The sequence below is a fragment of the Amblyraja radiata genome, chromosome 23 (assembly GCF_010909765.2).
Source record: "Amblyraja radiata isolate CabotCenter1 chromosome 23, sAmbRad1.1.pri, whole genome shotgun sequence".
Lineage (NCBI taxonomy): Eukaryota > Metazoa > Chordata > Chondrichthyes > Rajiformes > Rajidae > Amblyraja > Amblyraja radiata.
Genome location: NC_045978.1, coordinates 11176638 through 11394578, shown reverse-complemented (window position 1 = coordinate 11394578; position 217941 = coordinate 11176638). Strand labels below are relative to the sequence as shown.

The following is a 217941-nucleotide window of genomic DNA, read 5'->3' as shown; positions in this document are numbered from 1 at the left end:
CTACTAACATTTTCAAGATGGTGGCTCAAATACTATGGGCAAAACATTGTTTATCCACATGCACTAACCACGTAATGTAGGATTTATGTGTTGCACTTGCCTCTGAGATTCAATACCACTGGTAATGATGTCGGGAAATTTCAGGATACATAGTACATAGAATACTATATTGCATCTATATCATGTCTGAACAAGGATCCCAAAACATCATCTATCCATGTTCTCCAGAGATGCTGCCTGAAATGCTGAGTTACTCCAGCACTCTGTGTTACTCCAGCACTCTGTGTCTTTTTTTCTTTGTAAATCAGCATCTGCAGTTCTTTGTGTCTATGCCATACTACATGTGCTCACAGTGTGAACATCTGATCACTAGAGCGAGTTTGAAGAAACCTGGTATTTAAATCATTAGTCAGGAATAACCATTGGGCGGTGAACATTACCAACAATATAACCAGCTGCTTTAGAATTTATTAGATTTAATGACCAACTAAAAAGGGAATCAATGCAGTTCAAAAGAGCGAGGCCCAGAAAAAAATCCATTGAAGATAAAGGGATCACTAACATATAAAACAATTCAGCCACTGATGTAAATGTGTGAAATATTTGGTTCCCTTCCATCATCCCTTTATTTTGTTTGTGAATTAATTACATTAGGGCATCTTCTTCACTGACATCAAAATTTAGTTCATAATTTGATCTGTCCGAAGAGTAAATTCCCCTGATTATTTTACTTTATGCACTCATTTGTGTTTTGAATGTGTCAAAGCCTAAACATGCACTTGACAGCTAACACAAACATTTAAACATTCCTCTCGCAGAGAAACAGCATAGCAAACTATCAATACTATTATTCTGTGATCAGAAAGTACTTTTTGAGGCTTTTTCCCGCTCGGGTTACTCGTGCTTTGCTCACTGAAACAAGGATGTTGATTTGACAATAGACAATAGGTGCGGGAGTAGGCAATTCGGCCCTTCAAGCCAGCACCGCCATTCAATGTGATTATGGCTGATCATAATGTTGCAACAGCATTATTTCTGGCAAAATCATCGCTAAGCCACAACTTCTTGTCATCTCTTTTAACTATGTTTTTGAAAGTTGAGTCAAGGGAGCGCCATTCAGAAAAGTGCTAGTTTCTCAGCCCACCTTTGAGAGTTTTACTTTCACTTGAGGGTAAACAAGAATGGTTAATTTCTATTCATTTTTATCGTAGATTTTTGTTTTAAATTTCAGTTAACTGACATGATAGTTGTGAACCCTGAACATTCACTCCCTCTCTCGGGAATAGCGCAAAGAATGGGGAAGTCTTAGTTTCTCTGACAGGTAAAACTGCACAGTATTGGTGTATATATAAGAGAACCCATCAAGTCTCTGTTGATTCATTACTATTATAAAATAATTCATATGGATGAAACTAATCTGTACCATCTGATCAGTGTTTGTTTTTGAGCTATTTAAAAAGTTTTACTAACGGGATCAAACTGCACGCTTGTTTTAATGGCTTCCATAGGTGGCCCCTGTTTTATGCACATTGTCTACTGACCGAGAGTTTGCTTTCCAGTTTTCAAGTTCAAGTGAGTTTATTGTCATGTGTCCCTGTATAGGACAATGAAATTCTTGCTTTGCTTAAGCACACAGAAGATAGTAGGCATTTACTACAAAACAGATAAATGTGTCCATATACCCCCTGTGGGCAGTACAGTTTACATATAATTATCCCGGTGCCCAATGTGGGTAGGATATGTATGTCTGCCTTTTAAATGATAGGTACATGTAATATGTCTGATGAAAAACTTAATAATGTATTTATTGAAACATTTCCCGATTTGGACAACCAGGTATGACTAGATTAAGGCACGTGATTTGAATTTTTAATATATTTGGCATCCAGAATGAACCCATTACTTTAATCTGAATAATGGTGGTTAAGATGTTTACTGTGTATTGTTGTGACTGGGGAAAAAGAACAATTGAGCCTTAACTTTCAAGCTCAACGCTGCAAGCTCCAGACTGTGTCATTGATTTCCACACCAGTTTATTCTGACAGATGTTGAACAAATAGACATTTCCATGGTTATTTTGAATTTCTCATTTTACAGCAGAAGTCCTGATTTGCTGCACTCATTTATAGTCTAGATATCAATAATCTGAAGAAGGGTCTCGATCCAAAACGTCACCCATTCCTTCTCTCCAGAGATGCTGCCTGTCCCGCTGAGTTACTCCAGCTTTTTGTGTCTACCTTCAGATTATGAGTCTTCACTTTCAGCAAGGAACCAAGGAGTTTTGGAATAATTTTTCTGGCCAAATTTCGACGGACAAATATGCATTGAATACAAACTACCAATTTAAGAAGGCATTAGCACTGCAGTCACTTTACCACGAATTCCAATTTTATTGTTAAGTCTGAAGACGCACTTTGGAGAGTGAGAGCACTGAAACATTTTTATAGCCGTCGTCATTACTCGTAGGAACAGGTTTTCAATGAACATTAGTAAAGGCCTGAAGAAAGTTGAATGGTCACCTCAATACCTAATAAATAATTATAGTGAGCAAAGGAGCCAGGCAGATTAGCAAGTGAGTGTGAATTTAAAAATCAATAAATAGTTCCACAGAATCTTATACTAATTCATTTCTGCAAACCAGCTAAAGTTCGAGTTTCATGCGATGTTGTATTGTAAACCATAATTTATGATTGGTTTATGAATTCAAAAAATATCAAAAGCTTTTTGTGTTAATTAATTATTGCTGTTTTATCGCGTGGTGTAGACTTGACATCTTATTAGGGCCCATATGTTTTTAAATGTTTTTGTTCCTTCATAACTCCCATCACATTGAATATATTTTACGGGAGATACACATTGCTTCTATTCTCTATCTTTGTGTGCCCTTGCCATTGATTCAGAATCATTATCACTCACAGGAGTTTGTTGTCTGCCTCTTTATTAAGAATCCGATGTCGAACTTCATTTTGTTCACCTTAGCCATATCGTCTCTGTATTTTCCTCTTATTCTTAGCATGAAGTTCACTGTGAGGTCTCTTTGGAAACCCTTTGAAGCCCATCTGTGTATTCATCAAAATGCTTTGAAGGGAAATGATATGGGGTAATGTCACACGATACAGTGTCGCAAGAAATAAGCGCTCAGTTCTAAAAACCCGGATTCTTGCCTAAGGTGTTGATTGTACGGATTTGCATGTTCTCTTTATGACTGTGTATATTTCCGCTGAGTGCTTGAGTTTCCACCCACATCCCTAGAACATGTAGGTTGGTCGCCGTAACTACAAATTGCCCCAGGTAATTGTAGATGACAGGGAAATCAGGGGAAGAGGTGTGAGAGTGATGAAAGGTAATAGGAAATTAAGTGGAGGAATTGGATCCATGGGTTTGCTCTGAGAGCTGGCATAAATTTGAAGGGCTAAATGGCATCCTGAAGGGGTGGCACAATGGCAGCGGTATTGTTGCCTTACAGCGCCAGAGACCTGGGTTCGATCCCGACTATGGGCGCTGTCTGCCCGGAGTTTGTACGTTCTCCCTGTGACCGCGTGGGTTTTCCCCAGGTGCTCCGGTCCCCCCCCCCCCCCACACTCCAAGGACGTAGGTTAATTGGCTTTGGTATAGATTGTAAATTGTCCCTCACATGTGTAGGATAGTGAAAGTGTATGGGAATTGCTGGTCAGATCAGACTCGGTGGGCCGAAGGGCCTGTTTCTGCACTGTACCTCTAAAACTAAACCAAAACTAAAATGGTGTTAAAAAATAAATAACAATGAACACAGAAAGTATGAAAAGTTCCATTACAGATTATGATCTCTGAAGTATGCAGGCAGATATATTCTGGAAGTTAAACTGGCGAGACAAATTTTCCATGGACATTGTCAATGTGCTTCTTTTTTACTCCTTTGTCTTTGTATTTTGGTCCCAAGGTTTGGTAGCAAACTGTGGATATTGTCCCCGTAGCTTGTCAATGTGTTGGTTATTGTGACTGTACTACTGAATTTCTTATATCCTGCCTTAGCTTTCCAGATCCATGTTACTGTGCTGAAATCTAGCACCATCTTGCATGCAATTGTCTCGCTAACTCCAATAAAAATCTTTGGACATGCTAAACGCTCTGCAAAATAAGTGATCTCATTTGGACACGCAAGCCCTCACCATTTCTGAGAATAATGATGATGAGAAATTCATAACATTTAGCAGAAACAAAGTAGCCTTCAAATCTATTGGGCACAGCAAATATTTGTTGCACATATACTTGAAATGTAGGTGAATGTAGTTTAAATGGCGGCACGGTGGCGCAGCGGTAGAGCTACTGCCTTACAGCGCCAGAGACCCGGGTTTGATCCTGACTACGGGTGCTTGTCTGTACGGATTTTGTATGTTCTCCCCGTGACCTGCATCGGTTTTCTCTTGAGATTTTCGGTTTCCTCCCACACTCCGAAGACCTACAGGTTTGTAAGTCAATTGGCTTGGTGTAAATGTTAAATTGTCCCTCGTGTGTGTAGGGTAGTGTTAATGTGCGGGGATCGCTGGTCGGCGCGGATTCGGTGGGCCGAGGGGCCTGTTTCCGTGTTGTATCTCTAAACTAAACTGAACTAGTTAAATTAAGTGCTAAGCATTTTTTTTAAATCCTTATTGTGCTGACAAGAAATGAGAACTCCTTAGACTGTGAAAGTTTTTCAGTTGCCAATCAATAAAGACAATATTCCTTTGTAAATATTAACAAGGTTAATGGGATAGATAATGTACTGGTTATTCAGCTCCAGTGACCAAAGACTGCTCTTAAAAATGGACCATGTTCATTGATAGCTGATTGAAATGTGCAGGCCATCACCATACAATGCAAGCTATTATTCTAGAATAACACATGTTTAAAAAAAACAAAAATATATCAATTTGTCAAGCCCCATTTAGCGTATCCTTCTGGCAGAAAGAACTGGTGAGAGATGAGATGGAGTGAACGAGTGAACCTCAAGGGAAAGTCTTGTTTTTTAAAGGCCACCTTGTCTTTAGATTATACTCTATGGTAGAAAGGAAAGATTTAGCAATTTAGAAAGACGGAATTATAGTTTTGGTGATAAACCTTCCAAAATTTCTTGATCAAAAGGTAAATGCCAAACAAATTAGCATGTTTTCCATTACTGCTAACCCATGAATCAATTTGTTGAAACTATGAGTTTCATGTATATGGGTAGCTAGTCTCAGACTGTTTGTGTGGAGTTTGACGTTTATTTCAACACCTGTGTTCTGGAGTGATTAAGAAGAAACAAGGATCTGCAGATGCTGGTTTACAAAGTAAAGACAAGTGGTGCTGGAGGAACTGAACGTGTCAGGTAGCATCTCTAGTGAACATGGATAGGTGACCCGGAATTCTTCAGAGATGCTGCTTGATCCTCGCTTGAGTTACTGCAGCATTTTGTGTCTTTTTTAATTAAATGATTGTTTGCCACAATAATGTGAGAGGCAACCCTTTGTAATTCGCATTCAACTCAATCATGTGGTATTTGTGCAAGGAATTGGGTCATAATAAAGTTCTTGGACTGCTATTGCCTAAAAGGAATTTCTCCGTCCATGGCACCTGTATAGAACAAAACAATGCATGTAGGGGAGGCATACACATTACTTGCTTTAAATTGTGCAAAGTCATCAGGATTGGACATTATAAGTGGTCTAGAAATGGAACACCTTGAGAACCAAGGGGTTAACTCGTAAATAACACAATGTTGAAATGCAAGAGGGTTTTTGCTACACTGGTTGTTGGCTAACTTGAAGGTGTACATGTGAATGTTTAATGTAAATGTGAATGGTTAATGCACAATAGTCTGTTCCACTGTTAGAAGACTCCTTCGGATAGAAACTGCTGCTCAGAAAATGTGCACTGAATATCCTTTATTATCTCCTGGTTATTTATTTTGTGTGAGCAAATAACAGATGCAAATATACTCTTCTATTTAAATGGAGAGGGCAGATAAGATCAACCCATTGTCTTCCATCAATTACCCTTAGATATTTCAATACGACATCTTGTGGTCTTTCCAGCCCAAAATCCTTTAGACTCAAAGGTCTTTTCAAATGCTGTCTTCTGTGGCATTATGATTTCAAAATTAAATCATGTGACCAAGAATATATACAATGGCATGACATGTACTTTTCTATTGGCTTTACAGGATGGTGTTCTTTAAAAAAACATTGGTCTGTGTTGGTGCTCAGAATGCCAAGTATTGAATCATGATAATTTAAAGTATGGGTATCTCTGAAAATATGCACAAACAATAGAGCTCGATGAATCTGGACACCTTGTACTTTTAGTTTCCCGGCCCCCTATCCTCCTTAATTTCAATGTGTCTTGATCAATATCTACGGGCTTGATTTCAATGTTGTATTTGCATGTTACTTTATATCCTGTGAAATATTATAGTCGGGTGGGGTGGAAGGCTAGAGTGATGAGGACAAAAAAGGAGGAAATGTTACAAGAGTGAATAGTTTTTGTTCACTGCTTCACTGTTTACAATTAACGGATAGTTCGTAGATGGGGGACTAGTGGGGCAAGCCACAATATACTAAAATTGCAGATTTCTCGGCACAGTGCGCTGTGGTAGAGTTGCTGCCTTACAGCGCCAGTGACCCGGGTTCGATCCTGACCATGGGTGTTGTCTGTACGGAGTTTGCACATTCTCATCGTGACCTGCGTGGGTTTTCCCCGGGTGCTCCGGTTTCCTCCCAACACTCCAAAGACATACAAGGTTCACTGGCTTCAATGGGAAAAAAATTGTAAATCGTCCCAAGTGTGTAGGATAGTGTATGGGGATCACTGGTCTGTGTAAAATCTGTGGGCCAAAGAGCCGGTTTCCACGCTGTACCTCTAAACTAAACTAAACTAAGACTGAGGTGCAGCATGAGAGCGATTTGGAACTTCTGCCCTAAATTATTATTTAATTGGATCCATTTGCTTATCCCTCGCTGACAGGGATTTGATCAATAAACGCTGGTGTTTGGGTGTGGACTTTTAGTGGCTCCACTAAAATGAATCTTTCCCAAAAAGTATAAATTCTTCTTATGCCTAAAAATGGTTCTGGAACTGGATTCTGATTAGTCAGTTCAATTAAGTTCGGTCGCCTCATATTTGAGACCTGGAATTTGCCAAATGATTAATTAAAAGGAACAAAATGATTGTTTAGTCCTCAAAGGGCTGACCATTGTGTAAAGTGTGTTTTGCAAAAACAGAAATAAATGTTGTGTGAACATGGTGTTAATTGTTGTTTAGTGTGCTATATTTCACTACACGTGACAATAAACAGACCTTTGAACCTTTGAATACTATGCTCCTTTTAGAGCAAAGAAAATGATAATATGCTACACGGACACTAAAAAACAAATTTATGGGAGTTTGCTTTCAGCGGCACTGCGTATGGTTTTAGGTGAATGACTGACTCCCTGCGATTCCCTCCCTGCAGCAGGAACAGAGTTACTCTTATCTGAATCTTCCGTATTGCCTGTTTACAATTAGCGGATAGTTCGTAGATTGTTTTTGAGCATTCATATAAAGAAATATTTCTGCCACCATTTGTGCTTTTAAGGCCAGCCTGTAGTATGAACATTTGACCAACATTTGGGTGGCACGGTGGCGCAGCAGTAGAGTTGCCGCCTCACAGCGCCAGGGACCCGGGTTCGATCCTGTCTACGGGTGCTTGTCTATTCGGAGTTTGCACGTTCTCCTCGTGACCTTTGTGGGTTTTCTCCGGGATCCCTCGGCTCCTCCCACACTCCGAAGACGTACAGGTTTGTAGGTTAATTAATTGGCTTGGTATAAATGTAAATTGTCCCTAATGTATGTAGGATAGTACTAGTGTGTGGGGATCGCTGGTCAGCGTGGGCCGAAGGGCCTGTTTCCGCGCTGTATCTCTAAACTAAACTAAACTGTTGCCCTTAGACATTTCAATGCTACTCCAGAAATTCCATCTTGTGGTCTCTCCAGACCATGCTCACTTAGTCTCAAAAGTCTTCTCAAATGCTCTCTTCCGGGGACATTAATATTTCAAAGTTCATTCATGTGACCCAAGTATATTTACAATGGAACTGTTAGTTTTTAGAATAATTTGAGATGAGCTGGACTGGTCAATTCAATGGACACCGGTGGTTCTACCGTCCAAAGCAGGATTAGAATAACAGCCAAACATGGAATTTAACTACATTGTAAACAAAATACAAAGTTTTGAACGGATGAAAAAATAGATCATTTTTGAGTCAAGATCCAACAAAATTAAAATACACTTGCTGGTCACCTTTGATAGCACGATTCTTAAAACACTTTCAATCTTACAACATAGGTCAACATGCTCACTGTGGCCTAGTCCAAAAACATACATTTCAGAGATGATGAGAAAACTAAAGACACTGCGTGTGGCATCAACAAGCCCTGGTAAAACTGAAGTGAATGGGCATTAAGGGTAAAAGACTTGCTGAAGATCAGTTATTCCGAGCTGGAACATCACTGCAGGAGTTCCAAGTATGTTAAGCTGCTTCTTCAATGACCTCCCTACTTTCCGACTGTCATATGTTCATAAGTGATAGGAGCAGAATTAGACCATTCGGCCCATCTAGTCTACTCTGCCATTCAATCGTGGCTGATCTATCTCTCCCTCCTATCCACATTCTCCTGTCTTCTCCCCATAACCCCTGACACCCGTACTATTCAAGAATCTATCTATCTCTGCTTAAAATTTTCCATTGGCTACATATGTTGATAGAATGGAGCGGCTGGGATTGTATACTCTGGAATTTAGAAGGATGAGAGGGTAGCTTATTGAAACATATAAGATTATTAAAGGTTTGGACACGCTAGTGGCAGGAAACATGTTCCCGACGTTGGGGGAGTCCAGAACCAGAGGCCACAGTTTAAGAATAAGGGGTAAGCCATTTAGCACGGAGATGAGGAAAAACCTTTTCACACAGAGTTGTGAGTCTGAAATTCTCTGCCTGAGATGACGGTGGCAGCCAGGTGGCGGCCAGTTCTCTGGATGCTTTCAAGCGAGAGTAAGATATAGGATATAGGAGTCGGGATATAGTGAGAAGGCAGGAACGGGGCACTGATTGGGGATGATCAGCCATGATCACATTGAATGGCGGTGCTGGCTCGAAGGGCCGAATGGCCTACTCCTGCACCTATTGTCTATTGATAGGGTGAAAGGTGAGGATGTTTGCCAATGATTTCATAATTTCAATTCCATTTGCAACTCCTCATTAAATGAACTAACCCATGCCTGAGTTACACCCAGGTCTTCCCACTGGACTTTCACCTGGATAGATCGGAGCAACTGTCCCTTTAAGCAGGTTTTGGCATTGATGCTTCACTGTGCTTCAACTGGATGTTCAGATCCAGAGACAGGACAGGGAAGGCATGAGGAACCCATGATGGCTGTGACTACATCCAGGTCCAGCAGGTGGGTTGCAGGTCGACGGCAATGTGGCAGTTAGTGTGTGGCCTGCTGACCAGTGAGACTGGCTCTGTGCTTGTGCCCTGGGTGTATGAGACCAGAGCACAGACTGAGCCCATAGGAGTGAAGGGAGCTGACGGATGGGCTTCATCGAGTCCCTGAATAGAGTTTTGGGTTGGCCGTGGTCAGACTAGGTTTTAATTTTATACCCAACCAGACTTGCACTAGGCACGTAGTCCTAATAAAAGACAAATATTTGTTTGTTGGTAACAGTGACCACACATTCTATCTAAATCCAGGGACTCATCAAAATAAATAATATGTATGAAGAAACTGAAGATGCTGGTTTACGCTGAAGGTAGACACAAAATGCTGGAGTAACTTCATGGGACACAAGGCATCTGTGGAGAAAATGAATAGGTGACGTTTCGTGTCGAGACCCTACAAGTGACATGTGGGAATGAAATGGGTTGGGGTGAGGAGTTTAAAAGAAGATTAGATAGAAAAGAGGGGAAGATGAGAATGGGTGGTGCAGCGGTAGAGCCTTACAGCGCCAGAAACCTGGGTTTGATCCTGGCTACAAGTGCTGTCTATACAGAGTTTAATGTTCTCCCCATTGAGGGATTTTCTCTTGGTTCTTCTGTTTCCTTCCACACGCCAGACGTACAGGTTTATTTGGCTTCTGTAAATTGTAAATTGTCCATAGTGTGTGGGATAGTGCCATTGTACAGGGTGATCACTGGTCAGCACGGATCCAGAAGGACCTGTTTCCACGCTGTATTTCTGAAGATACACTATATTGTTGTATCTATGTCAATAAAATAAAACAAAATACGAGCCAAGTCATGTCTCCTAGTCTGGGAAACATCACATCACCACTTTGCACATACTTTCTTCCTCCATGCTCTCTTGTGCTCTTCCCTTCTTCACTCCTTCTTTCTTCCCCCACCTTTCTGTCTCCCATCTTTTCTCACCCTCCTCTTTTGCTCACCCTCTTTTCCTCTTACCTCTTTCACCCCTTTCTATGGCTGTTCTCTCTGCCTCTTACCTCCCTGCTCTCACTCTCTCTTCCTGCCGCCTTCTCTCTATCACTTTTGTTTCCTCCCGTTCTCACAACCACTCCCGCCCAACCATTTCTCAGGTCCCCTGAGTCACTGCTGTAGAAATAGAAACCAAACTCCCACCTCCAGCTCAGCATGTCGGTAGGGTCAGGACAGGGAGCGTTGTGCCTTCAACCCTGCAACTCAATTCAGCACAATGCATAGAGGCAGAAATGTTGCAGTGGGCAACAATAATGGTGACCTTGTGGAGGGAGTGGAATCAAGACAGCAGGTCAGGGTAGGGAAATTATCTTGGCAACCAGCATAATTCTTATGATCGATGCAAAAAGCTAGAGTAACTCAAGGGCCTGTCCCACATTCACGACCTAATTCACGACCTCTGTTGAGTTTGCCCTTGACATACTCGAGGCGTGGTTGTCACGAGGTCGTAGGAGGCCGTAGGTAGGTCGTAGCAGGCAGTGATGCTAGTCGTAGGTACTCCTGAAATAAAGTAGGTCGGGGCGTTTTTCTAGCCTGATGAAAAATGTCCATGAGTAAAAAAGTCGTGAATTAGGTCGTGAAAGTGGGACAGGCCCATCAGCAGCACGGGCAGCATCTCTGGAGAGAAGGAATAGGCGACGTTTCGGTCGAGACCCTTCTTCAGACCCATGAATTGAATCACTTTAGAGACATTCCTTAGCTAGGAAGAGAGAGAACTTCATATCAATACAATGGCCTGAATTCAGAGACATGTAGTCTCTGTAAAATGATGTTATTTTTGGAATTAATGCTAACTGAAATGAATTACTGAAGCTAATTAATTAAAGTTACCAGCAAATTAATTTGGCACATATTAAAATTCTATCTAAACAGCAAAAGTAAGATGAAAAATAAAAATATAAAAAAACTGCAGATGCTAGAAATCTGAAATAAAATCACAAAATGGTGGAAAAGTTCAGAAGGTGAGGCGGTATCGGTGGGAAAAAGAAACAGGTGACGTATCAGGTCGAAGATACTTCCATCAGTTCAGACATTGCTGACCTGCATTTGTCCAGCAATCTTTGTTGTCATTTGAACTATGTACTTGGAAATGTGACTTTATAGTTTACATTTTGAGTGTACAATTTTTTTTTTTTTGCTTTCGATGAATACATTAGATTATTCCAAATTATTCCTGAATACTCTAAAAGGGATAACTACTTTAAAATGTAAATCTTGGTCTCTTTATATTCATCATTCGACTTCAGCAATTCCTCAGTTAAATATACCATTAGCTGAGTGAAAAGGAAAAAATAACTTAATGTCCCTTATAGATCATCCAAAATGTTTTACAGACAATTAAGTACTTTCAAATTGTCATCACTGCGGTAAAGAGTGCAAGCAGCAATGTAATAATGACTGCGTAAATGTGCAAGTAATGTTTGCCACATTAGGAATATTTCCTGTTTAGCTTCAACATAGTTCCTTGTTCTCTTTTATAAACACTTCAAACAATGGTCAGGGGCTTGATTTAATGTCTTGTCTGAAAGACCTTGCAACACTGCAGTGAAATGTCAATCTGGACTTTACTTCTCAAGTCTCAACTTGCCCACACCAGCCAACATGTCCCATCTACACTAGTCCCAACTATCTGCAGTTGGCCCATATCCATCGAAACTTGTCCTATCCATGTACCTGTCTAAATGTTTTGTAAATGTTGCAATAGTACCTGCCTTAATTATCTCTTCTGGCAGCTCGTTCCATACACTTACCATCCTTTGTGTGAAAAAGTTACCCTTCAGATTCTTATCAAATCATTCCCCCTCACCTTAAAGCTATGTCCTCTGGTTCTCAATTCCCTTGCTCAAGGCAAGAGACTCTATGCATCTACCTGATCTATTCCTCTCATGATTTGATACACCTCTATAAGATCATTCACCTCAATAAAATCTACACACATTTGTAAGATTTTGTCCGACTAAATATTGACAAGCCATTGTTTCGGTCCTCAAGCCATTGTTTTCATACTCAATAACTCCATCCCCCTTACTGCTATCCGCTTGAAACTAATAATAATAATAATAATAATAATGCATTTTATTTATTAGCACCTTTCAGGACTCTCAAGGACATCTTACAGTCAAAACAAGCATGAAACAAAACATATACAGCAACAATACACAATTCGGAGAAACTGATTCAGATCTTCTTTCGTGTCCATTTTCCATGTTTCAAATGTTGACATCGCTGTCATCATCCATCCTGAAAAGGACGCAAGCTTCGGTGACAATCAGTGGGAGCCATCACTTGTTGATGGTGGTAGCAGAATTAGCTCAGGATACTTCCAGTTTCCAGTCCCGTGACGTGGACGCTTCTGCTATGGGGCCAGATTAGATTCAGATTCAGATTATTGACAAGCTTAATGTCAAATCTGACTTCGTGTTGAACTTCTGACCACAGATCTCAGTGATTGCTACAAGTGCATGTTTCCTGCTCTGTAGCATTTTCCAACTTTGATCTGGTGCTGAAAACATCAAGCATACTTTAGTTGGTCCTAGATGTGATGGTTTCAATGCCAAACTCTTTCAATGTTACCCTCCATGTATGTAAGATAATCTAAAACTCTAGTGTCTTTGTCCTGACTTCCCATTTAACCTTTTACTTGGATCCGGGATAAGAAATCCTCAGTTTTATAATTCTCACCCATTTGTTTTCAAATTCATCCAAATAAATTGATTCTCTGATTTCTCCCCCAATCCTAGACTCCAAAAAATCCACATTTGACCAACTTTGTCCTCCAGACCATCGTTGATTTTTATCAATCTGCTATTGGCAGCTGTGTACTCAGCTTTCAAAGTTCTTGAATCTTTTATATCTCGCTGGTGCTCTAAAATGTTCCTTGAAAACAATTTTTCGGGTCTTTGACATGGTCTCTCCTCGTGTGGTTGCTCGCAGCAATACGGTGGCGCAGCGGTAGAGTTGCTGCCTTGCAGTGCAAAAGGCCCGGGTTCGATCCTGACTATGGGTGCTGTCTGTACGTAATTTGTACGTTCTCCCCGTGACTGCATGAGATTTCCCTGGATGCTCCGGTTTCCTCCCATACTCCAAAGACGTACAGGTTTGTAGGTTAATTGGCTTGGGTAAAAAAATGATTATCCCTAGTGTGTAGGATAGTGATAGTTTGTGAAAATCAGTGGTCGACTCGAGCTAAGTGGGCCGAAGAGCCTGTTTCTGTTTGTGTATCTCTATCTGTAAACCTCGGCCCTGACAAAAAGTCTCAAATGTGAAATGCAAACTCTTTTTCTCTTTCCACAGATGCTGCCTGACAAACTGAGTCTCTCCAGTATGTTCTGTTCACATTCCATTTCTAGCATCTGACAGTTTTGTTTTTGCTACTCAGGTACATGCCATTAAAGTAATTGTGATTGCTTCTGTTTGTATATATTTAATTTATTGTTAATTGCAGAATTAATTGTTAATCCCTTTTTGTTAAACAATTGTTAATTGTTAAAAAGGATTCACTGTTAATCCTTTCCTTGATTCCTTTATGTTAAAGAAATTGTTAGCTATCATCATTATCATTATATGTAAGGACTAAGAAACATTAGGTTTCTGGTAATTCCTTACTCCATATTGTGAGTGCTTTCTCCATTGTTCAGATTGTGGTGGGTTTCAACCGAGTTTAATTTCCTGCATGGTATCTGGTGAACGGTTTTCAGTTTCCATTCCTTCTGTAAGCATCACAATTAAATCAGCAAAAAATTGCTTGTCTTTGAAATTAAATTTGACTCAAATATAAACTGAGTCTCAGTACAGTTATCGGAGTACTTCCCCTTAGGAAGCAAGGGAAATTTAAAAGACAATTGTGCCCATTCTGCAGATGAGGGAAAGGAAATTAGTCACTTGCTATTAAACCATGCAATGATGTTTTATCAGTTTTGAGGGATATAGATGATACTGGATTTATACAATGCTGTACTCTGTGTTCTGTGGTTATATGCCTCAAATATACAGTGGCTTGCAAAAGTATTCATACCCCTTGAACTTTTCCACATTTTGTCACGTTACAACCACAAACGTAAATGTATTTTATTGGGATTTTATGTGATAGACCAACACAAAGTGGCGCATAATTGTGAAGTGGAAGGAAAATGATTTACAAATAAAAAAATGAAAAGTGTGGCGTGCAAAAGTATTCAGCCCCCTTTACTCTGATACCCCTAAATAAAATCCAGTGCAACCAATTGCCTTCAGAAGTCACCTAATTAGTAAATAGAGTCCACTTGTGAGTAATCTAATCTCAGTATAAATATAGCTGTTCTGTGAAGGCCTCGGAGGTTTGTTAGAGAACATTAGTGAACAAACAGCATCATGAAGCCCAAGGAACACACCAGACAGGTCAGGGATAAAGTTGTGGAGACGTTTAAAGCAGGGTTAGGTTATAAAAAAATATCCCAAGCTTTGAACATCTCACGGAGCACTGTTCAATCCATCATCCGAAAATGGAAAGAGTATGGCACAACTGCAAACCTACCAAGACATGGCCGTCCACCTAAACTGACAGGCTGGGCAAGGAGAGCATTGATCAGAGAAGCAGCCAAGAGGCCCATGGTAACTCTGGAGGAGCTGCAGAGATCCACTGCTCAGGTGGGAGAATCTGTCCACAGGACAACTATTAGTCGTGCACTCCACAAATCGGGCCTTTATGGAAGAGTGGCAAGAAGAAAGCCATTGTTGAAAAAAAGCCATAAGAAGTCCCGTTTGCAGTTTGCCACAAGCCATGTGGGGGACACAGCAAACATGTGGAGGAAGGTGCTCTGGTCAGATGAGACCAAAATTGAAGTTTTTGGCCTAAATGCAAAACGCTATGTGTGGTGGAAAACTAACACTGCACATCACCCTGAACACACCATCCCCACTGTGAAACATGGTGGTGGCAGCATCATGCTGTGGGGATGCTTTTCTTCAGCAGGGACAGGGAAGCTGGTCAGAGTTGATGGGAAGATGGATGGAGCCAAATACAGGGCAATCTTGGAAGAAAACCTGTTAGAGTCTGCAAAAGACTTGAGACTGGGGCGGAGGTTCGCCTTCCAGCAGGACAATGACCCTAAACATACAGCCAGAGCTACAATGGAATGGTTTAGATCAAAGCATATTCATGTGTTAGAATGGCCCAGTCAAAGTCCAGACCTAAATCCAATTGAGAATCTCTGGCAAGACTTGAAAATTGCTGTTCACAGACGCTCTCCATCCAATCTGACAGATTGAGCTATTTTGCAAAGAAGAATGGGCAAAAATTTCAGTCTCTAGATGTGCAAAGCTGGTAGAGACATACCCCAAAAGACTTGCAGCTGTAATTGCAGTGAAAGGTGGTTCTACAAAGTATTGACTCATGGGGGCTGAATACTTTTGCACGCCACACTTTTCAGTTTTTTATTTGTAAAAAAATTTGAAAACCATGTATAATTTTCCTTCCACTTCACAATTATGCACCACTTTGTGTTGGTCTATCACATAAAATCCCAATAAAATACATTTACGTTTGTGGTTGTAACGTGACAAAATGTGGAAAAGTTCAAGGGGTATGAATACTTTTGCAAACCACTGTAGATCTTGGAAAATTCACACTGAAACAAGTATGCAGATTAGCCTGAATGTGTCTGTGGGTGGAACATTTGCAAACAGATTTTAGTTTAAATAATACACGTCTGGTACTTATTTTATCATCAACTATCTGATTTCCCCATCAGCAGCAAACAATACTTAAGATTATTATCATGAATTTCTATGCTTTAAAATCTGATTGGATTTTTCTCACATGTGATCTGCCTTTCCAGTTATATTCAGAATTTGCTCTTGTCGTTGTTTGAGCTGACTTGAGGCACGATTGGAAAGGGCACTGAGTGTCCATGGCAATCCATTGCCCAGACAGTCACTTCTAATGCAAAACATGGCAGACGCCATCCTGGTAAAACTATTGGAATACCAAGGGTTAATTTACACTGGAGCAGGGCATTGTCGTATTGATCAGGTGCACAGATGAGGCATAGATAGGGTAGAGAGTCACAACCTTTTTTCCAGAGTTAAACATGCGGCAGGGTGGTACAGCCGTAGAGTTGCTGCCTTACAGCGCCAGTAACTTGGGTCAAACCAGACTAAGGGTGTTGTCTATACAGAGTTTGTTCGTTCTCCTTGTGACCGCATGGGTTTTCTCCAGGTGCTCCGGTTTCCTCCCACACTCCAAAGATGTAGGCGTCCATTGGAATTATATAAAGCAGATAATTTCCCAGTCTTGTGCCAGCGGTTATGTTGCCTATGATACCTTCATTCGATGAGTTTGTTGAGATCGAGTTCCTCCAGCAGTCTGTTTTTTTTTATAATTCAGAATCTATTCTGGTAGCTGGTCCTGTCTGGAGGTTGAACAGTTGTGAAGATCTGTGGCGGGAATCTGTCGCTGGCCAACCATGCATGACCCTTACCACTAACTTATCAGTGAAGAAGATGAGGATTACCAATGCATTGAAGAGCAAGAGAAAATGTGGAAGAGAAGAAAGATGAAGGGAGGTGGTAACTGAGCGACCTCTCTCTCTGTCTGGGCTGCAACAAATCATTTATTAGAGGTATCAGTAAACTCGTCTGAATTCCTCTTCCACACACAGCATCACGATGTTCGCCTGCCCTCTGTCTCATGTCATTGTCCGTGAGGCCGCAATGCCTAAATAAAACCAGCACAAAATAAACATCTCAAAACTAATTTATAAATTAACCCATGCCAATACTAAACTGAAACTAAGCACTTTGTGGACTTCCGTAGTGCCTATCCTGATCCATGCACCCTTGTCTGTTCTCATTCTCTTATGCTGGAGGAGGCGAGAGGCAAAGGAAGCTCTCAATGCACGCTGGGCGTTGTATTTGAAAACGTCAAGTGGACAGGGCACAAGTGTTTGGCAAAGCAGGTGTGTCCTCTCTGCTTGATCTCAATGATGTAGAAGAGACCACATCAAGAGCACCAAAGGCAATAGGTGAAGTTGGAGAAGTTGCATGTAAACTTCTGTCTCGCCTAGAAAGGCTGTTTGAGTCTCTGAATGGAGGTGAGGGCAGAGGTGTAGGTACGTGTTATGGTTGCAGGGGAAAGTGCCTGCAGTTGGAGAGCGTTGGGTGGGGAAGGATGAGTGAAGCAAGGAGTCACAATGTGAGTGGTCCTTGCAGAAAGCAGAAAGAGGTGGGAAGGGAAGAAGTGACAGGTGGTGGGATCGCATTGAAGCTGGTAGAATTATGGGGAAATTATCCATTGGGTGCAGAGGCTGGTGAGGTGAAAGTGTCTGGGGAAAGGAGGCGATAGAGTTTGCAGAGAATTTTCACATATCTCTCCCTCTTGCTTTGTTAAAATAATTGTTTTAATGTTTTCCTGCCAAACTACAGCCAAGTGTTCGCTATAATATTTTGAAACATAATCTTATGATTAGACTTGTTGCCTGACAAATGAGACACTTCAGCAACTCTCACAGAAAGTTTACCCCCAACAGATTCAGTCTGCAGATTGTGGTGAGATTCAGCACAATAGTGTTCCGAAACATGTTTTTTCAGTAGCTTGGGAGATTTAAGACATTAATGAGAGCATTTGTTTAAAACAATAATTATATAAAATGTTTAATCACATTACTGTGATTTTGCTTGGAGTTGATATTGAAAGCATCTTCAGCACTTTTTTGTTGAAATTTTGGTTATTTTGGGAAATAAGAGAAGCCAAAAGGGGATTTTCATGGAGCATAGAACAGTATAGACCCACTAGCCCACAATGTCTGTGTGGAACATGATACCAAACTGAGGCCTCTGCCTGTACATGTACCATATACCTCCATTCCCTGCATATCCACTGCCTGTGTAAAAGCCTCTTAAACACCACTATTGTACCTGTTGCCACCACCAACCTTTGCAGCACATTCCAAGCATCCATCAATCTCTGTGTAAAAACAAATTGCCCCGTACATTCCATTTAAACTCCACGCTGGGTCTCTGAACTAAATTAAACTAAACTAGGTTACAGGGAATGTTGATGGTGAATAGGATCTCTCATTGAGTTGGCATCAACTTGATGGACAGAAATGGCCTCCTGTTTAGCTGTAAGGAAACATAGTAAATGGCGCCAGTGGTATAATAGACAATAAATAGATGCAACCATAATCCTGCTACTGTAACACCAGCAGCGTAAAGGATCCTCGCTCCCCCATTCCCCAGCTCTACTGAGCCACAGGTAGTAGTTACAGTGCGCATGTTTTACTGAAAAAGTGGCGAGTTCATATGGTTGCCCTTTCTAGAATTTCAAATGGACCAGCAATTGGAATATACAGGTCCACCAAGGATTTTCCTGCAACTGATGATACGGCTCCTCCTATAATCCGAACAAAATGATGAGAGTGTGTTGGAACCCCCCCCCCCCCACTCCCCACAGAAGTCCCCTGAAAATGCGGCACCTAGACCAGGTGAAGCGACCGATCTTGGCCTCGTCAGGACTTCCGCGACCGATCGGCGGGTCGAATTTGCCCCCTGCGGCCGAAGGATCTGTAACTCCGGCCTGGCTGGAGCCGGCAGATCCCTTCCCATAGCCGACTTCCCCCAGCGTAGAAGTCAATTTGCCAACAGGTTTAGTGTGACAGGAAAATGTGACATGGCAAGTGTGAGATTGGACAAATCAAGAAATGGAGAGAGAAACTGTTCTGGTGAAAAGTCAGTGACTCAACTAAAGATGCTGCCTGACCCCTTGTAGCATTTCTGTGCCTTTATCTGAACCTATAATTTGCAATTTCTTTTGCAAGCTTTTTATTTACTGAATTGGAACCGAGTCAGACCAGAAAGGTTCCAACTTTAATCCTTGCTCCAAGCTGCTAGCAGATCTCGGAATAGGTCAGCTAATGAGTTAAAGAGGTGAAAAAAAATAACTTGGGTTTCCCAAACAAAGATCCATATTCACTGTAATGTTCAAATATCAACAGAGAACAGAATTGGAGTTGGCTGTTACCCTCAGCAGTTAATTGAAGCCAATGTAACCATTTCAGAAGTAGTGTAAGACTCATGCTGTGTGTACTTAGCAGTATTGGCTAAGGAGCAATATTCTCTTCCTCACTCGACTAACTCTAAACTAAATTCAAGTAGTTGACTAAGTACGGGAATTTTCTACAAAGCACAAGGATTTTCTGCCATGACTACACCATGGGAATTGTGTTCGTGCAGGAGTGCACCAGATTCCTCGGGAATCTAAAACGTGGCAATTCTTGTGTGCTGACTCAGTGTGGTCCACTGATCGTGCCTAATGTCTGGTAGATTTGTCACTGCAAAAAAATAATTTCTCTGCACTTGGCCACGCCACAGCACTGCAATATTCCAGACCTTCATTTTTACAGTCTTCCTCCCCCCCTCTTCCCCCCCACCTCTTCCCCCTCACCTCTTCCTCCCCCCCCTCTTCCTCCCCCCCTCTTCCCCCTCACCTCTTCCCCCTCACCTCTTCCTCCCCCCCCTCTTCACCCCCCCTCTTCTCCCCCCCATCTCCTCTCCCCCCTCTCCTCCCCCCCCTCTCCTCCCCCCCTCCTCCCTCTCCCCCTCCTCTTCCCCCCTCCTCTTCCCCCCCCCCCTTCCCCCCCTCTCCCCCCCACCTCTTCCCCCCCACATCTTCCCCCCCACATCTCCCCCCCCCCTCTCCCCCCCTCTCCTCCCCCCCTCTCCCCTCTCTCCCCCCCCTCTTCCCCCCCCTCTTTCCCCCCTCTTTCCCCCCCTCTTCCCCCCTCTTCCCCCCCTCTTCCCCCCCCTCTTCCCCCCCCTCTTCCCCCCCTCTTCCCCCCCCTCTTCCCCCCCCTCTTCCCTCCCTCTCTCCACCTCCCTCTCTCCACCTCCCTCTCTCCCCCCTCTTCCTCCCCACTCTTCCCCTTCCCCTTCTTCTTCCCCTTCTCCCCTCCCTTCTTCTCCCCTCGCTTCTCCCTTCCCCCTTCGCTCACCCTCTTCTTCCCCCCCTCTCCTTCCTCCTACCTCCCCCCCCCCCCCCCTCCCCTCTTTACACCCCCTCTCCCCCTTCTGAGGTCTACAGTCCCATCTCAAATGGTCCGTCTCCAATTTGACCGTTCATGGGCCTGGGCGTTTTGGTGGGGATGGTGACTTTCTAAAGGAGGCTCTGAAGTTATTTCCTTGAAATTCTTGCTGTGATGGAGCTTGGAAAAGAGTGGCTGCTTTTGGAGTTCAGCGTTGGGCATACGGAAGATAGGGCCTGCCCATCAGAAATGAGTGAGTGCGGTTATAGCATCAAAGATGTACAGGTTAATAGGTTAATTGGGTTTGGTAAAGATTATAAATTGTCATTAGTGTGTAGGGACTCGGTTGGCCAAGGGGCCTGTTTCTACGCTGTATCTCTAAACTAAATATTGTAGTGGCTTGATTGACAGACAAACAATCTACTGGAGCGTGCCCAGCAAAATGAAGGAGCACTTTCACCACAGCTATTTGTCAATCAGCTGATTTCCTCTCATGGTCACCTTGAAAAGACTTTGTGCACTGAGACAGGGCAAGGACACACTTTTATTGCTGTTCATCTCCTCAGTGATTGCAACCATTGCATCATGCTGGCAACCTCATGTTTCTGCTCCCACTTTGAAGGAAACATACATTCAACTTGCTCCTGACTGCACAGCCGTCTCCACCCTAGTACTTTCAGGGAAGCATCTTTGAATCTGAGTGCGTCCCTTGCACATATGCTAAACGCCAACTGGCTCCTCCTTATCCCCGCTGCTCGTCAGACCTTTAAACATTGCACCTGAGGTGTGGGGAAGGTGGACGTTTATCTCACCCACGGTGGTGAATATGTGGAATTCATTGCCATGGACGGCTGTGGAGGCCAAGTGTATGGATATTTTAAAGCGGAGATTGACTGATTCTTGATTAGTGTCGGGGGTTATGGGGAGAAGGCAGGAGAATGGGGTTGAGAGGGAAAAATAGTTCGGCAATTATTGAATGGCGGAGTAGACTTGATGGGCCGAATGGCGTAACACTGCTCCGAGAACTTATGAATTTATGGACTTATGAAGTCAATGAAATTGAAGTTCATGTCAAACGATTACTGACCAGGAAGGTTGACTGTTTCTCCTTTTCCATATATTCTGGTTGTTTTGTTGGGTTCTTCCAGCTTTTCCTATTTTTGTCTCAGATTCCAACATCTAGTTTTATTTAGGGAGACAAGGAACTGCAGATGCTGGAACCTTGCGCAGAAGTACTGGAGTAAGTAAACCAGTCAGGCAGCATCTCCAATGGACATGGATTGGTGACGTTTTGGGTCGGCACCCTTCTTCAGACAATTTAATTTATTTCCATAAGATTTAGTGAAGTCAGCCAATTAATTCTGCTGAGATTTAGGCCCAATATTTTCTCTCCCATTAAAATGTTAGCATTGCAACCATTGATTGGGTCACGTTTCAAAGCTAAACTGATACAAAGCGACAAAAGAGTTGCTGAGAATGTAACATCAATTGCACTCAGAATAATCAATGCTTTCAACTACAATAGAAGAGCCAAGCATTGAAGTCACTCCATCCCTCCCCCTTCTGAGGTCTCCGACCAGTCTGACTGTCTCCGATCACATTTTATCTCTGTTTGCTTTGTTGTTACCTTCTCCCAGCTATCAATGATCTGTTCTACATTTTCCTTGATCTCCACCCCCTTTGTCCCGTTTTCACACCTTACACTTCCTTATCAATGTTTCTCCCTCTCCCCTGACTTCAGTCTGAAGATGGGTCTCAACCCGAAACGTCACCCATTCCTTCTATCCAGAGATGCTGCCTGCCCCGCTGAGTTACTCCAGCATTTTGTGTCTATCTGAAGTCATTCAATATTATGTTGGATATGTAAAGGTGAACAGCTTGACAAATGTTTGGCACTCTCTGTGTTTTTTGCGAACTATGTTATAGTCTGTCATCTGTGGTGGAGTTTCTTGCTGACCATTCGCCTGGTCAACCCATCACACAAGATAGTTGTCCAGCAGATGGCGCTAAAGGATGACCGACTTGTGATATGTACGTTTGGAAAACTGTGGGTAAGATACCAGCTCAATTGCAGATGAAGGTTAATATTATTTTGTAGAAACAAGGAACTGCTGGTTTACAAAAAAAAGACACAAAGTGCTGGAGTAACTTGACGGGCTACAACTCCAGTGTTTCAGATGTGACCTCTTGTATATCGGCGAGACCAAGCAAAGAGAGTGGTGAATCTCTGGAACTCTCGGCCACAGAAGGTAGTTGAGGCCAGTTCATTGGCTTTATTTTAAGAGGGAGTTAGATGTGGCCCTTGTGGCTAAAGGGATCAGGAGGTATGGAGAGAAGGCAGGTACAGGATACTGAGTTGGATGATCAGCCATGATCATATTGAATGGCGGTGCGGGCACGAAGGGCCGAATGGCCTACTCCTGCACCTATTTTCTATGTTTTATGTTTCTAAGACTCGGCGACCATTTCACCGAACACTTGGGCTTGGTCCGCCAAGGCCTTCGGGATCTCACGATTGGTAACCATTTTAACTCTCCATCTCATGCCTATACCCAACTTTCTGTCCTACGTCTCCTCCATTGCCAGATGGAGGCCAAATGCAAATTGGAGGAACAGCACCTTATATTCCGCTTAAGTAGCTCATAAACTAAAGGTATGAACATTGAATTCTCCAATTTTAGGTCACCTCTAATAATCCCCATTTCTCCCTTTCATTTCTTCCCCCCCCCCTTTGATCCCCATCCCCCCTCCTAGTGCCATACCTGGACGAACCTATTTCTCCGCACCCCCTAACATTCCATCTGTATTCCTTCCTCCGGCTTCACAATTCACAACTCTTCAGCCCTTTTGTCTCACACCTTTTGTTTTTTAATCCAACCCTTTTATCCAACTATCTGCCTATCAACCCCCCCCCCCCCCCCGCCTGTGTTCACCTATTACTTGCCGTGCATCGTCCTGCCCCACCTCTCTTCTAGCTTTCTTTCCTCCCCCCCCAAACATCAGTCCGAAGAAAGGTCCCGAACTGAAATGTCACCTAACCATGTTCTCCAGGGATGCTGCCTGACCTGCTGAGTTATCCCAGCACATTGTTCCTCTTTTTGTTCATGTTAGGTTAATTTGAAGACTGACTAAAATGATTGTAACAGCAACTTGCTATTTAAGGGCAATGTTGGTGATTTAATTGGGTTGCATGAGGAGACGTTGCAATATGTTGACACAAAGTTCAATTTGCACTCGCATAATTTTAAGTACTTTACGGACTGGAGCATTTTCTTATTGCTCTTTCTTGACCGTCTCCTAATGGATACATTTTTGCTGTAATTTTCGCTCCTGGCATTCACGTTGCCGAACCAGGCCATGATGCAACCAGTCAATATGCTCTCTACTGTACTTTGTGTTTAAGAAGGAACTGCAGATGCTGGAAAATCGAAGGTAGACAAAAGTGCTGGGGAAACTCAACGGGTGCAGCAGCATCTATGGAGCGAAGGAAATAGGCAACGTTTCAGGCCGAAACATTGCCTATTTCCTTCGTTCCATAGATGCTGCTCGACCCGCTGAGTTTTTCCAGCACTTTTGCTCTCTACTGTACACCTGTAGAAGCTCAAGAGAATTCTCTCTGACATACCAATTAATCTACAAACCTGTACGTCTTTGGAGTGTGGGAGGAAACAGAAGATCTTGGAGAAAACACTTGCAGTCGCGGGGAGAACGTTCAAACTCGGCACAGACAGCTCCTGAACCCGGGTCTGGCACGGTAAGCGCTGTAAAGCAGCAACTGTACCACTGGCTTGATTTTGATTGTTAATTGTAGCATGCTCAAACACTGATGCATAATATTGAACTTATGATCACGTATGTTTGTTATACATATGTTATTGGGTACCTAATCTTAGCAATGGTTCTTTACAGATGGGAGGGAAGGTGAGATAGATACTGAGGAATTCCAGGCTCACTCTGGCATGCTCTCTATTGACAGGCTACTAGAGATAAGGCCAGAGGTCTATCTAGCGGTGAGTCACCCACTCTCGAACAACTGGCACTGAGTACAGAGCCAAACAAAGACATAGGTGGAATTTTGAAAGAAAAAAATCTGTAAATTCCATATCACATCGTTTTAATGGTATTTTGTTACGGAAATTCATTAAATCAAGACATTCCAATATTCATTAGACTTCAATAACTTAATCATCCCCACTTTGTTTTTGATTCCATTACAGAGTGGTTGAGAGCTTGTTCACCTTGTCCCACTGCCAGTCCCCCATTAAGTCAAAACACAAAGGGATGGGGGAACTCAGCGGGTCAGGCAGCATCAGTGGAGGAAATGGATCGGTGACATTCTTGGTCGGGTTCCTTCTTCTGCCTGATCCATTGAGTTCCTTTGTGTTTTACTCAAGATTACAGCATCTGCATTCCTGCGTCCACGTGAAGTTGGCTGTGTGCAAGGGTCAAACATGGAGACTGACAATTATTGTAGTGACAGATTTTTATATCGTTTCAAGGATTTAGTCCTTTAGTCACTAATTGAAGACAGGGGATCAGAAGATAATCGATACGCACCCACGAGCTCTCCACGAGACATTCAATGCCGTTGAAAGATAAATCTTCCAAACACAGTCTCTTGATTAATAGTTTCTTTATTGTAGTAGTAAAAACAGTAAGATATTTATCAAAACTACTTCTTGTATAAGTACATTTTAATTCAATCGTGGTCTTGCTCGTGCATGGTCAGAAGCTGTGACCTCTCCCCCATGCTTCTTCAAACTAAACTAACTACTAGGGAGTCTGCGTGAGAATCTCAGCCGCAAACACGCCTCAGAATACGTATTAATTCCACCCACGTAATTACAAGCAGATAGAATTTAAAGGTAACTGGTTATAGTTATAACTAGAGCCAGGATGTTTAGGCGCTAACAATCTGAAAATAGGCAGGCAAAAAGGCATCATAAAATTACAAAAAAGGCACAAAAAGGCATTTATTGACCAAAAAAGGCATAAAAATACATTTTTTCCACCACCAAAATATGGTTTAAAATGATAATATAAAGGTATACTACATTAAATGACCCCAGTTGCCTGGTCACACATAATTACCAACATTTTTTTCAAATTATCTGGTGTTAAACCATGCCGTCTGTCAAACAGAATATGCTTCAGTTGTGAAAAACTTCTTTCTACCCTAGCTGAGGTCACTGGTGCATACCTGAAACAAGCTATATATTCTATATTCATATATTCATGTCGATATCTTGTGCATTACAACTACCTTTGCGAACTTTAGCTATGTTTTGTATTTCTTCAAGATCTTTGTTAGCTAAAATCCCCCTCTCACATTTTCCTTGGTCTTTACCTACATTGTCAGGAACGTTAATACAAATTTTCTGCACAACAATGTTGAAGTTGCTGTCAACATAATTTTTCTGTAAAAATGACTCGCTTGGTAGATGTTCTTCTGTTTATTTCCCTAAAAAACCTCTGAGAGATTTGTTTTCCAATTTCCACAGTGGAATTCCAGCATCAATGAATGCGTTGCACAGATCACTCGAAAACTCAGATTTGCGACTGGAGCCAGCAGTAAATGTTGTGAGGAGCCAAGCTTGCGTATTACCTATCTTCAGTTTCTCTGCCGCCGACTTGTGTTTAGCTGTCTCTACATGCTGGGAGACAAAATATTTCTTCTCATGATTCACTGCTTTCTCACATGCTTTGCAAAACAGCACACAGTTGTCTGTAGAGAATATATCACTCCCGTACACTCTCACCAAATCGTTCAGTTTTTTACAAGGCGTTGACTTGACTTTAGGCATTTTGATGCTTGCAGGAGTAGATCCTACAGGAGCGGGAATGTAGACCTCTAAGGGAAGGCCAAGTACAAGCTGAGAAGAGGAATCGGAGCTGCCAAGGAAAGGTACTCTGAGAAGTTGAGGAGCAAGTTCTCAGCAAATGACTCTTCTTCAGTGGAAGGGCTTGCAAGAAATCACAAGCTACAAGAGGAAATACCCCCGCTCCTTGGACAATCGTCAGCTGACCAACGACCTGAACGAGTTCTACTGCAGGTTCGATAAACAGAAACTTAACCCTGGTACCCCCACACCCCATCCCTAACCAACACTTCACACCTACTCACAGCTTGACTCCAGTTTGAAAAGACTGGACCCTTCCCCACCTATTCTCAATCACCACTTCACACCTACTTAAAGCATGACTCCAGTCTGCAAAGACTGGACCCTTTCCCAGGCACCCCTCTCCAATCACCACTTAATACCCACTTACAGCCAGGTATCGCCCTGGTGGTGCAAATTTTCTTGTAACTTAGAATAGAATAGAATAGAATAGCCTTTTATTGTCATCCAGACCGAAGTCTGAACGAAATTTAAGCAGTCATACATATAATACAATACAATAAAAAACAACAATAAACACATATTAACATCCACCACAGTGAGTCCACCCAACATCTCCTCACTGTGATGGAGGCAAAAGTCTTAGGGCTGCAGTCTCTTCCCTCCTCTTCTCCTTCTGCGCTGAGGCGATACCCCCCGGGCGATGTTAAAACCTGTCCTGCGGCTCAAACACCGCGGCCCGGGGTAGTCGAAGCTGCCGCTCACCAGACCTGCTGACGCAGCCGCTGGCCCGCGGCCGAACCCCCGGTCTCAGGCCACTGCCACCAGAACTGCCGTCCCAGCCCCCGGAGCATCGTTCCAGCCCCGAGCCGGATCACCCTCACGTGAGTACTGCCACCGTCTCAGCCTCGCGCCAGGCCGCCGCTCCTCCCTCGCGCCAGGCCGCCCCGACTGGGCGCCGCTCCTCCCTCGGGCTGGGCCGCCCCGACCGGGCACCGCTCCTCCCTCGGGCTGGGCCGCCCCGACCGGGCACCGCTCCTCCCTCGGGCTGGGAACGCCGTACCTCCCCGAGCTCGGCTACTCCGACGGGAGCACCGTTCCTTCCTCGGGCCGGCCGTCACAGCCCCTCACGAAAGCCCTGTTCCAGCCCCGAGCCGGGCCGTCCTCACGGGAGCTTATGTTAAAACAGCAAAAAAAGGCTGATTTAGGCACTCAATCGTGAAAAGGGCATTATCTTCCTGAAATCATCAAAAAAGGCATGAAAAGGCACATGGCATTTATGGCAAAATCCGCTGAGTTTCTCCAGCATTTTTGTCTACCTTCGATTTTCCAGCATCTGCAGTTCCTTCTTAAACACCTACAATTATAATGTGGCTGGTGTTTTCCTTCTCTTCATGGTGATGAAGGATTTTTCACAGAATTATCCTGGGCATTCATTTCAAGAGGCGTCAGAGAAAGGAAGATCGACAATGAGATTAAAAACAATTAAATTTCATGTGGCATCAATTTCTTTGCCAAACTTACTGAGTATATTTGCAATGCAGCATTTTTCAATTAGGAATCCACTGATACATTGCCAACACTTGGCCATTACTTGAAGTGAAACTTAAATGTTTATTCAATATTTTGTATTAAATTTTGTTTGAAGACCCGATTGGAAAGCAGAGATACCCTGCTGGCATTTTAATCATGTGGTGGAATGAAATAGATGCATTAATTAATAATCTTCTGACTTGCATCAATTTGATGAGGACAGAAATGATCTGGTGACCTCTGTGAAGGTCACCCATTCCTTCTCTCCACAGATGCTGCCTGTTGCCGCTTAGTTACTCCAGCTTTTTGTGACTATTTTTGACGACCTCTGACCTAGTTTGCACCTCACCAACCCTGCCTGGAGTTCAAATATATCAGCATCATGAAAAAGCAGAAGGACTATATTTACAAAGGATAGAGATGATTCATTTCATATCTTCCAAACAAGTTACTATGACTGAAAGACTATCAATTCCAATGCAGTCCAGACATATAAAATCTCTTTTAAAGTGTTTCTCAATTCAAATCAGTGCTAAAAGAATGTGTTATGTCAGAAACAATATCTTGCATCATACATACATGTGAATTTTCCCTATATTATGACTGAAAATTTGATTGCTTCATTTTATGAAGTCATTCCCTTTGTTATTTATAACCAAACATTCCCTTCCTGCCAATTGCCATTAATTGAGGACCCACGTCACCCTAGCCACACTTTCATTTCACTCCTGCCATCAGGAAGAAGGTGTAGGAGTCTGAAAACTGTAATGTCTAGGTTTACTCTAACAGCCATCAAATTATTGACTCCAACAAAACATCGAACTATGAACTGCCTCAGTTGCACTAGGGGCTTTGAGCTTGTTTTAGTTTTGTTCTATATTGGGGTTTTTTAATGTATTTAACTTTTTCTTGTTTGTGTGTTGTATGATCTATTGAGTACTATGTTCAAAAGTGTTGCTGCTGCAAATGAGAATTTTATAGTTCCATTGTGGGAAGAAAACACTTTAAACTCTCTTGTCTCTTGAGTCATTTTCTTGCCTCCATCGAGGCTGCCAAATGCAAGGATGTTAGTGAGAGAGGGAGTTAATAAATAACGACCATCACTGTGAGCACTGAATGATATTGAGATGGTAAGTGTTAAATTTCCCACCTGGAGAGTCAGAATTAGTAACTTTCAGTTCTACTAAGATACTGGATAACATAAGACTTGGTGAGAGGAGAAAGATTTAATAGGAACCTAAGGGGCAAGTTTTTCTCACAGAGGTTGGTGGGTATATGGAACAAGCTGCCAGAGAGGGTAGTTGAGGCACGTACTGTAACAACATTCAAAGGAGCATGGGCGGGTGGGATTGATTTAGATGGGGCATGTTGGTCAGCATAGGCATGTTGGGCTGAAGGGCCTGTTTCCATGCTGCATGACTCCATTAATGGTCTAACCCTGCTTATTTTTTTGGATGGAAGTATTCAAGAAGGAAGACTTTCTGAATTTGAAAAGAAACTTGGCAAGAAAATAAATGTAAATGCTCTCACATTATGCTCTCAGAGGCTGAATGGAGAAAGGTTGGCTCCTGGCTCTTGGATACAGCAACCTGTCTGGGCACAGTATGTTTCTTCTTGTTTTGCAAGCCGCCATGTGGTAAAACACACAATATCTGACTTCAGTAACCAGCAACGGTAGACAGGATTAGCGAGGCTGCTTTTCATTACTATTCCTGATTCTCAAAAGAGTTTGACCATGACATCCCTCAGCTCCTAGTTGAAACTGAGCATTCTTTGAAGGAAGTGATGCATTCTCCTGTATGTTCCAGATGTATATTTTGGATGTGCTGCTGTGTCCTCTGGTCCTGAGGTTTTGCATGTAAATGGCTTAACAGATTGAAACGATTCCAGGTTGACTTTTTAAAAATAAATGAACTTTCATTTTGAATTATTACATTAGTGCTTCACATCTGAAGCAAGAAATTGATTCTTACGCATGTCAAAGTCAGTACATCAGTTAGACGTGCCTGGAAAAATGCACAGTGTGCTGAGTTAAAAGAAAGACTTGCATTTATGTAAAACTTCTCGTAGCCACAGGACTGAACTACTGTTGCACGCAAACTGTACGATGCGGCCTCTACTTTGATATGTCGGCAATATCCCCTTCATAACGGACAAAGAATATAATAGATTTCCACTGACTAATATCCATGCAGTATAATGTTAATACATCAGTAATCATTTGTGCACTGAAGAAGGGTCTCGACCCGAATTGTCACCTATTCCTTTTTCTCCAGAGATGCTGTTTGACTCGTTGAGTTACTCCAGATTTTTGTGTCCATCTTTGGTTTAAACCAGCATCTGCAGTTCCTTTCTAGACAATTGTCTTACACTATTCGTATTAAAGAATGATAAAATTTTACACCATAGAAATCTTAGCGATAGTGTGTCTTTAGGGTTTTTTTAAGTTAAGTAGTGTGTTATGATGATTAATACAGTTTAGGATGTGGTTGTATGAAGTATTTGATTTTGGTGCACAAATATCAAAAGATGCTCACTTGTGCATCTTAACTACACAGGCAGCTGGACAATGTAAGGCTAATCAGCTGTCCTTTCTGAACTGTAGAACCATCAGCGTAAGATCTATTCAGATCAAGTAAAGCAAGTCATCTTTAAACCTGAAATTGGATAACATTGTAAATGAATGTAGAAACAAGGAACCACAGATGTCGGTTAGCACACAAATGGACACAAAGTACTGGAGTAACACAACAGGTCAGGCAACAGCTCTGAACAACATGGATAGGTGGCATTTTGGGTCAAGATCCCTCTTCAGTACGGTAAACTAATGGTTAATGTTTCTGTGGTACGAATGATAAGTTTTAGTAACTAAATTACGGATATCTGATCACTTAGTTGCTTCTCTGAATATTTGCCTTGTGAAATAAATATGATTTTTATGTTGACTTAGTTGATCATAAGTGATATTGAAGGAATCGAGCCAGGATTAGATATTTTGGAGGGGATTTGGTGTTGATCTGGGGCTTGCCTTTGTTTAGCTGGTGAAATAGAAAAGCAATGGTGTAGAATGCAAAAATTAGGTAATATGTTCAGCAGAACACAAATGAATAAATAGTTAAAATCACTTAAATGATTAATCACTTTCATATCCAGCAGGATTTGAAGTATTCGAAGCATGCTCAAATTGATTTTTTCCCCCCCTAATTCTTGGCACATGAAGTGAAACATCCGACCATTGTGCGAAAATAAATGATTTCAAAACATTTCCTCAGTTAAATGAATTGTACATCCACACTGTCCCCACATCCCCCTTCTCTGCAACACCCACCCCCAGCCAGTCTTTGTGTTGGAAGGAACCGCAGATGGTGGTTTAAACCGAAGGTAGACACAAAAAGCTGGAGTAACTCAGCAGATCAGACAGCATCTCTGGAGAGAAGGAATCAGTCACATTTTGGATCAAGACCCTTCTTCAGAACTGAAGAGGTCAGAGTCCGAAGAAGCGTCTGGACCTGAAACGCCACCTATTCCTTTTCTCCAGAGATGCTGTCTGACCCGCCGAGTTACTCCAGCTTTTTGTGCCCAACCAGTCTTTTACACGCAAGGTAAAATTGCTATTATAATCAAGGTGATTATTACACTAGTGGAATATTTATAGAGTTACTTATGATCCTGTCAATTGTTTATAGCGATAATTGATCCCTTAAACTGATATGGAAAACTAAACAAAAATATGTTGAAAGAGGGGAAAAATTGAGCTGATAAATACCTGAGGGGCAACTTTTTCACTGATGGTGGTGGGTTAATGGAATGAGCTGCCAAAGGAGGCAGTTGCGGCTAGTACAATAACGACATTTAATGACAATTAATTGATGGAATTAGACACATTTGACTTTTTTAAGTGTTTACCTATTTTCACCTATTTTCTATCTTTCTATGTTTCTATGTTGAGTTTAAGATTAAAGATATAGCATAGAGGCCCTTCGATCCACCAAGTTCATGCTGACCATCGATCACTTCTTCACACCACTTATACGTTAACCCATTCTCTCATCCACTCCCTGCACATTATGGGAAACTTACAGAAGCCAATTAATCACCAAACTTGCAAGTCTTTAGGATGTGGGAGGAAACCAGAACACTTGGAAGAAACCGACGGAGTCACAGAGTGTAAGCGCAAATTCCACATTGACATCACCCGAAGTCAGGATCGAACCAGGCTCTCTGGCGCTATGAGGTCTGTATTATTGTGCTGCCCATATGTCTTAATATGCTCCAGTAGTTTAGTTTAGTTTAGAGATACAGCTTGGAAGCAGGCCTTTCGGCCCACCGGGTCCGCGCTGACCGATGATCCCCGCACACTAACACTATCCTACACACAAGGGACAATTTACAAATATACCCTGCCAATCAGTGTATAAACCTGTACGTCTTTGGAGTGTGGGAGGAAACCGGAGCTCCTGGAGAAAACCCCCACAGGTCATGGGGAGAACGTACAAACTCCATACAGACAAGCACCCGTAGTCAGGATTGAACCCAGGTCTCGGGCGCGGTAAGGCAGCAACTCTACCGCTGAGCCACCATGTCGCCCCTCACTTGAGAGAAATCATTAAAGTTTAGAGATACAGCGTGGAAACAGGCCCTTCGGCCAACTGAGTCCACACCAACCAGCGATCATCAAACTCAGGCCTAGCTCAAGTCAAGTCAAGTCAAGTCTAGTCAAGTTTATTTGTCACATACACATACGAGATGTGCAGTGAAATGAAAGTGGCAATGCTCGCGGACTTTTGTGCGAAAGACAAACAACCAAACAAACTATAAACACAATCATAACACACATATTCTTTTACATAATAAATAATGGAAGGAAAAACGTTCAGTAGAGTTAGTCCCTGGTGAGATAGGCCTTTACAGTCCGAATGGCCTCTGGGAAGAAACTCCTTCTCATCCTCTCCGTTCTCACCGTATGGGAACGGAGGTGTTTGCCTGACCGTAGCAGCTGGAACAGTCCGTTGCAGGGGTGGAAGGGGTCTCTCATGATATTGTTGGCTCTGGAGTTGCACCTCCTGATGTATAGTTCCTGCAGGGGGGCAAGTGAAGTTCCCATAGTGCGTTCGGCCGAACGCACTACTCTCTGCAGAGCCTTCTTGTCCTTGGCAGAGCAATTCCCAAACCAGATGGTAATGTTCCCGGACAAGATGCTTTCCACCGCCGCTGCGTAGAAGCACTGGAGGATCCACGGAGACACTCTGAATTTCCTCAATTGCCTGAGGTGGTAAAGGCGCTGCCTTGCCTTACTCACGAGTGCTGAGGCGTGTGATGCCCATGTCATATTCTCGGAGATGTGGACTCCCAGATATTTAAAACAGTTCACCCTATCCACAGGATCCCCATTTATCCTCAATGGAGTGTACGTCCTCGGATGATGTGCCCTCCTAAAGTCCATGATCAGCTCCTTCGTTTTTTTGATGTTCAAGAGGAGGCTGTTATCCTGGCACAAGAGTGCTAGACCAGCCACCTCCTCCCGGTAGGCCTTCTCGTCGTTGTCTGAGATCAGGCCCACCACCACAGTGTCATCAGCAAACTTAATTATTAAGTTGGAGCTGAACCTAGCCACACAGTCATGTGTGTACAGGGAGTACAATAGGGGGCTGAGGACGCAACCCTGGGGCGATCCTGTGCTCAGGGTGAGGGATAGCTTCATGCTATCCCATCATGCACACGAGGGGCAATTTACGGAAGCCAATTGACCTACAAACCTGCACGTCTTTGGAATGTGGGAGAAAACCGAAGCACCTGGAAAAAACCCACGCAGTCACAGGGGGGAGGTGCAAGTTCCACACAGACAGCACCTGTAGTAAGGATCGAACCCATGTCCTTGGTGCTGAGAGGTAGCAACTCTACCGCTGCACCACTGTGCCGCCTAGAGTCATTAAGAAAATATTAAAAATGTGAAGTATGAACTCGGAATCCTCATGATTTCATGGCCGCTAATCCTTTTACTTTGCGATGGGAGTCTGTGTAGATGTACAACTTAAAAATTGATGACTTTTTTATTGCAGGCAACAAGTTAATCACAAACTCTTTAAAAACTGGCTAAGACTCATTCCTTGCAAAGTAAAATATTGAATCTTGTTTATTGTGTGGATGCCTAGCATTTAACTGTACCCATCTCAAGCTGAATGCAGTGCTACCAAGTACTGGGAGTTTAATTACACAATTCTACATTGGTAGTCAGTTCACTTTCAGAGTGATTAATTTTTGCAATTTTGCAGAACCCCCCCCCCCCCCCCCCCCCCCCCCCACCCATGATAGAATTAAAAAAACAGTGAGAATAAGTGGGAAGATACTCAGTTCACCATGTTCCGAATCTCAATGGGGATGGTGGTATTCACAGACAATTTACATACTGCTGAGAAGTAAAAGCAGTTCCTTCATTACATGTGGGTGGGGAATAAAAGATCCAACAATGGAATATTCTGAAATTTACTTTTATTAAACCAAGCATCAGTGACATTTACTGTCACATTAAAAATGCACCAAATGACCAAGTAGTTAAGCTACCCACTGTTTTGTGAGCTTGTTGTTTTCTCTTCTCTTTGGTTTAGAGATACAGCACAGAAACAGGCCCTTTGGCCCACTAGTGAGCGCCGCCCAGCTATCCCCGCACATTAACACTATCCTACAGACTAAGGGCAATTTACATTTATACCAAGCCTATTATCCTACAAACCTGTACGTCTCAGGAGTGTGGGAGGAAACCAAAGATATCTGAGAAAACCCACGCAGGTCACGAGGAGAACGTACAAACTCCGTACAGAGAAGCACCCGTAGTCAGGATCTAACCCGGGTCCCTGGCCCTGTAAGGCAACAACTCTACGAGAGAGCGAGAGCGCGCCTTTGCCTTTGCCCCCAAACCCCCAAACCCCCAAACCCCCAAACAACCATTTGCTGGCAGTACTTTTTTCCTCAAACTAACCATATTTTCATTTTCAAACCACATTGTGGGTACTCACAGCTGTGGAGACATTTGTTCAGTGTCATTCAGAGCTCTGATTGAGGCACACCACTTGCAGAGACTAATTGAGTGGAGTGGAGGGTGGTTTAGAGGAGGGACAGTGGGGGAGGGGAGGAGGGGGAGAAAAAGAGGGGAGAGAGGGAGAGGGGGGGGGGAGAGGAGAGGGGGGGGAGAGGAGAGGGGGGGGGAGAGGAGAGGGGGGGAGGGGAGATGAGGGAGGAGAGGGAGGGGGGGGAGAGGAGAGGGGGGGGGATGAGGGAGGAGAGGAGAGGAAGGGGGGGGAGAGGAGAGGGGGGGAGAGGAGAGGGAGCGGGGGGAGAGGAGAGGGAGGGAGAGGAGAGGGGGGGGGAGAGGGAGGTGGGGAGAGAGAGTGCCTTTTTACTTCAACCCAAATCCAAACAACCATTTGCAGGCAGTGTTTTTTTAGCTCTAACCATATTTTCAAACCAAATTAAGGGTACTCACAGTGCTGTAGACATTTGTCAGTGTCATTCAGAGCTCTGATTGAGGCACACCACTTGCAGAGACTGATTGAGGCACACCACTTGCAGAGACTGATTGAGGCACACCACTTCCTGGTTTTATAGTCCCTCCCCCTCCCTCCAGCAGGGGCAGCAGAGAGAATGGGGAATTTTGTAAAAACATTAATATCTCTGTCAATTTTCATCGACAGGAAAAATCCTCGGCACACATGCGGCGGAGGGGGGCTCTGAGCGAGGTGGTCAAAAATGACGGCCGTAGGTGGTGGCGTACTCTCAGAAATCGCAGCACAGAAAGCCAAAACCGGTCAAGAACAGTCTTTTAGTAATATAGATATTGAATATATTAACTAAATGAGGGGGATGGAGGATGATAAGGATAGGAAGAGGGATGGCGAGGTAGTGGAGGAGGGGAGGGAGGGGGTGAGGGGAGGAAGCAGAGGAGGGTTGGTGGAGGGTGGGGAGAGGGAGGATAATGGAGGAGGGGAATAGGGGACTGAAGAGGGAAAGTGAGATGCGTTCACGTTGATCTTATATGTTACAAGTTATTGCCATTTTGAACATTAAAAATGTCGCATTCTGCTTTCACTTATATTTTCAATTAATGTCTGTGGCCCCGGATGAATGAATGGAGCTGTGCTTGATGCTCTGGGACATAGCTGGCATAGAAGAATAGAATAGAATGCTATTTATTGTCATTCAAGCCTAGGTTTGAACGAAATATCATTTCTACAGTTTTTTACATTACAAAACAATCCAAGACCCACACTTAACACAGTTTTACATAAACATCCATCACAGTGAGTCTCCAACATCTCCTCACTGTGATGGAAGGCAAAGTCTTTATCTCTTCCCTTTGTTCCTTCTCCCGCCGTTCAGCAGTCCAACTGCAGTGTCGAGGCGAACTGGGGCTCCGATGTTAAAGCGGGGGGCGATGGTAAGTCCTGAGGCCGTTTAAGCCACGCCGGGCGATGTTAGGCCCCCGGCTCCATGTCCTTTAAACCCGCGATTCCAGCGGGAGAAATCGCCGTTGCGGAGCTCGGAAAAGCGGTCTCCCACCAGGGACCTGCGAGCTCCCGATGTTCCCGTCCACCGGGTCTGCGGCCGGTGCCTCCGAACTCCAAAGTCGGGTCGCAGCCGCACGCCACCACAGCTCTTCCCGCTCCGAAGTTGGCCAGCTCCGCGATCTCAGTTCCGCAGGCTCTGCAACTGAGGCCCTCAGGATAGTCCCGGCCGGAGGTCGCCGCCGGCTCCACGATGTAAGGCCCAACGACATCCGAGACCCGACAGGGAATAGTCGGGTCCCCGCACAGGGAAGAGATTTAAAACGCTTTCCCCCACAGCACCCCCACCACCCCCCACATATACACAGCTAAAAAAATAAAATAAAAACTAACTCAAGACATACATTTAACAAGACAAAAATAAAAAAAGACAGACGACTTTAGTCGAGCCGCTGCCGTTAGGCGCCGCCACTCCCGCCGCCGCCACTCCGTTGCTTGCCAGACATAATGACGAAGCATGGGACCCACACCAAAGAGTACAACGTGGCCCCATCTGAGTGATTCAGGCATAGAGTTGAGGGCATGATAAATGTACCCATCTCCTCAACTGGGGAAGTTCTGGATTACCTCACGTCTCAGTGCTTAGCCCAGGGGTGGAGTGAAACAGTGTGCACTGCGGATGTGCAGAAGTCCAGACTGTGCTGCCAGCAACCCTGAAGTGAGCCAACTGTCGTGTCCAAATGTCAAGTGGCCAAGTGCACGGATTGAAGCAAAGGCTCAGGTCAATGATAACTCAGCAAAGCTAATCAATCTCAGCCCTCTGCAAGATGGCGTTGCTTGCCAGACATGATGATGAAGCATGGGACCCACACCAAAGAGTACAACGTGGTCCCCATCTGAGTGATTCAAGGAGTGGAATCTCGTCTTGAGCACCAAGCCTACATTCCTGTCTAAGTGCCAGGAAAGAGCATGACTACAGATGTAATTAAGTTGCTCAGCACTACCAGTACCCTGACTGAAGCAAGGTGCCAAGACCCAATTGTCTATCTGATACACTGGCTGATGTAAACCTGGCACGGTCGACTCTTCGAGGATGACTATGTTGTGTGTGCATCCAGGATGCATTACAAGGTCCACAAGGAATTCTATTTGTTGTCAACATGATCCACTCAATCAAGGAGAGATAAACTTTCTAAATCGGGGAAAGCACTAGATTTACATGTAGGACTTGAGGTGTCCCTTGAGTGAAGTCTATCACTCTCTGAACTATCGACAAGTTCATAATCCAATAGCTTTGTTGAACTGCAAGTACATTTGCTCATAACGTGAAGAAAATGACATTTGTTTAGTTTCGTTTGGAGATACAGTGTGGAAACAGGCTTTTCGCCCCACCTAGGCCGCACCGACTTGCGATCACCCTGTACGCAAAAACTATCCTACACACTAGGGACAATTTACATTTTTTACCAAAGCCAATTAACTTACAAACCTGTGTGCCTTTGGAGTGTGGGAGGAAAACGCACGCGGTCACAGGGAGAACGTACACATTCCGTACAGATAGCACCCATGGTCAGGATCGAACCCTGGTCTCTGGCGCTGTAAGGCAGCAACTCTACCACTGCTCCACCGTGCCGCCTCTTTTTTCTTCGGGGGTGAAAAGTAAAAAGATGTAGTGTGTCCACCCTTCTTGAGTTGGAAGTGTCTGTGAAGTCTGGAACCCAGAGGTAAGTCTGTATCTGTTGTTGTCACCTGGCATGATCCAACAACTAAGGAGTTCAGGCTAAAAGTCTTCTTCACATCTACAGAGAGACAGCACAGTTGTGTGGTTGCACCTCAACCTTCTCACCATTGCCAAGGAAACCTTTTAGCCTCAGGATGGATTGCTCCTCAGGTGGTTTGATGAGAATGCAGCTATAAATGCTATAAAGTCATGATCCCATTTCATGATCATTTTACACTTTAAATCAATCTTCCATTTCTTAAAACAATATGCACCTCAGTCAAGTTTCAATTTGAGAGATAAACCACCATTGAAGTACCTGCATTATTCTGCTCTGAATTCCACCCATTTCTTCTGCAACTATTTGCTCCATTTTGACTCTTGAAATTGTTTTACACACAGTTGGGTTAGGGTGGCACCTTGGCTCAGTGGTAGAGTTGCTGCCTTACAGCTCCAGAGATCCAGGTTCTATCCCGACTCTGGATGCTATCTGGATGGTGCATGTGCGTTCTCCCTATGACTGCGTGGATTTTCTCCAGGTACTCTGGTTTCCTCCCACATCCCAAAGACGTGCAGGTTTGTAGGTTAATTGCATTCTGTAAATTGCCCCTGGGATAACAAAGAGCTAGTGGATGACCGTTGGTCAGGACGGACTCTGGGCCGAAGGGCCTGTTTCCATGCTGTAACTCTAAACTAACATTGTTGGTTATTCTTTTAAATCTTCAAGTTCTCTTCGTCTTTCCACTTTAACCCAGGGTTAACTCATGAATCATCACTAACTGTGAAACTAATTTTAAAAAAATCAAAAAAAAATCACTTATATAAAAAAGCTAGACAACAACCTAATCAGCACCCCTTGTTATATAACATTTTCTGCCATACCAATATTTATAGACATTGTTTAAAATGTGCGAAGATTGTAAGAGTTGAGAAGGTCTATTCTCGTGGTTTATTGTAATATATTTTGGGTTGAAGTAATTCAGAGCGATATCTGATATTTTGCCTGTTTAAGGCTGAAGCATTGAGGAATGTTTCTGCCATTGATGTCTGCTTTGTACTGTACAGCGAGAAGTCTTGAATCTGGTCCAAGTTGCTTGCGTTAGAACTCTAATCTGGCCAGCAATTGGTGGAAGAGGAAAGATACAAGACAAAGTAGGACAAAAACTTTGAAAGACAACAACCAGCTGAGCTAAAGGCACAAGAAGTAAATTTGGGGGATAGTTTTGAGGTAGGATTAGCTGAAATTGAGATATCAAGGATGTATGGCCTATAACCACGTCAGGGGAGAAGGGCAGTAAACAAGCCATCTCCTCAGGACATGAGCTCTGCTAAAGAGGAGACAGAGAATGTTTTGAATCTTGTTCACATACCATTGTATGATAATTGGCTTCTGTCCATTTTCCCTAGTGTGTAGGATAGAACTACTGTATGGGTGATTGCTGGTCGGCATGGACTCAGAGGGCCTGTTTCCATGCTCTATCACTAAACTAAATTGAACTAAACTAATCCCTAAGGGAGCAATCATCAATGATTCTATCCAATATGTTGGCAGACGATTTATGAATTTGAGTTGAGATGTTTGTTATAATCAGCTCCTTTTGTAACATGGCCAAGAGCATGTTGTGGTGATCAACAATGAAAGGAAGATACGGAGTGGATGAATTGTGAATTGTATTTGCATTAATTGCCATCATAATTAATGCACTCTCACTGACTGACGAGACAGTGGTTGCTTTTATCCTTCCTCCTCCACTTCCTGCCCCTCTTCCTCCCTCTCTGACTCTTCTTTCTCTTCAGCTTTTTTTAGTTTAGAGATACAGCATGGAAACAGGCACTTCTGCCCACCGAGTTCACGCCGACCAGCACATTAACACTACCCTACACACACTAGGGACAATTTATAATTATACCAAGACAATTAACCTACAAACCTGAACACTTTTGGAGTGTGGGAGGAAACCGGAGATCCTGGAGAAAACCCATGCAGGCCATGGGGAGAATGTACAAACTCCAAACAGGCAAGTACCCCGGGTCTCTGGCACTGTAAGGCAGCAACTCTACCACAACTGGTGGCTAAGGTTATGTCCTTATCATAATGAGTTGTGGGTCAATGTAAGACGACCATGAAGCTTGGGGTGGGCTATAGGAATTATCTGGATTGTCCCAGCGCGAGACGTATTATTAACATTGATTTGCTACATCAGCCTCTATGTGGCATTGTGTGATACCCCTTGTTTGTCAACTACTTGAGTACATAGGTTGCACACACATTTTTGATATGTCACCAGCAACCACTACTTGGCTCAAATGCAGGTGCTGTAGTGCATTGCTGCAGAATGATGTGATTACCCCAGCTGTCATAATGTGGAGCATTAACACACGTAAGATCATAAGATAGACACAAAAAGCTGAAGTATCTCAGCGGGACAGGCAGCATCTCTGGAGAGAAGGAATGGGTGACGTTTCAGATCGAGACCCTTCTTCAGACAGGTTAGCGATAAGGGAAACAAGAGATATAGACGATGATGTAGAGAGATAAAGAACAATGAATGAAAGATATACAAAAAGGTAATGATGATTAAGGAAACAGGCCATTGTTAGCTGTTCTTGATTGAAAAAGAGAAGCTAGTGCGACTTGGGTGGGGGAGGGATTTTTCTCATTTGAAGTAAAAGCTGTGGGCAGACGAAGATTAAGTGGGTACTCTCGAAACCACTTTGATGCCTACAGCCCACCTGATCCAATTTCTAAATGCACAGACTTTTACCCAGAGTAGGGGAATCAAGTACCAGAGGATATAGGTCGAAGGTAAAGAAGGAAAAAGAGCAAACAGGGCAACTTCTTTTACACAAAGGGTGGTGGGTATATGGAACGAGCTGCCAGAGGGGGTGGTTGAGTCAAGTACTTTCACAAGGTTTAAAAGACACTTGGACAGGTACATTGATAGGATAGGTTTAGAAGGATATAGGCCAAATGCTGGCAGGTGGGACGAGTGTAAATGGGGCATGTAGGTCGGCGTTGGCAAGTTGGGCCGAAGGGTATGTTTCCACGCTGTATGACAATATGTTTGAGTATCACCTGCACATGAACCCAATTATAACACAAGATTATAAATAGATAATTTATAATCACCATAGAGTTATGGAATACTGATTGTAATTTTATTTTACAAAAGTATAGCATATGTTTAGTTTAGAGTTGCAACGCGGAAACAGGCCCGTCGGCCAACCGAGTCCGCACCGACCAGCGAAGCCCAGACACTCGCACTGTCCTACATACACACTGGGGAAAATTTACAAGTTTTACTGAAGCCAATTAACCTACAAACCTGTACGTCTTTGGGATGTGGGAGGAAACTGGAGCACTCGATAGAAAACCCACATGGTCACAGGGCCAACGTACAAACTTTGTGCAGACAGCATTCATAGTCAGGATCAAACCCGGGTGTATGGCGATGTAAGGCAGCATTTCTACCACTGCGACACCATTGTGCCCCTAAATATGTGTTATGGACGCTTGTATGGTGATAAGCAGGGTAACCTGGCTCATGAAAGGAATGGTTGCAATATAATACACATCTCTATTTGTGCAGCATCCAGCCCTCATCTGGCTCCATTAAAATCTCCAACCCATTCACCCTCCATCTAACCCTAACACCACCCCCAGCCGCTGAAATGGCTATTTTTCTTTTCTCAACACATAGCTGAGTTTTGACCTTCCATAACCAGTCGGCCTCAGTAGCAGGTCTCTCCGGCTGAGCCCTCCTGACAGAGATTTATCATTAGATGTCGAGGTGCCATGCTGACTTTGACCTAATCGAGGATGCTGTCATTTGTCAATGTCAAACTCTCAGGTTCCGTAATTAATTTGCACCTCAGAACCATACTGTGAATTTATGTTCACTATCAAGAAGTTACTCTAACTTTTACTACTAGCTGCCTGACACTTTTTATAGAAGACATAGCATATTCTATTCAAAAAAATTGATATAATACTTCATAGTCCTAGTGTCATGCAGCACAGAAAGAGGCCCTTCGGCCCAACTAGTCCATGCCGACCAAGGTGAACCATCTAAACAAGTCCTATTTGCCCGTATTTGACCCATATCCCTCCACCAGAGGTCACAGTTTAAAAATATGGGGTAGGCCATTCAGGAATGAGATGAGGAAAAACGTTTTCACCCAGAGAGTTGTGAATCTGTGGAATTCTCTGCCACAGAAGGCATTGGGGGCCAACTCAAGAGACAAGTTAGATTTAGAAGAGTTTTCAGGAGGGAGTTAGATTTAGCGCTTAGAGCTAACGGATTCATATGGGGGAAAAAGCAGGAACGGGGAACTGATTTTGGATGATCAGCCATGATCAAATTGAATGGTGGTGCCTGCTCGAAGGGCCGAATGGCCTACTCCTGCACCTATTTTCTGTGTTTCTGTGTTTAAACCATTGCTCTCCATGCACTTGTCCAAGTTTGTTTTAAATGCTGTTATGGTACCTGCCTTTGGCAGCCTGTTCATTATACCCACTACCCTTGGTAAGGAAGATATTGAATGTAAAAGTGCAGGAATGATTTGTAGCCATGTGTGGATCAGTTGGTACTTCTGGACATCTGCATACTTCTGGGTATAGACCTTCGCTAGTACATGCCTCCTGTTCACCCATGACTGAAGCAAAGTGATCTGCTGCAGAGTGATAGCTCATGAATTTCTATCCTTACCATCTGTAGAATAATTTGTTGTTAATTTGACTTCTCTTAATCTTCTCTTAACTGAACAAGTCTGAATACTAACAAATCACTCCATTTAAAATCATTTCTCCTTTCTGCAATCTTAATAAATAATTATCTGTAACTTATCAATCCTTTAATTATGTAACTGAAACCAGACCTAATCTGTTAGAATGAGCGATCAAGCATTTTGCTTCAGAAATTATCTGTTTTTGTGCCTGTCGCTTTTAAAAACAAACAGATGCTAAGTTGAGATGCATAGTATGTGCCCACATAGAACAACTCCTAATTTGTGTGGCTTTATCTGATCTTAACCATCTGTTGTTGGAATTGGCCTCAACATTTTTCGCCATCAGAGTGTGGGGGAATTACCTTAGTTTTGCTGCTCCTAGTCCCACTCAAGTCATTTGTGTTGCAAGATGTATCTGTACTACTAGCTGATAGAGATTTGAGCATGATCAAAGATAGACACAGAAAGCTGGAGTAACTGTGGGTCAGCGAACATCTCCGGAGAAAAGGAATAACTGACGTTAAGTGTCAAGACCCGAAACATTACCCATTCCTTCTCTCCAGAGATGTTGGCTGACCTGCCGAGTTCCTCCAGCTTTTTGCGTCTATCTTCAGTTTAAACCAGAATCTGCAGTTCCTTCCTACACATTAGAACATTATCTCTTTGTTCCCTATGAGAAAATCGACTCAGTAGGTAAGATCCTTCATCCCAACATCCAAGTACATTGGCTCGCTTCCTGGGGTATGAAATGTGGAACTCAGGGCGGAGATCCATCACGCATGGGCCATCTCCTTTGACACACATTTGTTGGTTGACCGTTCCTTCTTAAGTTCCTCAGTTCCTCTCTCTCCCTCCCCTTAAGTCTTAAGACCTTCCTTAAATGTAAACTCTTTGACCAGTCCCTCCTAACTTCACTTGGGTTGGACAGGTTTTAGTTTTCTTCACGACTTTGGAAACCCACTTGGATTGCCAACTTGAAAGATGCTATTTAAAGACTGTGATTATATAAAGATTTTTGCTGAACATGATCGAAGATAATTGCTCGTTGGTTACCTGCCAACAGAAGCATTATTCTCAATTCAAAGGAAATACACTGGTGTGCGGGGGGGGACAAAGGTAGTCACTGACATTAAGTAACCCCATGAAATGAGAGGTCCTGTGGTTTCCAAAAGCAGCTCTGGTTTGACTGGCCATTAATCACACCAGGTAAATTGTAGAACGATTTAAGAGAAAAGGCTAAGTGAAATCTAAATCTGGAAAACATGGTCCGTTTGTTGTGGATCTCTCCAATGCTACTCATTCTGTTTCCAACATCAGTAGACTACTGCTATGTAGGTGGATGCTATTTACGGCAAGTGCTATTTCCCTCAACAACACTTTTAATCACTCTTCCTTGAAAACAAGGCGGCACCTACAGAGAGATGACAAAACAACTATTATTGTTTTGGGAGTCTCCACGTGGTTACAAACATTTGTTTTACATATTTCCAGTCTCCGCTGCTTGGCACACATTCAGTGGATTTTCAGCGTTCAAAACTCATACAGGCTTCCCCCATTCCAGCTTTGCAAATGATTCCACTGTTAACGAGAAAAGTGTGTTCGGAGGGAACAGAATGGGATGGATTCCAATTTTGTGTTGTTTATTAAAGACCTGCTATGGACCACTCAACTTTTCCGAAGAAAATGTTCATACCGCAATGATCTTTTTATTAAGTAAACAAAAATGAGATAAAAAGACTTTCATGAAAATGAATGCCACTTCCCACTTTAACACTATTCAAGTAGCTTCAAGCCTTACTAATCAGGGGAAGGAGAAATGTGGAGGAAGGAACTGCAGATTCTGGTTTAAACCGAAGATAGACCCACAAAGCTGGAGTGACTCAGCGGGACAGGCAGCATCTCTGGAGAGAAGGAATAGGTGATGTTTCGGGTTGACTTCAGTCACGACCCGAAACATCACCCATTCCTTCTCTCCAGAGATGCTGCCTGTCCCGTTGAGTATTCAACTTTTTGTGTCTATCTTACTATTCAGGGGTGTATCTACAAATAACACTGGAGAGGTCTCGTGCTCTGTTTTCCAGAAGACTAAAACCCAGTCAACGGGAAACAGTGCAAACATTGCATTGAAATGTTTGGCTGCAAATGCGATAATGCTTTGTTAAGTACATAAACATCTAGAAATATGAAAGACACAAAAAACCGGAGTAACTCAGCAGGTCAGGCAGCATCTCTGGAGAAAAGGAATAGGTGATGTTTTGGGTCGAGACCCTTATTTAGAAATGTGATTCATTTGTAGATATTACAGACCCTCAAGTTCCGTGACCCCTGTGTAAATGTTCTCTGTGGACATTGTGTCAAACTGAAGAGAAGTTATTTTAAAACTAATGGCAATTCCAGAATTGGGTCAAGAGCACATTTGAGCGAGATCAAGATTTATTTATATCCGAGCTTTGCAACGAATCGTTAACCAGATGTTCATTAAATTCGTTTTGGCTGCTCATAGAGTGTACCAAGAATTACAAATGGGACAGGATAGCCTGATCCATGGGTAGGGAGGGGAAAACTTTAGCATGAAGTATCTCATAATCTGTACACTTGGATCATAAAAAAAGCAATAAAAATCCCCCACACTTTCTTTTTCAGTTCCAACTCTCTCTCTCCTCTTCTGAAGTCAGTGACTCATGCTGGAGTAATATTCCACGAGCTTTGGCAACGGTTCTTCAACTCACCATATGGCAATTCTTCACAAGTGAAGCTAGACCAATGATTTTCAAAAACTTTCCTGTCAGAAATGCCCAGTAAACATTCAAATGGTTCCACGGAGTTCTTTGTGCCCAAACTCCCAAAAGACACGACCAGGCACTGAAAGGGAAACAACACTATCACTGGAGAAAACTTCTTGTCTTAGTATTGGCAAGACAAAACAGCATGCTTGGAACGAACCGTCGGAAGTACAGGTGCACTGACAGGAATCCAGATTTCATCTTAGAGTCTCTAGAGGGAGCCCTTGTAAACCATGGGCTAGACTAGTTGTCAGCAGGCTATGTAGTTACCATGGACGCCATCACAGCTGAAGCTAATACTGTCTTAAAGGATGGATTTTCCAGCAGTGATTTGCAATTTATTTTCCTTTCAGTGAGTGAAGAAATATAGCAACTTTGCATTTTGTACCTTTTGAAGGTAGTTAAACATCATAATGAATGATTTTGCAGGTGGACAATTGGACAGAAAAAGGCGATGTGGGGTTGTAGATACATGGAGCTGCAGATGCAGAATAAAAAGAGTAAAAGTGCTGGAGTAACAGCAGGTCAGGCAGCATCTCTGGAGAACAGGTGATGTTTCAGCCTTCTTCAGACTGAATGTTGGGAGGAGGGGGGGGGGGGGGGGGGGTGGGAGGAGAAAGTGGGATGAGAGAAAGGACAGGATAAATGTGTAGAAAGGAACTGCAGATGCTGGTTTAACCCGAAGATAGGCACAAAAAGCTGCAGTAACTCAGCGGGACAGGCAGCATCTCTGGAGAGAAGAAATGGGTGATGTTTCAGGTCGAGACATAGAAACATAGAAACATAGAAATTAGGTGCAGGAGTAGGCCATTCGGCCCTTCGAGCCTGCACCGCCATTCAATATGATCATGGCTGATCATCCAACTCAGTATCCCGTACCTGCCTTCTCTCCATACCCTCTGATCCCCTTAGCCACAAGGGCCACATCTAACTCCCTCTTAAATATAGCCAATGAACTGGCCTCGACTACCCTCTGTGGCAGGGAGTTCCAGAGATTCACCACTCTCTGTGTGAAAAAAGTTCTTCTCAGACTTCAGACCTCAGACCTCAGACTTCATGCCCTAAGGACTAGATTACAACGTTGCAAGCACCTGTTACGTTCAAGACATCGCTGTTACAATTAGGCAGATCTTATACGTCACAATTGTAGCATTTTGACCTAAACAAAATATGAATAAAGGTAGTCAAAAAGGTTTCTCTTTTCATAAAAATAAACGAGTTTAGCTTTGCCAATATATATTTTAAAACAAATATTCTGTGGCAGTAAGCATTACATTCCAGTAAGCATTACAATCTAGTTTAAATAATATTATAGAGAACAAAATATTATTAGCCATATAATGTTTAGTTTAATAAAAAGCTGCAGATGCTGGTTTATACCAAAGATAGACTTCTTAATTTATATCAAATATCCATTTGATATTATATAAAGAATCAATGTTCTCCAGAGATGCTGCCTAACCCGTTGAGATGCTGAAGCAGTTTGTGTCTATCTAATGACTGAAGTCTGAAGAAGGGTTTCGGCCCGAAACGTTGCCTATTTCCTTCGCTCCATAGATGCTGCCTCACCCGCTGAGTTTCTCCAGCATTTTTGTCTACCTTCGATTTTCCAGCATCTGCAGTTCCTTCTTAAACATTGTGGCCATCTAATGTTATGTTTAGTTTAGAGAGTTCAGTGTGGAAACGCGCCCCTTGGCCCACCAAGTCCACAGTGACCCGTTCACACGAGTACCATGTTATCCCAGTTTTATATCGTACACACTAGGAGCATAATGCTTTCAGTCTTGTGCAAATGTAATTCTGACATTCCACGTTATTCTTTACATCCCACAAGGTGTAGTATTAACAATATTTTATTGATTTTGCTAAGTGTATGATTGATCAGTCTTGCCGCAATTTTTCACATAATGTGTTTTTTTAAATTGTGACACATGGCAAAGGTCATTTCAATATTTGCAACATTCACTCTGTCAATGAACTTAGATTGTACAGCAGCTGAGGTTCTCTGAAGTACTTTTATGACCAACTCAGTGTAGCATTTGTTGAAAACAAATACAGCATCTAAAACATAAAGTGCAAACATGAGATTAACTACTAATTTAACTCTTTAGATAATATCGAGTAATGGCGACTTCCCTATCTTCATGTACTATGTTGAGATATTTTAGGTTTACCTGAGAGGGCAAGCAGGGCCTTGAATTGAGGATGTGTTTTTTTCACTTAGTTGGAGATTGTGCAGTGAAGGTGTTTATACATGCACTGTTAACAAGACTGTTTTCCCCAATTGCCTTGCTGAATGCTTGCAGCATTCCAGAATTACAATGTCTATATTCTTGTTTTCCGATGGCTGAAGAGGAAGTTCAAATGTGTATGATTACTACACTTTAAAGTAATGTTTTTATTTATTGGAATAAGTGGGAAACAGAACACAACACTAGAAAGTCATTGATCCAGATACTTTTCTCCCAAGCTTTTAGCATTACATTTGTTTGCACTTTATTAATATTGGTCTGCCTACATAAGAGACAATAGAAATGTGACGGAACAGTGGTGCAGCGGTAGAGTTAATGCCTTACAGCGCTAGAGACTCGGGTTCGATCTTGACACTGGATTCTGTCTGTACAATGTTTGTCTGTTTTCCCTGTGACTGCATGGGTTTTTTCCAGGTAGTCGGTTTCATAAGATCATAAGTGATAATAGCAGAATTAGGCCATTCGGCCCATCAAGTCTACTTCGCCATTCAATCATGGTTGATCTATCTCTCCGTCCTAACTCTATTTTCCTGCCTTCTCCCCATAATTCAAAACACCCATACTAATCAAGAATCTATCCATCCCTGCCTTAAATATATCCACTGACTTTGCCTCCCCAGCCTTCTGTTGCAAAGAATTCCACAGATTCACCACCCTCTGACTAAAGAAATTCCTCCTCATCTCCTTCCTAAAAGAATATCCTTTAGTTCTGAGGCTATGACCTTTAGTTTTAGACTCTTCCACTAGTGGAAACACCCTCTCCACATCCACTCTATCCAAGTCTTTCACTATTCTGTACATTTCAATGAGGTCCCCCCTCATTCTTCTAAACTACAGCAAGTATTGGCCCAGTGCCATCAAACGCTCACCGTGTGTTAACCTACTCATTCCTGGGTTCATTCTTGTAAACCTCCTCTGGAGCCTCTCCAGAGCAGAGCACATCCTTCCTCAGATACAGTGCCTAGAATTGCTCACACGATTCCAAATGTGGCCTGACAAGCTCCTCCCACATTCCAAAGACGTGCAGGTTTGTAGGTTAATTGACTTCTGTAAATCATCCCTAGTGTGTAGAATAGGTCTACTGTACAGGTGATCGTGGTCGGGGTGGACTTGGTGGGCCGAAGGGCCTCTTTCCACGTTGTATCTCAAAACTAAAGTAAGACAACAGTAGTGACTATGTTGTCATAGCAGCTGCACTTTAAAAATGAAAATAAAAGAAAGGTATTTTCATTTAGTTCAATGCAATGACTGAGTAAAATCAGAATAAAGTATTGAATTCTGTACCTTCCACTGATCAATCCATTATCCATTCAACATGGGCTTTGTTCAACTATTTCATATTGTGAGGAAAAGATGGGAAATATTCCCCTGTGCCACTAACACTCAAAAGTGAATCAAGCAAGTCTACCCCACCTGATATATTATCCATCTTGGTTTGCTCGGCAATGTATAGTAGAGGAAATGTAAATACCTTTATTTATTAGGTTGAAGATATTCAGGAACTGTCAACTTTGGACTTTAGACATTAGAGATACAGTGTGGAAATTGGCCCTTTGGCCCACTGAGTTCGTGCCAACCAGCGATTACCCCGGACATTAGCGCTATGTGCAAATTGTACAATTTTACCAAAGCCAATTAACCTACAAACCTGAACGTCTTTGGAGCGTGGGAGGAAACCGGAGCACCATGCGGTCATGGGTAGAACATACAAACTCTGTACAGACAGTGCCCGTAGTCAGGTGTTTAAGAAGGAACTGCAGATGCTGGAAAATCGAAGGTGGACAAAAATGCTGGAGAAACTCAGCGGGTGAGGCAGCATCTGTGGAGCGAAGGAAAAGGGTGATGTTTTGGGTCGAGACCCTTCCGTGTACCCGTAGTCAGGATTGCTGACTCAGTACCGCTGCACGTTGTGCCGCCTGTTATAGATGTATGTGAATTCCATTTTAGTTCTTTCATCCTTTCTTTAACCTGTTTTCATACAAATCTCTTTGTAGAATTTAATCAATCATGTCAGTAATTAACTGTACTTTGGAACTTATTCCAAATTATCACTCTTCTGTGGGGGGGGGGGGGGGGCTTTTCTCCCCATTCCAGTCATCCTCCTACTCTCACATCAAACAAGAATGCAGCCTGGTATGGTTATATTGGCCGTACCTCACATTGGAATAGTTGTGTGGGGGCATGGGGGAGTTTTATATGAAAGGGCAGGGAGTGAGATAATTTTGCTACATAGCTATGTAGAAGTGTGAGGCCACATCAAAGCTGTTCCTGATATTTTATTCATGCAGAAATAATTTCCACAAGATCAAAAAGTGCAAACATAATAGGCAATTCCCTTTCTTGCCCACCACTTGGGGAACATAGGGACCAATAACAGGCGCTCTTTTAGAAAGCAGGCAAATGGGATGAGGAGGCAGAGATCAGCCATGATTGAATGACAGGGTAGACTCGTTGGACCGAATGGCCTCATTCAATTCCAATAACTTGTAAAATTGTGAACAATGGAAGTTTTGACAATGTTATTACTGTCAAACATGGCACAAACTTGAAAAGCTAATCGGGCTGCTGCCTCGTGTTCGAGCCTGGCCTCGAATGCTGTCCGTCTTCTGTTTGCACATTTTTCCCTGTGACCGCGTGGGTTTCTTCCAGGTGCTCGGGTATCCTCCCAGATGCCAAAGATCTGCGGGTCTGTAGGTTAATTAGCCTCTGCAAAATTGCCCCGAGCAGATGTTTCAGTGAGATAACATAGAACTAGTGTGAATGGAATGTCAATGGTCAGCATGGACTCAGTGTGCCAAAGGGCCTGTTTCCATGCTGTATCAATCAAGCAATCCTCTTTAATAAGAGCAAACAAATTTGAAGCAGAAGTGGGTCATTTGGGCGGGTCATTTAACTGATTTGCTACTCATTTTATTTTTCTATCTCAGTTTCCCTTTTCCTCACTTATCCCATATTCCTTTAATGTTCAATGGTACTTTATCATAAAATTAATCATATTCATACTTTATCAGCCAAGTATGTTTTGCAACATACGAGGAATATAATTTGCCATAGTCATACTAATAAAAAACCACCAGAACACGCAAAATCCATTTTAACATAAACATCCACCACAGTGGATTCCTCACTGTGATGATGGAAGGCGAAAAAAAGTTCAATCTCTTCCCTTCTTTGCTCTCCCGTGGTCAGGGGCCTCGAGCCTTCCGTTGACGGGACGATCTTGGCTCCCGTAGCCGGTGGCGGGCCCTTCGCGTCAGGTCAAGCTCGTGCGTCGGGGGGATCTATGCTCCCCACTCCGGGCAATCGACCCCGGGTCAGGGCTAGTCAAAACTTTCTGCGACTTTGGAGCTCCCGACTCGGTCTCTCCCGAGACTGCGAGCTCTGCGATGTTGAAGTCCACAGGCCGCGGTTGGAGCAACGATCCCAGGCAAGGAATTGGCTCCGATGGCAAGTCCACGCCCCGTGGACATGGGGCTCAAAGTCAGTTCCGAACAAGGCCTCCAGCTTCATGATGTTAGGCCGCAGAGCAACCGGAGATATGACCCGGAAAACAAGCACATCTCCAGCAAGGTAAGAGATTGAAAATAAATCCCCCGACCCTCTCCCCCACCCCCCCACATAAAACAAACCAGAGAACATTTGTCACATGTACCGAGGTGCAGTGAGATTCTTTTTTGTGTACATTTCAGTATAGATATCACTATGCATATGCAGTTAGATACATCTTAGATAAACATCCCAGATACAGTACAAGTGTGCAGCAGTAGTACACTGAAACAGTATATGGAGTTGCCAGATTTGGCACCAGTTTCAAGTCCCAGTTGTGGTTAAGTGCTCCACCGCTCCATGCAGTTTCAGGCTGCGTCTGGTCCACGCACTCGGCTCCTTAATATTACAAAACATCAAACTGTCTTGAATATACTCAACAACTGAATCTCCACTATCCACTCGAGTAGAGGAATCCATATATTCACCACCCTCTGGATGATGAAATTTCTTCCCCTCTGAGTCTGACCCCCTTTTTTGAGAGACTGACCTCTGGTTCTCAATATCTCCAACCACAGTAAACATTGTCCTTAATCTATCCCATCAAGTACTGTAAGAAATGTGTCTGTTTCAATGAGATCACCTCATTCTTCTCAAGTGAGACGATTATTTTGTCTTCAGTTATTCTGGTCCCTCTTAACATGGCTAAATCTCTCACCACTTAACAAAACACTCTGCTGAATGGAGGACTGTATTTTCCATCTGCATGCCTCCGTTCAGTTGCTTAGCCTGTCCATACCTGTGAAAGCCTTTTGTGCCCACTCCTCACACTGCCACCCAGCCGTTCCTCAAAAGCAACAAAAAGTGGCATTCCACCTCATTTCCTCATCCATGTCATTTATCTAGTTTAGTTTAGTTTGGTGATAGAGCATGGAAACAGGCCATTCGGCCCACCGAGTCCACGCCGACCATTCACACTAGCCTGTTCACACTAGCTCTATGTTGTCCCACTGTTGGACCCCCGCCTGTAAATAGCTGTGGCCCCAGTTCCTTCTTAAACACAAAGCCCTGTGGTCCCAACACCAAGCCCTGTGGCATCTACCGGCTACTTCCACATCCTCCCAATCATAAAATGACCCATTCATTCCTACTGTACATTGTACTTGCCTTCTCGTTCAAAACCCCACTCCATCTTGCACCTTCACGACAGAATTGAAGCAAAAATTTCAACTTATAGGACATTTGTCTTGTACTTTTAGTCCAAATTATACAATCTGCATTTTTATTTTCAATTTTAGAATTTACTCAGATGCCGGGATTCTTTGTTTTCTATGGAAACGTAGAAAATAAGAGCAATTGAATTTGTTGCAGAAGTGGGTTGTATGATCCCTCTCAACTGAACTGCTATTTAATATGTTTAAGAAAGAACTGCAGATGCTGGAAAAATCGAAGGCAGACAAAAAATGCTGGATAAACTCTCGACCCAAAACGTCGCCTATTCCTTCTCTCCATAGATGCTGCCTCACCCGCTGAGTTTCTCCAGCATTTTTTGTCTACCTGCCATTCAATATGATCTTGTATCTCAGTCTTCCATTTCCATGCTAATCCCATATTCCTTTATCCCTTGGTAATACAAAAATAAATAACAACTAAATCTCCACTGTCCTCTTGGGTAAGGAAGTCAAGTCCTACTCTCCTCTCCCACTGATGTTGAATTATTATTGTCAAACCATTTCCAAATCAGCAGACAAAATTAAAAAAGAATGATATCAAAAGTCATTTAGATGAGGTTAAAATTATATAGAAAGTGTGTGTTGGGTATGGGAGGAGTGGGATTTTTTTTTTTATGATTTGTGTAAAAGAGAGGGCGATTTGTGCAAAATTCTAATGGTAAGGCCTGTAAAATAGAATCTGACTGTCCTTTTTAAAAATGTATTCTAATTTCTCTGTGTCGGATTATTACTATGCCTGACAATGAAGCATCTGTATTTCTGAATAAGAAACCCACAAAAAAAAAGTATTTGGCATTTATCAGTGGCGACGTAATGGATTCCGGAGTTACAAGTTTGCAGGAAACCCCTTAGTTCAGTGTCGGGATGGATGCCAGGGTGGTCAAGGCAACGGACTAAACAGGAGGAAACACAGAGGGAATCCCGTTATTTTACTGGAGCGAAACTATAAACACTCTGATCCTTGGGAAGGAAGTGGCGTTTTCCCTCTGTAGTGAGTAAGATCTGGGACAGAAGAAAAAATCAGTGCAGTGCATTGAAAGCTCGGGATTGGGCTGCACTGTCGGACTGCTTCTGCCCTGCGCTTCAGTTATTCCACATAAACTGGACAAGTCTTTGCCCGCAGCCGAAAGCTCAGCCTTACACTGACTGATGTTAACCGACCTGCCTGCAAATGTTCAGAGAAGCTGGATGCAGAGTGGTGCCCTATCACATAATGAGGTCTATGAATCACGGTATGGCTCTTTTCTCAAACAAACTTTTTCCTTCAACTCTAAACTTTTTTTTTTCCTTAAACTCTAAACTTTTTTTTTTCTTTAATCTCTAAAGTTGTTAACAATCTTCCAAGTATTTGAATTGCAGAAACCTGGTAATGGTACTGATGGGGAAATTACAGGGTCGTCGTAATGTGACATAACCTTGCTGTGCATGGGAATATTTATTTTGACTGGGGCGGTGAATTAGCCTTGAATGTGCTATTTTCTGTGCAAATTAGAAAAACAAAATATATCATTATTTTTTTTTGTTTTAGAAACTTATTCGCTAGCAAAGTATATAAACTGTAACGGAAGCGTTAGTAATTGTCGATTTAATTATGCATCTGGACATTCTTGGAAGCATCTATTCCAGATGTGCCGCTGTCCTCGAGCAGCGCTGACGCGAGGCTGGTTTCTGCAGACGCCTCGGCTCCTCTCAAATGGGACGCCGTGAAATGTACAAAACGCATGCAATTAGTGAACGAAATACAATTGCATGGCACCAATCCTAAGGTCTGGATGCCCGTCCGAAATAGCCTCCTCCGGACATCTGCGGTTTATATTCACTGGTGGGTCAGATTGTACGTCCCCTTGTATATTCTGTACAGCTTTTTCCCCCCTCTTTACTGGGGATATTCATTTGCAACGTAATTTATTTTAGGACTGATATAACGGGGTGAAATCGCAGGGCTCCGTCTCCTACTCGATTCTCACCGCTCCAACTTTTTTTTGTTAAGCGTGGCTGCAACGTGGTGGGAGGTGGTTGTCACAACTTCCATCCCGACCAATCCGAAATCCTGTGGCTTCCCCACACACACACTCTGGCTTTTCCCCAGTCTCTTTCTCACACTCTCTCTCTCCCACCCCCTCGCCCACGCGTCCCGTCTCAAGACCACCCCCCCCCCCCCCCCCCCCCCCCACCCACCCACCCCGGCCCCTCTCTCTCTGTGATTCGCACGCTCTATTTCGCATTCTCTCACACTTCAGACTCAGGGCCATTCTCACACAGCCTCTGTCCCTCCAATTCTCTGACTCACGCACACAGCCCCATTCTCCTTTACTCCGTCAGCTTGCAAAAAAACAGAACATCATTGCTAAAATGCCCGCCCCTCCCCTCTCCCACCACCCTCCCAACATCCTGGATCACTATTGATTAACCCATTGAGTTCTGCTGCCGAACCTGCCTTCTGACTAAAAGCAGCTGCTGCACCCGCTGAGTTTCTCCAGCATTTTTGTGTACCTAAAGATTTCAAAATGTCCTTGGAGCCTTTTTAAATTTGCCCGCCCCTCCACCCCCACCCCCACCACCCAACCGTAGAATTACATTATTTTTGCCGCAAATTACATATGATATATGAGTTTGATGGATTGATTCTACTTCCGTTTCAGTCTGAAGTGGGAGGAGATGACATGTAAGAGATAAACACAGAATGCTGGAGTAACTCAGCGGGTCAGGCAGCTGTCTGAAGAAGGGTCTCAATCTGAAACGTTACCCATTTATTCCCTCCAGAGATGCTGCCTGTCCCGCTGAGTTACTCCAGCATTTTGTGTCAATCTTCGGAGTAAACCAGCATCTGCAGTTCCTTCCTACACAAGGTACACACAATTGCTGGGGAAACTCAGCGGGTGCAGCAGCATCTATGGAGCGAAGGAAATAGGCGACGTTTCGGGCCGAAACCCTTCTGTCTGTCTGAAGAAGGGGTTCGGCCCGAAACGTCGCCTATTTCCTTCGCTCCATAGATGCTGCTGCACCCGCTGAGTTTCCCCAGCAATTGTGTGTACCTTCGATATTCCAGCATCTGCAGTTCCCTTTTGAACACGAGTTCCTTCCTACACATGTGTGAGTGCGGCTTTGCAACGTCAAGCAGCCTTGCAGCAGGTTTTGATCAGTGGTTCTGCAGAGAGCATTCCACATGTATTAACCTATTTGTACTGACAAGACACGTGGTGGATGAGAGTGCAGGTGGACCAGGTGTGACGTGAGTGCATGAACACTGGGTTGTGAATTCATTATTTTGAGTTATTTAAACAGGTTTGTGTCGAGACAGGAATCCAGTGCAGTGATAAAAGTGAGAACAATATTCTGCACTCTGTATCTTCCCCTTTGCTCTGTCTTTGATCAGTCTGAAGAAGGGTCCTAACCCAAAACGTCTTCACATTTGTCCAGAGATGCTGCCTGACCCGCTGAGTTTTAGTTTTAGTCTAGTTTTGTTTAGAGATACAGCACGGAAACAGGCCCTTCAGTCCACCGAGTCCGTGCCGACCAGCGATTCCCACACACTAACACTACCCTACATACACTAGGGACAATTTACAATTTTACGAAAGCCAATTAACCTCCAAACCTGTATGTCTTTGGATAATAGAGACTAGGTGCAGGAATAGGCCATTCGGCCCCTCGAGCCAGCACCACCATTAAATGTGACCATGGCTGATCATCCACAATCCAATGGAGTGGAGAGGAAACCGGAGCACCTGGAGAAAACCCTTGTGGTCACAGGGGGAGCATACAAACTCTGTACAGATGTGGTCTGGATCGATCCCGGGTCCCTGGCGCTGTAAGGTAGCAACTCTACCGCTGCGCCACCCTGCTGAGTTACTCTTGCATTTTGTATATTTTTCCTGTTCCATCTATTATACTTAAGTTTGACGATTGTATTGATGTATGGATTTTATCTGATCTGTTTGGATAGCATGCAAAACAAAACGTTTCACTGTAACCCAGAGCACAAGACCATAATAAAACCCAAACCTTTCGGTTCTGCTTGTTATTTCTTCGCCATTTTGCCACCTGATAACATTGGATCCTTGTTCTACGCAGATGTGACTTAAGGCCAGCTTTACTAAAGCAGCAATGGTGATGGATGTGATCTGACAACTTTATTCTGATGCACCCACACATATTTGTGTGGGCAGATGTCTCATCCAGTTGGATAGATGTTAAAATTGCAGCAAAGGGTGGGGATTTTTGGAACAGACACCCACAAACCAGTTTGCGCTGCATGTCCACATGGCTCCAGATAATCATTGGAACTGATAACCTCCATAGATTTAACCCTTTCTTGGCCCCTGTGGCATCAGGATAAATCTGGATCTCCCTCTGACCTCTACACACAGAATGAGCTTAATTTAATTAAATCTCATAAGACTGATGATGGGTGTGGGTTTTGAATTAAATAAAATCCACAGCAGCTCTGGAAATGAGGAGGCTGTTTGTATTCTGATGTAAATCATTGAGAGGGGTCACTGAACATTACAACATCCCTCATTGACATAAATCTGGCAAATCTGAATCTATTATATAACCATATAAGATTTCTGACAATTATCCGAGTTCAAGAATACGAAGTTGTTCAGCTCATCATAGCTTAGGGTAGCATGATGGTGCAGCGGTAGGGTTACTGCCTTACAGCGCCAGTGACCCAGGTTCAACCCTGACCATGGGTGCTGGTGGTACAGAGTTTGTACATTCTCCCCGTGACCTCAGGCAGCTCCTCTTTCCTCCCACACTCCAAAGACGTATAGGTTTGTAGGCTAATGGACTTTAAAATTGTAAATTGCCCCTAGTGTGTGTAGGATAGAGTTAAGGGGCTGTCCCACTTGGGCGACCTAATCCGTGAGTTCTGGCAAGTTTGCCCTCGACTCATACTCGCAACATGGTCGACACGAGGTCTTTATAACTCTCCTTCATGCTCGAGAGTAGTCCCCGTGTACTTGAGGCCTCAGCTAGGTTGCGGTGTATTTTTCAACATGTTGAAAAATGCCATGTGAGTAAAAAAAGGTCGCCATGGAAAAAATCGATACTTTTTTTACTCAATAGGATTAGTCGTGGTAGGTCGGCATGTTAGTCGTAGCTAATCGAGGGTAGTCGAAGGTAGTTGTAGATAGTCTTCATTATAGTCGAAGGGAGGTCGAAGGAGATCGAAGGAGGTCGGCTTCACTCTCCACTATTCGGTGTCCAATTTTCCCGAAGTTAGTCGTAGCTAGTCGAAGCTAGTCTTCAACATAGTCGAAGAAGGTCTTCAACATGACATTTTTTCAAACTCTCCTAAACTCTTCTAAACTTGCCAAATAGGTTGCCCAAGTGGGACAGCCCCTTTAGTGTGCATGTACCCGATTAGCCGAAGGGGCCTGTTTCTGTGCTGTATCTCTGAACTACACTAAAATACTCATTCACAAACATGCTGTTTATAATTACTGTTGTTTCGGCTTTCACTGACTTTGGCGAAGTGCATTTTAAATCGTACCAAATCGTCAATTCATAAATTTAATCCACTTTCCTCAGTTCCTATGCTTCCGTCTTCATCTTTGTTTACTAGTTAGAAGATGTTTTGTATATATTGCAATGTATTTTTCAGGAGTATGGTTTAAAATATCAATGGGTATAATACGATGCTTACGACAGGTCATATGGATCTTTGTCCAAATTCGCAACTGAGACTCCGGATGTTTACAGAGTTTAGAAGATATCAAAAATCCCATAGGATGTGCAACATCCATAATTCATGCATAAATAAACTTTATGGTCTTTTCAAACAAATTACCACAAAGTATACCAGTTAAGTCACATGTTCTGCCTTCTGTAATTATTACGTTTATCAGTGGATTGCAATGAAGCGAAATGTCAAAAGGTTGTGGCCTATTTGTGAGTGGGATATCCCTGAGTAAACATTTGATTTTATGCACCATTAGCTGCTGGAGTGAACATTCCACTTAAAAAAAAAAATGTTTCAAACATGAAAGGGTCATTTTTGATTATGCCAAAGAGGATATCTTCTGTGTTTTATTTTAAGATGTAGTTTTGAACAAATAAGGACCAGAGAACAGACCATAGAAAAGTAAGGAGGAGCTGAATGAAAATCAATAGAATTCAAACAATAAATATCAAACTTCAACAGTCTCCTCTTTCCAATCCCTAAAATATACGTCCTTAAAGCTAGCTGCAAACTTTAAAGCGCCCCATTCCCTAAAGCATTCAAAATTGCAGATAAAATACCTTCTGAAGGGTGAAGTCAAAGAATAATAGCTTGGACTTTATCTGTGCATGTCAGCGAATGCAACATCTAACAGCTTACATCCACTTAAAAATCCCTCTGTAGGGAAGTACTTTGCAGTGAGGTTTGCGGTCAAAAGCACTTCACATTTTCAATAATAGGAGGGATATGAAGGAAACATTTAGACATATTAGGTTAAAGTTATATAAAATTATCATTTTGGCTCTTCTTCGCTGAATGTTGCCACATTGCCAAAATATAACCTTGCGTCATCTATGCATGTGTTTCATTAAAGGCATTGTAAATTAAGTTAGACTTTTTAAAATCCTTATGTAGTTTGCAGCATTCTAATGTATTCATTTCAAGAAGTATATATATTTTTTACAATATTTGTATTCATATTAAAATATCGAATCACCAAACCTTACAGAGGATCAAATCATTGGCACTTCTGTGAAAAATAAGAGAATTCACTTTCTATCTGAAATACAAAAAGAAAATCTGTATGTATGTACTGTATGTACTGTATGTACTCCGAAACTCGGATTATTACTCATGAACTTCCTACTTGGGCAGATCACTAATAACTGAAACTATTTACTTTGCAGAACCACATCTGTTTCATTATTATATATGTCTGGGATCATCATTAGATGTCTGGGATCAAATGTGCACTGCAAAGAGATGATTTTGGTGATATTATCATGTAAGAATATAATGGGGCAGAAATTGTACTGAGTCATGTTATGTGCATCAGTTCACTGAATTTAGTTCCGTTGTAATGGATAGAAGTGAATGTAAGGATAAATTTCAAACCTTTGTTCCTACAACCCTTAACTGACATTTTAACAATTCATTTAATTCGATCAGATAATCCCAACATCATCAACTATGAACTTTCCAATCTGGACAATTTACAAACTGTGTTATAATTTCCCATATCAGCAGTGCAAATGACACAACTCGCTGTGGTGCCAGTTTGATGCTCTGCTGGGCAATCTTCCAAAGGAAAGCAACATTTAATTTGTAGATGCGCAGAATTCTTGCTAAAGTTCCCATCTGGTAATTATTGATTAAAAAGCTGAAGAACCCTCAGAGATGTTTTAAGAAATGCAAATTTACCTCTGAGGTATTTTTGTTATAGATATCATCAATTATACAAAACATTCATCTATCAATCTTCCTGATAGTGTATTTTTAAAGATGACTAGACCAAGGGCAGACCCGTTGGGTCTGCTCCCCCAACGCAGCCGTTCCCTACCCGTAGCCCCCACGGGAGATGTGGTCCTCCAACTCAAGCGGCTCAGGAATCAGCAGTGCGGCTGTTTTTAAATGGCGTCTTTGAGGCGAGATGAGGGCGCCAGCAGCCGTTATGGTCGCTGGCCAGCAGGAGGCGACAAAATGAGTGTGGGGGGGGGGGGGGGGGGAGAAGGTTTGAATGAAAAATGTGGACATAAACATAACGAAATCTAATGTGGAGTGGATAGTTGGAATGGAAAGTGAAATGTCTACCGAAATGGCTGCTTCTATGGGTGAGAAGCCAGTTTATTTTTGAAATATTGGGGGGGGGGGGGGAGGGGGGGGGGTGAGAAGGATTTGATTAAAAACATGTACTTAAACACGACAAAATATAATGAGGAACGGATACTTAGAAAGAAAAGCGAAATCTCTACCGAAATGGAAAAGATCTCGGAGATTGAGCGTCTGGATTCGGCGTGGCAATGAATCAAAGGAAGAAATGCAGCCGCAGCCGTACATGTAAATGGATCCATTCCGATTGGACATCTGCGAGCATCGGCCATTCCGATTGGACATCTGCGAGTATTGGGCATTGTGACATCACACGATGGAACGAATCAAAAGGCAGAAAGGCAGCCGGACGGCAGCCAGACGGCAGGCGGCAGGCACAGAGTTTTAATAGTATACTAGATGTAACCTCCTTTTGATTCACTTTCAGGTAGAAAACAATTGTATTTGTGCCTTTCGACATTATTTAATTAATTCGGTATATCTTCACTACAGTATTATAGCAGAAATAATGACAACGTATTTCTGAAAGCAGAGAACAACTAGTTCTCAAATTTTATTCTGTAAAGAAAATGAAAACTTTTTAAATTGTTCAATATACAAGCAAAGTGAGGGTGTTGAGTCATATGTTGTAGAATTAGCTTTTCATTCCAGTTGTCTGAAGTTGACCAGTGACTCCTCTTCATGTGAATGATACATTATAGTCATATGTGGCATGTCACAGTGAAATTCTTTGTTTTGCATACCATACGCAAAGTATGCAAAGAGTCTCCAGGTTAAGAATCTGTACTTATAACTACTTGGGCTTGTAAATGGTTCCAAAACCTGGCGACTGATAACGTTACAAAGTGTACAATGTCCCAATGGTTCCCAAAGCTCTCGACGACCCCCCACACCGGGTCCCTCTGTGTTCTCTCGGCAGCACGTCCTCTTGTGGGAAGGTAAGCAGGGTTATTTTGGACCTGAGGTTGTTTGAGAAAACATACCTAATGATAGAAGGTCAAGGGCAAACACAAAAAAGGAAGGATATGTCACCCATTGCGTCTGCAGAACATCCTTCACAATGATATTATTTTGTAATAGTTTTCTGCATTTTGCTTCCACTCTTCCCAAGTTAGGATGTGGCTTCATGACTCTTCCCTGAACTGCGTCCAGAGTATGAATGTTTCTCTTGTATCCTGGTGACCACAAACGGTCAAACGAATGGTCTGAATGATGCATTAAACAATGTGAGCTTGATTTTTTTCTGATTCATACTCTACTGATTTGGCAGAGTAGTTAACATTTTACTTGCTATGAAATGACTGTTCCATGGTGCATATACATGTTCAACACCAGCAGTTTGCTCTTTTGACTCCGTAGTTCATTTTAAGTTAATCGTCTGAAGCCAACTCAGTCATTTTATTAATCCATGCAACAATAGAGTGTTTTCCATGAATGAAAAAGTTATTTAGACCACTAATGAATAGTTACAGATAGCTTAAAAAAACCCATTGCTTTATAGATAAAATGGCCATGGGTGTATGTGTTACAGTATTATATATTGATAGTCTGCCTGGTTTTGTTCAATAAATCCCAGCACAAGCCTTACACGCATTCAGGGTTCCTAAGTCTTGATCGTTTCTAGGTTGTCTTGAGTGTCCCTAAACTTGGGTAAGTACTGTAAGCCTAAATGGATTTGTTCAATGGTTAATTAGTTCAATGGTGCTTTATTGCCACATGTACCGAGGTACAGTGAAATTTTTTTTGCACACAGTTCAGTAAAAGCATTACCATACGCAAGCACAATCTTAGATTAAGTAAAAGTGTATAGGACTAGTATACTGAGGCAGTATACAAGAGTCGCCAGGTTTTGGTGCCATTTTCAAGTCCCAGTTGTTGTAGGTGTAGAGTTCCTAACCTAGCCATAAAGGCCCGTTGTCCTGGCGATATTGTAAGGTCGGCCTGGCCAAGCGACGCCGTTGGTGTCCTCACTTTTGGTGACTTAAAAATTGTTGATAGATTCTTTATTTGGCAGACTGAGTTACTGACTAAAGGGCCTGTCTCACTTGGGTGACCTAGTCCGCGAGTTCTGGCGAGTTTTCCCTCAACTCATACTCGCAGCATGGTCGACACGAGGTCGTAGGAGGTCTTTGTAACTCTCCTTCATGCTCGAGAGTGGTCTCCGCGTACTTGAGGCCTCAGCTAGGTTGCTGCGTTTTTTTCAATATGTTAAAAAATGCCCGCGAGTAAAAAAAGGTCGCCATGGAAAAAATCGATACTTTTTTTACTCGTAGGTTTAATCCTGGTAGGTCGTAGTAAGTCGGCATGTTAGTCGTAGGTAATCAAGGGTAATCGAAGGTAGTTGAGGGTAGTCGTAGATAGTCTTCATCATAGTCGAAGGGAGGTCGAAGGAGATCGAAGGAGGTCGTCTTCACTCTCCACTATTCGGTGTCCAATTTTCCCGAAGTTAGTCGTAGCTAGTCGAAGCTTGTCTACAACATAGTCGAAGGAGGTCGAAGGAGGTCTTCTACATAGTTGAAAGAGGTCTTGAACATGTCATTTTTTCAAACTCTTCTAAACTCGCCAATTAGGTCGCCCAAGTGGGACAGCCCCTAAAGACACTCCATAAGACTTCAATTTAAAGATTCAAAGTGAATGAAAGGCATATCCGTTGTGGCAGTTTATAAAACAATGGCATCCATAATTCACTGTTGATTGATACTAAGTTACATCAAGGAAGGCCACAAAGACAGTTTGCTTTGGGCAATGGAATGGCACACTGGTCCGATGAGTACGTTTATTGTACAAGTTTAGTGAGCATAAGATGTAATAGAGGAGTGCAGAGAGGAAAGAGGATTTTGAGGTTACCAGCTTTTTGTTTAAGGCCATTTTTATGCCTCACTTTTAAAAATGTCATTGCTTTGCTTAGGGACGTACATAAAACTGATTGCAACAGTTGTGAGATCTCACATTGTGAGATTTGGCAATAAAACACGGCACATTAAACAATACTTTTTCAATTTTGTGTTTAGCATGCAATATAAAATCACACATTAAGTGAAGAGTTATTATAATGTTACTGACCCAGATGTACAAATATTTTGATAGTAAGGTCAATGACCGTGCAGAAAAATCACTTTTGCCAAATAATTAAATGATGCTGAAAAATATGGTTTAAAATTAAGGATTAACTGATCATTTTTGTACTTTGAGATCATTATCGTGGCAATGTTTTATATTTTTCAAATTAGAAACATTAAATTATCATGGTCTTGGCCTTGTGATACTGAGTAGGTATGTTTTTAAATCTGAATAGATCTTAAAAATATATATACATTTCATTGTCCTCAAGCAGGATATTGAATGAGTTATAAATAATGACAGCGAATTCAAAGGATATATTATTTGCAGGTGCGCCTTAATAAATTGAATTTATTGAATCTTCATTGAATGATTATGCATTGAATGTTGATCATTTTTGCAGTTACTTTTAAATATTGTGTATTGTGCAAATTATGTACAAGCCTTGTTTGAAACCATGTAGGTCAGACAATGGGAATGCTGACAATGGGAATGCTGACAATGGGAATGCTGACAATGGGAATGCTGACAATGGAATGCAAACAAGATGGTGAATGGCAAACCGAGAAATCGTTTGTTAAAGAATTGGTTATTGGAAAATGTAGTTGCACATAAGGCCCAAGAAGTCAACAGCATTGATATTACATAGTGAAGGCATACATTTCATGTGTTCGTCTGGATCATGCAATGCGATTTAGTGTTGGAGAGAGGCCTGGAGTAATTGAGGAAGGTTGGGGAGGATCAGGGCTTGAGGTTCAAGTGATATAATCAAAGAGCTGCCCTAAATGCAGCAACTCTTTGCATACTTAGTTTAGTTTAGTTTAGAGATACAGCATGGAAACAGGCCCTTCGGTCCACCGAGTCTGCACCGACCAGCGACCCACACACACTAACTTTATCCTCCACACACTAGGGACAATTTACATTTATACCAAGCCAATTAACCTACAAACCTGTATGTCTTTGGAGTAGGGAGGGGGGAAACTTAGAGATCTCGGATCTTGGAGAAAACCGCCACAGGTGACGGGGAGAATGTAGAAATTCCGTACAGACAAGCACCCGCAGTGAGGATCAAACCCGGGTCTCTGGCACTGTAAGGCAGTAGCTCTACTGTTATGGCACTGGGCCACTTTAACTTGTGTATTGTACACAAAACAAATAATTTCTCTGTACCGAGGTACATCTGACAATAAATTATCATTCATACATTCAAGAATCAGAGTAGAGTTTTCAGTCAGAGGGTGGTGAAACCGTGTAATTCATTGCCACAGACGGCTGTGGAGGCCGAATCAACAGATATTTTTAAGGCGGAGATTGACCGATTCCTGATTAGTGCGGGTGTCAAGGGTTATGGGGAGAAGACAGGATAATGGGGTTGAGAGGGAACGATAGATCAGCCATGATTGAATGGTGGAGTCGACTTGATGCGCTAATTCCGCTCCTAGAAATTATGAACTTAAAAGTTTGGTAGGTGATCCAGGGCTGAGGTTGGCTGTTGAGAATCAGTAGAATGGTTCAGTCTCTGGAGTCCGAGGCAGAATTGAGGTGAGGCTTTTCTGGGACTTTGTAGGGGTTTCAGAGTGAGGCATGATCTTGGCTGGCAAGTGGGACGTCTGATCAAGGATCGGGCCTGTACATGGATAGCTATGTCAAGACAAGGGTCAGGCCAAAAGATTAGCATGAGGTGGGAGCTGAGTTGGATGTTGACTAGGACTAAGGGAGATTGCTGAGTGAAGAGGATGTGGGTGGCCTGAGTGGGAATTGTTTGATGGTTTGTAAGTATGTTAAATAAAAACTGACTGAAGAAGAAGTACAAACCTGTACCAACTCCCTACCTTGGCACCTGCTCAGGAAGGTACTACTTAAGTAACAAAGGCCCATTTCTGCATGGGTGGCCTCTGAGCTGCATACCTCTGACCCAAAATTGCGGAGATGCCATCCAGGATGCATTCCATCTGTATTGTGTCGGGTGAACAGATAAATTAGAATAGGTGGGTGTCAGTAACCAGATCTAGACTGCAGCTTCAGAATTTCCATAAAGCTCACTGCATTGTCTACTCTACGCCCATAATGCAGAAGGAATCTCAAAGGCTGTTTCAATTACTGAGCAAATGAATTATTCACAAAGTAAAAATCATAGTCCTTTTGGAGTTCACAATAAGTGCACAGTTTTTCTTTGTGAATGATTTTTCATTGAAATTGAATCACACTGTGTGCAGATACGTGGCGTTTCATTGCTGCTATTAATGGTATCTGGACTTTGAGCAGTTACATGCATAGACGTTTCCTCTAATCCATTTATCCATCCATTCTTTTTAATTCACGTACTCACCTCCACTGAAGCAGAGGCAGGTGCCCAGTGGCAGTTCCCAGGAGACCAAGGGCAGAATTCTAAGAAGCAGAAGCCTTTGTAGAGAAGATTCAGAGAAGGATGGATGGTTTAAACCTGCAGAAGGAAGGAGAGAACCTTCCCCTCCCATCATTCAGAAGCCAGTGCTGCTGTGATCATGTGATAGGAGTAGAATTAGGCCATTCGGCTCATCAAGTCTACTCCACCATTCAATCATGGCTGATCTATCTCTCCCTCCTAACCACATAGTGTCTGGTCTCTGCCTCCTCTTGCAAGCCAGACAAGATTCCCATGGCCATAAAAATGCCCTTTTCCCAGATTTACTCTTATAAGGGATCCAATTATGTGGAGTGGCACGATAGGTTATCAGGGAGTTTCCTGAATAAACATTGTTGTATGATACCGGAGTCTCTGAATGGGTTTGAAAAGTCCTCACATCTCCAAAAGCAAGTAGGCATTGAGAGTATGAGGACATCTTTAAACAGTGTCTTATTAAAGAACCTGCTCCTCCTATTCAGTGAGTAGCAGTTATAGACAAATGAATTTGCAGCAAGAACAAGCCCCTTGATCCCTCCATACTGCTTCACCATTTATAAGATTAAGTTTGATCAGATTTTAATCTCAATTCCACATTCCTGTCCAATCTTTAAAACCTCTCAACATCTTGCCTATTAGGTATCTTTATACTTCTGCCTTAAAAAATATTGAAAATATGTTTCCGCTGTCCTGAAAGGAAGTGAGTTCCAAAGGCTCATGCCTCACTGAGACCAAAGGTTATGCCTCGCCCCTGCCTCAAGCAGTCCAGCAGAGCGGTCGGAGATAGATAGTAGCTTGGGATCGCTCGCTAGTTGTTGATATGATGGTTCAGATACCAGACAACAGCTGAGAAGAAACTGCCCCTGAATCTGGAGGTGTGCTTTTTCACACATCTGTACCTCTTGCCTGATGGGAGTTCATCTTTATGCCCCTGTCCCACTTAGGAAACCTGAACATAAACCTCTGGAGACTTTGCACCCCACCCAAGGTTTCCGTGCGGTTCCCGAAGGTTTTTGTCAGTCTCCCTACCTGCTTCCACTACCTGCAACCTCTGGCAACCACCTGCAACCTACGGCAACCGCACGGAAACCTTGGGTGGGGCGCAAAGTCTCCAGAGGTTTCCGTTCAGGTTAGCTAAGTGGGACAGGGGCATTACACGGCTCCCATTTTCCTCTTGCCTCCCATCAAGCACGTCCCCTGCAGTTCACCTGCCACCCATTTGCAGAAGGGGGCAATTTACAGCAGCCATTTAGCCATTCAATTAGCACACCTTTGACATATGGAAGTAACCAGAGTACCCAGGAGAAACCCACGCTGTGACTCCACAGAGACATCACCCAAAATTCAGGTTTGAAACTGGGTCTCTGGAGTTGTGAGGCAGCAATGTTAAACACTGTGCCGCACTGCCACAAGATGGTGCTTGTATTTAATATGCTAAATCAATATAAAATGAACATCGAAGTTGCATGAATATCAAATTGCCACAGGAGCAGCTCCTTACTGTGTGCTTCTCTAGACAATTCTTGCAATAGATAGAATTCGATGTTAACTCAAAAATCATCTTGACCACCTTGGAGATTCTTTCCATGGACCATAATCATTTCTTTAATTTTTCTTATTGTGATTCAATAAATGTAACCTAAAAGTGAATGATTTTTACCAAAATGTCTTTGATGAAAAATTCAATTGCTGTTTGCTTTCAGTGTGATGTAACTCCACCACCTCCAGTTTAAATTCCATTTGGAATATTTTGGAGGACCAAGAAACCAAGAACCAAGAAACCCATTTATTCCTGAAGTAAAACAATAATGAGCCCATCATATGGCGACTCTTCAGAAATGTGACTGGACTCTCCCTGATATGAGTAGGAAGGGTCTCGACCCGAAACATCACCCATTCCTTCTCTCCAGAATTTCTGCCTGTCCCGCAGAGTTACTCCAGCATTTTGTGTCTAATATCTTCCTGATATGTCTCCCTTGGTACAATCTATGTATTAGGAATGCACAGCATAATGCCATTTTCTGTAAAACGCTATGTTTGGAGCATTGCAGGGGAGCTTAAAATACGTCATCCTGGGAGTGTCCCATGGATGAGTCTATTGGGGACAACCGGGTTTTAATACAGCAGCACTAGACGAGAATGGCTATCAGGGAAGGTCATACCTTTTACAACAGCTCCCATCTCTCATCCAACTCCTGGCCCCACGGTCACTGAGTGTAAGGCCCCAAATTGCCTCATCGTCCATAGTAATATTTCCAATCCCTTATTTTTCTTATTTCTTACCCTACTATTCTGCTTGGTTTTGTCCATCTCCCAATCAACCCTGAAGTCTATTCCCTCAGACAACTCCCCCAACCCCCTTCCTAAAATGGTGCACTACGATGGTCGTCCCAACACTCCAGCCACAGAACAGGCCGGATCGGGCTTGTTGCCGCCAATCCCCAAAATCGGGCTTTGGAAAAGAGCATGGCTGCAGCACAAGCTTGGCGTTGGAAGTGTTCAAAAGTTTGGGCACGAAGGATGTTTGCAGCAAAGGGATGATAACTGAAATGTCCGTAGGTTCCAAAGGGCTGTTGCTCAGGTCGGAATAGCTTTCTACTTTCTTACAAAGATCTCAAATGTTAACACAGACGTTGAACCGAAGTTCAGTGCCTAAGATAAATATCTCTGCGAATGACACCTCTTACTATCATTGTATCTGCTTGCATTAAACAAATTGCCTTCAACATATATGTACAGCAAACAGGAAGAACTCTTAACAGGAACTGCCTATGGTATATTTAGATAAAGCTAAAAGACCACAGCAGTTACTGAAGAGCAAGTCATTTTATTGCAGCTTGACCTATTTCAGCGATACCTGCATTATTCTGCCCATGTACTGTGTGCTCCTTTCTCAACGTTAAAACAACTTGCAAGTTCATGTGTGGAAACATGTTGGTACGGTGTTTATTTTAAATTTGAGTCTCTCATTGGGAGGCGTGTTCCACTAACACTGAAAGAGTTGGGTGTCTTGTGTGCAAAGGATACACCCATTTCCTGCACACTATAGCTGTAACAGGAAGCAGCTATTATTGAACTTGCCAATTTGATAGTGGTGTCATTGAGCAACCCAGGGACAGACGTGCAACTGGAATTTGCCAAACACGCTGGAGCTTTTGTTGTTTTGGGAATCAGAACCAGTTAGGTCTTCACTAACTGGTGGTACATTGGCAATAAAGTCTGATGTTTTGAAAATACATTTCTTTTTTTGTAGGTGTGGGGGAAAAGTGCAGTACAAGTCAGGTACTTTTGTTTTGTGAAATCTCCCTGTAACAACTTAAGTGGTAACAGTCTAGCAGGTGGTGACAAATGAGCTTCATTTATAGTCACCCAGACCCAGAGGTTGACTCTGAGGAATTTGATTTTTCGGCACTTTTCGACAGTAGCCACGATGAAGACTTCACCACAAAAGGTTTGTAAGCAATATTTACCTTGTGTTGTAAAAAAAAAATTATCTTTAAAGAATTATATTTTCTGTTTCAATGTTTATCATAAAGAGACAAAATAGTTAAATTCTCTTGTATCTGTCCTACTTGTTTGAGTCGCGATTTTGTAAAATCATTTGTCATCTTACAAAACATTTGCAGTGGCCTCTAATTATTCTTACAGGTAGCAAGGGATATTGATTAGAAATGTTTTATTTATTTAGCACTAAATGTCATCTGACTCAGCATCCTTATTGATCTAAAGATATACAGTGCTTCAGTGATCACAACTTTTCTAATTTAACCTACCAGTTCCTCCATTGTAGCTGAATGCCATATTTAGTAAAAGTGGTGCTTGAATGTGGATGTGGGGCAGAGCCTGACATTGTACTATGGCAAACTCTGACTAAGTTATGAGGCAAGAGTCATTTTGGTATTTGCTGTCTTTAGTGCAGTTCCCCACTGGTGGTTGCAGGTTCGACAGCCAGAGATTGGTTTCTCTGGTGGTTAGCAACATTGGTTTCCTTTTTGGGGAAGAGATCTGTTAAATTCACATGGGTCGTAGAAGAATGCATGCAATATGGACTCTAGACTTGTCACTTCCCTGTGCAAATGCATAACATTAAATGTCATTAATTTAACAGTTTTAATTTTTAAGTGTGACCGTATGGATGCAATGGACATTAAAGACTACATAACCATTTTCTGCTCTGCAATTTATAATCTTTGCAGTAAGTAGTCTTCAAGGTAGATAATGCTGTGTGCTCTGTATACTGTAACTGCTGTCTTTACTCTGTCACACAAACAGAATAGTTTTGCGTAGTAGATATGTGCCAACTTTCAGTATAAATCACCAAGCAAAGGGGATATTACTGAGCTGTGACTGAAAACATTTGCTTGTAACCGAAGCTTAAATTATATGTCAATGCTTCCGTTTTTATAATAGAGCATTGAAACATGAAGTCCCACAATAAATTTAAAGAATGGGTTTCCATTCAAAAATGGCTTCTGACTATATCGTCTATTAAAAACAGGTTTCCAGTTTGGAGGTTACTGTGCTAATTTTTACTGTACATTTAAAAAAAATTATTTATGGCCATACTTAACTATTCAACACAATCTAGCACTAATGCTTATTATCAAAATATTTGCCAAAGATCTGTTGGAAATGATTGTAAACTGGAGGAGAGAAAACGGATTCTCATTTGGTCATATGGAATCACCGTAAGAAAGAGGCACTAGATACATTTTGTCATTAGACAAGGTGTTCTACTCCTTCACTATCCTTTGTATCTTTCTGAGATGTGTTCTCATTGAATGCAGTCCAGAAGACTACTTGGGGGATGAATCTTAATGTGCAAGGCTGGCAATGAGCACATATAGGATAATTGAGTCTTGAACCAATTGAACCAGTCCTTTCCATTGATAGTTCCAACATGCCCTTCGGCTCACCAAGTCCATGCCGATTATTGATCACGTGTTCATACTCATTCTATGTTATCCCACTTTTGCATCCACTTCATACACACTAGGGACAATTTACAGAAGCCAATTAACCAACAAACCTGTATGTTATTGGAGTGTGAGAGGAACACCTGGAGAAAACCCATGTGGTCACAGGGAGGACGAGCTAGGAGGTATATGGAACGAAATGCCAGAGGAAGTGGAAGAGGCAAATACAACTGCAATGTTCAAAAGGCATTTTAGACTGGTACTTGGATAGGAAAGGTTTAGAGGAATATGAGTGAACCCAGGCAAATGGGACCAGCATAGATGTGCATCTTGTTTGGGATGGAAAAAATGGGTTGAGGGGCTTGTTTCAGTCCTCATAAGTTCATAGGTTCTAGAAGCATAATTAGGCCATTCAGTCCATCAAGTCTACTCCTGCATTCAATCTATCGTTCCATCTCAATCCCATTCACCTGCCTTCGCCCCATAACCCCTGACACCCTTACTAATCCTTTCAATCTCCTTAAAATATCCATTGACTTGTCCTCCACAGCTTGTTGGTACATATAACATCAAGTTGGAAAGCAGTGTCTATTGATTTCCGGGGATTTGCTTTGAATCTCTGATTCTGGTGACATCTTATTCAGGATGGACTTTTGTAGTTCCTACATTTTTAGGCCAGATTAATTCATCAGCAGGTGCAAATTTACATGACCCCGTTGGGTGATATATTGTTTGTGTAGGCATTGACAAATGCAGGCATGAGTGCTTGAACACTAATATGGCAGCCCCTTATTGGACTATAGGGAACTGACTTCATCAGTCATGTGGATATGTACCTGCCTAGTTCTCATCATCATCCATATCATTATGTAGTGAGTAGCTCAGGCTTGACAATATCAGGGTTGACACAAAATGTCGGAGTAACTCAGCAGGACCGGCAGAATCTCTGGAGAGAAGGAATGGGTGACAGTTTGGGTCGAGGCCCTTCTTCAAACTGAGAGTCAGGAGAGAGGGAGTGTACAGATATGGAAGGGTAAGGTGCGAAAATGAAAATTTAAAGCAGACAATGAGAAGGAGATGCAGAATGGTTCATTGTCAGCTGAGGTGAAGGTGAAAAGGAGGCATACAATCAGTAAAATCAATATCAGGATGTTGTGGTCCTTGTGAGTTGGTCCATGTGAATATCAGAATCAAGTCACTAATGCAGACTCTGTCCTATGCTGACGATATGTCTGCAACTGCTACATTGATGTGCATCATTTGGAAGGCAGTTTTGGTCTACATTGTGAAAAAGGTTACCTCTCGGGTTCCTATTAAATCTTTTCCCCCCTCACAAACCTATGTCTTCCAGTTCTCAATTCCTCTATTCTGGGAAAGAGACTCTGTGCATCTACCCGATCTATTCCTTTCATGATTTTGTACATCTCTGTAAGATCACCCCTTATTCTGCTGCGCTCCTAGGAATAAAGTCCGAGTCTGCTCAACCTCTGGCAGGGTGGTGAATCTGTGGAATCCTTTGCCACAGAAGGCTGTGGAGGCAAAGTCAGGTGATATATTGAAGGCAGAGATAGATAGATTCTTGATTATTACCAGTGTCAGAGGTTGTGGGGAGAAGGCAGGAGGATGGGGTTAGGAGGGAGAGATAGATCAGCCATGATTGAATGGCGGAGTAGACTTGATGGGCTGAATAGCCTAATCTCTCTCTCTCTATAGTTCAGGCCCTCGAGTCCTGGCAACATCCGCGTAAATCTTCTCTGCACCCTCTCCAGGGTGACAACAACAAATGCCAACTCTTGAAGCATACAGTCAGTAACAGTGTAATTCGATGCCATAAACGAGAAAGTGTGTAGTGAAAAATGGGCATGTTATCAGTACATTCCAGAATGGACAATGGTGAATTACACACCACATTTCACAGCCATTTCCAGGAGGGCTTTGAATTCCCCCATTCAACCTCAACAACATAATTCAGTACATCAGAAAATATGATGCAGAGAAGCAATGAAGATTAATCATACAAAACATTATAAATTGGGTGGGGGGGGGGGTGTTAAAATGAACGAACAATGTACATTTTCATGATTATATTCCATATACTTTAATATTTTTGAATCAGTTTTCTAATAAAGTGAACGTTGAGAAGTTCTAAAGAAAAGAACCAAAGAGAAGCTTTTTGGAAACTTTAAAAGAAGTTCAAGATTTTTTTACATTAACTCTGAAGTTTAGTTAGCTAAGATTTTGTCAATGCATATGATTGCTATGTTGTCATTAAAGTTAATTTGATTAATCAGTTACCAGTGGAGATCAGAAAAATATTTAGTATCTCCTCCCCTTCGTAAATTTTCTTTTAGCCCCATTTATTATTTTAATCTGAACTAGTTATAGGTTGTATTGTTATCTTATTTTTGTTACTGGCTTGATGGGCTGAGTGGACATCTAATCTTATGTAGTGAGTAGCTCAGGCTTGACAATATCAGGATAGACACAAAATGCTGGAGTAACTCAGCGGGACAGGCAGCACCTCAGGAGAGAAGGAATGGGTGATGTTTCAAGTCGCGACCCTTCTTCAGACTGAGTCTACAGAAATGGAGGGGTAAAGTGTGAAAATGAAAGATCAAAGCCGGTGGTGATAAGGGAATGTAGATAGATACAAAATGCAGGAGTTACTCAGCGGGACAAGTAGCATCTCTGGATAGAAGGAATGGGTGACGTTTCGAGTCGAGAAGAAGGGTCTCGGCCCGAAACGTCTCCCATTCCTTCTATCCAGATATGCTGCCTGTCCCGCTGAGTTACTCCAGCATTTTGTGTCTATCTTCCGTGTAACCCAGCATCTGCAGTTCCTTCCTACACATGAAGAAATGTAGAATGGTTCTTTGTTAGCTGAGGGGAAGGTGACAAGGAGGCATACAATAAGTACAATTAATCGGTCAAATCAATATCTGAATGTTATTTGAAAAGCAGCAAAATATGGTGACCAACATCTTGAGGCCATTTACATTGTCAGAAGCTTGCACGATAATAACCTGGTGTTCCTTTCTTTCAGAGGCAGAACATGTTGCTGCTTCTCACAAGGGCATTGTTCCTCCTCCTGGGATCGGTTTCCCAACTATGGATGTCTCCCAATATGGATCTCATTCATGTAGCTCAATGGCATCCACAATGCTGGCTGGAGAGCGCATGGGTGAATATGGCCAAGTGGACAACCGAGAGTTCAAGTACTACCTGGAAGCTGCAAAGCCACATGCCTCATCTGGTGTAGAAAGCCCAAGAATTGAGATCACACCATCGCCCGGACTGTTCCACATAGCTCCACATGCAGCCAGCTGCGGAGAACAAGCATATCATTCTCCAACTGCAGGCCCTAGAGTTACTTTACCGGTGCCAGGTTCTGAGAACATTCAATACAGGGACCCAAACAGTCCAGCTAGTAGTGCCTCCTCAACAAGTTGGCAATCGTTAGTGTCTCATGAGTCAAGTTGCTCCCATTATGGCATCTCACCTCAGACCTCACCCATAACATCTCCATGTGTCTCACCAAAAAATGGCTCGGAGGAATATCAAGGTCATGGCGTTCACCATTCTCCAAGGACATCTCCTGTAACCTCACCCTCAACTCACATTGAAAACTGGCAGAGCACAAGGTCACCGTCCCCAACCCCCCGACCTTCATCAAGGTCATCATCACCATGCGGAAAGAGAAGATACTCCTGCGATCGCTCCAGAACTCCTTCTCCACAGACGTCACCAAGGGTCATTTCAAGAGACGAGTCCAGCTTGCACCAGTTTCCCAATTCTGCAAGTCTTGCAGATGCGATGAGCACACTCACCACTGACTCCAACAATGACTTGGGTGAAATGGTCCCATCCAAGGCTCGCATCATGGACCTCACCCCACCATCCTCGCTCAAAGCTGACATGTGTAAAGGAGAAAAACCTGCTGGCTTCACCACGCTTAATTACACTGAGTTTTCAGTGCCCTGTCAGGATTTGAAGAATGATCTTTATGGCACTGACCCATTTTTTCTGATGCCTCCTCATCCATTTCAATGGACAAAACCCAAACCTCCATGCGGGTGAGTTTCATTTCATTTTACATCCCAATATCAAAAACAAACAGAAAGGTTACTTCACTTGGACTTCAACTAAAGTCCACAACAACTGTGTAAGAACTCTTTAGACTTTAGAGATACAGTGTAGAAACAGGCCCTTCAGCCCACCGAATCCGTACCAACTAGCGATCACCTCGTACACTAACATTATCCTACATACTAGGGACAATTTACAATTTTACCGAAGCCATTTAACCAACAAACCTGTATGTCTTTGGACTGTGGGAGGAAACCGGAGCACCCAGAGAAAACCCACGCGGTCACAAGGAGAACGTGCAAACTCCGTTCAGACTGCACCCATAGTCAGGATCGAACCCGGGTCTCAAATTCTTTACATTGGTGACAAATTGATTAGATTGATCATTGTGACACATCATCCTGTGCAACCCTATCATGACATCACGTCAATGGTTCATTCTGCAAAGATGTGGGTCAATTTTGTTGTGCTATTCCCCGTCTTGGTATAATGGCAGTAGTACTAATCCACAGTAATGGGTGTAAGTTATATCTTTTCATTATGCTGTTTGCAGATGGTAAAATGTTAGAGTTGTGGTCATTCTGACAAAGGAACAGTTTCAAGCAGGTAAAACTGCTCTATACAACTGGGAGAATAGTGTAAAATGGCCAAAAGTGTGCTTGGAGAGCCGACACATTGCAATTCCTAACTACGACCTGTGTAGCCATTAGTTACTGAACCAAAAGATGGAAGACAATGGATTTCAACTCAGGCAGCACAGTGGCACAGTAGAGCTGCCGCCTTATAGCGCTTGCAGCGCCGGAGACCCGGGTTCGATCCCAACTAAGGGTGCTGTCTGTATGGAGTTTGCACGTTCTCCCCGTGACCCGTGTGAGTTTTCTCCGAGATCTTCGAGCCCTTCGAGCCTGCACCGCCATTCATTGTGATCATGGCTGATCATCAACAGTAAATTACCCGTGCCTGCCTTCTCACCATATCCCTTGATTCCGCTAGCCCCGAGAGCTCTATCTAACTCTATTGTATTTGAAATTGAATTGGATGACTCATTTTGAGTATCCGTGCAGATGTACCAAAGGGCTGCAATGTTTGGCTTTGTGGGCACCATAATTCTCTAGCATTCTCACTTCTGATTCAGAAGGTCATGGGTTCAAATTCTGCGTCAAAGATATGAGCATTTATTCTTGGCCTGTTGTCCAGTGAGGTACTGAGTGCTGCATTATACTCTTGCATTATACTCTTGCATTACACTCTTGCATTACACTCTTGCATTACACTCTTGCTGCATTACACTATTGTAGATGTAACGTTAATCTGCATACTTGGGTCGATGTGATAGATTGCATGATTCTACTCAAGGAAGAGGAATAGAACTCTTCAGATGCTACAACTAACATCTAACACTCAGCCAATATTTTTGTGGTGTTTGTGGACGTTTGTCACTTGCAACTTAGCTGCAGTACTTCCTATACTTCTTAGTTCAATGGTATGTTATTGTCACATACACTGAGGTACAGTGGCATTTATTTTTGTATATAGTTCAGTACAAGTATCACTATACATAGGCACTTAGATACATTTTAGATAAGCATCTCAGATACAGTATATATGTATAGCAGTAGTACATCGAGACAATATACAGAATGGCCAGATTTGGTGCCATTTTCATGTCCCAGTTGGTGTAGGTGCAGGGTTTTTGACCTGACCCGTTGTCCTGGCACATTGCAGGGTCATCCTGGCTATGCGCAGTTGTGTCTTCCATCATTAGGCCACGTCTGGTCCGTGCACTGAGCCTCTTGGATCGGCACCTGGTCCTGCCGAGCCACAGGCTTTTGCAGGGCCTCCAGCGGCCCACTCCATCATTAAGGTAGTGCACTGCCTCCCGCAGCCAGTCTGCTTACTGCCCTCCACCCGACTCCACCCTCTCAGGGCAGGCGAGCCAGGCTTTCCGAGTGGGTTCCCGGTCCGCAGTTGGTTAGCCGGACCTGCTGGTAGGTCTAGTGAACACTTGGAGTGCGGTTTTGGGAACCTGCAAAACATATTTACTCAAAAGGTTGCTGGGAACTCTGGTTTTGTTGAGCCACTGGATGCTCTTCTAATAACAAAAAAGATTAAAGAGAAGATTTCCTGAAGGGTTTGGAAGAGTAAATAAGAAGCAACGGTTTACAAATGCAGAAGAGTATCGACCACACTGAATGAGATACAATTAAAAGAAACATTTTTATTCATAGGATTGCTGAGAACTGATACATATTGTCTAAATAGCTGGAGGAAGCAGGTTCAATGGAAACGTTCAAAATATTCAAAGGGAAAAAATATTATGGAGAAAGAAATAGGAAGTGGGTCCAATTTCGGTGGTGAACATAATAGCCTCCAATCCAGCATCATTTGATGCTTCTGTGATCAGAATAAAGACAATACTTTGAAAGGACATAATTTGATCCCTGACGTGATCAAGGATGTTGCATGAATGCAAATCTAACTTTCCTGCTGCATTTGTCATCATAGAATTACAAATGTATCATTTCTGAGAGACTTCAGGATGCTCATGGAGTATTAGTAAGATTGATATTCATTAGCAAGAAAAGGAATACTGAAAGATGTTCTGCTTTACTTCCTTTACAAGAAATCCATTTAAAAGCTTGATGCCAACCTGATTATTGTCTTCATGATTCATCTAAGTCCCCAATTATTTTTTTCAGAATTAGCCATAATAATATTCTGTAATTTAATGAGCAGCTGCAGGCCATATATTCCATCCATAAAATTAATGAGAATGATGGAAGGATTTTCTCTTTGAGTAACATTGACCACGTTATGCATCTGGAATTTCCTTTTTTTTTCGTTAACTGTTTTATGCCGGCAGATAATCTTTGTTAAGTTTCAAGGTAGAAACAAAGTAGCCTGTGATAACAAGGAACTGCAGGTGCTGGTTTATGCAAAAGGACACAAAGTACTGGAGTAACTCAGTGTCTCTGGAGAACATGGATAGGTGACGTTTCGGGATTTCTTCAAACTAGTCTGTTCTGCTTGGGACAGCATTTATTCCCTGGTTCTGATTACTGAAGATGTCTGAAGTTAAAATATTTATAAAACCCAATCACTTCATTAACAATACAGAAAAATGTGAATGCAAACTAGGCATTAGATAGAGATTGTGTTATATCTTGGTTCTTTATCCTTCTTTATAATTTGATAAAATATGAAATATAGTCCCTCACCTAATGTCTTCCTGCTTCCCCTGCATTGAGCTCAACCTCGGGGTGGTAGAATATTTTGACTGAAAATGTCTATAAAACAAAAACACTTTTTGCAAGTTGCCAGTTTGAGCCCCACATCTGAGGAAGGATATGCTGGCATTGGAGAGGGTCCAGAGGAGGTTTACGAGAATGATCGCAGGAATGATTGGGTGAACATATGATGAGTGTTTGACGGCACTGGGCCTGTACTTGCTGAATGAGGGGGGACCTCATTGAAACGTACCAAATAGCGAAAGGCCCAGCTAGAGTGGATGTGGAGAGGATATTTCCACGAGTGGGAGAGTCTACAACCAGAGGCCTACCTTTCGAGGAGGAATTTCTTTAGTCAGAGCGTGGTGTATTTGTGGAATCCATTGCCGCAGATGACTGTGAAGGCCAAGTCAGTGGACAATTTTAAGGCAGAGACTGAAAGATCCGTGATTAGTATGGGTGTCGGGGGTTATGGGGAGACGACAGGAGAATGGGGTTGAGAGGGAAAGATTGAATGGCAGAATAGACTTGATGGGCAGAATGGCCTAAATCTGCTCCTATAACGTTTATGAACTTTATCTGTTTGTGAAATGTGTTCAAACAGCTTTCCAAATGCAGCCATGCTGTTCATCCTCCCCTGGATAATGAGACCATATCATGACATCTGGCCAATAAATGCAGAGCAGAATAACCTCTGTGAGAAGTGCATAACACTCTCCTTCATGGGAAAGCATCTTTATTGCAAAGTGAGGAAACAAATGTACAACCAAAAGAGGAAGTGACTTTGTCTTATTAAATCAGTACATGACTTTGGTTGAAAATTGTTTGCAGTTGAGTTGCACTGCGTTGGACTTGTGAAAAGAAATGACAGGAAACAGCCCGCTGAAAAAAAAAATTGTTTTAATGCAATGCGTGATGATAAAATGTGCACAAAATGGCAGATATTTAAACATCAAATTACTTTTCCACCACAAACGAACTGAAACAAAATGAATACAGTTCAGCAATATTCGGAAACTGTGCTTTAATCTTGTGAAAACGTGATTGGGAAACCAGATTAATGTACAAATTATAGAATATTTTTGAAATTATCTTTAAATAATATTTCAGTGAATTCAAATCAGACATTTTATTTCTTTGACATATTGCATTTAATTTTGAGATTGCATTGCCTCCTGTGTCAGAAAAAATATTGTGATAATGGTATCAAGATGAACAAGATGGGAAAAACCACAGATCACAGTTTAAAGGATGTGAAAAATGTGATTGAAAATATTGCATAGCAGAAAACTTATAATGTATTGTCTAAGGAAAAGATGAGATCAAATGAGATCAGTCCATGAATACTCAAAGAACATGGCACATCTTCACTCTTAAGCTCCAAATACACAAATGCGGCAAGGTGGCGTAGTGGTAGAGATGCTGCTTTACAGTGTCAGAGAACCAGGTTCGATCCTGACTATGAGTGCTGTCTGTCCGGAGTTTGTACCTTCTCCCTGTGACCGTGTGGGTTTGCTCAGGGTGCTCCACTTTCCTCCCACACTCCAAACAAGTACAGGTTTGCAGGTCAAATAGGCTTTGGTAAAATTGTAAATTGTCCCTGGCGTGCAGGATAGCGCTAGTGTACGGGATGATTGATGGTCGCGTGGATTTGGTGGGCCGAAGAGCCAGTTTCCGTGCTAGATCTCGAAAAGTCTAAAGTATGTGAACATGTATTTAGTTGTTGATGCTAGTAATTATAAAAAATGTTCTTTCTATTTACAGCATTCCATCTCTGCCACCTCTGGAGTGGCATCTGCCAAGTTTAACAGATCAATACGAATTGCAGATTGAAGTACAGCCTAAACCACACCACCGAGCGCACTATGAAACTGAAGGCAGCCGTGGGGCCGTTAAAGCACCAAGCGGTGGTCACCCCGTCGTCCAGGTAATGACCATTTATTGATGAAAGTCCACTTGGTACTAGGAATAGAGCTGTTTCTTCAAGCATAATCCATGCGTACATTGAATGCTTAGTCAATGAGTGTATTCAAGATAGACCAAGACAAGGAGTGTTAAATAATATGCAATCATTTTGGGTATATAAACGGTGCAACAGTGGCGAAGCGGTAGAGTTGTTGCCTCACAATGCCAGAGACCCGTGTTCGATCCTGACCACGGGTGCTATCCATGCGGAGTTTCGTACATTCTCCTCGTGATTGTGTTGGTTTTCTCTGGGAGCTTCGGGTTACTCCCACACTCCAAATACGTACAGGTTTGTAGGTTGATTGTTTTTGGTAGGAATTGTAACTTGTCTCTCGTGTGTAGGATAGTGCTAGTGTGTGGAGATCGCTATTTGTTATGGAATTGGTGGCCTGAAGGGCCTGTTTCTGCGCTCTATCTTGAAACTAAACTAAACCGAGATGTAAGATCCACGATGATCTTCTTGAAGGATGCTGACTGAGCAAATGATAAACTATCGCACCAAATAAAACGCTTCAGAATTTTGATTGAAGTGGAACTAGTTGGTCAATTAGTCTTTGTTTTTATGAATGAGGATTAATTTTGTTAAAAGATCAAGGGACATTTTAAGCAATAGAAATATATTTCTGGGGACTATCGCAATGTTTGAGAAACAGTCAGATAGGACAGGTTTGGAGGGATATGGGCCAAACGAAGGCAGGTGGGACTGGTGAATCTGGGACATGTTGTGCGCAAATTGGGCCGAAGGGCAACTGTTTCCATGATGTATGACTCTATGACTATTTCAGGGATTCTCTCTGACCCGCTGAGTTACTCCAGCTTTTTGTGTTTCCCCTTGGTAAACTAGCATCAGCAGTTCCTTGTTTCTACTTACAATCTTTAATCAGACCAAAGAAGGCAAGCATCCTGTATGCATCCTTCAGCACCTTCTCTGTCTGTGCTGCCACTGAAATACATGGTGCTGCACAATCTACTATCTACAACATGACACCTTCCTTTTGTGGCAGCCCAATGTGCAAGCTGCAAAGCAAAAGCTAACTATGATAGAACAGGGTTGTCCAGCGATGACACAACCTGTTACTCCAAGTGCAGTTCACATATATTTGGATGACAAGCACACGATAAAAGCCACACATACACTGACTTGTCCACTGTGGGGAAGATCAGCAGTATCAGTCGGAGTGAGTCAAGTCTGTTCCTTCGTTCACTGACAGGAATCTGCTCCGTTAGTCGATTGATGCTGCATCAGAATCCATTGATTCTAGCCCTTGAACAATGCTACTATATTCATTTAGTTGAGTTGAGAGATAGCGTGGAAACAGGCCCTTCAGCCCACCGTGTCCGGCGATCCTATACCCTGGGGACAATTTACCGAAGCCAATTAACCTACAAACCTGCACGTCTTTGGGGTGTGGGAGGAAACCGGAGCTCCCAGAGAAAACCCACGCGGTCACAGGGAGAATGTACAAATTGCGTACAGACAGCACCTGTGGTCAGGATCAAACCCAGATCTCTGGCGCTGTAAGGCAGCAACTCTACCGCTGCGCCACTGTGAAACCCTGTGAACTTGGAACCTATGAGTGAAGATGTGCGATGTTCTTTGAGTATTCATGGACTGATCTCATCCTTCCCTTCGACAATACATCATACGTTTTCTGCTATGTGATATTTTCACAGTCACATTTTCCAGCTGGGTTCACATCATTTAACTGCGATCTGTGGGTTTTCCCATCTTGTTCATCTTCCTCAATTTCTTGGGTTTGGCCAGAAGTCGTAGCCTTCCGCCAAGGCAAGGCGTGGGTAATGTTGAACAACCCCGCACTGGTTCTAAGGGAGTGAGGCAATGTTATTCTTACGCTTATTTATGATAAGTACGATATGATATTTATGATGCGAACAATTTATTCACACAGCCTTTCTTTCAAAAGAAAATTCAAACTGTTGAAATCTAATACCTAATTACTTTTATCTAAAACATTTCAGTTTGAGGTATGAAAATGGGTGGTGATAGAAGTATTATATTTGCTGGTGATGTGGTGCATAGACTTGCATCTGTGGAGTGTTGTGGTCGGGGGAAGAAGAGGTAAGATCACATGTGAAACAGGAAACTGCAAGTGAAAGAATGAGGAAATAAAACACAAAGTATTCAGGGTAAACTCAGAACCACTGAATATAAAGATGCCTGCTGATGGATTTTAATAATAAATAATGACCCAATTTCTCCCTCCTTCTGTTGTTTATAACTGTCAATGAAAAACAAAACTCAGCACAGGACAGGGGCGGCACAGTGGCACAGCAGTAGAGTCGCTGCCTTACAGCGCCCAAGACCCAGGTTTGATCCTGACTACAGGTGTGCTGTCTGTACAGAGTTTGTACATTCGCCCCGTGACCGCCTGGGTTTTCTCCAGGTACACCGGTTTCTTCCCACACTCCAAAGACATTCAGGTTTGTAGGTTAATTGGCTTTGGTAAAGATTGTAAATTGTAAAGTGTCCCTAGTGTGTAGGATAGTACAAGTGTGCGGGGATCGCTAGTCGGCACGGACTCGGAGGGCCGAAGAGCCTGTTTCCGTGCTATATCTCTAAATTCTAAAGTACCTATTACAAAAAAAAGGCTGAATTTGGTATGTATTGACAATTCTGCAAATAAAAATAATTTATAACAAATAGACATGAGATGTTAGAATTAAATATATTTTTCTCTTGGCAGAATGGTACAAGTACATGTATTTTAATAGCGTCTTTAAGACAATAAAATATCCTAAATGCTTCACAGGTACAGAATAAGCCAGATATTGAGCATGAGCTTACAGGAGGTGAGCAAATCAGTTTGGTTAAAATGATGCTGTCTTGAGGAAGGACAATGAGGCGGGTAGCTTGAGGTTGCAAATTTGAGGACTAATGGCCTAAATGGCTGAGGATGGCATGAGGCAATGCCTTATTCTTCAGGCTCCATGGAATCTGCAATAACTTAAGTCACAAAGTCATAAGTGATAGGAGTAGAATTAGGCCATTCGGCTCATCAAGTCTACACCGCCATTCAATTATGGCTGATCTATCTCTTCCTCCTAACCCTTTCCTCCTGCCTTCTCCCCATAACCTCTGACACCTGTACCAATCAAAAATCTATCTATCTCTGCCTTAAAAATATCCACTGATTTGGTCTTTAAAGCCTTCTGTGGCAAATCATTCCACAGATTCACCACCTTCTGACTAAAGAAAGTTCTCCTCATCTCCTTCCTAAAAGAACATCCGGAAGTGGCGGCGCTGCCCAAGTAGCTGCGGCTCGCCTGCAGTTCGTCTGTCTTTCTTCTTTTTGTTTTCTTTTTATCTTGTTAGATGTATGTTTTAGTCTATTTTTAGTTGTGTATATGTGGGTGGTGGGGGAAACATTTTTTAAATCTCTTCCTTCAACGGGAATGCAACCTTCTCCTTGTATCTCCGTCTGAGCTGAGGCCTAACATCGTGGAGCTGGCGGCCTCCAACTGGAATCGACCTTGAGGGCTCCGGTGGCAGAGCCTGTGGACTCACCATCGCGAAGCTGGCTGACTTCGGAGGCTGTGGCTGCGACCCGACTTCGGAGCTTCGGAGGCTTCGGCTGCGAGCCTTGTGGACGGTAACATCGGGAGCTCACAGGTCGCTGGTTGGTAACCGATTTTCGGGAGCTCCCGCAACAGCAGCTTCGCCCGCCCAGAATCGCGGAGTTTGAATTGGCCGTTCGCGGTGCTCAAAATCTGCTGCGGGATCTACCATCGCCCGGCGGGGGCTTCAACTTTGAGAGCCTCGACGCAGCTGTTTGACTACCTGACCGCGGGAGAAGAAGCAAGGAAGAGATAAGACATTTTGCCTTCCATCACAGTGAGGAGGTGCCTTGAGATTCACTGTGATGGATGTTTGTGTTAAATTGTGTTAATTGTGTGTGTTGTCGATTTTTGCCGTCATGACAGCATAGTACGAAATTACGTTTAAACTTGTTTGAATGACAATAAAGGAAATTTAAATTCCAATCCTTTAATTCTGAGACAATGACCTCTAGTCGTAGACTCTCCCACTGGTGGAAACATCCTCTCCACATCCACTCTATCCGAGCCTTTCACTATTCTGTATGTTTCAATGACGTCTCCCCTCATTCTCCAGCATCATAATACCACCATCCCCACATCCCCCATCCCCCCACCCACCCCTGGCCCATCTTTCTTTCCCGTGCCTCCTCACCCCCATTTTGATGGGGATATTACCTGATGTTGGAGAATCCTAAGCTATTTAAGTAATCTATCTACCTACAGTATATTATAGTGCCCCTTTTCCTGTCATTCTCTCTCTTCAAAGCATTATTCCCTTTTAAGCTAGGTCATTGATGTTGGAAAGATATCTTGTGTGTATTGAAGATAGACACAAAGTGCTGGAGTAACTCAGCAGGTCAGGCAACATCTCTGGAGTAAAGGAATAGGTGACGTTTTGGGTCGAGACCCTTCTTCAGACATCTTGTGTAGTGCCATCCTCTTCGGTGACATCATAAAATGTGAACAGTTGACCTAAGAAGCGCATGCAGTTTTCTTTTTTTTTTTCTTTTTAATTTGTTTTTATTAGAAGCAAATGCACAAGGATAAGACGATCAGCATAACAATTATACAATTATTGTACAGCTTCATTTTTAACCTTATAACCTAAATTTTTTTTAAAAAACGGAAAAAAAGCAAAACAAAGAAAGAAGAAGGAAAAGAATGAAGAAAAAATAAATAAAATAGAAAAGAGCAGGAAAAAGACCCCTAAGCTACCAAAGCAGTGCAGAAGGAAAGAAAAGGAAATAAGAAAAGAAAAGATGGAGATATACCTCCCCCCCCCCCCCCCCCCCCCCCTCACCGATCCTGGCATCGGATTTTAAATTTAAATTTGTGTTTAACCATTCTGTTGTTGTAAAAAATCAGTAAAGGGCATCCATGTCTTAAGAAATTGATCTGGTTTTTCCGCCAAGACAAGCCTAATGTTTTAAAAATGCAGTGTCTCGGACGAATCTGTAATTCACATCTTCACTGTGGGGACTGTTGTCTGTTTCCAAAATTTGAGTGTTAATTTCTTCGCCGCTATTAGGCTGTAATTGAGGAAACGTCCTTGAAATATATCGTTAGTTTAGAGCAGGCCTCTGACATACCTAATATGATCAGTTTTATATCTGGTTCCAATTTAATTTTATGTATTTTGGAGAAGGTATCAAACGCACACAGTTTTCTGACTTCAGTTTTATAAACCATCATCAATTAGGCTAAGCTTGAGTATAATTTCATACCATTGATGAAAAGGCTAAAATCGTTTCAAATATGACAGAAGAAGCAAATGGCCGACATTTTTTTTGCCAGTCACCATGTCTGTGAGCTCTTTGTGCTCTGTTTCTGAAGTACGATTAGAACTGAATTATCTGTGGTCTAAATGTTGCATACTTTTGACTTGGTCTTTTCGATAAAAAGAACATCACACTCAATCACATCTTGGTGAACCAGAGGTTCCTGAATGTTTGACTTCCTTGTTTTTCTCTAACACTGTTTCTTCTCATAGTGGTTGTTTCCAGCCTGCAATGCATTTCAGTCTCTTGTAATTTTTAGAACTCGACGAACCACTTCTATTTTTTTTACACTCTGTTAATTCTGTAAAGTTGTCAGCCTACACATTGCCAATAATGCAGACAACAAAAAGGATGTGCCATTGGCTTTTAAATCATTTAAAGTGTGGGTTGTGCCCATGTCATTGGTGGGAAACGAAAGTTGCCCAAAAAGTGGAAAATCTTTGTCACTTAGTGCTGCGACTTTATAATTGCTGTAACATACGATTAACACTGTCAGAACTGAAATCTCTACAACCATCACTGGAACACAAGCATTTTCTTCATAAGACATTTGCAGAATTTATTAGATGATCTTGTTTTAACTCAATTTCACCCACGTCCCCTCTTCTCCATTAGTATGGAGATTATTTTGGAATGTAAATCCCATTACCTCTCCTTGGATAAAGGCAAAACTTGGCGGCATGATGGCGTAGTGTTCGAGCCAGAGACCCAGGTTTGATTATGACCTCAGGTTCTGTCTGCACGGAGTTTGCATGTTCTCCCCGTGACCATGTGGGTTTCCCCCGGGTGCGCCTGTTTCCTCCCACACTCCAAAGACATGCAAGCTTGTAGATTAATTGGCATCGGTAAAGATTGTAAATTGTCCCTATTGTGTAGGATAGTGCTAACATATGGGGACCGCTGGTCAGTGTGGATTCAGTGGACTGAAGGAAACTTTAACTCTTCCCAGATCTGCCTGACCTGCGGGCTATTTCCAGCATGTTCTATTTTTATTTCAGATTTCTATAGTTTATTGCTTTTTCACCTACCTGAGCTTTGCTTTATTCCTGGTGGAACTAAACGATATGTGTCGGCAGTATGTTCTGTCATGGTGGGGAAGAGATGGTGGATGTCCAAGCCAAGTCTAACTATGGCCCCATTTGACTTTGATACACATGTATTTTCCTGCTGGAGTTAGAGTTATAGGAAATAAAGAGCAGAAACCTGGGATGGAACAAAATAGCACCCAGCTAGAATGACTCACTCCACATTTTTCCAGTTCTTGAAAATGGAAATGAAATTACTGCACCTTTCCTCATGTTTGGATTAATTCATATTGAATTGTTTAAACCGATGCTTCCGGTTGGCCAAAATAATTGATTACACCTGCAAAACTAATCCAAAATAAACTCTAGCTTTTATATGAAATATAGATTTTGGAATTCATTTCCTCCCTTTATTTTTTTTTTCTCTCTCTTGCTCTCCATGCTTGTCAAAAAATCGGAACCATGACCTGTGCCAAAAACTCCACTATAACTACTTCTAAACCACATGTTTATCAATGTGGAGGACTAGTTTAGTTTTATAACAATCACGTGTTTTTGTTACGTGCTCTCCAGTCAGCAGAGAGACTATACATGATTACAATGAAGCCGTCAAACAGTGTACAGATACAGGATAAAGGGAATAATGTTTAGTGCAAGATAAAGGTTCCATTAAAGTAGTCTGAGGATCTCCAATGAGGTAGATGATAGGTCAGGACCGCTCTCTAGTTGATTCAGTTGCCTGAAAGACCTGGGAAACTATTCCCAAAACCATGAATCCCAAATCTCTTTTCTTTCTTTCCTGAACAAAATATCTGTTTTTCATTTGACGGTTTCTAGCAGGGCCAAGCTACACCTGGAGTTATTCCTGGAGTGATTCTATATATTATTTTGGCTGATGTAAATCTATTCTGGCGCCTTTATAATCCACATCAGACCATCTTAAAAGGACCTTTTATTATTCTAATGATGAACGAGTTAAAATCGAAGTGATTTATGCACCCTCCTGATTATCCTTTTAATCCTCAATAGCTTTTCACTAACAACGTTTAATGAAATAATAACTTGTCTCACAAAAAAGTCAGACAAGAAGCAAGGGACTATTATACGCGGATTTCATGAAATAAGATATGAAGTTATTATTGGGACCATGCTTAAGGTGGGGCCAGATACCTTTCATCGAGATCATGTGTTTGTCCCATTGAGTTCATTTGATCAAAGGATATTAATTGACAAATGTCGGCAAAAAATGGCTCCTTTGAAGCTCTGTGAATATTGGCACCATTGCTGGGTATGTTTTATAGACACCACCCACGGAAAGATCTGTTGTTTTAATAAACAGTAATGAAATTAAGAGTTTTCTTGAATTGCAATGCAAAACTGTCCTGACCTATCTTCACATGCGTAGAAGCATGTAAAGATTTAATGCAGTCTTATCTTAAATACACCAACATAAGTTATCTTGTTTCTTCTCAGCTGCACGGATACATGGAAAACAAGCCTTTAAGCCTGCAGATATTTATTGGAACGGCAGATGAGAGACTCCTGAGGCCACATGCCTTTTACCAAGTCCACCGCATCACCGGCAAAACAGTCTCGACCACCAGCTACGAGAAAATCTGTGGAAATACCAAAGTTCTGGAAATCCCTCTTCTGCCAGAGAACAACATGAAAGCAGTGTAAGAATATTACTTTAATTAAAGTATTAGCAGTATGTAACCTACGTTTGAAATATGTTGTTAAATATTACTCCTAAGGAGATTGAGTGTGTAGGAAGGAACAGCAGTTGCTGGTTTATACCGAAGACAGGTGACATTTCGGGTCGAGACCTTTCTTTTTCCACGATTGCTTGGTCATCGGTGACATCTCTGATTTGTCTTGCACCTTTCATACCTCTAGATTCCCTCTCCCCTGATTCTCAGTCTGAAGAAGGATCTCGACGCGAAACCTCACCTATTCCTTTTCTCCACTGATGCTGCCTGACCCACCGAGTTGCTCCAGCATCTTTCGTCTATCTATAGAGATTGAGTTGGATAACCGATTTGCACAGTTGTTGTTCCTTAACATTGAACAATTTGGTTAAATCCAATAGAGAGCAATGAATTGAAAGCTTCCTGGCAGCTGCTGTAAAGGACCTGGGCAGTTTGTACCTATCAGTCTCAAGATAATTTAACATTGCACTGCATTGGTTGACATATTTGTCTAAATTCAGCCCACTGTGTGTTAGCAATGTTTTTAACATGTCAATTACTTTGTTTCTCAAAAATGTTTTAATCAATTTGTTGAAAGTAATGCATTTCTGTTACTGCACTGCTGATTTTGATTTATAATCTGGAGAGTTAAATTCCACGCTGATCCAGATAGCAATTTTTTTTTCTGAGATTAGCGTTGTGGTGAGTTGTTGAGTCATGGTGTCAGATCTTTATATCTGCACCATGCCTTGCCTGAACTTGGCCTGCTCAATGTAGACGTTTGTGGCTTAAACTTTAACCTGTTCATTGCCGAGGATTTTTCCACTATTGGCCACGACCCCAGTATATTTGGGGGTGGCACTGAACAGGTTAAAAATGGCCCATTCCCTAGTACTTGACATCTTGCTTGTTATTTCCTAATTTCATCTGAAATATGAATTGTAAGAAAATCTTTTCTGCTTTTGCTGTGCATTTGTGTTCTGCCTACTTATATGTGTATCTTCCTATCATCTTCAAACGTTTACTTACATAATGTTTGCACACTTTTTGAAATAGTTACCAGCAAAGACATGATTTTCCTCCGGTTTTATTTTGGGTGCGGGAGGGGAATTTCATCAAACCAGTCAAGTATAGCTTCTCTATCAGATTGTGGCATGTTAAGAATATTGGTGGAAAGTACTGTGTATTAGATGAATTGTTAACTTTAGTATAGTTTATTGTCACGTGTACTGAGGTACAGTGAAAAGCATTTGTTGAGTGCTAACCAGTCAATGGAAAAACTATACATGATTACAATCGTTCACAGTGTACAGATACATGATGAAGAGAATAGCGTTTAGTGCAGGATAAAGTCAAATAAATATTTGGAAGTTTGCTTTAATCATTATGAAGCATGGGCCCTGTGTACAGTGTGGGATTAGTAATCTAATTTTCATGCTCCAAAAATATTTTTGCACTGGCTTCTGCACTTGTTAGAAGAAAAGTCTAAGAAAACACTATGGTGAAAATTACCTGATTATCCCACTACCCCAAACTTGCGGTGACACTTAAAAGTTGGTACAGTTTCCATTCAGGCTCCCTCTACCCACATTCTCTTTGCCTAATTGCAATTCCAGGGACAAAATGTAAAGAATGTCATTCACTTGACCTGATCTTAAATTCTAAATAAAGATTAATAGCACAAGGGCAGCTTATAATGGCACAACCTGGAAACACAAAAACATGTTCCACTATCTTTTTTTGTATGGAGTTATCCGAGTGCGGCTTAAAAAGGCTTTGAGTTGCTGTTGTAGTAAAATTGCATAACAGACCACGACTTTTCCACATTGAGGGTAATAATGATGTGGGATGTTTGTCTTATATTGTGAAACAGCAACTTGCATCCTGTCGCTTCCTGCCTACAAGCTTTCAGTTGTCGATTCTGAACTTGGAGTAGCTGCACTGAACGGTTCAGTGTTACACAGAAGGCACCTTGTGGAGTAGTCTGAGGAATACTAATCCATTCTTCCCCGCACTACTCGATTATGTCCCTTGGCAGGTTCACTCCTGAGTAACATGGAGAAAGATTCATAGATTATATCTTTCTAGAGAAACTGGACAAGATAGAGAAAGTTTAGACGCCTTCTTGTAAGTTCCATGAATTTAATTGGTAAAAGTCACCAGTGCTTTACTTTAGAGATACGGCGTGGAAACAGGCCCTTCGACCCACCGAGTCCATGCCGACCAACGACCGCCCCGCACACCAGTACTATCCTAGTACACACTAGGGACAATTTACATTTTACAGAAGCCAATTAACCTACAACCTGTACGTCTTTAGAATGTGGGAAGAAACCAGAGAAAACCCATGAGGTCACAGGGAGAACGTGCAAACTCCGTACAGACAGCACACGAGGTCAGGATCAAACCCGAGTCTAAGGCAGCAACTCTCCCACTGCACCACTGTGCCGCCCCGATCTTACCTTCTCGTGCACATGCTCTATGTCTATAGGTTTACTGATATCATTTCAATTTCTCATTCCATGTAGCAATGTGTTCCCTACTTGTCAAATTAAAGTTCTGCTTTTGTGAATTTCCTGTTTAGAATTGGAGATCCTTAAGTACACAGTTGGGGTTCTGCCCATGTTTACTGTTATTGACTAAGAGGAAGACCCTTTAAGCCTCTTGCACATAGCAACAAAACTCTTTATTGGTTATTTGGCCAAAACATCATTTTTTATGATAGACACAGTTCTTTAAAATAAATGAGATGCCGTTTGTTATCCATGTCTATCCTTCCCAGCAGGTTATGCCTGCTCACATGATAGTGTTTGACTCAAAATAGGTCTCCCATTGAATCTATGACAGTCCCTGACCTGAAATAACTAAGTAAGTTAGTCAGTTCACATTGGGCATGTGAATTGTATATGAGTGGATATATTAAAATTCAATTGAAATAAATTAAAGTCACACAGAGGATACAAAAGCTCTTTAAACTGAGCTAAGAGAGTTGTCATTATCTTTAAAAAAATGATTTGGCAGAGGTTCATTTTAATCTGATTTGCTCTGTACTCTTGTGTCTAAAAATCCCTAGCTGGTAAATAGAATCTGGTTGTATTTTACACAAGATCTTTATAAGAATGTTTTCAATCATTATAACAAGCAACAGGTGGGAAAGGCAATATCACTTTTGTTGGCTACATTTATAACTATAAAAATAAAATCTCATTGCGAATTGTGACTGGGAGTCTTGTCAGACTGACTGAAATGGATTAGATAGAGTGGAGCATCTGTTGGCAGAGTTATTGGGCACTTAGTCTTAATGAGTGAAATGTAATGCTTTCCAGTTACCCTTAAGCAGGACGTGCTGGCTCATGGGACTACATGTGGGAGGAAGGGATGTCTGCAGTGGCCAAGTTGTGAATTTAATTTTGGATCCTATCGAAAACCAGTAACAGCCCAATCCAGATACCCACTTCACAATATAAAACTGTTATAAAATATAAACTGTTTTAAAATACAATAATTTCAATCACTCCGCTCTTTACCTCAGGCACATATGCTGCCAGATCTCTTTGATCATGCGTACTATTTCGACCTGTGCCATTTTGTCCACATCGTCTCTCCTTACTTTTTCTGCTGAAATGTACCACAGCACAATTCCCTGTATAAAATTCTTGACATTTATCTGCTCATTCTGCCAGCCCATCTCTGCCATCTTGCATTTTTTTCAATCTATCCTCATGTTTCCCACACTTTTAAATTGCGTGTCATTAGCAGATTTGGCAATTTTACATGGATACCCATGTCTAAGTCTTAAATATACTGTAGGTCAGAATAAACAGTGGCCCCAGCTCCAACCCTTGGGAACACCACTATTTATTATGTTCAATTCTGAAAAATAGCCACACACTTTTTTCTGTTTCGGAACCAATTTCCTAATCACACTGTTACTGGCTCTTTAATTTCACAGCCCTCTATTTTGCTAAGTATTTGAGGGGACCTTATCTCCTGAAACCACACATATACACAACCTCCAGCATTTATTACATCAACGCCTCCTTTTCTCTCTTCTTTAATCCAGCATTGTTCCTCCTCTTGTGTGTGCTATGCTCACCCCATTTGCCATGCAATGTTCTAAAGTGGATCCATTTTAAAGCTTCCAAGTCCGAGTGCAACTGGATAGTACAGAATCCACACAAAGGTCCTTCTATATTTTCTACTGCACTCTCTGAAACCATTAATAACATGAAGCAACATTTGAAAATATCGAATACTTGCAGGTTTGACTAATAGCTAGAAGAAATGAATCAGCAAATAATCTCTACTTGGTCGATAGTGTCCATAAATAAACCTTGTATGAGTGTTCTGCTACAGAAATTGTGTCGAAACACACAAGGTTAAGACAGCATATTGGCTGTGCATTGAGGTCCACAGTATGTACCAAATCAGTAGTCTGCACACTAATGCCATAACTACTGCAGATTTAGTTTAGAGTCACAGCGTCGAAGCTGTGTCGACCAAGTCCACACCAACCAGCAATCACCCGTACAGTTGTTATACTCTACACTCTCGGGCCAATTTACAGAAGTCAATTCACCTACAAACCTGCACTTCTTTGTAATGTGGGAAGTAACCAGAGCACCTGGTGAAAACCCACGCGGTCACAGGGAGAATGTACAAACTCCATACATTCGGCACCCATTGTCAGGCAAGGGTTATTGATTGGGGACGATCAGCCATGATCACAATGAATGGCGGTGCTGGCTGGAAGGGCCGAATGGCCTCCTCCTGCACCTATTTTCTATGTTTCTATGAACCCGGGTCTCTGGTGCTGTTAGCAACAAACTCTACCACTGCGCCACTGGTGTGATTTGCTCTTCATCCGTTGATACACAATGTAGATACCATTTTGGACCTCAAAGTCACTGGTAGTGCTCAAAAACATGCATGTTACTGGTTTCTTATTTGTACATCCTTGTACATCTTGTTTGTACATCTTGTCACATTTTGATATAGTTGCTGTTGTACAACAACTCCCCTTCGGTCGTGCGGTAGACTGACACCCCAACCCCCCGCCCCCCCTCCCAATCTTTGCACATCCCCAATCCTTTCCACTCGTCACTTTAATTTCATGTTCCATGTATCTTGTGTTTTATGACTCCCTCCAATTTCCCTCCTGGGATAAATAAAGTTCTATTGCATCATATCGTACAGTTATTTTGATAGGTCTTTCCATTTTTAATGGTGTAATGGTTCTTCGACTTCCACCTAAACAGTATATAAGCCAATGTATTTTCTCCAATATGTAGAATTTCTTTACGGTCCTGATGAAGGGTCTTTGACCTGAAACATTAACTGTTTCTCTGTTGACTGTTGATGTTACCTCACCTGCTGATTGTTTCCAGGATTTTCTCTTGTTATTTTTTAATGTCTTTGTAAAAATGTGCTAAAAAAGTACACATTTGTGACTCAAAAACTCATTCCCAGAAGACTGATTTAGTAAATCTTCAATTATCAATATGCCACCATCTTTGTGTGCATCATTATTGTTGGTTCACATTGATTAAAAAAATAATTGATAACAAAAGGTTTATCAACAGGAACAATATTTTTTAGATGTATTGGGTTCCTGTCCGTAAAAAAGGAAGAATTCAGTATTTCTGTGCTGTATGTATGATGCATAAGGGGCTAGATTTGTAAAGTGACAACCTTAGCCATTAGTCCACACAGGTGAACCTTAGGAATTACTCCACACAGTTCATTGACTCATGCTTGATTCATGCCATTGTGAATTGCTATAATTAGTACATTCTACTCACTTGAAGCTCTACTACATTAAGTAATTGGTATGTTACCTTCAGAACGTATATCTGTTAGAACAGGTAGCAGGATTCCTAAGTGACCACTTTTATATTCATGAAGGTTACTATTGTTAGAGTCACTGCACGTTATCCCACACCCCCTCTTCTTCTCCTCCCCACCAGTTCTGACAAATTGTTACAAGCAAATAGGGACACTAGCGAAAGGGTGTTTGCAGATTGATGCAACTCCAACAAGGAATGATTCTAGATACCTGTAATTTCTTATTTGTTGAAATCTCCTGAATTTTCCAAGTCTCTAGATACTTAAGGGCCTGTCCCACTTTCACGACCTAATTCACGACCTCTGCCGAGTTTGCCCTTAATTCACGAGGTCGTAGGTAGGTCGTAGCAGGCCGTGATGCTAGTCGTAGGTACTCGTGGCATCAAGTAGGTCGGGATGTTTTTTCTAGCCTGATGAAAAATGTCCACGAGTAAAAAAGGTTGTGAATTAGGTCGTGAAAGTGGGACAGGCCCTTTAATTAGATTACCTAAGTGACAAGTGATGTCTGAGGCAAGACGTAGTCTAGTTCTTCTGGTGCAACAATGGAACTGTATTTAGGTGATATTTATATATACACACACACACACACTTTCTTGTAGAAATAACTGGGCAGTGCTCAAAAATAGGAACTTCGATGAGTTTTTTTGAAACTCCAGGAGGGTTGGGGTGGATGGGAGGGTTAAGGGGAGGATGATGTTTTTATGGCAGGATAGGGCTGGTTTGAACCTGGAAGTCAGATTTGGACCTGGAAGTCAGGACATCTCATTCACTGTAAATAAAACTTCTATTCCTATGGCAGTTCAGAGCTTAATGGTCACATTTCACTGATTCTAACTTCATTTCTATTTTTCGAACTGAATTGAAACTCTCTCATGTTAAGTAGCCCCGAATCGTGTCGTGTTTTGTAATGAGGTCCTTTTTTTTTAATAGGATTGATTGCGCTGGGATATTGAAGCTGAGAAATGCTGACATCGAACTGAGGAAAGGGGAGACGGACATTGGCAGGAAGAACACGAGGGTCAGGCTGGTTTTTCGAGTTCACATTCCCCAGCCCAACGGCAGGAGTCTCTCACTGCAGGCTGCTTCCAATCCCATTGAATGCTGTAAGTTTTCTATTACATTTAAATCTAAATTGTCATGGTCACTGTAGAAATGCTAAACAGCATAAATTGCAACTATTCTGTTCTCCGTTTGAAAGAAATTGGCATTTCTACTTTTTTTAAATGAGCTATTTCTAACACTGATAATATTCCCCAAAATGTACTCTTGTCGTGCTATTGAATTTCGTCCCACACAAACACAAGTAGAGCTGTTCTCAAGCACCGACATGCTTTCAATGGTGATAGTGCAGAATACAACGGAGTAGTAATCTGTTCCTCGTCCCATGTGGCCACAGCACAATAGAGTATACACATCTTACTCCGCTGCTCAAATTTACTTCTATTGATTCCAATGTAACAATCCTTTTTTTAACCTCTATTTGTAATATATTAAACATTCTTAAGTTTCATAGTGTAAAAGATCCTTTTCCTTAACTTCCTCATTGGATTTAATAATGAGTATCTGTTCAATTGGTCTCGCCCACTTGGAAGTATTTTGTTTGTACGCCACCCTCTCCAACCCTTTTATAATCTTTATATAGTGCTATTGTATCATCCATCAACCTTCTCTGTTCTGTAGACAAGAGTCTAAATTGTTCAGTTTTTAATATTATCTCAGTTCTAGTATCGTCTTTCTGAATCCCTCTTGCACCCTTTCCTATGGCCTTTAAGGGGCTGCCCCACTTGGGCGACCTAATCTGCGAGTTTAGAAGAGTGTCTTCGACCTTCAAACTCGCATCATGGTCGACATGTGGTCCTAGGAGGTCATATGAGGTCATTAGAACTCTCCTTCATGCTCGAGGGAAGTTCCCGAATACTTGTGGCCTCAGCTAGGTTGTGGAAACATTTTCAGTATGATGAAAACATTTCCGCGAGTAAAATTTGGTCGGCATGGTTCTTTTTGACTCGTAGTGCAGTGGAGTGGGGTCGCTATTTAGTTACAGGCAGTCGAGGGCAGCCGTAGGCAATCTTTTTTGCTGACCGGGCATTTTGATTGGCACATTGGAGTTTTCAGGACCAGGGAAAACTGTAGGTAAAATGCCCGCTAAACTTTATTATACTTCTTAAAGTGTTTCCACTCCTCTTCCCAGGCCTCTCCCGCCCCAAGAAGGACCCTCTGCGAGCCCCTTAGTCCCAAACGTTCCTAGCACAAAACTGCTCCACCCTCTCCCCCATCTCTCCACCCTTCTCTCCCCCTCCTTCTCTCCCCTTCTCTCCCCTTCTCTCCCCTTCTATCCCCTTCTCTCCCCTTCACTCCCCCTTCTCTCCCTTCTATTCCACCTTTCTCTCCCCTCCTCTCCCTCTCGCCCCCCTTCTCTCCCCCCCCTCCGCGCTCTCTAAAGGACTTCCCGTACACTGTGGCAGCCGTTTACCGTCCTATTCATCATGCAGACAGCGCTCCCCTGCTTTCCCTGGCCCCCGCCTTCGCGATGTGTTTGTGTGTGTGTGCGGTTGGTCGATCCAGCTCGAGGCTTTCCAGGCGAGTGCCCACGAGCTTGAAGGTCGAAGACACTCTTCTTAACTCGCCGATTAGGTCGCCCAAGTGGGACAGCCCCTTTAGGTTTCCATTTTTTGCTTGGATTTACTGAATAAATAAATAACAGTGTCTCAAACATGGACAAATGAAGCTTCAGTTCTAAATTTAAGTTGCACAAGTTATTATTACAGCTCTCTAAATTCGTACTAATTTTTATAGAAAGAATGTCGATGAACAATGAAGGTTATTGTTCAAGCAAGTGTATCGACTGATATCTCTAATAATTTTCTAAGCTTTTCGAAGCTTTTAAACTGTTACTTAGTGACATCTACGCTGGCATCAACTGCATGTAATGAATGTAAATAAAGCACTTCTAATCGTTTTAACTAATATTTTCATAATAGGTACTTATGATTTATCACATAACCTAGAATAATTGTCATAGTCATAGAGTCTTACAGCATGAAGACTCTCAGCCCATGGCCCATCTTGCCCACACCGGCCAACATGTCCCATCTGCAACAGTCCCACCAATCTGCGTTTGGTCATATCCATGTACCTGTCTAAATGTTTCTTAAACATTACAATAGTACCGGCCTCAACTATCTCCACCGACAGCTCGTTCCATACACCCACCATGCTTTGTGTGACAAAGTTATCCCTCAGGTTCCTATTAAATCTCCCCCTCACCTTAAACCTATGCCCTCTGGTTCTCGATTCACTTACTCTGGGGAAGAGGCTCTGTGCGCCTATTCATATCATGATTTGGTGGATGGGTTATAAACACAATTATTGTCAATTATTGTCCATAACTTGAGAATGGAAAAAAATACTCTACCTAAAGGGCCTGTTCCACTTTCCCGAGCTGCTCACAAATTCTCCCGAGTTTTCCCCCTAATTCAAACAGGGAGAATGTTCGTAACGGGGGTCGTAGGAGTCCGTAAATATATTGTGGCAGCTCGTTATGTCAGCCATAGGTACTCGGGGCATTAAATGTTGCAATTTTTCTCCTCCCGACTATCGTTTTACTCGTGGACATTTTTTTGTCATGCTGGTAAAAACGTCCCGACTTACCTGATGCCCCGAGTACCTACGGCTGACATAAGGAGCCTCCTACGGACCCGTTACGAACATTCTCCAGGTTTGAATCAAGGGGAAAACTCGGGAGAATTCGTGAGCAGCTCGGGAAAGTGGGACAGGCCCTTAACTGTTGAAGCTCACCCAACTGCATCGTAATTAAGGTTGCCAATTAGTTAAAAGGAATGTCCAGTCCTATTATTCAAAGGACAGTTGTTAAACATGAAACTACTTTCAAATACAATAGACTAAAATTCACAATCAGTAAGGAGTTGTCTAGAATTGCCGCTGATTTCTGAAGGTTTGTTTTTTCCAGCACAATCATGTTCTTCTGGAGGAGCTAGCTCAGTGTGTGGCGAGGGAGGTTGAGAGGGACATCCGCTGTGTGATGGCATCACATGGGTGTGACCAAAAACAAGCCCCAACCACAGAATAAATGCCTGACAGCTGCCAAAGTAAAACACCAGAAATAGCTAGAAATTTCAATGCTGAGAAATGAATCTCAGAAATTTGAAAGCACTTATTCCCTCAGATGTAAAAAAGGGCTTCCAACCCGAAAGGTCACCTATCCATGATCTCCAGGGATGCTGCCTGACCCGCTGAGTTACTCCAGCATTTTGTGTCTTTCCTTGGTAAACCAACATCTGCAGTTCCTTGTTTCTGCTTTTTAACACTATTAAATCCTCGAGAGACTTTTAAAAGCCAAATTAAGAAAACTGCAAACCAAAATCTTTAAGCAATGAAACAAAATCAAAACTATATGGTACTTGCCAATGTACCTCACAGACATTCACCTTATTGAAATAAACCTTGTTTAGGCCAGATGCATCCTGATGCAGGATGTTCATGCAAATTCCACACCATACGCTGGCAGTTCACCACCACAGCTCTCTACCTCCTTGCAGGGCTTGAAGAATCAGAAAGCATTCAAAAAAATTGCAGCAACTCGCTGATTGCAATGTTGGAACCCTCCTTTAGTTTAGTTTGGTTTAGAGATGCAACGCGGAAACAGGCCCTTCGGCCCACCGGGTCCGCGCCGATCAGCGATCCCCGCATATTAACACTATCCTTCAATTGGACAATCTTTACACTTACCAAGCCAATTAACCTACAAACCTGTATGGAGTGTGGGAGGAAACCGAAGGTCTCGGAGAAAACCCACGCAGATCACGGGGAGAACATACAAACTCCGTACAGACAGCACTCTTAGTCAGGATCGCCTATTGGCGTGGTCTCAGTGGGTCGAAAGGCCTGTTCTGCTATCTCTAAACTAAATTAAATTAGCTGCAGGAGTATCTATGTGTGTCATGTTCTGGTTCTCTGGTCTGTATCCCCTGCAAATAGGCTCTGTGTCAATAGACACCCCCTCTACCACATTGACCAAACTTCTTCAATGCCACCTGATAATAATCATATTGTTTCCCCTTTGAACACTAATTTCATGAGAGAACATTACACTTGTTGGCACAATTTGACCCGACAGAAATATCGTTATATCCATTATTCACAAACCTCTTGCAGTTTTCAATAGAGATTAACAAAGTTGATCTAAGAATAAGGGGTAAGCCATTTAGAATGGAGATGAGGAAACACTTCTTGACACAGAGAGTTGTGAGTCTGTGGAATTCTCTGCCTCAGAGGGCGGTGGAGGCAGGTTCTCTGGATGCTTTCAAGAGAGAGCTAGATAGGGCTCTTAAAGATAGCGGAGTCAGAGGATATGGGGAGAAGGCAGGAACAGGGTATTGATTGGGGATCACATTGAATGGCGGTGCTGGCTCGAAGGGCCGAATGGCCTACTCCAGCACCTATTGTCTATTATCTAATGGATGTCTCTCAGTTCTCCTGTAAATTATATATCTTCCTAAATTTGCATGCTTAACCGAGTCTGATTACATTATGTAAGGAACTTTCATAACAATGGCGCCACAGAAATTCAAACAATTAGTTCCTGATCTAATACAGAAGCCCGTATGATTGAGCCTAATTCCGGAATTTTTTTATTGAAAACACCAACAATTGTAGAACGAGCTGGCACTGCCCAACCCCAGGTGTCAAATGAGAGACAAACTGGGTTTTTTTAATATTCATTCCTGCATCTGTTTTTGATTTAAAATGACTTGTGCTGAAAACTTTGTCAGCCCTGTTCAATTTTAATTCCGCTACAATTGCATCCTTCACTCATCTGATTTAGTTATATTTGGTTTGTCAAACAGATATGTTTGTTGTGATGTTCTATTTTAAGTTTTGAAATGGAATTCATTATGCACATTGGCGTTGCAGTGAGATATGATGACAGGAATAGCTGATCAAGATCAGCACTTGTTAATAGAAACCTTCATCAAGTGAAATCATGCAGTTGAGAGAGAAAGTTGAGAGAGAAAGAATGAAGAACAGTGAGGAGGCACACAATGCTTGCTGAAGCAAATCTGCTTCTTGTGTCATTTAAAAAAAAAAAAAATCCTTAGTTTACCAGAGATGGGAGGACAAGTACAGTCACAATGCAAACTGTTATAGGCGCAGTTCAAGTTAAGAGAGTCAAGAGTGTTTTATTGACATATGTCTCAGATAGAACAATGACATTTTCACTTGCAGCAGCACAACGGAATATGTAAACAATATAATAAACAAGAAGAAAAAAGTTCAGTGTGTGTATATATACATATACACACATATACCTACATACATATGCACACATACACACAATAACAGTGCAAAAAGATAAAGCCAATGCTCCCAAGTCTATGTAGTTCGGAGGTTATTTGGAGGTTGTAATGTTTAATAGCCTGATGGCTGTGGGGAAGGAGCTATAGAAGGAAGTTGGGATGTAATGTTAAAATTTTACAAGGCATTGGTGAGGCCAATTCTGGAGTATGGTATACAATTTTGGTCGCCTAATTATAGGAAGGATGTCAACAAAATAGAGAGAGTACAGAGGAGATTTACTAGAATGTTGCCTGGGTTTCAGCAACTAAGTTACAGAGAAAGGTTGAACAAGTTAGGGCTTTATTCTTTGGAGCGCAGAAGGTTAAGGGGGGACTTGATAGAGGTCTTTAAAATGATGAGAGGGATAGACAGAGTTGACGTGGATAAGCTTTTCCCACTGAGAGTAGGGAAGATTCAAACAAGGGGACATGACTTGAGAATTAAGGGACAGAAGTTTAGGGGTAACATGAGGGGGAACTTCTTTACTCAGAGAGTGGTGGCTGTGTGGAATGAGCTTCCAGTGAAGGTGGTGGAGGCAGGTTCGTTTTTATCATTTAAAAATAAATTGGATAGTTATATGGACGGGAAAGGAATGGAGGGTTATGGTCTGAGCGCAGGTATATGGGACTAGGGGAGAATACGTGTTCGGCACGGACTAGAAGGGTCGAGATGGCCTGTTTCCGTGCTGTAATTGTTATATGGTTATATGGTTATATGGTTATTCCTGAACCTGAACGTTACAGTTTTTCGGCTCCTGTACACAAACCACTGATGGTTTTTTGCATCATTCAGTTACATTTCAAGTACCGGCGAACCTTTTCTGGGTATCATCAATACTTTGACAAAATTATGTTCAATGCTTTTCAGATTTTCCCAAATTATTATTGTTTAAAATGGTTTTGAAAAAACAGCCGCTATTTGTAAACAGCATTCTTTTCTTAAAATAGTTCAACTAATGGATGTGGGATGACTTGGAATTTAAATCATCTGGAACATCTTGTGAAAAAAAAACAAATAAAATCTGCCGATTTTACCCAAACACTTAATTTTCCGACATTACAACCCTGACTGCAGCTGCAAAATGTTTCATTCGTTGAAAAGCTCTTTGGGTTGTGCTGAGGATATAAAATTGCTATGAAATGTTGTTTGTATCTTAAGTGGAGATAGAAAAATAAAATGCTTTTGAGATTTTGTGGAGCATCTTAAATTCTTTGAGGTTCCCCAAGTTATTAATACCACATTTACATGAAGACATTGATCTTGGTTCTGTAGACAACTTCATTATGAAAATGGCTGAAGGGAATATTTGCTGCAACTGATTAGGTAGATTTAATGGTGAAAATGAGGGGATATTCACTGATACAGCATCATCTGATGCAGTACTGTCTCCAGTGCTTTGTGCCCAGGGCATCCGGATGAATCCTTGATGCAGGAAAGATGTTCCCGATGTTGGGGGAGTCCAGAACCAGGGGTCACAGTTTAAGAATAAGGGATAGGCCATTTAGGGCTGAGATGAGGAAAAACATTTTCACCCAGAGAGTTGCTAAACTGTGGAATTCTCTGCCACAGAAGGCAGTGGAGGCCAATTCAATGGATGTTTTCAAGAGAGAGATAGATATAGCTCTAAGGGCTAATGGAATCAAGGGATATGGGGAGAAAGCAGGAACGGGGTACTGATTTTGGATGATCAGCCATGATCATATTGAATGGTGCTGCTGGCTCGAAGGGCTAAATGGCCTACTCCTGCACCTGTTTGCTATGTTTCTATGAATCCCAAAAAAAGTAGCTGTAACAGTGAAATGTACTTTCTCAAACTACTGATAATTTGCAATAAGTGTACTTTCTTTTATTTTTTTCCAGCTCAGAGATCGGCCCATGAGCTACCGATGGTAGAGAAGCAGAGCACAGACAATTGTTCAGTCACCGGTGGACAGCAAATGATCCTTAATGGTCAAAACTTCACAACTGAGTCAAAGGTGGTTTTCACAGAGAAGACACCTGGTGAGTCATCTTTCTCTTTTCTTTTTTTGTCTTCTCCATATTTTTCTTTTTTGAATCCTTTGAATCCAAATTGAACTGAATCACTAATCAAATCTAAAAAAATTGAATTGCATCCTTCAGTCTTTCTACTGCTTGTATAAATGTGGAGTTTGCACGTTCTCCCTGTTACCTCCGGGCACTGGTTTCCTCCCACAGCCCAAAGTGGTGCAGGTTTGTAGGTTAATTGTAAAATTGCCCCTCGTGTGCAGGGAGTGGATTAGAAAGTGAGATAACATAGAACTGGTGTGGTGATAGCATAAAACATCGATGGTGATTGATGGTTGGTGCGGTCTTGGTGGGCCGATGGCCCTGTTTCCATTCTGTATCTCTAAACTAAACATTAATAAAGTACTTCCAATTTTGTTACACTCGCTGCACTGATAAACTCTTGTTGCATGCGTGACTGGACTAGTAACATTTCACACTGGTAGACTAATTAACATTCTTGTGAGGCAAAAAAGGAACTTTGGTTTACACATTCATGTTTAGGTTTATTATTATGTGTGGGAGAAGACGGTGTACCTGGGGAAAAAAACCCACACGGTCATGGGGAGAATGTACAATAACTCCATACAGACAGCACCAGTAGTCAGGATCAAACCTAGGTCTCTGGTGCTGTAAGGCAGCAACTCTACAGCTGCACCACTGTGCCGCACCATATGATGTAGGATGTGACGTAGGTAAGTCTGAGCTTGGAGTATTGTGTAGAGTCATTGTCCTCTGTCAGCTGACTGCTGAATGCATCCAGCAGGAGGCTTTGATGGATCTAAGGAGCCCACGTGTTCTAAGATATTGTATGAATATCTGTTTATTAATCACTTAAATATGGGGAATGTTTTTATTTATTGTCACAAAATTATGTACATTTACAGCACAAAACATTCATATTCATGATGCCCCACAAAACCTTATTCAATTCCATCAGTTTGATTTTCAGTTCTTTCTTCCTCATTTGTTGACCATAAATTATAGAGTATTGTGTTCTTAGAGTCATACAGCCTAGAAACAGGCCCTTCATTCCAACTTGCCCATATCGACCAACATGTCCCATCTACATTAGACTCTTTTTTTACTTACCGGTATGTAGGCCAAGTATAGGCAGGAGGGGCTGGTTCTTAATGTGTGAATCATAACTAATTGGCAGTAGAAACTAAGAACAGTTTCAAAATCTACATCATTGAGAATGATCTTTTCACGCCCTCCTATAAACAGTATTTACAAGACCATTGACAAGAACAGTAACACTGACAAGATCATTCTTTAGCTCCCCTGAAGCAGATTATTATCACTAATGGACATCTGGATTTTTCTATGCTACTTTGCTTGTTGAGAGATGACAATATTTTGGTTATAGCTTGGGTGACAAACATTGTCCAATGGCCCATGGGTACGAAGGCACAAGGAACTGCAGATGCACGTTCACTAAAAATGACACAAGGTGCTGGAGTACCTTGCGCGTCAGGCAGCATCTCTGGAGAACATGAATAGATGATGTATTGAATCAGGATTCTTCTTCAGACTGATTGTAGTCGGGGTGGGGAGGAAGAAATATAATACCTTGCTCTGTCCTGCCCCAACATCCCTTCCATCTTTCCCTCTGTTACTGTAATCAGCCTGAGGAAGGGTCCCGACCCTAAACTTCTTGCAGTCATGTTCTCCAGAAATGCTGCCTAACCCGCTGAGTTACACCATGTCCTTGAGCATGAATGTGGAACTAGCAGCATTAACACCATTACTAATACATTACGATTGCAAAAAACTTCTCGGAGAAAGTCTATCTTTTTGGGATTGGGCCATTTTAGCCTCTCTTCATAAGAATTGCTGTTCAAGCTATTATTTAAAACGGAAACATAATTCATTGTACATTATGTGGGCAAGACGGAGCTTGGAGTATTGTGTGCAGTGCTAAAAAAATAAAGATACAATTGTTATGGAGGGAGTGCAGCAAAGACTCTGTAGTTTGGCTACAAGAATGGAGGATTTGACACGTTCTGTACAGTACAGAAGAAAGAGAGACATCCCTCATAGAAGATAAAACAGTGCAGCATGGGAATGGGCCCTTCAGCCCACAATCATTGTGCCAAACATGGTCTAGTTAAACTGATCTCATCTGTCTGCACATGATCCATATCACTCTATTCCTTGCAATTCCATGTGCCCATCTAAAAGCCTCTTAAATGCCACCATCATATCTGCCTCCACCACCACCCCTAGAATTGTGTTTCAAGACCCCACCACACTCTGTGTAAAAAAAGTTGCTCCGCACATCTCCATTAAACTTTCCTCATTAAAACACGCACAATTCTTACAAAATCTCAACAGGCTGGGTGCAGGAAGGATTTTCTCCTGGCAGTGCCGTGTAGAATCGGGGATTATAGGCCTGGAAAAAAGGTTAGGCTGTTTAGCAATGGGGCACGAGGACATTTCAGCACACAGGGACGGGTTAATTTTTGGAATTCTCTACATCGGATGAACGTGGCTGCTCAATCACTGAGTTTGATCAAAACAGAGATCAATAATATTTTTGGATATCAGTGACTCAAGTGAAATGGATGTATGAAAGAAAACACATGTTGAGGTAGAGGATCAACCCTGATCCTGATGAATGGTGGAACAGGCTCAGAGGGCCAGCTCTTGTATCATATGTTCTTGCGTTATGTGAATTACTTGCGTTGTTAGACTCCATAATGCAGTTTGCTGTTGTTGCACAAACAATGGTTGGGTTTGCTCCGTTTCATGTGGTCAGAATGGGGTGGCAGGAAACCAAAAGCGAATTATTGTTAAATGCAACGTGTGTTTCATAATTGCTGCTGAATCTGTGCATTTTGCCAACTGGTGCTTAAAAACTGAAATATGGAACAGAACCTGAAGCAAATGCAGTAGATCAGTTCCACTTCCCATTTGCCACTCACTCTCCAAACTTTTAATGGAAGCAATTATATTAACTATGATATAAATTTATCATGATTCTGTATACTGTGGATGGCTTGATTGTCTTTCCGCTGACTAGTTCGCAAGCAACAAAAGCTATTCACTGTACCTCGGTAGACTTGACAATAAACTAAACTGATAAACTATACTGAATTAATGGACCGCACCATCACATATTTATATACAGCAGTATTATTTATTGCTTAAGAAGGAACTGCAGATGCTGGAAAATCGAAGGTACACAAAAATGCTGGAGAAACTCAGCGGGTGCAGCAGCATCTATGGAGCGAAGGAAATAGGCAACGTTTCGGACCGAAACGTTGCCTATTTCCTTCCCTCCATAGATGCTGCTGCAACCGCTGAGTTTCTCCAGCATTTTTGTGTACCTATTATTTATTGCTTATCAGGTCAAATCTGAAAACATTTGTTGTCCAAACTGTTTGGGAAAAGGCATGTTTAAAATAATCTAATTGGTCTGGTGTTGATTGTCAATATATTTTTTCTAGTTTGAGTTAAGTTTGGAATAAGTTAGGTCTTTATTCTCTGGAGCGCAGAAGGTTAAGGGGGGACTTGATAGAGGTCTTTAAAATGATGAGAGGGATAGACAGAGTTGATGTGGATCAGCTTTTCCCTTTGAGAATAGGGAAGATTCAAACAAGAGGACATGACTTCAGAATTAAGGGACAGAAATTTAGGGGTAACATGAGGGGGAACTTCTTTACTCAGAGAGTGGTAGCGGTGTGGAATGAGCTTACAGTGGAAGTGGTGGAGGCAGGTTCGTTGGTATCATTTAAAAATAAATTGGATAGGCATATGGATGAGAAGGGAATGGAGGGTTATGGTATGACTGCAGGCAGGTGGGACTAAGGGAAAAAAGTTGTTCGGCACGGACTTGTAGGGCCGAGATGGCCTGTTTCCGTGCTGTAATTGTTATATGGTTATATGCTTTAGTTGTCAAGTGTATCGAGATAGTGAAAAACTTTTGTGAGCTGCTGACCAGTCAGCGGAACGACAATACATGATTACAAACGAGCTATCCACAGTGTACAGATACATGATGAAGGGAATAACTTGAATAATGTTTATAGAAACATAGAATCATAGAAAATAGGTATATAAATGTTATTTATGACAGTTTTTCCCTCATGGTTCAGAAATAAAGAATTAATTAAGTTAGTAGGAAGGAACTGCAGATGCTGGTTTAAATCGAAGATAGACACAAAATGCTGGTGTAACTCAGTGGTACAGGCAGTTTCTCTGGAGATAAGGAATGGGCGACGTTTCAGTCTGAAGAAGGGTCTTGACCCGAAACGTTATCCATTCCTTCTCTCCAGAGATGCTGCCTGTCCCGCTGAGTTACTCCAACATTTTGTGTCAATCTTCAACATGAATTAAGTTAGCATAGGTGGAGATGGAGAGGTCAAACACAGAGAAAGAAATAATTGAATTTATTCACAATCTTAGACTGTTCCAAACTACCGTAAAGCCAACAATGTGTAACTCCTGTGGATATAAGGAACTGCAAATAATGCTTTACAAAAAAAGACACAAAATGCTGGAGGAACTCAGCAGGTCAGGCACATCTCCGGAGAGCATGGATTGTTGACGCATCGGGATCGGGACTGAATAAGGGTCCCAACCTGAAACTGAGCTTGCTGGGTGTGATCTTAAGTTTATCCCTGACTGTCCTTATCTTCCTAAGCACCCCAGTCCCAAGTAAAGTCTTCTTAAGTCCCAAGGGGGATGTTTGACATTTTGGAACGTTAGATTAGTATTCTGCTGAAGCAAATTCCACAGGTTTATACAGGACTGTAATGCAGTATGTTAGCTGCCCCTGAATTTCATTTTGAATTGTTCATTTATATTCATTCAAATTAATATCTATTCTTAGAGGGAGCTGATGTAAATGAGCTCATTTCAGATTCAATTTAAGACAAATGTCATTTTCAGTGCATTTTAGTTAAAGTTATATCGAATGAAAAGTACCATTCAGACGATGTGGTATAAAGAAATACATTTAAGTTGATTGGAACACGACAAAACAACATTGAGCAGGATCTAGTTTCTGCAGGTTTCCTTCATGGAATTTTCAACAATGTGATATGTACCGATTATGTGGAAGAAAGAACAAGAGGATAATATGCATAACCAAACCATATCTACTGGTTTAACAAAAGTGATTTGGTTATTAGATGGCCCAAAAACAGAAATTTGTATTACTACAACTGGATTGAATCGCAAATGTTTCTCAGGCAGCACAGTGGAGCAGTGATGGAGCTGCTGTCTTGCAGCTCCAGAGACCCGGGTTCGATCCTGACCAATGGTGCTGACTGTGTGGAGTTTGTTTGTTCTCCCTGTGACCATGTGAACTATCAGCTGAAAGGAAAAACAAAGTGCTGGTGGAACACAGTGGGTCAGACAACATTTGGGGAAGGATTGAATGGAAAAAGGGGGATGGAATGGAAAAAGCCTGTCCATTCCCTGCCCAGATGTTGCCCGACCCACTGAGTTCCTCCAGCATCTGTGTTCCACTCATGATTCCAGCATCTGCAGTCTCTTGTATCTCCAATCTGCTGAAGGGACTTTGACCAGCATCTGTGGGTGAAAAGGTACAGTTGATGTTTCAGATTGAAACCTTGTCTCAGGTAACAGCATTAAGGGCCTGTCCCACTTGGCCGTCATTTGCGCATCACAAAATCCTGCGACGCCGCGCACGGCCACGCGTCACTACCTATGCCATCACGACCATGCGCGCGTAATGCGCACCATGCGCGAGTTGTGCATCGTGACGCGTAAATTATGTCGCGTAAATTACACGCAAATGACGGCCAAGTGGGACAGGCCCTTTAGGTAACAGGGTACTGCCCCTATGAAGACTAATTCCCTTTTCCACATTGGGAACACCTTTTGTGTGGCACCAGAACCATGCTGAATGGAATAAACTAAGAAGAGATTTGGGCAGCTCAAAACTGCTCAGCAATGAGGCAACATGGATCATGACCAAGAGTTGCAGATGTGAACACCACCACATTTGTCGCCCATTGCTGACCACAGCCCACACTCCACTTACTTTCAGGCTAGGCTATTAACCATGGTTAAATGATGGGTGCAGAAGGCCATATCAGGAGAGCACTGGGCATATGAGGCACCAATCTGATGAAACTTCGAAACAGGAATACTTGTGAGAGTGAATTAGTAAAAGCAGCAGGCAAAATGCAGGACAATGTGACTCATAATCGACTAATCAGAACAAAACTCAGCAGTTCTACCGCATCATGAAATGTGGTGACTATTGAACACTAACAGATGGAAGAAAGAACACCAAGAACATCTTTTAGTTTAGTTTAGTTTAGTTTAGTTTAGAGATACAGCATGGAAACAGGCCTTTAGTCCACCTAGTCCGAACGTACCAACATTTCGGCGGGGATGGTGATTGAGGCAGATATGATAGTGGCATTTAAGAGACTTTTGAATAGGCATGTGGACATGCAGGGAATGGAGGAATATGGATGATGCACATGAAGATAAGCATTGGTCTTGGCATTATGTTTGCCACAGATATCATGCGTTGTGGGGCCTCTACTTGTGCCACATTTTACTATGTTCTATGTACTCAATAAATGAAGCTGTCCACAACAGCAATTAAGTTTGTGCCGATAACTGGGAACTAAAGTTTGTGCCACAAAATGGCAGACAATGACAGTCTAAGCAAAAGAGCGCCTAGCTTTGATGATAGTGTCACAACTGCATTCCTCATCATAAGCATCTTGGGATCACCCTTGACCAGAAATTCAACCATATCCGGAAAGAGCAGAAAAACACAGAGGCAAGTGATTTAATTCCTTGACAACCCAAAGCCCCATCCCATCCGCTCAAACTTCCAAACAATTTAATTGTTATTATTCCACTTAATTGTTTAGACCTGTGCCACGCTTTGTAATCTTGCTATTCTGCTGTCATATGTTGTATTTACTCCTTACTATAAAACAAATAGATCAACCAGTCTCAACATTTCTCAACATTTTTTTTTTAACCTCAAATTAAATGTCACCATTATTTAAATCTTCCTTTTAGAAAAGAAAATTATAATTTGCATGTTCCATGCTACGGTAGTGTAATAGATTACCATTAAGATTAGTAAACCGATAGATCATCAGGATGAAGAAGGGTTCCGACCCGAAACGGCACCCATCCTTTTTCTCCAGAGATACTGCCTGACCCGCTGAGTTCTCCAGCACCTTGTCTACCATCAATAGGCCGTTCTCTTTTAATGCTCATAATTGTATTTTGATATAAACAAGACATGGTGGAACTTTGCATACACCGTACACCACAAAATATTTGAATTGATAAAAACTATTGAAATGTTGGGATTAGTTACACCTGAAATGTAAAAACAAAGCAACTGGACCAAGCAAATCCTGACTTATGAGGGTATGATTGCATTTCAGCATAGAGAAACATTGTTTTGACTCGTTAATATATCTTGTTTTCTAAGGTGTTGGACTATATTATATTTCACCCTATTTGAATCCACAAATCTGCTATGTAGAATATAGCTGAAAGTGAAAATGTTAGATTAGGAGTCACCCGAATGTTCCACAGCATCAACAACCTGTCACGGATTTATTTTCCTATAAATGTTTTGGAGCAGATTTGATTAGAAATTATTCCTATTGAGGTAAATCCTGTCAGATTTACCATCATGCAGTGGCATATTCTTTTTTTTTGCAGATTAGTTATTTTCTGCTTTTCCTGGTGTTAATTCCTTAGCAATATAACTCACCTTGAGATTTTTTTTTGATGTCTGTAATGGAGTATTTTTCATTACATTGTTCGTCCAAATGAACAAGCTATGTATATTTTCTATAAAATAGGTGTAGTGCTGTAGAGTGTAGAAAGAAAGAACTGCAGATGCTGGCTAGGATACAAAAGGACACAAAGTGCTGGAGTAATTTAGCAGGACAGGCAGCACCTCTGGAGAATGTGGATAGGTGACATTTTGTGTTGAGACAGGTGACATTAAACCTTTAGTTAAGTTTAGTTTAGTTTAGAGATACAGCGCAGAAACAGAGACCCGGGTCTCTGGCAATGTAAGGCAGCAACTCTGCCACTATGCCACCATGTCGCCCGTGCCATCATGTGGTAGGGAGAAGAAAGCTGGAAAAGGGGAGAGGCAGGACAAAATGTGACGGGTAATACCTCGATAGAGCAAGGGAGGGGGGGGGGGGGGGGTTGATAGGCAGATGGTTGGAACAAATGCCAGAGGTAAGAAAATAAGGTGTGCGCCAGGTTTGAAGAGTTGCAGATTGTTAAGCCAGAAGTTGGAAAGTAGCGGAGGGAGGGGGTGGTTGGGTTGTATAGCTCTTTATCAAGTGAAGAGTTAAATAAGTAACCAACTGCACTTAATTATTTGACAGACAGAAATTTTGGATGGTTTCCACACTAACAGAAACAATCTGGAACTTTATAGCCTTTAAAGTCTTAATTAATATTGGGAACCACTTCCAGCAATTTTCATTGGCTGTTGGCTTTGTACGGTGCTGAGATGGCGGTGGGACATTGGTTTATAGTTTACCTTTGAAGATTGCTCTGGTTTCTTGCATTTTATAGTTTGTTTTTATAAATATAATAACAAAATGATGTTAACATTTTATCTTCTTTATACAAGTAAAGATATATCCAGCACTGCCAGACATAAAGTAGCAGAATCCCCACATGGAAAGGAGCTATGAGATTTAGATGTAATCCGTTTGAAAATGTATGGGGTTTTGATAGATAATGTTACTGTAGCTTCTGTAAATTAAGCTTGAAATACAGATCATTTACACCAGGCAGAGGTGAAAGGAATTGAAATTTGTTGCACACCTTGATGTAAGAGTTTAAAAATATATATTTATCAAACATTTTATGTTGACTTGCCAATCAGTTCACTATTTAATTGCTGCACATAATTGAAGTCCTGTGCAATGTCACCTTAAACCTTACCCAATGTCACATGTCACCAATTATTTAACTATATTCAGAGGAAAGCACAATTCTTGGAAAAGAGTGAAATGTGTAATTACCAATTAAAAAAAAAACCTATCTAATTGAGGCCAAGAATTCTGCATTAAGTGCAAAGAGCAATCTGGCCACATAACTGCACTCAAAATGTGGCTGTATTAAAAATGTTTTAGCTCAGATATCTGCACAAACTCATTTATATGTAACTGCATGGAAAATCATGATTCATCATCATGACCTCGCAGCATTTTGTATATGACTTTTTAAAAGAAGTGGCATAATTCCTTCATCTGGTAACCTATTACAATTTTATTACTGCTGAAAGTGTGTTCAGCACTGAAGATTAAGGAACCTCAATTTGTGGAGGATGTATCTTGTGGTGGAAAGATTGGAACGACTGGGCTTGTATTCACTGGAATTTAGAAGGATGAGAGGGAATCTTATAGAAACATAAAATTATTAAGGGATTGGACTCACTAGATGCAGGAAACATGTTCCCGATGTAGAGGGAGTCCAGAACCAGGGTCCACAGTTTAAGAATAAGGGGTAGGCAGTTTAGAACTGAGATGAGGAAAATCTTTTTCACCCAGAGAGTTGTGAATTTGTGGAATTCTCTGCCTCAGAAGGCAGTGGAGGCCGATTCACTGGATGCATTCAAAAGAGAGTTAGATAGAACTCTTAGGGCTAGTGGAATCGAGGAATATGGGGAGAAGGCAGGAACGGGGTACTGATTGTGAATGATCAGCCATGATCACATTGAATGGCGGTGCTGGCTCGAACGGCCGAATGGTCTACTCCTGCACCTAATTTCCATGTAACTATGTACGTAAATTCCTCAATTTTTTCTGCTGACAAGTTTTGGCCGATTTTACACGATTTATGATGAAAGAAATCAGGTTGGTCTGACAGAAACTTTAGATCTATACGTCTATGAAAGAAAGAAAGGTCTATATTCAAGAGCAAGCTCGACGGCCTGTGCTGTGAAGCACTACCTGGTGTTCTCGTAAACCACAACGTTACATAATCTATTCCTGGCCTGTCGAAAGTTTGTTGGCCAAGTCTTGAAAGCAGCTTCTCTAGGCTAGAAAATGAATGCAAGGATGCAAAAATGTTCTAGAATAATGGATCTTTAAGTAAGCGGATTCTTTACTTTGGTCTCTGGATCATTTCTTGACTGTGCAGCAAACTGCTGGGAATGTGAATTGATCATGGCATAGTGAGATCAGAAGAGGCAATAGATCCCCATAAATATTGGGTCAATAATCTGTCCTTATTCAAGTTACGAACGGAGGCAGTGACAAGGAAGTTAGAAGTGTGATGTAGAGTCACGTTTGACACAGAGACAACAGTAAAGAGAAATTAAAGGAATGGAATGTCTTATAGAAAAAAAGCAAAAGTAAAAGTTGGGGAAAAAAAATGTTTGAAGAAGTCCTATAACCAATTTACTAGTAGGATCCTACAATTCCTCTATTTCTTTCTGGCTCTTTCTAGGTGGTGATGTATCAGGGCTATTAACCATGCCATTAATAGGGTCCTTTAAGAGATAAATTACAAAACCGAAATGGCTGCTATGAGACGAAGATAGATAAATCCAGAAATTTCAAAACACGCTATAGAGAGGCTCAATCTGAGATAATATTTCTTCTTACGTGTTAACAAAATTAACTGGGAACTCAGCTCAGCAATTTGTCTAATTGTCACAAATTGCTGGATAAAGTTATGAATTTACCACTGATTTTCTCACAGTCTTTAGGTCTCCTGTTTTGGATCAGCTGTTAATTTTGATCTAATGACCTCTAACACAATATATTTCTGTGTGGTTAGGGTCCTGCTTAACCATCATGTTCCTCATGGTGAAATAGTTTACTGAGAATCATTTTACTCGTAAAATAAAAAAAGACCACGGTGGAATTGAACTGTACTTAACCAACTATCTCAAAGAGAGGAGAAGCAGAGGAAAGTATCGGTGGAAACAATAATCCAAGGGTTACATTTTCCTAGTTTTAGTTTAGAGATACAGCATGGAAACAGGCCCTTCGACCTGCCAAGTCCACGCTGACCATCAATCACCTGTTCATCCTAGTTCCATGTTATCCCACTTTCTCATCCACTCCCTGCACATTAGGGGTAATTTACAGAAGCCAACTCAAGTAACTTACAAATTTGTACATTTATGGGAGGGGCAAGTAAACCAGAGCACACAGAAAAGGCACATGTGGTCACAGGCAGAACATGCAAACTCCACACAGACCGCACCCGAGGTCAGGATCGAACCCGGATCTCTGGCATGATGAGGCAGCAGCTCTAGCAGCGGCACCTTATTAAACGTAAATGTACTTAAATATACTTAAAAATAAAATTACTTCAGCTGTTAGATTATAATTATTTGGATCTCCTAATTTTCTATTTTCCACACAATCATTTATAATTTAAGGAGTCATCGGCAAAATGTGCAAAGGTAGGCATGAACAGGTCTTACTCAACCTTCCACTAACGCTGCAGTGGTTGATCAGAGACACCAACCAGGAATTTCCCAGTGAGCTAGCCTGAAAATAACACCACAGCACAAAACGATGTGTGCCACTTAAACCTTTTGATGTTTGCAACTCGCTGTGCAGCAAGTCATATCTTGGGCAAACGTTTAGTTTCAGCTCCACAGATTGCAAAATGCAAACTTCAAATAAAACAGAGCAGTGCTCAAAAACTGCTCTGTACATCTTGCCCTCGCCACCATTTTTTCAACTGTGATGATGGCAACAGCATCCATCGCTGTAATGAGGGAGAAAAATGTCATCAAGATGATAGCCAAATTAATTCCTCAATGGATGTAGCGAGATACTTTTTAAATGATTCTCTTCAATTCATTTTCCTTTAAGAAAGTAACATAATTTGTTTTTTTTAAATATGATTCATTTTAGAATTTTTAATACTGATATTTGATGATTTTAATTACTGGGAAATGACTGATCCAGTTGATGACATTTATTTTAAAAAGTGCTATTGTTTTTTTCCAGTGAAGGGAAATATGTGTTCGACATGTTTGGATTGCTTGAATCTTACTATAATCATGTCCGCCCATCCCATGTATGTAGAGCTAGTTGCTATTCAAGCACTTAGCCAAATTCGGAAACTTTGTTTGGTTAGATGTACCAAATCTGGCTCAGCAATTTGGGAATAGAAACCTGGAAGATTATTTTATGTTAAGAGGAATGGATTGGTTGGAAGGGCAGCAAACTAGCAGAAAATGTTGAGAAAACAGTGAGAAGCAATTAAAGGCAATTTACAAAATTTTTTGATTATTCATAGAGTCTTGCAGTGTGGGAACAGATCCTTCGTTCTAACTTGCCCACACCAGCCAACGTGTTCCATCTACATTAGTCCCACCTGCCTGTGTTTGGCCCATATCCCGCTAAACTAGTCCTATCCATGTACCTGTCTTAAATGTTGCAATAGTACCTGCCTCAACTACCTCTGCTGGCAGCTCATTCCATATACCCACCACCCTATGTGAGAAAAAGTGACCCCTATAATTCCTATTAAATCTTTCCCCCCTCACCTTAAACCTATGTCATCTGGTTCTCGATTCCCCTACTCTGGGCAAGAGACTAACCAATCTACCCAATCTATTTACCTCATGATTTTATACACCTCTATAAGATCAACTCCTATCCTCCTGCGCTCGAAGTAAAGACCTCTCCCCATACCTCAGGTCCTCTCGTCCTGGCAACATCCTCGTAAAGGGCAGTCCCACTTGGGCTATTTCATCTGCGAGTTCTGGCGAGTTTGTCCTTGACTCATACTTGCAGCATGGTCGACACGAGGTTGTAGGATGTCACTGTAACTCTCCTTCATACTCGAGAGTGGTCTCCGCATACGCGAGGCCTCAGCTAGGTCGCGGCGTTTTTTTCAATATGTTAAAAAATGCCCGCGAGTAAAAAAAGGTCGCCATGGAAAAAATCGATACTTTTTTTACTCGTAGGTTTAGTCGTAGTAGGTCGGCATGTTAGTCGTAGGTAATCGAGGGTAGTTGAAGGTAGTCTTAGATAGTTTTCATCATAGTCAAAGGGAGGTCGAAGGAGATCAAAGGAGTTAGAATTAAGACCTCAAAGTTAATTCAAAGTGTCAGATGGAATTCAATCTCAAAGAATATGAATCAAAGCATAGTAGTGAAAAAATAACAATGAAAATAGTAGCCGGAATTGAAGTAGTAAACAGTGCTGCAGTGGATCAGGGAATTTAGACATACATGTTAATCAAAGGTAACACCCTGAGATGGAAGCATTTAGAAAAGGTTTTATTAAAATTTAAAAGCCAGATCAGCTTGATCAGACCTAAAAAGATCTTAGAGATTATTGCATGCTTTGGGCTTCAAGCCAAATTAAGAATATTGAGATATTCAGGAGCACACAACAAATATTCTCTAACATAAACCCAGCTAAAGGAATGCACAACATTCTGGAAGTTCAGGACTGAGTAGACAGATGGTTGCTCTAGCTGAGGAATCTTGAACAAAAGATATCAGGCTATTTTATAGTTTTGGGACAAAGGGCTGGAGAAATGTCATTATGAGGAGGAATGTGTTTCTGGGATTAACAGTTGAGGCAGGTAAAATGGGGATTTCCTAAGAGCTATATCTTGTCTACCTCGTTGATTTCCCCCGAGCTGTATTAGTCATTCACATGCACAAACGGATGGCATGCACAATCCTGAATCTATTGCTGATTCATTCACAATACAAATTAGAATTAAGATAATTTTAAAACAAACCAAATTATTAAATATAAAATTGATTTAAAATCATATTAATTCTATTTTCCCGCCTAAACTTTTACATGTACAATTTTTACATTTAGGTTAGTTTAGTTTACTTTGGAGATACAGTGGAGATACAGATACAGTGGAAACAGGTTCTTCACCCCACCGACTCTGCTCTGACCAGCGATCACCCACACACTAGTTCTATCCTGCACACTAGGGACAATTTACAGAAGCCAATTAACCTACAAACCTGCACGACTTTGGAATGTGGGAGGAAACTGGAGCACCCGGAGAAAATCTACAAGAACGTACAAACTCCGTACAGCCTGAAGAATAATATTCATCAATATACATATTGATATTTATCTTCCTCAAAAATGGTGCCAGGATAAGCGTTATGTTTATACAACATGCTACGGCATTTTTGTTGAAATATGTCAAAGCAAGAACGTAGCGTTTTGGAGGCATTACCCAGGCCCAAGGAAGAGGATTATAAAAATGTTAAACAGACAATAGTAATTGATTCTAGATGTGGTGTTCACAGCATCCATGACCAGGAATTAGAACCAGTACATTGCTTCTCTTCACCATGCCAAAAGTTGGCTTGATGTGGATGGGAAACCAGTGGAGAAAGTGGGAGCATTTTTAACAGTCATTTAGTAAAATTGTATGCCTGATGGTTGAGAAATCTATGATGAGGGGCAGCCACTAATTACAAATTATTACTAATCAAATATAAAGGACTAGGAAAATCTTATTGTTATAGTGGGTTCTTGATGTATGGGATGATTGAAAGCGGTTGAGGGAGAAAGGATGATTGAAAACAATTTTAAACCTGAGAACAGATTCACAGCAATGGAAGTAAGGGGACCAGAAGAGTTTATCTGAATTGCTACAACAAGAGCTAACACACAGATGTCTACTGATTAGCTTTCTCTGCAGTAAGCCTTTCTGAGTCACACTATGCTGAAGCTTTTTTGAAGTCTCACCCCTGATTAAATATTTGATTTTTAATATCAGTGGCAGTGGAGGATAAGGATAAAAGGAAGAGGAGAGCAAAATAATAATTTAAAAAACAAGCTAGTTGTCAAAGCAAAGCTAAATAATGAGTGGAGCAAATTGCAATTGTAAGCGCTTTTCTGACCAGCTTAAACTGTAGTGTGCTTATAAGGAGACTACTCAAGCAGACCAGTTCCCTGGGCTCCGGATGTGCATATTTTATAGGGCTGAGATACGTACTATGAATGGAGCCTTGCTTTGGCTCGGGGACCTGGTTTTAATCGTTACACAATGTTAATAAGGCTTACGCTTGTCTATGCCGCAGCCTCAATCAGTTCCACAAAAATCGCATGTTACAAATGTGGTGTTGAGCGAAATGGGTCCACAACCTCCCACATGGCTGTGGGATGCCCGAGGAGACTCACAAGATCAGCCTTGTGCTTGAAGCGTTCCCAAATATGAATATAAAAATAGAAAATGTATTTGATAATTAAGTTGAGGCACTGCTTCTCTCTCAACAGTTGCACTTTCAGTTTGGTACTGATTAAATTGAAAATTCTTTGTCGCCAAAAAAGTAAATCAAAAGTTTCGTTTCCAAAAATACAAAGCTGCAACTATAATTACAGTTTCTCAAAATATACAGCATGTTGTGAGTAATTTGAAATGAGTCAACATACGGGACTTTCTGTGCAAAGAGTTGGAATCAGTTTCAATGCAATACACATTTCAAAAGATCAACGCGTTGCTTCAGAAACTTGGTGTTCTATTTCAGGCAAATACTGGAATATTTTGTAAAAGAAATAGGTAGCATTTCGCGGCAATTGAAAGTACAAAATTCTCAACAAATGTGAATCAACCAAATTTCCCCACATTTTAAATATATGCTCATATATTTTCATGAAAGTGGTTTGAAAAAAGTATTTTTGAAAAGGGCATGAGTGAGTAACTTTGTAACAAATCTGATATTCCAAATCTCAATATCAGGTGTAGATTGCGGAATGATCCTGATGCTTTTACATTGAGATCTTGACCCATCCTCAGTACAGAATCATTTTTACAAGATGCTTTTGTGCAGATTAACTCTGGGAAATTTATTTTGGGGTTTCTCCTAATTACGTGTTGAAAATAGACATCTCAAACCTTCTATTCTGCAATGTAAGATTTATATTTGTTATTATACCCAGATACAGTTATGTATACATAACCTTTTCAAAATTGCTTTTTGCAAACCACTTGCATTATATGAGCTAAGCCAGATGGGCAATTCTGTTTACACTCAGAGGATCTTTTCATCAGTGATTCCGAACACATTGATTTTGTGCACCCGATAGCATTCCCAGTCTTAATATTGCTGAATCACACAATTTTTTGAAGATGAAAATGAAGTGATGATCTGGATATAATCTGTCGATTTCCTTCACTTATCTTTTCATACACAATGTCATCATAAGCTGGACAAACTGAATGCATTAATGGAAACTAAGCTGACCACTACATTTTGACCTGTATGGATAGAAACATAGAAACATAGAAACATAGAAATTAGGTGCAGGAGTAGGCCATTCGGCCCTTCGAGCCTGCACCGCCATTCAATATGATCATGGCTGATCATCCAACTCAGTATCCCGTACCTGCCTTCTCTCCATACCCTCTGATCCCCTTATCCACAAGGGCCACATCTAACTCCCTCTTAAATATAGCCAATGAACTGGCCTCGACTCGATGCTTGTTATGTATTGTCCTGACTTTATACACTTAGAATAGCATGGATTTGCATCATTTATTTTGCAGTTACCGTATCAATTGACAATTGACAATAGACAATAGGTTCAGGAGTAGGCCATTCGGCCCTTCAAGCTAGTACCGACCGCCATTTATTTATTTATTTATTTTATTTATTTATTTATTTATTCCGAACAAGTAAAGACATTAACGACATTAATATTAACAAAATCGAAATTATCAAACAATTGGACATTACAATCAATATTTACAAAGCAATGAGAAGAACAAAATCAAAGTTCCAATGTCCAACTCTGTGTCTGTACAAGCTCGAAAAGGAGTGAGAAGAAGAATAACTTATTAAATCTCACCCCTTTTCCCCAACACTTCTACCATATCTAAAAATCAATTCATTACTATTAATAATACTACCCTAGGCAATTTCCCGTAATACCTACAGACATATATATACATACAACTATTATGTACATACAAACTTCATAACTGAAGTACCCAAACATAAGTAAACAATAGTAAAGCAATAGATAAACACTAACCCCCACTTGTCAACCATCCCCTCCATCCCTGTACCCCTTGAGAATTATTTTTTTATATATCATTTTAAAATGATTCATGTTTGTGCATTGCTTCAATTCCCCGTTCAATTTATTCCACACTCCTACTCCACAAACCGAAATACAAAAGGTTTTTCTAGTCGTACGGACTTTTTGTTTCTTAAAGTTAAATATTCCTCTTAAATTGTAACCCCCCACACGCTCGTTAAATAATTTTTGAATGTTTCCAGGTAAATTTTTATTTTTGGCCCTAAACATTATCTGAGCTGTTTTGAATGTAACCAAATCTTCTAATTTTAATAATTTTGACTCTAAAAATAATGGATTTGTATGACCCAGATACTTAGCATTATGGATAATACGAATTGCTCTTTTTTGCATCATGGTTAATGAGTGTATCGAATTTTTATAGTTATTACCCCAGACTTCTGCACAATAATTTAAGTATGGTAAAATCAATGAACAATAAAGAATACGGAGTGATTTGTAATCCAGAGCTTGCTTGGCTTTGTATAATACAGAGATACTTTTTGACAATTTTAATTTTACATGTTTAATATGTGATTTCCAGCTTATTTTATCGTCAATTATAACCCCAAGAAATTTATTTTCATGCACTCTTTCAACTTCCACCCCATTTATCTTTATACTTACTAGTGTATTTATTCTACAATTACCAAATAACATTATTTTAGTTTTACTCAGATTTAATGAAATTTTATTCCTATCAAACCATATTTTCAATTTACCCATTTCTTTTATTATTTTATCCAATAGCTGTTTTAAATTTTCCCCAGAACAAAAAATATTTGTATCATCTGCAAACAAAACCAGCCTCAAGACATTGGACACATTACAAATATCATTTATGTACATGATAAATAATTTTGGGCCCAGCACTGACCCCTGTGGTACACCACACACAATGTCCAAGCATGTAGAATTATGACTACCCAGATTTACAAACTGTTGCCTATTCCTTAAGTAGCTTTTAATCCAGTCCAGTACTATTCCTCTAATTCCATACCTCTCCAATTTTTTAAATAAAATATCATGATTAATTGTATCAAATGCTTTTTTTATGTCAATAAATATCCCAGCTGCATATAATTTCTTATCAATGGCGTTTGTGATGTCTTCAATTAATTCTAGTATTGCAAGTGATGTTGATCTATTTGTTCTGAATCCATATTGACTTTCTGTGATTAATTTATTCTTTTCTACAAATTTGTCTAATCTATTATTAAACATTTTTTCTAATATTTTGGAAAATTGTGGGAGTAAGGAAACAGGTCTATAGTTTGTAAAATGATGCTTGTTCCCAGTTTTGTATATTGGTATTATTTTTGCTATTTTCATTTGAATTGGGAAAGTACCGGTTTGGAAGGATAAATTACAGATGAATGTTAAAGGTTTGGAGATCCCCTCAATGACCATCTTAACTAGCGACATGTCAATGTCGTTGAAATCGGTAGACTTTTTATTTTTACATGTTTTAACAATATCCAACAGTTCTTTTTCTTCTACTGCCGTAAGAAACATTCAATGTGATCATGGCTGATCATCCCCAATCAGTACCCCGTTCCTGCCTTCTCCCATATCCCCTGACTCCGCTATTTATAACAGACAGAATGGCATATTCGTTGATCCATGCAGCAATCCATTTTATTAAAAATATGTTAAGCTTAATCAGCTCCTGACTCTCAGTCGGAAGAAGGGTCTTGACCCGAAACGTCACCTATTCCTTTACTCCAGCGATGCAGTCCGACCTGCTAAGTTGCTCCAGCACTTTGTGTCAATCTTAAGTTTATTCAACATGGTCAGCTGATGCACTAGCAACCAGTACAGTGTTGGAAGTTAGCAGAAGGAGAAAATGGAAAATATTATTTATATAGATATTTTATTTATTTATTTATTTATTTATTTATTTGTTCTTAATTGTGTTCAAACATTTATTTCAGAAGGACAACAGATATGGGAGGTGGAAGCAACAGTAGATAAAGATAAAAGCCAGCCAGTAAGTATGAATCTTTTGGGTCAGACCTGATCTGCATGATAACAGAAATCTGATGATTACATTTTTCATAAACATTTATGAATAGAGAGATGGTTTAATCCATTGAAAGTATTTATTAAGTATTTTTACATTCTAATATATGAAATCCATAGTAAGGCTAATGATAAGGGTATACATCTTTGTTGAATGTGTTGTTGAACTGTCTTCATTGGAATTGAAGTTCAGAAGCTGAAAATCTGAAGATAGTGCTGGTGATCAAAGTAATCCTCCCTAAATTAGCCTTTCATTATTTCCAAATATCAGTAGATTGATTGCCTGACCACAGCTTGAAATTTGCAAAATAGGTGATCGTGAAGGCACGAACGTCATCAATTATTCCATACCTCATGATTGATTTTACTATTCCCTTTCAGAATGATCAAAGCAGCAACATACAGTGCCCTCCATAATGTTTGGGACAAAGATTAAATAAATAAATCATTTATTTTTTTGCCTCTGTACTCCACAATTTGAGATTTGTAATAGAAAAAAATCACATGTGGTTAAAGTGCACATTGTCAGATCTTAATAGAGGCCATTTTTATACATTTGGGTTTCACCATGTATAAATTACAGCTGTGTTATAATGGCTTTGCCCAACATGGCTTTGCAATTATTTTAACAAAGGTTGGAAGATGAATTCATCGATATTTGAAAAATGTCAAAGAGCAAACAGTAGCAAATAATGTACCAATGCTTCTTTCAGTTCAATCATGGCTCTGGATCATATTCTGAATATTAGTAATTTTTTGTTTATGGAAGGAAACTTCTATTAGTGTGCTGAGAGGTTCAATAAAACATAAATCCTGGGCGTTGCATCCTGTGTGTTGCCCCACAAAGACACAGGGATGTGTGAAAAAGGTACCACCTCAATGCATTATTTTTAATCTTCTGTCACTTTCTGTTTAGAACCTGCTGTTTGTTGAAATCCCACGTTATCGGAACCAGCATATCCGCACAGCGGCAAAGGTGAACTTCTGTGTTGTTAATGGTAAAAGGAAAAGAAGCCAGCCACAGAGATTTACATATCTCCCTGCAGGTAAACTACTTGAAGGGATGGCAGTGGACATCCAAACCATAAAACGTGGTGCAGTTGAACATAAATGATACTTAAATTAAGTCAATGTGAAATTGCTGTTTGCATGAAACGTGTTACTTCTCCAGCTTACACTGGGGTAAAGGGAGAAGAATCTTCCTGGAGATGTATAAAAAAAATCAGAGGCAGTCTGCACCAAATCTCCAGCCAGCTCAATAACAACTCAAGAGAGAGTTAGATATAGCTCTTATTGCTAACGGAATCAAGGGATATGGGGAGAAAGCAGGAACGGGGTACTGATTTTGGATGATCATATTGATTGGCAGTGTTGGCTCGAATGGCCGATTTCTGCACCTACAGTGCCCTCCATAATGTTTGGGACGAAGACCCATCATTTATTTATTTGCCTCTGTTCTCCACAATTTGAGATTTGTAATAGAAAAAAATCACATGGTTAAAGTGGATCCAAATGGACATAGATTTGCATGATTTCTTAACAACATACAAATGTAGAGGTAATGTTGCAAATAACGAGGGTGTGATAATATTATGTTGTTCATAAATATTTAGGTACTATATTTCTCTAGGCAATGAGTAACTTTATTTTTTGTGCTAATGCAATAACATAGGAGTTTTGTACAACAAATTGGCTCTGGGATGACATGTACTTCAGCTACAGTTTTATAAAACTGCTCAAAGATAAAGATTTGATTTACCAATTTTAAATCAAAATGGAAAGGAACATTGTATCTGATCAGAGTCCAGAAGCAAGGAACTGCAGATGTTAAAACATAGAAACATAGAAAATAGGTGCAGGAGGAGGCCATTTGGCCCTTCGAGCCAGCACCACATTTGAACCACATTCATTGTGATCATGGCTGATCATTCACAATTGGTAACCGGTGCCTGACTTCTCCCCATATCCCTTGATTCCTCTAGCCCCTAGAGCTCTATCTAACTCTCTTTTAAATTCATCCAGTGAATTGGCCTCTGCTGCCTTCTGTGGCAGGGAATTCCACAAATTCATAACTCTCTGGGTGAAAACGTTTTTTTCTCATCTCAGTTTTAAATGGCCTCCTCTTTATTCTTAGGCTGTGGCCCCTGGTTCTGGACTCCCACAACATTGGGAACATTTTTCCTGCATCTAGCTTGACCAGACCTTTAATAATTTTATATGTTTCTATAAGATTCCCTCTCACCCTTCTAAATTCTAGTGAATACAAGCCCAGTCTTTCCAATCTTTCCTTGTATGACAGTCCCGCCATTCTGGGGATTAACCTCGTGAACCTTAATAGCAAGAATGTCCTTCCTCAAATTAGGAGACCAAAACTGCACACAATACTCCAGATGCGGTCTCACCAGGGCCCTGTACAACTGCAGAAGGACCTCTTTACGCAAATCCTTGGTATGAAGGCCAACATGCCATTAGCTATCTTCACTATCTGCTGTACCTGCATGGTTACTTTCAGTAACTGTTGTACAAGGACACCTACGTCTCGTTGCATTTCCCTTTTTCCTAATCTGACACCATTGAGATAATAATCTGCCACCTTGTTCTTGCCGCCAAAGTGGATAACCTCATATTTATTTACATTATACTGCACTTGCCATGCATCTGCCCACTCACTCAACCTGTCCAAGTCACCCTGCAACCTCCAAGCATTCTCTTCACAGTTCACAGTGCCACCCAGTTTTGTGTCATCCTCAAATTTGCTGGTGTTACTTTTAATCCCATCATCTAAATCATTAATATATATTGTAAATAGATACGGCCCCAGCACCAAGCCTTTTGTCACTCCACTCGTCATTGCCTGCCATTCTGAGAGGGACCCGTTTATTCCTACTATTTGTTTCCTGTCTGCCAACCAATTCTCTATCCATATCAATACCCTACCCCCAATACCATGTGCTCTAATTTTGCCCACTAATCTCCTGTGTGGGACCATATCAAAGGCTTTCTGAAAGTCCAAAAACACCACATACACTGGCTCTCCTTCATCCATTTTACTTGTCACATCTTCAAAAGATTCCAGAAGAAGAATACACAAAATTTTAGTTTACACAAAATAACACAAAGTGCTGGAGTAACTCGGCGGGTCAGGCAGCATCCCTGGAGAACATGGATGGGTGATATTTCGGGTTGAGATCCTTCTTCAGATTCTGAGTCTGAAAAAGGGTCCCGACCCGATACATCACCTTTCCATGTTGAGTCTGAAGAAGGGTCCCGACGCAAAATGATACCTGTCCATGTTCTCCAGAGATGCTGCCTGACCTGGTGAGTTACTCCAGCATTTTGTGTCTTTCCTTGGAAAACCACCATCTGCAGTTCCTTGTTTCTACATTTTATCTGCTTAAAAGTCTTCAAATATTGTGTTCTGTTTGTTGTGATGGACAGCAGTTAAAGATTAGTGCTCTAATATTTGAAAAAAAAATCTACAATGTAGCTGGGAGTTGTTGCTGTAGCATTGACTGCATGGCAGATTCTATCTCTTAACCAACCATTAATGAGTAAACAAAACAGGCTGTATAATTATAGAATCATTCTGGCAGTCTGTGGCCACAGAGGTGGAAAGTTTGTGAAATTAAAACAGTGTTTTAATGTTGGAGTAGTGATCATTGTAGGGAGGGGAAAGTCCTTACTTGACGTCTTGTGCTTGCTTGCCTCACTGACAAAATCTATAGATTTGTTTAGTGTAGGCAGAATCTCTGTACATCAGATAAAGGACTGATAAGCAATAAATTCCTTTCCCCAACCAACAGTACAGGAAGTCTCACATCAACTTTTCACGTTTAGCATTATTGTGCAATTTAAAGTAACTGCTGAAGTGTTCAAATAAATTATTTAGTTGCTTAAATACCACAAGAGCCAAAAATAACTGATGTTGGTTTTACTGCTGTCAACATTCTGAGGCAGAAGATGTGAAATTATTATCAGTTAAAAAGGCTCTGAATGTTTCTAAAGCTGTGGATGAGAAAATAAACTGGTGAGCTTCACTGTTTTTAATTCACTGCCTCAGTTATTTTACTCAATTCTCTATTGTTTTATACAATTCTTGACAAACTAATTTCATACCTGGTGCAAAGTGGCAACAGTTTTGAAAATTGGTCTGTGAAAATAAAATTTGGATCAGATCATTCCTTTTATAAGTTCATGTCATAGGGGCAGAATTAGGCCCTTTGGCCATCGAGTCTATTCCACCATTCAATCATGGCAGAGCTGTCTTTCTCTCTCAACCCAATTCTCGTGCTTTCTCCCCATCACCCCTGACACCATTTACTGATCAGTAACCTGTCAATCGCCGCCTTAAAAATACCCATTGACGTGGCCTCCACAGCCATCTGTGGCAATGAATTCTACAGATTCGCCACCCTCTGATTAAACAAATTCTTCCTCATCTCCATTCTAAAGTTGCGTCTTTTTATTTTAAGGCTGTGCCTTCTGATCCTAGACTCTCTCACTAGTGGAAACAACAATTCTATAATTTTAAATGAGTATTGAAAATAATTCAAATTAATGGAATCATGAATTTGATGTTTGCTATGGCCCATAAGGACAAAGACTTTGTCTCTGTGTGTAATGAACCATTAAACCAGACAAGGGAATGACTATCACTTCTGAGATTCATATTTTTACAGTATTTTCTGTTTCTATGAAAAACAAGTGTTTTTTGTAATAATTGGGATGAGACCAATTTAAGTATTTTCCATGTGGCAAATTGGCTGATTAATTAAAAGGTTCTACATGGACATAGGCCCTTCCATCTACCAAGTCCACACCGACCATTGTTCACACTAGTTCTATGTTATCTCACGTTCGCATCCGCTCCCGACACACAAAAGGCAATTTGAAGTGTCCAGTTTACCTACAAACCCGCCATCTGTGGGTTGTGGGAGGAAACCGGAGCACCTGGAAGAAATCAATGCAGTCACTGGGAGAACATGCAAACTCCGCACACACTGCACCCGAGGTCAGGATCGAACCATGATCGCTGCCGCTGTGAGGTAGCAGCTCTACCAGCTGCACCACTGTGCTGCCCCCAATAGAATAGAATATTCCAAACACTATCATCCTCTGGGGAGAAACTAACTGCCTGACACATGTAACCACACTGAAGAAAAAAACTGTCTTGCTCAATGTCTTTTCCTTTTCCAAAAAAAGGTGTATTTTCTGGTCATTCAAATAATTGGTTTTCCTCCAGTATCTTATTGAGTTGATGAGAGAAAGATACTGAGACACTTGGTGCCTGCCTGATTTACAAAGGAGCAAGGGAGACAGGGAAATACTGCTCCAGGAGGCGTATATAATGGAGCAGCAGCAGTCTGAACCATGTCTCCAGGCTAACTCAATACAAATGTTGCTCTGATTGTTTTTAACTGTCTTGAAAGTTTGAGGGAGAAGCCAAGCCACAAACAAATAAACACATATTGTGGAAATTTTCGTTATATGCATAACTGGTTGGTTTGGCATGTGGCTGGGAGTTAAGGGGGAGAAGATCTAAAGATTATTTCCAAAGATAATTGGACCGAGGGCTGCTCAGCAATTTTTGTTGCTTTGTCTTAACCTGATTTGGGTTGTTTGTAAACATTAAAGAAAATTAGGTGCATTTGCGCGCATTGTTAAATGCACCACAGGAGAAAGGAATGCTACATTTATATATTTGTGACAGTTGAATGCAGAATAATAGCTTCGCACTGAAACAGCATGGCATTTTTAGATGAAGAAGCTGAGAGCTCATACAACTGTAAATATCCTATCCATGTACCTGTCCAAATGTCTTATCAATGTTGTTATTGTACCTGCCTCGACTACTTCCTCTGGCATCTCATTCAATTTACCTACCCACCCTATGTGTGATGAAGTTGCACCTCAGGTTCCTAATACATCTTTACCCTACACATTAAACCTATACACTCCAGTTCTTGATTGCCCTCCCAGGGGGAAAACATTTTTTTAAAAAAAGCATCCTATGTATTTACTTCATGATTTTTTTCAACTCTACAAATCACCCCTCAGCTCCTGCACTCCAAAGGAGCAAATAGCCACTCACAAAATCTCAGGCCTTCGAGTCCCTGCAACATCTTCGCAATTCTTCTCTGCAATGTTCCAGCTAAATATTGATCTAAAATTACACAATACTCCCGGTCATGTACAACTGTTACATAACATCCCAATTTCTATACTAATTTCCCTGATTGATGATGGCCCGGGTACCAAGTGCCTTCTTCCACACCCTGCTACACGTGATGCTACATTCAGGGAACCATGTACTTACTGTATACACTAAGATCCCACTTCTCTACAACACTTGTCAGGGCCCTACCGTTCACTGTGAATGGCCAACACTGGTTTTACTTCCCGAAATTAGAGGGCTTGGCTTCCCACACCCCAAAGAATATGGATTTGTAGGTTAATTGGCCTCTAGTGTGTAGGGAGTGGATGACAAAGTGAGATTAAATCGAACTAGCATGAACGGGTGAGCAGTGGTTGGCGTGGACTCGGTGGGCCGAAGGGCCTGTTTCCATCGAAGGTAGACACAAAATGCTGGAGCAACTCTGCGGGACAGGCAGCATCTCTGGAGAGAAGGAATGTGTGACGTTTCGGGTCATGACCTTTCTTCAGACTCGGCCCATTCCTTCTCTCCGGAGATGCTGCCTGTCCGGCTGAGTTACTCTAGCATTTTGTGCCTATCTTCAATTTAAACCAGCATCTGCAGTTCTTTCATACACAGGCCTGTTTCCATGATGTACCTCTCAATTAAATCAAATAATAAGTAGTATAAGTAAATGTTTTGTGACTATAGATTGCTCAGAAACTTTGCATATCACTCAAAATCAATTCTAAGTATGTTTATTATGTAATTTATTTCAGTGCCTATCATTAAAACAGAACCTATTGAAGAGTGCGAAGGTGCCATATTCTGCAACACTGCGTACAATGGAACCATGCCTCAATTTTATTATACGCAGCAGGTCATGATCCCTAACCCCACTTCCTGTCTTGGGGGGAGCATGACTTCCTGTCGTTCGGGGTTCTCTCCACAGGATTCCAAGTATCAGCAGCAGAGTCCAATAGGAGCTGCCTATCCGAGATCCAAAGGTGGCAGTCCAAATCATCTCGGCTATCAAGCATCTGCTGTGATGGTGCCAACAATCCCCATCATTCAAGATCCCCACCGATCTGTGCTGGTTCATGCCGGGTCACCTGCCCAGTCTTCAATGCTGCGTCAGTCTCCCAACAATCAGTCTTCTGCAATAATTCATCATTCCCCAAACAACCGCGAGGCTCCCTCCATGCTCCAAACCTCTCCAACCAACCACCAGTCACCCATGATACAACGCTCCCCAACCCACCAGCAGTTTTCCTCCATGATCCACCATTCACCCACCAGCCATCCGTTGAGATACAGCAGTCACCAGGATTACCAGCAGCAGGTGTATTCAGAGAACGACCCCCAGGTGTCTATTGTGCGATCCACCACGCCACAACCTGTGCATCACGTGCAAAAAAGTAGCCAAAATCAATACCCAGCCGCGACTCATCCACAACAGCAAACATCCAATGCAATCCAGAAGGCGTCCAGAGACAGCCCCTCGCCAAGCCATCTTGCAACATTGATAATGGATCAGCAGGAGAAAGAAACAACAAGTACTGGAGTCACAGTGAAGCAGGAGCCACAGAACTTGGACCAGGCATATCTGGATGACGGTAAGGGCCAATTCTTGTTTTAAAGACATTGGTGCAGCTAAGGTCCCAGCAGTAAACTTCTCAAAATATGTTTTAAAAAAATTCTGCATTATGCCCCTTGAATTATGTGTATTATAAGTAATATTCTTTGATGAATACTCAACTTATATTTGAATATTCACTAATTTGTAGAAATGAGAGTCAGGTCTGGGAGACTAGGAGTCCGCATCTGCTACTTTTTGAAGATTGGTAGCTTCCAGGAAGATCATAGAGTGATACAGCATGAAAACGGGCCCAATGTGCCCACACCGACCAGTAGGTCCCACCTGCCCGCGTTTGGTCCATATTTCTCTCAACCTGCCCTATACATGTACGTCTGAATGTTTCTGAAACGTTGCGATAATACCTACCTCACCTAGCTCCTCTGGCAGCTCATTCCATAAACCACCACCCTTTGTGTGGAAAAGTTACCCCTCAAGTTCCTATTAAATCATTCCACCATCACCTTAAACCAAATGTCGTCTGGTTCTCGATTCCACCTACTCTGGGCAGGAGAAACTATGCGCCTACCCGATCTACTCCTCTCATGATTTGGTACACCTCTAGAAGATCATCCCTCATCCTCCTAGCCTGGATAGAGTCCTAGCCTGCTCAGCCTCTTCCTATAGCTCAGACCCTCGAGTCCTGGCAATATCCTCGTAAAGTGGAAAGGTTAAGTGCAAACCAAAGCACTCCCTACACAACTCTGTAGTGTAGCTCATTTCTTAACCACAGATTGATGCCTCCACCTTGTTTGGTCACATTACATTTTCCTGACCAATTTTCCTCACGTCTGAAACTATCCTGGAATGAATAAGCAACACGTTTTTTTTTCCTTATTGTGATGGTACATTCACTGAAATGGAATAAGACTTTCTAAATTAATTTAACTGTGAAAATAACACCCAGCAGGAAAAAAGAAATGCCGCAGTTAGATTTGGAACTTATTTGTGGAGGTGAAAATGTGCAGAGTGAAGCATTCCCCTTTTATCATGCTAATGCAGTTTTTGTGGTTAAAATGTGCCAGCCTTACCTTAGGCCTGTGTTTGCCTGAGAATGATTCATGTCTTATGTACATATTTACTTTATCCACAAAATAATTTGGAATTATGCACGGGTAATAGAAAGCTTGAAGGTAAGTGAGCAGTCAGTCGGTTTGTTATTTTTACTCAGAGTTTTCTAATTTGGATGGAATAACTGGAGAATTATTTTGGACCTCACCATAGTGTAAACTGCCAGCATGTGTGAAATATTCAATGGTAGGTGATTATGATCTCAGCCTTGCTCTGGCTTATAGAACCCAATGTAACTTCCTATACGTGGCACTGTGAGACACATCAAGTTGTGCTCCCTCTAGATATTCTTGTTTCAGTCCCCATAATTGGCATTTGTACAAATCGAACACACTGGAGCTTGTGTTCCGAGCCAGTGTCATGTCTAGCCCTTTAGGGCCAGACACATTTACAACTGAGGTTTGTGTTAACTTTCTGATAATACTTCTACGATACGTAAACGCAGGCAGTTTTATTAGGTACATGACGCTCATGAGGAAGGAACTGAAAACATGAAGCTGGAGGGTTTGCACACAACGCAGTTCAAAGGTAGAAGGGAACAACATCCTGGTTTATGCCCAAAACGTCTATTGGAAAGTTTTAGAAAACAAAAAAAAAATCCATATACTATATTTGTAACCTCTCCGGAATAAGTAGTTGGAATTTAAAACTCAACAGCTCAGCTTACATTTGCAAAACGAATCCAAAATCAATGATCTTGGATCCATCTATTCCCTCAATGCCCCTAAATGTCTTACATATAAACGATTGTCCGTTTAAAGCCTATTTTTCCTTCCATTGCATTTATGTAGCTGTCAGGCAAGGAAGGCTAGGATTTGGCATAGTTATGAAACCCCAGATGATCGAACAGTTTCAGACGCAGCACAGCGTAAAATCTGATTTACCTAATTCTGCCAAGCGTTAGTGTAAAACTGGCTTGGAATTCCAGGCAGATGAGTCTTTCATTGGGGTTGGTGTGGACAGCTGAAGTCAGACACCTTTATCTTCAACAAGCGTGCCTACCAGAGAGCAGTTTAATTCTCAGACTCCTGGAAGCCATACAGCAGCCACGTTTCCTAAATGCTATGCTTTTCTGATAATTAGGATAAAACTCAAGCAGGGAATCACTCGATGATCCAGGTTAGTAACTGGCAATAAAACACATACTGGATTCAATTTGCTTCTGAATGGATTCATCCCAAGTACTCTTGGCTGAACTCCCGGACTCTTAGGAATTGTCAACCTGTGCAGCCCCATTCCTTCATTTAGGAGATTCTTCATGTAGCCAGTAATTAGGTAAAAAGCTTAGCTGGAGTGAAGCACGTACTTTGTATTCATTCCTCTTTTATATTAGTTTTGCTCATTCCAGTGTAAATAGTTCGATATGTGCCCTTGATCCTCTGATGCTGTTAAAGTATTGGTTGAATTTGCACAACAGGAAGTTCTATGTGCACAAAATGTGTCTACTTGTAGTCAATGCCAAGTTACCAGGGACTTTTTATGCTTTTACAATTTTTAAAGTGAATTATAGCACATCCCTTATCTGCTAAAGATGTTGAACCTTAATGGACACAGCTTCCCCAAGCTCCAGATACCACTGACATGATGATGGAAAAATCAAACCACTGGAGAAACTCAACAGTTCAGGCAGCACCTGAGGAGGCAAAAGGATAGTCACCATTTCAGGCCAAAGAATCTGTGACATAATATCAGAGTCCTAAAGCAGGGTCACAGCCCACCCACCATCCCTTTGCATCTACAGATGCTGCCTGACCCACTGAATTGTTCCAGCAATTCATTTTTGTTCCAGATCCCAGCATCTCTGCAGCCTCTTGTGGCTCCACTGAAATGATGACCATTGTTGATTCATTGTCTAGAGGTGATTCCTGATTCTCATTTAAAAGCTTGCACAGACGATGCGGCTTTGCGCTATAGAAAACCATGATATGGACAATTCGAAGAACAAACCCTCCTCACTTGTTATGTCACCTGCACAGCAGACATTTAATATCATTAGTTTAGTTTGGTTTAGTTTATCATTCTCACAAATACAGAGGTACAGTGAATAGATTTTATTGCATGCTATCCAGTCAGCATAAAATAAACTACACGTGATTACAATCAACCAATCCACAGTGTACAGATACAGTGTAAATGGAACAATGTTTAGTGCAAGATAAAGCTGTAACATTATAATTGTGGAGCAGACATATAATAGATTCAAACAAGCATGGTGCTCATATGTTATGTAGTCTATCATAATACAAACCTGATGTGAATAGTGATCCTGTTACTTATGTGGCACAGTCACATTGCAGTGCAGCTTTCTGTTGCTACAAAGAACCCATTATTATAAGCCACACTTTACTCATGGTTGTAGCTCCATTAGAGTATTGAACAAATTAAACCTCAATTAAAAAAAAAATTTGAGGATCGAGTATCACTTAACAAGAGTTTTCAATGTTGAAATTAGACAGTATCGTCAACTGGGAGGTGAATGCTGATACTCATGGCTGGTAGCTTAGCTAGTGATCAAATATAATTCGGAAGCATTATTGTTACAACTTTCTTACTTATTATAACTTTAATTTAATATAATGGGATTTGTAAATGTGTACATATTCCTACATCAGTAGATGGGGAGCGATCATGCCACACATAGCCTTGCTTTTAATGGAACTTGCTTTAATGGCATTTAGATCTTAATAATAAAGACCCATAGTCATGAGTATTGTGGGATCACATTGTGAGTTCTTTTTTTATTCTTATTTGGTGCTTTTGATGGACTGCAATCTGGAGGAAAGCATCCTTGGCATTGAAAGCTCCTTGACAATTACCCTCAAAGGGAATTAGATGAGGAAAAATAAATCCACCTTCTCTTCGACTTGCAAGCAATCAGCTAACTCCTCGCTCTATTAATTCTTACCTTTTAATTGGGAAACCCAGCTGTTCATTCAAAACCCACAGTAGAGGAAAATAAAGTGCATGCAAATATAGGGGAACAGAAGGAAAACGTTCACCAGGAAGAAGGCTGAGCAAGCAAAATTCCACTTTTATTGATGTCTGCATTAATATCCAAGATATGTTTGACGTATAATGTTTATATCCTATTGATATTTTCATACAGTGGCAGTCAGCTGGTCTAGTTGCTTTGCTACCACCAAGGCGTAATAGAAGATAGGCACAAAATGCTGGAGTAAGTCAGTGGGACAGACACTGTCTCTGGAGGGAAGGAATGGATGACGTTTCAGGTCAAGACCCTTCTTCAGAAGTCACACATTCCTTCTCTCTGTTGATGCTGCCTGTCCTGCTGAATTACTCCAGTATTTTGTGTCTTTCGTCGGTATAAACAAGCATCTGCAGTTCCTTCCTACACAGGGCATAATAGAGACTGGCTGGCAGTGACCACTTGTCATTGATGAAATAACTTGTATGTAACCCATATGTACTGGGGCAATGTACAATGAAAACCAAATTTGCCAACCCAGTGTCTTCGAGCAGGCCATTCATATACTGCAACATTCCTCCTCAACCACACTCTGCACAGTAGGTGTCAAGAGTTCTGGTGTTTTGTTGAATACCATCTCCAACCTCATTGGTATCCGAGGAGCAGATGCTGGAGGAGGGTGAAGGGGAAGAGGTTCAGGGGAAGGAAGGAGCAAAAGAAGGTACTATAGATCGTACTTTTCTTTATGCGCTGTCCTTGAGGAACTCATGCAAGAACTTACCCAAATGCAAATCTTGCAACCACAATCTAAATTCCCTGTTGACCAGATGTTAGACAGCCACTGGCCTTCACTGCCTCCACTTGGCCAAAGCACAAAAATGAAAGCCGACAAAATAAACCTTGTAGACCAAATTTGTAATTTACGTTATGCTATGTCCCATGCAAGACAACTATTCACGTGTTTTGGATTCACTTGATCTCTGTCTTCTGTGTGCTCCAGCCAATGCAATACTAACTCAGTGGCTGCTGGAGGGCCAATGATTTTCAGTGGAGTAAGTTGTAGATCCCTTTGGAGTAGCTCTGGAGCTAGAAGCCCGAGCATCCTGACATGGGTGACAATAGTCTAGGGCGTTGTGATGGGTACGAGAGCAAATCCTGCCATCCCAACAGTGAGGACAAAGGGGCAGCAATCCACAAATACCTTCCTATTCCATCTGGACAACAGCCTGAGTTTGTATGGAAAATAGACATACAATTCTGGAGTAACTCAGCAAGCCAGGCAGCATCTCTGGAGAAAATGGGTGTTACTTTTAGAGTCGGGATCCTTTTTTAGACTTGAGATGATCCAGGTTAAGATAATAATAATAATTTGTTTATAGGGACAGTGCATATTAATGAACATTTGCATGTAAATATGCGAGATTGTAGCCAATCAGTAGCTAATTTCCGTCTCTAGTCCCAGGCAAAGGTAGGTGAAGTGTCTTGCCCAAGGACACAACGACAGTACACACTCCAAGCAGGATTCGTAGGAAACAGGCAGAAAAGTGGAGCTGAAGCCAAGACCAGATTAGCCACATATTCATTGAACAGCACAGAAGGCGTGAGGGAGCCACATGGTGGATTCTTGATATTGTTTCTTTATTTCGTACGTCTTTATTTTAATGGAGAAAACTGACACTCTTTTGGAGTCGGTACAATTAAAACTTTCTGCCAAGAGTGAACATCAGCACAGTATTTGAAAAAAAATCAGAGATTAATCTAAACTAAATCTAGCACATCTTAAAAAAATAGGTCTGGGGAATCTGAATCTAGCACCTTGTAGATTTGGCCTTTAGTATTCCAAAAAGTATTCCAAAACATACGCAAATAAGATCAATTATCAGGTCTATTGAACCTGGCTCCCTAATGGAATCTGACTGCAAGTTTATAGTTCAGATTGAGCTAGGAGTCAATAATGTTTTAAACCGTCAGCCTCAGATTAGTTAACATTGGGCCAGCTCTTGACCACTAAATGGACTGAGGCTCAGTACTTTATTTAGAGCCTAGTTAACCCACTGGAGTCCCAACTATGCGTCAAGGTGAGGAATAAGACAATATAAGTCGCCAGGCTTTGTTCACGTTATCTGTAGCCAAGTCAGGATTGGGTGGGATTTTAATTATAAACCCACACTGATCTCCATCCTTGAAGGCAAAATGCACACGACTTGCCTGAATTTGGCATGTGAGTTTGCAAAGTAAAAAGCGCTGATCCTTCTGAATGTATTGCTACAATTATCATCACAGTGAGGTAGATTGAAATTGAGATAGTGATATACTCGGGTCACAAGATCACAAGTTATAGAAGTAGAATTAGGCCATTCGGCCCATCAAGTCTACTCCGCCATTCAATCATGGCTGATCTCTGCCTCCTAATCCCATTTTCCTGCCTTTTCCCCCGAACCCTTGACACACGTTTTAATCAAGAATTTGTCTGTCTCTGCCTTAAAAATATCCACTGACTTGGCCTCCACAGCAATCTGTGGCAATGAGTTCCACAGATTAACTACCATCTGACTAATGAAGTTTGTCTTCACCTTCTTTCTAAAAGAGCGCCCTTTAATTCTGATAATGAACAGATGAGTTATTTTCTGTTGCAAACCAATGGCCTTGGATCAGGAAGCTACTCCTAAACCTGTGGGTTTTAAGTTTACTATCAGCAACATGAGCTCCGGCCTATGCACTGGTCCCTAGTGTTAAGCCGATGCCTTTTATGACTAGGTTTATCTTTGCTGGATTCTACCTCTAAAAGTTCACTCATTACCTTCTGGGAAAGTAAACCTTGATAAATGACATTTGTACATGGCTCCAGTTAAGTGACTGCAGCAGTTTTCAATATAGTTGCAATATTTCTGAAGTTCATTCATTGAAGTGACTTGATCTTAGTTACTTTTAATGGTGCAGAATATGATGTTACAGTGCTTTGCTGAAACTAATGTGCCACGGACTGAGGATTCGAAAACATAATTTGAGACAGACACAAAAAGCTGGAGTAACCCAGCGGGACTGGCAGCATCTCTGGAGAGAAGGAATGGGTGACGTTTTGGGTCGAGACCCTTCTGAGAAAAAGAGTGCAGCTTTGACCCAAGAGTGGTAGGCGAATGGAGGGGATGGTGGCGTTACTGACACAAATGTAAAATCCAGTCTTTAGTCTAAAGTTTAGTCATAAAATGCAGTCTTTGGTCTAAAGATTAGCATCTGGATCTTATTTAAATGTAGCGCAAAGAGGGTGTCAAGCAGCTGCCTTCTTGCATGCGAGTAGCAGGAAGAGGACTGTTGGAGGAGGGAAAGGGAAAGCTCAGGATACACCCCGAAGTATCAAATCAAATCAAAGGTATTTTATTGGTCACATTCACATACACCTAGGTGTAGTGAAGTGAAATGCTTCTTGCCATTTTGCAGCACATAAAGAAGGAATACAGACATAACATTAATAAGAGTTTTAAACATAAAGAACATCCCCCCACAATGGTTCCCATTATGAGGGAAGGCACAAAGTCCAGTCCCCAACCCCAGTTCACCCATAGTCGGGCCTATTGAGGCCTCCACAGTTGCCTCTACGGAGGCCCGATGTTCCAGGCCGTTCTCGCCGGGTGATGTTGCTCCGGCGTCGAGAGAGTCCTCTCAGCGGTTTGGGAACCCTGGAATGGCCGCTTCCGTACTGGAGGCCGCGGCTTCCAAAGCCAACAAGGCCGCGCCGGTTGGAGCTCCACCACTGGCGATCTCATCTAGAGATCCCAGGCTCCCGATGTTAAGTTCAGCGCCGCCGCCCGCAGCTGGTCGCTCCACAGTAGAGGTGAATGAGCCAAAATCATATGAGCTCAGCTGAGTCCATGTGGCATTGTTTACGCAATCTTCAAGCTTTGCTAAACTTCATCATAGCAACACTCAATGATGTGTATGTCACTTTCAGGCTGATAACTTATAATGGCATGGGATTGTCTTCAAAAGTCCCTACCAAATGTAACACACGCAAGCAGACATGTTATTAAGGAAATCCCTCCTCTATCCTTCCTCTGCCTCTTTACACCCTATATACATACACACACGTTCACGTACACACACATGTACACATACACACACACACCCCTACACACGCACATGAACACTCACGCACACACATGTACACAGGCATATATACACACACATACATACACGTATATATACACATGTGTACACATATGTGTGTACAGACACATGCACATACGCAAGCACGCAGACACACACGTACATGCAGACCGGTTCCACATCAGGTTGGGGTTTACAGGACATGGCTGACACACCTGCAAATCCTCTTCCATTCTCCCCCAATTGCTTGTTTCTCTCTGCCAATCCATCCAACGCGTATCCTTTCTAATCCTACCAATTGCAACCTCAAAGGATACATAGAAAAAACATTGGAAGGCAAATTGTAACATTCCTGCCACTTATTATTATACAAGCAGATGTTTACTATTGTGCAGGGTATGTAATTTAGAAGGTACACAAATTTAGAAAGTCATGGGAAACCAGAGATCTCAGAGAAAACCTACACAGGTCACGGAGAGAACGTACAAACTCCATAAAGACAGTACCCATAGTCAGGATCGAACCTGGGTCTCTGGTGCTGTAAGGCAGCAACTCTACCACTGTGCCCTACTCTGAATAAAGATCTGCCATGCTCAGGGAATTATAGCTAGGAGTGTCCGTGCCAATTTCCCAGAGGAGCCGAATCAAAATGGAAATGATTGCTATTGCAATCTAACATATACAAAACAACATTTATGCCCATAAAGATTAGTTGTGACCAATTTCTAGCAGTTTATACACTTTCCTTACTTTTAGCAATAATAGAATTTTGATCTGCCTCTGTTAATATCATATATAAGTTTTCTGTTAAGTGACAAAATGTAGAATGGCATTTTCCATGTTGGTTCCCATAGATAGACACAAAGTGCTGGAGTAACTCAGCGGGTCAGGCAGCATCTCATGGAGAAAGAGGATAGGTGAAGTTTCAGGGGTGGGACCTTTCTTCAGACTGATGGATGGTTCCCATAGATAGACACAAAATGCTGGAGTAACTCAGTGGGACAGGCATTTCTCTCCAGAGATGCTGCCTGTCCTGCTGAGTTACTCCAACATTTTGTGTCTATCTTCGATTTAAACCAGCATCTGCAGTTCGTTCCTACATGAATGGTTCTCATGGATTTGGTTTCATTTGGTCACAGGATATGAACTTCCTCGCAAGGTGGTATTTATTGGCCACCCTTCAGTGGTCCTTCCAGGCCATTTTGAAGAACAACTGACATGCAACCTAATTTTGCTGTGGCACAGGAATCAATAGAGGCTAGAATAGGTCAGAGCAATGAGTTTCCTGCCCTGAAGGAAATTAGTGAATCATATGTTACATGTGAATCAAATGACAAATTGATCACCATTATTGATATCTATTTCAAATTTTCTTCATAAATTGAATTAAAATCCATAATTTGGGATTTGAACATTCTAGATACAAGGTATAAAGGGATACGGGCCAAATGCAGGTAAATGTGGCTAGCTTAGATGGGCATCTTGACCGGTATGGACCAGTATGGGCTGAAGGGCCTGTTTCCATGTTGTATGGCTCCATGGCTCTACCCAGGCTTCTGTTTAATATTTTACTACCATGCCGCTCTACACTGATGCAGTTGTTCAGAGGCTTATTTCTTGTGTGGTTCATTAATGCTGAGAAGTTATAGTAATAACCTGAAGATTAACTTTAAGCCTTCTGACTGATGCACCTAATGTAAATAGGTTTTTATAGGGTCAAAAAATTAACAATGCTGCTATTTTATCTCTTAAACCATTTGCTACTTTTGCATTTAGCATTGAAGCAATGGAGTGTTTCAGTTTACAAAGTGATCATAATGTCCTTTCCATTTTATATTTTTTCATTTGATTTCCATAAGTCCTATGCTTATTTTAATGGAATGCAAATAATTTGGCAACAGCTTCAACATTGCCTTGTGTTTTTGATGTGGCAGCAGCAGAAATAATTCATTTGAGGTAGTCTTCATCGCTTGCCTTTTCAAATTATTAGTGTGAGGCCAAACTAGAAAATTAATTTTCCTTTTTTTCTTTACCAATGATTTATGAGACATTTTAATGGAGAATTGGGAATTTGCTATGAATAGTGCCAGTGTTTGGATTAGCTTAGTTCTAATTCATTGTAAATGCTACTGGGACTGGACGAAGTAGAAGTAATGGGGAGAATCGTAGAGTCAAAGAGTCGTACAGCATGGAAACAGGCCCTTCGGCCCAATGCTTCGATACTGGCAAAGTAGCCCCATCTAAGCTAGTCCCATTTGCAATGTTATCTTCAGCGGCCAAATCACTGCAAACTGTTTAGGAAGGAACTGCAGATGCTAGTTTAAACCGAAGATGGACACAAAATGCTGGAGTAACTCAGCGAGACAGGCAGCATCTCTGGAGTGAAGGAATGGGTGATGTTTCGGGTCGAGACCCTTCTCCAGCCTGAAGAAGGGCCTCGACTCGAAACGTCACCCATTCCATCTCTCCAGAGATGGTGCCTGTCCCACTGAGTTACTCCAGAATTTTGTGTCTAACTGCAAAATGTTTTTTTGAAAAGGAATATTGAATACGCTCCATATCCAGAGCCCTCTGAGTTCACGCCACGAAGATAGGATAGCTGTCTAAAATGAGCAATGTTGCCTAATCTGATCTCATCTGGGATTTTTCAAAGGGTTGTTGAAACTTTCTTATGCATATTTTGAGCATAATTATTGCTCACAGATTGATACTAAAAGTGACATTTTCTTCTCTTCTTGGACTGATGATCAAAGTGATATTGTATCTGGGCTCTGTTCAAAGAACTTTCTACAGCTCATTATTATTCTAGTAAAGCTTTTGTGGTAAAGCTGGCTATGTAAGTCCTGGAGTTTTACAATCTGATAGACCTCGGTGGTAATGGTAGTATACAGAAGAAGGTAAATCTTGCTGTTTTATTATAATAGCACATGCATTTAAACCTGCAGTGTACCATTTTGTGGACTTTGTTTGGCTAGATTTCAAAATGTACATATTTAATATATATTCAATAAATATAGAAAATATGTATTCAGTATATTCAATTAAAAATCGCTGTTCTCAAATCCTCCATGACTCATTTGCAAGTGTTCTGAGTAATGTGTCATCTGGCATAAAAGAGCAGGGTGGTTCCTATTTAATTTTAGGTTTTTACTGAGTTCCTCGGCTTGAAAATGGTGCGTTTGGGAGAATGAAGGAGGGCGGAAACAGGAATCACAGCTCTCATTGGATCAAAGAGAAGGGAAATCATATAGGATTTGCTACTCCTATTTTCTAATCCATGGCTGTAAATGTTTTGTGTATGAAGACATCCAGATCCTCTATGCAGTGGCATTCTGTGATCTCTCTCCATTTAAACAATATTTAGCTATTCTTCCGACCAAAGGAGATGACCTTACAATTCCCCACATTATAACTCATCCACTAAATTTGCACCCACCCTTGAGATCTACTCAAAATCCTTTTCCAGCCACTTTCTGTCCTCCTCACAATTCAGTCTCTCATCCAACTTCGGATAATCAGCAAATCTGTCTTTGGTTCCCATGCCTAAGTCATGAATATAAACTGTAAATAGTTGAGGCTTCAGCACTGATCCCTATGGGCCCTCACTGGTTACGCAATGACTGTTTTATCTTATAGTTCAGTTTAGAAATACAGTGTGGATACAGGCCCTTCAGCCCACTGAGTCCGCGCGGACCAACGATCCCTCACACACTAATTCTATCCTACACACCAGGTCCAATTTTACAGAAGCCAATTAACCTACAAACCCGCATGCCTTTGGGATATGGAAGCTAACCGGAGCATCCAGAGTAAATCCACGTGGTCACAGAGAGAACGTATAAACTCCACACAGACAGCACCCGAGGTCCAGATCAAACCCGAATCTCTGGCGCTGTAAGGTAGCAATTCTACCGCTGCACCACTGTGCCTTCTGGTTCTCTATTTCCTGTTAGTTGGCCCGTCATCAATCCATGGTAATACATAATCCCTCAAAGCAACCTTGTGCAATCACCTTCAATGTGACATCTTATTGATTGCCATTTGGAAATTCAGATGCATGGCATCCACGATATCCTCATGTATTACACTCTGCAAAAACTCCAATAAGTTTGTAAACATTATTTCACTTTCATAAAACCATCTCAAATGTGATTTTCTAAATGTCCTGCTACTTACTTACTCAAAACTGGGTTTTAGCGCTTTCCCCAATGAGGGATGCTACGATGACAATCCTGTGATTTCCTGCTTCGTGTCTTCCTTCTTGAATAGGAATGTTACATATGCAGGTTTCCAATTTATTGACACCTTTCCAGAGTTAAGGTCATTTTGGAAATTTATGCTGAAACGCATCCTTTACCTCCGCACCTCCTTATTTTAATTTGTTATCATTTGGACCATCAGGTCAAGGACATTATGCACATTAGTTTACCTGGACCAAAAAAATAGACTGCTGCAGGAACTCTGGATCATGCAGTGTATGTGGTGTGGGTGGGTGAATAGTTGCAGATATTTAAAAGTGGCAATACAGGTAGATATGATGGTCAAAAAGGCTTTCGGCACTTTGGCCTTGATCAGTCAGTGTATTGAATAAAGAAGTTTTGAGGTCATGTTGCAGTTATATAAGATGTTGGTGAGGCTGCATTTAGAGTATTGGGTTCAGTTTTGGGCACCATGTTATATGGAAGAATGCGGGAAAGGGTGCAAAGAAGGTTTACGAGGATGTTGCCTGGACTTGAGAGCTGAGTTGCCTAGACTTGAGAGCTATAGGGAAAGGTTGAGCAAACTGGTACTATTTGTTGGAGCGCAGGGGATGAGGGATGATCCTATTGACGTGTACAAAAATCATCAGAGGAATAGATTGGGTAAATGCACAGAGTCTCTTGCCCAGAGTAGGAGAATCGAGAACCAGGGGACATAGGATGAGCGGGGAAATATTTAATAGGAATCTAAGGAGTAATTTTTTTACACAAAGGATGTTGGGTGTATGAAACGAGCTGCCGGAGCAGGTAGTTGAGGCAGGTAGTATTACGACATTTAAGAAACATTTTGAATATGGGCAGGATGGGTTTAGAGGGAGGGATATGGGCCAAACACAGGCAGGTGGGATGAGTGTAGATGGGGCATGTTGGTCGGCATGGGAAAGTTGAGCTGGATGGCTTGTTTCTACACCCTATAACTCAATGACTAAATGCACAGATGATGTTTCAAGTCAGAACCGATCTTTAGACATAATCTGAACAAATCATTTCAACCCCATAACCTGAAGCTCCAGTTCCTGATGGGAACTCCATTCATTGTGTTCCACTAAGGAAAATGCATTTTCAATAAGAATCTCTGGGAGTGTCTACAAAACCATAGCTAACATCGCAACCATATGTCGAGGTGTAATGCTTCGTTACTTTAAGCCATGTTATGGCACCTGCCATTTCCCCTGTTCCTATTTTGCTATAAAAATGCTTCTATCCACACTCCCAATGTTACGTTTTTTCTGAAAATCTTTTAATATAATTGGATGTATGTCACCAGATTCACATCAGTTGCTTTTCCAAGTTATATTTTTGCAATGAAATGTTCACATTCTGCTTAGCTCCTATTATAATAATAATAATAATACATTTTATTTATGGGCGCCTTTCAAGAGTCTCAAGGACACCTTACAAAAATTGAGCATGTATAGGAAAAACATGTAAGGGGAATGAAATAAATAGTAGAGACATGACTAGTACACAAAGTAAAGACAGAATTCAATACAAAACACAGCATGAGGCAATTAATGCACAGATGAAAAGGGACGGGGACGTGGGGCTAAGGATAGGCAGAGGTGAAGAGATGGGTCTTGAGGCGGGACTGGAAGATGGGGAGGGACACGGAATTGCGGATCAGTTGGGGGAGGGAGTTCCAGAGCCTGGGAGCTGCCCTGGAGAAGGCTCTGTCCCCAAAACTGCGGAGGTTGGACTTGTGGATGGAGAGGAGACCGGCTGATGTGGATCTGAGGGACCGTGAGGGTTGGTAGGGGGAGAGGAGGTCAGTGAGATATGTGGGGGCCAGATGGTGGAGGGCTTTGTAGGTGAGGACCAGGATTTTGTAGGTGATCCGGTGGGAGATGGGAAGCCAGTGAAGTTTTTTGAGGACTGGAGTGATGTGATGCCAGGATTTGGTGTGGGTGATGAGTCGGGCGGCTGCGTTCTGGACCAGTTGGAGTCGGTTGATGTAGGTGGAGCTGATGCCAAGGAGAAGTGAGTTGCAATAGTCCAGTCGGGAGGAGATGAAGGCATGGATGAGTCTTTCAGCAGCAGGCGGTGTGAGAGAGGGTCTGAGTTTGGCGATGTTGCGGAGATGAAAGAAGGAGGTTTTAATGACATGGCGGATGTGAGGCTCAAGGGAGAGGGTGGAATCAAAGATCACGCCAAGGTTGCGGGCCTGGGGAGATGGGGAGACAGTGGTGCCGTCGATGGTGAGAGTGGGGTTATTGATTTTGCTGAGTGTGGCTTTGGAGCCTATGAGGAGGAATTCTGTCTTATCGCTGTTGAGTTTGAGGAAATTATGTTGCATCTATTATGAAGTCTACCTCTTTCCTGCTGATTTGTTTAAAATTATAAAGGTTTTGTAAACCAATTTTTTCCCTCATTTTTTAATTTCCTTTTATATTTGCATTTTATTCCCTCTTTTCTCATTTCTTTTCATGAAATGGCATTCACCTCTGGGCAAAAATCTGTATCCTGTTCATCTGGACATTATTATTCTGTTTTATTTTGCACTGTTATGGTACTAAAGTAACTAGATGTCTTTAAATCTATTCCACTTAATTCAAAATGCCACACTTTCTGTGGGAAAGCAAGTCAGAGTGAGATCCTAAAAGGCAGCAATGTTTAAAGAGCAATTTCTGTCAGGTACTGGACCTTCAAGTCTTGAAATATAAATAATTGGTTCACATTATGAGTGTTAGGTCAGAGGTTATATAGATAGAGTGGATGTGGAGTGGATGTTTATTGTAGTGTAAGTGTCTTGGACCAGAGGTCATAGCCTCAGAATTAAAGGACGTTCTTTTAGGAAGGAGATGAGGAGGAATTTCTTCAGTCGGAGGGTGGTGAATCCGTGGAATTCATTGCCACTGAAGGCTGTGAAGGCCAAGTCAATGGAAATATTTAAGGCAGAGATAGATAGATAGATTCTTGATTAGTACTGGTGTCAGGGGTTATGCGGAGAAGGTGCGAGAATGGGGTTAGGAGGGAGAGATAGATCAGCTGTGATTGAATGGCAGTGTAGACTTGATGGGCTGAATGGCCTAATTCTCTCCTATTTTTTTTAATCAACTTATGAACAGTCTAGGAGCAGAGTTAAACAGTTTTGGAGTTATTTTACTGATAGGATGGAAACATGTGGAATACAACTGGGTTAATAAAGCATCCCCTTTTTGAGAGGCCAGTTTTAACAGGCAATTTAGGGTCCAATTGCTGACTACCATTATTTGAATTTTCCTTGGATGCAAAAGTAAAAGATTTGGCATTTGACCACAGACCAGAAGCATTTCATGTGCAGTTGCTTCTGACTAAATACCAGGCAGCCTTTTTAATAAGTGCTAGCAGTCAGTTTAAATGGCACTTATCCTCATAAGAACCCTTGAATACTTATTTCTATCTCTTGGTTCAGTTTCCTTACAAATTAATGCCTTGTACTAAACTCAGATCGAGGCGATGTTTCTGCTGAAGGTACCATCACGTCAAGTTCATAAATTCTATGAGCAGGATTAGGCCATTCGGCCCATCAAGTCTACTCTGCCATTCAATCACGGCTGATCAATCTTTCCATCTCAACCCCATTCTCCTGCCTTGTCCCCATAACACCTGACACCCATACTAATCAAGAACTCCAGACTCTTGCAGAAATTGTCAAAAAACATATCTTTATATGGTGTCCACACATTTAGCTTTCCTTTCCAAATAATCAGATATGTTTAATTTTCCAAATCACTTTTTTTTTGTTTAATTTTATTTTGAATCTGAAAAAATAACCAAAAAATTGAATGATTTCATAATGAAATGAGACTGAGGCCTAGAAGTCGCAGCACAATGCCACAGCGGTAGAGTTGCTGCCTTACAGCACCAGAAACCCGGGTTCGAGCCTCACTACAGGTGCTGTCCGTATGGAGTTTGTACGTTCTCCCCGTGACCGCGTGGGTTTTCTGCGGGTGCTCTGGCTTCCAACATTCCAAGGACATACAGGTTAATTGGCTTTGGTAAGTTGTAAAAAAAAATTGTCCCTATTGTGTAGGATAGTGTTAGGGTACGGGGTGATCGCTGGTTGCCGCGGACTCGGTGGGCCGAAGGGCCTCTTTCCACGCTGCATCTCTATCATTTACAGTCTAAAGTCCAAAGTTGCAAAGACCATACTGAGGTATATACAGTGGTGCATAGTAGCCCCCTCAATATTCTTTTGGAGAGTTCTACACAGCATTAGGTTGCAGAATAGGGCTCGCATAATTTGTGATTGCAAAGGTCCTTCCACAGTATGGTCCACTGTTGCAAAGGTAAACAGTTAAGTCTTGAATAGTTATGGGAGGATTGAGGTTTCGGGCAGGGAATCCGAATCTCAAGGTCCAAGTCATTGGGAGTGAGCAGCTATAAAACAGGCTACTGTGGGTTGGAAAGTGTTGGTTTGGTAATTGTGGATATTGACAATAATCAGAGTAATGAAGGGGATCCATCAATCTCATCAATGGGAGAAGGTTGGCCTTAATAGGGGGAAGTAGGAAGCAACCTTCTGATGTGGCTAGTTGCAGTGAATCACACAGCAATGGCTATATTTTGTGTTGGAGATTTTTGGGCAGTGTAGAACATCTGGCCAGAGATTGGGAAGTTGTCAAGATCTGGGCCAGAAATTGGAGTTACTGTAAGTTGTTGAGAATATGGTAATGTCCATGGGTCAGGCTAGACGTAATGGGCATCAGGCAGGAGAGACAAGATGTAATAAAAATGAACTGCAGATACTGGTTTATACCAAAGATAGACACAGAATTATGCAATAAATCAGCGGAATGTCTGGAGAAAATGGATAGGTGACAGCTGGTGGTAGGGGCTCCAGTGGCAAGGATCGGCCTTATGATCAGAGGGGGGTATGGTTTGATCTACTGATGGGTGGCGATGTGGGTATGATTGCTGAAGAGGGTCAGTGCGGAGTAGATGGTGTGCTCAGTGGCAAGGCCATTGGCTAGTGGAGAGGAGGGGACAATGATTTTGCAGGGTCCATGGGATTCCCAGAAGCAGAACTCTCAGGCAAGTAACAAAAGTCAACTTCACAAGTGTAATGAATACCTTCTTCTGAATGAGTAGCCCACACCATCTGCAAAACCACACATAATGAATGAGAATCACGGAAATAGTTTAAAGATGCGCTTTCACAATGTTGATATTACTGTGCATGTTTGACCATGGAACTTGCTGTAGGGCCACCCATATAAGTGGTATGCTACGTGTTAAAAATTCAAGCCCTACCAATCGTGGAAATGGATTTGAGTACCTCTGAAAACTACTGCAAGTATGTTGGCCGACAACATTGGAAGGTTGGAATGCAATGGAGAGACATTTTGCTTTGAAGGTAGATATGGCTTTGAAAATTTACCAGAATTATACTAGAGGTAAATGGTGAAGTAAACTGGAAAAATAATAAGCAAGATCCAAAAGTTGTTTGTTCTAGTACAGAAATCCAAAATAAGAAGACTCAATCTAGAAATGAGGTCTGACCCAATAGGAGTGAAATCCACAAGCATTTAGAGGCAGTAGGAATCTGATGCTCTTTCTCATGGATCCAGAATTAGTTGAAATTTAAAAAAATTATTAGATTTGTAGTGGATAGGAATATCAAGATATATGATGCAAGTTGAGACAAGTGGATTTGACATGCAGAACACCCATGGTCAAAGAATATAACAATTGTGAGATGATGCAAGGGTCTCTCTTGTACTCATGGACAAGACTTTATGCTTAGTTTAGTTTAGCGATACAGCATAAAAACAGGCCCTTCAGCCCACCAGGTCAATGCTGCCCATCGATCACCCATTAAGATGCTGCTATTGTGAGCATAAGCTGGCGTTATCACTTGCTGTTGGCTTTTGTATTCTGTCATATTTATTTTGTTGAATTTGCCTTTCCACACCTCAAACCAATCACATAACGAGTTAACTTTGCAAACACTGCAATATAATATCTGTAAGAATAAATTTAATTCAGCTGTTCATCTAACTGAATCTTTTAAACCAGTTAAGTCGAGTCTATATATTGTAGATCAATCGAGGCCAAATCACACCTCTAATTAATGTATTTGTAGTGTATTTCACACAGGTTGCAGTATGTACATTACTGGCCTAATTCATATTATCTAAAGAAGGTCTACTTTTATTGACCTAGGCGGGCTAGAGGGGGGAAATGATCCCATTTTAGGTATTCCAGCCTTGTCATAATGGATTAATTGTTGTGGGGATAATTGGTAAAGAAAGTTATTACAGTTTTATAGAAGTCAACCACATTTTGATGTGAGGGCCAACTAAATTAAGTTGCACCAGTGAAACTGAGTTTTTTTTACAGAAACTTCATGGGACTTCTTCAAAAGGCTGGAGCACTTTAATCAGGTATGTAGCGAAGATTTGATTGCTGACAAAGAAATGGGATAAAACTTTTATTAATGTATCGTAGATTGTTTTTTTTTTTGAGCATTCACTGGAGATATGGTTACATTCAGGGGACATGATATGTGAGAGAATCTGGTCTGGTCGCAGAAATAGCTTACTTAAGTGAAAGAAAGGAAACGGCAGCTTTAAGTCAGGGAGTCCCTGTCTGTAACACCCAGACAGAGGTAAGCCGGGGCTGTGAAAAAACAAAAATTCAATTTTCAAGTCTGCAAAATACAGTGAACTCTTTTATAACTGGACATATCAAATTTGTTATGATAGCAAAGCCAGCTCTATGGCAACTGTTGTAATGTAGTGGAGCTGACTGCCCAGGAAGGATGGGGAAAGCCGTTTTGTTTGTTGTTTCTGGCAGGGCTTGCTGGCTTAACTCACTCTTATTCTGTAGGGGGACCTTTGAGAGCATTCTTTTCCATACCAGAAGCCCTGCCAATCTGGCAGGGCTCATCGCTGCTCCCACACCTCCTCACAACACCCTCCCCATCCTATTTTCAGCTGTTTGCCACCAAAATGTCCGATCTCCCCAAACGCAGTGGCTGAAGTTAATGGAAAAAATTAAGTGCGCATGGCACGTCGCAGAAATTTGTTGCATTGCTTAACAAGGCTTCCCCTCTATAAACAGCTCTTGTAAACCGCTGTGCACAGCTATCTGCCGTACTTCTTATTCACTGCCGCAGTGCCAAGCGTGAAACCTTTTGATCATTTTCTCCAACTAAAGTGAAAATAATGAAGGTTTGGTTTACAGGTAGATTTTGACACTCAGCAATTTTGTGTTTAATTCCGTAATGAAAGCCACATTGGGATTTCTGTTCAGTGAGTGCTGATGCCTGTAATAAACTTGCCAGTTAGACGAGGGTTCTGATGAGATGACTGGAAAATACAAAATAGCAACTGTAGGGATAGTGTTTTTATCCAGTTCACAATCTGTCAAAAGCATTGTGCTCTGTGAGTGATATGTTAATGTTTTCACTGGGTCCGCCCATATTCTACATGTCCCGCATAGTTGCTGCTATGAGTCACTGACAACTCAATGGATTTTCTGTGTCCAAAATATAATGAGCTTATCTAAGTTCCTGTTTATTCAGTGATTGGTGTTATTTGATACTGGGATGTGTAATGCCAAATTCTTCCAACGATATCAAAATTTGACATTGATGGATGTTCTTAAATGATGATAGGAAGATCTGGCTGGGCATCTGCATTATAAACCAAACCACTGATTTTATTCGGAGTCTTGCAAAAGAAGGAGAACAAAGTTCTTATCTATGGTGCAAAAATTGTGCATCTTTTTAATCAACAAAACAACTTCCATTTTCTTTTCGGGCTGTCAGAATGGAAGGCGCAAAATTTGAATTTAGGTGAATCACATCTTTTAGTTCAGCTAACCAGCGTAGCAAAATTGTTCATCCAATTATAACACATATCAGAAGTAAAAATGCAGAATGCAGAAATATCTAAATATGCATTGTGATAATTTGAAATCTACTTTCACAGAGAATGTCAGAAGTTGTGGTTTATTGATACCAAGCTAGGTTTGGGGTAAATACTCAGCCTAGAAAATATAGTCTGAATTATCCCAATATGGAGGATAATACTAATGCCTCATATACCTTGTTCGTAAAGTGCTCAAGGAGCCCATTAAGCTCTTTGATGCTGCAGGGCTCATCGTAATCTGTGGTTGTGTGTAGGAAGGAACTGCAGAAGCCGGTTTAGACCGAACATAGACACAAAAAGCTGCTGTAACTCAGCGAGACAGGCAGCATTTCTGGAGAAAAGGAATAGGTGACGTTTTGGGTTGAGACCCTTCTTCAGACTGAGAGTCAGGGGAAAGGCAAACGAGAGATATAGACGGTGATTATAGAGAGATATAGGACAAATGAATGAAAGATATGCATAAAGTAACGATGATCAACGAAAGGTAGTAATCCTGTGCTAATCCTGATTTTGGACATTTCACTGCCGGGAGGCATCTTGAGATTCCATAGTGAATCCACCCCCTCTCACACCCACCACCTCTGATTTACTGTTAAAGTAAATAAATAGGAAATGATGGCCAATTCACATGTGAGTTCCAAAAATGCAGTTCTTTCAGACATGTTCTCATGCCAGGATTACTTCATGTGAAGATTTATCTGAACTGTGTCGCTCAGAGTTTATTTAAATTTTTTGAAAGTGTGCACACTGCTGGCGGGGGGGGGGGGCTCAATACGTTTAACTGGTGGATGTGGAGGTTCTGTGCGTGTGTGTGTAAGCACTCGTGTGGAACTGTCTGCTCAATCTGGCAGTCAAAACCACAGACAGACAGGCCTGAGGTCAGCCGGTACACGGGGCTGCACTTTGAAGTAACAGTGCAATTCTGCACTTTTTCAGTTCACTTGTTAGATAAAGAGCAATGGTGAGACATTTAGCTTTTAAAATATGTGACCAACCTTTTGCTGTTTCAAATTATTTAGAATAAATCTGAGGTGGGTGAGGGGGGGAGGGGTTACAAAATCCAATAAGATTTGCTTTTTGAATTGTTTAGTTCAGTTTAGTTTAGTTTAGAGTTACAGGGTGGAAACAGGCCCTTCAGCCCATCAAGTGCACAATGAACAGGAACACCAGGAACAATTTACAGAAGCCAATTAACCAACAAACCTGTACGTCTTTGGAATGTGGGAGGAAACCGAAGCAGCCGGGGAAAACCCACACGGTCATGGGGAGAGCGTACAAACTCCGTACGGACAGCACCAGTAGTCAGGATCAACCCAGGTCTCTGACGCTGTAAGGCAGCTATTCTACCACTGCCTCACTGTGCAGCCCATAATTGCTTGTAATAAAATGGTAAACTTTCCTTTGGATGCATCTCTGCAAATATAGAGCAACGTGTGTTCAGGTTAACACGTGCCCCATCAAAATCCAAAGATTTATTTTGCAAGGCAAGGCAAGGCAAGATGATCAGTTGTCGTTGTATTTGCACTGTCAGCATTTCACTCTGGTATGGAAAATTCTAAACCACAGCAACTGACGCACAGTAACAAATGTTGTACCTGAAAACAAGCAGATGCCACCCACATGTTCAGCGTTGCAATGAACTTCCACAGTTGAACAGCCACAAAGCAAAGAAAATGTACAGATAGGGACCTTGAGATACAGCTGCCAGTTGAAGACATGATTGTGTTACTAAGGTACAGCCATTGATACAACAAACATCATCATATTTTGGAACAGAATAGCCTTCATGGAACTTGAAGTTGAATGAGGTTGATAAAAAGGACATTTGTATAGTTTGATCAAGATGCCTGAATGAGAGGTGATGTGATTGGAATAAGTCGTCAACCAGATTCACTTGCAGCTTTACCAACACCGAACAAAATTAAGACCAAGCCAGAGAACATAGGTTTAAGGTGTGGGGGGATTTAATAGGAACCTGAGTGATAACATTTTTACGCAAGTGGTGGGTGTATGGAACGAGCTGCCAGAGGAGGTAATTGAGGCAGGTACTATTGCATCGTTTAAGAAACATTTAGGTAGGTGCATGGATTGGACAAATTTAGAGGGCTATGAGCCAAATGCATGCAGGTGGACTAGTGTGGATGAGGCATATTGGTCGGTGTGGGCAAGTTGGGTTGAAGGGCCTGTTTCCACTCTTTAATGTTCTATGACGAAGCTATAATTGCAAACTTCATTTTCTCCTGTCTTGCAATTGATCAATGACACCGTCATTGCAGTTATCCCAATGAAATTAAGCAGGTGGGCAGGGCAGAAATAACATCTCTAATTGACAATTTTAATGGCAAGGAAAATGTTCAAAAAATGCAGAAAGAAAGAACTGCAGATGCTGGATTACACAAAAGGACAAACGTGCTGGAGTAATTCAGCAGGTCAGGCAGCATCTCTGGAGAACATGTTCAGTCTGAACAAGGTTCAGAGATGCTGCCTGACCCGCTGAGTTACATCCATTAATGAATTAGTTTTGCATCCAAAAGTATTTGCGTCACATTGCCCCGATCGAGCTGTAGATTTATATATATCATTGGCCAGGCGGTTCACCAATGTGCGTGGACAGACCTTGTTTGCAAAAGTAGATTTGAACTTCTGCCAATTTCAGGTTTCACACTTGGTAGTTTGCTTGGGAAGCTTTTGAAAGTGAGATAACATGAGTTCATGGTCTGCATGTTCGTGTTAGTGTAAAAGACAAGGTGGGCAGGAGTATGGAACCCCTGGATGACCAAAGACATTAAGACTGCACTGCTCCAGGGATTCACGTGATCCCAGCTGCTTGTACCTGACCCCTGCCTTCTTTTTATTGACCAGTGTCTCAGACCTTAAGAAGAAAGGTCTCGTCTTCATCTGAAGAAGGGTCTCGGCCCAAAACGTCACCCATTCCTTCTCTCCAGGGATGCTGCCTGTTCCGCTGAGTTACTCCAGCTTTTTGTATCTATCTTCAGCATCTGCAGTTCCTTCCCCTACATGGACCACAGCAAGCTTATTGATAAGGTTCCACATAGTAGACTGGAAGACTCACTTCACTGTAACAGTCGGACAGCACCATTACATATCCTGGATGCCACAAAGGAGACAATCAGATTCAGGATGGATGCAGACAGGTCCCAAATTCAGTCAGAAGGTCATAAGATCATAAGCAATTGGAGTAGAATTCTCCATTCGGCCCATCAAGTCTACTCCGCCATTCAATCATGGCTGATCTATCTCTCCCTCCTAACCCAATTCTCCTGCCTTTTCCCCATAACCTCTGATACCTGTACTGATCAAAATCTATCTATCTCTGCCTTACAAATATCCACTGACTTGTCCTCTACGGCCTTCTGTGGCAAAGAATTTCACATATCCTCTGACAAAAGAAATGTCTCCACATCTCCTTCCTAAAAGAACGTCCTTTAATTCTGAGGCTATGACGTCTAGTCTTGGACTATCCCACTAGTGGAAACATCCTCTCCACATCTACTCTATCTACCCCTTTTCACTATTCTGTATCTCAATGAGGTCCCCCCTCATTCTTCTAATCTCCAGCGAGTACAGGCCCAGTGTCGACAAAGGGGAACATGCATGGTAGAGAGATGCATGACTGCACAGTGGATTTGAGCTTTGTGCTATAATTGGCATTGAAATGGGAGGAAAAAGCCACAGTTCCACTTATAATAGATATGCACCTGACATTGGGACTGTCAGGCGTGCTAACGTGGACCACCTACACTCTGTACAGTTTCATTTGGAAATGATGGCAATGATCTACTGTGGCAAAAATAAGGTTAAAACCAAAAGAATTTACACAAAATTGTCCAATTTATAGGCAATCAAGCTTGGTTTAAACGAAGATAGACACAAAAAGCTGGAGTAACTCAGCAGGACAGGCAGCATCTCAGGAGAGAAGGAATGTCTGAAGAAGGATCTCCATCCGAAACGTCACCCATTCCTTCTCTCCAGAGATGCTGCCTGTCCCGCTGAGTTACTCCAGCTTTTTGTGTCTATCAAAGTTTTATATCACTTTATTGGTTGAAATACTTAATTAGCCTTCTGCCCCAATTGCATCAAAACACTTTCTCTTTTATAAATTCTCGTGCAACTTTAGTTTTCCCATATTTGCAACCTTCTCGAGTCTAGATGCCAGAATATTGCTTCCATGAATCAGACCCTGGCCTCCTGAGCCTCCCATTCTAATCTAATCCACATTCAGTGGCAGTCTTCACTCAGCGGGACTTCCACTCCCTGGAACCGTCCCCATAAATTCCTCCACTTCACTGCGCCTCATGATCTTTTTTTTAAAATTTCTGCTGCCTTAAGACCTCGGCTATTTTGGCGTTGGCATGGTGGGATAAGTTGCAGTTAATTTCAGAAACGTTTCCAGCAGTCTCCTGAAATGAAACAGAGTAAATGAATAAACAAGCGAGCGGTGCTTTGAAATTTGTTTGCCGTGGCAATAGATGACTTTGAGCAGGATGCGAGTTGATTTCAAAGGACCACCGTTGCTCATTCGCAGAGTCAATACAGTTAACCGGATAAATACTTTGCACACAGAGGACGTTTTGTACACAGGGGGTTTCTCCACACCTCCCAACTTGTTGTTTACAGCATCGGGCAAGATGCTACCGTGGTAGGAATGGGTGGCGGTCAGTGGTACCAGTTTCACACTGGTTATAACGGTCTGAGGTTCTTGGACTGTGTCTGCAATATTTTATTTTCCTTTGGGGTCAGGTTCATGCCAGTAACACATTCTAGTAAATTTCCACAGCTGAGAAGGCTTTCCATAATAAATAGTTCATGAATAGACAAACAGCAGGAAATCACACAAGCAAATTTGCATCAAAGTTATGAATTGGAAGGAAGATTAAGGGAGATGATACATAGTAAAGCTTACCAGCTAATGACTTCAGTGGAAGACCATGACCCTGTTGAGGTTGGGGAATTGGGAGAAGCTCAGTAGCTTGCAGTAAACCTGCAGCAATTTGCGAGTAGGCATGAATTGTGAGGGTGGATGTAGGGATGGAGGGACTTAACAAAGGAGGAAAGCAAAGCCGAATGGCTAACATTCTTGTTGAGTTTCCTCTACCTACCCCCATATAAATAATATTAAATTCAGCGTTTTTGCATCTCTTCCTCTTAGTTGGCAAATTTACTGAGAACACGGTGCACGAAATCGATCCTGAACACTCACTGCATAAATTAATCAGTTCCCTGCATAAATTAATCAGATTCCTGCGTAAATTAATCCGATTCTTGCATACCGGTAATTAATCTATTTATGCGTAGATTAATCAGTTTCCTGCATAAATTAATGTTTCCTGTGTAAATTAATCAGTTTCCTGCCAGATTCAGAGAAGTCTGCTAGAAGGCCTCAATCCAATTTTTTAGGCAGTGCATGATTAAATGGTGTAAGTTGGCCATCTTTTAACAATGAAATCATCCTGCTTTTACCTAATGAGGTGAGATACATCTCCTCTAATGTACTAATAACTGGCAGAAATTTCTAATTTTTTTTTTAAGTAACAGGTGGCAAGGTAGCAGAGTGGTAGAGTTACTGTCTTACAGCGCCAGAGAGCGGGGTTCGATCCTGACTACGGGAGCTGTCTGTACAGAGTTTGTACGTTCTCCGTGTGACCAGGTGGGCTTTCTCCGGGTGCTCCGGTCTCCTCCCACATTCCAAAGACGTATACGTTTGCAAGCTAATTGGCTTGGTAAAATTGTAAATTGTCCCTAGTGTGTGTAGAATAGCGTTAGTGTGCGGGGATTGCTGGTCGGCACGGGCTCGGTGGGCCGAAGGGCTTGTTTCTGCACTGTATCTCTAAATAAACTAAACTAAAGTAAGAAGCAAAAGAAACCAAGGAAAATCATGATGATTAGGACACCAGCTCTGAAGCACTAGTGGTTATTATCCACTTAGGGGTTTAAAAATTGCACTAATGTAAGTGAGTCAAGGCTGATTTAATCTTTTGTACCATCCCTCTTTCAATTTTATTAATTTCTTATTGAGCTGGGAGACTTCAAACTGAAGCAATCCTAACTTTAAGACTGCCAACATTCTTTTGCCCCACATTAACTCGGGACATATGGATTTACTCAAAGATTTGCTTATGGTGCAGGTGGGTGTGTGCCTGCGATCCCGCAGCAGATCAGCACCAGACTTAACTGCTGCCTAATTAAGTCCATAAATTCTCAGGATTGACTTGTCAGCAATTAATCCATAATAGCAAATAACCAGGTAACACTCAACTCGAGTATTATAAGACTGTGGTTTCGCAGAAATGTTATGGCATGCTCAGTTAGCAAAACAATATGAACCAAACCAAATGGGTTGAAATGGAGTTGGGAAAATTATTGGTGCCACAGGGGTGTGTCCAGGATTGAAACTGGGAATGGTAAACAGATCCAATGTGGATACATATTCCACTGATGGGGCGGTGAGCCCAGGGAAAGCTGACTGGAACCACATTGTGATGCCCGAATGCTTTCCCATGCTGAAAGTATATCGATTTCCTATGGCATTGTTTGTCAATGGGTGTAACTGGTTGGGATTTTTTTAATTCCCACCAAACATTGTCCCAGAGGTTTGTCTCCCTGCACCTCCATATGAATTCCCTCCCCGATGGAAAAGTACAGAGTATAAATGGGGTGGATGTTATAACTATCCATATTCTCTATCTCTCTGCTCAAAAATTTACCTGTTCAGAAAAGGGAAGATAGATACTATTCAGAAAAGGGAAGATAGATACAAAAAGGTGGAGTAACTCAGCAGGTCAGGCAGCATTTCTGGAGAACCAGGAATAGGTGATGTTTCCGGTTGAGATCTGAAGAAGGGTCTTGACCTGAAACATCACCTATTCCTTTTCTTCAGGGATGCAGCCTGACATGCTGAATTACTCCAGCTTTTTTGTGTCACTCTTTGGTTTAATGCAGCAGCTGCAGGTCCTTCCTACCTATGTTCAGAAAACGGTACTATTTCAATAGGGCATTGATAAATAGTGAAGTCTTCGATGATTGCCATCCAGTTAATCTCACAGCCTCAATCTTGCTTGATTGCTGACAAATTTTGCTTCCTTTGGTGCCTAATTAATACGTTGCGGCAACATTTTAATTTGTGGATAAGTGATGCGTTGTAAGTTTGCCGTTGTCATAATGGGTGCCAGGAAGAGAATTGTGGCTAATTCTTGGCTCTGCTCACTTCCCAAATAAAAAAAATCAGGAAATCTCCTTAACCACAGTATCTTTTTCTTTCTCTTGAGAACACAAAGCTTTCTTTGCAAGGGTACAGATTTCTCCAGCCCATTCATAGATTGCAACTAGAGGAGTGCAGGCATACTCCAAAACTCCAAATCTGGTAGAAGCTAGTGTTCGGGAGTATGTTTCAATTGAACCTCCTTTTACAGCAAAGTGTATGGACATCACTTAGCATTTGTACACGCCCTATGGTTTTGATTGGCATCCCAGTCGCACAGCAATTTTTGATATGTTTTTAGCGTTGTCTATGTAAAACTCCAAAATAGTGCAAACATGTTTAGTTTTTTTTATTGATGGTATGTATAGTCCTTTTTTGCAATTCATCTATTCTCCCTACCTTTTTCTTGAAGTCATGCACAAATGGTGACACAATGGCACAGTGCCGCAACAGTAGAGTTGCGCCTTACAGCGCCAGACCCGTGTTCGATCCCGACCACGGGTGCTGTCTGTGTAGAGTTCGTACTTTCTTCCTCTGACTGCGTGGGTTTTCTCCGGGTTCTCTGTTTTCCTCCGACATCCCAAAGATGTGCAGGTTTGTAGGTTAATTGGCCCCTATAAATTGCCCCTGGTCTGTAGGATGCGAAAGTGGGATAACATAGAACTAGCGTGAATGGGTGATCACTGGTCATCGTGGATTCGGTGGGCTGAAGGGCCTGTTTCCATGCTGTATGTCTAAAGTAAACTAAGCTACACCACTGGCAGAGTGGGCAGTCAACACCAATAATGTTCCAGTGATTATATTGGAGCTCAAAAAATGTCAATTCTACGATGATCCCTGTACAGATTCCCAGCTCCACTGGGAAATACAAAGCTGAGATAAAACTTCCTTATTGCAAACGCAGCTGACATTGAAGGGTCCCAACCCAAAAGGTCATATCCATGTTCTCCAGAGATGCTGCCTCACCCGCTGAATTACTCCAGCATTTTGTGTCTATCACTGACAACTTTGGTGTGGGTTGTGGAAGTAATCTAGTACTCCACCTCTCCAGAGTCCAATCCCTTTTTGTTGTCCCATTGCACTGTACTGCCTCAAAATGACTAGTAGTTCGAAATTGCTTGAGGTGGTCAAAAAGCAAATCACTTCATTTCTGAGAAAGACAATATGCATCTGAACAACAGGGACACTCCTCTTTCACTGTGTCTTGTCTTCCTGAAATAAACAGAAAAACAGTCTTGATGTCATTCCAAACAGCCGGTTTTGTAGGTTAATTGGCTTGTGTAAAAAGAATGTCCCTAATGTGTAGAGAATAGATGAGAAAGTGGGATAGCATAGAACTAGTGTGAATGGGTGATTGATGGTTGATATGGACTTGACGGGCCGAAGAGCCTGTTTCCATGCTGTATCTCTAAAACTAAAAACTAAGCAGGGCGGCACAGTGGCGCAGCGGTAGAATAGCTGACTATATGCCCCTGTCCCACTTAGGAAACCTGAACGGAAACCTCTGGAGACTTTGCGCCCCACCCAAGGTTTCCGTGCGGTTCCCGGAGGTTGCAGGTGGTTGCCAGAGTTTGCAGGTAGTGGAAGCAGGTAGGGAGACTGACAGAGCCCGCAGCACCGGAGACCCGGGTGCGATCCCAACTACGGGTGCTGCCTGTACAGAGTTTGTACGTTCTCCCCGCAACCTGCATCGGTTTTCTCTGAGATCTTCGGTTTCCTCCCACACTCCAAAGACGTACTGGTTTGTAGGTTAATTGGCTTAGTATAAATGTAAATTGTCCCTAGGGTGTGTAGGATAGTGTTAATGTGCGGGTATCACTGGTCCGTGCAGACTCGGTGCTGTATCTCGAAACTACACTCAACTAAAGAAGCTTTAAGTGGCAGAATGAGATCAGAAAGTGGAAATGGGGAGCCATGTAATGAAAAGCCCATATTGTTAGCAACAATTTAGCAACAACGAGCAAATTAGCAGGTTTGCAGAAAGCAGGAGGAAGAATGTCTAACTCTGCCTCCTCCGCTTTCATTGCCAAAGGATGACAGGACTGTATCTTCATCATTAAACAAACCTTCAATGGTGCCACTCGACGCTACTCCTATGAACTGTAACCCTCTGTAAGGTTAGACTGAAACAAAAATGTAAACAAAAACATTGCAACAGAGGTTGAAATGGTTGCTAGTCACGTTGCTAAGCAATATAATACCGCACTTTGGCTCCCTGCACTGCAGAGACTGAAAGGCTGCATTAATGGCAAGTATTTGTCATATGACCCTCATTACTGTTCATCTGAAAGTTATTTCAGGAAAGAACGACTGACTTTCTCTGCGATCAGGCAACGTGCCATTGTATGATCATAAAATTCAAATATTCCGATGTGACACATTAACACTTTGTGGTTTTTCCTTCTCATGCTGGCTGCTGTTGCTGTTTTAGAAACATACAAACACTTGTAGTAGCATGTTTTAGTTGTAATTAAGATGTTTATGAAATTGTAATAAGTCTATTAGAGTAGGAGAGATTAAAAGGCATGCGCATGTGTACACACACACACATATGCACACACACACACACACACACACACACACACACACACACACACACACACACACACGCGCACACACACACAAACACACACACACACACACACGCACACACACACAAACACATATACACATGCACAATCCACTAAAGTGTATTAGCATGCACACACATATACACACATACACATGCACACATACACATAGATACACACACACACACACACACACACACACACACACACACACACACACACACACACACACACACACACACTCACACACTCACTCACACTCATACACACACACACACACACACACACACACACACACACACACACACACACACACACACACACACACACACTCACACACACACAGAGTAACATATGCACAATACACTAGATTAAGTGGATTACTTAGCTGGCTTCATGAAGGCGTGTGCAATTATTCTGTCAGCTCCAGCAAGTACTGATTCCACACTTATTTTTATTCTAAATGCAGGCTTTTTTAAGTACTGCTTTTTACTTTCTTGCAAGGCCAGGTTTGTATCTATTGTTTGATGGTTTAATGATCAGAAACAAGCAGGAGGTTATTGAAGAAGATTTTGACTGTCATTCTGAATTAGAATAATAGTCAAATATTCACATTTCAATCAAAGATTGTCACCAAGAAATAAGCTGGAAACCTCTTTCCACATAAGTCAATACCACAGGGAATGCTTCATGTAAATGATATCAGTGTAAAGATAAGCTAGGGAATCATTTAATGGAGATAAGAATCGAGGATTAATCTGATAGATTCTCGTGGGGAAAATTTAGAAGAAACTCATAGTATAAATTCTGAACAGGACTGTTTGTTTGCGGTATATTCTGTGCAATACGTACATTTGATGCATAGGTTTTACAAAATATATCATAAATGACATACAAATCTTTACTTCACAAAATCAAAGAAATATGTCTGAGGCAGTGAACTATGTTCTGTGAAGATGTTAACTCTGATAGATCAAATGGACTTTCCTCTTTCCATATTTGTTGGCTGGTGTGGCCGGCATGTTGGCCGGCGTGGACTAGTTGGGCCGAAGGGCCTGTTTCCACGCTGTATGACAGGCACTATGACTCTACTTACATTTTTATTAGAGATGGAAAAATATTTGACAGTCTTTATCTCACCCTCGAGTGTTAATAAATATGGAGATAAATGTTGTCTTCTCAAAATGGCTACCTGTGGTACACCAAACTGTTTTTAAGGGCTTTCAGCGTTTAAATTATCTTTTAGGATGCTCTGCTATTTTTGCCAAGCACTAGGTGTGCTCTATCCACCAATATTAGTCATAAATATTTTAACCCATGGTCCTTGAAGGAACTGTGGAAAAAAATACATTATGTTAAATATTTTCTGAAGCAATTGATGAAAACTATTTTCTCTCCTTTGCCTGGATGCGCCAACCCCCAATTGCAATGACCATTCCTGAGGTAATTCAGCACAGTTGACCATTTGCCCCTCAGATGTTGAGTTGCAACCCTCAACCTCAGACATCAGCTGCAGCAGTAGTTTGCACCAAAGATTACACTGACTCACCAGTGGTCTGCAGTACTGCTGTACCCACCTAGTACACCATTTAGTGTACAAGAGAATTTGCAGCCTTTAGTAACCGCCGACATAGTACAGTGGGGAAGGCTTTGGCCAACAGACCACACACGGAGCTTTGTTCGATCTACTACATAAGCATTCTTCCCTAACTTCTCTGCATCCTGTGAGTTGCAATTTCTCTATCTCTTGATGCCTAAATAAGCATGAATATTTCCAGGTCAGAACATTTGTGAACTAAAGGGCTAATGTGAACATTTTGCTCTAGGCCGCTGCAGAAAGCACAAATATTAAAATCTCCAGTCTCTTTAAACAAAGACAAAGGGACTGTTGTTGACAGCTCAAACCCATAAGCAGGAAGGTGGGATGGTGTTACTGCTGCACAACAGCTGTGTGGCAAGCAGTAGCTGGAGATGATGGTGACCACTCATGGTATAGCATGCTTGGAATCAAACTGTGTTGAACATCCAAATCTGTTTGAAAATCAGTAGACCACCACTGTTTAATTGTGGTGCCTATTAATACTGAAATATTAATAAAACTTGCTGAGTGTGAACCTAATTTAAATGATATGGTGAATTATGGTTTCAGTTCCCATTTTTAAACAAAGGAAAGTGTAAAGAACCTCAAACGAACTGTTTACAAACGAAATCTCCCAAAATTGAAATAGAGATTAGTGTTAATTATCAAAATTGTTGTATCTTCCATCCTGCCTCTGACTGTTTTGCCACACAGGATGTGTAGAGAATATGTGACTGACAGATGAAAATCTCCAGCCCTTGAATTAGCTTTCAGTCCAATCTCACCACTATGGCAATCAATAATGATCAACAATTTATATTTATGTAATGCCCCTGCTTCTCATTTTCTTGCTTTCCTTTGTGATTTAAGTCCTGTTGTGTCTTATTAGATTACTCATCTTCCTGATGCACTAAATGTACACTGAAGTTAACATAAGTTGTAACAGGGATGCTTTAAGGAAGATGGCTTTTACATCATACAGTTTTCCCTACTATCATTGTGATATACACTTTGTGAGTCTGTGAGTTAGTACCACATTAGGGGCAGCATGGTGGCGCAGCAGTAGAGTTGCTGCCTTACTACACCAGAGACCCAGGTTTGATCCTCACAATGGGGACTGTCTGTACAGAGTTTGTACGTTCTCCCCGTGACCTGCGTGGGTCTTCTCCAGGTGCTCCGGTTTCCTCCCGCACTCCAAAGGTTTGGAGGCTAATTGGCTTCAGGGAAATTGTAAATTGTCTCTAAGATGTGTAGGATAGCGTTAGTGTGCAGGCATGAAATCAGTGGCCCGAAGAGTCTGTTTCAGCGCTGCATCTCAAAACTAAAACCAAAATGTCATAAAACTTGGCTTTTTAATTTCTGCCATTAAGCAAGCAGGACAAGCTATGCGCATTGAAGGTATCATTATACAACCAGAAAATAGCATTGGTGTAAGGGTGAATGGTGCCAGGAAGTATCCAGGCCATTGGGCAGAAATACACCAGGAAATGTGTGCAGACATGACAAAATGCACATAAAATTGCATGCTTTGTGCAATTAAAGCTTAAAAATCAGGCTCGAGTGGATTTTCTCTATTCCAGTGCCTCGGCAATGGTTCCCCAAGGAGAGAAGGTAAACAGTATGTTTGCTGTCCTTTCTCTGCCACCTCGGTCCGAAGAGTTGAGGTGATTACTGTTCTCTGATTAATGGTTCCTCCTTGGGGATAGAGTATGCAGCTTTCACTTGTGGAGGGCAGGATGTGAGTGTCTGGCAAATTAGTCTCTTTTCCCAAAAAGTAGTTTAACCAAAAGATGAAGTAATGTAAACTGGATCCGAATGGACTTATAGATTTGCATGATTTCTTAACAACATGAATTAAATTCAAATGCAATGGTAGTGTTGCAAAAAAAACATGGGTGTGATAATATTATATCGTTCACAAATATTTAAGTACTATATTTCTCTAGAGAAATAGTAACTTTAATTTTTGTGCTAATGCATTAACATAGGACTTTTCTACAAATAATTAGCTCTGGGACGACATGTACTTCAGCTAACGTTTTATAAAAACTGCTCAAAGATATAGATTTGATTTACCAGCTTTGAATCAAACTGGAAAAGAACATTGTATCGGATCAGGGTCTAGGAACAAGGAAATGCAGATGTTAAAATATAGAAACATGAAAAATAGGTGCAAGAGGAGGCCATTTGGCCCTTCGAGCCAGCACATGTGAACATGGCTGATCATCCACAATCAGTAATCCGTGTCTGCCTTCTCCCCATATCCCTTGATTCCGCAAGCCCCTAGAGCTCTATTTAACTTTCTTTTAAATTCATCCAGTGAATTGGCCTCTACTGCGTCTGTGACAGAGAATTCCACAAATTCGCAAATCTCTGGGTGAAAACGTTTTTTTCTCATCTCAGTTTTAAATGGCCTCCCCTTTATTCTTAGACTGTGGCCCCTGGTTCTGGCTTCCCCCAACATTGGGAACATTTTTCCTGCATCTATCTTATTCAGTCCTTTTATAATGTTATATGTTTCTATAAGATGCCCTCTCATCCTTCTAAATTCCAGTGAATACAAGCCCAGTCTTTCCAATCTTTCCTCATATGACAGTCCCTCCATCCCGGGGATTAACCTCGTGAACCTACGCTGCACAAAGTACTCCAGATGTGGTCTCACTAGGGCCCTGTACAACTGCAGATGGACCTCTTTACTCCTATACTCAAATCCTCTCGTTATGGTGGCCAACATGCCATTAGCTTTCTTCACTGCCTGCTGTACCTGCTTGTTTACTTTCAGTGACTGATGTACAAGGACACCCACGTCTCGTTGCACTTCACTTTTTCCTAATCTGACACCTTTGAGATAATAATCTGCCTCCTTGTTCTTGTCGCCAAAGTGGATAACTTCACATTTATCTACATTATACTGCATCTGCCATGCATCTGCCCACTCACTCAACCTGTCCGTCACCCTGCAACCTCCTAGCATCCTCTTCGCAGTTCATACTGCCACCCTGCTTTGTGCATCTGCAAATTTGCTGGTGTTCTTTTAATCCCATCATCTAAATAATTAATATATATTGTAAATAGTTGCGGCCACAGCACCGAGCCTTGCGGCACTCCACTCACCATTGCCTGCCATTCTGACAAGGACCCATTTATTCCTACTATTTGTTTCCTGTCTGCCAACCAATTCTCTATCCATATCAATACCCTACCCCCAATACCATGTGCTCTAATTTTACCCACTAATCTCTTGTGTGGGACCTTATTAAAGGCTTTCTGAAAGTCCAGATACACTACATCCACTGGCTCTCTATCATCCATTTTACTTGTCACATCCTCAAAAAATTCCAGAAGAGGAATACACAAAATTTTGGTTTACACAAAATAACACAAAGTACTGGAGTAACTCGGCAGGTCAGGCAGCATCCCTGGAGAACATGGATGGGTGATATTTCGGGTCGAGACCTTTTTTCTGAAAAAGGGTCCCGACCCAATACATCACCTTTCCATGTTGAGTCTGAACAAGGGTCCCAACGCAAAATGATACCTATCCATGTTCTCCAGAGATGCTGCCTGACCTGGTGAGTTACTCCAGCACTTTGTGTCTTTCCTTGGGAAAACCACCATCTGCAGTTCCTTGTTTCTACATTTTATCTGCTTTACAGTCTTGGTCTTCAAATATTGGTGTTCTGTTTGTTGCGATGGACAGCAGTTAAAGATTAGAGCTCCAATATTTGAAAATAAAAATCTACGATGTAGCTGGGAGTTGTTGCTGTAGCATTGACTGCATGGCAGATTCTATCTCTAAGCCAACCATTAATGAGTAAACAAAACAGTCTGTATAATTATAGAGTCATTCAGGCAGTCTGTGGCCACAGAGGTGGGAAAGTTCATAAAATTAAAACTGTTTTAATGTTGGAGTAGTGATCATTGTAGGGAGGGGAAAGTCCTTACTTGACGTCTTGTGCTTGCTTGCCTCACTGACAAAATCTATAGATTTGCTTAGTGTAGGCAGAATCTCTGTACATCAGATAAAGGACCGATAAGCAATAAAATCCTTTCCCCAACCAACAGTACAGGAAGTCTCACATCAACTTTTCACGTTTAGCATTATTGTACAATTTAAAGTAACTGGTGAAGTGTTCAAATAAATTATTTAGTTGCTTAAATACCACAAGAGCCTAAAATAACTGATGTTGGTTTTACTGCTGTCAACATTCTGAGGCAGAAGATGTGAAATTATTATCAGTTAAAAAGGCTCTGAATGTTTCTAAAGCTGTGGATGAGGAAATAAACTGGTGAGCTTCACTGTTTTTAATTCACTGCCGCAGTTATTTTACTCAATTCTCTATTGTTTTATACAATTCTTGACAAACTAATTTCATGCTTGGTGCAAAGTGGCAACAGTTTTGAAAATTGGTCTGTGAAAATAAAATTTGGATCAGATCATTCCTTTTATAAGTTCATGTCATAGAGGCAGAATTAGGCCATTTGACTCATCGAGTCTATTCCACCATTCCATCATGGCAGATCTCTTTCTCTCTCAACCCCATTCTCGTGCCTTCTCCCCATCACCCCTGACACCATATAATAATCAAGAACCTGCCAATCTCCGCCTTAAAAATACCCATTGACTTGGCCTCCACAGCCGTCTGTGGCAATTAATTCTACAGATTCACCATCCTCTTATTAAATAAATTCTTCCTCATCTCCATTCTAAAGGTATGTCCTTTTATTCCGAAGCTGTGCCCTCTAATCCTAGACTCTCCCGCTCGTGGAAACAACAATTCAATAATTTTAAATGAGCATCGAAAATAATTCAAATTAATGGAATCATGATTTGATGTTTGTTATGGCCCATAAGGACAAAGACTTTGTCTCTGTGTGTAATGAACCATTAAACTAGACAAGGGAATGACTGTACACTATCACTTCTGAGATTCTTATTTTTATAAAACACCTCTGCCAATTCAGCTGCTCATTCCTGATGCAATTATTGATAGAATTTGTTTAAGAAGGAACTGCAGATGCTGGAAAATCGAAGGTAGACAAACGTGCTGGAGAAACTCAGCGGGTGCAGCAGCATCTATGGAGCGAAGGAAATAGACAGGGCTTCGGCCTGAAACATTGCCTATTTCCTTCGCTCAATAGATGCTGCTGCACCCGCTGAGTTTCTCCAGCACTTTTGTCTACCTGTTGATAGAATTCATCTGCCATGTAGGTTCATAATCCTGAGCTCATCGACAAATCCATCCATTAGACAGTTTGCCATGTGCCATATTCATATGAGAGAGAGTAGGTTGTTGGGAAGGATGTGGGGGGGGATAGGGGAAGAGGAGGATGCGCAAAGACAAAGAGTAATGAGATGTGCGTGTGGTAGCTCATGTATCATATTTGTGGAGAGAGGGGTTGTGAAGCTGCAAATTAGAATTAGGTTTGTTATTGTCACGTGTACTGAGGTACAGCGATTTTTTTTTGCAAGGTATCCAATCAATTCAGATCACACTCTACATAAATACAACTAATCCAAACTTAATGGCCAACACACTGGTACAGCGATAGAATTGTTGCCTTTCAGACCAGGGTTAAACCCTGTCTACAGGTGCTGTCTGTACAGAGTTTGTATATTTTGCCTGTGAGCAAGCGGGTTTTCTCCGGGTGCTCCGGTTTCCTCCCAACACCCCAAAGACGTACAGGTTTGGCTTCTGTAAATTGTAAATTGTCCCCAGTGTGTAGGATAGTGCTAGTGTATGGGGTGATTGCTGGTCGGCGCGGACTCGGTGGACCAAAGGGCCTGTTTCCGTGCTAGTCTAAAGCATAAACTCAAGTACAATAGGTAGAATGAAGGGTAAGATACACAGCAAAAAAAATAGTTATCAGCATTGTAGCGCACCAGTTCCAGAGATAAAGTCCAATGTCCGCAATGGTATAGATCAGACATTGCCTCAGCTTATGGAAGAACCACTCAGAAGCCTGGGGACAAATTTAAGACTATTCATAGCATTTGAAAAAAACAAAGACAGTTGTCACAGGAAGATACCCGGAATGGAAAGGATCTGAACCTGTCCAGAGTATCACTCTGAGACAAATTGCCCTCGCAGTCACTGATAATCCCGTCATTTTACTGTGTAATGCATTGCTCCACAGGAAGTTCATAGTAGTCAAGAAAATAAGTAGTGTTTGTACAGCTTAAACTAATCAGGCAAAAGGTTTTTACAACTGGTGCAAATTTTTAGCTGTAGTTTTTTTTTGCATCTGATTTGCATCTTACCTTTCACTATTGTAGGAATGATGCCTATGGCATATTGTATATCAGTTGTTTGCCAGCATTTACATTTTTTAACTCATTTGTTAGAAAGGAGTTAACAACATCTCTTGTGTTATTTTTGTGTTTAGAAATGATACACATGAACACTTACCTAGATGAAGGGTTTAGTTTAGTTTAGTTTAGAGATACAACACGGAAACAGTGCCCTTCGACACACCGTGATCACCTGATGACTCTAGCCCTAAGTTATACCACTTTCTCAGCCGCTCCCTGCATATTAGGGGGGCAATTTACAGCAGCCAAATAAGTCACAAAGCTACACATCTTTGGGATGGGAAACTAGAACATCCAGAAGAAACCCACATGGTCACAGTGAAAACATGCAGACTCCACATTAAATCCAAAGTCAGGTTCGAGCCCGGGTCTCCACCAGCTCTATCAGCTGCATCACTATATTCCCCCAAGTTATGCCACTGGATTGTTGCAACAAATTGGCTGGACTGCCATCAAAAGCTTGGAAAAATAATGGCTTTTGGCAAAAATCCAACATGCTTTTCTTATAGCGTGCACAGAATATTCAATAAATTATTAGCCACATGATGTTTCAAAAACTATTTTAAGATCTGATCCCAAAATACAATTTGCAAACTTCAATGTTTCCAATTTTTATCCAACTTTCCCTTTTCCAATTGCTCTCTCATTCATCCAATTGGCACTTGTATACTTTTCATTTTTCCTCTCTACCTTCATTGCAATTGTGTCAGCTGTCCCAGGGTAATGAATGGGTTCCTTTTCTACAGGTATCTGTGAGTCAATCTTGTCTGTAAGCCAGAAAATACACAAAAATCCCTCAATATGATACGTATACCTGCAGAATATTGTAGTGAATGGCATCATAAGCACAAAGGACTACAAAGAAAGAACAATGACTAAAAATGGAAAAAATAGTTTATAGAAACAAAAATGTGTTGGTCTTTAAAAATTGACATTGTAATTGGACCTTGATCTTATGTAGGGGTGTCCATAAGTCACAAGTTAAGAGTATTTTATTGTCATATGTCCCAAACAGAACAATGAAATTCTTACTTGTAACAGCACAACAGAATACGTAAACATAATACCCTGTAAGCAATATAATATTTGGAGCCTGATGGCTGTAGAGAAGAAGTTGGTCCTGAACCTGGTTGTTACAGTTTTCAGGCTCCTATATCTTCTTCCCGATGGCAGGAGTGAAATGAGTGTATGGCCAGGGTGGTGTGGATCTCTGATGATGCGTACTGCCTTTTTGAGGCAGCGACTCCTGTAAATCCCTTCAATGGTAGGGAGGTCAGTACCCGTGTTGGACTATCGGGCGTTATTCAGAGAATGCAAGATCGAATTCCATCATGGCTATTGGAGAATTGGAAATCAGTTTTTAAATCCAACAAGTGAGCAATGAAGCTTCACCGGTTCACTCATGTTCTATAGGTTTGCATCATTGCTCCCCTTCTCTAGGCTGGGTTGTACGTGATTCCAGATCACATTCTGCTGCCAGCAAGCAACTTAGTTGTTGGAAATCATTGTAAAGAGCTGTGGTTCAAGAATAGGGCACCGCCCACCATCAACCCCCAGGATTTATTTGTCTTCTCTGGGAAAGACCTGGGCAGTATCGTCAATTGAACTAGCTATGCCTGCATTCTAGAAATAGAACATTTTTGGATTTTCCCTTTTATTTGCATATTTTTCTGACTCGCATCGTTCCATCTCTTTCTTAAATCAATCAGCTCATCAACTCCTGCAATTAATTCTCTCATAATATTCATCCTTTCCTGTTGCTGCTATTCTCATGAAACAACCCTGTCACTCTATTTCCTATTCATTGCCCTCTCTCTGTTCCATTTTTATTTCTTCTCTTTCTTTCTCTTCTTCTGAATGTGGAGAGGATTTTTTCCACCAGTGGACCAGAGGCCATAGCCTCAGAATAAAAGGACTAGCCTATCGAAAGGAGATGAGAAGGAATTTCTTCAGTCAGAGGGTGGTGAATCTGTGGAATTCATTGCCACAGAAGGCTATGGAGGCTGTCAATGGACATTTTTAAGGCAGAGATTAACATATTTTTGATTAGTACGGGTGTCAGTGGTTATGGAGAATGGCAGGAGAATGGGGTTGAGAGGGAAAGATAGATCAATCATGATTAAATCGCAAAGTAGATTTGATGGGCCAAATGTCCTAATTCTGCTCCTGGAACTTATGTACTGATGAACCTTAATTCTCGATCCCTTTGATTACCACATTCAAGTCTTTTCCACTAATTTGGCTTGCAAAAATAGACATGCTAACCACTACGTCATTTGGGAGACCAGGTCCGCTTGTCACAGTTCCACACCCAGCCTGAAGGTACAAGAGACTGCAGATGTTGGAATCTTGAGTGCTGGAGGAACTCAATGGGTCAGGCAGCATCTGGGTAGAGAAATAGACTGAAGCCGTTTTGGGTTGGGATCCTTCTTCAGAATGATGGAGCCAGGGGGAGAAAGCTGGTAAAGAGAGGTAAGAGTGGGGTAAAGCCATTGCCTCATGCAAGGTTTTCATTGCACCTGTAGCTCTGTATCCATGTGCAGTGGACAATAAACTTGACTTGACTTGGCTTCTTACCATCTTATCTTGAGGATATAAGATGTTGGTGAAGCCACATTTAGAGTATTGTGTTCAGTTCTGGGCACCATGTTATAGGAATGATGTTGTCAAGCTGGAAAGGGTACAGAGATTTACAAGTAAGTTGTCAGGGTTAGGGGTTGAGTAGGCTGGGACTCTATTCCTTGGAGCTGAGGAGGATGAGGGGTGATCTTATTGAGGTGTATAAAATCATGAGAGGAATAGATTGGGTAGATGCACAGAGTATCTTGCCCAGGGTAGGTGAATCGAGGACCAGAGGACATAGGTTTAAGGGGAAAATATTTAATAAGAACCTGAGGGGTAACTTTCTCACACAAAGGGTGGTGGGTGTATGGAACAAGCTGCCAGAGGAGGTAGTTGAGGCAGGGACTATCCCAACATTTAAGAAACAGTTAGACAGGTTCATGGATAGGACAGGATTGGAGGGATATGGACCAAACACGGGCAGGTGGGACTAGTGTAGCTGGGACATGTTGGCCGGTATTGCAAGTTAGGCCAAAGGGCCTGTTTTCCACACTGTATCACTCTATGACTCTATAGCCATTTGTATTAACACTGAGACTTGATTGAGAGCTTCTGTATGATGTGTTCAATTCATACTTATTTTCAGCAATATAGAACAATTTATTTGTATGCTTCAACCTATCCATAAATGTTGACAGAGGGATGTTGTTTTAGAACATTTTAAATTGGCTTTGACATTCCAATGCTTTTGACAAGCCAATTGATAAATGGGAACAGCAAGCACTGTAGATGTTATGAGTGATTCATCCTCTTATTTTCTTGTTGGCCGGAATCACCTAACTTCTGTCATAAATCTTGACTGAGGTTGGAGTATCTGCACGTACACCATTTTTTTTTAAAGATAATTTTTGGTTACTTAAAGGAGTTTGGTGATCAGAGAATTGAGATCAGAGAGAGTCGGTGCACCCTGATGCCAATATATTTATTGACTTTAAAGCCTATTTTAAACCCCCAGCCAAAATAAGAACATTTACAGCACCTGTAGGAGGCATCTTTGTTGCCTCAGAAATAAAGACGGCAGGCAGCATCTTTCTTATAAATGGGCAATCTATGCCTGGAAATTTACCCGAAGCCGGCAGTGATAAATGTATCAATAGTGTCAACATTTTGTATTCTATCTCAGAAATTTAATTCTGTTCCCGTGAATGGAATGGATATTTAATTCCTACATTTGAGTCAAAGGGCAAAACGCTGACACCAGGAAATTGCATGTTTATCACAATGGACAAGCAATAAACTTTGAAGCATTAGATCTTAAAACTATCTCCAATAACAATAAATTATTGTATTACAACGTCTCAAACAAGCTATTCACAGTTTTTGCAGTGTCCATGGCTTCCTCTTTATGTTGCGGTTTAAGAAAGCAAGTAACAAAAATGGAGGTTTGAAACATTTTCCCCTTATTGATGGCAAACACCATTCAAGTTATAGCAATTGCTGTATCAAAAATTACAGTTATAGCACATTGTAAGCGCATTCTTTATTCTGTACATTTTATATAATTTTCCAAAGTTTCACATGTTAAATTAACTGAACATACCCAAGTATTTTCTTAAAATCTGTCTTTTCATGAATAAACTTTGATGTTTGTTTCCTTTGAGATTAACGGAAACTTTATAGCTGCCCTGGTGAATTTTAACTCTCTTTAAGAGGAAAACATTTTCTTCAATGCATGATGAAATTGAAATGTCAGTAATTTCATTTCTTGAATTTTACAAAGATAAAATTTCATTTCCAGAACAAGCGCATACATCTTCCTCCAATATTTTGTAAATCTTTTCAGTGTGTCGAATCCACTCAAACATATAATGGTTTTGAAAATTGACCTGGATGGTCACACGTTTCTTTGAAACTCACCATGCTAGTGTGATGACAAGTCATAGAGTGATACAGCATGGAAACAGGCCTTTTGGCCCAACTTGCCCACACCGGCCAACATGTCCCAGCTACCCTAGTCCCACCTACCCGCGTTTGGTCCATATCCCTCCAAACCTGTCCTATCCATGTAATGGACAAATGAACAAATGGACAAATGTGTGTGTGTGTGTGTTTGTTTTTTACCTACAGCAGGTAAGCAAAAAGGGCCAACTGAGAACTTCCACTCACACTTTTCACCTTCAAGTTATTAATAGATTGAGGGGGCAACCAAACTTTCCATTTACTCACAGCTATCATTTCCTCGTTTAGCACAAGGGGCAGGAAGTTGTAGAACGCATACTCAAACCTAAGCAAGAGACGATGGAACAAAAAAAACTTTCACTACCTTCCTGAAGTCATATCGTAAATGTCCACTGTGTGTTTCTCCTTTTACAAGTATGGCTTTGGCAAATATATGAATTTCAGGATGCATCAGTAAAATTGAGACAATTCCACACAATAAAGTTACTTACACCAGTACATAGGGACTTGCCTATTTTGTAATTTTGAAAAATGTTGATCCACTTTTCATGATGGTTGTTGGTCCTCTTGATTCCTGATGTGCAAGTCAGATATGAAACAATGTAAGGTTCTGAGTCCAAATGACACTATCATTTTATTCAGACGGTGATGAATGGACAGGTTTGTTTTTATTATGGTTTTCAGCCCACAAAAGGCAGAGATTGGCAGATTCTTAATTAGTAAGGGTGTTAGGGGTTACGGGGAGAAGGCAGGAGAATGGGATTGCGAGGGAAATATAGATCAGTCATGATTGAATTGCAGGGTAGACTTGATGGGCCGTATGGCCTAATTCTGCTCCTTGAACAATCTGGACCAAAACAAAAGGCAATGTAGTGATTGGAGAGCAGTCAGTTAAAATGTAGAAAAAAGAATGCTTCTCAGTCATTGCCATGTCCCAATAACCATGCACATGCCAGTGTTTAGCTGCTAACATGAATATATTGTCTATTGCATCCTTACTGGATAACTTACAGAGCTACATGGGCATTGTTTCTGGTTAATTTATACAGCTACCTGTGTAATGTTACTGTTTAACATATATAACTACCAGTGCATTGTTTCAAGTTAACTTACACAGCCACCTGTGCTTTTAGCTTGATGACTGAAAATGAGAGACGGTTAAGAATTTTATTGTATTATCAATTGCTTTGATGCAAAGCAGATTAATAATATTTAAATGTTCTAATGAAAGAAATTTAAAATTTATTTATGTAATGTTACATTTATTTTAAACTAATTAATTAGTTTAGTTTAGAGATTTAGTTTAGCGTGTCTGTATGGAGTTTGGGCATTCTCCCTGTGACCTGCGTGGGTTTTCTCCAGGTGCTCCGGTTTCCTCCCACACTCCAAAGAAGCACAAGTTTGTGGGTTAATTGGCTTGGTAAAATTATAAATTGTCCCTCGTGTGAGTGTGCGGGTATCGCTGGTCAGCGTACAACTCGGTGGGCCGAAGGGCCCGTTTCCGTGTTTTATCTCTAAACTAAACTAATTGATAAATCTATGAATTTGTGAAATTGATATTTTATCGCTCACACAAAGAATTGAACATACTCACGTTATATTTCTTTCCTTTGCAGTTAATGAAATCATAAGAAAAGATCTTTCTGGAGTTCCTGTGCGAAGCCAGTCGTAAACTCAGCAAGTGTACAATAGACACTTCCTTGCACAACGTGGAAAATTTCTACACATCCCAATAACACCTGTGGTTCACCTATAGGTCAGCTATAAAGTTGATATTCAGCTGCACAGAACAATATGCTGGCAAGGAGTTGGTTTCTCTGACTAATCACCATGGGAACTTTAACCAGGTTCATTACAGCATAGCAAATTTTCCTCATAATTTCCATTCATTTTGAAATCCATTCATTGGGTCCAAAAAAGTGTGCTTTCTGTTTACATTTATACACTTTTATTAATTCGGATCAGGCCCATTTCCAGTCGAATTTGTAAAGGACTGATCTCCAGACCCTTTCGTGGGAAATTTGGGCATTTGTTATGCTCTCCGTATTATCTACTTTATCTACAAGGACCACGGATTATTTTTGCAACCATTTCCATACAAAAGACCTAAACATGGCTTGAAGTCAAAATGAAAAGTATTGGTATGAAGACGCTGTTTGACTGCAAGAATGTGCATCACTGCCACTTTGACATCCCCTATCACCACATCAAAATGATCGGCACTCACTTAGAAATATATTTGTATGAATCCCAGGCAAGTGTGATGTCCTTTTTAGCAAAATGCAAAAAATATATATATATATATATTCACCAGCCTGTAACTCCCAGTTTTGTACAACAATTTGTTGATTTGTATTGAACATTGATAACCGGTGAATGATCAGCAAAAGTACACGGTTTCTCTCAAACTAAGTAAGATATTTGATGTACAGCAGTTTAAAGAATACAGCTCCAATCAACATGCTGCATTGAAGCTCAAGGTTTCTCCCTGACATATTCTGGGTTGTTGTTAATATACAGTAACTCTGACGTAAAACATCTCAGCGGCCTAATATAAGACACGTGAAGAATTCAAGAATAACTAATACTGTTAACTGATGCATGATGATTTATTTAACCAAATCAAATGTGTCATTGCAGATCGAATTGTTAATATCTCAAGCTCTGAGGAATTAATTTTTTGTGTATAACTTGAATTCCCATTATAATGGATCATAGTTCAACAACATAAATACCAAAAAAAATCTTATAGCATTTCAAGGAATGTTGCCATTGTTTTAGCAGGTTTTTTAATAACAATATACTTCTTTTTTGATACATATATCTGAGAATGAAGCTATTTTCTCCGTTTTCAAAAGGAATCAAGATAATTTTAATTGTATATTAACATATCTGGTGTACATGTTGCTTGTCGATTTTTTAAAAAGTTAATATTGTGGTCAGTGTACAGACTTTTCTCCTGCTCAGCTGTTTTCCGACTGTTTGTGGTTTAATCAGCCTTGCTGAATTACACAACAGAATCAGCTCGCATTAGGCAGGTTAAATATTTTGTACATTATTATCATTATTTTCTACTTGGACATGTAGATGCAATTTTAATAACGAGTGACTGATAACATGATATCAAAGTTGTTCCTTTCGCAGCCGTTTTTAGCTGAATGGTTTAGCGTTAATATAGCTTTAACAAGTCTTCTGCCCTCAATTAATTTTGAGGCATCCAAATCTGCGCACCGTTCTCATCAGAAGATGCAATCTATTTCCTGACTTCTAGAACAAAATACTGTTACAGTCAGGATAGGAATCATTAATATTGGCAGGAATAGTGTCAGTGGCAAATTAAGTACCTGTAGTACATTACAATTTTTGCCGAAGAATAGCTGGACTATTTTGTGCCTAATGATCAGGAATTTGGGGTTAGTTATTATTGAAATGACTGGAATATCTCCACTAAATGCTGGAAATGCTTTTAATGACATTCTATTCTCAAATCTTGTGAATCCACTAATCTATTATGTCGTTGCAAACAGATGCTATTCTAACTCAACCACAAACTATAGGAACATTTGTTATACTTTCTGATAAACCAGAAGATTTGTGTATCTCTGCTGCTCAAATTATCTTAATGTTTCTTGCAATATTGGGGGTATGCCTATCAAATATATTCCCGGTTGGTGGCATGGGATAATGCATGGCAGAATTAGATTTATATATCATAAGTACTAATTTGTTATTGTTAACTGCCACCTTGTGGGGCTAGAAAATATATTCAACCTTATGGTACTGTAAATGAGATTACTGTAAATAGGGGAAAGGATTTACGGCCCGTAGTGTTTCAAACATCTCATATTTCCACAAAGAAAGGGCTATTCAGATGCTACAATTTGCTCAACTATATAAAGATTCACAAGTACTTCGGCTCAAATAAGAAAGCAATTATTATTGAAAACCCCCAAGCAATAGGACTGGTTCGTAATCTGGTGCCTCATTAGAAATTGTTTAGCTGTGCATCTTCGAAGTGTCTTTAGTTTTATAAATAGGTACAGCAAACTTTAATCTCAACGCCCATGATCTCAAAATGATTTAATGAGACATTGAATGTAGACTTAAGAAAGCCCAAATGCCATTTTTTTTTTTAATGTTGATGAATTTATTTTAGTTTTGTATTAAACTTATATTTAGCTTGCTTAAATGCCAAACGTTTATTTTACTATTCTCATTCAATAATAACAATTTATCAATGGTTTATTGGACAGCATTTCCCTTATTATATAATCAAGCATGAAAATTGCCAACTGTTGTAAATAGCTTGTAATGTAAGGATCAGAAATGAGAAGTTTTTAAATGTGATGGAATATGGAGATAAGGATGGCTTCAACTAATATTACATCGTAGACACATTATTTTAATTCCCCCTTCAAAAGTCCCATTTATGTACTGTCAAGGGATAATTCATTCATAGATTAAATCTCTGTTAAGGAATCTGTTTTAAAGTAAGTTATATTCTTGGTTATTACTTAACTACGGAGTGAACAAATCTGGACATTTATATTTGATCGTTATCTCTTATTTAATATCATAATTAAAATAATACATGGAAGGATACTCCTACCAGTATATCATTTCACAAAGCACACCGAGTAACTTATGAGTCCTTTATTTTGCAAACTGAAACTGTCGCAGGTGCAAACAATATATTATAATTACATAAACTCTTTGTAAATGTATAACAAATTCTATTTTGTTGACCCTCAATGCGTTCATATTTTAAAGTCTTTTTTAGCAAAAATAAACCAAATTGGTAACTACAGTAAAAGGGCGGGATGAAACAACGCATCCATCAGTGTTCATTTACTCGATTTGTAAAAATGAAATCTTAAAAAGATTTGGCAAATTATCTTGAGTTAATACATGTTTGAAGTACAAATTGCTTTCCTTACTTTTGTGACTCCCTGTCTTGGTGGTCAACCCATTATTCCTTATAAAATTGTCCCCAGGCAATTTATATGGCATTCAATGCTGTATGTTTTTCTATTGAGTATTTTTTGGCTCTTTCAAAGTGCACAACATGGCTCAAGTCTTGTTTCTAAACCTATTTTGTAACAGGTTTAAATACATATCAAAAGGTGGTCTTTGGGATTCAAATGGAAAATGTTTAAATGAGTCAGCTTCTTGTATGTGTAATGTAATTTATGTAATTACTGTAATTTATTACAGAACTATATTTTGCTTTAGAACATTGTCAGCTCCAACAGTTTTTAATTGCTCTATTTTATCAAACTCTTTCAACGATGCACAAAATCCCTCCATCAACAACTTCCAGTCCCTTATAATGACCAGGGGCTGCAGTTGGCATGTATTTAGAAACTGACAAGCAGGGACATTTTGTATTAGTTTATTGTGGATGGTGGCCACAAATGTCGACGAGGAAACGCCATCTTTCCTCAGTTGTCTAAATGGTTTGCTGCAGTGCCTTCCTGTCATTGTACTGAAACAAAAAAACGAATGGACTGGATGCCAAAAAAAATCAACCCTGTTTTCCACAGATCTCTGTAAAGTAAAATATTTCAAAGATAAATGTTTTTTTTTGCTAAGTATCTACCAAGCAAAGTATGTTTTGAGCCAACAAGGTTCTTAGCAAAGGTCAACTATGGAAAGCTGACTCACAAAGGTCCATGTGTAATAGCAGAAAGAATGTGATAAAGTGAAGATTTGCACTGTTAAATGTAATGCCATTGATTAAGAGCAATATATTCATTCTGAATGTAGAACTTCTCGAAAGACAGCACTATATTTTTTTGTAATGTAAAGATTTCTGCTGCTTACATTTGTATCCAAAAAGTTCTCAATATCTATTCATGTTTTTCAAAAGCATGATGTTATCTTTATTTTTAAAGTATAGAAATGTTTAATATTTTTGTTTCATGCTTCTGACCTTAAACTATTGTCGATATATGCCTGACTTTTATATTCCCCTCAGTCAGATCTAATGAGATTTGGACTAATGCAATGTAGTCAAGTACTGCTTACGTAAAGAAATATATTTACTAAGATTTTCTAAAAAAAAACTAAGAACCAGCACAGAAGGGGTTAAATGCATCTGATGATATTGACATTTTATTCTTTAAGCAAAGTATTAAATCATTAACTTTTGTACTCTGATGCTAATTATTATAACCTTTTGCCATGCTTAGATCTGTGCAATTTATCAATAAAAATGAAAAAAAAGCTTGATTTTTGGCTGAACTGTTTCTTTTAATTTTTTAGATACAATAGTTGCCATAAGAAAATACACTTGATAATGGTCGCAGTCATACATATTTATATTAAATTAAATTAATATTAAATATTGTATTTTTACAGGGGAAGGGGGGATTAAAAATTGTTTTAATTGCAAAACTGATTTTAAGTAACATGAAATCTTAAGTTTAGGTTAGTTTTGTTTCGAGATACAAGGCGAAAACAAGGCCCTTCCCCATACACCAGCACTATCCTACACACTAGGGACAATTTACAATTTTTTTACCAAAGCCAAAATAACCTACAAACCTGTACGTCTTTTGAGTGTGGGAGGAAATCAGAGCACCCAGGGAAAACCCACATTGTCACGGGGAGAACATACAAACTCCGTACAGACAGCACCCATTGTCAGGACCGAACCCGAGTTTCGGGTGCTGTAAGGCATCAACTCTACCGCTGCGCCACCGTGCCACCGCAGAATTTAACATACTAATCTGAAATTTTACGTTTGCTATATTGATACAGGAAAAAATATTTTATTGTGTTTAACGTTTATAAAATGCAAGGACAGCACAGTGGCACAATGGTAGAGCTGCTGCCTCACAGTGCCAGAGGCCCAGGTTCTGCTGTCTGTACATAGGTTGTATGTTCTCCCTGTGACCACGTGGGTTTGTGCCGGGTGATCCAGTTTCCTCCCACATTCCAAAGACGTGCAGGTTTGTAGGTGAATTGGCTTCTGTAAAATGCGAGTAATCGAAGGTCGGCATGGACTCAGTGGGCCGAAGGACCTGTTTCCGCGCTGTATCTCTAATATCAAAAATTAAACAAAAGTGTGGAATGTAGTGAAAGGGGTTTTCTATTTGTATCAGCTTGAGGGCAGTGCTAGAGGTCAGACTAATTACATAGAATTCGAACAGCATTGGCCTGAAATTTGCGGTTGTAATTATGACAAATTGTCATTGCTGTGTAGAACTCACAGTGGTGTGTGGTTTCTGCACAAGTAGATATATATATATAGGAGTCATGAAGTTGTTGTCAATGATATTCAGCAAAGTAAAGTTGTGATCCTTATGTGGAATTACCACAGATTTAACATGAACTTCAACATTCTACACACTTTTTGATTCAAATATTCTTAGAAATATTAATCGAAAGAGTTGCAATTGATTTTTTATTCAACAATTACACAGGTGTCATTGATTTGTTACCAACAGCTAGAGATTTGTAACTCTGAATTCCTTCATTTGATGATGATTCCATAGAGTACAAAAAAGCTTAAACTTTACTTTTTTTGTTTATCCATAAAATGTTATTTCCATTTTAAACCCATGCTAAATTTTACACCAATTTCCATTTACACATATCATTGGGCCTCAGCTAATCAAAAAAAAATTATAACGCAGTTATAATATCATTACATTATTTTAACTTCTGTTTTAATAATGCTATTGGAAAAGAATTGTGCTCTTCCTTCATGAAGTTATTGAAAGACTATCGTCGAGTTTTGACTGCGAATCTGAGTTCCCTTCATTTGAAGATAATTCCATATATTAAATTCTTTTTTAACTTTTTTGTTTATCCATAAAATGGTGTTTTCATTGTAAATCGGCATTAAATTCTAATCAATTCATCAATAAATCATTTTTTATATACGATATCGTTATAGCCTCAGCTAATCAAACGCGTTTATAACACCAAGTTATAAACTCATTAAACTATTTAAACATCTGTTTTAATAATGCTATTTGACAAGAGGATTGTACTCTTCCTTCAAGATGTTTCTGAAAGAGTATTGTCGAGTTCTGACTGCAACACAGCTATTCTTCAGCTCCTGTGCATGATACTGAAGTGGCCCTCTGATTGAACCCTTGAGTATCTTGTCCATTATGGAGCTGTGTAGAGTGCGGTAGCTACTGCACGACGGAGAGCTGAGAGAACTGTGAGAAGTTGTTGGAAACAGTCTGCTGAGTGAGGGAGGCCTGTGTGCCAAGCATCAAAGAGTTGGAGGACTATAGTCAGGTGGGCAGCCCTGCCAGAAGGCAGTAAGCGAAAGCTTAGTTCAGAGAGCCAGTAAAAACAACCTCTGTGACACAGTGGCGCAACAGTAAAGTTGCTGCCTTACAGCGCCAGAGACCTGGGTTCGATCCTGACTATGGGTGCTCTCTGCACGGTGTTTGTACATTCTCCCTGTGATCTAGATAGAGGCATAGATAGAGTGGATGTGGAAAGGATTCCACTGGTGGGAGAGTCCAGGACCACAGGTCATAGCCTCAGAATTAAAGGGCGCTCTTTGTGGAGGACAAGTCAGTGGATAGTTTTAAGGCTGATATTGACAAATTCTTGATTAGAATGGGTGCCAAGGGTAATGGGGAGAAGGCAGGAAAATTGGATTTGGACGCAGAGATCAGCCATGATTGAATGGCGGAGTAGATTTGATGGACCGAATGGCCTAATTCTACTCCTATATCTTATGAACGTGAACCTGTGTGGGTTTTCCCCAGAAGCTCCGGTTTCTTCCCACACTCCAAAAGCATATAGGTTTGTAGGTCCCGAATGTGTAGGATAGTGCTAGTGTACAGAGATCGCTGGTTGGCGTGGACTTGGTGGGCCAGAGGGCCAGATATGAGACATGTAAGCATTATATAGCAATGTCTGTAGTCTCTCGTTTCAGCTGAATGAACATTTTACTGGCAGCTTACCTTCCATCCTAAACTCTCACTTTCACAAACACTTTTCTTCATGGATTCTCATTCTCATATCTGATGCTCACTCACTGATTAATTCCACTCAAACTCACTCGCACACATTCCTTCATCTTCCTACATACACATTAATGCACATAAGCATTCAATCGCATGCACATACATGCAACGTACTGACTCACCTCTACCTTGGTCACTCTACTTTAGCTTATTTAGAAAGATAAACATAAAGTGCTGGAGTAACTCAACAGGTCAGGCAGCATCTCTGGAGAAAAAGGATAGGTGACATTTTGGGTTGGGACCCTGCTGCAGACTGCAAGTCCGGAAAGGCAAGGGGGGGGAGGGGGGGGTGGTTGAAGATCTAGAGGCAAGAAAAGACCAAGGCCAACATGGCGAGCCACAAATGACCTCAAGCAGTGCCTGGTGGGCCAATTGATTGCGAGGGAAGGTGTGCTCTCAAGAAGGAAACGGTGTGGAGAAACTGTGGAACTGGTAAAATAAATAGGGTGAAGGAACGGGGCAAGGGGGAGACAGTGGGGAGGGGAGCCTCAGCAGAAGTTATTTTAAATTAGAGAATTCAATGTTCATACCGCTGGGTTATAATCTATCAATGCGAAAGATGAGGTGTGTGTGACCTCACTCTGGCAACGGACGAGGCCCAGGACAGAAGGGTGAGTATGCGAATGGGAAGGGGAGTTGAATTGGTTGGCAACCGGGAGATCACATAGGTCTAGGCAGACCATGCATAAGAGTTCAGTGAAAAAGTTTAGAGATACAGAGTGGAACCAGGCCCTTCGACCCACCGAGTCCGCTCGAATAAAGATCACCCAACACTAGTTCAATGTTATCTCAGTTTCACATCCTACACCAGCGGGCAAATTGAGGAAGCCAATTAACCTACAAACCTGCATATCGTTGGATCGCTGGAGGAAACCGGAACATCCGGAAAAAAACCCATGTGGTCACTTGGAGAACGTACAAACTCCACATGGACTGCACCTGTAGAAACATAGAGACATGGAAAAATTGGTGCAGGAGTAGGCTATTCGGCCCTTCGAGCCAGCAGCGCCATTCCATATGATCATGGTTGATCATCTAAAATCAGTTCCCTGTTCCTGCTTTCTCCCCATATCCTTTGATTCCTTTAGCCCTAAGAGCTAAATCTAACTTTCTCTTGAAAACATCAAGTGAATTGGCCTCCACTGCCTTCTGTGGCAGAGAATTGCACAGATTCACAACTCTCTGGGTGAAGACGTTTTTCCGCATCTCAGTCCTAAATGGCCTACCACTTATTCTTAAACTGTGACCCCTGGTTCTGGACTCCCCCAACACCGGGAACATTTTTCCTGCATCTTGCCTGTCCAATCCTTTAAGAATTTTATATGCTTCTATAAGATACCCTCATCCTTCTAAATTCCATTGAATACAAGCCCAGTCGACCCATTCTTTCATCATATGTCTGTCCCGCTATCCCGGGTATTAACCTGGTGAACCTACGCTGCACTCCCTCAATAGCAAGAATGTCCTTCCTCAAATTAGGAGTCCAAAATTGCACACAATACTCCAGTTGCGGTCTCACCAGGGCCCTATACAACTGCAGTAGGACCTCCTTGCTCCTAAACTCAAAAGAAGGCCAGCATGCCATTAGCTTTCTTCACTGCCCCCTGTACTTGCATGCTTACTTTCAGTGACTGATGAACAAGCACACCCAGGTCTCGTTGCACTTTCCCTTTTCCTAACACCATTCAGATAATAATCTGCCTTCCTGTTCTTGCTACCAAAGTGGATAACCTCATATTTATCCACATTATACTACATCTGCCATGTATCTGCCCACTCACCCAACCTTTGCAAGTCATCCTGCATCCTCATAGCATCCTCATCGCAGCTAACACTGCCACCCAGCTTTGTGCCATCTGCAAACTTGGAGATGTCACATTTAATTCCCTCATCTAAATCGTTAATATATTGTAAATAACTGGGGTCCCAGCACCGAACCTTGCGGCACCCCACTAGTCACTGCCTGACATTCTGAAAAGGACCCGTTAATTCCTACTCTTTGCTTCCTGTCTGCGAACCAGTTCTCTATCCATGTCAATACCCTACCCCCATACCATGTGCTCTAATTTTGCACACTAATCTCATGTGTGGGACTTTGTCTAAGGCTTTTGGAAAGTCCAGATACACCACATCCACTGGCTCTCTCTTATCCATTCTACTTGTTACATCCTCAAAAAATTGCAGAAGATTAGTCAAACATGATTTCGCCTTCATAAATCCATGCTGACTTTGACCGAACCTATCACTGCTTTCCGAATGCGCTGCTATAACATCATTAACAATCGACACAGGCATCTTTCCCACTACCGATGTAAGGCTAACTGGTCTATAATTCCCCGTTTTCTCTCTCCCTCCTTTCTTAAAAAGTGAAGTTACATTGGCTATCCTCCAGTCCACAGGAACTGATCCAGAGTCGAGAGAAAATTGAAAAATAATCACCAATACATCCACGATTTCTAGGGCCACCTGCTTGAGTATTCTGGGTTGCAGACCATCAGGACCTGAGGATTTATCTGCCCAACCCCAACAGTTTACCTAACACCATTTCCTGACTAATGTGGATTCCCTTCAGTTCTTCCCTCCCACTAGATCCTCTGTCCCCTAGTATTCCCTTGTTTAACTGTTCTGCCATTTCCTTGTTTCCCATTATAATTTCACCTGTCTATGAGTGTAAGGGACCTACATTTTACTTCGGAGTCACGTGAGTGACTACGTGAAGAACCCCACCAGGACGCATGCGTGTCATATCGCTACACGCATTGCGAAACGTCAGGCGGGGTGGAACGACGTTCCCCCGCAGCGGCAGTTTTAAAAAGCCGGAACCAACAGGTAAGAGTTACTCTGCGGTCTTTTTGTGTGTTTCCTATACCAACTTACAGGTGGGGAGCATGGACAAGTCTAAGAAAGCAACAAGGGCTGCGACAAAGTTGGTGGGGGAGGTCCGCGGAGTAGCGGGCAGCGGCACTTGAATCACCGATAATGGGATCAGCTGTGCCCGATGTCGCCTCCGCACCGGCCAGACCCACTACGCGGCCGGGCGGTAAGGCAAGACAAAAAACTAACAGTCGTGGACTCAGAGGAGTCCGACTTTGAGCAACCACGGGCGGCCAGCGACCGTGAGCGCTGGAGCCGGATGGAGCGGTGTGTGGAGCATTTGCTCCAACGTGACAGGCTCCGGGAGATGGAGTCGAGTCACTGTGGGCTCTATGGAAAACCCACAGCAGCACCTCTTGTAGGGCTGCACAGTGCTTCTCCCTCATCAGAGGGGAGCACTGGGGGTCAGTACTGGGCTGATCCTGAAGAGGGGTTCGCAGAAGAAAAATCAAGTGTGCAGGGGATGCAGGAACGAGAAAATCTGCTGGACATGGTGTCCAACTTCATACAGCCAGACCAGACTGGCCAAAACCTGGAGCAAAAGCTTGCTGCCAGTATAGACTATATGTCCTTTAACCAGCTACAAGAACAGGCTGTATTGGACACCACGTCAAGACACCTGGCACCGGGTAACTGTATATCCCTGAATGTTCCAGTAGTAAATACTTGTATATGGAAACATATTGGAATAGGAGTTAGAGGCATGGATGTCAAACTCCAAAAGGTATTAAAACTCCTAACTGCAGGGATAACAGCATTCGCCCGCACAGTGGATGAGAAGGACATGTCCCAGGACCAACAGGATGCACTGGCACTGCTTTGCAACACTCAATACGAGATAAATAGCATCAGGAAGAATGCCATCCGACCCACTTTAAATCCGAAATTCGCGGGTCTGTGCAAACCTGGGAACATAAAACCACCAATACTACTATTTGGAGGTAACCTATCGAAGCAAGTCAAGGAGCTCGATGAGGAAGCAAAAACCCTGGGACTCATAAAAGGGACTTCATCAAAAACCCACTACAGCCACAGACAGCATCCCTACGCACCCACCAGTAGAACAAGACCGACTGGTGAAAGCTCGAAGGTCCGGTACACCAAACATGAGTCTTTTTTAGGCCATGGCCCAGGCCGGCCTTCTTGGAAGATACGCGAACCTCAAATATCAACCAAACCACAAACCCAGACACCACCGCCTCAACATCAACGAAGGATTTACAAAAAGAAGTAAACCTGCCACTGGATACTATGGAGGTAGGTGGGTCTGGTTCCCTACAAAATACAGGGAGCATGGAGGTTGGAGGGAGATTACACTCCTTTCTGGATACATGGAGCATGTTAACTACCAATACTTATATTTTAAGCAGTATCCAGGGATATACAATAGAATTTATACACAAATACAGCCCTCCAGTTCAACATATACCGAACCGAATGTTCGTACTTTCCGGTAAAGAAAAATCAGAAGCGCATGCTGAACTGGAGCGACTTTACGCAAAAGGTGTAATTGAAAAATCCCAACACGAACCGCTAGAATTCGTGTCTAATATCTTTACCAAAAGCAAAAAAGATGGTGGTTGTCGCATCATCATAGATCTGACCAAATTGAATACATTTGTACAATATATTCATTTTTAAATGGAAACCTTTGTTACTGCTAAACAATTGATTTCCAAAGGTTACTTCATGGCTAGCATCGATTTAAAAGATGCTTACTATTCAGTGCCTATACGAGGTGACCACAGATGTTTCTTAAAATTCAACTGGATGGGACAGATCATCCAGTATAGAGCACTGCCAAATGGGTTAACATCAGCCCCAGACTGTTCACAAAAATTTTGTAACCAGCACCTAGCGTTTCTACGGAAACGAAAACACATGGTCATGGCATATCTAGATGACATACTTATTGTGGGCAAAACTTTGGAATTGGCCAAACAAACTGTAACAGCCACAAAACAGTTATTTGAAAAACTGGGGTTTATTATCCATCCAGTTAAATCTAAATTAACGCCTTCCACTACAATGGACTATTTGGGGTTCACCATTGACTCAGTTCACATGTCGGTGACTTTGCCAAAGGGAAAGGCTATAGACTTATTAGAGGCTTGCAATAACCTCATTGACATCAGTAAACCATCCATCAGATTGGTAGCAAAAGTAATTGGCAAAATGGTGGCTGCCTTTCCAGCCACACAATTTGGACCTTTACATTACCAAAATTTACAGAGAGCAAAAATACAAGCACTCAAAATCAATGCTGGTCATTTTGACAGACCAATGAAGCTACCAATCAAAGCTATAATGGAACTAAAATGGTGGATAGATAACATTTGGCTTTGTTTCAATCCAATCATTATCAGCAACCCTTCAATGGTGCTACAAACTGCTGCCAGTGCACTTGGTTGGGGTGCCACCAATTCCATCTGCAGCTGTGGAGGTAGATGGACTGCTCAGGAGGCATCATTATTACTCACACTGGGCATAAACTACCTGGAAATGTTGGGTGCATTCTATGGCCTAAAGTCATATTGTACTGGGTCATATCACCAGCATGTTAGACTACATATTGACAATATCACCGTGGTAGCATATATCAACCACATGGGTGGAAACAAATCGACATCATGTGACAATCTGGCTAATACAATTTGGCAGTGGTGTATCCAGAGAGATATTTGGATATCAGCTACTTACCTACTAGGTAAACTAAATTTAGTGGCAGACACCAGGTCACGCAAATTTAATGAAAACACCGAATGGATGTTGAATAAAAAAGTATTTGCTGATATTACAGCACGATATGGAACACCAGATATCGATCTATTCGCATCCAGGCTTAATCACCAGTTATCAAATTATGTTTCATGGGAACCAGACCCTGGGGCAGCGGCGACAGATGCATTTTCGCTGCATTGGGGGAAATTGTTTATTTATGCATTCCCTCCTTTCTGCCTCATCAGTCGGGTATTAAGGAAAATACAGCAGGACTCTGCGTCTGGTATTTTGGTAGTACCCGATTGGCCTACTCAACCATGGTTCCCAGTGATACTGAACATGGTATTAGAACCATGTATCACCATCCCGAATAGACCAGACTTGTTGGTTCATCCCGTAACAAGGGATAGCCACCCATGCCATAACTATTTGAATTTATTAATTTGTAGAGTTTAAAAATACCTCTACTACAGCTGGGACTGACGGACCGAACAGTGAACATGATTTAGGAGGCCCAAAGACAGCCCACCAAAAAACAGTATCTGGTCTATATCAGGAAGTGGGAGATGTATTGTAACAAAAACAGCATCACCTACAGAGATATGAACATCCCGTCTGTTCTGGAACACCTGGCAGGCCTCCATTATGATGAGGGGCTCAGTTATAGTGCCATCAACTGCGCCAGAAGTGCCTTATCAACTTATCTATGGCAAGGAACAGAGCGTCACTCTGTTGGAACTCACCCACTGGTAACAAAACTTATGAGGGGAATTTTTAATACCAATCCCCCAAGAACCAGGTACTCCCAAATATGGGATGTGAGTATTGTCCTGAAGATGCTCAGGAATTGGTCTCCAGCAACAGCTCTGTCCCTACATAGACTGACATTAAAAACAGTCATGCTAATGGGATTGGTCACAGCACAAAGGGTACAGTCATTACATAAATTAAGACTGGACAACATGACTTCTTCATCTGAAAATATTACGTTTCATATTTATGAATTAGTGAAGCAGAACAGACAGGGATCAGCGGGCCTCAATATAGAATTTAGGTCTTACCCAACAGTCTCTGTATAGTAAGACATTTGTCGTTATACATGGAGAAAACGAAAATCATCAGAGGCAATGAGAAGGCACTTTTAGTCAGCCATAAGCAACCACACAAAAAAGTGACGGTCCAGACCATCTCAAGATGGCTGAAACAGGTTCTAACACAGGCTTGGGTGGATACTAATATTTTTAAATCTCATTCCACCAGGGCTGCAGCTACATCGGCAGCTATGCAGTTGGATGTACCAATGGACCAAATCCTCAAGGCAGCAGGATGGTCAGGGGAAAAAACATTCCAACTATTTTATAATAAACCAGTCATGAAACCTGGAACGTTTGCAGAAACAATTTTAAGTTCTGTAATTTAATTTACCCCATAAATAGGGGTTATAATTTGTGTTAATAAATTTCATGGATTTTAATGTCGGATTCATGTCTAAATTATGTTGACACAATTCCTCCTACAGTCATTAAGGCAGATGTGATGCATGGACTCATTTCCACGGCATGAAATCACAGAGCTTTGAAATCTTCACGTAGTCACTCACGTGACTCCGAAGTAAAATAGTAAGATTAAACGAGAACTTACCAGTTCGAAGTTTGATCATTATTTTATGAGGAGTACGTTGAGGGAATACGTGCCCTCCGCTCCCACCCATGATCATATACTCAACTGGTATTTATTTCTCTAATCTTACTATGTTTAAGTCATTACAGTTATCTTTGATTTCACACCGCTGCTTTGAAGAATGACACGCATGCGTTCTGGCGGGGTTCTTCATGTATTCCCTCAACGTACTCCTCATAAAATAATGATCAAACTTCGAACTGGTAAGTTCTCGTTTAATCTTACTATTTATCTTCACTAATCTTTTCCTTTTTACATTTCTAAAGAAGCTTTTAGAGTTAGTTTTTATATTCCCCGAAAGCTTTCTTTCATGCTCTTCCCCCCCTCTTAATTAACCCCTGTGTCCTCCCCTTTTGAGTTCTAAAAATGTCTCCCAGTCCTCCAGTTTGCTGCTTCCTCTGGCCAATTTATATGCCTTTTCCTTGGATTTAACCCGGGGCTCTGGCACTGTAAGAGTCAAGAGAGTTTTATAGTCATGTGTCCCAGATAGGACAATGAAATTCTTGCTTACAGCAGCACAACACAATATGTAAACATAATACAGAACAGGAGATAAAAGTTCAGTGTGTCTATATACCATAGACCATATATATACACAATAAATAAACAGATAAAGTGCAATAGTAATAATAGACTGTTATTGTTCAGGTGTTGTGTTTAATAGCCTGATGGCTGTGGGGAAGAAGCTGTTCCTGAACCTGGATGTTCCAGATTTCAAGCTCCTGTACCTTCTTCCCGATGGCAACGGAGAGATGAGTGTGTGGCCAGGATGGCGTGGGTATCTTTGATGATCTTGGCAGCGACTGCGATAGATCCCTTCGATGGTGGAGAGGTCAGAGCCGATGATGGACTGGGCAGTGGTCACAAATTTCTGCATTTTGTTCCGCTCCTGGACGCTCAAGTTGCCGAACCAAGCCACGATGCAACCAGTCAACTTGCTCTCTACTGTGCACCTGTAGAAGTTCGAGAGAGTCCTCCTTGACATATTGACTCTCCGTAATCTTCTCAGGAAGTAGAGGCACTGATGTGCCTTCTTTATAATTGCTTCAGTGTGCTGGGACCAGGAAAGATCTTCAGAAATATGCACGCCCAGGAATTTGAAGTTCTTGACCATTTCCACCATCGTCCCGTTGATATAAACAGGATTGTGGGTCCCTATCCTACCCGTTCCAAAGTCCACAATCAGTTCCCTGGTTTTGCTGCTGTTGAGAGCCAGGCTGCAGCTCTACCACTGCACCACTGTGTCACCCTTAACCTTGTTGCCAAATCTAAGATCATAAGTGACATGGATAATGTGAACGCTCACAGTCTTTTTCCCAGGGTAGAAGATTCTGCAACTAGAGGGCGTAGGCTTATGGTGAGAGGGGAAAGACTTAAGAGGGACCTCTGGGGCAACCTTTTCACTCAGACGGTTGCCCATATCTGGATTGAGTTGCCAAAGAAAGCTATAGAAACAGATTATTTTCCGACCTTCAAAATAATTTAGACAGATGTATGGATGGGAAGTGTTCGAGGGCTATAGGCTAAATGTAGTCAAATGGAACTGGCCCAGAATGGATAAAACAGGGCTGAAGGCTCTCTTTCCATGCTCCATAGACTCAATGATTCTAAGCACCATAAATCTCCCCACTTTAAAGACATAGTCAATCTTCTGATGCATCTCTAAATAACCCGCAACAGATTATTTCTGGATCGAAGTGCTGATGGTCACGTTGACATGATAAAACTATTGTTTACATCACTGGGAGACAACTTCACTCCAAACTATGCTTGCGCAAACCATCACCGGAAATCGTAGGATGAATTTGTGGTGAAAAATAATGGATCTGTAAATCAGTGGGTGTTGGCATCCTAAGCTAGGATTCCAGCTGTGTGGCACTGTTCCTTCCAGTGAATCGGGACTACATTATGAGACCATAACTTCCAATACAGGTGCTATTGTCCACATTGTAAGGCATCTGCGATAGTTGTAAATGAATAAAAGACCAAAACATGTTTTTTCCATAACAAGGCTAACTCAATTTCCTGAAAGTGATGTATAATGTGCAGCACATCACAATCGCTCCCTTCTCATGTGCAGAGCTCTGCGTACATCCGCAGACCAAATGCACAGAGGGCACGAAGTAATCTTGAAAAGTTTAAACGGCAAAATGTGCATGAAATTTCCGTGGTGTGCTGGAATATAAATGAAAATCAGATTGAAACCTTCAATGGAGTGGAATGTACGAAGAGCAGCTCAATTGCTAAAGCCTGGAGATGAACCATCATGATAATTCATTGAGCATATTCCATCTAGATTTCAGATTTCATTACAGTCACTCCCCGACTTATGTAGGGATTACGTTTCATAAGCTCTTACGTATAGTAAGTGTACAAGATCAAGACAGGAATAGGTCGGGTAAATGCACAAACTTTTCTGACAAGAGTAGGGAAATCAAGAACCAGAGGACATCGGTTTAAGGTGAGGGGAGAAGGACTTAATTGGAACTTGAGGGATAACTTATTTATACAAATGGTGGTGGGTGTATGGAACGAGCTGCCGAAGGATGTCGTGGTGGCAGGTACTATCATAACGATTAAGAGACATTTGGACAGGTACATAGATAGATAGTCCATGCTTACCCACTCTCTCATAGAAACATAGAAACATAGAAAACAGGTGCAGGAGTAGGCCATTCGGCCCTTCGAGCCTGCACCGCCATTCAATATGATCATGACTGATCATCTAACTCAGTATCCTGTACCTGCCTTCTCTCCATACCCCCTGATCCATTTAATCACAAGGGCCACTTCTAACTCCCTCTTAAATATAGCCAATGAACTGGCCTCAACTACCTTCTGTGGCAGAGAATTCCACAGATTCACTACTCTCTGTGTGAAAAATGTTTTTCTCATCTCGGTCCTAAAATATTTCCCCCTTATCCTTAAACTGTGACCCCTTGTTCTGGACTTCCTCAACATCGGGAACAATCTTCCTGCATCTAGCCTGTCCAACCCCTTAAGAATGTTGTAAGTTTCTATAAGATCCCCCCTCAATCTTCTAAATTCTAGCGAGTACAAGCAGAGTCTATCCAGTCTTTCTTCATATGAAAGTCCTGCCATCCCAGGAATGCACACCTTTCTCCTTAATGCACACCTTTCTGCAACATCCTTGTGAAACTTTTCTGAACCATCTCTAGCTTGATCACATCCTACCTACTCTATGGTGACCAGAACTGCACACAATATACCGGGCGTGGTCTCACCAACATCTTACACAGCAGTAAGGGCTTGTTCCACTGTACGAGGTAATTCAAGAGTTCTCCCGAGTTTTCCCGATTCAAACTCGGAGAATGTCCGTAGCGGGTCCGTAGGTGTTCGTGGATGTCTCGTAGCGGCTCGTACGAGTAACGGTAGGTACTCGGGAAATCCCAACACTGTGACAAATGTCCATGAGTAAAAGAATACTTGTGTTGAAAAGAATTGTTGCTTTTTACTCGTACAAGCCGCTACGAGACATCCACGAACTCCTACGGACCCGCTACGGACATTCTCCGGGTTCGAATCAGGGGAAAACTCGGAAGAACTCTTGAATTACCTCGTACAGTGGGACAGGCCCTTTACATGGCATCCCAACTCTTGTACTTGATAGCCCGTCCAATGAAGGCAAATGTGCCATGTGCTTTCTGCAGTACTTGTGTCTCCACTTCGAGGGATCTATGTAGTTTTACTCTGATTTACTAAATCTCTCTGTACCAGCTGTGCCACAGTGCCACCCCAGTTCGGGCCTTTATTTAACATATCATTCAAAAAATTGCTCCCTTAGCTTTGCATTGTTCTCAAAATGCTGCACTGACGTGTCGTTCTGTATTGCATGCTTGCTTCTGGTCTACGATACCAACCCTCAATTGTTTGAAGATAGACACAAAATGCTGAAGTAACTCAGGCAGCATCTCTGGAGAAAAGAAATAGGTAACGTTTCGGGTAGAGACCCTCGAAATTATTCCTTTTCTCCACAGATGCTGCCTGGCCCACTGAGTTACTCCAGCATTTTGTGTCTTTCTTCGGCGTCTGCAGTTCCTTCCTGCCCATTCCTCCACAATTGGCTGACTCAGGCCACCACTAAGCCATGGCTGTACAAGCAGTATGTCGTCATTTTTATATAGAGTTGTGATGTGGTATTGCAGGAATTTAATTACTTTTTTTAAGTGCAGCGGTGGCTCCATTGTGGAACTGAAAAACAAACCCACCCAAAGTTTAACAAGCTTGTCCCTGAAACTGCTAGTAACCATTACCTCCCATCTCAAACCAAACCAGGAAGAATCCGAAAAATTAAATGAATCAACATCAAATGCAACAGTTTGATCTGACCCCAGGCAGTATGTACACAGTTGTTTAGATGTTTAGAACCCTTACCACCCAGAGTTTAGCACAGTTGTCAGCATGTGCTAAGGGCACTGTTTCTTTAAGATGCTGAATAAACAATGTGCTTATGTCCTTATACTCAGCATCTCACAGTCACTTAAAGAGAGACACAGGCCACTGCAGACTGATTTAGTTGTCCAAGATGAAGGGGAAATATTTAATAGGAACCTGAGTGTTAACATTTTCACACAAACAGTGGTGGGTGTATGGAACGAGCTGCCTGAGGAGGTAGTTGAGGCAGGTACTATCGCAACGTTTAAGAAACATTTAGACAGGTACATGGATAGGGCAGGTTTAGTGGGATATGAGCCAAACATAGGAAGGTTGGACTAGTGTAGATGGGACATGTTGGCCAGTGTGGACAAGTTGGGTCAAAGGGCCTGTTTCCACAGTGTAAGACTCTATGACACACCAGAGGTTTCAAACTGGGGTTTCCTCTTCAGTTCTTCAGCTACGTTTGAGTGAAGCATAGAACATAGAAACATGCAAAATAGGTGCAGGAGTAGGCCATTCGGCCCTTTGAACCAGCACCGCCATTCAATATGATCATGGCTGATCATCCAAAATCAGTACCCCATTCCTGCTTTTTCCACATATCCCTTGATTCCGTTAGCCCCAAGAGCTAAATCTAACTCTCTCTTGAAAACATCCAGTGAATTGGTCTCCACTGCCTTTTGTGGCAGAGAATCCCACAGATTCACAACTCTCTGGGTGGTTTTTCCTCATCTCAGTCCTAAATGGCCTACCCCTTATTCTTAAACTGTGACCCCTGCTTCTGGACTCCCCCAACATCGGGAACATATGAAAAGATCATAGATCAGTTCATCACTTCACACTATCCCAATACTTCAAACTAAGTCGGGCTCTGATTCAGAAATGAACATTCCAATGTAATTTACAAATGAAAAATATTTTGCTTAGCTCTCAATTTATAATGAAATATCGATTACCTGGATCTGCAGTTATTTATAATTATCAAACTGACTTTTTTATTACCTAATCAGCTATTTATGGCAGAAAACAATGGTGGACTTCATCATTTACTGGGGAGATGGCTGTTGAAACAGGTTTTCTTGGGTTTGGCTTCATGTCTATACACACATGCCCATGTTCTCCATTCTGCTGTTGACCTTTGGTAGATTTTGAAAGGTAAGTTAGTTGCCTTCGATAGTCTTGGGGCTCAACATTGAGGCCATGAACAATGGTAGAGACTCCAACAATGTAACAGAGTCTTGTGGTGGCCCAGAACAAATCTTGCTCAAAAACCTCCACTGGACATCTCTACTTGACCCTAAATCCTTACCCCCAAATTTGACCTATTGTCGAGGTTATTCAATGTTTTTGAATGTCTCAAACATTCTAAAACTTACATTAAATAATATATATTTACATTTTTTAACTGTTTTTTTAAAACAAAATTAAAATACGCAAAGCAATAAGGTTTGAGCTTAACCTCAGGTACTGTGTGTGTGGAGTTTGTATGTTTTCCGTGACCGCGTGGGACTCCTCTGGGTGCTGTGGTTTCTTTTCACGTCTCAAAAACTTGTGGCTAGTTGGCCTCTGTATATTGCTCCTGGTGTGTAGGGAGTGGATGAGAAAGTCGGAGAATAGAGAACTAGTGTGGATGGGTGAACGATGGTTGAATGGACTCAATGGGCCGAAGGGCCTGTTTCCACGCTGTATCTCCAGACTAAACTAAGAAAATTGAATGCTCAATTTAAAAATACACAACTTCTCTTATTCTTACCTTTCCTCCTCAGAACTGTGTGATGCTCTTTCAAATGCATGTGCTTGTAGTTGGCAAGTTGTCTTACAGAACGTTGTTTATCATAATTCAGGGAATCTCAATTGGTTTCTGCTTCACTTTTGGAGTCCAATACGGGAACTTAGCCAGAAATTAAAAAAAACACGACAGCTAATATGAGCCAGCAATTATTTACGGAATTACTGATAATGTCTGAGCCAACATACTAGCACTATCTGTCTTGGAGCAGGTAGTGTTCTGCTGGCACTAAATATAGAGCAGATTGCCACAAACGCTCAACTCAAAAGGTTACGAGGAGAAGGCAGGAGAATGGAGTTGAGATGGAAAGATAGATCAGCCATGATTGAATGGTGGAGTAACCTCGATGGGCAGAGTGGCCTAATTCTGCTCCCATGACATAAACTTATGAACTTATGGGAATTTATTTTTGTAACCTATGCAGTCCTTAATAATAACAAGTCTCTTCACTTGCACCTCCACCAACCTCATCTACTGTATCGACTGTTCTTGGTGTAGACTCCTATATATCGGCTGAACCAAGGGCAGACTGGGTGATCGTCACGCTGAAGACCTCCGCTCAGTCTGCCTACGCAATCTCCCAGTTTCCGAACACTTTAACACCCCTTCCCATTCCCACACTGACCTTTCTGTCCAGGGCCTCCTCCACTGTCAGAGTGAGGTCAAACTTTCAATTGGAGGAACAACACCAGGTTATATTTCGCTTGGGCAACTTACAACCCAGTTGGATCTCTCTGTCCCTCCCCCATCTTAGTCATCGCACTAGTTTCACTGTCGTCATGCTTAGTCTCATTGTTTGTATCACTCGTTATCACCTTCTCCACAGCCAACAATGGACCATTGTGGGCTCCACATTTCCTAGATCATTGTTGCTGGCTTTGATTCATCCTTTTGCATGCCGTTCATTCATTTGTTCTTTGTACCTTTTCATGTCTCTCATCTCCCTCTCCCCTGACTCTCAGTCTGAAGGAGGGTCTCGCCCCGAAATGTCACCTATACCTATGAACTTATGAACTATTCCTTTTCTTCAGAGAAGCTGTCGGACCCACTGAGTTACTCCAGCATTTTGTGTCTATCCTTATTTTGCTACCTGCTTCTTTTTAAATGGTCCTTAAAAATACCTTCTTGGGCCAGTCTTTTGGTCATGGTCAGATATTTCCTCCAATCACTTCCCCTCCAACTCTCAGTTCTTTTAAATCGGGGCTGAAGACATTTCTGTTTGACTCTGCTTTTAATTTTAATTAAATTAAACAATTATTCATTTCTTACACTACACTGTAACTTTTATTCTTGTATTTTATACTTGCCGTATTCTATTTTATGTTGTTTTTATTTTCTATTCATTTTAATGACTGTTTTTAATTGCTTTTGATTGATTTTTAATGCTTTGTGTAAAGCACTTGTTGCTGAAGTGTGCTATGTAAATAAACTTGCTTGCTATTGTCAAATTTTGATTTGCACAGCCCTATGAAGTTTTACCAAGAAAGGTCTGCTGTTTAATTACAAGTCACTGTCAAACTGCAAAGTAAAGCCATGGTTTCTCACTCGTAAAGAAACCAATGACATGGTTTTACTTTGTCTTTGTCGACTGTTTGAGCTGTCCCAGAGTGCAACAAGATCAGGAACAGCAATTAGTCTGGTACACTGCTGTTCATTTAGCCGTGAAGACTGTTTTCCATTTCTTGGTGAGTCATTTGTTCTCCTAAAAATTGAGATTGCTTCCTGTTTGTATTGTTATAGCGTTTATACATGTATTGTGCCAGGAGGAAGCATGAGAAACCAACACATTTTTTGTGCAGAGAGTTGCAGTATCACATTTTCACAGTACAAAATGACTAGTAATATCTGATTTTAAATGAGCCTTGGCACAACATTATCACTGCATAGAAATACATTTATTGATAATTTCAAATGTTAATGCATATTTTTGACCTGCACCTGCAACTGACATCTAGAAACGGTGAAAAGATCTTAGGTGTCGGAAGGAACTGCAGATGCTGGTTTACACCGAAGATGGACACAATATGCTGGAGTAAAAGCCCTGTCCCATGGTACGAGTTCATTCCAAGAGCTCTCCAGAGTTTAAAAAAAATCAAACTTGTGGTAAGCACGGAGAATGAACGTAGCGGGTACGCCGGAGCTCAGGGACGTCTCTTAGCACTAACGGCAGGTACTCGGGAAGACTCACTAACGGCAGGTAAGCACGGGAAGATTTTTCAACATGATGAAAAATGTCCACGAGAGCCCCAAGTACCGACGAGTGGCCATTACCGTAAATCTCCGATTTCGAATCAGGGCAAACTCGGGAGAACCCTTGGAATGAACTCATACCGTGGGACAGGGCTTTCACTCAGCGGCACAGGCAGCATCTCTGGAGAGTAGGAATGTGTGATGTTTCTGGTCGAGACCCTGCTTCAGACTGAGAGTCAGGGTAGAAGGAGTCTAGAAATATTGAAGCGTAAGGTGTGAAAATGACAGATCAAAGCAGACGATGATAAAAAAAATGTAAAATGGTTCATTGTTAGCTGAGGGGAAGTTGACAACGAGGCATACAATCAGTACAATTAATCAGGAGGACAAAACTAGTCGGAGAACTAGTGTGGAGGAGGGACGAAGAGAGAGGGAAAACAAGGGGTATTTGAAGTTAGAGAAATCAATCTTCTTACCGCTGGGTTGTAGGCAGCCCAAGCGAAAGATGAGGTCTTATGACCACACAAGCTTTCAGAAAGGCCTGATGGAGGCTATGAATGGGCCTTGTCTTTGCCCTTCCTGAGGCCTGTGAGCTCCTCACAGAGTACACTGCTCCACAGAACGGCCCTGCCATTTCGGCCACAGTTGTTGGGAGTTGCATGGCCGCAGGGATTTAATGCAGATGTGGGGAGGTGGTCATTAGCGATGGTTTAGGAGCAGCCACAAGGCTGGAGAGCACAATCTGGTCCCAGTCAACGATAAAAGTTGCCTAGACATTGGGTAGAAAGTGGAGAGAGTAGAAATAAATATTTTGTTTCCTTTTGAGGTTTTTTTTGAGGAATAAAAAATAGATAGATATTTGAAATAGATGGAGATTGCGTGGAAATAGGCCCTTCGGCCCATCGAATCTGTGCTGACACCGACTATCGATCACTCATTCACACTAGGTTTATGTTATTCCACTTCCACATCCAGACACTACACACCAGAGGGAATTTACAAAGGCCAATTAATCTACAAACATGCACATCTTTGGGATATAGGAGGAAACCAGATTGTCTGGGGAAAACTCACACGATCACAGTGAGAACGTGCTAACTCCGCACAGACAGCACCCGAGGTCAGGATCAAACTCGGGTCTCTGGTGCTGTGACACAGCAGCTCTGCCAGCTGCAGCACAGTACCACCCAAATTCTCTACCCAGAAGATTAGAGCGCTCAGTAACTGAGTTTATTTGAAACAGAGATTCATAGATTCTTGGAAATTAAAATAATTTAGGGATGAGAGGTAGTGTAGGGCAATGATGCCGAGCTGGAAGATGAGCCAGGACCCTGGTGAATGGCAGAGAAAGCTCAAAGGTTCAAATATCTGACACATCTTCTAATTCTTGTTCTTGTGTAACCACGCATGCTTCTTCAAGTGAAAGTCAAGACTTTTACCATTGCTCAAAGTTAACATTTAAAATAATTTCTGAACGTTTTTAGAGGAAGTAAACCGACCATTGATAGGCCATGTAAATGGGATACATTTATGTACTGCAATCATACTTATCTATCTGTACGGCTCACTAGCTTCCAAATTATAGCCACCTATCTATACACATAATTATCTTCCATTTTTATATCACACCTGAAAGCCCCTCGTTTCAGAACATTGCACTTTGTTAGTTGATGTAATGTATGTTGAGTTACATCTCTCAAAGCAAACTAGAATATTTCTTTACTCGGAAAATGATTCCTTATTATGAAGCAATATTATTTTAAACTTAACATTAGGTATAGTTGATGGTCTGAAGATGTCAGAGAGAGATTTCCCAGTGTACTATTGTCTTAATTGGTTCTGGTTCTTGCTGTTTGCCTCTACCAGGATATGGTGGCTTTGGATGTTACTGACTGGATGAAGAAGTGTTCAAAAGTGATCATAAGATCATAATATCATAAGAGACAGGAGAAGAATTTGGCCCATCAAGCCTACTCCACCATTCAATCATTGCTGATCTATCTCTTCCTTCTAACCCAATTCTCCTGCTTTCTCCCCATAACCCCTGACACCCGTACTAATCAAGAATCTATCTATCTCTGCCTTAAAAACATCTATTCACTTGGCCTCCACAGCCTTCTGTGGCAAAGCATTCCACAGATTCACCACCCTCTGACTGAAGGAATTCCTCCTCATCTCCTTCCTGAAGGAATGTCCTTTAATTCTGAGGCTATGACCTTTAGTTTATTTTAGAAATACAGCGCAAAGACAGGCCCTTCGGTCCACCGAGTCCGCACCGACCAGCGATCCCCGCATTATAACACTATCCTGCACACACTAGGGACAATTTTTACATTTACCAAGCCAATTAACCCACATACCTGTACATCTTTGGAGTGTGACAGGAAACCAAAGATCTCGGAGAAAACCCACGCAGCTCACCGGGAGAACATACAAACTCTGTACAGACAGCACCCGTAGTCGGGATCGAACCCGGGTCTCCGGCGCTGCATTCGCTGTAAGGCAGCAACTCTACTACTGCGCCACCATGCCGCACCCCTAGCCCTGGACTCTCCCACTAGTGGAAACATCTTCTCCATATCCAGTCTATCCAAGCCTTTCACTATGTAGTATGTTGATGTAGCATCTTTATAGGCTTGATGGACACATTAGTAGTTTCTTGACCATCTATTTGGTAAGTTTCAATCTGCCTAAGATCAGTGGAACCTTTGCAGGTGAAAAGTTGTATGAAGGAACTGCAGATGCTGGCTTAAACCGAAGACAGACACAAAATGCTGGAGTAACTCAGCGGGACAGACAGTATCTCTGGATAGAAGGAATGGGTGACATTCCGGGGCGAGACTCTTTGTCAGGCTGGACATTGGAAACTCTGCAGAAGAGCCGTATTAAATTTCTATTAAATTTATGCTCATCAAATTTGCCAAGATGAAATGACCATCACCATCAGTGCTGTACAGCTGCATGGGGTTGGCAGTGAGTGCGGAAACCTAACACTTTAATGCATAGTAACAGTTTGGATCATTTGTACAAACAACATTTGGGTTCACAAGTCTTGCTGACAGGTTCACTATAACACAAGACATCTGAAAGCATTAGTCACTGCCACCTTCTGGAGGCCTCAAGCATTAGAATTAACTTCCATACAATACTACAGATGGGGATAATTTTCTAAGGCAACGGATATCAAAAACAAAAATCCTAGTTTGGTGCCAACTGCCCTTTGGAGTGAACAGTTTTGAGAAACAACATCAATCAAGATTCAGGCATACACAAAATTCAGTGTATCCTTTATCAATTTAACTAAATGTCACAATGGTCCTCTTGGCTTTTGGGCTTACATTATTCACATTAAATGAATTGGTGGCATAGTGGTGCTGTAAATTGCACAGCAGTCTCACAACTCCAGCGACCTAGGTCCAATTCCCACCACCAGTGCTATCACCGTGGAGTTTGGGTCTGTGACAGTGTGGGTTTTCCAATGTGGGTGATCTGCTTTAATGGTTAATTAATGGTTAATTGGTTGCTGTAAATTGCTACTGGTGCATTGAAGATAGGCTCAAAATGCTGGAGTAACTCAACGATTCAGGCAGCAGCATCTCTGGAGAAAAGGAATAGGTGACGTTTCGGGTCGAGACCCTTCATCAGGTGCAATTGGCTGCTGCGATAGGTGGTATTGATGGGTGTATGAGAGTAAATAGGTTACGGAGAAATAAGTGAGAGAATTGATTCGATGGGATTGCATTGATGGCTGGCATGGGCTCAAAGGCTGAGACACCTCTTCTTTGATAAAGAAAGATTGAGTGGATGAATGGGTGGTTGGATTTTTGTAATGATGCTGTAATAACTAAATGAACAGATCCAATTCATGAGGTGACCATCCTGGCCACACACTCATTTCACCATTGCCATCAGGAAGAAGGTACAGGAGCTTGAAAACTGTATCGTCCAGATTCAGGAACAGCTTCTTCCCTAAAGCCATCAGGCTATTAAACACAACAGCAAATAAGCTCTGAACTCTGAACTGCAAAAGACTATATTATTATTGCACTATATTTGTTATTTATTTAACTTTTTCTTTTTTTTTCTCTTCCCCCGTTATGTACTATGTTTACATATTCACATATTCTGTTGGGCTGCAGCAAGTAAGAATTTCATTGTCCCATCCAGGACATATGACAATAAAACACTCTTGACTCTAAAGGTGCAGAATTCCCTCAGAATATTCTTCTTACCGTCTGGGTAGAAACATAAGCAATGATCATTCAGCCTTTTAAGCATTCTCTGCAATTGAATTAGTTTGTGACTAATCTGTGTTATAAATCCGTCTGCCTATCTTGTTCCCTGCCAGTGCCCAACAGAAATCTATATGTGCCAATTTTAACAGTTTTAATTGATGCAGCTTCAGCAACTTTGTGTAGAGAGAACTTTTAATCATTATTCATGTACAAGGCTGGAACTGAAAGCTTTGATGATGAAATGCTCACACCTAATCCTCCTTCTAACATTATCTCCATTACCAAATGGGTTTCCTCCATGAACTGGTTTCTTCCCACATTCCAAAGACATGTACTATCTCCATGAGCCAGGTACTATTGCAACATTTAAGAAACATTTAGACAGGTACATGGATCGGACAGGTTAGAGGGATATGGGCCAAATACAGGCAGGTGCGACTAGTTGGTCGGTGAGGGCAAGTTTGGCCGAAGGGCCTGTTCCAACCCCATAGTATGACTCTAATACTGTGGCATGCTGGCAGAGTTTGGCTATTTTAGATTACCACATAGTACAGATTAATGGCAAAAATAAAGACCATTTCATGAGCACACGTGAGACAAAATAGATTTCGGGGATAGGGAAATAAGGACAGGAGGAGTGGGATGAATTAGATGATTTACTTTGGAGCTAGCATGGATCGGATAGGATGAATGGTATCTTTCTCTGCTGTGATGAGGATATGTTCCTTCTCTCCAGAGATGCTGCCTGTCCCGCTGAGTTAATCCAGCTTTTTGTGTCCATCTTTGGTTTAAAGCAGCATCTGCAGTTCCTTCCTACTCAGATATGTTTTGTGAACAAAAGGACACAGAGTGCTGGAGTAACTCAGTGGGTCAGGCAGCATCTCCATTTATATTTCCATTTTTCCTGTGCAAATCTATCCAAGACATGGCATTTCAAACTTTCATCTTGAAAAGTTGTTGAACTACACACTATAATTTTAAGGGTATCATTTTACACTTTAGACTTCAGAGATGCAGCGCAGATACAGTCTGTTTGGCCCACCGAGTCTGCACCTACCAGCGATCCCCCAATTACCCTACATCAATTATTGAAGATAAATAATGAAGCATCAGGTAAAGTGAACCACAAAGTGGCCAAAGTGGTGAGAACCTGTTCAATTTCAGGTAGTCCCTCTTTCCCCTCCCCTTCCCAGCTCTCCCACGGCCCACTGTCTCCGCCTCTTCCTTTCTTCTTCCTGCATCCCCGCCCCCACCCCCACATCAGTCTGAAGAAGGGTCTCGACCCTAAACATCACCTATTCCTTCGTTCCAGCATTTTTGTCTACCTTCGATTTTTCCAGCATCTGCAGTTCTTGCTTAAACATTCCTAAGCTGCTCTTCCTTTTGTGAAGCTTTGAGTAAAAATAAAGAGACACCAAGTTCACTGAATGACCTTTGATTAACAGGCACCGTTACTCCTCATGGGATGTAATTATAACTATGTACACATGTGTAACAGACCGCCCTTTCACAGTGCAAGGAAATGGGTTAAGACCTTGCATTAAGATCATTCATTTCAAATGCCCAAGTCTAATCTGAAAACATCGGTTAACCATGGAAAATAATGCATCTATTTTACTTACTTTACCTGACCTAATCGCATAAAGAAAGCTTTGTTTTAGCCGTGCCATACTGTAGAATACTTTGTCTGCATCAATATAAAATGGTCAACCTGGTGATCTTCTGTAACAAACTAGTTCCCGATTATGAAGAAATGGGGCTGGAAATGGGGCTGGTTTTCATTTATTTTGCATAGGAAAGAATTGCAGATGCTGGTTTAAATTGAAGTTAGATACAAAATGCTGGAGTATCTCAGTGGGACAGGCAGCATCTCTGGAGAGAAATAGGTGAAAGTGCAAATAACGCACAGAGAAGGGGGGTGTAGGGGAAGGGGAGGTGGGGAGGGGGAGGGTTGTAGGTTAGTAACGTAAAATTGGGGATTTCAATGTTTGTACCATCAGGTTGGAATAGGTTCGTACCACCCAAGTGGAATATGAGGTTCTGTTCCTCCAGTGAGTGTGTACCTCCTCTCACCTCATCTATTGCATCTGGTGTACCTGATGGGCAGGACCAAGCCTGGACTCAGATAACTAACCTACAAACACTCCCCCCCCCCCCCCCCCCCCCCCCCCCCTCCACCTCCACCTCCACCTCCACCTTCCTCTAGTTTTACAATTCACACTTCTTCTCTCTTTCCCTCACACTTTTTGTGCTCTTGTCCTTCTGCAATGATGTGCTCATCTTGAACAGCTTCTTGGACATCAAACAGGAATCAAGAACTTGGAATAAGGGTAGACACAAAATGCTGGAGTAACTCAGCGGGATAGGCAGCATCTCTTGAAGAAGGAAGCTTCGGACCACAGCAGTCTGAAGAAGAGTCTCGACCCGAAACGTCACCCGTTTCATCTCTCCCGACACACGCTGCCTGTCCCGCTGAGTTACTCCTGCATTTTGTGTCCACCTTCGATTTAAACCAGCATCTGCAGCTCTCTCCTACAAACTTTGAATAAGGGGTTCCATAACACCTCTTGCAGGATGTAATTGCAGGCTTGCAGGTTGCTTGTGCTGCTTTCAGACTGTACGGCAATCAACTTGGCTCCCTGAATCAGACATTTCTCTCATGAATGACAGGCAACTGCGTGCTTGGTTTTATTGTGGTCGCTGAGTGAATGGAATTTCTTCAACTCGTATGAATGGGCAATGTTGCACCAACTATAACAAAAAAGGCCATTTAGAATCATGACCTTTTGTGCTTTTGGAACGGATGGTCATGATATGGTGGTTTGTGGAAAATAAATTGACAACATCAGCATCACAAATGGTGTAATCGCCATTGTATACTGCTTGTCAATATGGCTTCTGTCAAAGAAGCATAACGGTGGAGATGTGTAGGATGGAACTACAGATGTTGGTTTACAGTGAAGATTGATACAAAATGCTAGAGTAGGGATAGGCAGCATTTCTGGAGTGAAGGAACGGGTGACGTTTCGGGTCGAGACCCTTCTGAAGAAAGGTGTACCTGTTCTGTCTGATGACCTTCTGAAAAAGGGTCTTGACCTGAAACATCACCCATTTCTTCTCTCCAGAGATGCTGCCTGTCCTCCAGCATTTTGTGTCTATTTATGGAGAGATACTTAGACAGAGAAAGACATTTTGAGAGTTAGAAGGAAACAACAGCCAATGAAAGTATGCCATAAATCAATTTCCTTGTTAAAAACTTTATTGGATGAAATTTAAATTGTAACTGACAGTAGAAAATCATGAGAGGGATAGATCAGGCAGACGCTCACAGTCTCTTGCCCAGAGTGGGGGAATCGAGAACCAGAGGACATAGGTTTAATGTGAGGGGGGAAAGATTTACTAGGAACCTGATGGGTAACCTTTTCACACAAAGGGTGGTAGTGTATGGAACTGGCTGCAGGAGGAGGTAGTTGAGGCAGGTACTATCACAACATTTAAGAACCATTTAGACAAGTACATGGATAGAACAGGTTTAGAGGGATATGGATCAAACTCTGGCAGGTGGGACTAGTGTAGATGGGACATGTTGGTTGGTGTGGGAAATTTGGGCCAAAGGGCCTGCCCATGCTGTATCACTGTATGACTATATTTGGGCGGCACTGTGGCACAGCAATAGAGTTGCCGCCTTACAGCGCTTGCAGCGCTGCAGACCCAGGTTTGATCCTGACTATGGGTACTGTCTGTACGGAGTTTGTACATTCTCCCCATGACCGCGTGGGTTTTCTCCGAGATCTTCGGTTTCCTCCCAAACTCCAAAGACGTTCAGGTATGTCCAGTAAATTGGCTTGGTAAATGTAAAAGTTGTCCTGAGTTGGTGTAGGATAGTGTAAATATGTGGGGATCGCTGGTCGGCACGGATTCGGTGGGCCGAAGGGCCTGTTTCCGCAATGTATCTCTAAACTAAACAAAAAAATAGAATGTGCTTCAAAAAATTACATTGTGAAATGGACTGAAACATTGATGATTTAAAACCTTTATTTGTTGCGATCTCACCAACATACCCAAGAGTTTCTTCTCATGTTAGAAGCTTTGTGCAAAAGTCCTCGGCAAATATTTTTCATTTGTGGGTGGGATGGAGTTGGGTGCAATTTTTTTTATCAGATGACTTATTGCATCTTAGTACACCTAATGTCTTTGCATTACAATCATTTATGAATAACAAAATGTTGCCAAAGCAGTTCAATCCAGGACAGAGCTTGGTTACAGAATCAGCCCCTGTTAACAAGGTTCATCACTTCATTTTGGCATCGGAAATTTGCTTCGTATTCTTAACCTTGCTCTTATCCCCTAGTGGAATTAACGTTCTATGTGGCAATGTCTGCAACAGATATATTTGGATTAGAACCTGGTGTTTCATCCAAAAAGACATTTACTGATAGACATTCCGTGTGGCTATAATTGGGAAACAAAGTATTTTTAGACAGGATAAACGTGTCTTGAAGGGAACCTTAACTTGATGTCTGCTGAATCACTTCCTTTTTTTTAAAGTAGGTGTTTGAAAGTCATTTCTTAGTGGAGCAGTTTGCTCATTCGACCAATTTCTCTGCCAACAGTGGGCGGCACGGTGGAGCAGCGGTAGAGTTGCTGCCTTACAGCGCCAGAGACCCGGGTTCGATCCTGACTATGGGTGGTGTCTGTATGGACTTTGAACGTTCTCCCCGTGACTTGCATGGATTTTCTCCGCGATCTTCGGTTTCCTTCCACGCTCCAAAGACGTAAGGAGTTTGTCAGTTAATTGGCTTGGTATAAATGTAAATTGTTCCTGTAGTGTGTAGGATAGCGTTAATGTGCGGGGATCGTTGGTCGGTGCGGACTCGGTGGAACGAAGGATCTGTTTCCACATTGTATCTCTAAACTAAACTAAACTAAACAGAGGATAAAACTATGACCTGGTTTATGGAGTCTATAAGCATTCCAAAGCCATTAAAAATATCTTGCATTTACCTACATTCACAGTAGAAGTTCTAGTAGAAGTCAAGAGGCACAGTGATTTTTTAACCATTGTGAGAAACACGCTCCATAAAATAATATTAAAGTCCATTAGAGAGACAGCTGGTTCTAAGGGTTAAAGAGCTCAAACAGTTTGGCAGATTGTTTATATTTGGCTCAGTAACTGGCTTCAGTCTGACATGAAGGACTGAGTCACAGCTCACCCAATAGGCCAAAGTCTGGGGGAGTTCTTTAACAAAGTTTTTCACAGACGAAAAATGTAGCGTTAGCCACAGGAACTTTCATCTCCACCAAAAGCGGAGGCTGTGATTTTCTTCAGGCATCTTGGGAGCAATGTGGAATAATGACACTGATGTTACGCTGTTGCCTAGCAGCTATTTGTTTACCTAAGTAACTGCATGGTAAAATACAATACAGAATGAAGTGTTACCTAACAGGGGTTATCTATGCAACTTTACCATCATGACAAGGTGTTGAAAGAAAAAATGCTTTTCAATATGTGGATAATGCATGATCCTGGTGGCAAATTTCCAACAACGTAAAGCCTTGGTTTAGTTTAGAGATTCAGCGCGGAAATAGACCCTTCAGCCCACCGAGTCCGCGCCGACCAGCAATCCCCGCACACTAACACTATCCTACACACATGCTAGAGGCCAAGTCAAGGAATATGTTTTCATAAGGAAGGAGTTATATATTTTTAATGTTAAAGGATAAGAGGAAAAGTGGAGAGTACAGGATTGAAGTGGATAAAGAACCATAATCTTGTTGAATGTTGGAGTCGGCTAGAAGGGCTGAATAACCTTTTTAGAATTTAGACTGTACAGCGCGGAAGCAGGCCCTTCGGCCCATTGAATCCGGGTCGACCAGCGATCATCCCGTGCACTACCACTATCCTACACACTGGGGACAATTAAAAAATTTACCAAAGCCAATTAACCTACAAACCTGCACATCTTTGTAGTGTGGGAGGAAACCCGAGGACCCGAAGAAAACCCACGCGGCCACGGGGAGAACGTACAAACTCCGTACAGACAGCACCCGTAGTCGGGATCGAAGCTGGGTCTCAAGTGCTGTAAGGCAGCAACTCTACCGCTGTGCCACCGTGCCGCCCCCGTGTCAAAGCATTTTGTAGAGATCAAGTGAAAGATAGAGAACATTTGTGCATCTCTTGAGAACTGTAGAATTGTTTTAAGGAAAGTAGAAGTGAGAGCGGGAGTAGCGGGGCAGCGCACTGTTTCCCTCGCTGTATCTCTAAAGTATAAAGTCTAAAAAGGTTATTCAGCTCTTCCAGTCGACTGCAACATTCAACAGGATTATGGTTCATTATCCACTTCAATCCTGTGCTCTCCACCTTTCCTCTTAACATTAAAAATATATATCTTCTTCCTTATGAAATATATTCCATGACGTGGCCTCCACTGCTTTCTGTGGGAGAGAGTTCCACAGGTTCACTACCCTCTGGGTGAAGATACATTTATTGATCTTGGTTCCAAATGGCATCCTGAAGCAATGATCTGTCTATGGACATTCCAGCCACCTGAAGCATCTTTCCGAAGTCTAAATTGTCTGATTATGCTAAAATGTGTTAGATTTCTATTAAATCACCTCTCATAGGGCTAAATCCAGGTTAATAGATAGGGCATCTTGGTCAGCATGGATTATTTGGGCCAAAGGGCCTGTCTCTGTACTGTGTGGCTCTATGAGTCTTTCCTACTAACCCAGAGTGAACACAGGCAATATACCCAATTGACATCCAATATATCTTGGTGCAATCCCTCCATGACAAGAATATCCTTGCTCAGATACAGAAACCAGAATTGCACACAAAACCCATGATGTCTTAGAAGGGCCTTGACCCGAAAAGTTACCTATCCATGTTCTCCAGAGATGTTGCCTGACCTGCTGAGTTACTCCAGCACTTTGTGTACTTTCGTGCAGCAATCCATCCTTACTCCTGTATTCAAGTCGTCTTGTACTGAAAGCCAACATACCATTAGCCTTTCTAAATGCGTGCTAGTCCTGGATACCTCGTATTGACCCATGTAAAACTGTATGTTCCCATTCACTCAACTTCTCTGATTCATAGTGGAGTCTCTTCGTACCCTCCTTTCAGGTCATATCCCCTCCCAGCTTTGTATCATTTGCAAACTTACATTTGTTTCATTTAATTGCCTCGTAAAAGTCATTGACATGTCTAGTGAATAGTTGGGGCCCAAACACCACTCCACTAATCACTGTCTGTTGCCTGAAAAAATAGACCCATATATTCCTACACTTTGTTTCCTATCCAACAATGAATTCTCAATCCATGCTAATATATTTTACCAATCCCACAGGGTTTAATCATGCATGACAACCTCTTGTATGGACAGCCTGCGGAAGTCCAAATAAGCACATTCGCAGGTTCTACCTTATTTATTCTAATAATTACACCCTCAAAAAAAGTAGCTTGATTTCCCATTAATGCTTTCCACATGCACTGTTATTACATCTTTATAACAGATTTTAGTATTTCTCTACATTAGTGATGGTGGGAGTACTGGTCTGTAGTTTCACTTTTTTCTCTTCCATTTTTTAAATAGTGGGGTTACATTTGCCATTGTGGGGTCTTTAGGAACTGCACCAAAATCTAAAGATATTTGAAAAATGACCACCAGTGCATCCTGCACTTCAGATGTCATTTGCTTTATTAGTGTGGAATGTAGATTATCAGGCCCTGTGGATTACTCACCCGTTATTTCTTCACTAATACCTATTTCCATCAATTCCTCCTTCTCTTTGGTTCCCTGATACATCAAGGACATAACTAGTGTCCTCCTTTAGTTTAGAGATACAGCGCAGAAACAGGCCCTTCGGCCCACTGACTCCATGCCGACCAGTGATCCCCGCTTACTGACACTATCCTACACATCCTAGAGACAAATTACAATTATACCAAGCCAATTAGCCCACAAACTTGTACATCTTTGGAGTGTGGGAGGAAACAGGAGCACCTAGAGAAAACCCACGCAGGTCACAGGGAGAAAGTACAAACTCTGTGCAGACAGCATCCGTAGTCAGGATCGAACCCAGGTCTCTGGTGTTATAAGGCAGCAACTCTACCTCTGCTCCACTGTGCTTTACTCCTCTGAAAATAGTATGTATTTAATTGTTAGGTCATTTCTATGTTCCCAATTATAATTTCCCTCAATCGTGAATGTAGGGAAACTACATTTGTCTTCACTAACTCTAATACCCAACCACGGGCCTGTTGTCTTTACAGGCACTTTTATTAGCTTCCTCTTTGGGTTTAGTCCTCTACTTTATCCTCTAATTTCCTCACAAGATGCGGACGAGTCCTCTTTCTAGAGTTATTTTCATGCCAGACAGGAATGAATAATTGTTCTGATTCATGTGCACATTCTTTAAATATTACCATTTGCCTCCCTACCATCAACACAACTAGTTCAATTCACCAACCTATCCCTCCGAGCCATCTGATGTCTCATAACTTTGCCATTTATTTTATTCCGTTTCAGGCTGCTAGAAACGAAAGCATTTACTCTAGGCGCTAGAGTGATCCTCACGGACACTCTTCCCTTAAGCTTAGTTTAGTTGAGTTGAGGTTAGTTGAGTTGAGTTTAGTTTAGATTAGTTTAGTTTAGATTAGTTTAGTTTAGAAACAAAGAAACAGAAAATAGGTGCAGGAGTATGCCATTCGGCCCTTCGAGGCAGCACCGCCATTCAATCTGATCACGGCTGATCATCCTAAATCTGTACCCTGCTTTCTCTCGATATCCCTTGATTCCGTTAACCCTAAGAGCTATATCTAACTCTCTCTTGAAAACATCCAGTGAATTGCCTTCTACTGCCTTCCGTGGCAGAGAATTCCACAGGTTCACAACTCTGGGTGAAAAGGTTTTTCCTCATCTCAGTCCTAAATGGCCTCCCCCTTATTCTTAAACGGTGACTAAACTAAAGTTTAGTTTAGTTTATTATTTTCATGTGTACCAAGGTACATTGAAAAGCTTTTTTGTTGTGTGTGCAATTCAGTCAGCGAAAAGCCTATACAGTACATGTTTACAAACAAGCCGTCAGCAGTATACAGATACAGGATAAAGGGAATGACATTTAGTGCAAGATAAAGTCCAGTAAAGTCCGATTAAAGATAGTTTGAAAGTCACCAATGACCACAAGATGGCTAATTATTCCCTTCCATTGTACATTGCAGTTCCCATAAAATCTTCCAAAGGCCTTTCTAGTTGTGAAATTCCTTTACAAGTCCACCCCAGATTATGAATACCTAACTAATGTACAGCCCGTACGTACGAGTGAGCATTCTGAGAGACTGTATCTGTATCTTGATAGAGCAGCCATGATTGAATGGCGGAGTAGACTTAGTTTTAGTTTAGTTTTGCAGATCCAGCACGGAAACAAGCCCTTCGGCCCACCGAGTCTGCACCAGCCAGCGATCCCCGCGCATTAACACTACCCTATGCACAATAGGGACAATTTGCATTTATACCAAGCCACTTAACCTACAAACCTGTATGTCTTTGGAATGTGGGAGAAAACCCACAATGGTCATGGGGAGAATGTACAAACTCCGTACAGACAGCTCCCATAGTCAGGATTGAACCTGGGTCTCTGGGGGTGTAAGGCAGTAGCTCTACTGCTGTGCTACTGTGCCACCTGGGCTGAATGGCCTAATTCTGCTCCTATAACTTATCAACTTGTGAAATTAGGATCTATCTCAAAACCATCAAATCTTTGCTACATTAATGCAGTTCAAACTACATATTCAGATGTATATTTTATCAGATAACGAAGCAGCCAGCTATGTTCTTAGCACCCATGAATAATAATAAATTGGTGGATGTCTTTTTCATTAAAGGTACTGGAAGCCAAAGGAAAAGTTAAGTGGTTTAAAATTATCCTGGTGTGCTTTGGAATCAATTCCTCGCATCTGCTTTAACTTGCCTTGACTTGGATTTCACCCATTTTTGCGAGCTCTGATTAGCCTAAAGCCCAACCTTTCATATGAAAAAAAAGTTCAGGTGCTTTCCACTTTTTCAGGGTGTTTAACGGGTACAAACGGGATGCCCAACAACAGGTGTCTACAGAGATCACAGTTGTTGCATTATTGCCACTGGGGATTTTGGGACAATTAATTGATTGAAAGATACAGCATTGTAACAGGCCTATCAACCCACCGGGTCCACACCGACCATCGATCACCTGTTCACACTAGTTTTATGTTAACCTACGTTCTCACCCACTCCCTACCGACAAGGGGCAATTTATAGAGGCCATTTAGCCTACAAACTCACACATCTTTGGGATGTGTGTGGAAACCGGAGCACCTGGAGGAAACCCATCGGTCACAACGAGAACGTGCAAACTCCACACAAACAGCACTCGAGGTCAGGATCGTACCCAGTTCTTTGACGCTGTGAGGCAGTAGCTCTACTAGCTGCACCGTGTGCTGCGATGATGGCAGAGAGTTAAACCTCTGATTTGCTTTCTATTTACTGACCATCAACATTATTCATTCCCCTTTGCTTTTCCAAAGGTATGAGAGATTAAATTCTCCACTGCACCAGAAAATCCTAACTTAAGAATAAGGAATGCATATGTCATATACTCTGCATCTAATCACGTAACATGATATTAGTGCAGCACAGCAGTGCAGCTGGAAGCTGCTGCCCCACAGTGCCAGAGACCCGGGTTCAATCCTGACCTCGGGTACTGAAAATGTGGAGTTTGCACGTTCTCCCTGTGACCCCGTGGGTTTTCTCTGTGTGCTCTGGTTCCCTCCCACGCCCTAAAGAAGTGTGGATTTGGAGATTAATTGGCCTCTGTAAAATGGCGCCTAATACAAAGGAAGCGTATGCGAAAGTGGGATAACATAGCACTATTGTGAACAGGTGATCGGTGGTCAGAGTGGACTAAGTGGGCCAAATGGCCTGTTCCTATTCTGTATCTTTCAATCAACTCAATTAATGGTACTAACAAACAAATATTCGCACAAACAATATTTAGGACAGCAGTTTGCTGGAATAATGGTCTTGGTGTTTCTGCCTTCAGGGAAATTAATTAGAGGTGGTCAAGTCAGTATAAAAGATTGCAGAATTTCAAGTACAAATATTAGGATTCCATAATGTTTTGCTGGTATTTACACAGCTTTGTGCTAGGGTACACAAAACTGACCCGTCCTCCAGTCAAATGGCATTGTTTGTCTCCACTAATTGTGCCCTTTTGGGGACCTTGAGAAGGAAGTTAATTTATTTAATTAATTTATTTAGATGCTTGGTTGCTAATAGATACACTTTAACCATGTTTTTAAAATAATGTCTATCCGAAACATCGCCCATTCCTTCTCTCCAGAGATGTTGCCTGTCCCGTTGAGTTACTCCAGCATTTTCTATCTACCTACGGATAACACCAATTCAAGATTAATGACCGAAGAACCAGAGGTTGAAATGAGGTTAACATTTTTTTTCTATAACCATTTGTTATGATTTGGAATCTATTCTCGATAAGGACAGTGGAAGCAGTTCCAATGGTAGCTTTTTAAGGGAATTGGAATAATACTTGAAACGGAAATATTTGTGAAATTTGGGGGAAACTGTTGGGTGAGAGGCCAGTGCTCTTCCCAAGAGCTTCCACATGCATTGTGGCCTGAACGACCATTTTCTCTGGTGGGTCATTGACTGTATATTGTACAGATAAGTGGGATTCAGTGAACTAAGACAAAGTCACCCATGTTTTACTAACCCCAATTTTCAGGTTGATTATTTTTACTGCCATGCCTCCATTCATGCAGTTTATTTGGTTTAGTTTAGATTAGTTTAGAGATACCCCACGGAAACAGGCCCTTCAGCCCACCGAATCCGCACCTACCAGCAATCCCCGCACATTAACACCACCCTATACACAGTAGGGAAATGATTTACATTTTATACCAAGCCAATTAACCCACAAACTTGTACGTCTTTGAAGTGTGGGAGGAAATCGAAGATCTCGAAGAAAACCCATGGCGGTCACGAAGAGAACTTACAAACTCTGTACAGACAAGCACCCATAGTCAGGATGGAACCCGGGTCTCTGGCGCTGTAAGGCAGCAACTCTACCGCTGCACCACCGTGCCACCCAGTGCAGTCTTTATCACATACATATATTAGTTTTTTATAATTGCACCATGTTTTCAACTTTTCTACAACCCCTTTAGATAGGGTGGGGGAAGGGATAGCACATCATCCCAAATGTCCCATCCCCCTCCGCAACCCCCCCCCCCCCCCCCCCCCCCACCCCCCCCCCCCCACCTCCACCTCCCTCCCACCACCATCAAGTCCAGGATTAAGGAACATTTTAATTTCCAATTTAAATCGTTAAGCAGGCTTTATTTCGAATCTCCATGGTAGCAAATCTTTTTGATCAGATGCCATGCTCTGTATCCAAAGCAAGCCCTAATTCAGAGTCAGTCTTGGCTGCCGCGGGCAGTTAGACAGCTTGCTCAAGTGAGGATTCCTTTCTTTTCCTTTGGCTTTTCTCTGAGGCTAAATATGCTGGAACAATCCTATCACATCTGAGCGTTCCCTTCCAAATCGGCCCACAGAAATACAGATCCTTTCCTTCTTTTAGAGAACGTCCAGCAAATTCCATTAAGCGTTTTTTTTTCGCTCTACTACAAACATCTGCTAGCTCAGAGAGTCGAGTACTCCTTTTCTCATTCAAATGCTTGCGACAAGTGAAGCATAACTCTGCACGTGTCTTTCTCATTACTTAGCTTCTAATTCAGTCTCTTCCAAGTTTCTAAGGTCTATTAATGGCACATAACTATTATTCCACCCAGCAGTAGAAAAGGTCAGATTTTTAACGTTAATATTTCCTGATTATCCTCCATTCTCATTATTGTGAGAATGTTTTTTGCTGAGGAGAAACAGCAAATACAAATTTATAATTGGTGCCCTGACTTTACAGAATTTAGGCTTTCCATCTTTCCCCTCTCCTATACCGAATCTTGGTTACGAATAGCTCTATGAGCAAGTGGCCTTTGAGAAGTAGAGACACATACAAGTCCAATGCAAATGGTCTTCCATATTCTGGATCATGAGACATTTCACAAAATTATGGTCACTTTATCCACAGGGACATATAATAATATTTAGAAACAAGGAACTGAGGATGTTGGCTTACACGATAAGACACAAAGGGCTGGAGTAATTCAGTGGGTCAGGCATCATCTCTGGAGAACATGGATAGGATACTTCTTCGGGCAGTCTGAAGAAGGGTCCCAACATCTTCTTCTTCTTCTTGCGTATGGCGAGCACAGCCTAAAGTTGTACGACAACTTGTTCACTCTGATCTTCTGTTTGTGCATGCCAGGTTGATTGCATTCGTCGAAACAGGGTGGAACACGTGAAGGTTGCAATCTCCCACTCCCAGGTCCCAACATGAAAAGTCACCAATCCAAGTTCTCCATAGATGCTCCCTGATCTGCTGAGTTACTTCAGCACTTTATGTCCTATAGTGATATTTCTTGGGTCATTTCTTTGCAAGATTAAACACCATCAGATCTTGATGTGCACTGATATTCTAGATCCTTGAATTGGTTAGTTACAAATCACTAATCTTCTTCTTGCGTTTGAGGCAGCAGAAGTCTGCAGCAGGCTGATGCCATCCGGTTCGACATCCGTAGGTGCCCGCCCTAAAAAGGGCGCATGCTCTGGGTTGGCGCCAAGCTGCGGCGTTGCTGCTGTCTCTGTTTGCCATCGTTCGCCTGACTGCGGTCAGTTGACAGGGCTCACCAGGGGAGGTCGAAAACATGAGCCCCAAATCACTAGTTAGGTTGCTTCTTGAAACAATGTCAATATGGTAGCCGATAGTTCACATTACAAATTTTCATCGTGTCTGCACAGATAAAACATTTGGTGTCAGCAGAGTAATTGATGTGTTTTATAATCTTCTACCGCCCCCCGAGTCCTCCCAAATCACCATGGTGGTATTCGTTCTTGCAAGGATGGGGTTCAATTTGCATCATGCCTGGTAGAATTACCCACAAGTAACAATTTGTCATGTATGAATATGGACAGTGAGCATCATAAGCTGTGACATACATGGTGGAGATTTAGTGGGATCTCACTATACCATAGTGGGATTTAAGAGACCTTTGGCCAAGCACATGGATGTGTAGGGAATGGAGGGATATGGATTATGTGTAAGCAGATAAGAGTTGGTCTTTGCATCATGTTCAACACAGATATTGTGAGCTAGAGAGCCAGTACTGGTGCTGCACTGTTCTATGTTCTATAATAGCTAAGATTTCTCCATTCACTCAGTGCACACTGCCAGCATTCCAAAGTTAAAGTATACAAAAACAATGACTGTATTATCATTACAATGATCGCAGACCAGTTTTGAGTTGCACAAGTAATTAACTGGCACGTTTAAATTGTTGAAAGGTTGCTGCTTGATTTAAATTTCAATAAGTTAACACTTTTATCAACATTAATACGTTCACTTCCTGTAACTGTAACTTAGGGGATTTATATGTCCATCCAGGGAAGTAAACGGAACTGGGTAGTAACTCCACAGATAAGTTATGATTTTTTTTTTCTTGAGTTTTAGAAAGGAAATGTGGGCGTTCTGCATTGCCTTTGCTATGATAATTGCTAGGAGACGTTTTATTGATGAGTCATACTGTTGCTAAGAGCATTCTGGGCCCACCACCAATTGAACCAAGTCACAACCCTGCCAGACATCTTGAGGGGATTACATCACACTTAGAAGCAACACAGCTTGCCTGTCCTCAGGCACAGCTTACATTTGTGTAAAAAAAAATAATTAGATTAGCAGATATCAAGAGTTTTGTTAATTATATTCTGTGTAGATGGTGACTTTCCATCATTGATTTCTTTCATTGTGAGATATCAGTTTCCTGGGTTCTCACATCTCCTGTTGCTATGGTACAAAAATAGCAAAGTAGGATCACCAGAAGTTATTTTAGGAGGTTTAACAACAGTATATAAAAGAAAATGACTCTTAAATTGCTTTCTGGGAATAATAAGCTGTTCTGTTCTCAATATTGCTTGTCTTCTTAACTAATGGTGCTCAGAAGAATAACACCTAGTCGCAAGCTACTAGCGTTTCAATTTATTATCATGCGCCAACTTTGTAGCAAATGATCTCTTCATGATTCTATTATCAATGAAGAGGGATCTTTTACTGTGCAGATGGTCAGAATTCTAATCAACAATAAAGCACTCCGCCGATTGGTGGCATGTGATATTTGCAAAATAAATGTAATTAATCGCATTTTCTTTGAACAAATGAAAATGAAAATGATTCTCAAGAGATGCCAGTGGGCGTATTGTGACACTATCTTGTAGAGATGTCTAGGTCACTGAAATCGCAGTTGGTTCTGCCATAAAGCGGTGAACTTGTAGTTGACAAAGATTGTTTAAGAAGGAACTGCAGATGCTGGAAAATCGAAGGTAGACAAAAATGCTGGAGAAACTCAGCGGGTGAGGCAGCATCTATGGAGCGAGGGAAATAGGCAACGTTTCGGGTCGAAACAAATGGGGAAGAAGCTGTTCCAAAATTTTGTTGTACGTGCTTTCAAGCTTTTATGTCTTCTGTCAGTCTGAAACTTCATTGATCCAGGCCAAATTGCTGATTGGAGCTGGAATTGGAAGGAACTGGAAGCTCTTGACCATCTCCATTTTGACACCATTGATGCTGATTTTTGGGGCATGTAATCCACTTTGCTTCCTGAAGTCAATAACTAGTTCCTTTGGTTTTAGTTTAGTTTAGTTTAGAAATACAGAGCAGAATCAGGACCTTCGGCCCGCCATTTCCGTGCCAACCAGTGATCACCCCGTACACTAGCACCTACACACTGGGGACAATTTTACAATTTCCGAATTACTGAAGCCAATTAGGCTACACATCTGTAAATCTTTGGAGAGTGGGAGGAAATTGGAGCACCCTGAGTAAATCTACGCAGTCACAGGGAGAACGTACAAACTCAGGATTGTAGTCAGGATCAAACCAGGGTATCTGGCGCTGTAAGGCAGCAAGTCTACCGCTGCACCACTTGACACCCTTGACATCAAGAGAGCATTTACTCCATTGGAAAACAGTAATACCCAAATAATAAGGTCTTATTGAACATCTTACTCTTTCTCTTCATGAGCTGGCCACTAAATGATCCTGATTGATATGGAGTTGCATGGAGCACTGGGGGAAGCTGGGGGTCGGGATGCAGGACACAGTCAAAGTTGATGTTTATATTCGATTAAGCCGCTGGAAGAACCATCTATTCATCAGAAATTGTTTTAGCAGAGCTTAAGGCATTGCATGTAATAAAAGTCATATTATTCTATAAAGAATTCTCTGAGAAATATATATACGTATAAAACCCATTTATTACTTATTAATGGTGAAAAATCAATTCTTACACCATGTATCCTGCATATTATATACACACACATACGCACATGTATATTATATACATACACAAATATATACACACATACATATATATAATGTGTGTGTGTGTATATATATATATATATGTGTATACGTATACACATAGGGCGGTCGCGGTGGTGCAGCGGTAGAATTACTGCCTTACAACAAATGCAGCGCCGGAGACCTGGGTTCAATCCTGACTGCAGGTGCTGTCTGTACGGAGTTTGTACCGTGACCTGCGTGGGTTTTCTCCGAGATCTTCAGTTTGTTTCCACACTCCAAAGACATACAGGTTTGTAGGTTAATTGGCTTGGTAAACGTAAAAATTGTCCCTCGTGGGTGTAGGATAGTGTTAATGTGCGGGGATCGCTGGTCAGCGCGGACCCGGTGGGCTGAAGGGCCTGTTACCTGTATCTCTAAAACTAAAATTAAAAACGAAAATATATAAAATCATTTCTTACATCATGTGTATATATATATACACACACACATTAATTGTGTGTCCCCCATTAATTGTGTAGGTTATAAAGAAGATGATCTTTCTATGGAATGATATAAAGGGTACATATATATAAGCCTTCATTCCACATAAAGATCAGCTGCTCTATAACCTACACATGTAAATGGAGGAGCATCAATTCTTACACCATCTCGACAGCGTGCACTGAGTACCAGACTGCTCCTCTGTAGCTCGGATGGATTTATTCAAGGGTTTGCACCGTGCACTACTCCTTGCTGCCCCCTAATGTCAAAGTGTGGGACTGACTGACGTCTGCTGTAAAAGTAAATGTAAGAAGAAGCTCGCAATTAGCTTCACTGCTGGTGACAATCTGACTTTGTTGTTTGAAGTTGTTGCTGATCTCTGAGGGTGTGGCTATCTTGAAAGCTCCAGAAAAAAATGATAAACCCAGCTGACGTCCCACGATCCTGAGAGATGCCTGCAGGCCTTTGAACATGCTACCTGAACCTTGGCAATAAACCAGTGGGTTGCTGACCAGTGTTAAACTTGGGCAAATACATGTCAGCCAAGGGCCCAGTTTAGTCTCTAGGGAGTGAACATCAACACCTCTGTTCGAAACATCCACCTGTAGAGGTTTCAGGTAGAGGAGTAAGGAAAATA

General features: G+C 41.6%; 1 protein-coding gene across 3 annotated transcripts; it reads left to right on the top strand.

Annotated features, from left to right (window-relative positions):
* The first annotated feature begins 53456 nt into the window (after positions 1 to 53456).
* Positions 53457 to 177710, top strand: nfatc2 (nuclear factor of activated T cells 2). Of its 3 annotated transcripts, none has more exons than XM_033041551.1 (11): positions 53457 to 53769; positions 73720 to 74749; positions 79754 to 79916; positions 87789 to 87991; positions 94778 to 94950; positions 102065 to 102205; positions 121197 to 121252; positions 122201 to 122330; positions 128197 to 129033; positions 147735 to 147778; positions 173088 to 177710. In XM_033041551.1, exons 1-11 carry the CDS (start codon positions 53709 to 53711, stop codon positions 173100 to 173102), a joined length of 2853 nt encoding a protein of 950 aa, XP_032897442.1. In that variant the 5' UTR covers positions 53457 to 53708; the 3' UTR covers positions 173103 to 177710. The 3 variants fall into 3 exon arrangements, with proteins under 3 accessions (XP_032897442.1, XP_032897440.1, XP_032897441.1); XM_033041549.1 differs by lacking the exon at positions 53457 to 53769 and adding an exon at positions 68865 to 69211; XM_033041550.1 differs by lacking the exons at positions 53457 to 53769; positions 147735 to 147778 and adding an exon at positions 68865 to 69211.
* Positions 177711 to 217941: the final 40231 nt, after the last annotated feature.

Excerpts from the sequence above, each read along its gene's own strand:
- nfatc2 (XM_033041549.1), top strand. The coding sequence starts at position 69,109 with ATGAGCTTCATTTATAGTCACCCAGACCCAGAGGTTGACTCTGAGGAA. Across the intron at positions 69,212-73,719 it reads TGAAGACTTCACCACAAAAG|AGGCAGAACATGTTGCTGCT; the intron begins GTTTGTAAGCAA and ends CCTTTCTTTCAG. Across the intron at positions 102,206-121,196 it reads TTTCACAGAGAAGACACCTG|AAGGACAACAGATATGGGAG; the intron begins GTGAGTCATCTT and ends CATTTATTTCAG.